The sequence below is a fragment of the Lathamus discolor genome, chromosome 3 (assembly GCF_037157495.1).
Source record: "Lathamus discolor isolate bLatDis1 chromosome 3, bLatDis1.hap1, whole genome shotgun sequence".
Classification (NCBI taxonomy): domain Eukaryota; kingdom Metazoa; phylum Chordata; class Aves; order Psittaciformes; family Psittacidae; genus Lathamus; species Lathamus discolor.
The window spans coordinates 97,275,440-97,525,617 of NC_088886.1; the positions used below are offsets into that span (position 1 = coordinate 97,275,440).

Consider the following 250,178-nt stretch of genomic DNA (forward strand, 5'->3'; position numbering starts at 1 on the left):
GTTTTCTACATGTCTGGAATATGAATATTGTGATGGAAAAGCTAACTGCAGTACAAAGAAGCCAGCACACATCTAACAAAGAAATGGGGTCACTAGCAGATGGGTGGGAAGCACATTTCATTACAACCACATGGGTGGGGATGCTGTTTGGGGGATGAGAAGGAATAGGACTGAGGAAGAAGGTTAGAGTGATGGTTCTTTGAACAGGGAGGAGAAGACTCCAGACAACTTGTCTCCAGTCCTAGCAGACTAGCCTTAAGGCCAATTCACTCATCTTTAGGCAACTAGTTATCGTAATCAAGCCCGGCAGACTACGATGTTGTGATTTCTTGTATTTCTGCAGTAACATATAGGTGTGTCTGTATTCTGCCTGCTCAAGAAAAAGGCAGTCCTTACCTGAAATATCTGTCGTTCAGAGGTCTGATCCTCTCAGGTGCTAAGAGTCCACAAGTGTTTCTGGAGCTGTCAGTCATAGGGCATATCTACCAGTTACACAAACAGCACAGGTGAAGATGATGACTGAGACTTTCTTACAAAGGTGAGGAGACAGGGAAGGAGACGGCAGGGAGTATGAGGGAAAGGATTACCATAAAGTCTTGCAGACTGTGATGTGACCGTACTGGGCATAAAGTACTCCTACATTTAAATGGAAATGCATTTATCTCAGTGGTGGTGGAGCAAGCAAGGGTTTGACAGACTGGACTGCACTCAGTAATCATCTGGAGGTCCAGGCTGGATTTCAGGAGGATATTTTACACATGATTTGTTGATGTTTCTTGAGGCAGGACTTTAGTGAACACAGGTTTGCTATTGCATGGGTTCCTGTGCAGCTTTTCTACACAGTGCTCAAAGAGGTCAAGAATACTGATAATCTATGTGTCAGGCTCATTAGAAGTGGAAATCCTACTTCAGCCCATTTCTGTGCTGGTGCAGGCTTTGCTCTGCTAGTTTGCCCTTCCCAGTGGTCATCCTTTTTACAGGCTCAGGCTCAACCTGTCCAAACTCTAGATCAGTGCTCTGTGTCCCACAGCAGAGAGATTTCTCTCCACCAGAGCAGGAAACATTGTATTGTGCGAGAGTGGGAACACCACTCACTAACTTCCTAGCAAGTCTGTGCTGCCCTATATCCATCTCCCAAGACGTTTTCTACTGCACAGAAGAAAAATTAATACTGTTGGGTACTACTGGGTTACCACTTAATAAATAAAAGATACAAAGTTTGCAAATACTTTGGCTTAAGTTTTATGTTGGGTCTTATTTAATTTAAAATTGAGGGATGACAATTCCTTTCAAGATTGTCACAGGACTCAAAAACTCACCAGTAGGCAGCATGATGACAGCCCAAGTCAGGAACCATTTTCAGGTACAGACAATAGATTACCATTACAGCTCAGAAATGAGATCGTGGAGTCTGACAGATAGCTGTATGAGAATGCAAGCTCAGTGATGGTCAAAAAAGCAAACAAAAATCTTAGGAGCTCTTAGGAAAACAGTGGAGCAAAACAACATTATCATCATAATACCCAAAGCACCATGATCCCCCTACATCTTAAATTCTAAGCATCCCTCCAGTCTTCCTATACAGAAGAATGGAAAAAAATGAAAAGGGCAATGTGAATTACCAAAGGCATGGAGCAGTTGCCATAGGGTGAGTAATCATGGACCAGCTACCATGAGTAAGATAGGATTCTTCAGTCTGGAAAACAGGTGACTGAAGGAGGAAAGTGATGGGGTTTGATGGGAAAAGTGGGCAGTGTGAACCTTAGAAACCAGTGAAGGTCATTCCACTGCCTTGTGTGGGAGGCACTGAGAACCAAATGATTCTAGCAGGCAACATGTTAATAACACATAAAAATAAGTGTTATTTAATGTAACACATGGTTAAGACCTAGTTAGAGGACCTTTGAAAACTGAAATTTTACACCAGTTCAGAAAACTACTAAATAAATTCACAAACCAGAAGCATATTGTGCTTTCTGTGTACTTAGGCACTCTCATCCATGTCAGGAAGTCTTTGCACTGAAAACAGCTGAGGTCATCATCATCATTAGGAAGTAAAAGTACAAGTATGTCTCTGACTGAGCTGGTTACAGATATCTACAGTCCCTAGATAGTTGTCCATTTTTGGCCAGTGCCAAAGAGTTAAATATCAGGCTAGACAGACTTTTGGTCTTAGTATGACCCTTTTTTACAGCTACCCTAGACTTCAGATAATTAGTCAGTGCTGTGAATTATTTTAGGGGTTAAATATAAGAAAAAAATGAGCATGGGATTATTCAAGTTATGGGGAAACTGGCCTAAAGCCTTCTTCACCTTGAAATCCATAGATTTTAATGGGAACTGAATCAGAGCAAGACTGGTACATCTCAAAAGTGTGTTGTACTTTTAGCATTATTGTTTTCTTCCACCTTTGATTGCTAGAAACAATTTCAGGTAGGAAAAAAGGCTAGCACAGTACTTTGGTGTAATAAAGGGATTTTCTGTGATGGAAAGCTTGGTGATGCAGCTCTTTCAAGAGTCAGTTCTGGACTTGGGGAATGAATGCTCTTAGAAATCAAATATGGTAAGTTTTGTCCCCTTTTTGCTCAAGATGCAAAATGTGTGCCCATCCTGCTTGCCCTGATAGCACATCATGGAAGCTGCGAGTCTGGCTGATTTATTTCCAAAACGAGACAGGCTGCTGTAAATGCTCCTTTCCCTGAAGATCAGCTGAGAGCAGAACCATCACTTGGCTGTTCAAGTTGTTTGGAAGTTCTTGGGTGCATCCGGCTATGACAGTACTGCACATAGGGAGAAATCTTTGTGGAAGAGAATCCATGTTGTTTTGCTGAATTCCGCAGTTTTCCATTTGACCATGAAATTTGTTTGCAGTTCTCCAGGGTTGCTTTGTAGCATTTTCATTTCAGTGATGTAAGAGCTGCCTTTTACTGTCAAGCCCATAGTTAAAGCAGTGTTGACTGGTACGTAATGAGCTGCAAACAGTGTACCAAAAGATAATTAAAGATGCACTCCAGATAAGCAGGGCATGAGCATCCTTTTTATGAGGTGTTAATGTCTGAAGACCAACTAGTGAAATTGATCTTGGCTCTTTCAGGATGAAAGTTCTGCTTAAACATCAATAGCATTGTACTACCCTAGAAAATGTTTGATGTGGGGATTTCTAAAGGGGTTTGCTTGTCCTAAGACTCCCCGGGCAGGCGCCTGGTGACAGGGCCCATGCCTCACAGGGTAATTTGGCATCCCATTCATGCTAGCATGATTATGGGGTCACTTTTGCGACTCCTAACAGTAGGGCTGCTCTGGAGGGAGAGAGGAGAGGAGCTCCTGATGCCCTGATCTTGACTAGTATAGATGCAAACCGGTTTTTGAGAGCCATTTTGAAGAGCACTGTGGCTAGTCCTTGTCCGATAACTGTTGTCCATCCTAAATGTCCTTTATGTTTTCAGCATATTCTACATGTGACTGGATTCTTCTGTAGATGCACTTATATCACGACTGGCATAAAGGAACATAGGCAGAGGACACAGTGGGTTTCCACATTTGGACTCTGCAAAATTCCATGGGTTTTAGTGACAGCCTAAACATAACCTATGAATCGACGAGACACTGTTTTTTCTAAGCATGCTGCTTTGGGTATTCCTGCTTCTTTCCCTATGCTCTTCCCATTCCCCTGTTTGTGAAACTAATAAAAAAATATGGGGGCAGGGGGGATACTATTTTCCCAGCACAGTTTAGAGAAGAGATAGGAGAGCTCACATTCCATTGTTTTGATTATGACTGACATGCAACAGCAAGATGGTGTGAGGGGAACATAGGCAGCCATGGCTAGTCAGTGTTGTTGCCTGAATTAGTGTACGGTCAGAGTGCAGCTGTAAGGCAAGTTAGCTCTTACATTAGGCCAAGTCCAGGAGACTCGGAAAAAGAGGGTGAGGTAAAGATTACCATCTTCTTTCCTGGAATCTCACTTAAAAACAAAACTCACAATCTAAGTCTCTATCAATTAGCATTGCAAAAAAAAAAAAAAAAAAAAAAAATCTCTGAAAATGAAGGGTGTAAAGAGGCTGCCTGGCAGAGTGCCTGGAACAATAACTCCGGGAAGTGTGAACTGCTCTCTCCATAGCCAGAGGATGTTAACAAAAGCCTGGTCTATTTGACCTAGCTAGTAGTGATGGACAGTCACTATTAGTAAGCAGCGCAAGTCTGTGCAAGTCTCTGCTGACTCCTCCTTATCTTTTCTGCACTGGATGTGGCTATAAGGTGTATATGTGTGTGCTGGAAGGTGTGACTTCCCTGTCATTTTGAGATCAATATTGCAGGCTGCCTGCAGGATCAGCTTTGTGTTGTAGTTAATTCCTTTGAGATGATGTTTTCTGCCATGAAAATTGGAAATCCGGAAAGCAAAATTACAGCATTTGTTCTAGCCCTCTCTGTGTCCAGACTGAATGAGTAAGCTCTTTGTACCCTACAAACATCCTGGGTACCCTTGATCCAGTTTATTATGCACCCCACAATTATATTGGAATTGCAGAGATATGGAAAGGTCATATGCAATTCCATATTTTTTTGTGCCAGTCTAAATCAGAGCTCCTCAGTTCTCTTTTACCCTCTGCTCCTGAGCATCCATCCCCAAGCTGGTGGTTGAACTGAGCTAGCAAAAAAATAGCCTGGCAAAAAAAAGAATGATCAGGTCTTTTTGGAAGGAGTAGTTCATGAGTGGGCTCATTTGCTAGCCAAGTGTGCACTGAGGTGCCTTGTGCAGGAATGCATGCAAAGCCAGGGCTTAAAGGCAGGCATGATTGCACCCTGCATGCTTACAGCATGAAGGAATAGCTGAAGCTGGATTTGCCATAGAGAAAACTGTTAATAAAACTGTACCATCAAGCTTTCTATGTCTAAGCCTTCATCCACCCCTCCCTACAGATGTATCTGAATGTGGAAACTGAACTAAAACCGAAGGACTAGCAGCATACCTTGACTGTATCTAGAACTGCTGAACCACTTGCCTCCTGGCTGCTTTTTTCTATTCTCCACATGACAATTCTTGCTTAAACACATATTTTATTGTTTGCATGAACAGGAAAAAAACTCCAAACTATCCTGAAGCTCTGGGGGAGAAATCTTGTGGGATGTGTCTGTGCTATGACAGTCCAAGCTTATGGGAATGCTGCAGCAGAATAAAAGGGAGGAGTACTAAGAAATTGCTTTGAGCTGTTGCAACCAGATGTTTTGGACTATGTGCTGCTGCCATCTCTCTAACATTCTGCCTTCATATGAACTTCTGCTTGAAAGCAGTATCTAGGTAAAGTGGTTTCTAAAGGCATTTATCTTGCTGTACGGGCAGAGCTGCTAAAGAATCCAGCCTGTGGAGTACTAGACTCACAGGGGCTGACAGTTGCCCCTGCCTGGAAGGACATTTATTTCTATTGTGAGCCACTGCAGTGGTGGGTGCAATATTAAAACCCTTGCCCAGCTCAACTCAAAACTGTCTGCATGGATGTTGGATGTACTGGTCCCTGCAGAATGCAAATGATATGAGACAGCTTTCAGACTTTGTCCCCATACCCTTCAGTTTCAGAGCAAGCTGGAGCAGGTCCCAGATCTGAAAAATGAATGGGGACATGTTGAGATGAAAAACACAGGAAGTAATGATGCTGTTGTTCTTGAACACCTTCAGTGATAGCTATTAATGGTCTCATTTGACAAATTATTGCATTGACTAATTGATTTAGTTCTGTTCTAATCCTGTTCTAACATCTAATCCTTTTCCGCATCACAACTGTCACTCCCTGTAAGTACTTACGTCACTCTTGGCCCTTAAATAAATAATATTTGTGGCCTCTCTTTTGGTCATGATTTCACCTTGGACTGAAAGTACAGACCTTGCTTGTTCTGTACATGTCTTGAATGAATAGAGCTGTCTGGAGGGAAAAAGAAGCAGCAGCAGCCCTAGCAGAGGAAAAGCCTGTGGTGAGCTCTTCAGCACTGCTCAGGCAGGAGGCTGCAGATGCCTGCAGATTGTGCTGGGGGAAGCTTTGTCCTTCACTGTCAGTTGTGGGCTTTGATGCAATGTCTAGTATAGCCACCAGCGTTTTCATTACTGCAGTGGATTCAATTTAAGAGAATTTGCCGTGGATAGAACAGAGTGGGGTAGGCAATGACTTGTAACCGAGTGCAGTAAGTGCCGAGATGGTTTCCATTCAGGAGAAGGTCTGTGTGGAGGCCTCCCCGCAACAGGAGCAGCGCCACGTTTCCAGCAGAGCCCCGGGGCCTGTGGTGCAGAGAGAAGGGGAGACTTCTCTGAGGGCTCCAGCAGAGGCGAAAGATAATTTCATTAAATTATCCACTCTCCATGTGAATTAAAGAAAGGTCCCCTAAAGAAAGGGTTTGTGGCGGCAGTGGGGGCTTCACTGGGAGACGCTTTGGCTCCTTCCATGGGCCGAGCCCTCATTATGTGTATTTTGGTGATGGGATGACAATGGAGGTGTGGGAGACAGCTGTGAGTCACCCTCGCAGGCCCGGCGGCTCCGGCCCCTCGGCGGGGCGGGGGGGGGGTCGCTCACGGCCAGGGCGGAGGGCTCATAAGGCACGGAGCGGCCTAAGCCACCGCACAGCCCGCGGACCTCGCCCCCATGGAGCTCGCCGGCCTGCCTCGAAGCCCCGAACGCATCGGTAAGGCTCTCGGCACTTGCGCGGCCGGGGAGGGGAGGTCAGGGCGGCGGTGGGGCCGGGGAAGCGGGCTCCGGGAGCGCGGCAGGACGCGGCACCGCTGAGCGCCGACCCCTCTCCCCGCAGGCGAGGCCAGGGCGCGTCCCGCCGCCCCCAGCGCGGGGCGGGAGGGCGGTCGGCGGAAGCGGACCACCTTCAGCAAGGCCCAGCTGGAGCTGCTGGTTCGCGCCTTCGAGAAGGAGCCCTACCCCGGCATCGCGCTGCGGGAGCAGCTCTCCGGCCTCACCGACATCCCCGAGTCCAGGATCCAGGTGAGAAGGGTGGGAGGGCGGCTTCCCCGGCAGGGCCGAGGCGGAGCGGGGGCTCAGTCTCCGCTGCCCTCGCAGGTGTGGTTCCAGAACAGGAGAGCCCGGCAGCTGAACCACAAGAAGAGCGAAGCCGCTGCCTACCCCAAGCCAGCCAGTGGCAAGCAAAAACCGACCCGCTGCGGCGGCGGCTGCCAGGAGAGGAGCCGGACGATGGAGGGGTTTGGGCCAGATGGGAGCCTCCTCCATCCACAGCCCGGCCTACCAGGAGGAAACCAGAGTTTCGCTGGTCAGCCTCTGCCCTACTCGGGGCAGCTATACTCAAGGCTCGATACGCATTTCAGGAGCTTGGATAGCACTTCTGGAGCGCCGGGTCAGACCCCAGCGCCCTTCGGTTTGGACTGCATGGGAAAAGGGGTCCCACTTGGTGCAGGAAGTGTGGGGAGTACCCCTCAGGTCTCGTTTCCTGTGCAGCAGGCACAGGAATATCCGTACCTAAAGAAATCTTTCCCTGAAACCTATTACTCAGATGCAGATGTTTTCCAGTATCGTATAGAAGATCATCAGTATCTGGCAGCTAAAGAGAATGTGTATAGGAGGCCTGTCTTAAACTACTTAAATGCTAACCAGGGCCTGGGCGATGAGAACTATTTGTATATAAAGTCAAACATTTCTCCTTTTGGAAAGGGCTCCACTTTCAATTATGTTGAAGGGGAATCTAAGCTTGAGGTGGCGCAGGTGGGGCACAGTCCACCTCTGGTTCCAGCTGATAACACTAGTCCTCCTTTGGTGCTTCCAAAACATGAAGAGGGGTGTCAAGGGACACTTTCTGCTCCAGCCCCATCGTATGGGCAGCAGCTGCTGGAGACAGTAAGTGACTATGACCCTCACTGGCTGGGCATGAGAAATGACATTTTGGGAACTGGGTTAGACTCGCTGTTGGAGAATGAGCAAAACTGGGGGCAAGGTGGGCCAAAAAGTTACATTTTTGCTTTTGGTGGCCAGAACTCAACCTGTCATCTGGGTCACACATGAACCTGACAGGGGGTCTGCTTGACTGATGAAAAACTAATGTGTTTTTGTTGGATTGGCAGTGTTCTCCAAAGTGGCTAGAGATTTTGCAGGTCTGAGTATGGAGTGCTTGTTCTGAATTTTGTGCACTGTCTGGAAGGAGAGCAAAGATAGGCAAAATTAGCAAGGGCTGCAGGAGAGTAGCTGCTGCATGTGTGCTGCCTCATCCTTTGGGAACTGTCACAGAGCTGTTTGCAGCATTCCTGCATGCATCTGGTTATTGGCAGCCTCACATTTACTTGCACATACAGCCTATTTTTCAAACGATGCTGGATTAATTCTGCCCTGAGGCTTGGGGCTATGGTATTGTTTTTGTGGCCTTACTGCAGAGTTCTCTTTCAATTCTGGTCAGAATTCATTTTTAACTTAAATCTGCAGAAAAAAGATGTATTTATAGCTTTTAGTGGAGAAAGCGTTAACATGGGAGGGGTACTAGCATGGGAAAAGCAACCTTGGTGGTGGCAGGGGACAGCTCACTGGGTGTGTTGCGTTTTAGGTGTGCTCCTGATACAGAACACTGCTGGTCTTTCCTAGATACTTGATGTATAGTGTTTTCACTTAAAATGACTACATGTGTAGCCTTTTAAAGGCAGTATTTTTGTGATTTTGTTCTGTATATTTTTTTATTGTCTTTGTTTTGAAATTGTAATTTTCTATTTGCCAAATGAAGGTGTTTTTTTTTTTTTACCTGGGTGATAATGAACTTATAGAACTGCATGCAAAGGAAAAATAAAAATGTGTTCCAGCTTTGTATTCACACATGGCGCCTATTTTTATATTTCTCAAGATCCATGGCCATCTGGAAGACCCCTGTAATCATGGAAGTGTTTTCTTCCTGGAGCGCTGCCATGGTTGTGTATTCAAGCATTATCGGGCCTAGGATGCTGAAAATTCTCTATGCAAATCCTTTTTGTTTAAAATGTGGCTCTGGAATATTTAAGTATGCGAAGATTTTAATATACATGTTATTAACTTAATTACTTTGTTTATAGAACAAAATAAGTAAAATAAAAGTACAACTTAAACACAGACCATTATTTTATTAACAAAGATATCTCTGTCAAGAAGCTGTATGTTTAGCTGCGTACACAAGAGCTCCAGAAAGTCACCACTGACTTTTGTAATTTTTAGCTGTGGCTGTGAAGAAGTCATTTAACTTTTCTACCCTGATCTGAAGATTTTGGAACATACTCATGTCTTGTGGAAGAATCATAGCTTCAGACAATAGCTGCAAGGCACTTTAAACACAAAAAAGTTGTATATTAGAGCTAAGGCCAAGTTGATGATTGTATTTATCTTGCATATATGATTCTTTAGTAGACTTTAAGACTTATTTATTTACACTTTCCCTCATATTAACTTCCTAATGAGAAGTGAGACTTGTTCTTAGACACAGACAGAACAAAAATAGTTTTTTACCTGTGAAAAAGATAAGAAACTGGTGTTCAGAAGTGTATCAAATCAGCTTTGCTTCATAAAGAAAGAGTGAGTTAAAGAGGAAGAGGAAAAAAGACGTCTGAAAAAATGGTATGCCCCAGTAAACCAAACAAGGATGTGGGGTTTTGGTTCCTCCCTGGGGTCAGGGGCCACCTGGCAGGTAGCACCTTGTCTTCCCATTGTATCCTCCCTGGTGATGTAAGTGCATGGTAACCAGCACCCTCTTATGGGGCTGAGGTAAAGAGTTGGTGGGTCACTGGGGGAGAAACTTGATGAAATTTAACAAGGGCAAGTGTAGAGTCTTGCATCTGGGGAAGAACAACCCCATGTACCAGTACAGGTTGGGGGTTGACCTGCTGGAAAGTAGTGAAGGGGAAAGGGACCTGGGGGTCCTGGTGGATAGGAGGATGACCATGAGCCAGCAATGTGCTCTTGTGGCCAAGAAGGCAAATGGCATCTTTAGGGTGCATTAGAAAGGGAGTGGTTAGTAGGTCAAGAGAGGTTCTCCTCCCCCTCTACTCAGCCTTGGTGAGGCCGCATCTGGAATATTGCGTCCAGTTCTGGGCCCCTCTGTTCAAGAAGGACAGGGAATTGCTTGAAGGAGTCCAGCGCAGAGCCACAAAGATGATTAAGGGAGTGGAACATCTCCCTTATGAGGAGAGGCTGAGGGAGCTGGGTCTCTTTAGCTTGCAAAAGAGGAGACTGAGGGGTGACCTCATCAATGTTTACAAATATGTGAAGGGTAGGTGTCAGGATGATGGAGCTAGGCTTTTTTCAGTGATATCCAGTGATAGGACAAGGGGCAATGGGTGTAAACTGGAACATAGGAAGTTCCACGTTAACATCAGGAAGAACTTCTTTACTGTAAGAGTGACAGAGCACTGGGACAGGTTGCCCAGGGGGGTTGTGGAGTCTCCTACACTGGAGATATTCAAGGCCCGCCTGGACAAGTTCCTGTGTGATGTACTGTAGGTTACCCTGCTCTTGCAGGGGGGTTGGACTAGATGATCTTTTGAGGTCCCTTCCAACCCTTGGGATTCTGTGATTCTGTGATTCTCTTGAGTGAGCCTCGTGTCTACAATGCATGCAGCCATCACTCTGTAAGGCATTCTATTCTGTCAAAGCTCACAATGCTGCACCAAGGCAACTGTGTTAGGTGACTGGTGTTGAGCTGTCATCCTGGCTGCTCTGGTTATCCTGAGCATTACAAACCCTTCATAGAGCCCGGGGCACACACGTCCCTTAATATTAAACCCATGTTTCCAGCACTGAAGTGGAATACGCTCTAAATCCTTCTTGAGCATGTCCAAGAAAAAATAAATCATTCTCTCACCACAGAGCTACCTACTGATCATGGTAGAGCTTTTCTGTAAGTTGTGAGTTTATTTTGTTACAAGTCGCTTTTAACAGACCTACCTAGCATGTATTTCACAATAAACACATAGACAAACCTGTGCAGAGCAGTCAGATGCAACACTATGTTGCGATGCTTCTATAAACTTTCACTCCTTACTACGAGGTGGAGAATGCTAGAAGACAAATTAAATGCTTATTCAACACCTAGGAGGTACTGTCACAGTGATGGTATTAGTAGCTTCCCCCAGAACCTTACATGCCGAAAGCATCTCTGCTGTCATACAAGTAGATAATGCTGAGGAAAATGTGGGCAGGAACCAAGTGTGTTCAGTACTGGACTACTCTTACACTGCCTGTAAAATGCCCGTTTACAGAAGATACGAGGATTTTGCATGCTGGATGTTGAGAACTGTATTTTCTTCCACATAACTTGTCACAGATAAAGCGAGGACCCAGTTTTACCCATGTGGTTTACAGTCAGCCTGGTCCTACTCCACTGCTAGGCACCTTGAGCTCTTCATTTGTGGAAGACTGCAAAGTGCATTCCTTTCTTCTCGGCCATCTTCTCCAGCAGCAGGACCAGTGACATCCACAGCCTCTGCAGCTGTGAGTCCTTGCTGGAAGCCACCCACCTGAGAGGCATGATCTGACAAGCACCACAGAGACAGCAGTTCATGACCTGGACACCTCTTTAGCAGCTCTGCTCCTCCCCATTTCTTGGTATACGGCAAATTACACCAGAAAAGAGGGCTATTCTCTTAAGCAGGGCCTGTACCTGCAACTAACTTTGTGAGGACTTGCCTTAAGGCGTAGGCACAGGCCTACACCTGAGATAAACAACTGCTCACTTTGCACCTAGAGTACCCTGCCTCCTGCATGCCTAGTCATGTCCTTCTGTGGTGGTGGCCTTAATACCTGAAAAAAGCCCCATCTAAGTCCCGTTCCAGTTCATAGCACTGCCCTTCACAGGTTTTTACCCTCTGACTTTTGCTTGTCCTCCCGTAGTCCTTTGTAAGGACTTTCCTTTAAAACAGATCTTTCTCTCACTGATTTCTGGGGTCGCAGCAGCCAGTTACTACGGGAACAGCCCCCAACGCTGTGCGGCAGCCGTCGGCGCGGCGCAGGTGCCGCCCGCGGTGCTGCGGCGCCAGCATCCCCGGCCAGCTATCGCGGCCCTTCACAGCATTCGCGGGGAGCCAGTTGCACACACACCTAGCGCGACCACGGGCCGCCGGCCGGGCTCTCACCCACCGCCGCTCGCTTAGCCTCGCTAAGGAGCGCATGCGGCCGCGCCTCGTGGGGCTGCGGCCGTGTGTACCCGCAATAAGGTTCCGCCGCAGCCGCGCCTCCCGGAACTCCGGGTGCAGCCGCTGTTTCCGGCGGATCTCCAGAGAGGCACGGTCGGTGGGGGAGCACGCGGAGCGGACTGTTTGGTGAGTGGTTGGGGTTGTTTGTGGGGAGCTGCTCTCCCGCTCCTCAGGGGCCGCAGGGCCGGCAGCTCCCTGCCGCTGTGGCGGGGGGGATCGGGTTTCCCGGGGTGAAGTAGTGGCCCTTCGTCTGCGGCGGCCCTCACGTCCGGGAGCGGGCTGCCGGCCTGTCCGGAGACCGCGTCCTGCGCCCAGCCAAGCGGCCGTGGTGGCGAGAACGCGGTGCTCGGCGCTCAGGGTTTGGGGCCTGGCAGGAGTACTGCTTTGGGCAGGGTGGACTTCGGTGCTTTCCTCTGCGTGCAAGCAGGACAGAGGTTAGCAGTGTCTTTAACGAGATGGTTCAGTAATGTTTTCATAGTGCTGCACTTCTGTCACAGGTGTGCCGCCTCCGTGTGCGGTGCGTGATAACTGCATTTTCTTCCTGTGTCAGAAGTGCGCAGTATCACACAGAAACAGCCTGCATCATACTGGTTGTAAACTATTTTTGAAAGAGTAAGATGGAAGAAAAAGAGAAGAAGCAGCATCGTGCAAAGCACAGTGGGCCAAAGGCAGAGAAGAAAAGGAAACGTTACCTCAATGATCTTGGAATAGGAGATGAGGAGAATGCACGGAAGAGGAACCCCAAAGCCTTTACGGTCCAGTCTGCTGTGCGGATGGCCAGAACTTTCCATAGGTAAGAAATGGGAATTGAGTATAGGGCATGCAAGGTCAGCTGGATGGATAGGTGTTGCCTGGTGTTCTTTGTTACTGTGTAGAAATACATGTAGTGTATTTTTCACTGGTGCACTCATGTAACTCTAATCATTCACCAGGTCATGTTGTAGTTAATGCACATGTCAGAAGCGTGATGCTTTTTGTTGTTACGTAGTACAGCTGCGTTAGTTAATGGAAGAAAAAGGTGTGTAGCTCCTTAGACTTGGAGTTCCACATGCTTACTAGTATTTGGGCTCTTGTTGAGCCTTTGTGTCCAAGCTTTTGCAAATACTGAAGACTTTCAAATAATAAATGTTACTTTTTTAAGTTCATGTATTTACTTACTAATTTTTTTTATTTTCTTTTTCAGAACTCAGGATTTGAAGACTAAAAAACATCATATTCCTGTGGTTGACCGTACTCCTTTGGAGCCACCTCCTGTGGTGGTGGTTGTAGTTGGCCCTCCCAAGGTTGGGAAAAGCACCTTAATAAAATGTCTCATTAAGAACTTCACAAGGCAAAAGCTAGTTGAAATCCGGGGTCCTGTTACAATTGTTTCAGGTGAGAACAAGGATAGGAGAAGTTGAAACGTGTACTTTGCACTCCTTATTTATCTTGCTTTGAGAGCTAGGATGTGTGCATGTTGTTGTAAATTTAGGTAACTTTAAAGAAACCCTTTGGATGTGTTATTAGGCATACCTATTAACAGTAAAAGAATAACTGGATTTACGCCTTTAGGGAACTTCTGCCTCTGAACTTATTTTCCACCCTGTTGGTATCCCAGTTCAGTGTCATTTTTTGGTTTTGTGTTTGTTTGTTTTTATTCTTTCTGGCTTTTTCCCAAAACTCTTCCCAAGTTTTCATTTTCCACAGGGTTCTCTTTTCACTTTTGAACTGTTACTCTCTGGCTTCATCTTAACCTCTATGTGTATTTCATGTTTTTTCAGATTCCTGTTCTGTAATCCTGTCCCTTTCTTCTTTAAGCCAAGAGCTAATTTGCCTGGCCATTTCTGGTAACAGTTCTCCACCTCACTCCCTCATCAGTAACTTTTCCTTTTAAGTTTTCATGCTCAGTTTCCAGTTGTCTTAGTCTTTTCCTTTCTTGCTTTTTCCTCAGTATTACCTGGGGGGATCATTGAGGTTCTAGGGAGGGCACAGCCCTCAGCAGTTCAAGAAACCCATTTGTAAGGGAGATCTTGCTTGGACAACTGTATGTTTGGTGCAGATAGGTTCTTCAGTGACTTTAACTAGTAAATTCCCTTTTTGCAGGGAATAACTGGGCAAATACAGGAAAGGAAAAATGGAAAGAAAAAATGATGTGTTCAATTGATTTTCCTAATTGGTCTACTGGGACTCAAGGGTTGAATTTTGCACTTGACTGCCTGAAGAAAAACAAAATCATAGCTGTTGTCATGTCACAACTAAATGTTTAAAGTTGTAATTGCTAGGTATTTTGCATCTAAAGTTCAGTTAGCTATCTCAGGTTAGTCAAGCTGAGCTGACAGTGGCTGACTACAGGAATGTGACCTGAAAAAGAAAGGTGGGCTGATTAGTTTGATCCTTCTGTTTCAGTCTTTCATTCTTAATTCTGTTTTTAGGTAAAAAACGCAGGCTAACTATTATTGAATGTGGATGTGACATTAACACAATGATTGACCTGGCGAAAGTTGCTGATTTGGTGAGTTAACAGTGGCATGTGATTTCTGCTGTAATTTATATTGAAAATGCTACTTTGGGCTGGTGTGCACCAATGTCTGGTTTCTTTACCCATTGGGAGGATGTAGAAGAGGGGAAATGTAACTGAACTGCATTGCTAGTACAGTGCTTCAACGTTTGATGAGAGATCTTATAACAAGCCAAGGTGATAAAGTTACTTTTCTTTAAAGGATTTGGTCAAACCATGTAAAATCTGAAAATGGCTTTTAGTCGAAGTTTTTAGCTAATGTAGAGAGTAGAAATAAGTATTAATTTACTAGTTAATTTGATGCACTCTGTCTCAGTCTTTTGAGGACTGCTGTGTAGTAATAAAGTTGATTTCAGTGGAGTGTGGTCACCACTGTAATTGACTTGTAACTTTTGGTTTAGTGGAGTATGTCAACTGATCTTGGGGACCCAGTGCATATCCATTTGTCTGTTCAGAATTTCACATTACTTGTGGATTTGGGGTATATTATTAATAGCTGATTACCGCTTGGGATCTTAATGTAGATATTAACTGTAAATATCCAAATACACGATTGCACTAATCTTGATATTGTTCTACATGCATGTTTTCTACTTGAGGAAGGGAGAAGTATTAAAAAATAGAAGTATTTTCTGTTGGTAGATGTGACTGATGTTTGAGATTCTGCATGCACATGGTGATGCTGAGAATCTGTTTGGTGTTATTGTTAGGAGGTTGAGATTACACAGCTGATTGTAGATGTCTGTCATTAGTTCTCTTGTGTTTTAAGTTCTTAATTGCTGAGGCCCTAATACAACCTTGCTTCCATTTTCATGTTGCTGTTGGGTGCTGTTTTCCTGGAACAGTGCTTTTTAGTGAGGCGTAATGGTAATCACAATGTGTGAATTAAGCTTTTCTCATTTTACCAAAAGTCTTGGCCTGAGAGGCATTAGTGTATCCAAGATAGATAATAAAATTTCACTGATTTGGTGAGACATTCTTGCCAATATTGGTAAATACTTGATTTTGGATATTTTAAATTCACCAAGTAAATACCAGTTCAGACCTTATGATGATACCATATGTTACTACGTTCATAGAGCAGCCTTATTCTTTTATAGTTTTCTTGGGAGACCACAAGCAAATCCAATCTGTATAAAGGAGATTTGATTTCTTAAGCCCCACTAACTTCTAGAACAGCTAAGATCCATAAGATTCAGTTAAAAAGACAAGGTTGATTTTTGGGTTATATGAAAGTAACAAAACTTTTTGCAAGGTTTTGCTTCCCATGAAGCTTAAAGGTGCAGTCTTTCAAACTGGCTCATGCGTATACTGCGGTGTTGTTGTAGTGAGATGCTGATGTTGTGTTTTCAGGTTCTAATGCTTATTGATGCGAGCTTTGGATTTGAGATGGAAACATTTGAATTCCTGAACATTTGTCAAGTACATGGCTTTCCCAAAATAATGGGAGTTCTTACTCACCTGGATACATTCAAGAACAACAAACAACTAAAGAAGACGAAAAAGAAGTTAAAGCACAGATTCTGGACTGAAGTGTATCCGGTATGACATTGAACATTCATTTTCCCATATATTTGCATTATGGAAGCTAAATTAAATATGGGAATATACTTAGGTGTTATTATTCTCTACATCTTTTAAATGATACTGTAAGTGGACAGTGCTGACGTACCAGATTATGCAATATTTCTGCTATTTGCTAAAATACTTGCATAATTCTCTATCACAATGTGACTAGCTTCTAAAGGTGTGATACTAGTAGAAGAGTCTGTTACATAGGTGCTGTGCAGGGAGTATCTGCTTGTAGGTCTGAGACACAAGTTAAACTTTGTATGAGGTTTTATGAATGAGAGTTGTTTTCCTCTAAGAGTTGGGGAAGAATTTTCATGCTGAAGAAAAGTTGTTAGTTTGATCTTTTGGAACCAGTTTTAACCTTCAATTTAACCTTCAAATAACCAATTTTAACCTTCATTTACAAATTTGAATGTCATTACCTTTTTTTAGTTTAGTATTAAATTTATGCTTAATATTTGTCTTTTTAATGTGTTTAGGGTGCTAAGCTGTTTTATCTGTCCGGGATGGTTCATGGAGAGTACCAAAAGCAGGAAATTCACAATTTGGGGCGTTTTATCTCAGTTATGAAATTCAGACCTCTTACTTGGCAAACATCTCACCCATATGTTCTTGCAGACAGGTGTGTACTTTTCTCTCTGTTCTTCAGTCTCAGTGTAGATAGCACCTTGCTGTTTAAAAAAACCCCAAAACCCTACAATATTAGAGCCGGTCAGCTCTATGTGTGAATGGGTATTTAGTTTTATTCAGGTGGTTTTGGGGAAATAAAAGCATACTTTTCAGGTTTGTGCCAATAACTAGCCATTCAGTTTTCATTGTCATTGTATCAGGCCTTTGGCATATTATAAATACTTCAGAAACACAGAAAAAATAAGTAAAAATGAAAATAATCCTGCTTATTGATGATTATATTGAATTTTTGTGGACAAGAAACAGTATTCCAGCAATATAACAACTGGTGAAATTAGTCTTCAGAGTTCCTTGCAACATTCCTTCTGCTCCATGTCCACATATAGGATTTGATTCACAGTCTCTTTGGAACATGAAACTAATTTTGATGGTGGCTCTGCCTACCTGAGTACTTACATCACTTGCCGTATTTTATTGCTAGAATACTTACGTTTATGACTGAACTCCTACAGGTCTCTTGTGAAGCTCTTAATTCTTCAGAAAAAAAAAGAGAAGCATCATGTGAAGTCCTATGAAATACACAAAGCGAGGGGAGGGATAATGAGGGAAAAGAAAAATACCTGTAGTCTTTCAGTAACATTATTTTAAGTTGCTGTAACTGTTACAAATATTTTGGTTTTGAGGAAGTTGTAAGCTGATCTGAGTCAGAATGTGCCCATTGTCTTCCTTTGTTGTGTGTTTGTGTTGCCTCCCTTGTGCAGCGTAGGAAGGAGCTCTGGAAGGAGTTTACCCTTCATCTGCTTGAGAACAGCCAGTTTTTCCCCTTTCCTGTGGTAGTTTTTCTGTTGCTCACTGCCATTATCAGGGAAAAGAGGGTAATATGCGGTTGCACAGGATGCAGCTTTCAGCTGTTTTCCCTCTAATGGCAAAATTGATTTGAGGAGGGCTTTGTGTAGCAAGTATATAAACAGTAATTAAAATGTGCTAAGAAAACAGTACATGTTTAGTGAAATGTCAATAGTTCTTCTGGAAATACATTGTTGAACATGATTATACGGATTTTAAAATGTTTTTGAAAGATCTTTTTGTCTAGATTTTTTTTTTCTCTAATGATCATTTTATTTCAATTACTAAGAGTGCAGAGCATGTAGTGACAGCAGTTATACTGCAATTAACTGATGGATGTTCTAACTTTTTTAATGTTGGGTAGAATGGAAGAGTTGACAAACCCAGAAGATGTTCGAATCAATCCCAAATGTGACAGGAAGATATCACTTTATGGATATGTGAGAGGAGCCCACCTGAAAAACAAAAGTCAAATTCATATGCCTGGTAATTTATCATATTCTTATAACCGTTTTTTGTACTGACCTATGAATAACAACATAGCTGTTGCTATTTTTATTGTTGAAATTGTGAAATACATTTTTCATCTTTCTAAATACATGTTAATGCTTTTGGAAATTATTTTTCATAATACACATTTTCTGTAAAAATATTTGTAAATAGTTTTGATTTTATTTGTTCAGCTTTGTAGCAGTGTTTAAACACAATATTGGCAGTGTCTGAAGTTTTTCAGAGGTGTTTTTGCTTTAAAAGGTGTCTGAAGTGCAAAACATACCAGCCGTAATAGCAAAAAGTAAATTTGGCTTATGTAAATTTCTCATATTCATTGAATAAGTTTCATATTTTAAGTAAATGTTTTAAAAGCTTAATATCAGAAATATCTTAATAAATTTACAGACCTACTCAGAAAAGCGAGTTGTTAGTTTTCTCATTTAAAAACAAGCAAGTGGCAGAAGATTGGATGTTTCATACAGAGCTTGCCATTGATGAATCATGGAATGTTACAATGTGTTTGGATTTTTTAATCTTTTTGTGGTTGAATTTGAGAATCAGAGCTTTGTGAGAACCTTATTGTTTCCCTTGTCTGTCACCCCAGGTGTAGGAGACTTTACTGTGAGTGATGTGAGTTTCCTACCAGACCCCTGTGCTCTACCTGAACAGCAGAAGAAGCGTTCTTTAAATGAGAAAGAGAAGCTAGTCTATGCCCCTTTATCAGGAGTTGGGGGCATTGTATATGATAAAGATGCTGTTTATATTGACCTTGGTGGAAGCCATGCTCATGAAAAAGAAGAGGTAATGGAATACTGTTGGTGATTTTAATTCTCTTGCAAAATGTAGTTTTTATCCTTGGAGTCAAAACAAGTGTTTAAAAATAAATTCTTCAGAATAATCAATCCTTATATATCCATAGTGGGTGATTTCTTTTTCTCCTCTAGCAGTTTCAGAGGAGAGATATTTTTATTATCTCTACATAAAATATCATGCAACGCATTTGAAGGCTCACTTAATAAGTACCTTAGGTAGTTTCAGTAACTTTCCAATTGTCAACTTAAGATTTAGAAAAATTCCTGGTACTGGGATACTATCACTCTTTTGTTTTGCAGGGCAGGGTCATTGTGGGAAAACACAGGATTTGACTGCTCAGAGGGAGAGGTGGGAAACAGATTGTATACAGACAGATTGAATTCAGCTGTTTTCCCTGTATTGTGCTAAATGTTATATACATTTACTGTAGTGGCTGCATACTGTGAAGGGGGCCCTCTTTAATTTTTCTTGGGTTAACATTGCATGCATTCTTGAAATGTGAAGATGGAAGGGAAGACCTTGCTATTCTGAGAAAATGTTTATATGAAGCGCTTTGGTTTATTTTCTTGCATGTGCATGTTTATACTGTTTTAGATAGATTAATGACTGTGTTAGCTGTCCATTAGACATTTGTTCATTTTAATTGAAAACAAAAATATCTTGACTTTCCAGGAAGAAGTGAGACCAAATCATGAACTAGTTCAGAGCCTCATCTCCACACATTCAGCCATTGATGTTAAGATGGCATCGAGCAAGGTCTCTCTCTTCATGGACTCTAGACCCATAGGTTCAGAAGATGTAGGACAAGAGTAAGTTATGAGTGAATGTCTTAATTTCAGGCTCTAATGTAGGAAAAATTCTCTATAGAGCACAGTTAGAATGGCTTATAGTTTAATTCTTCCTGTTCTGAGACTACTCAAATGCCACATGTATTTTGAGATAGGACTATTGATATTAGAAAAGTTTTGTAAGCATTATAGTCCTGCCTTCCAGGAATTCCTTCTTGAAATAGCCCTAAGTAACGTGTTTGTTTTTCTTCAGAGTTTTGGAGAACATCAGTCATAATCTTCAGTAAAATTCATTGTATAACCTATTTTCATTCCATGGAAAATGCAGAAATTTCTTGGAATTATTTATGGCTGTAACATAGGGTGTCTTCTTCAATTAAGAGGCGTTCCATACTGAAAGAACTCCATTGCCTTTTTAATGTTCTCCATAACCTCAGCTTGTTAAAAAAAAACAAACAAAAAACCCAAAGACACCCCCCCCCCCAAAAAAAAAAAACCCACAACAAAAAATCCACCATATTAACATGAAGCTTCATGGTTTCAGTAAGATTGTATTTTACCATCTTACCCTGATTGTGATCTTTGGGAAAACAGGTTTGTGATGCCAAAAGAAGAGAGACAGATTGATTTAAAGACTGGAAGAGTACGTCGGAAGGCATTATTTGAAGAAGAGGAGAAAGAAAATGATGATGCAGAAAGTGATGAGGAGGACAACCAAGAAGAAGAAGCAATGTCTGAGGATGGAAGTGATGGTGACGATGAAGATGATGCTGAGGAAGAAAGTGACAGAGAGCTATTAGGGGAAGAGATGGCTGTTGGGAGAGCCAAACGTCTGAAAACAGAGGTGGCTAAAGAAGAAACTGTAAATGAACTGCTAGCATTTGCAGACAGTGATGACAATCTTGAGATGAGTTCTGAAGGAGAAGGAGAAACTGACCCTGAAGAGAGTGAGGTGGAGGAAGACGAGGAGGAGGAGGAGGAAGAGCAAAGGACTCACAAAAATGAAAGCTCAGATCCTGAATTTGAGGCTGCAGACAAAAGAGTATGTGAGTCTAGGCAGTACGAAATAAAGAGTGAAGATACAGAAATGAGATCACAAATCTCAGATCACAGTTTGAAAAGAAAAGCAGTGCTGACTACAGATTCGGGCAACTGTACAGCAGAAGAGGCATCAGAATCTGAGGCTGAAAACTCTTCCCTTGATGAGGGTGATGATGAAGGATCACATGATGAATTGGAAGCTGAGGAGTCAAGTAAGAAAGGATTTCGGCACACTCAGGCGAAAGAAGCTGATAAACAGTCTAAAGTTAAAGCTGATGATGATGATGTGGAAAACCTACTGAGAGAGGAAGATGAGTATGAAGAAAAAATAGATTTTTCTGCTGACACAACAGGTAGACTATGAATGTTAAAACTATCAATTTTTAATTGGGTTCGTACATTTGTCTTTTAATCTTTTTACATTTAGAAGGAACAAAACATTCATATGGGAGCTTTACTAAAATGTATTACCTATTCACTGAGCATTGGAACAGGTTGCCCAGAGGGGTTGTGGAATCTCCATCCTTGGAAAAATTCAAAAGCTGTCTGAACATGGTGGTGAGCAATCTTTTCTAAGTAACCATACGTGTAAAGCAATGGGGCTTTACAGGATGACCTTAAGAAGTCTCTTCCTACCTCACAGGTGTGCAGAATAGTTGAGGAAGACATGTATCATTGCGAAAATCATAGAATCTGTTGCTGTTCCTAATAATCTCAATATTTTTATTCTTAAATTAGGGCTCATCAGGAAAAAAAATCAGTGATATAATTTGCTAGCCACAGTTTACGTTTCTGTGTATATATAGAGTATGTAAAAAAACCAACTTATAGGTTCTGTCTACATTTCTTAGGCCTTTTATTATAATGTCCTTATTTAAATTATTTGGGTAGCTCCTAATTCTTGTTCTTTCTTTGAGGTGGAATGCAAGTTTTTTCCCTTTTCAGGTGCGCTTAAGTGGAAAGAGGACCTTGCACAGAAAGCAGCACAGGCCTTTCTAAGACAGCAACGTTCAACCCCCAATCTTCGTAAACTTGTGTATGGAACAGGTATAAATATGTTTGGAAACTTGTACTGTCTTAATATAGGCTAGCTTTTTAGCTGTGGTCAAGTTTGCAGGTCTGAATCTGAGCTCTGTCTTCTGGTGGGAGGCTTGAGAAGAGTTAATTGACTTTTAAGTTTTTTTTTCATTGCTGATAGTCATTTTCACTAATAATTGTATTGAAGACAGCTTTTACTTTTCCAACAAAAAGCATTTTGAGGTCATTTTCCAGACTACTCTGTTGTTACTCATATTTTCTGGTACAACTATTTCCCCCCAGGCATTTAAAGTTCAGTCATTTATATAATTATCTGGTAAATACTATGCAAACCCATTGTGGTAATTGATATGTTTTATAAAGGGCTGTCGCTTGTTGGTTATTCTCAGGAATTCCTGTCAGTGACTGGGAATGGAATATTCTCTTAGATATGACTTAGTATTATCATGTCTGTAGTAAGTGTGCTTGTCAAGAAGAAGAAAAGCTTAACTGCCTTAAAAGGAAGAGAAAATTACTATTTCTGTGATTTGTCCTATTTAATTGACCAATTTTTCCGTAGTTGTCTTGCTTGTACAGACATCATCATGCAGAACCTCTGTAGAAAACAATTAGAATTTGGCTTTTGTAAACTGACCACAGTGCAGGAGTAAGAAGATTTGCTGACAGATTCTCAAGTCTTCTGGTGTTTTTGATCTACAGACTAACTTCATGTTCTTTCTATACACAGATCATTTTGGTATTGTTTCTGGTTGCAATATTGAATGAACACCCTGTGCTTACTTCCCAGGCCATATATTTTTTTCTAATGATTCCAGTTATGCAAATAGAAGCAGATTTCAGGTTGTTCTGAGAAATTTGAGCTGTAGAATTTGTGAAATGAATTACATGTTTCTATGAAGAACTGTACAAGTTCACTATGATCACAGTGTATAGTATGTCCCTGGTTGCTGCTCACCTTATTTTGTTATCGTGAGGTTGTTAATTTAACTTTTTAATACTGGATCAATGTAGCTTTTTCTTCAGTCTTGCAAACTAAAACTAGTTTTAAATATGAATTTTCTTTTTTTTCTTAAACTATTTTCATACATACATAAGGTGGAAGAGAAGTTATTAATGAACACAGTCCATGTGCTGTGGGGGAAATAATCACACTTTGTATGTTTCATTTAGCTGTTGAAGATGAAGACCCTGAGGGTGAGGATGCAGGTGATGAGCTTGGAGGTTTGTTTCACGTCAGCCGTCCAGACAAAGAATCCAAACAGAAGGCTAATGCTCTTGACTGCTCCAAATTTCTGATAGAAAAGCCACAAGACTGGGATTTAGAAGAGGTAATAGCATTGGGTAATTGCTTCAGCACGTCCTATACTGGTTGTGTCCTGCTGTCTCATAAAGTACTACTGACTTGTCACTGAAACAGACCTATGGGAGGTATAGCCAGGCTGTCATATCTTCTGCTACTTGCTGTTAAAAGTAGTTACTAGCTAACAGATTCCAAGACCTGTTCTTACAGAAATGAAAAGTTAGAATAAGTCAGTTTAATGCTTGGCTGTCTTGACTATTTGGTGGATTATAGTTTCCCCTGCTTTTTACTTTTTGACAAATAAATAGCAATCCTAAGTGAAAACATAATGTAAGAAGGTAGAGACCTTGTTAATGTAAAGACCTCTGGGCAAGAATTGAGTTGGTTTCACATTTCTGCTTTTGCTGAGGCATTGTGTACTTTTGGTAATAATGTCTTCATATGGAGATATGATGGAGAATAGCAGATTGAACTGGTATCACTAATGGAGGAGTGGGGAATGCACTGCAGAATGTTGATGACAAGCTGTAACTGTACAAGGCAATGACACTATTATCTTGCAGGTTATGAGCAGTATTCGAGACTGCTTTGTTACAGGAAAATGGGAAGATGATAAAGATGCAGCAAAGCTGTTGGAGGAGGATGGTATGTGTAAGACTTCTGAAAATGATTAATGTGTTAAGGAGTTTTAAGAAAAGTGTGACTTCATGGTTACGTATGTAGAATGTTTTGCATTAGCTCTCTACTTGTAATATTTTCAAACTGTCACATAAATTATTATGCAGATACCAGTGCAATTAAACATTGCTGTAAATCTCTGTACAAACAGTAGGCAAATTAGCACATTCTGAAAATATACTCCCTGAAAAATAGTTTATAGTTTAAATTAGGAAATTTAGTCCTTGGTCCACGCTTGGCTATGCCAACTTTGAGTTCTGTATCTGAGTTTAGCCTTTTGTCCTCTATGAATGGTTTATTCTTTTGGATAGTTTCAGTAGAAATAAATGGAAATTCTTTTTTAATGGTAAGATAAAGTGGTCATTCACATTTGGCTGAAAAGTGAAAACTATCTTCAGATGTTTCAGGAGGTTTTTTTTCTTTTTAATTAGAAAATATTTATAAAATTTTAATAGTAAGGCTGTATCTTGCATGCAAAATGATCGTGGTTTGCAGGCTTCTATAAGCATTTGTTTTTAACTTGAAAAATATCTGCTATATTTATTTTTTAATCTTTTTATAAATTAAAGATAGGAGCTTCATTGCTCTGCAGGTATCTTGTGTCATTAGAGTGCTAACTTATGTGTGGTCCTTTAGAATGATCTAAACTTTATTTATGTTTTTGAACATAAATATTTATGTAAAAGTATTGAAAGGGAAGAGGAGGAGCCACTGAAGTTCAGCTGAGAATTTTCAGCTGAAACCAGAGAGGGCAGAACAGCCATATAAAGCTGTTGATGGAAGGAAAAAATATTTGTGCTGAAACTACTCCACAAAGCAGTATTGAGAAATGTTCCATACAATTTATCATACTTTCAGTATTGTACAACACAACAGAATGTTTAACTGTCAGTTATCTTGGGTGTTTATGGTTGTAGAAGAGCTGTATGGAGATTTTGAAGATCTTGAAACCGGTGTTGTGTACAAAGGGAAGCATGCTGCTGAAGGAAATGAGGTCTGACCTGTATTTTTATGTTCTTTAGCAACATACATGTATGTAAGTTTCTGATCAAACGATAGGCTTCCTATGTAATAAACCTGGTTTTCATGAATTGATAGGAAAGAATTCAGTGGGAACAAGGAAGAAAAGATACCTGCATTATGGACTTTGATGCCTACCCATATCTAGAATGGCATGTTTCATTCTCAGACTGAATTGTTGTTAAAAGTTAATTATGTAAGTTACATAATTAATAATAACATAAATAAGTGAGGAAGTTACCTCACTTATTTAACAGTAGGTGTCAGGCTTAATCAAGAGCTGGATGATCTCGAGGTATGAAAAAAGTGTTTCAAGCTCAAATGTGATCATAATTGTACTACGTAATTTCATCTGATGCGGAAGATTGTAGAGCTCTGTTTAAACACAGTTTCCTAGTTGTTCCTCATATCTGCATAAAAGAGGCTGGTGGAGGCAATTTTATGCTGTGGCTTGGATATCTTCCAAGAACAGTGCTGTAGTTGTCTGTGATGATAGAGATTGAAAAATCAGGGTTTTCTTTCAGACTGAGCAACTTGATGGCTTTGCATTTCATTATAAAATTGAGGGTAATGGCATAATTCTGGGAGTTTTCAAATGGTCTGTGAACAGACTTCCTGCTCTTTGCCCTCTAGAATGCTGCCTTGCAGCACAGTATTACTCAGCTCCATCAACCATTACTTTTTTTTTCTTTATATTTACTTAAGCTGTATAGTAACAGATAAATCAGTTCCAGGACTGTTCTCTGACATTAAAATAAATGTTAAGTCAAGTAGTTTTCTCAGTGAAAAGGGGTATGATTATATTATAAAACATAACTTCTAAAATGCCTGAAACATCTTCCTGTATGAATAACTTACTAATTTCTGTCTAAAATGGAAGTATTTTTAAAGTGTCTAAAAACTTGCATTATGACAAAATATTACTTAGTATATATTAAACTGTTAAGCAGAATGGGTTGGTTTTGAGTTAACAGTTTGTTTGATAATTTACTGTTGATTAGTCTGGAAGTGAAGAAGAGGAGGAAGATGAAAAAATGTCCAAACCAGAACCAGAGGAGGAGGAAAAGAAAAAGGAGAGGATGGACAAGAAACGGAAACTGAAAGAAATGTTTGATGCAGAGTATGATGAAGGGGATGCCACGTACTTTGATGATCTTAAAGAAGAAATGCATAAACAAGCGCAGGTACAAGCTGTTAACTTAGCAGTGTATCTGGCTATATGTCTTAAAAAATACAGAGTTTGCCTGAAGGTTTTTGCCTGGAGATAGTTCAGAAAATTCACACAAAAGAATAAATATTTGCAATTTTTTTATGGTTGAACTTTTTGCTTCCATAACTGGAAAGAAAAGCAATCAAACCAAGGATTAATTTAAATTGACTTCAGTTAACCGTACTGTAAATCACTGAATTAGTCAGGATGTGTTATCTAATCTTCATCTACCTAAAAGTTTTTAAGCTTTCCATTTTGTCCCATAGTGGTGGAACTAGTATGACAGGTCTCAAAAAAAGCCAAAACATGAAAAAATTCCCTTTCAGGAGGTGTGGGGGGGAAGACAGGCACCTTTTTATGTGTGGGAAGGCGAAAATGTTATTAATGGATAAGTAAGTTCTGTAAGCCTTTTCATCAAACTGGGAAGTTATTTTAAGGAATAAATATTTGATGACCATTGCTCTCTACATGTGGTAGAAGTCTTCAGGGTAACTGTATCCAGAAAGTAGCTTCTTTCTTTGGCTGACTTGGGAGAACATTGCTTTGTATTGCTATTAACTTCACTGTCTTCTGACAATATGTTGTACTAAATAGTCATTAAATTAATCATTACCTTCTTGCATTAGGCTCTGTCATAAGTGATCATATGAGCTCTGGTATGGTGTACTTACTAAGAGCGCTTCAAGCATAAAGACTGGCATTACAGTAAAGAAATACAATTTGCACCTGTTTCACTTGAGGTCTGTTCCAGAAATAGGTATCAGCAGTACTCCTTCTGCAGGATGGAAGGGCAAGGATCTCAAATTGGGGGTGTGTAAAGGCTTCTAGAATAATTTACTTGGACCAGCAGATTTGTGCCATATCTCAATCAATACAATGAGAAGTGAAATGAATGATTAGTTTGCTTAAACATGGCATTCTAAAGGTAGCTGAGCATCAGGAGCTAGAACCAGGAGGGTGAGGCTTCTGTTATTCGCAAATATATCTTGTTAAATGTTTACATAATATCTACATTCTAATGGTACAGAATAGCTCTGAAAGACCCTTTTGATGATACACAGTATGAGGTTGCGCAGAAATACTTTTAAGCTGCTGAGTAAGATAGGAGCCCAGCCTCCTCATAAGGTGACACCTTAAAGATCAGGTTAACTTTAAAAGGTACTTGGGCTCCTAAATAAAAATGTACTTCTGACAGTTGTATCTTTAAAATCCAAAGTCACTATTATGAAAGATACATCAAAGTCACTCAGTCATTTGCTTCTTTTGGGTACTGTCTTTCAACTAGACTAACAGGCCCACTTGGGATTTCAAATTGGAAGGATTTCATGGTGGCAGAGATCTTGCTGTGAATAAAAAGTCACAGAACCTATAGATCTTTCCCAAAAGATTTATATAAGTGTTAGCATGTTTTAAATAGAACTGGCACCTCATGAAGAAGTTGTTAGTACTTGAATTTTGTAAAACACATGGTGGCTGTCTTTTTGCACATAGCTTAATCGGGAAGAATTTGAAGATCAAGATGATGAGACCAGAGTGCAGTATGAGGGCTTCCGGCCTGGGATGTATGTTCGAATAGAAATTGAGAACGTCCCATGTGAATTTGTCCTAAATTTTGACCCGCATTATCCTATTATCCTGGGTGGTCTAGGCAACATTGAAGGAAATGTCGGATATGTACAGGTATGTAACCAGAACTGTGAGTGCACTTTATATTGGTACAGGTATGCTTCAGAGTGTCTGGAGTTACTTATTTTCTATATATTAAAGATACAGTAAGCTCAGAGAGAAACCTTTGTCTTTGTCTCTTTAATAGGGGATTTGCTTTTGGCACTATTAACTACAGTAGCAGATGCTGGATTTTTACAGGCCTGACTGGATAACTGGAAAAAGTAGTTACTGTTGTTTAATGCTCATCTACAGAGATGCCTTAGGGCTAAGGTCTGATATAGCAGTTGCTAAATTGCAAACATAAATTGTGCTCTGAGGTTCGTGGTCTACAGGGAAGTCACTATAGAAAAGTTACTAGCACACACATATATATATATTTTAAAGTAATACTGTTAAACATACTAGCATGACTTCAAAGTGAGTGAAGTACTGATCAGCTTGATCTTTGCAGTCAACCTAGTGTTAATTGAAGATACAAAGGTTACTGAGTAAAAGATTCTAGTGTAGATGGTGCTTTCAATTATTCCTGAAATTAAGGCTTGATTTTTCAGAATTAACGTTGTTATCCTGTAATAGCATTATTCATCTTTTCTTCTAATTAGTTGCGCCTGAAGAAGCACCGATGGTATAAGAAGATACTTAAGACACGTGATCCTTTAATCTTCTCATTAGGGTGGAGGCGATTTCAGACTATCCCCATGTTCTACATTGAAGATCACAATGGGCGTCATAGGCTTCTGAAGTACACACCACAACATATGCATTGTGGAGCAACTTTCTGGGGTAAGGGCATTCTGGAGTTACTATCCTATATCGCTTAATCATTATAAAATTCTCAGGCTTTACAGGATGTATCAGGAAGTACAGTCAATAGCTTTTAGAATGGGAAGTCTTTAAAAATTTGTATTCCTCGTGAAATACCAGATAACACCAAAGAGTATGGGAAAATAGGCAATTGCCTGTAATTGGTGAATTATTTGAATGGTTCACGAATTATTTGGTTTTTAATCAATTTCTGAGTATTTAGCTGTGTTGTATCACATCAAAGAAGAATGTGATTTGTTGGCTGTGTGCAAAGAGACACTTTGTTATGGGCATGTGTTATGGGCCCAGCCCTGCAAATGCTTCTGAACATGAGTAACTTCTTGCTGACTATTCCTTTAACTTTTGTGGAGCTATACATGTGAGTATGGGTTGAATGCTTTAAACTTTTATTTGGTTTTCTTAATTGAGAATATCTGGCATGTATTTCTACACTTTCTGACTTTAAATGGAAGCTAGATGTTGTGTAGTAAAGTTTTTCATAAATTCTTTAATGTTTTTGTAGGGCCCATCACTCCTCAGGGGACAGGATTTTTGGCAGTTCAGTCTGTCAGTGGCACAACGGTAGGTCTGTTATCACAAAAGGTTGTTTACTACTTTCCACATGTCTTTAGACATGCAGATTTGGGAAGAAGGTGTATGTGTGGGAAAGCAGTCATGTTGTAGGAACTGAAAAAGTAGGTAGACTCAAGCTTTTGAAAGGTGTATTATGATGAGATAGGAAACTGGGTGGATGGTTTTTTAACAACTTTCATCTGCTACACTGAAAATGCCCTATACTGCTTTATTATTTTCTGTGGAAGGAATTATACCTATTTGATTTTCAGTTAAGTATTTAGATAACTTTAAAATCTTTTCACAGGATGAGATGCTGTTGAAAATGTCTCTAGCATAACACTGACTTACAGCAGTGCACAAAGCACTTCTCCTTTGAGACTTTCTGTCTGAGTAAGATTGTCTTTTGTAAAGAGAACACAGCAAGGCAGATAACAAGGACTCTTAGATTGCTTCCAAGGTCATTAGAATGGCAGTCCTGAAAATCTCATTAGTGAATGGTAGGAATGTTATGTCAGCAGCACCTCAGCTAGTTGGTACGAAGTCAATTTGCATTTGTCATGCTGATGTACTCCTGCAGAGGTTATAAATTCTGAACTCAAGCTCTAAAAAGTGGTGAAGTTGTATCAGTGAAATGGTCTCTTCATTGGTAAATACATACTCAGCAATGTCTTTCCTCTCTGTTTCAGCCTGATTTTCGGATTGCTGCAACAGGAGTTGTGCTTGATTTGGATAAATCCATAACTATCGTAAAGAAATTAAAGCTAACTGGTTTTCCATTCAAAATTTTTAAGAACACTTCTTTTATTAAGGTAAGTATGTAGGTATGTATACTGTAAAACCATGTGTACCAATGTTAGAAAAGAATGCAACCTGGGACTCTATACATCTCTATTTCCTGAGGCAGAAGTTCCCTTTAGTTGTTGCATACTGTTCTGGCTCTCAGTAGTTGCTTGGCTTTTTTTTTTGAGCTTCAGTGCGGTTTCTAAAGTTTTGATTCAGTTTGATCCCACTGAAGTTCAGCTTTGGGATCAGAGATAACTTCTAGTAGTGCTTAGGACTGTATAATTACAATTACAAAAAATGTTTGGGACAAGAAGTATTGCAGAAGTGAATTTTCACTGACCTTCCAAGTGTCCTCAGACCACCTTTCTAGCTCAGGAAGAGGTTTGGTTTTTCTGTGTTTGGGGCAATAATCAACTAAGCACTGATTCCAGCAGTGAAGCGCTCAAGTATTCACACTACGCATATACAGATTTTTTTTTCCTGACTTCCCTGTGATTTATGAAAGAAGCACAAACCTTGGAGAACTATATTGTATTAGTCTCATAGGTAGCAACTTAAAAGCAGCTTACTTGCTTTTTAAGGTATGTTGTGTTCTACCAGATGACTTTAAAAGAGAACTGGACAGATACTCATAAATATGTTTTGTTTTAGAATTTTAAATGTATGTGTTTAATGCTAAGAAGCCTTGCTAGATTACTTCTTACCCTGAAGTTAGCTCAGTAGGTTTGGTATGATCAGGACTGTTAGTATAAACACGATGTTATGTTCTTACTATTTCTTTATAAGATAGGCTTCTGGGAATTACATAAGTTTTTGAGGCCTACATAGGTCACAGAGACTTAGCATCTTGAATGATGGTGGCTAATTCACACTTTCAGGGAATGTTTAACTCTCAGTTGGAAGTGGCTAAATTTGAAGGTGCAGCAATTCGTACTGTGAGTGGTATCCGTGGACAGATCAAAAAGGCCCTCCGAACTCCAGTAGGTGCTTTCAGAGCAACATTTGAAGACAAGTTGCTGATGAGTGGTAAGTTGCACTTTCCATGTAAGTTATCACACAACTTTCATCCTGCTTCACAGATTGAAAAGACATGTCTCAGAATCTCTGGAATCTGATAATTGAGATCTGAATTCAAAGAGCATGAAATGCCTGGTGAGATGGAGAATTAAATTAAAAAAAAAAGTACATTTTATGTTGTATTTTTTCAATTAGAAGTAATATAGTATGCAGACGAAAAGGTTTGCCTTGGAGACCTGTTTCTCTGACTGTTTTCAGGTGTTTTGTACAGCATGGTATTCTTTTCTCCTTGAACACAAAGATGAATTGTATTTAGTGGTAGTAGAAGAACATTTCTCTGAGAAATCCAGAGTTGCATTGTAATTCTAGGTAACTTTTTTCCTTAATCTTTTGGGGAAATTATGCAAGGGGTACGGGTGAGTGATTTTCTATGTTTGCTGAGCGTCACTGTGATGTTGAGAACATGAGTTTATGCTTGTTTGGGTTTAATGACCTCTGTTTTCTTAAACCTATTTAAAGTGTGTGTAGTGCAAAATAAATGCCAGTTGGTTCTTTTATAGAAAGAGGTGGAGGAAGAGCAAACTGTCTTTTTCAGTAATAGTAGAGGCACAGATACCTAGAATCATAGAATAGTTAGGGTTGGAAAGGACCTTAAGATCATCTAGTTCCAACCCCCTTGCCATGGGCAGGGACACATCACACTAAAGCATGCCATGCAAGGCTCTATCCAACCTGGCTTTGAAATATATGAACTCTGTTGTTAGTTCTTTAATGTGAATAATGAATAGGGTGTATTGAACTGGCTGCTCTTCAGGAATATGTACTGTTTACAACTTCATGGGGTTTTGCAGGATCTGAGTAACCAGAGGCAGTGGTTACCTTGCCTTTTGCCTTATGTTGAAAAGATTTGGGGTATATACCAAACAATCCTAGCATGTGGTTTAGGTATTATTTATCTATTCTATTCAGGCAGTCTTTGCCAAGGGTGTCTGTAATGAGTTGTGGTGTTATAGAGCCAAGTAACATTTCATTTTCTTTCAGATATTGTCTTTGTGAGGACTTGGTATCCTGTTTCTATCCCAACATTTTATAACCCCGTAACATCCTTGCTGAAGCCAGCAGGTGAGAAAGATAGTTGGAATGGAATGAAGACAACAGGCCAGCTGAGGCATGAGCGAGGCATCAAACTGAAACAAAACAAAGATTCTCTCTATAAGGTATATTTCATATGACTTGTTTTTTTTTTGTTTTTTCTTTCTTTTAAGCCAGTTTTCACAGTCAGGTTTGCACTCTGCCTCAGCCTCTGCAAACTGGGAGCAGTGTAAATACATGCTCATACATATGCATGCCTGACTTCATATTTTTATCCACAAGGCACAGTCTTTCCTTGCATGAGATGGGAATAAAGCAGTGGAAAGTAAATTGTTGCGGGTCAGTGGAAGTTTATAAAGTAATCTGCAGGGTAGAAGTCTTACCCAATGGCTTACTGAGGCTTTTGTCATAGTAAAACTGGGGTGAATGTACCATTCACAATTCAATGCAAGGACGTCTGTGAACTTTTTGGGGCTTGGGTTTTTTTTTGGGAAGGCGGGGGAGGAGGAGAAAGCACGGAGGGGAGGGTGTCTGTGTGTTGGATTGTGGTATTTTGTGTTTCTTCCCCTGAAAGATGGAAAATAAAAGCTTTTAATGATTTCACATATGTGTTATATCAATTCTTTTAGCCTATTGTGAGGGAGAAAAGGCATTTCAATAAGCTCCACATTCCTAAAGCACTGCAGAAGGCACTGCCTTTTAAGAACAAGCCTAAGAATCTTGAGAAGAAAGGCAAGACTCCAAAAGACCAGTGGAGACCAGCTGTTATCAGGGAGCCTCATGAAAAGAAGGTAATTATCACTTGCTCTGAAACAAGGACTTAGGAAGTGTAAATGTATTGCTTAGACCATTTCTAACTTATTTTAGCACTTGACTCTACTGCTAGTGATGAAGGCGTATATCCTTCTAGTGAAAAATGATCACCTGCAATGTGTTTTATTCCTGTTTTGTCACACAGAATGTATATGGAACTGTCACTGACTGGATGGCTGGATGGTGTCTGTTCTTTAAAATATTAGGTCACCTTATGCTTAAATGCGATTTTTGTTCTTTTCACAGCACTTCCAAGGTATTTCAGTTGGATGTAGTGCTCTTACATTATGGATGATTTAAATTGGCAGCTGTTAAATTGGTCCTCTGTTTAACTTGTCATTGCTATGCATTATTGACACAGACAGGACTTGAAGTGAATAGTCTGCTTCAAAAATCAAGAATTAGAGTGTTCGCAAAGGCAACAAGATCCAAACTGCAGTTAAAGTGTTCTGTAGTAGCAGTTAGCCTTTTAAATAGTACCTCACCAAAATCCGTGTTTGCAAAAATTAAACCTTTGCTTAACTTCCTAAGAAGATAAGCAGTTAGACCATTTTAGAAATTGGGTAACAGATGCAGAAGTGATTTGGAACTTGCCTTGAATGTCTGATTCATTATATATCTCTCTGCAGAGATCCAACTGTTTCTTGCTGGCCAAAACTGAACTGCTAGTATATTGATTCTCCATTTTCTGTTTCAGATATCAGCTCTACTTAGTGCTTTGAGTACGGTGAATAATTACAAGATAAAGAAAGCCAAAGTAAAACATCGAGAACATCTTAAAGAATATCTCAAAGTTAAGCAGAAGGAGGAGGAACAGAAATTCAAGAGGCAAAAGGAGGCTAAGAAAAAGATTTATCGCATACTGGGACAAAGGGAGAAAAAGAGGCAGAAGTCAAGCTTGAAAGGATCTAGTAAGGAAGGGAAGAGTACATAAAATATCATCAGGTTTCAGACTAAATGAGGAACCAGGGTAGCTGTGCAATTTTCTGTTGAAGAAACAAAAAGGCCGTGGACTACACGAGATGTGATCTCAAGAAAAAAAAAATGCAAATATGATGTTAGTCATACTCTTGAATACATTTAGCAGTGTATATAAATAAGATGTAGAAGTATGGATTGTGTATTTTCTACCTGATATTCTGGAGGACTTTTTATTTCAGTATATTTGTATCCATACTGCACATTCTATCTAGCCAATAAAAGTATTTTAATGTCAATTACAGGATATTGTTTGTTTGTAAGTGTTTTGTGTTGGTACTAGTGGACTTCTGCAGGAGAAAGAGAAGTCCTTGGGATGTCTCTGTGTTTCTGTGTTGGCAGTACTTTGAGCCATAGCCTAAATTTTGCCTTTGGCAAATCTTCCATTAAAAGGTATGAAGATCACCTGTTACTGGGCATGAGTGTTGGATTCTCTAGCTTTGATGTGCTAGCAGATGCCACTAAAGGAGCTTGCAGTGTTTAGATCATCTGGTCCTGCATGAAAGCATCTCAGTTTTTTTCCACTTCTCACTAGATGTTAAGCAGATCTTCAAAACAGTGTTCCATCCAGATCTCCTATTACTTGACCAGTTTTGGCATGCCAGCACTGTCAGTAGATACCTCAATGCCTGCAGCTTTCTGGGCAAGCAGTATCAGACCCTCCACAGATGTGTGTAACTACTTGGTGATTTTCTGTGAGGTAGGCACAGATGGGATAACTTGCTTCCATAACCTGAGGATATGTTCCTTTGTCCAGCCAGCTCAGTTAGACTTTCTTAAGGTGAAGTAGTAGATGGTTTCTGCCCTGTTGAAGTCTTCCTCTGCATTATAGGACACTTTGAACAGTCGTTCTGTTCAAAGAGGAGAGCAATCTCTTCATCCCATATATGACATCAAATGGTTACCGTAATATATGTATTTTTAATACTTTATCAAAGAGCGGTGTCAGATAACATCAGTAGTTTCTTGGTCTTCTTCCTGTATGAGTTTACTCTTTATCATCAAGCCAAAATTCATTATTATCGTTACACGGTAGTAATGTTTGCTATCTCAGATGAGGGATCCCGTGTGGGATCAGGCTTCTTCGTACAAAAGCTCTCTACTGAACAGGTTTGTAGATTTTGTGAACGTTTAGCATTTCAGGATTTTCTTAATTAATCTCATCGTGTTCTGTGTACTGATACTGAGATTCTAATGCATCCATCTTTGCTGTATGATATTGGGCTGAAGCCTGACTCAGATTAATTTGTCAGTAACTTCCCCCCCCCCCCCACCATGAGACGGCTGAGGTCATGTGAATATAAAAACATGATTTATGCTTTAATGATTCAAGTTTCTCTGCTGAATAGACAACCTCTGCCTTCAGAGATTTACAACAAGGCTGTTGGCTTTTTTTTTTGCCCCACAGAGTGGTGCAGAGTTGCCACCATGATCATTGTTCTGCAGGGTCGTTTCTTCTGTCATGCTGTACTAGGCTAGGTCTAATCTAAACCATCGAGCCAAGTGTTCCCTATTAATCCTTTTATGCTGTTGTGAGCAAACTTCCATTTCATGCTGTTGTTCGCATCTTCCATGTGTTCTTGTGTGACAAGTAGTTGTAGATTTACAGTGCTCTCGGAAAGACCACTGCAATTCCTTTGCTCCAGCGTGAGGGGAGCGCTGCAATACATGTAGGTTGAATTTGTTGATGTATTTGTCTGAAAATGTGTGCTACAGCTTTTGTATAGCTGGGTTTGATGTTAATAGCGCATGTAAGGAGAGCTACCCGACCGCTACTAACAAAGGTATTTCTCTTGTCCAGAAAGACTAAATAAACCTTTGGGTTTAGTAGCAACAGTGACCTCTCATAGTGCTTTTGGCCTGTTTTTAACATTGAATGGTTTAAGTTTGCCCTCCAGGATAAGAAGGGGCAGTAACCCCCAAAATTACTTAAACCACTGGGCCAGGCATGCAGCTTTGCTCCCCTCTCATCTGGTCCGTGAGTAGAGAGGAGGCCAAAGCCTGCAGGCTGTGTCCGTCACTGCAGCCATCATGTAAAGCTGCCTGCCCGGAAAACAAAACCAATATTGACTCCTCCTCCTCAGCTGCAAAAAAATCCTGAGTTATCAAAGGGAACTGCTGGCAACCTTCTTGCACTGGCAGGTGGTGGAACAAGGGGTTGAACCGTTCTTATCTTGGATAAACCTAGTCAGCGCTGCGGGGGGTACACATAATTAGCAGTCTCGCTTGTGATTAAGCCGTAGGCAAACATGAAAACCTGTAACAAAGGCAAAGTCTGCCGTAAAATGTTTTCAGTGTTAAAGGGAAAAAAAGAAGTAATCTGCTGGTAGAAGGCACCATACAGGTCTTCCAGTAGGGGTAATGCAAAGTGAACTGTACCCTGAAGTGTTTCACGTAGAAGAGGATGCTAATTGCCTGTGAGCAAGGGGCTTTCAACAGCAGTGGTTCAGCCTGCAAGGCTGCAGAAATGTAACTTAGGATAGAAACAAAAATTGCAAAGAAACAGGCCATCTGTGGCTTTGAATTAGAACTTAAAATAGATCAGATAAGAGGTGGTGATGGGGTGTGGACAAGAGGGCAGCTGTGTTGCTGATGAGGATCTGTTACCCACAAAGCTATCTGTGCAAATGGTTAGCAAAGGCTAATGCCAGGTAAAAGCAGCTGGGAGCTGTCTTTTTAAACAAAGCCTTTCCTGGGAAGCATAAAGCTAGATGAGGAATACATTCTATTTTGGATTAATTACTTAGATTCATTTTACAAGGATTAAACTTCAGTCCTCCTAATTCTTAGTGTTGATTCAGTACGATCTCAGGCTGAAATTGGTGATACGTGTACTAGAGCAGGTGTGGTCTCATGCCTTGTCCTAGGGGCTGGGTTGGGGGGTGAGATATTTGGGGGCGAATACCCCTCCAGTTGTGTGCAAAGTGCCTTTTGGGGTGTCCCCATTCCCTGACTCCAGTTGCGCACTGTATGTTTGAGACTTCACCCCTTAAGTCATCAGATGACCTTGTGGTGGAAACCTCCTCTCTGACTGGCTTAAGAGGTGGTATGAAATGCATACGAAGGTAGCTGGCTGTACCGTCATATGGAATCATACCAGGGCTGGCTAGCTTTGAGAGAATTATTTTATATAATTCCCTATTTTAAATTGGAATTACATCTTTGTAATGGTTTACAAATAAAACCTCGATTCACATTGTATTTCAAGGTAAGTTAATGTGATACTGTGGCATAGTTATTGGATTCAATTGATATAATTAAAATAACTATGTTAGACTGTCTAAATACTTCTGTGTTGTGTATAATGTTCAGTGCCGCTTGCATATACAAAGGTAAGGCCAGTCTTGAGTTTACCGTTCAAACTAGGTTGTGTCTGTGCTAGGTGATGCAGCTAAACACAGAGCTCCTGTTTTTTTCATAGCCACTATGGTCCCACGGCTCTGAGTGAATTCATTGACACCTGCACATGTCTATTGCCGCTTCACATCAGGACTGTAATTTGTTCCTGGTCACCCACAAACTGTTTGCAAAGAATCTCGGGGTGCTGTAGCCTTCCTTGACACAAACTAATGCAATTAGACATATTAGACACTGGTTTCTCTGCAATCAATTCTAAACAGCATCCTTGCCATAGATTTAAAGGTCATTGTTGATGGAGCCTCACGTTCGCAAACTCCAAGCTTAATTTGTTGTCTATTTTAATGTATTGTCCTGAAGTTATTGGGCTTTGAGAACATAGAATCTATTAAGAAGCTTAATAGAGCAGCTTATTCCAATTATAAGAAATGTATTGGTGGAGAAAATGGAAATGCATGGAAGATCAATGTATTAAGCAGTCGTATGAATGGAGGAAACAGAGGAAATAAATAGATTAAAATTAATTCTTTTTAATACAAAAAAGATGTTTCCTTCAATACAGTACCAAAAAATATTGGGTTGCTTATATTGTAGGGGATAATAAAGCAGTTCTATACTGATTGTACAAAATCAGATAAGGAGCTATCCACAAGTTTTTCCTTCATTCTTTTCTTTTTCCCCAGGATATTGCTGGGTATAGTTGGAGTTGTTTTGTCTTTACATTTTTATCCCACTCACTCCATCCCCGGGTAATTTTCCTATTTGGAGGTTCTTAAATTCCTGTGCTGGAAAATTGTTGCACTGAAAACTTACTTGGCCCAAGAAAACCTAGCAGTGAACCTGAGATGGGTCACCTGTGAAGATGTGGTCTGGAGCCACAGGCTGTTTGGCTTTGAATTTCTGTTGGTAAATGCCAGGTTCCCCAAGTACAAAATCAGGGTTTCAGACTACAGCCTAAGGACATGGGCATTTGCATAGCAGTCCCAAGTGAACGCTGCCAGTGTCCTTTATCAGAGGTGTCTAAGGGAAAAAACAGCGGAGGTACTTTTGACTCGGGTCAGTTCTCTGCTCCAGTTTGCCATGTGGCACAACTCAGTGTCATCTGCTTTGGCAAGAGCTCATGGGGAAGTAGAAGAGAGGGTGAATTCACTGAGCCAGATTTTACTTTTACTATCTCATTAAACCATGGCTGCAGCCCCTCATGTTCAGTGCAACCACCATCTAAACACAGATGCTTGAAGAACACTACCATGATTTCTTTTTTTACTTATTACTAAGGCCAGGTTTCATGAAACAAACTTGTGATCTGTAGAAATTAAATATTAAAAGCTGGTTGAATTATTTACATCCACTTACTATTTTCACCTTTTGTGGTATAAACAGGTTGCCATTTAAGCCTCATTTTAAATTATCTGTAGATAATATCTGTGAAGGAGTTCCCAAGATTTTTTCATGGAGGAGAAGATTATAGCCTGAATGTAAGCAAACCAAGCTAAATACTGGCTAATTCAGAAGATAACTCAAATTGCCTCTTTTCAGTAGTTTTTTACTTTGAATTGTCTGAATGAATGTTTTTCTTGTTTCCCCATGAGAAGAGCAGTTGGTAGGACCTTGAGACTGAAGTCCCACCCCCATGTTGTCAGGAACAGATAAAAGAGTGATCATGAACCTGTTACTCTACCTTGCTGGAGGTTAAAACCACTGTGCGAGAGATGAAGCAGGTTGGTAAAGTGGACATACCATAGTTGGCACTGAACTGAAACGTGCACATATTGTCCTTCTGGGATTTGCACCCAACCTGGTGTTTCAGTGCATGAGGAAGAACATGGCTTTTGTGCCACAACAGGGTTAAATAATACAAAAATAGGTTAAAATAACATTAGCTACATCTAAAAATCACTTCAGTCTCATCAAGCCTGCTAAGATTATCTCAGGCCTTGTCTTTTTCTGGTTTGGCTGTAAGGTCCTAAGTTCCTTGTTTTGTTGTTTAATTTTTTGTTTGTTTGGGTTTTTTTTCCGTTCTTTTTTTTATATATATTTATCTGATGCCAGACAAAAGCTCAGCTCTGCTACAGGAATTCTCCTTTAAGTGCAAGTTTTCCGCATATGCTTGTAGTGTCATACGCTCTTTTGAGAATTATGAAGAGAAGCTGCAAATCTTCCAAGGCTGCAGACTGTTAAAGATTCGAAGGTCTTCGGCTCATGTAATAGCTTCTAGGGCACATTGTTCATTACAGACAGTAATCAACGCAGGGATTATTGAGGATCTTGATAAATGATTCTGTGATCTGACACTGGCCATAGCTTGAAGAGAAAGATTGATATCTTTATTCCTGAAAATATTAAACCCCTGACTTTGATAGGGTTGCTTGTATGATTTAAATTAAAACCACTTTTTTGGAAGAGAATTAATTTCCAGCCTACTGGAATGTGCATATTTTTAATTATTTTAACCAAATTTTCTTGCTTGTTCATCTGTTTCCAACATTCATTGTTTAAGTAATTTAAAAAAATCTAATTGTCAATAAGTTGTTTATCCCAGCGCTATATAAAGCAATTTAATTCACTTGGATTTACAAAAAGGCTTTGTACAAAGTTCATTACAAAAGGCTCTTCAGGAAACAAACAGATCGTGAGTTCAGTCGTCCTCTCCCCATGACGCTCCATCTGTCTAGACTATATCTATTCTAGACACATAATAACCTTTGCACGCATCCAGGAAGGAACAGACTCTCAAAAATTACTCCCAGAGTTGAGCCGCATATGTTTTCATATGTTTTTGGGTAGTTCTATAAGGTGTCCATTCTGGCAGTAATGCGGTGAAAACATATGTAGATGTGTCAGGAAGATTCCCATAACAATTTTGCTTTGCAGAATCCATTTACAAATGTTGGACATAGTACTGCTATTGACATTACTTGTATTTTGTAGCTCTTGGTTAATGGGGGCTGGTCCCTGAGGACAGGGTACCACATGTGTTTTGAGAGCAGTAACATCTGCTAGGTCTTTTCTGTCTCTTGAGAGGTGGTTTCTGCAAACTCCACAAAAATCAGAGCTTGGCTTAAAAAACATCTTTCCAGAGTGGAAAACTGATTTGTGCAGCTTCAGCATTAGTGTTTAGGGAGGAACAGCAAAGACTTCCAGTGCTGAGTTTTGCCGTGCTCTGAATGGGGGAGAGTTGAAGTGTTTTCCACTGTTCAGCTATTTGGCTGTCCACACAGATGACAGCCCTTCTCCTGCCTGACCTGCAGAGGTGGTGGTTGGCATGAGCAGGTTCTGGTAAGGCCATAAATGACCTGATACCTCCCAAAGCCTCAGCCCTGCTCTGACTCCAACACTTTGTCTTGTACTTGGGCAGTTACGAGCCAGTTATAACTTGGGGGCTGTAAAGCAGATGCTGTAACAGTCCTGAGTGTGCCATAGGCTTCACTACACGCAACCAGCATTCAGGCCACTAAGTCTCATAGGGTTATGACTCGGAGATAAAAATATAGGGGATATGCTCATTGTGCTGTATATGAAATTGAGGTGCTTGGGATTTCATTTTAATCCTTCTGTTGGAGAACGGAAGTTTTGTTCTTCCTGTTTATACCAGCAGTATGATTTATTTACGATTCTAGCTGTTCCCAAAATAAGGGAAATAACTCTGTGAAGAGTTCAGCAGTAAATTAATTGCTTCCCCACCTCTAGAAGTCTGCAGGTGCCTGTCTCAGGCCATCGTTCCTGAATGTTGTTATTAGTTCTGCCTGTGATAACTCTGCTATAAAATACTCTTTTGCAGAGACTAGTGGGTCCTATAGGGTTTTTATGCTGCAGAAAACTGCCTTACCGCATAAGTGAAAGCCTTGATTTAGGATATGTGCCCCTGGGGGGTAAAGGGAAGTGAGGCAGCCTAAAGGCCAAACCTTGGAGAATCATTGCTGCTTTGGGACAGAAAGCCAAAAGGCCCACTTTTCTGCTGAGAGTCAGGCTTTAATTATATCATTTGCATCTTTGCTGGTGGTTCAGTTTTCCTTTCTGTACACCTGACGTTGGTGTACATCCGCATGCACAGAGTTGCATTGTTACAACTCCACCTTGCCTAGCTCACAGTCTCGTAACGCAGAGCTGCAGGGCAGGAGGTGCTGTTCAGCTCTGTCACTGCAGGCAGACGGTAACGAGGACAAGGCACTGATACGCACTGTGGTACTTGCCTGCCTCCACATCTGTTGTGAAGCTTCACGCGTTTCCACAAAGTGCATTAGCAGCTGCGGACAAAAGCCGGTCACTGTTGGAGGGACCATCACTGACCCACAAGTGGCATTGCCAAACTGTAACTGCAGAGGCAGAAAGCATAAATCCTCAGGCAGCGCAGGCAAGCCTTCTCCTAAGCTGAAGTAATTCTCAATTCTAAATTCAGATATTTGGAAGGTCCCACGGTGCTCTCTAAACCCTGTACGGCACTCTCCAAAATCTGGAAGCTCCGTCTTCTCTTGCTTTGAAGCCAAGAACACTTAGAGCTAATTCTCCCTTCTTTGCCCTTGCCATTGACCTCATTTATGGAGATGAAAGAAGTAAAAACAATTAGCTCACCGGGAAATTCTATTATGTAGAAGGGAGGTGGACGTTTGATCAATGCTCATGGGTTATGGTCTCAGCTGGAAGGGCAGATTTTTGTCTCCCAGATGGAGCGATGCCCATTAATCCCAGAGGCTTTGCAAGTGGGAAAGATAGTGATCCAATCTTTCACTTCTGTAAAACTAAAAGATGCCATTTTAATCTTCTCAAGTAGTGAACTGGAATATACACTGGACATAACTCATTCTGTTGTTTAGGATGAGTAAAAGTGCTCATTAGTGAAATGAAAAAACTTCGTTTAACTATGCCTAGCTGTGTAACGGAGAACCCATCCCAGCCTCTTGCTCCCCCAGCTCAGAAGTGATTTCTCTTTAACTGTTTCACAGTATCATCTTACTCCATTCAAAACATAACAAGTTGTCTGAGAGCTCCCCGTGCTCCTTCACCTTGCTGGTACGAGTGGGGTCCTGAACACAACGCATCCATGCTATGGGCTGCAGCACACACTGGCCACAAGTGCATAGTGTGTCCCACTGAAGGCAGCCTGTGCGACTGGAGCTTCAGCTGTGACTCCAAAGCAGCATCTCCACTAAATTGGAGCAGGTGAAGTAGATCTGATTGCTCTTAAATGTTACTGTTCTCATTGAAGCAAATGAGCATATATTAGCAGAGGCAAAGATAAGTAGACTTTTGCCTTTGAAGCTTCTGTTGCCTGATTTGAATCAGTGTTTTTTCCTAACCACTACAGAAAAAGTATTAGTTAATCATGTTTAAGGTTTGCTATTGTGAACAAGCAGATATGCCAGTATTTTAGGGTTCAAGGTTTAATTTCTAGTGAGAGCAGTATTTATTAGTTTTATAAATGTATGGCTCATTGGCTGCAAACTTTAAAGCATAAACTAGCACTGTTTATGGTAGGTTATTGCATTTCTGCTAATGTCCCCTAATATTCACTTACTATTTTCATGGCATTAGTTGCCTTTTGGATTGGATAATTTACCACACTGAGTAAAGCAAAAAGTCTGCTGAGCCTCCTATTTTACTTCCAGCTATAACTAATGCAAGAGTTAATGTATGTTGTGTTTTTACTCTACCTCCAATTTAAGAGTCTTGACAGTTTTCACTCATATTAGTGTAAGAAGCCTCTAAGCTATTCTGATAGCAGGGACATCATAAATTACCTCCTTTTGCCAAGGTGGGAAAGAGAGCAATGGCATGACAATGTGCCTTTAGTGTTCCTGGCACTGGATTTAGAGCATTGTAGCTGTGAGACACAAAGCAGTAATTCCATATATCTTTATCCTAACAGTTAAAATGTGTGCGGGTTTTGGTTTTGGTGGTGGTGGTTGGGTTTTTTAAAGCACGATGATTTAGCTTCATTTGGGCAGGGTTTTTTTCCAGTTCATGTATCTTTTTTGTTTTCCAGTATACAACCAGCCCTTCCACCAGTCTAGTGACTAGTCACTTTTAGCCATCACGCGCTTGTTTTTCACCAGGAGCTCAGCTGGTGCACCAGACCACACCTCATGCAGGTAAGCTCTGTGTGTCTCCGGTAGTCCTTTTGCTCCCCTTCCTGCTTTTTTGCTAGCTAGACCCCAGACAATCTGCTAGGGTTCTCTGGTCTAACAGATGAGAGACAGGTGTTTCAGGTTAAGGCGAGTGATAACTGATCTGCTGCACCTTTTCCAGCATCAACGCTCTTCACTGTTGGGTGGTTGAAGGCTGTGCATGGCCATGAAAGGTGCTGTGTTTAGAAGATGCTGTTGAATCCAGGTAAGAAGGATTCTTTGTACTACTGATTCCCTAGTGCTGCTGGAAGTCTCTTTAGGAGCTGCTGCTAATGTAAGAAAAGTGTTTTCTGCTGTTGTTATGAATTTTGCATCAGTCCCTTACTTGCTACGTGCACTGCCAGCGGATGGATGGGCTGGGTTGATTTTGTTGATGGTGCTGCTTGCTGAACATTGTGTTCTAGTGTGGTGTCCAGCTGGCTGCATATCCCTGTGGGGTGGCAGGGGCTGGAGCACCAGGTACTGAGTGCTGTGCCCTGTAAGCACTCCTGGTGGTGCTCTGGGCAAGGCTTGCAGCCTCTGTCCACTTTTCTTCAGCCCTCCTCCCTGAAGCTTTTAGCTGTCATTTTTTTAAGAAGATAAACAGCAATGCAGAGCTGCCTGTGTGCCACAATAGTGGTGACTTGTTCCTGCTAAAAGTGAGGTTTCTGTGGGGAAGCTGGGCTGGACCCTTGCATGGTTCCCCTTTGTTCAAGAAGAGGCAGTTTACAGCTCGTGTACCTTCATTATATGCATATTCATTATAATTCCACTAAATGCCCACCCATTTCTCGTTACTCATGAACATGGTAATTTGGGCAGATAAGGCCCTGGTGCAGGCACTGTGAATTTTGAGGAATGGTCTCTGGAGGTTGTGGTGGTCATTTGCAGAGAAATAACCCTACTTCTTTTACCCTTCTATGGAAATCCCTTAGTTAAGGACACTAGAATGTGTTTAGTCTTTCCGATTAACTACATGTTCTTGTTTGGGCTTATTTACAACCCTGAGAGGTTCCTCGAGCTGTTTTCTTCAGTAGCTGTTTACCTATTTCTCAAGCCTTATCAACAGGAAGAAGGCTTACACTGATTTGAGAGAAGATATCTCATTCTCTTGTTGCATGCATTCCTTATCTCTGTCTTCTATATGCAGTAAAATTCCAGTTTAAGAATCCTTGTAGCCCTAAGTCTCTATATTCAGTGAAATATTAATTTAATTTGATATCAGTTAAACAGTGAAATACTAATTTAATTCAGTGTCACCCTCCACTTGGCAAACAGCAGGACTTCCTAAGGTGTGTGCTGGGCATGTCTGGGCATGCTTTAGTTCCCAACCTGGCTCCAGCTGTGACCAGGGAACAGGGACAAGCTGTTGTGTGAACTGGCAAGAAAAGGAGATGGTCTGTAAGGGTTGCTTATCTGTCAAGCTGTGCGGGCACAGCAGCCACTTTTGCTTCTCTTGTGGACAATTGATGGTTGATACTGTATGCAGTGAAGTTATGGCAGCACCGAAGCAGCAAGGAGAAGCTGATTTGGGCAGGAGCATGCACGCTGTTTTGATGTGGGGGTGTTTGATGTGGATTGTCTCCAAGAGGAGTATAGCTGTTCTCAACAAGCAGGACGACCATAAGAATGAGTTTGTTGCTAGTAGCACTGGTCATTCAGCAAGCTAGAATGGGGTAGAGCTCTTGCAGTGCTGAGATGCAAATAAAGGTCTGATCCAGCCGTGCAGCCTTTCTACAAGGCTGTTTCTTGGGAGTGTGGGTGACCTTGGGAACAGAAGGGCTCTCCTTCCAAGAGGGCTGCTCAGAAAGCCTTGCAGTATTGCAGAAGAGGCACTTTTGCAATGCACCAGGTGGTGGGGATCAGCACAGGCTGGGATCAGTGCAATCTGGAGTACCAGGTGGCATGCTGAAGCCTGGTGCCAGCACAGACTTGCTATCGTTCTCGTCATATAATTCATTGGTGATCTTGCTAATTTGAAATCCAATCTATGTTTTGTATTGGCTTAAATATGTTCTGCCAAATGAGTGGTAGTGTGAAAATCTAGCATTAATTGTTTGTCAAGACACAGTAGAAGCCACAGTCAAAAGTGAGTATGACTCACAGAAGTATTTTTCACCTTTATTTCTCCTTCTTCCCTGCTCACTCCATCATCCTTATCTTTCTAGAGTGATGCTTTAGGTAAGCACTAGGACTTTGGCACTGAGAACTGTGCAAAGGTACTGTTCGGGGTGCTAGAGCTGCTGAAATACTCTTGAGTAGCAGATGACAGGTTTGTGTATCACCACTGCATTTCTAGTGCTCTCTATCTTTTCCTGGGTGTATATAGTGGCATTTTGCAGTGGGGACATGTTCAGTGACCTTTTGATGGGTCATCAGCATGTGGTTTATTCTCACTTCTTACACAGTTGTGAAGCAAACGCTGCTGGCACAGTTTGCAGGTAAGACTGCAGTGCAGATTAATCTGATGTGATGGGACTGCTGCAGTCTGGAGGGATGAATGTATGGCAGTCTCTAAAGAAGGGTGACTTCTCAAGTCTGGCTTGCGATATGGCAAAACAAGGTGAGATATCTGTGAGTGTTTAGTTTAAATAGGTGGAGTATTTTGCCTTCTCCTTGCTACAGCATTTTGTATCTATTTTTTTGGAAAATAGCTAGCTTTAAAAATGTGGGTGTATCTATGGCAGAAGTAATGCTGAATAGAAACAGTGTGAAGCAAACAGTAGTGTTTGCAAGCTGTCGGAGATGCTTGCCTCCTTATTGATCCTCTGGGTTAGCAGAATGTGACAACCTATAGCAACAGAAGTGAACAAACATCGAAGACTATAAAGGGTCTGATTAAAAATGTATTAAGTTGAACTTGGAAGCCTCAGAAGGATATTTGTGTTGTGTTTTTTTTTTTTTTTCTTTTTCTATCTTAGCAGTGTTTCTAAATAATCTGGAGTGAATTAGGGCCCTACAATTGGAAATTTAATTTGGGGTCATCTTTAAATGAACTCTAAAAGCATTAAACTCTGTTTGGCCATGATTTCTGCTTTGGGCCTCAGCCCAGCATGTCATCTCCAAATCAATTCCAGGGTCCCTTTCCAGCCTAAGCTACTATTGATTATTTCTCTTCCTTTTAACAAAAGTCATCTCTATGGTGATCACATTATATATCTTCTTCAGGAAATCAGTAAAGTCCTTTTGAGATTGAAGGAAGCTGCTGCATGAGGAAGTGCTGCGGCTTGTGTTTGGCAGCAGTGCAGCAACCAGCATGTGTGCCCAGGTTCACCCGTGTCCTCCCAGCAAGGCCACATCTTGGGCTTACAAAGTCACAGCTGCTTGGAAGTCATACAAAAGGGAGCATGTATCTTGGGCATGTGCCCTTCCTGGTCTTGAGTTTTGGAGACAGGCTGGTTTACTTCCTGATTCACTTTGGTAGCAGAGTACAGTCCTGGAGAAAGGGCACTACAATGCAGTGGGTTTTGCTTCCGATGGTGCATATCGGAGGCACTGGCTTGTGTTGTCACCTCCATAATGACAGGCTGTGACACACACACAGAGGAGGTCTCATTCTTGATCTAACTGTGGTTGTTCCTCTGTTGTGTTTTGATAGAAGTCTCGTTTGACTCATTTGCAAGTGGTTTTGTCAGCAGGAATAAAGGTGAGATGACAAAGAGCATTTTAATACCACACTGAATGTAGTAGTGTGCATAAAGTATTCCCTTTTGACAACTGCCATTCATACTAAAAAAGTCCATACAAAGCAACACACAGTCACAGTGTTTTGTTGTTTTTAATCACATTTAAGCCTGTCTTACTCAAGTCACAGTTTTGTGCTTGGATCGTGTCTTAAGTTGTTGTTGAATAGAGTTAGTTTATTTCCACTAAAAGCTGGGTCCTACATACGCTGTTTTAACTACATTGAGGTCATTAAACTGGTGCTACCATGCATGCAGGTGATCTCAGTGTTTCTGCTAAAGGACTGAAATTTAGCAAGCACATTGCATCATGGCATAATGGCATGTATATTATACTGCCAATAATGCTTCTATCCAATAAGCTCTTATCTTTATATAAAAGAATATAAGGCAAATGATATTAGTGCAGCAATTTTTCCATCAGTTTCTTGACATAATGTTTAGAGACTATGCTGTGGTGCCATGATAAGTTTGGAAGTTTAAAGGTGTTTGTATAGTATGAGGTTTTATAGGATTAATTAAAACTTATAAAGCAACAGCTTCTTTTTTTTTTTTTGTTTTTTTTTTTCCCCAGGAAAAAAGTGCTACTTTTTACTGTAAATTCTTATGGAAGTCCAGTGGAAGATAAGGGACTGATGTGAATATAGTTTGAGGCATGTGAAATTACAATAAACCCCTTAAAATAAAGGCCAGGTGGCAATACAAGACAGAGCAATGGTGCCCTGTGTGCACTAACTTAGTTAGTGTAGTTACCAATAATTACCACATCCTTAAATGACCGTATTGTATTCAGTAGTGTCAGTAAGGTCAATTCACAGTCATAGGATGAAAGGAGACACTCCAGTAGCTCTTAATGTGCGTCAAAATGAGAAGATTGATATTGACAAGGTGACCTTAGCTCCGAAGGGGCAGTTTGTTTTGAATGCTTGTAGTTTTTCTTACTTATGATTGATAACCTCAATGGTATGAATATTTTCTTTCTTGCATTCTGTTTTTGTTTGTTTATTGTTTTTTACCCCTCACTTCCTAAAAGAGGGCCACATTTCATGCTATCTATTTCAAGTAGCACAGCAGTAGTACAAGTAAATTAAGACTAGTATGGCTTTCTGTAGAAAGTTGCTGCGCCCCAGTGCCCAATGTCCCCCAAGTGCCCTTTGATCGTTCTCTGAATGACCCCAGCTCTGTGTTAATGTCTGGCATGCAGTTCCGCAATTAAAATGTGTGGCCTGACATCAGTTCCGAATTTGTCTTTCCTTCAATTTTTCATGTCCACCCAATTCATTCTTTTGTCCTCTTAACCCTCTCTGTGTGAGATAACTGTGTTTTCTTCAGTGGCCATGAGTGAAAAGTTCACGTGTAATTTCCTTTTTGTGTCTCATATTTTTCTTTTTCTACGTTCAGTTTTGTGCTGAAAAGCATTTTGGTTAATAATCTGTAAAATTTGGAGCCATCCACGCTCTTCTACTCCATAACTTTTTTCTTTTCTTTTTTTTCCCTAGTGAACTGATTTGTATGATATGTGCTGAAAAATTTTGGAGAAGGAACTGCGTAGTGGTAGGTTTTGTCTGAAGAATACCTGGGTGCATGCAAATTTGCAAGTTTAGTTAACATAGGCCTTGGAGATTGTTCTCTGATTATATTGGGTGATTAAGAGTCCAGGCTTGCTAAACACTGTTACTGCAAGCAGAAAGAGAAACCGTTTTAAATAAAATCAGTGAATATCCCTAGGATTTGACTGTGTGACAGTATTAGCAATGGAGGGAGGTTATGGTATTATGGCTTGAATAATCAGTGCAACTGAGATGTGGAGAGGAGGGAAAGTTACGAAGTGTAGCAGACTTGTGAGAAAACACAGGGCTTGGTAGAGGACTCTTTAACCTAAGTTTCCTTGGAGCTTAAGAATACTTGTACTGCATTTCTTACTGCAGAATATGCTGTTGCAACTGCAGAAAATGCTATGCAGTGCATAAAATGAATTGTACAAAAAGAATGGCACCTTCCCCCCTCCTCTGACCGTCAGTTTGTAAGCCTGTTGGTTTGAAATAATACAGTGTAAGATAAACTGTAAGAGTCAAGAATGAGTATTTCTGTATTTTTTTTGTTCCTCCTGAATGTTTGTTTTACAAATATGATGCGGCTCTGAAGCAATTTCTGATGCCGAAGTTGCTGCATTTATCTCAGATGAATGGGTGGCAAATGGGTGCCTGTTAGGAAGAAGATCTAGAAATATGGTTGCAGGGGCAGTAACTGTGCTCAGAGATGGGAAAAGTGAGGTGTCTTGGCAGACTTGGAGACGGGAGAGCAGGCAGGCAGACCTCAGACCTCCATGTCCTTCTCCTTTCCTCTTTCTCTGGTTAAGGTCCTCTTCCCAAAACCGAGTATGTAGTGATTTCTGAGCAGCAGCACAGGATGGCTGGTGTCTCTAAATATTGTAAGTGGTAAATAGCAGGCACATGTAACTCTTTTTTTTTTTTTTTTTTTTGTTTGGGTTTTGGTTTTGTTGGGTTTTGGTGATTTTTTGTTGTTTTTTTTTTTTTTTTAATATTCAGGAAATACTTTGTTTTACTACAGCTTTTACGTCAGGAAGAAGGATGTACTCTTTCAACTTTTTACTGTCTTCTTTGATTTCCTGTTAGTCAAATCACTAGCATATTTGGCATGAAAAAAGGAAGCAACACTTAACCAAGAAAAAACCCCTGATACTTTGAACAACTTCTAAAATAAGTTCATAAACCGTGCGTTTATAAGAAGTTTATATTGATTATTTTTTTTCTTAGATATTAAGATTTATACTCCCTAGAGAGTAATAAATCTGAGGTGGAAACAGGCCAGCATACGCTCATCTATTGCCGCAGGGGAAATGGTGTTTGCAGAGTGATGGCTGGCCTGGAGACTCCCACCATCAGCCCAGACTTCTCCTTCAAGAGAAGTTTGAGGTTAACTGTAATGGCTACATTTCACGTTTTTAGACCAGTATACCCATCTGGCATTTTGTTGAAGTTCAGCCCTATTCAGTGAGAGAAGGTGTAGTACTTACAAAGCTGCACATCCTGACTGGCAAGAAGCACGCCTTCCTTCCATGTATGTACATATACATGTCTCACTGTGATCAGGGTGTGTAACCAAACAGCTCCAGAGCGGGTTAAGAAGCATGAGAGCAGAGCCACAAATGAAATCAGGTCAGGGACTCTATAGAGTGAGCTGCCTGCTCACTGGAGTGGAAGAGAGATGTGTTTGCCAAATAGCTTGAGAAGTAGCTCTGACTTAAGTGATGGGTTTTGGCTGAGTGGGTTGATGTTGCTGAGCCCAGTCATGCTATCCTTATTTGAAGGAATAACTTTATGTATTCACTTGGGCAATACAGGTTTGCTAAAAAAATAATCTTTTAACATATCTCTGTTAAAAAGCATTGTTTTAACCTCAAGATCCTTCACTGCCTTTATTGCAGCTTTCTAATTTGGATATTGAAGCAGTCTGCTTCCATCTGTCTCAGGCTTTGGTGGACTCCTATTCTGCTCTCTAGCTTTTGAGCAATGCTCTGGGAAGGTGCCCGCTGGGCTTACCTGTGAAGGCTGTTTTCTGCGTAACAGGCTGAAAGGCTTGACCAGTTTTGCACATTCCTTAAAAACAGCTTGAATGCTGGATTGCAGCTGGTTTATTACAGTCTGTTATTTTGCTAGATTTTTATGTGAACTCTTTTAAGTAGTCTCCATCTTCCTAAATTATTTCCATTACAAGTATTCATTACAAATAAATGTCATGCAGCTAAAATTCATTCCTTTTTACAGAACACATTATTAGGCATTGTATCTGATAGTCATGCTGGTGATAACACATAATTTCTGTTAAAGGTGTTTACCCTTAGCAGTATTTCATTACTGAAAACAGCTGAAGATGTTAGGTCTCCTGTCCTGTCCGGAAGTCTTCTATTGGAAGCACAGAAAAAGGGCCACAAGAGGCAAAGGGTCTGTTTTTCACAGCAGTGGTTAAGTAATTGCTGCAGTCCTACTATAATCCCAGGCTGCTTTCTTAAACTGTGATCTGAGGGCAGAGGAGTGCTATGAGAAGGCAAGTATGCTACTTCAGTTAAGTCACTTTCTCCCTTCTGTGTTAAGAAAAGGGGAAATGATGTTGATGTATTTCAATTTTTTGACTTTGTCTTGAATTGGTAGCTGAAGTCCCGAATGCCTGCTACCCTGCAAGTGGGAGCAGTAGGCTGGCTGGTTGCTGGAGTAGTGTTTTGTTTGTTACTGCACCCAACCCCTAATCTACTGTCAGGACATGTTGACAGCAACAAGGACCCAGGTTGAATTTTAGAAGTCAATAACAAATGCTGGTTTAAGCTCATACCCAGAAAAATTTAAGCTAATTCCTCTTGTGTTGAACAAGCTGTTCTTTGCCAAGTAACATAGTAAAGAGATGCCTCATTGAAGGGAGGAAAGGAGAGGTCATTAGGAAGGAAATTGGGTTCATACACACTTAAACAGGCTACTTTTTCCCCCAGATGCTGCTGTTACATGACATTCCCTTCTCTGGTGCTTGTGGGTGTCTGGCAGTTGCTGCCCGTCCTGCAGCAGGGGCTACTGGCAGCCCAGGATGCCTGGAGACTCCTCGAACTCTGCTGCACGTGAGGCAGTTCCAAGAGAGCTTACCTTCTGCTCTGCAGTCTACGGCGTGTGTGAGCTCTTTCTGTGAGACGAAAGTGTCCTGTGACCGGCTAGGCACTGAGAAATAGATCTAGAAATGCTCTTTGCAGAGGGTATATATACTAGTAATTTATATCTGGACTAATACTGGGTTTTCTTAAGCAGGTATCTAAACCAAGTGTTTTTATCCTGTGATGTGTAACTTTACACATTGATCTTGTTGCTGCTCTTGGTTTTTCTCACTTGTGAAGTGTGAAACCAGAGCATCTACCTGCCGAAGTGTGTCCCTGGTCAGCTGAATTGAAGTGCAAAGGTGGTTGACTGAAGTAATCTTTTCATTTGGTGCTCTGGGAAGGAAACTTGTGGTACAGAAGAACGTGTGGTAGGTGTGAGGAATGGCCAAAGGCAGGAAGAGCAGCTGAGCAAGACTTATGCAAGCCCTCTGGTGTGGGGCTCTACTGGCTGTGCCTGGCTTCCACCTTGTGACATTTGCTCTTACTAGCTTCCGTCTCTGTACCAGGATGTACTAGCATCTCTGTGCTATGTTTTTTACTGATTATGGGGCATGATTGGTATTTATCATGTTACTGGTGAAGTGGCAGAGATTGACTTAATTCTTGCCAATACTACTGAAGTAAAATAGGACTGGAGAATTGATGTGGTCAGAAACATGCTGGTGCTTACACTGAAGATGGTAGAAAGCACACATGGCCCTTAATTTGTTTCTTTCCTTATTGAGACAGGAGATCAATAAAATAACCTTTCTGGTTTGTCAGAAAAGCAGAGACTGATTTCTTTCAACCAAGTTCATGCAAACATAGGCAGGAAGGGCAGGAAAAGTATAAAACACTAGAAGCTCATTCCCACAAAAAATAATTATTTCAGTCTCTAGAAACTCCACCATATTTTTATTTCTGCAAGCAAGTAGCAAGTGTATCTTCTAAACATGTTCTTTGTTCTCACTGGTTTTCGGTAGTCTTGCATGGAACATAGTTGTATGTTGGTGATGAATGTTATAAAAGGGATGGAAGTAAGATGTGTTTTATACTGTCAAGTAAATATGAGATTACTTCAAATTCTTATTTTGAGTGCATGGTAGATGTTACTGTTCCTGAATGGTTAAAAAAAAAAAAAAAAAAGGCTTGTAATTTAGTTGAGCAATCTGGTTTTACTGGGCTGGAGCTGAAAAGCCCTTTACAAAGGTACTCTTCACATGCTGCTGGGTTTAAACAAATGCTTTGTGGGTGCTGAAGCTGATGATGTGTTTCTAGGGAAAAGGGCTTCAGACCACAATTTTTTGCCTTTGAGCTTAGGATGCACAGAGCTAACCTGTACTGTGTGTGTGTGTTGTCACAGTGCCGAGACACTCTGCTTTGAGCTGTACTTGCCATGTCATCACAGCTCATCACTGTCTCAGGCCACTCCTGTCCACTGAGAATGTGCTATATGCCTCTGTTACCCCACAACAAGGCATTTCACCTCTTTGTCCATAGCAAAGTTATAGCTGAAAAATGCTGTGTGGGTTTTTTGTTTTGTCTTTTTGTTTTCACTGCAGTGAAGTGGACACCACAGACATGGTAAGCACGTTAATTCAGCTACATGTCAGGCACAACAAGGGATGCTGGCGTCAGGTAATTCTGATGAAGAATTTATGCTGAAACAGACTTCTTCCTTATTGAGTTCTTAACCCCATAAATATATGTCAAAGGAGGAAGAAGATAGCAGAGTTATCCAGCCTGCCAACTTGCAAACTCATTGGAAAGAAAAACTTCTAGTCAGTTGAATTCTCCATGAGAGAGATTATTGCAGATATCCTACAGTTCTTACTCTGATTCTGGTCCCATGATGCAGCACAGGAAGAACCTGACTACTACCCACTGCTGGTTTTTCAGGTTGGCAGTGACGAAATTATTACGAGGAACGTAAGGGCGATGAAGAGAGACTACAGGGCCCTGGGACGGCTGGTTAAAGGGTCTGGAGCGCAAGTGGTGTTTGCCTCCATACCTGTTGCAAGCGAGGGTGAAGGGATATATAAGAAGACTCTGCAGGTTAATGTATGGCTACGTGACTGGTGCCAAAGGCAGGGGTTTGGGTTTTTCAGTCACGGGCTGCTGTATGGGACACCTGGTTTGCTGGTGACAGGCGGGATACACCAGTCCCAGAGAAGAAAAAGGGTTTTGGGGCAGGAGTTAGCAGGGCTTATTGACAGGGCTTTAAACTAGTTATGAAGGGGGGAGGGGATTTAACTGGGCCTGTTGGGGACAAGCCCAAGAGGAACATGCTAGGGATTGAAGGATGGCGGGCTAAGGAGGACTATCAATCTCTTGTTTCACTTGTGGGAAAGGATAGCTCTTTAGACCCTGTCCCGCAGGGGAAAAAGGGTACTAGGACTGGCTCCCTGAAATGCCTGTACACCAATGCACGCAGCATGGGGAATAAACAGGAGGAGTTAGAAGTCTGTGTGCAGGCTAAAGGTTATGATCTAGTGGCAATTACAGAGACATGGTGGGACAGTTCACATGACTGGAATGTGGTCATGGATGGCTATGTCCTTTTTAGGAAAGATAGGTCAGCGAAGCGAGGTGGTGGAGTTGCTCTTTACGTGAGAGAGCAACTAGAATGTATTGAGTTCTGTCCGGGGTCGGATGAGGAGCAAGTGGAATGTCTGTGGGTACGAATCAAGGGGCTGACTGGCACGGGTGATACAGTTGTGGGGGTCTATTACAGACCTCCTGATCAAGACGAAGGAGTTGATGAGGCTTTCTACAAGCAACTGGAAGTAGCCTCGCGACTACATGCCTTAGTCGTCGTGGGGGACTTTAACTACCCCGATATTTGCTGGAAGACTCACACAGCCAGTCATTCACAGTCTAGGAGGTTCCTCGAGTGCATTGATGATAATTTCTTAATGCAAATGGTGGACGTACCAACTAGGGGAGCAGCGCTGCTAGATTTAGTACTCGCCAACAAGGAGGGTTTGGTCGAAGTGGTGACGGTCAATGGCAGCCTTGGCTGCAGTGACCATGAGATGGTGGAGTTTAGGATCCTGTGTGGGAGGAATAGAATACCTAGCAAAGCCACAGTTCTGGATTTCTGAAGGGCCAACTTTGGCCTCTTCAGTCAACTGCTAAGGGAAGTCTCATGGGAAAGTGTACTAGGCGGTAAAGGGGCTCAAGATAGTTGGTTAGCATTCAAGGACCGCTTCTTCCAAGCTCAGGATCGGAGCGTCCCAATGAGTAGGAAATCAAGTAAGGGATCTAGGAGACCGGCGTGGTTAAACAAGGAGCTGCTGGGCAAACTCAAGTGGAAAAGGAGAATCTATGGATTATGGAAGGAGGGGCTGGCCGCTTGGGAGGAATATAGGACAGTTGTTAGAGGATGTAGGGAGGCAATTAGGACAGCTAAGGCCTCCTTGGAACTCAATCTTGCTAGTTGGGTTAAAGACAATAGAAAGGGCTTCTTCAAATACATAGCAAATAAAACTAACACAAGAGGCAATATAGGCCCACTGCTGAACGAAGTGGGTACCCTGGAGACAGAGGATATAAAGAAGGCAGAGGTGCTGAATGCCTTCTTTGCCTCTGTCTTTACTCCTGCAGACTCTCCCCGAGGGCCCCGGATTTCTATAGCCCCAGAAGGAGTCAGGACAAAGGAGGAGTTTGCTTTGGTAGATGAGGATTGGGTTAGGGATCAGCTATGCAAACTGGACATCTGTAAATCGATGGGTCCGGATGGAATGCACCCACGGGTGCTGAGGGAGCTGGCGGAGGTCATTGCTTGGCCACTCTCCATCATCTTTGGTAAGTCGTGGGAAACGGGTGAGGTGCCTGAGGATTGGCGGATGGCAAAGGTCACACCAATCTATAAGAAGGGCAAGAAGGAGGACCCGGGTAATTATAGACCGGTCAGCCTTACCTCCATCCCTGGAAAGGTGATGGAACAACTTATTCTTGACTCCATCACTAGGCATATCAAGGATGAGGGGGTCATTAAGAACAGCCAACATGGTTTTATGAGGGGGAAGTCATGTATGACCAACCTTATAGCCTTCTATGAGGAAGTGACTAGGTGGAGGGATGATGGTAGAGCGGTAGATGTAGTTTTTCTTGATTTCAGTAAGGCATTTGATACTGTCTCCCACAGCATCCTCATAGATAAGCTAAGGAAGTGTGGGCTTGACGATCAAGTAGTGAGGTGGATCGAGAACTGGTTGAAAGGAAGAAGGCAGAGAGTTGTGGTCAATGGCGCAGAATCTAGCTGGAGGTCTGTGACTAGTGGAGTTCCTCAGGGGTCGGTGCTGGGACCGGTGCTGTTTAATATTTTCATCAATGACCTGGATGAGGGAACTGAGTGCACCCTCAGCAAGTTTGCTGACGACACAAAACTGGGAGGAGTGGCTGACACACCAGAGGACTGTGCTGCCATTCAGCGAGACCTGGACAGGCTGGAGAGTTGGGCGGGGAGAAACTTGATGAAATTTGACAAGGGCAAGCGTAGAGTCTTGCTTCTGGGGAAGAACAACCCCATGTACCAGTACGGGTTGGGGGTTGACCTGCTGGAAAGTAGTGAAGGGGAAAGGGACCTGGGGGTCCTGGTGGATAGGAGGATGACCATGAGCCAGCAATGTGCTCTTGTGGCCAAGAAGGCAAATGGCATCTTAGGGTGCATTAGGGAGTGGTTAGTAGGTCAAGAGAGGTTCTCCTCCCCCTCTACTCAGCCTTGGTGAGGCCGCATCTGGAATATTGCGTCCAGTTCTGGGCCCCTCTGTTCAAGAAGGACAGGGAATTGCTTGAAGGAGTCCAGCGCAGAGCCACAAAGATGATTAAGGGAGTGGAACATCTCCCTTATGAGGAGAGGCTGAGGGAGCTGGGTCTCTTTAGCTTGGAGGAGACTGAGGGGTGACCTCATCAATGTTTACAAATATGTAAAGGGTAGGTGTCAGGATGATGGAGCTAGGCTTTTTTCAGTGATATCCAGTGATAGGACAAGGGGCAATGGGTGTAAACTGGAGCATAGGAAGTTCCACGTTAACATCAGGAAGAACTTCTTTACTGTAAGAGTGACAGAGCACTGGAACAGGTTGCCCAGGGGGGTTGTGGAGTCTCCTACACTGGAGATATTCAAGGCCCGCCTGGACAAGTTCCTGTGTGATGTACTGTAGGTTACCCTGCTCTTGCAGGGGGGTTGGACTAGATGATCTTTTTAGGTCCCTTCCAACCCTTGGGATTCTGTGATTCTGTGATTGGTTTCTCTTGATTTCCACCCCCAACCCCTCACATCCCTCCATTTGCAGCAAATGAAGCTTATATAAACTAATGCCTGGGGACAGCTCTCTGAAAAATATTAGATACAGTAATTTTTGAATTGTAATTATAGGTAGATATTAAAACTTTTAGTCATGATCTAAAGTTCACAGCTGGGATGTTTTCTTCCCACTTTCAGAAGACACCTGAGATTTCCTTTTTTTGAGTTTTTGTTTCAAAACTGATAAAACTCAGAGGGTTTTTTTTTCTTGCTGCAGTATTAATTTAATTTATGATGAAAGCTAAGGTATCAAATATTGACCTGACCTAGAGAAAATATTGACATTAGAACTATAAACTTTACTGACTAATGTGCAGGATGAGAACAGAAATCTCTCACCTAGAGTGCACTGTGAGCTTACAGGCAGCTTGAGGCTAATGCAAAGAGACGAGTTGTCTTGGTTAATACTTGGCTGAGGAAAGACTGCAAAAACCAGAAGGGAAAATAATGCAGAATATTTTTCTGAATTTTATTAGGCTTTAGGGATTTAATCTCTCTTTTATAATGTATAACAATGTGATTGATAGTCTGATAGTAACTATTTTAGAGGATTAATTAACCTCTCCCCTTCCAAACTTGAAACAATCCATGTTGCTTTTGGAAGGCAAGATATGACCTGTTGCATTTATCATTTGCTGTACTTCACAAGTTTCTTTAAATATGCCTGACGTTGTCTAGCAAAGTCCTAGACAATTCTGTGACTTTACTTATTGGACTTGTGTTAAAATGCTTGATGACTTCTAGGTTCTTCTAAAATTTTAAATTTATTTTTTAAAACAACATTTCAAGTTTCTGCTGCAGTTCTGACCATTGGATGTTTTGTGTTGCTTTGATCTCAACAGGGTTGCAAAGAGGCATCTCAGGTCTTTTGGAAAGACTGAGTAGGAGATGATGGTATTTGCTACTTGTCATTGTTCTTTGTAAAGGATTTAACAAAGCAAGCAACCTCAGGCATCAGCCATGAGGCCACTGAGAATGCCTCATGGTGAAGCAGTCTTTGGAGCCAAATGAAAGGGGAAATACCTGGAAATAAGATGATCTAGATGCTGTTCCTTGCTTGGTCAGTATGATAGGGCAATCCTGCTTCTTGGATTTATTTCTCACTTGCTGCCTGCTTGTTTGCTTTCTGCTCCTTGCTATGCACACATGTTGCACCTGGTGAACCAGGTTGTGGGTGTTGTCTTCTTTTCTACTATCTTTCAGAAGGACTGAGACATGTTCTGTCTTGTTTGCTTGTTTACCCATTTTATGAAAGCAACATAAAATGGGTAACAGTACTATTTGAGTATTGCATTACGAGATCTTTTGGCCACCAATTACTTCTAATGCAGTAATTATTAAGTAAAACTGATCTGCCTGAGGTTACGAAACCAGAAATGGAGCACATCTGTCCTGACTCCTGGTCCGGTGACACAGCTGTTAATTCACTCAATTTCCACTTGAGTTCATTAAAAATCTTTTCCTACAGCTCTGCCTCCCTTAGCAGCCAAAAATTCTCCTTTTAATAGAAGAAAGGAGCTTCCTTTGGGACTGTAATTCTCCCCCAGTAAAAGAACTTACCCAGCTGAGACTATGTGCTACCTTTTGAAGTACTGTTAGCTCTTTCTGACCTGAGAAATGAGAGGGGAACTGAACTCTTATATCTAAGCTTGGAAAGCATGCCTAATACAGTGTGCTAGACATTTTTCATGTCTGAATGCTGTAGATAATGTGTTTTAAAAGTTCTCAGAGATGAGAACTCGATTTATCATAACAAGGGAGATGCCCACTCCTCTCCTAAGCGAAACAAACTCTTAAATGAAACTACAGAATGGGAAAATGAGTTGGGTGCAGTTGGGGGGGTTGGGGTGGGGGTGCAGGTGGTGTATTTTTTGTGGTGGTGTTTGTGTTGTATTTTTTCCATTTAATAGATTTTTGAAGTCAGCAGAGACCATTGTAGTCTAATCTGTTGCAGCAGTCAGTGATAATTTCATACTGTGATTTCTTCATTGAGCCTATAATGTGTGGTTGAGTGTATTTTTTGGGTACATATCCATTCTCAATCTATTTAAATTAGACCCATATGAGGACTAACCTTTTCACATGCCTAGTTTTAATGCTAATGACTAAGAAATATACCTACCTTCAGGAGAGAGCAGACATGCTTCACTACAACCACAATGCTCAGAATGTGAGCTGACATGACATTTGGTAACAAACTAATTTATGCATACATCTTGCTTCAGAATTGAGTTTCTTGATATTAATTTACTTCTACACTTGCAGTGGTGCAAAAGTCATCTTGGGGTAGGGTTGGGGCTACTAAGGAGTTGTTTCAGTGTGCGTTATTAGTCCAAAAGATGAACCCTGTATGTTTCTTGATGAAGCCCTGCATGTTTTAAAAATAGTGGTTTCAGACCTCTTCCTAGCATAACATACTAGCTATGCAACTCCAGAAAAGACTCTGTTAGTGTTTTTAATTATACAGAACAAAACTTAAAATGGAAATCGGTATTGAATATATTCACATATTCAGCCTGACTCTGGTTCATCTTAAACCACTTTGGAAACATGGCTTAGGCTTTGTATTCTGTAGCCTTCTCCAAAGCTTTAATTTCAGTAGTGAAAAATCTTACGTGGATGCTTTCTTTGCTCCTTGGGGTCAAATAGTTTTGTTGTGGTGTTTGGGGTTTGTGTTTTTTTTTTTTTTTTTGTTTTGTTTATTTTGGTGTGGTTTTCTTTTTTGGAGGGTTTTGTTTGGTTTTTAAGGTATTTAAATGTTTTGTTTTCTATGAGTTATCAGTGCAATGCTTTGAGAAGGTGCTGCAGAAACTCAGTGTTATGAGTTAAAACTAAAGTAATAACTGGGGCTTTCTGCTGTCAGGTTTAAGTCAATATTGCGGTAGGGCATATACAAAATGTCATAAGTGCTTGTAGTTGAAAGTGGCCAAGAAGTGGGAGAAAGGAAAGGGGAAAGAAGAGTAAATCCCCTCATTCCTGCAGATGTTTGAGCTATGGAGACAATAGTACTTTAACAGACTGTTCTTCCCCTCTGTTCCAGGAGCAATGCCAATGCTCACAGGAACAGGGAACTTGGCAGTCACAGATGTCTCTCTTCATTAGTGTGCTGTGTCTCTTAAACTTTGTCTCATCTACCTCAGAGAGCAGCAGAATGGGAGACTTTCTCAGAACTGAGGGACTCTGGGTAACCTAGAAATTGGATTGTTAGAGCAATGCGTATTTGTGCACTTGCTGCTGCTTCTCTTCCTTAAGGCATTCCCTATTATATGATGTAAATTGTCAGTGGTTAGTGATGTAAAAGACCAGCTAAAGGTAATGATCAAAAGCTTAAAGCCTGTCTTATCCAGGTGCCTTTAATTTGGACACTGAAATGCATAGAAAATGGTATACAAATTCCCAGTGATACTCATGTCTTTTATCTCTCTTTTTCCCCCTTTCTGCTGTGTGCCCTTGCTAGTGGCAAGTCTGTGTGTGTGGTTTTTTTGTTTTGTTGTTTTTTTTTTTTTTAATTATATCTTCATGTCTCGTACCCAATTTTTAAGGGGGTAGCAGAGTTCACAGTATGCGATGGGCTCTGCACAGAACCTGCAGAAATCCAGGCCAAATCAGATCCTCTTATTTCCCTCCAATAGTTACTTAAACTGCCTAGGTGAAGGACACAAACCCCTGTTTAACTTCAAGCATAGGATTTAAATAAAGCACGTGCTTTGTGCATATGCTGAACTGGAATTATACAAGAATGGTGCTAATTTCTGATGAGCACACGCATGTATAAATATATACAAAACTGTCAGTTCACTGATGATTGCAATGTAACATGAAGGATTGTATGCTGCCTTCCTGGAACAGTGTTAGTCAAAGGAATCAATAAGGGGAGGGATATGCATGTAGGACATTTGTTATATTGTTGCACTGGCTATAATTTCTGATGATGGACAAATTTCCTTTTCTTGTGCATCCCTTGTACCAATTTAAGATGTCAATGATCAGATTTAGTAATGATAGTACCTAGTGAATGGGGAGTCCTAGGAAGTCCTGCTCTGGACTTCTAAACATGCATTTTTCTCTATGTATATGTATATATATACTCTGTGTGTGAGAATATGGGTATATGAATCAGAACATTTTATATATATTTTTTTATTTCTACATTAACTCTATTATTTCTGTAGTAACTGCTTCATTATTTTTTCCTTTAAAATTTGTCTCATAAAGCGGAATGGTATTTTTATTTTGTAAAAGAATATTCTTTTGAAAGGTCATCTTCATGTAGGCTGCCAAGATATATACTGCTGCTGTGTTTTGCTTATGTGTGAGTTTTTTGTATGCCTCCATCTATATCTACTTAGATACAGATATATATCAAACAATACCTATATAATTAGTCACAGAGAGACAAATTTATATAGCAGTGTAGCACAGTATTGGTAGTGAAAAGGAGCAAGTGACATGATCCTGTCTCCAACCATGGCTCTAGTCTTCTTGTGAAAGGAACTGTCAGTCACTCTTTGATTCCTCCTGTCTTGTTGTGCCAGATTTGGTATCCTATTTTCCGTCAATGAAAAAATGCAAACTATTAGCTTTTCTATAAATACATATAAATTAAAAAAAGAAACAGGGTGACTTACAGGGATTCTTTATTGTTCTTATTATTCTTCCTTGAAATATTTAGAGACCCCTATCAATCTGAATTTGGAGTTGTAAAATACTGAATATCAGGAAATGCAGAATATTCTAAACTTTGAAATTGCTCAAAAATGACTATATGGACAATGTAATTACTCTCATTTTATAGATAAGAAAGCTGTAGCTGAAGGATTATGAATCTTGGCTGAGTCAGGACCTAAGTGCAGGTCTTGTGTGTCCTGTTCTAATGTCTTAACAACAAATCTACGCTTATTTTAACTCATTGTTCGCCTACAGATACAATTTATTGTTGCTCAAGTAAGATATTGTGTGTGCATGGTTTTCAACATTGTATGGTATATAGGTTGGGAGTGGTGCGTCAGAAAACGTGGGTGAGGAGAGGAGAAGATAGGCATATCCGTCTCTTGCAATGATACAGCATCTAGGATGATGTGTATTGTTTGGAAGAAGAATCCATTAAGAACAGCAAGCTTGAGAGCCAGGACAAATGACAGGATATGTGAGGAATTAGTTGGATGGAGCATCTGTTATTAATACTGAACAGTGCTTTTTGAAAACAAATGTGAAGCATTAGCGTGGTGGTGAGAATTAATGTTAATGTTTTTTCGTGAAAAAAGAGCGTAAGAGTCATGGTTTTCTTTATTTAGAAGTAATGTTATAATTTCTTGCTTTATCCAAAGTCTGAACACAAATTCTGTTCGAAGTGGAGAAGCGATGCCTGGAATGCTGGCTCTTTCTGATCCCCTAGAGGAAAGCATGCCTGGTGCGTCATAGCCGATCACCTCTCTTAGGGGGAGTTGAACTACAAGTTTGATCAAGGCAAGGCAGCCTGGCTAATGCTCATCTACTGAGTAGTAAGCAATGGAAAATTAGCAGAAACTGTGGCACATCTGAGGGCTTTATTGATCTGATTTCCCCGCAGAACTGATTTCTCCATGAAAGCAATCTACCTACTCTCAGGACCAAAGGCATATACTCTGAAGTTTAATTGAGTCTGGCAATTGTGATAACTACTGATTGTTCTCAGGAGTCTTTCTCAGGTGGCACCAAAGAATAAATGCACCATAATCTCCTGTGTGTGCTGCCTCTCTCCCTGTCTCCACTTTCCTCTCCCCCTAAAACTTAATTAATTTCTTTTTGGTTACTACTGCTTTTCTGTAGCAGACTGGGATTTGAAGGATTTAGAATACTTTCTTTCAAAATCTGCAATAACAATCCATTCCTCTTTTTTGTTAGGACTTACTTGACAGTTGACAGTGACAGCTGTGAATGTTGCTGTTTATAACACTAAAGGTTGAGTACATTTTATACTGAGGTCTGTGTAGTTTTCCCTCTGCTACAAACATAAGTTTATCAGCACAGATCATGCACAGAAAGGTTCAAGCTCAGCTATTCACTGCAGAGGTGTTAGTTGTTACAGCCTGTATGCAGATGGTGCTTTATGCAACTTTATAGCAGCAGCTTTCATGGAAGGATCATAGACCACAATGATTAAGCATATTTTATAAGTGTACTTGAGTATGTGTATTATTTATAATCTCTATGTATTGAATACATTGCCGCACTTCTAGCATTTGTATCTGTTTCGGACATGCAGTGAGGGAGAAAGGCTACATCTCAGCAGGAACACTACAGATTGGCTTCCATTTCTTACTCTGTCAAGAAGCTTTTGTGCCTCTCTTCCTTTCTTCCTCAGCTTTGTTTAGACTGTAAACTGGCACTAAGGAGGAAAGCTACCTTTCTGTGCACTAACACAGAGGAAGAAGAGGCAGGGATTTATTTGGCTTACAGCATAAGATGTCTTTGCTAAAAAGACAACTAATAAAAAAGCACCTTACTGCTTGACTTTATGCCTTGCATTACTGAAATGCATTTGTAGAGCATGCATTTTTTGCTCAAGTTTCTGGCTGTTCATCTGTGAAGTGAGCAGCAGTTATAACTTGTTAATTTGCAAGTGGAAAAGTAACCTCTCTGTTTCTGATTAGATGGCAGGTAAGTGGGAAAGATAGGTTGTTGATGTGTGACAGGGGAGACCAAGCAGCACATCATAGCTGCTCATAGGCAGGCAGTTGTTTATACAGAGCTACTGAATAGATTACCTGGGTTTAGGCGTATTGCTTCTGATACTTGCAACATGGTAAATTCTTAGTTACATTGAAGTCCCTGGGTATATGAACCTAAGTGAATTTGAGATTTTACTGAAAGTTCATGCAAATAAGTTTAAGTCATAAATAACTGCATTCACAGTCTGAAAATTCTTATCTGAATACAGAAAATGCTAGCCTAAAGGACTAAATTTAAAGGATTGTTAGCAGCTTCTGAGGTTCTATTTATCCAATGCTTAATTCCAACTAGTATCTGGAAATTACTCTGTTATTTGGAACTCCAGTGGACCAGTTATTTTGCAAAAATCTATCACCATTTATATTTTTTATTTCCAGGCAGAAAAATGATGGAAGAACTTTGGGCTTGGTACATTTGAATCTGTTAGTTTGTGTGGCTAGATGTTGCATGGAAACATGCTTACCTGCGCTGTCAAATTTTCTGCCGATAACCTATTTCAGTCTACGTAACATAGCGCTAGGTGGCCAGAGTACGGGGATGCACAGCACTTCCAAATAAACTGATGCTGAAATGGCACGAGCTGCAGATTCTTTTCCTCCATTAATTATTTGGCTTTAATACCACCATGTTAGAAAGTACTTCCCCCCTCCCCCTAAAAGTTTCTGATCTTCAATTATTAAAAAAATATACAATAATACTGGAATATGTACAATGATTTTTATCTTTTTTCCTCTGAAAGGCACAGAATCTTCGTCCATGAGACAATCGGTAGTAATTTCTGACAGGAAATCGAATAGCTTTGGGGTAATCTCAGGCAGCATCCGCCTAGCTGCTGCTGCTGGGCTTTCTGGTGTGGCAGGCGCCAGCAGGGGCCACCATCCTCCGCGGCTAGAACCGCTTGGGCGGGTAGCTGCGGTGGGAAAAGCACTCGACTCCTCGGGATTCCGAAGGGCATTTCGGAGGAGGACAGTTTCCAGGGGACTCGGCTTTCCTCTCTAGGCTATGGAGGGTGAAGGTCTGAGTGGCAGGAATGGGTTTCTTACAGATTTTCATAGTCACTGGCTGTCTTGTAGCAGGGTGTGCTGCTCAGGTTACCTTGGTGCTGGAGGTCCAGAGTTAGGCTTTTCATGAGCCTCACCCAGAAGTTCATAAATGGGTTTTTGAGAACTGATTCCAAGAAAACAACCCCCTCTTCTCTTATTTGCTGTACATGTGTGCTAACCCTCCCCCCAAAACTGAGTGTGAGTTTTACGGGTTTTGATTGAGAATAGACTTTTATCTTCATACTAAGCCATCTATGCCCAGAAGCACCATTTGCTCATCTGTAGCAATGCTGTTGACTCTGAGGATGCTCTCCCTTCCATCAGCTCTTTGTTCCTAAGATCTGGATCACCTCACAGTCCTGGAGCAGTATCTCTGATCTACCCAACCACAAATTCAGCATCAAGTGGCCATGCAGGCAGGGATCCAGCACATTTAATATGTTGTTTCATGTGGCCTTTTAGTCTCTGAGTTCTAATATTGCTAGATTAAAGGGATGGTGAGGAAGGTTTGTCTGTTAATTGTCCAGGTTGCTGCTTAGGTGAGTTATTTGGGGATATTACTTGACCAACTTCATATGGCGGAGGTATGTATGAGTGCTCTATTAGTTAAAGCCTATTGGCTCAAGTCTAGGTATGTGTATTGCACCCATGAATAGATCTTATGCAAAAGCCCAAATTTTTTCTGGTGTTCTGTAGAGCAGAGGAACAAGCAGTAGAAAAAAAATAGAGGCTGTTTTCTGGAACAATTGTGTTACACTTGACCATTTTGAAGGGAAGACTGTATAACTAATCTTTTACAGTGAAAGTCACCACTGCTGTTTCCTAATGTCCCATTTTTCCCAGCCGCTCCCTCCCTTCCCTCACCCTCCCCTTGGGTTGTTTAGGGGATTTTTTTATCCTGTTTACAGGGATTATTCCTGTAAATCTTCGTGTTTCCACTGACTTCACTAGGGTATCTGTGTGGGAACTTTGCAGAATTGCACCCTTTGTATCTGTTGAATTATAAATGAAGGAAATTGAAAATAGCATTCTTGCTTTTAAGCATTTCTCGCACACTAATTTTTCCCTTTGGCTACTTGTGGTTAATCTGCCACCAATTAAAAAATAAATGCAGACAGCTACTATCAGATCACTTGTACAAAGAGGCATGCAAAAGTGGATTACTTCAGGATACATATAACAATTCAGCTAGTATGCTCTTGTTGTTTTATATTGCAATGACTAGAACAAAGTTATTATAAAGATATGTAAAAGAAAGACTAATTTCCTGCCTCAAAGAGCTCTTTATGTAAGGGTGTGTGTATGTGTTACTTTACTGACTTCTCCACATTGTTCTGTTGTCCAGTGTTTACAGTCTTGAAATCTTCAGAAGTGTTTCCTTGTGAATTCAACTTGCCTCTTTCTGAATATGTTTGAATAATTATCTGCCCCTTGTCTTTTGACACATATGCTTTACAGCCCACAAAGATCAGGCAAGATATTTTTAGTACTGAGTCAATTGGGATTGAATGTTGAAGGAGTAAGGATTTATTAGTTGTTAGGTGAATAAGTATTTTGAGTCAGCAGGACAGTGTCCATTTTGAATTAATCTAAGCCAATTTACTATTCCTTAACTTATTATTTTCAAGCAAAAACCTAAAAGCTTCTTTAACACATGGATAAAGCAGTTAAGTGTGCTTATGCAAGATTTTTGTGAGGCAGACCCACTACTTTCCAGCTGGGATCTGCTTTCAAAATATAAATTTATCAGAGACACACAAAAAAGCGTTTTTCGTTTGACAGCAGTAGCAAGCAGGGGGTCTCAGACCATTTGCTGGTGAACAAGATTACATATCATAAAGCTGTCATGAGTTGGCACTAATTTGACAGCTTGTTGGCTCAAGAGACTCCAGCACTGTGAATGCAGGGGATAGAAATTTCTCTGTGATGCCATGAGGTTCATGTGGAGGGCATTGATGAATGGCAGACAAATTGGATTCTTGAGTAAAGTTGTCTCGTGCTGGGGATGGGGTGAGCATGTTAAACTTGACAAGTTTTGGTTGTAAAATGTATAATGGAAGACAATGGGAGGATGAAGAATCCTTAAAAGTTGAAAAATCTGGATTTTTGTTATTCTGTATCTCTTTGGTGTGCCAACTTTAAGTATTTTTAACCTTGAATTAATCTTCATACTCTCTCCTACTCTCCAGAACGGTTTACATTGAAATCTGTTATACCAGTCAGAACTTATTAGCTGTAAGATAATAATCCCTGGGCAATATGAAGGCTACTTTTCATGTCTCAGAACAAATGGAGAGAGCGAGTGTGTCTGGGAAAGAATGTACATGAATAGAAATTAAAGAGACTATTCTGGAGGAAAAAAATGAATGAGCAGACAGCAAAGAGGGTAAATAGCATGTGCGCGTGAGAGAAGAATGTTCATGGGTAAACCTTTGGTTAGATCCATGTTTACAAGGAATATCAATGCAATATTTCAAAAGCCATGCTTTCCTGGACATTAGTAAAAATATTGCTGAAACACTGGCTAATGTTTGTTGCACTTTACCTCAGAGTGCCTCATTCATGCTGCGCTTTGGCTACTTCTCAGCCTTGCTCACTAATCCATATGGAATACCAGGAACATTCAACATGAACTTATCTTTTTTTCTTCATTATTTCTTTTTCCCCCTCCCCAGGTACATACAGAATTGGAATTTATTTGGGAAAACACAAAATCAAAAAACCACCTCACCTCCCGCAAGCCCCGATCTAGCTCAGTAATATTCTGTGTCTTCTGTGTACCTTAACTGCAGTTATTCAGATGATATTTTCACAGAGAATATTTTGATCTCCACGCACTTCAAATTGGGTATAATACAAGTTAGCATGTCTGGAGACATGTTTATCAAGGAATGGAGATATGTCACAATTTGCTCATTTTTCTTAGCATTTATTGATTTTTTTTAATTTTTTTTTTTAGCTTAGATGAGCAAGAAATGTAACTATATATTTCTAAAGAGCTGATATTCGTGTTTTTATTTCTCACTGTTATGCTGTGCTCTCTTGTATGTAATTTGCCTACAACTACTGGGCAAATAATCAGTCTGCTCTGCTTTGTCCTCTGCTCTTTGCTAAATCTTGACCAGATGTGCTTGTTTAACAGTACAAACTTGCTCTGAGAACAAGACAAATTCATTTACACACTAGAAGTCACTGTCACGTAGATTAAGGCACCTGTATAAAGTGTATTAATAAATATGAACTAATTTTAGGCACAAGTCTTCAATGTAAACCCGAAGTAAAGTTGGTGTGCAACTTAACTCTCGGCAGAGAGCTATGCTTGGGTATCTGAATTCTTGATGGAATATTTATTTTAATCTCTTGGAGAATTGGATAGAATCATTGAGATCATTCAAGGTCAGTGGTTGTGCCCACTTTCGGGCACAGTCAGTGTGAGCAACTGAATTTCGATAGTAAATCCATATGTTATTTCAGGAGTGGTTACGTAAAGGAAGCAAATGGAAAAATTGCTGAGTGACTGGAGAGGCCTAATGCAGATTCAGGGAACATTCACCTCTGCTGAAGCTGCTGAATCTTCTCTACTAGCAGCCTGAAATTGTGTGAAGTCCAGACTGTGTTTTCTGGGTTACTGTCTGTGATCCAGGAAAGACAAGGGAACCTTAATAAAATGTGTTTAATCAGACTTACTAGTAAATTGCCTAGTTTTATCTACGCATACCTATACATAATAAAGCAGAGACTACCTAGGTTAGTCTAAGTAAACCAGGCCTTGGGCATAGTTGTTGGGCTTCTCTGTTACTATCTAGTATGAAGACTGCTTTTCAAAGTGGTGGGGAGTTGCATATCTCTATGTAGCTGAAAGTCTCTTAGCTGAAGGTCTCAGCCTGACACTTGGATCAGATGGAACTTTCAGCCCAGGCACATGTGTGGGGGTTGCCTGTGTTTGGCAGTTGTTATTGATTTCTTTATAATTTTCAATGCCTGACATGCTGCTGTGAGGAACACAAAAAGGCTGTTGTTTGTGCATGTTCAGCACCTAAGAAAATCTGCATTTAAGGTGCATTGAGTTGCTACCAAGATTAAGAAATAATGGAAGTTAAAAATCAATATTTTGCTCAATTTAAATTCCCTAACTTCCTCTGTATCACTGAAGTGAATGGACTGATCCTTCGCCAGGAGTGGTTGTTCACTTTAAATTTTCCCATTAGCCTTTTTGCTGGGTGCTCGGTTTAGGTAGCCGTTAGGTGAAGGCAGGAGTTACAATAGGTCTATTTAGTAATGCCATAGGCATTAATTTATGATTTGACGTGTGTAATTAATTATTAGAAAAAGGTTAAGATGTAACCTGTATTTTGAGACATTTGAACTCTTTCCAGAGTAAAGGGACAACAGAAAATGAGAATTGACTCTGTTGCCATTCTCACTACTGTCAGATGTAACTGATCTTAAAAACAGTCTTGGTTCAAGTGTCTCGAGGTTTAAACTTGAACAACAAAACTTCAAGCCTATAGCAAAATGGTTCAGGATTATGGGTTCCAAGAAAAGGGACAAAAAAAAAAGTTATATAATGCTTTCCAAGAGTTCTGGGAAAAAAAAAAATTTTTTTTTTTTTTTCAAGTCATGTTACAGAATATCTTGAGCCAAAATTATTTCAATAATAAAAATCACTTGTTATGGGTTGTGAAATAATAGGTGCGAATACTAAAGGCAGGCTGCTGCTTATTTGCTGACATGCTTTGTATCTCATTGTTTGTCTATGTTGCAATATAGCTGAGCTCCAAATGGAAAAACATAGTAGTTTCTCAGTTACAACGTAAGTAAAAATGGCCACATTCTGGCAATTGGTCACTTGGTAGTAATAGGATATGAACGATACCCTGTGGAAAAATGCTCTATTCGTCAGCTAGTTAAATGTTGTGAATTCGTCAGCTAGTAAATGTTGAAAAATAAAAGCAGAACAATCTATTGTAGACAGTGCAAGGGGAGTGACCTTCCTTTGGGAACAATTAGAGGATAAAAGTCCTCTTTACTCCTGGAAGGTACAGATCAGGGGCATTTACCACTTTTATGAGCCTGACTTTGGGCTCTTTTACTGCTCTTCTGCAGTACTAAAGATCTGCAACCAGATGCTGAAAATCCTTCTAGGTGGAGGCAGTTGTTTTAATGTTGTCTGTTTGGACAAGAGTCTGGATCAGGAGCTGAAGTTAGGACTGTCACAGCTGGGTATGGCTAGCTTGTTCCCAAACTGTTATGTGACTCTTGCCTGGACAATCCAACTGGATACACTTAATTGGGACAAAATGTACAAGAGTATACTGAAGAAGGAGCAGAACAATAGTACTCTGAGGAAATGCCTAAAAGCCAGTATACGAGTTCAAACATCCATTTTGAAAAGCTGTCTCTGTCTTGGGTGTGGGTGTACAGGTCTCAGCCCCAGTGCCTTCATGAGTGGAGATACACAAGTTGCCAAGGCCAAATAAGAGATGGGGATTCAATAGCACATCACTTTGGCCTTGCTTTTCCTACTTGGAAAACTTATCTGTACTTCTTTCTGTGTAACTTTAGAGAACTTGGTTTCTCAGCAAGACGCACAGTATCCAACAGATGGAGATGGGTGCCTACTGAGCTACACTATGAAGGGAGTTAGTAAGCCAGATAAGCTGCACGAGTGTACGCAAACCCCAATTTCCATTCCAGAAGCTGACCAATCCATTTGGATTTTGTAACTGGGAATTCTTTTGCTGATACTGATGATGATGATGATGATGATGATTATTATTATTATTATTATTATTTAAATAAAGCACTAAATTATTTAATAGTTTTCATTCAAGAAACAGGAGTGACTCAAGATGGTCCACAGTATGTGGGTTACCACTGTTATCCTTCTTCCTTCTGTTTGGTGATGGCTCAGCCACCATCCTCACTGGAGCTGTGTGTTGTCTGACTGGAGGCTGGTTTGTGTGAAGTTATTATCCATCTCTCCAGCTGAAGTTACGTCTGTTTCCTAGGGATTCGAATGGGACTCTTGGGATTCAAATAGAGTAAATGGAAAAGGAATGGGGGAATGTAATGTGCAGTAGGAGGAAATCTGTTCTTGTGGTTTGAGTCTTGCAAAATCACTTCTAAATATAAAGTATTCAGAACAAGAGGGTGTTTTTTACTTTCCTGGAGGAGTGCTTTCATCACTAGAATATAAAAAAGAATGAATGAGGCATGTCACTGGGTCTGAAGTTGATAGTTAAACCTTACTTTCATTATGAAGTTAAAATTGTCCAGTGTACTGTGGGAATGCCTGCTAGACCACCCTCCCAGCTAAAATGCTGAAGTACCTTGCTTTACGTGTTTAACAAGATACAGATGCGAAGTTCTGAATTTCTCACCCTTCCTCACCTGCCCGATTTGGATGTGCAAAAATCCAAGCTTTAGGCAGATGGGGAATTTGAAATGTTGAACACTAACATACCAAAGGAATTTAGGCAGTAAGTGAACATGGTTTTTGAAGATGATAATGTTGGTTTAGGTTCCTACATTCCAGTAACTCCAACTTTCAATTCAAATATCCCCCTTGGATCTTGGACTAGGTGTGTTTTGTACCTCATTTTTCTGTGTCTACAAAGGACATGAATGATCTAGTGTGCAGATTTGCTGGTAGCCACAGCCATGTAAGAAGGAAGCTGTGATAAAGTTCTTCAGCCAAAATGTTCATGCTTAAAGGATGGGAGGGAGCAGATTTCAACTGTAATCTCTAAAGCAAGTCTTTGCAAGGTCTTTGATACATTAGGTAAAGGTTGACTGTCTGATATGCCCACCTACCCCAAACCAAAAAATGAAGTGATAGAACAGCAGTAGTAACCACATATAAAAAAAAAAGGAGTTTGTACCAATTCATAACTTGCACCACAACTTTAAATTATACTTGTAACCTGGTTGCTCTGAATTAGTTATTGAATTCAATATTTTCTGGCTCTCAGATGCAGTCAGTGCTTAGAAAAAGCAGGGAATTACACCATTATTACAAAAAGTGCATGGGTGGGGCATCATGAGGAAGCGTTTTTGATTAATGTACTGATTATATTCTTATCCACTTCTCAATAAGTAAACATGCAGTGCCTCCTTTTCCTCCAACCCCTTTTCCTAGTTAGTCAGCTCTGCTTATATCTGTGCTTGGTGTTAAGAGTCTGTTACGGATGTCATCTCCTCTTAGGCTACACAGGATCAAACTTTGAAAGTTCAAGGCATTCTGTCTGCCATCTATTAATTACTATTTTTATTCCTTATGATTCTGCTTCCTTCAAAGGGAGTGTTCTTATATTGCTTCTAAAGGACAATTTCCTATAGTAAGATATGTAAGCACAAGGCATATATTGATCTTTTCATGACCTTTTCTAGTAATAACATATAAGATGTACTGCTACCTTCAAAGAACAGAGTGTATCTTCTCAATATCATGAGATATTAAATATTGCAGTGTGTGATGTGTAGTTCATTTAAAGGCATGTAAATATTCTTTAACACTTAAGAGCTTTAGGCAAAGATCCAGGGGGTGGGAAGTAAAAGAAACATTGCAAACTGGGACACACACACATACACACACACGCACACACACACGCACACACACAAAACCCCACAAATGCAAACCACAAAAACCCAACTAAAACCCAACCAAAACTCATACTCCTCTTCCTCCCTCCCACCTGAAAAATATGAATATTTCAAGGTTGTTTGTAAGACTCATGCGAAATGAAAAAACCCAGGAAATAAACTCGTGTGTGTGCTCTATGGGGCTTTTACTACATGCTGTAATTTATAACATAGTTTTAAATAAGCATGTTTGCTAATAAAATCTAACAGTAATGATACTAGTAATTAATAATGCCAATAAGTTTAGTAGGGCTACAAATGCTGTACTTCTATACAGTGTTCTGCCAAAAAATACACGTGTATTTTTACTTATTTTCCATATCTCTCTCGAAAGAAAACCAGGCACAGTCACAGGAAGTGTTTTCCTTGGTAAGCTAATGTTACTCACAAAGTCTGCTGGGCTGCAGTTCGGGATGCTTGTAAAGGTAGCACTAGCCTGCTTCTTTTATCTCTGACCACACCTAGTAATTTCATCTCCTTTGCTGACTGTTTCCTTGTGCTGCTGTTGATACAACAGTGTATGGCGAGACAACTGTGAGCTTACTGCAGTATCGGAAGCCATCCATGGGAAACTGAGGAGCATGTCTACACTGTGGCTTTGCTCTGTTGTGTATTGGTGGCACTCCAGAACTAGGTTAAGACTGCTGGGTTGTTGCAGGAGCATTGCATTCATCCTAGAAAATCTGTTATGAATATCCGAAGATGTTTCCTAGCACATATTGTCTGAATTTGCTTTCTTCAGCAGCTATGCAGATAGTCTTTGTGCTTGGATTTGTTAACTCTAGTCACACTAGCATTATAGACACAGCTAAGCAGAAGTGAAAAGTACACTTAAGTGTTGTAATTCTCCTGTGTATCTGTTCTTCCTTGCTTTTTCTCTTTGCACCTGATTTCCATCTCTTTCCAACCAGCAGCCTAATGGATGTGTTCAAATCTCGAGGCAATGAACCAGCAGGAATGGTATGCTTCCTTAGGGCAGGTCTGGACTTCATTTTAGACTTTTCTGTGAAAACTCAAATCTTCATGTGAACAGGACAATGCCTTCAGAAGAAACCTCTAAGACACAACTTGTTTTCTACTGCATTACTTCTAATCGCACCCTGCAATGTGTTAAGCACTCAGAAAGCCAAGTATCATCTTACCCTGATTTGCATCTGGCTTCTCTTCAGGCTATTGAATAGAAAAATGGTGAAAATCTTTAGATGATGGAATACATATCTCTTGGCATTAGCACTTTGAGCTTCCTCTGGAAATAAACTAGGAAGAGCTGTCTCGGTGAACAGACCCACTGCACAATAGTCACTGCTAAAGATAAAGATCTAATTAGGATGTAGACTTAATTAGAATGCATTGGAGAAGTTGACCATATGGTGATAAAGATGGATAAATTGTGGAACCTTCTTTCCTAGTCTAGAGAAGTACACTTTTTTTTTTTTTTTTTCCTAAACAATCTTAAGGGATTCCTGGCTGCCAAAGGCCTTTTTTTGATTAGAAACCTAAGAAAGTACCACATTTTAAAGCTGAGGACACACAGTACTTGGGAACACAGTGGCCTATGTCTGACCTGGAATAGATGTGCTTTGTAACAAAGCAAAGCTGAGGAAATTGTAGAATCTTTTGTTTTTGTTTTGTTTCTAAGAGGTGGTGTGACTGGCTGCACTTAATAACACTGGATCTGGAACCAGTCCAGGGAGAATCATGATAAAGTCGTGCCCCCATCTCACTCCTCCCCCCACACATACAAGTATTTAAAACAAATATGTTTCGACAGAACCACTATTTTTGAATACTTATTTTCTTTATTGCCACTCCTCTTCATCTTTCAATATGAATTATCTCTTTTGGAAAGTCACAGTTCATGTGTGAGTGTGTTCATGTTCACGAATGTTGCTCTGCTTATCTTAAAGGAAAAGTACCAGTGCAGTATGAAACCTTGATTAATGTCAAGATTAATGCCCAGGGATTCCTTTAAATGGTTATTGCTTTTACCTGGGTGAGGATGAGTCCTGTTTTCCTTGGCACACATCTATAACTAGCCCAATAAAGATAACCAGAAATATATAGAGAGGCATTACAGTGTTTCACATCTACCACTAGAGAGCTAGAAGCAGCTTCAGACAGACTTACTTTGTCCCAGCAGCTGCCTGCTGGCTGTTAACTGCTACAGCTGTTACAGAAAATGTGGTAACTGTCCTGAGACTGAGGTCATTTACTGCACTCATTAAGCTGCTGTAGAAAATGCACTGTGGAGGCTATTAGAGGGGAAACCCCCACCCAGAAGGGTTATGTCAGATCTGCCTGGTCATCTTGACTTCAAAGGACAGAAAAGAGCAATGCAAATGATACCTAGTGTTTCTTTTTGTATTGTTCTTGCTATCTTTGTGTGGTAATTTTTCTGGTTCTAAAGGAGGTGCTCCATCAGAGCAAGATTTAGATCGTTGCCTAAGTTAGACTCGGTCTGTGTGTCAAATAATGGTATTTTAATCAGAGTGATTTTACCAACAAGTGAAATGAAGGGCTGAAGGTCAGGTGATGTGCCCCATCAGCATACCCAGGATCCCCGCAGAATGTCTGTGATATGAACAAAACTGATTGCTGAAGAGTTGCAAGCAGGTGTCCAGATTCTTTAAGATGCCTGGCATGATTTGCTTGTTTTCCCCTGTCATGTCCTCCTTTCCTCCACGCCCCCTTCTTTCAGCATGTTAACTTTCATTAGGTATTTGATGCAGCTACCAAAAGCAACGATTTCTAAGGTTTTGGGATATTTTACACAAATACTTGGCATTTGTACACAATGAAGATAAATATACCAGTAAAATTTATAAAACAGACTTTAGCTGTCTTTCTGCATTACTAATAATGCTTTGTTAAAAAAGTGATGCTAATTAACTGATTGCTCTACTTTTAGACTTACTGGACTAGTGATTTAAAATTATAATTTTCCTTCTCTTTAATAGTCTGTTTCACTTAGATACTCCTGGACTACTATAATGCTTATCTGTCTTGCTTTTCACTCCCATAGTAACACTTTTAATGGAAAAGGCAATATAGCCTAAGCATTTATATTTTGAAAAATCATTCTCTCTGTTTATTTTCTTCTAAACCAGTCACAGACATGACCAAACTACTTGTGTTTCCTTCTGTAATAAAAGAAGAAAAGTAAATACCTGATTAAGACTGACCCACATTCATAAATGTGTAGCTCTCTCTCTTCATTGACATTACTCCAGGGATGGTGATGTCCCTAGAAACCTACATGCAAGTTAGGTTATGAAATTTTAGCTAATATATTCTCTATCAGCCTTCATTAGTTTTGTGTCAAATATCTGTATTAGTAAAATTACAATTATTAAATACTGACTAACATCTTATGTGTCTGTTTAACCACTTGATTATTCATCTTAATGCCAGACATGTTTCTAAAAGTCCTTTCTAATGTTATTGCTTAAGCTCTAGCCAAGAACAGACAGTATCAGCCTCTTGAGTAAAGTCTGAGTCCTCCAAAGGTTTCTTGTCTCCTGCCAAAAAATTTGGAAAATATATGATGACAATAATTCAAAAACTTCTGTGATCTGGATAGCTAAGGCTCACATTTAATTTGTAATGCAGACAGGCTAGCCAATGCACAGTTAATCTTGTCTGGGGGCATGAGCTGTTGCTTGTGTTTTGGCTTTCTGTAAGTGCTTATGTATGTCCTTCCTTCTCCTTACTCTTCTCCAGTCCAGCCTGCGTTCTTGCCTTCCAGCAATCTTCACTTGCTTTACACTCACTGATCCTTTTTCTATATAGTGTATCTGTGAATAAACGGAGAATGTAAGAAAATGGGAGTTTCTGGAGAAGAGATCTGTACCATGGATGTGTACATATGTACCATGGGTGTAGGTTATCCATACCACATGGTTATGAATGATTTCCAGATATGGCTGTATCTGGCTCATATATATGAGCGTGGAACAGTGCAGACTTGCCCTGATGTTAAAAGACTGGTTTGAATGCTGAAGTTAGTAGGTACTTGCTATTTCCAGACTGTGATGTGCGTTAGATTTCTTTGGAGGTTTCCTGTTTTCCTGCATGTCCTCATTTGAGTTTAAAGGGTTTCTACCAAGAGGTAAATTCAGTTGTATGGCTCACTTTCTTTTTGCATTTGCAGATTTAAGATACCCCTAACCAGAAAACAAGCAGGTATATAGTGATGAGGCCTGTTACTGCTGCCTTTGCCAGGCACACAATCCAGTGTTAAGCTCTTCTGCCAAGCAAGTGATTTTTACAGGAACATAAGTTCTATGTTCTGTAGTTTTACTTGGGTTAATTTAAAACCTGTTGTCAATAACACTGGCTTGACTGAGTCAAGGGCTTTATTTAATCCGTTTCCTTGTACCTCTCCAGTTCTTCTGCAGGGCTCCCTAGTTAGACCAAAAAAAAAAAACCCGAACCTTTTTGTCCCAAATTCATCTCTTGTACCTTAATGATGATGTCAGAAGGTGTCGCCTTTTTGTTTGTTTGTTTTTTTTCCATGCATGTGGCAGATGCTGTTTTTTCTAAGAGGAAGCTGAACTTTAAAAGAACAAGGGACTACTGCTTCTGGTGATGGAGTTGCAATTTGTGGAGAGGAGTTGGTTAACAGAAATTGTCTATCTCAGCTCCATCAACCTTTCCATTATGAAAACTTATTAAATGCTTGTAATGTTGATTGATAGTAAATATTGGGTCTCTGCTGATTTGATATGAGGCTGCAGTATGGGATTTCTCCTGCAGCACGCAATTAACAAGAAAATTTGAGCTCCTTTTCAATTATTTCAAACTCTCAGTCCCTGATTCACCACACTGAACTTCAAATTACCTTGCCTCTCTGAAATTTTAGTAAAGATAAACAAGCTTCTGTCTGAAAAATCTGAGTAAGGCTTCTAAATATTGCACTCCCTTTTGGTACCACTGATTTTCCTTATATCCCTGGAGACAAAAGCAGGGGACGGTGCAATGATTCCAACAAGGGAAGTTTCCGGGTCCACTGGAAATTCAAAGCTGCTGTAAATGTCCTCTGGAAGATGACAGGGCTGATACAGGACGTCAAACAGCCCTGTATTTTAAGAAAAAGAGAGGGTGCTAAGGAAAACAAGGTTGAAAACACTGTGTTAAGAGGGTCCTCAGAAGATTTTAGCCTTCTCCTTGGGAGGTTGAGAAACCTGATAAAGGTCTGTGCTTTTGAATCACAAGTGGTACACTGACTGTGCAGAGCACACCATGGGCTGAAAGGAGAGGTTTTTCATGGGTTTTGGGGATGTTATCATGCTAATCAACAAATTCTGTAATTTTCATATGTGCATTCAAAACAAGGAGGATTGGGTGTAATTTTCATTAAAATTCTGGTTATTCTATTTTCTACTTAACTGTGTGTAGGGGAATAATGACTATCAAGTCTGGTGTGGTTGCAGGGTTGCCAGATCATTGTTAGACACATTTGCTGACTGAAAATGAAAGAATGAAGCCTTTTTTTGTTTGTTTTTGGTTTTCTTTGAAGTGGGGCTGGAGAGCTCAGAGGGCAGGAGGAGTAGGTAGGCACAAAACTTCTAACAAGAAAAGGATTGTTTCGAAATTCAGATTTTTCAAAAAACTTCTAATAGTTGAAATATTTTTCCCATCTCAAGTTAAATGTGTCTAGGTTTATAAAACTGTATTCATAAAATGTGTTCATGTATTTGGTGGTTCATATTGAATTATTTCAAAACATAAGTTATTCCTACATATGTTTAGACAGATTGAATGTAAAAGATCCAGAACAGTTTTAATTTCTTTCTTTTTGGTTCCAATTTCTCAAAATTTAACTGTTCTGAGTTGATCACAGGCATACTGTCCCCCCTTCCAGTTTTCATGAGACAGGAAGAGTAATTTCCAACCAATCCTACAACCCAATTTATTAGTTATTTGATAAGATCGGTGTTCAAAGCCATCTTGGCTAGCTGGTCCACAAAAAAATAAAACCCAAAAAACCGCAAGTATGCATATACCATAAATATGCTCATAGGTATGTATATGTGTGCAGTAAGTTACTGGTAGACCTCATCATGCAATGAAAGAGATTAATTCGAAATAGCTGAATTTATGGAAACTATTCCTAAATAGCAAGTTGGAGTACTACGCAATAACCCACAGAGCTGGTTGAAAAATGAAGCTCCTCTCGGGAAAAACCTGACAACACCACGGGTATAGAGATCAACATTGTTATTGGTGAATATAAGAATTAGAGCTAAAAAGGGTACTCTGTTTTGACTATTGCCCTACTGACCTGTTCCATGTTAGGAAAAATGAGTGATCATTTGCAGTAAAATGTGGTGAAAATACCTGCAATCCTCGTGTTCGATTTCACTTGGCCTTCTTAGTAAGACTGTACTTTCATGTACATTAATTCTGAACTTAATTGAATGCTGTCATCTGTGTGCCATTTCACTGCAGTGACTGAGTCTGAAAAAAGAAGAGCTTTAGTTGATGGAAGAAGAGAATGCGCTGGCAATTTCTTCTTGAAATGAAGAAGTATGTTGCTTTAACGAGTGTGCCCACATGCTACCTGATCAGGCTGATTGTAAAAGCTGAAGTAAAAGCAGCTAAAATTACCTTTCATTGTTAATTCAGCTGTGCCATTAAATTATCCAAGTATTAACATGTGTTATATCTAAAAAGCATTTGAAAGGCACTTTTCTCTGAATTTCCAGGTACTGTTGTATTTCTTATCATATCCTGATTGCAGGAATGAAGTTGTCATTAACAGAGTAACATATGTATAAAAACATAAGCCTGAGTTCCTTGTTTTGGTTTTGTTTCCTGTGGTTTTCCATTTTCTTTATTCATCTTGAAAATGTTTAACCTGAGTGTGTGTATGTGTTTATATATTCCTTGGGAGTGCTGAGAAGGCTTTAGGGTAACTTTAGACAATGGTTCCCAGGACAGGAGCTCCTAACAATTTTTGTTTGAGAGCTGCTGTGGAGCCTGTTGCAGAAATAGTTACTGTTGTACCCAATATGCTCAGTCACCTAGTGGAGCTCTCTGTTCATATGATGCAGTCTGTGAACTCCTGTTTGGAGCACAAGAAACTGTTTATTACCTTAGATTAGCAGGTGCAAATAACATGTAAAATATATGTGAAATGTGGCAGACTGTTGCTTCTGTCCTACTGTAAACTTTAAATGAGTCATTTAAATTACGTTGAAATCATGGTGAATCTCCCCTTGCGTAATGCAGGAGTGACAGCTATCGCCTTGCCCTCTTGGAAAAATGTCTACATATGCAAGCATGTTATCATATTGATAAATAAGGCTTTTTTTGCTGTTGTCTTATTTAAAAAAATAGGACCTTTGGCAATGATCTCAGTCTTGCTGGGACATAGAGACTGTTGTCTGTGTTAAAAGGACATAGTAATTCCCTTTTGATTACAAAAGTAATCGTTAGATGCATTAGTTAATAAATAGGCAAGTTGTGCCCTCAACATAGATAATTACATTAATGTAACAATTAATTGTTTGTAATTATTTAAAAAGCCATGCATTTTACAAATCACTACTGCTAGCATGCCTTTTTAAAGTTACGTTTTTTTGAAGTCAAGCTATTCAGTGATTAACTTTCTGTTTCTCAGTTTATTACCATTTTCAAGGATGGATTTCCTAATTGTGATTTTAAATTTATTTCTCACACATGGGGAGCTATAGATTATTTTCACTGAAGTAACCATGATTAATGCACTTATTCTAGTACTCTAGACTGGAGATTATGAAAAAATTTTGTTCTGAAAAAGTACAGAATATACCATCTGATGACATAGATGTGTTTTCACAGGAAGACTTATTTTGATGTATGTATACTTTTTCAGCAGAGCTTATTGGCTCATTATAACCCCTGTACCTGAAACTATGTTTTGTTCCACATAAACAAGATCTCTGAAGCCATTTCACACTTGCCTTTTCAGAGTTGCGTTTTTTCTTAATCAACTCGTCTATTGTGAACTCTGTTAAACATGTACTTTGTTTCATGATCACCTGAAGTTTAATTAACCAGTGCTGAAATATTTACACATTGGTTAATTTCATCTTTTACAATTTCGATCAGTAGATTTTTTTTTAAGGTATGCCTGCAAAAGAATGTTTATACACAATTAAATACATTATTCTCTACAGGTGCTATAATAATAGAGACCAAGCCTGGTAATACAAACATTCTTTAAATACTTTATTTTACATAGACCTTCTCGTTAGTACAGTGACAATAAAATATTTTTATATGCTCTTAAATGCAATTTACTACCAATATAGTCATTTTTCCAGAAATTATTTAGCCTTGTGCCGCTGCTATGCAATATTTAGTATATCCTGCTCTTTTTGCTTCTTTCCTATTGTCCAGTTGTCCCTAATACTAGCTGCTGTGTATTTTTTCACTTAGAATCTGAAGCCCACACTTTCATCTGTTTTTCTTATGCTAATAACCAAGTGCAGCATTTGAGGTCAGAATACTTAGTTTTGTTCTTCTCTATATATTCAGTTATTTCTAAGCTTTGCCCCTTTGCTTGAAACAAAACTGCCACTGATGTTATTTCTTATCTGCCTTCTATGAAGATAGACTGTCTCTAAAGAGTTGGAATGTGTCACCTTTGTTCAAGTGGAGTCCAGGCTGAAATCAATCTTGGTGACTAAAGCAGAGTTTCTGTTGGTGAGTTTTATTTTCTAGTGAGCAAAACTTACAAAGAGTGTCTGAAAAGTCATCATTGTAGAGTGGAGTTGGGTTCCAGAAAGAACAGAATTTCTCCTCAGTTTAAATTCCAGCTGGAATTTTCAGCAGAAAAGTAACTGTCCCTCTTATTTACATGGGCAATATTTCTCAGAATAGATCCTGCCAGCCCTTTTTAGGGATTGCAAGTTTTATAGGCTTGGAATAGGTAATTTTTCTTTTCATTTGTACCCAGCAGAGCAGAAAATGCTGTTAAACCATTGAATTAATAGGTTATATAACAGCCTTTGTACGCCTCTTAAACTCTGTTCTCATCTGTGGTTATTGAGCATTGCCTACTTTCTGATTTCTATACACCCATGGGACATACACTTTAGTCCAAGAGCTTGTAACAGAGAATCCTTAGCTGGTAAGATTCATGATACTCTTAAAGAAACAAAACAAAACAACACCCCCCCCTAATTTTTTTTTTCAGGGGTGGGAGAGTGGCATTAAGGATAATTCTGGCTTTGAGGGCGTTCTTTCTGAGTCCCAGACTGTACTTGTAGTGCGATGGATAGTGTGTAGTGAGTTCATAAAAGGACAAAACGGGTTACGCATAGTAGGAGTGCCCAGGGAGGCAATTTTGGGGTTTATTATAAAGGAAAAATAAAATACTTTCAATGCAGAAATGTACCAGGAAACTGATGTTAGTAAAATGATGTAACACGGTCTTGTTCTGCTTGGTTATTTTTTCTTTTTTTTTAATTCTTTTTACTATTGAGGGAGATTAGTGGCTTTACAAGTTTTGGTACCTGGATCCTGAAGTTGTGTGCTCATCTCCCTTGCTATGGTAAATGCGAAGCAAGTATTTCTTGGTTTTCTTGACTTCTTTTTGATTCCCAGATTATCATTTTTTTCTGATTATGGCTGCTGTAAGAATGCTGCTGTCTTAGATGTGTGATATTTTTTTATTGTGCTCAAGTGGGAATATACTATTTATTCTAACAATAAAATTATTTTTTTTTCCTTTACATCACTGAAAAATCCTCCTTTGGGGTCAAAGCTGTATGATATTAGAAAAGAGTAGGAGCAACCAGTGTTGTCCTGAATAATAGATTATGTAGGCAGGAGGATACAAGTAGTGGGATGAGAATGGGGAATACAAGTATAAAGTAAAATGTTACTGGTTAACAACGCAGGATGCAGTTTCGTTTATGTTGCCTTAAGGCAAGACTGACTGGCTGCTCAGTTAACAAATCTAAGGATATCCATCCATCAGAGCCTGGGGCAATCTCTGTGTCACACAGATTATCTAAAGGACAAATAGGTGGATGGGTGACAGGACACATGTAGAAATATGTGCCCTGTGAGATTATTTTCAAAGCAATATCAGTCTAAACAATACTTTTGCAATAGAATGGGCTTCTGTAATTCACTCAAATTTAGGTGAGAGGATTTTGGAAACGTGTAGATACAGGAGACTCTCTTCAGATTCCTGCGCTTAAATTGGCTTTACGGTTAAAAGTCTTGTTCGTATACAGCATATGTAATTATAAGACTCGTAGAGATGTGGTGCTTTGAAACTTCTAAGGTATGCCAGCACCTTTTTCAAAGTTTAAGGAATTAAATGGTGATAGTCTGCCCTTTGTTTTAGGTATTAGGTTTTTAGATGGGTTCTTGTTTGATTAGTGGCACAATACAGCAATGGACAATGTTCTCAGTTAAGACCTAGTTATTTTACAGGTACTCTCTGATGTGAATTTCACAGTTGTAGTGCACACTTTCATTTTTCGGATGGCATTATACATAAGCTAAAACTGGCTATATCACTGAAAACCATTGCCACATGCTGAGGCCTTCTTCCCCTTCAGCCTTTCTTCTTTCTGAGTGATAGGAATTGGTTCACTTGTTTAGGTACTTGTTTCTGGAAACACTTATTTTCTATTAGCTCAACTTGCCATATGCCTTCACAGTGCAGAAAAGGGTAAGAGCTATCATATCTGCACTTGATTTCTTTACTTCTTAAACAGAAGGATTAGTCACAGTAAAGAAACATAAACGCAAAAAATGAATGCTTTTAAAATCTGAATATTTCCTTTCCCTGTGTATTTCCTGTAGAAACATAGATGTTGTTTAAGGGCATCAGTAATGCTATCTTTATAATGCAATCTAATGACTAACCCTATAGCTGGGATTGTTCTGGGTTATTTGTTTCTGCACAAATGTCACTTAAATGCATGGAAAGCTTCCTTACAGAAGTATTAGGTCCATTGTTTTCCATGTTAAATTTTCCCTTATCATTTCTCCCTACACAGATGGTTAGACAATCCTAGAAAAGGATTGTTTAGAGACAATTGTGTGTGTGTGGAAGTCAATAAAACATTAAAACAAGCAAACTCCAAACCCTGCTTCTTGCAGAGTCTTTAGTGGGTGGAATTGATAGTGACTGTTGAAATATACCAGTTCTATTTTCTGTACTAAAGGGATTAGATACTATGGTAAGAACATTGCCAGATTTCATGTAGGTGCTTGTAGATAATACAAAAGAGGGATAATCTAGTGATGTAGGGGTTACTGACTTTAAAGTGTTTTTGTTATAGGTCCCTTAATCCATTTTCTGCAACTTTCTAAAGGGACAGTGAAATAAAAACCGTTCAACTATTGTGCTGCCTCTAAACACATCCAGTTACGTCGTCTTATAGCAAAACGAGATAAAAGAAGATGCAACGTATTTAGAAGGAGGGAAAGTCTGCAGAATCATGGCTGACTGGGCATCAATGATAAATCAGCTTTTGGGAAACTGGGGGTAAGAGGAGGACTCGGACACTATGTGGATAATTTTATCCTAATGGGCTGAAGGTCAGATGCTGTATATGGCAGTAATTAAAATATTATGTTACAATTCTGAGAATGGCAATCTGTTTTTCTAATCAATAAACAGTGTCAAACAGCTGAAGAGCTGCAAGTTACAATTCCCCAATCACATGTATGTGGCTATTACATTGCAAGTGCATAGTTAATCAATTGACTAACATCTGTGAAATGTCTCTTCTGTTAGATGCCGAGAGATTCTTCTGTTGGATAAATTCCTGAATAACACTGAATGCTGGTAAGCTTCAGCAGGGCTTTGAAGTGTTAATACAGTTTCTGTTTTTACCGATTAGAAATTAGAGTTGAACAAATGGCTGAATTTGTGCTATTTTCTTGAGGCCAGTGTTGTGTGGGAGGGGATCTGTGTTTTTCCAGGAGAGACATGTGCTGATCTAGGGAAAGAGGAAAGGAAAATTATATTATTCAAGTGACTTCATGGCCTTTTTTCATAAGGGGTATGGCCAAGCAGAAGTGTCAGCTGCATCACTGGATACTACTTGGGAATAAAACACTGTAGCTAATCAATCAGTGCTTTTAAAATACATTGCCAAAGGGATTCACCTTCAGTGTACTCCCTTAAACAAACTGAAAGAAAATCCTCCATAGATTCATTAATTAAGATATTTTCATTGTAGTTGCGGAGTTGTTCAGAGAGGCATTTTTATTCTCAGCTTGAATTGTCTGAAGTCAATCGAGATATTTCATGGTAAAAAAGTCAGTTCTTGTGGTACGACTGCTGGCTGGTAGAAAGCCAATTAGAGTCAAAGAGCGTGAAAATTGGATACAGATATCTATTAAGGATGTTGATAGCTCTGCTGCTCGCAAAATGCAGAATACACAATGGATATAAAATAGATGCAGGAAAAGATCATGGACAAAGTGTCTGAGAAATTGTCAAGGAATTGCACTAGGAATTTAAAGAAAAAAGTAGCATTTATTCAAAAATAAGTTACTTCTTTCTGCTTGTGAATACGATAAGGGCTGATGAACTAAGATGCCTTATGGGGGTGGGTGCTGCCTTGATAAAATACTCATTTTAAGAGCATGAGGAATGCTAGAAAACCAATGGCATTTTGTGGCAGCTGGATCATAAACTGCCTTGAGTTAAAGGTGCTTTCTTACAAGGCCATTGGGATGTTTTTTAGGTATGGAAAACACCATTCAGTTGGTTCTGTGTAGGAGCTAAATCCTAGGCTGTAAGAGAGTAAGTTTATTTGCAGAGTAGTAGTGCCCATTTTCGGATTGAGACAAGGTGGTGGAGGAAATTGTGTGGATAGAAAACGGTGAATTTCAGGTAGGCAAGAAAATCTAACCAAGTCCTTATATTTAGGGCAACTCATGTATGCTTATCCTATGAACCAGCCAAATGAAGCAATCAAGAAAGGTGGAAGCACCAGTGAACTCTATGGCCTTTTGTGGCTATTGCTTCCTCAAGCAAGCAATATTGCAGCCAGAGCACGAAGAGGCTGCTTTTGGTTTGCCTCTGGGCAGGAGTCTGTGCCTCTGCTGCAGTATTTAGGTCTAAGCAGTGGTGGTCACAGTGAATTAGGGTGGCAGTGCTGGTGTAGGGATGACAAGATAGAGAAGGAGGGGCCCTGCTGATCAAGGCGTACTGGTGGGCCACTGGCCTCACCTTGGCATGTTCCCAGGGAGGTGCTCAGGCCTGGGGCTGCCCCATCCCTGGTGAGTGATGGGACAGGCACTGTCAGCCTGGAGAGCTCTTGCCCCTGGGTAGCTGCTGGATGCATGGTGCACCAGGGCATTGTTAACCTGAGTGGCTGGGGAGGCTGGCACGTGTCAGCACAGTTATGCAAAAAGGGGCTGTGGGGAGGACAAAGCAGGTGTGGGAGCTCTCTGAGACGAAACACACCCACTAGACCAGTAGGAACTGCCATGCTGCCAACACCAGCCTTTTGTGGAGGACTGTATTTAACCTGCTGGCATAATTTGCCATGTAGTACTGGAATTAGCAGGATTCTTAAATGTTTTTGGTACACAGCTGTTCTCTGCTGCTGGAGGCAAAATGTACCCTGGGTTCCAGCTTCTTTGCAGCAGTGGGGCTTAACCCCCTCCAGAGCAAACCCTGAGTCTGAGGTCAGAGAAAAAGCCTGAACTGAAGAGCAGGCTCCTCCACTGTTCCTCACTACCTGTTCTGGCAATGCCGGTAATTGCTTTTAGCTACTATTGGCTTTACACAAAGGAAATATCTCAACAGAAAATATCACCTGACTGAAAGTTAGAGGCTTGGGAAATAGATTTCATTGTTAGATTAGAACAAATTGCTTTTTAGGTCTATTTGCAATTAGCTCAGCAGTGTATTGTCCCTGTACTGTAGTGCTTTTGATTTCATATAGACTCGTGAGAACATCTTGTATTCAGTTTTTAATTAGATTAACCAATATAATATATTTATTTTGAAACCAGCTCTACAGCTGCAAGGTATCTGTGAGCATTTTGGGCAGGCACTAAGTGCCACTACGACTCCAGTGGGGATTGTCTCACGGTTGGCATTAAAACCCCTGCTTTATAATCTGCCTACACCGGGTGTACTGGGTGTACAATGCATAATCCAGTTTAGATAAACAACTGTGATGTGAATAAAGTTGACAAGTCAGTCCACAAAGATGGCACAGTATCTGAAGACATGTTTTTTTTAAAATGGATGCCTTCAAAAGTGGTGTCATTTTTTTGAACTGCCTTTTCTACATTCTGGACAGTATTTGTTTTGCCCTGTATGCTAGGGCGGAGTAGAGCAAATTTTACAGTTGACAGTCCTGTCCTTGTGATTTTCTGTTTGGAAGTGGTGCACTCAGCTTCATCATCGTCTGGCGGCTGTGGCATTTCAAAAGATGAAGACAAAACTAAATGAGAAACCAAAGGGTGATTGTGCAGGCTGGCATGGAAGGTAGAGGTGGGAGTTCATTCTCTCAGACCTTCTTTGCCACTTTGGAAAATCATTTAAGCCTGATTCTCAAAACAACTAAAAGCTTGAGCCCCTGTGGTGTTACTAATCAATGATCCTTATGCTCCTAGATAATTTCAGACTCAGACTTTAGGGTGTCCTTCTGTTTCTTCCTCACCTTATCTTACTGGGCTGTTAAATGCTCAAAGAGCCCTGAGGCACTGTGACAACTGGGGAAAAGATGCTAATGGTATAGGAAAGCTAACCTCCTTACTCATTTTCTGCTGTCCCATCATTAGCTGCACATGGAAGAACTCTGTTCATTTTGTGGAACTCTTCTGTCTATATTGTGCACATTTCGTGCATATTATGCACTTTTCACAGTTCTTTTACACTTCAGTGCACAGGGTACTCTATACCTTTAAAACAGTTCTTGGAATAACTTGACTTCCATCAATCTATATTTATATTAGGATTCAAATAACTTATGAATGCTTAAAATTTGGTCTGATCTATTTCTACAAGCACTCACAAAAGAAAAAAAACCAACAAACCCTGATACTGGTCTTTTAAGTTTCAGTCAGACATGCCTCAAAATGAATGAAATCTTGTCTTTTAGTGTATCTCCAATATTTTTTAGGTGATTACACAAAAGGCTATAAGGGAGACAGCGTGACTGGTGGAAATTGCCTTAATATAAGGAAACCTTGTTTCAATTTTTTTCTTTTTTTTTAAATGCGAAGAAATTGTATTTTTTTCTTTTTTCCTCTGAAAGACTGTGTATCGAGTTAAAGCAATGTTGCAAGGTCTTGAAACTTTTTCTTTGGAATATAGTGCACCTACCAGTTAATTAAGATTGGCTTCAAGAAGCAAAGTGAAGTCTGTCAGAGGTAATATTTATGAATGTATTTTCACTCTGTAATTGAAATTAATGTTGAGTCATTCTTTCCAGTAACTTCACAAGCAGACAAATTTGAGTTGATAGAAGGATAAAAGGTCGTAATATAGGCTTTCCAAGAGATAGCTCGAAATGTGGCCAGGGTTCTATATCACTCCCTGAAACAATAATGCAAATGTTAATTGATCTAGGGACACTCCCGGAAGTAATGTAGCAGAAGTGTGTCTTTGTTTTAATTAGGAATTACTATTTGCAGAGTGAGACTAAGAGAGCAGGTGGAAAAGTTGAGGATACTTACCTTGAGGTTAAAATGTACTTCCCATTAAAGCACAGAGTAACTGCATTGTCTTCATATACAAGGTTAGAGCTATGGTTGCCTATTATCTGCAACAGTTTTTATAATGTGGTATTTACATTTTCTTGTTATGTCAAATTACTAATTCACGGCATTTATTCATATTTGAGAGATCTATTTGCAATAGATCTCAGCAAAATATCTGGATAAAATAGATTGTAAAGGATTAGGAAATACATAGGAAGGGAATAGAAAACATTTTGTCCATAGAAATTAATAAAAAGAAAATAATGATTGGATACATTTTTGGCTCTTTAAAGTTTCCATATTCTGTGAACATACATTCAGAATTTAATTTTGAGCATATTAATCTAAATTGATAATCTGAAGACCTTGTGACAGTTTTCTACTCTAGATGGTGCAGAACCAATATAATCAATAAAAAAATAATAGATCTTGCTTAAAACAAGTAAAGCTAAAAATGAGGTAACTGTTGGAAACTTGAAGATCCCTGGGGATTTTTGATCCAGTAGAAATTCTAGACAGGTAGATTTATTGTAATTTAGGGATCTTATATTGTTAACTAGGGCTAACTTTAAGTGGTTGTAAAGCTGATTTCCATTAAGAAATAAAAATAATGTGCTAGAAGTACTTATTCTCAATCTCTGAGGTATGGAGTAAACTGAAAACTTGTATTTGTTAAGACACTGGATGAAGCATACTGGAGAACAGGTATTAGTGAATTAAATGTAACCATTCTGACAGATCTAGAAGTTCAACTTTGTTTTCAATTCCTTTAACTTTTTTCTTTTTTCTGTCAGCTGGTATGTTTCTTCAGTGGTGTCTCTTCTCTTATTTTCAGGGTTATTGAATGTCCTTTTGCTCCTGAACAAATGCTATGAAAAGCATAGACTAATATTTGCAGTTATTCAAACTAAGGCATGCCAGAAATTTGTTGAAGCAACACGAGGACTCAGCATTAGGAGACCATAGTAATAATTTTCCGTTCTCCTATGCTTGATATTCCAGTCTTATTTATAATATTACTTTTATCTCTGGAGACAGAAGAAAGGTTCTGCTGTGCTGTAAGTCTGTTGTAATGTTTTACTCCTGGGTGTTAAATTAATGTAGAAATCAGTAAGGTACCTGGAAATGCAGAAGTGATGGTGTTCTCCTCTTAGTTCTGGCAGCTGGGTGTGCATCAATGGTATGTTTTGTAGGATATTTTCTTAGAAGCCTTTTGTTAGCTCTTCTGAGCTCCTTGAGGCTTTTTTGATTTAAGTGTTGTGTCTTGTGGTTACTTCCGTGGGTCACAGTCAAATATCACCACTGTTGCTTGGCAGTGATTTAACCATTGATTTCTTCCTTGGTTTTCTGTCACTGGTAACTGTGTGTTAGCAGTTATCTTGTAACTATGCAATTATCTTTAGAATGTTTTTTTGATGAATTGTCCTCTAACTCTGTCCACTATTATATGCCCTAACATCATTGGAGGAGCACTGTTTCTTTCATGGGCTGACATGTCTTTTTACTCAATGACCTTACTTCCCATCCTGCAAACAAGTGTCTGTTTTTCTGTTTATTGTGTTTGGTTTTCTTTTTTTTTTGTCTTTTTTTTCCCCCCCCAGTTTCTTTAAAATATGGCACTAGGTGCGTACAAAAAGCATCTCTGCCAGGAGCTCTGAATTGTGGACAGACTGAATCAAGCTATCTCACCATATTGGAGTAGTCTTACTATCACTGTATATTTTTTTCCAATTTTTTTCTCACTATTAAGTTAAATTCAATCAAAATTTAAAGTATAGTTTTTTGCAGGTTTGTATTTTCCCTATAGAAATCAGGTTCTTAAACTAATACATGGAAAACAATGAGGCAGAATTTTATTTTGTCATGTCTCTGATAACTATTTATGCATATATTATTTCAAAAGCATATCTTTTCCTGTAAATTCCTTAGAGAGAATATTTGGTTCCAGCCAGCAGTGTGTAGCTTTTAAGCTTGTAATAACTCACTTTTTATTCATTTTTAAACATAATACATCCAGAAAAAGATTATGAACAGAACATTCTACTCTTCCTATGCCTTGTGTTGTCAAATACCCTGCAAATTAAATCCCATAAGATGAAGTAGAAGGCATGATTTCAAGCGTTAGTAAGAGTCATGTTGACCAATAGGTAGCCCCCTTGTTTATTAACTCTAGAATAAACACTGGACACTCAGACTAATTTCTAAGCAAGCTAGACATTTTATCAGAGCTGCAGATGTATTTCTTTCCATCTGAAAGTATGTTGCTGCCAATTTTTACAGCATGTGCTCTTGGAGTGGCTGAAGTCTGGGGTCTGCACCAAGTATTAGCCAGGCCGATGCTGCCTTATCTCAAGTCATGGGCTTATTCCCATCTGAATTGAGCAAAAGGAAGCATGAATGACATGAAAACTGCATTACTGTTAAACTTGTTGGGCATGATTAGCTACCTTGGTGGCCATAAAATCTCACATCTCACACAGAGCATAACCAGAAGAGAATTACAGCCTTTCAAAAAATGCTGGCAATAGCCATAAATGTCTCCCTACATTAATAAGAACATAGTCCTATTATTAATTGCAATGAGAAATAATAGAATGGTTTTAGCAGAACTGAGGGCTACAATTTTACTCATCACTAAGCCCACCTTCAGAAGCACTGATTCAGAAATTCCTTTTTGCTGTTACCAAAGAAATAGCCAAGGCTGTGTGTATGAATTTCTGTAATGCTGGACAGACGTAACCTCAGAAGATAGATAGTTTTCTATCGGTATCTGCTATAACTGTGGCCTTCTGCTGAGCAGTATTTTTTCATTACTCATTCCTTCTGTCCCCCTTGTGTCAGATTTAGTGACTGTATATTCGTGCTCTGACTTGATTTTGTCACTGAGTGGAGTTCAGATGAACCACTGTGTTGAAAAACTTTTTGCTGAGGATGATCGTACTCCTGCAGTCTCCTTCACCAACTCGTGCTGGAGCAATTAAGTCTAACTTCAAGGAGGCATGTTACTGAGAGAATCCTGTTCTTTCACGGTTACTCCTTAGTGGGATAGTATCTGTCAGGTCAGTCTTCTGCTGAACAGATTTGCCTTCTGCTACTTTATTGCCAAATCTGATGCAAGAGAACCAGCAGAGGCAGGTGGTCAGAAAATAGGGGTCCAGCCTCATTCTGCAGTAGTCTGCAGTTTCCCCAAAGTGAGTCTAACAGGAAGCTGTGACCTCAGACACATTAACTTGATTGCTGTGGGATGCTCTAGTTAACTGTTTTGGAATTTCTGTTTTAATTCAATATTGGAATCTCACAATAGACTTTCATGGGATTATTGCTGTTTCTAGAGCAAGAGCAGATGATGATGACAACTTTGGCTACCACTTTTCTGGACCTTAAAAGGAATCTTTGCCTGATAAGAATGTGCACTTCTCATAAATCTCACTTTCTCCAAATTGATCTGCTCCGAAATGAAGGAATGGGAGAGAAGCACACAGAATTTCATAGCAGTCTTTTCAGTTAGATGTTGGTGGCAGATTGAAACCTGGTTGCATCTGATTTGAATGTTGTTTTTCCAGGAAAAAAAAAGGAGGGTGCTTAGTCTTAAGCATTTTTTTTCTCATGTTGCCCTATTCTATGTTCTAGACTTTTATGGATTTTGATGATGGTTTACACATTAAGGGACTAATGTTTGGTTCCCTGCTTTGTTATAATTATCTATTTTCTGTATAATCATGGATACAAAATCCTATTACCTTGGTTCATAATTTGAAAAATGATGATTTTCTTTCCCTAAGTGTAGAAATTACCGTACTGAATGCAGAAAACTCATGAGGGTGTTTGTAAAGTGACATGTATGATTTATGATACATAAAACGGGCCTTAGGTTTTTGTTATAGTAGGAAGTATTAGGAGAAATGTTCACATAATCAGTATTTCCTTTTCCAAGGATTATGCTAATTAAAGGCAGATTTAAGGATTGTGTATAAATTTTAATTGTATAACAAAAATGCTTTCTGATATGAAGTAATTTAGATTGACAAGAGCTTTTTTACCCATTTTCATGTGATTCTCTGTCCTTCTATTTAAATTTCTTGGGTCTTGCATGTTTACTGAGGGTATGTGTTTAAACTACTCCATTGCCTTAGGCACCATGCATTTGCATTCACCTACGAAGTGCAAAGTAGGCATAGAACATTCCTACTTAAATCTCGAGAGCACTCATCACAAACGCAAAGGATTGCACCGGTGCTCAAAACCTACTGTTGTCCAGTATTCGGTAGTGATATGATGCATTGCATGGGAAAGGGGAAGTTTTTTCTATAGCATGTCACTATTTCTGTTGATTTAGCATGGCGATTTGCTTCAGCTTTAGCAAGAGAAACAAAAGATAAGCCCAGTTCAAGGGCTATGTGCATTCAAGGTCTTCATTTAAACCTGCCACTTCTCATTGAGCCAAACTGCATGACAGTAGCAAATGAGAAGGAAATTTGTTGCCATTCTATCGCTATTGATTTGCCAGAAGTTATTTATCTCTTAACTCTCTAATAATTCATAAAAGCAATAAAGCTGTGTTAGGGAACTCTGGATGTGCTGTGTTGTAGTTCCATATTAGAGAAGATTTACTCCGCTTGTCGTACTGGAGCAGTGTTATGATACATGTATCCGAGTCACTGCTGCAACGTATGTAAGCACCTACATTATGTTGTGCAGTGTAGTTACAATATACAACTTCTGGAAGTGTCTGTGCAGTTATATACTGAAATAAGGTTAAGTCTTCATCCCCAAATTTTACTTCATTCAACTGCTGGCACCACAAGTGTTTGAGAATCAGGATCTTGGCAATCCAGTGAAGGTATCAGAAGCAATCTTTTGTGCTCTGGTCCTGTATCTTTCAGCCTGCTGCCTACCATGTGCTTTCACTGGGGATTTTAGCTTTGCTGAAAGTTGTCCGGTGACATTGTGTGTAGTTGTGCACGATACAGTTGATGAACAGACATTGCTTGTTGTCTGAGCTTACTAGCAATAAAATGCTGCAGCCGTTCAGCTTTGTCCTCAGCCTGCAGGGACAGGAAATAGTTGTGTATGGCTTTCTGGAATAAAAATGAAAATGAGACCCTCAAGTTATATATGACCTAAGTCAAAAGCACCCATAAAACTCGTAAAGAGGAATAGCAGTATTGGGATCTGGTTAAAAAAAAAAAAAAAAAAAAAAAAGGAAGAAATAGATGAAAATTTATTTGGTGAGGTATGCCAAAGTGTGAGGTGGTGTTCTTGTTTGCTGCCTAGCAACAAGGCCAGCTTTAAGAGCATGAAAGTATGTGGCTGCCTAATCTATCAAGAATAACTCTACACAATTATAATCCTTAGTAATAAATTAACAGATATTAATTATTATAATAAATTGCTTTCTGCTAAAATTTTTAAATTGACAAATGATGAAACCTATATAGGGAAAATTGCAAAAAGCTTACCTTATTTTCTAGCAAAGGCAAGAAAAGTTGCCTGGAAGCATGCAGTTCCCCTACTATGTAGGATTAATATGATGCCGTAGCACCCATGAACTAGAAGTGATTCTACCCCTGAATGTGGAAAACGCTTTCTTTGAACTTGTTTAAATCATGGGTTATGTGAATAAATGGAAGTGCATTCTTTTCTCTAGTACTTCTTCTGCAATGGTGTAAGGTTATTTTTGCAGTTGAAAAACTTGAGATGTCTCTGGGTAGTCAGGTTAGAAGATCCAAAACTAAAATATGGCTTGGTTTTACAGATATATTTACTGTTTATCATTCTGTATTTGTTTTTCATGTCATTAGAGGTAGGAGAAAGTTTTTACTTTATGTATTAGTAATTCCATGTGTGCAGTTTCATATTTGAGTTCCTGGAATTTCTTTTCTCACCACAGAAATGATTCAATTTCTGAGTTTTCAAGTTGCACCTACATATATCAGATGGAGCCAAATACTGGCGTTTGTTTTAAATCCTGAGGTATCTTCTAAATTTTTGCTTGTGAGTCAGTTCTATGTAAGTTTTATAGCAGGCAAACAATTTAGGCAGCTAGGCACAGACATGGGTGGCTAACTGTAAGTGTTCATATGTGACTATGTTGGCGATGATAAACAATACTGTTTGCTTTAAGCATGAGTATTTTCTAGGATGTGCTGTACAGAAGAAAGCTGCCATTTATTCCAATGCAAATGCTTCCCTTTTTTTAATTATATAAATACAGTAACAAGGAAACTTATAAACTGCACTTATTATTTCCATGCATTTTTTTCAGTGGTAAATTTAACAGTGAAGAATTGCTGCAAGTAGACAGAAGGCTTTTCCTGATAACAGATGGGGAGGATCTTGACCTATCCTTTGTCAAATATCACATGAGTCAGGCTACCTGATTGCCATCAGGCTGCATGCCCGGGTGGGCGCCAGCGTGGCCAGGTAGGGTATAACAATAGCCATTCATCACGCCCAGCCTGTTTCTCCCCTTCGTCAGTAAGATAAAATGATCTAACATAATCAGCTCTATAAGGAGACACAAGGCTTGCTGGTACTTTGTTCTCGGAAGAGAACCCTGTAAAAACAAACACATCTACAAACAGTCCAGGAAACCTCCCACTACATTTCTAATGCAGTAACTGTGATAGCAGGCATATTCATTGATTAATTTGCTCTGGGACTCTTCTGCAGGTTTTGCCTCCCTCTTGTCAGCACAAAGGAAAAAGTTGTGTGTTTTTTTTTGTTTGCTTATTGCTGTATTTCTGCTGCAACAGATAATGGCGTGGCAATGAGAACAGTGCCGCATGGCTTCTGCTATTTATGGTGGTGGAAATGCACAGACACGGGGCACGTAACAGGGAAACTATGTAAGATAATAAGGGCCTAGACTAATCCTAGGAAAGATTATTGCTTGGATTTAATACGCTTTGGATACTTTTCTCTTCAGTGTTTCTGGCTAATTTTTCATTAGGTGTTAGCTTCCTGTTACGTTTACTTTGCACATGCTTGGTTTTGGATTCCTGAAGTTTTTTGTCAAAGAATTGTGTTCAGCTCATGGGGACTTAAAGCACCGATGTTTGGTACATATATACCAAGTCCCATGTCTGGTCAATCTAAGAGGAATCTGCATTTGTTATCTGAAATGATAAAGATGAATGTAACCACACCTTGTCTGAGTAGTCATAGATTGCTGCCCAGAAGCCCTGAATGGTCCTGTAGGCCTTATCCCACTCCAAGAACTGATTTTTTTCATAGAGAAACACTAAGAGAAAAGCCACCATGAACTATTTATAATCTATGCAGACAGCCAAAGGAAAAGAGTTCTCTTTTAGGTCCCTTCCAACCCTTGGGATTCTGTGATTCTGTGATTCCATGTTTTACATACTGTGAACACCAGACTGTCAAATTTAGTGAATTCAGCAGCAGTGGTTTGAGATGTTACCTTCCACAGCTGTCTGCCACATGGGTGAATACCACACAGTAGTCTGGATGGCAAAATGGGATTTTCTTTGAGTAGTGGAACACACAAATAACTTGTCTAAGGACTCCTTATTAGCTATATATGGAAATGCGAGCAGTAAAAGAGTTTTCTCTGTCCCAGATTTTTATTAGTAGGACATGTTTGAACTCCACTCTCATGCTTTTTTTTTTTTTTATATATATTAAATTTGGTTTGGTTTTTTTGTTTGTTTGTTTTTTTTTTTTTTAATACTACGTTTCATCTTCATACTGACAAATGAAACAAGGCTAAGTTTGATTCATTTAAGATTGTTCACAGAACACAATACCTTGTACTGCAGCTTTTTATTTAAATTGAAAATTCCCCACCCCTTCCATTCTGAAAAGGAGTAGAAAACACATGGTAGGGACTCAAACAACTGAATGTTTGCTGTGTCTAAATTTAATTTCCAAGGCTTTGACTACAATTCTTTTCTTAATGTTTTAATAAATTCAAGGATTTTAAGACCACTGGGTACCACTGTGATTATCTGTTACAATTTTCCACATAACAGCTGCCAGATACTTTTCTCTACGTTAAGGCCATAATTTATAATTTTGTTCATCTCGAGGCTTGTTCCTGTTGAAATTAGAGGGGAAAAAAATTGCCTTTAAGAACATCATCTGGATGAGAGTCGATAGACCTGTGCTTTTCTTCCATTCTGTGAAGCAATGGAGGTACTGAGTACATCTGGGAGTGCTTTATGCTTCCTCTGTTTCTGTTAGTTTTGCTATACTTAAATACCCACATTGTATTTGTATCAGCACCTAAAATTAAGGTGTTAGCAACATCGTTGGTGGTGTGTTTATGAGAAATACCCACATCATATTTGTAACAACACTTAACATTGAGGTGTTTTATATGTTTTTGGTGGTGTGTTTGTGAGAAACTGTCTGAGTGTGCAGGAAGCTGAAAGTGTTGGTGGAAGGAAGCGTGGGGGACAGAGTAAAGAATCAGTTTTGGCCAAGTGTACTGCAAATAACACCTCCTTATGTGTAGAAAATAATCATTTGGGGATTTCCCTCCTTGCCAGGAAAACTTTTTGTATTTTTGCATGCAAGGATGTAAAATCCAAGGTGTAATGGAAATTAATGTTTATTTCAAATATTTAATCCAAACATGAATATTTTATACTATGTTACTTTGAAAGTGTTTAAACTAAAGCTAACTGGGCCTTGAAATGATGCTTCGGATTTTAATTTTGAAAAAGATGCAGCAAAACTTTGACATCTCCCCATTTTTTTTCCTTCCCCTTTTGAATCAAGATAACTTGCCAGAGTGGATGCAAATTTGAAAAATGTTAGTTGAAAGTTGATTTCCCCTCCCCCCCCCCCCCCCCAAGAAAAATCCATCTGCATTTGGTTTGAGGATCTGAACTGCTTAAAAAGAAAACTTCTAATACTATTACTTTACAGCCTGTAATCAACATTACAATGTATATTTCAGGTACCTACTATTTGAATTGATTTAAGACAGACATAATTCTAAATATACTTATTTCTAACAGAGAATTTCAATCAAGGCTTATGTTTTAAACTGCTATTTTTTAATTTTATGACTTTCAGGATTTTAAGGCTTAAGTTCAGATATGATTCTATGTTGCTCTTTGAACAGGAGGTACAGTCCATTTATATGCTTTTCTCACTAGAGCTGTGATAGATTTCTTCTCTAGGGTGTCAATGAGTGCTCGTTAGCACTTTCCTGTGGAGCTGGGCTTGATTGACTTAGAGAGCATGAAGGCATTGATTTGTTTACACTTTGAGGTGCAGAAGGAAAAATCCTGCTCTCCTGCTGTACTGGTTGCAGATGAGGTTAGAGGCGGACAGATGAGGTTAGGCTGACAGTGAAGCTCTGCTTCCACTCACCCTATGGTGAGGCCATTGGAGCTGGCTGGGAAGTGATGGTGGGGCCAAGGTGAGCCCCACAGTGTGCCGAGAGACAGCATCTCTTCACTGCCTCATGGAGAGTGGTTGAAAGCTGGTGTGTTTTAGCAAATGTAGGTAGATCTGTATTTTCCAGTGAGGTGTTGTGCAGATGCAGATAAATAACGCAGTACAGCTGATTTAGGTAACTGTATTAATGAATGTTAAAGTAAAACTGTTTAGCAATCAAGTTTGTTTATAGAAATGTGCTTTCTAAAAGTTCTAAAAATGGACCATATGGAAAGTTGTAACTTCATAGGAATTCCTGTTTTATTTGATAGTAGGGGAAATACTAAGCACATGAAAACATTGGCATATCATAAGCAAGAATTTTGTACAAGACCTATAAAGTACTTACTGTTGCAGTTACAAATGCTGAGTTATGTATGGAATACTATTTTCCGTAAGTGTTATTCAGAATTTACACTTGCTTCTTTGAGATTTTTATTCACTTTCTGCAGTACTAAAACAACATTAGAACTCTATATTGCAGAAGATGAGGCAATTTTGGCAAAAAAAATTCTATTAGATAGTCTGTTTATACAACACTTGTTCTCCTAAGTGGCTCTAATGGCATGCTGCTGACCATGTGGAGATCCAGGGGAGATTGCCCCTGCTTATGGGAAATCCAATGATCCTCAGTTTCTCAGCAGCAGGATGATTCTGTCTGGTTGTGACGGGCACCATCATTTTTTTGCCAGTCAGAGCAGATGAAGCTAAATTCAGCCCTGTTGGAAGCAGGCAGAACTTCTTCACTGAAAGAGTTGGACTATTTTTGTCTGAAAGTATCTGGACTGAATCTGGCCTTCTGTGATATAATGAAATTTGAGGTAGAAAAAGGAAAGGCAGTTCAAAGAAAATGTCAGATCTGACCCCTCTAATCTGAACATGAATAACAAATAAAGATTTTATGAAATAATTTTAAAATTTGAGGGTTTAATAAAATGTTTTGTTCAAAGGAAATATTTGCTGTTCTGATTTTTAGTGTTCTTCTACCAATTTATATCCTAGCCTCTTTGTTCTAGGGCTGATTTTGGAAAAAAAAGCTTATGAGAAACTTAGGAAAGAGTCCAATTTTATGATTTAAATCCTGTTCGAAGTTGTCAATACAGACGAGTGATTCTGCCTCAGAAGCTGATATATGCTTGCACTTCTGGACCTGTGCCAAATAAATTCTTCTTATTCCGGCAAGACTAATATATTGAATTATCTATAACCAGGTTGGATGCTAACAGTAAGGACTGTATGTGGAAGAAAGCAGTAAGAGGCAGAAGAGTATATGACTTACAAGGTGTTTCATAGCCAGTGCTGCACTGTTACAAAGCGGATCAAGCTGTGCAGGTGTTGTGGACAGCCCAGCTGTCTGGCGTTACTTGAGGTTTGGGGAATGGCTCTGTGTCATCAGCAGGCCTGGAGCTATCAAGTGGAAGGGTGCAGAGAAGACGGAGTCAGATGAGAAGCAACAGACTCTGATGGAAAGGAGGGAAAATCCTGTGAGATACTAAGGAAAAATAAACCATTACAGTGGGAGTAGCCAGACATTAACACAGTGCCCACACAGGTAGTAGAGTTTCAGTCCATGGAGATACTCAGAACTTCACCACATAGGAGCCTTTTCCAATCTAAATCATTCTCTGATTCTGCATTTCAAATGGCTGACTTCCATCACATTGTTTTTCTTTTTCTCTCCTCTTCATGCTAGCATTGTCGTATCGGAAATCCTTAATACCTTCCTACATACACTTCAAGCAAAAGAGGAAAAACATACATTTTTATATGTATAATGAATGTTGAACTTGACAGCTTATTTTTTACTAAATCAGTGCTAAAGACAAGACAAAATAATTCCAAGTACTCAATTTAATCAGGATTAATAGCCTTTTATTTAAGGTAGGCCTTGCGTATCTCTAGCACCATTCGGCAGCTGGTGTGCATGCCCGGTAATGCAAAAATACTTTATGTTGGAGTTGAGATTTGCTGCACTGTACATTTTGGGCAACTTTGGGTATGTCACACTTCTGGTTTGTGATAAATCACATTTTGTAAAATTACTGGTTGGAAAGAAAAGGAGAAAGAGGTAATGATAACAGCAGGATGTGAGTGTTTAGTTAATTTTAAGTGTGATGCAGTCTGAATTTAACTCATAATATTAATTCTCACTGTTCCATAAGAAAAATGGATCACAATTATGGTCTGTTTTGAAATGGACTTAAGTCAATCAGGTGGATATAATGATAGAAAACTGAAATAAAGAAAGTAATAGCATTCATCAAGAGAAGGAGGTGAGTTTATAAGGGAATGCAGTCTGCACCTTAATCAGGTACTTAATCTTGAAGGGCATTTTTTTTAATGTGGTATGATTGCTAATAATGAGATGCAGCAGCATCCACTACCTTTGTTTAGAAAATGTAGAAGGTGCATGAAATTCAAATCCAGGTGCAGAATGGTCAAGAATTTTGATCTTCACTTTAAGAAACATAATAAATAACACTAGTAAAGCAGATTTTATCTCAACAAGTCTGTGTTGATTCTGATACAACTTCATCACAAATAAATGGGCAAACTGTGTATGTTTTGAGATTGCACTGGATGTAAACCCATAGTTTTGTATGTTTTTAAGTGAAACTCATTCAATGAAAACGCAATCTAGAAATTAAGGGCATGCCATATCCCATTATGAGAGATTTCTGTTTCCTGCTTACCATGTGGCATGTGAAGGGGTTAAAACATATAGAGCTACTGCTCATGGGTGGAAGGTGTCCTTGGGACAGAAACGGTTCAAGGGGGAGTGATGATTTGCTGGTGTGAGCTTCTGATGATGCAGTGCTTTTAACATAATATCTTTCTGGAGGTTTTTGGCAGGGGATTCTCTTGTAGCATCTGACAGTGCAGGAGTTCTCTCCCTCCTGCTGGCAAGCATCATTTCACTTACACTTAGTCAAATTAATGCCTTCTATTTAATACAGTGAGCTGGTTTTCTAATTCCTCTCTTGAAGTCATTAATAATGGTATTGTAAACAATAGACAAACCCTATAGTTTGTCCCAAGGACTGTTTTGAAAACCAAAATAGAAGCAAACAAAGATGACAAAGAAAACCTTTCTGACCATTCAGACTTCCCTCCTGTACCAATGCTAACTTCCTTCTTGCAGAACATTCCATTTTCTTGCCTTTTCATTCACTAGTGTGGTACTGTGGCCAGCCTTAACAGGACAATAATTATGTTTGAGTGAAGTGTTTGCTTGTGCATAGATCAGGAAGCCCTTCACTAACACTGTGCTGTGCAGACACATTTGAGTCAAAATATAATTATTATCTTCTTTCATGGCAAAAAAAACCAATAGTTTCCAGTTACTGCTTACAAATACCAAAGCACAGCAGAGGCTGCAATTTACTTTAGGAATGATTTCCATTATCAATGAATCATCTCTTTCTTTATTAGATGAGAAAGGCAGGCATGCCAAGTCCCAGTGCACTAGCACATTACAGAAAACTTGCAATAAAGATGTGTACTTTTCCACTGCAGTATTTGCTGAATCTCTTTGCAGAAGATTACCAAATTATTGAAAATGTCGTAACCAATGAATTCCCACTTTCTCATGATATGTTAAGTGATTAAATTTCTCAAAATCCATCTAGAGCAGCTCCTGGCTCTTTTTCTAAATGAAATTTAAAATCATATGTTGTTTCAGTCTGGAAAAGCAATAATGGAAAATGTGATCAGAAATGAAACTGTACGCTGCATATCAGATACAAATCCAACTGTAATAATAAAATATTTAGTGTAGAAGTTATGGAGGGAATGGCAGATGTCACAAGGCACCCTTGTTACTCTTGTCACTGTAGGTGGAGCCAAGTTTAAATAAGAGCCATTTATTAAGGAAAATGGCTACTAATCACAGCCAAATAGCCTTTATTTTCCAGGGGAGTACAGCTTGTCTGGTTTGTCTGCAAAAATGTCTGAATAATAAACCACAAGTAACTAGATGGATTTCTATCTGCTTTTCAGCTGTGAATAAATAAGCTTGCCCGATTTAAAATAGATCAGTCTGAAATTTAGCAGCAATAAGGAATGGAAAAAATCACTCAGGCAAATTTATTTGCTTTCATCATAAATTCATAAGAAGAATATTTAAGGCAGGTTATTTTACATGAATGACATAAACACCTAACATTTTCTAAATTACAGCAGTAATGTAATACATGATTTCATCTAGTCCCTGTCCATGCGCTATATGCGTTATTCCATATGCTCAATTTCCTTGCCAGTTACTGTAGGAATTATGCTTGAGTTTCTTGGGCTTCCAGCTACAGCACAATGCTATAATATCCTGTATGTTCTGTTGTTAAAAATAGTATTTCAATTGACTATAAAGGATATTTCTAATAGGAGATGTCAAAAATATCTTTGAATAATGTTATCTGAATAAATATGCAGAGTAAGAAAATGAACACATGTAAAGTGTAAAGAGTCCTTCCTGGTCTTCTTGTATGACCAAGGTTGTATACTTGCCCAGTAGATGGAAAGGTGTCTGGTATGATCTGCCTTTTGCTTTCTATTAGTATGAATTGTCAAGATCTCTCAGGAAAATAAACGTCCAAATATTTCTCGTAGAAATTTTGAGTTTAAACAAATCTCTAGAGTACCTAAACAGATTTTTTTCTTCTGGTAACTAGTAATTCTTTATCTGTTGCCCTGCCTCTGGCTATGTATTCCTTCCTTTGTGCTAGAAACAATGTGTATGTGGCCACATGGTCACAGCTGGATTACAAACACCATTTAGATAAACTAACCAAGAGGAAAAAAGCTATGAAAAAAATTCAGCATTGTGGGTGATAAGGTGGTCTAGCTAAGTGTAAAGCTGAAAAAGATGGTCTATCACTGTGTCAGGATCATGTAGTGGAGGCTGATTGACTTCATCGTGTTCGGGTTGTCTGTGGTTTGGTTTTTTGGTGGTGTTTTTTTTTTTCTTTCTGTCTTTAAGAGGGTATTGTGTGTGTTTCAAAAGAGTTGAAATCACCACAAATAGATTAGGGCAGAACAGATTGGTTCATCTAAATAGTTTCTTTTCCATATCATGCAACTAACTTCATTTGAAATGACCAAATGATGTAGAGAAAGGAGAAGTTGAATTCCCAATGATAATCTCCTTTGCAATGTGGTCTTTGCACTTTACTATGAACCCCATAACAACTTCCTCCACAAATGGCTCTAGCCTAAGAAAGGATTAAGAAGTCACTAAACAAAATTACTCTGCAGAGCACAAGCCCATCTTCTCCTTCCTTTGGAGGCTGCCCTCCTTGCTTGCTCTCCAGTGCTTTCATGCTCTGTTTCAAAGCCTGGCTGCTCTATGAGCTCTGTCAGCTAAGCCCCCTGTGACTGCTGTGCCTCCATCAGGATTGCCAGTACCCTTGGCACTCGTGGTGGTGGTGGTGAGCAATTCAAGCCACACACTGGTATGAATTTGGATATTTGCTCTCTGCATTACTTGTCCCTTATTATTTATTCCTATTATTTATACCACTTCATGGGCATTCTGTGTATTGTTCTTTGGGTGCCTCTTGGTAACAAATGATTAATTATATTTATTTAAACTTTTTCATTTACTAAGTTATAATGCAAGTTTCTGACTGTCCCAGCTGGAGACATCCTGGCTATTTACTGAGTTTCTCTAGATTCCTTATTAGAGCTGATGAATTTTCAGTTGCTAAAGCAAGGGAAACCTTGGGATAATTTTTTTTTCCTTAAAGTCCTCAAGTTGTATTGCAACATCGGCTTGGATAGTGAATATGTTCAGGTCAGCAAACTTGAAAGCAAGGTGGGATATGTTAAAGATTAATCATAATTTAGAGCAGGTTTCTGAACTGCTATTGCAGTGGTGAGAATTTGGAAAAAGTGGGACTAACAGGAAGGTAGATGTGATCTAGTTTTCTTTTTGTCTAACTCATGTGCCTTGCATCGTATCTATTCACACATGTCTACCCACTTTTAGGGATAGAATATCACCTCCAGATTTAAACTGGAGTTGCTGCATGTTCCAGCTGTTCCTAAGTAACTTCAGGAGACAATGATTTATTTCAAATCAGCAAGATTTTCATCCCTTCTTCCTTCTGCCCCCCAGTTGCAAATTCCCAACCTGATTGACAGTTAGCAGTCTGATTGAGTGGATGTAAACAAGTGAAGGAGCTTTCTTCAGCAGCTGCAAATACTTTACTGCTAGTTCTTGTACATGTAGTTTCTTGAATATCAGCAGCTTATTGCAAGTCTTATATTGTGTGGTCATCAGTGTTGCATGATAATTGTTTTAAGGAATTATCTGTTAAGAAAAATCAAGGTTTTATTAAGACACAGTGAATAAATTTATTTACAGTAAGATTTGTCAAGGATAGAGACTAGAAAATTGAACAATGGGTGTTATAACTAACTAGATTCTCAACTTTGGCCTAGGGAAACTGCTTCTGTCCCTCTATCTACAGAAATACCAAACTTAATCTCTGAAATGTTTTGAGATCCTTGAAAATCTCTCAGTGAGGAATAGGTATCAGTATTTCAATAATTTTTTAGATTATACGAGTCTTGTCAAATGGGTATAATACTGACCTGACCTCTAGAGGGCCTATGAAGTTTAATATTTCCTCACCTTATATCCTTCTTTGGCAAAAGGCCGTATGCAAGAGCAGCATGTCGTTATTGTCATAGCACGTTGGAAATCTCCAAGACTTCGGTGTTCAAGGCCAGGTTGGATGAAGCCTTGTGTGGGATGGTTTAGTGTGAGGTGTCCCTGCCCATGGCAGGGGGGTTGGAACTAGATGATCTTGAGGTCCTTTCCAACCCTAACTATTCTATGATTCTATGATTCCCTTGTTCCTGAAGCAGAATACCAGTTGTTCACCAAGTCCCTGAAAACTCCTGAAACCTTCTGCCTTTGTTACTTTTACTTCATAGTTTTTGTTGCTTAGTGTATTAGAAAACATGACATGGAGGAGAGAATTTGTGGGGTTTTAGCTGCATGTCTGAGGTACAGTAGTTGCATAGTAAGGATGATATTGCATTTACTTTAACTGATAGTTTTGTGTGTGGACATGTGTACCTTGGCTTAAGTCTGCTTTATATCTGTTCAGCTTGCACCTGCTAAATTGCAAAAAGCAAATCCTCCCTACAAACACTAACTATGGATATGAGAAAACAAGCCATGAATTTTTCTGTTAATGGGCTCCACATGTTCTCAGATCTGCCTTCATGTTTTGTCTGTTCCCCTAATCAGCAATTTGAGAATTGTACAGCAAATTAGAAGAGCTTTCAATAATCATAAATAAACATGAAACAATTATGACAATGAGATGCCTTTGAATCCCCTCAGATTCAGAGAGAATTGGAGAAAACTAATTTCCTGAAGACTTTTTCCATTCATTCTGCATAATCTCTACTGAACCTTGCTCGTATTCCCATAGGATGGCTTCCCCAGTCAGCACATCTGCAGAGGTGTGTGGTTACTAGGCTGTGTTACAGCCCAGAGCACCTTCAGCTGTGACTTGTAGTTGATCTTGTCCAGTTTAACCACCTCTAACTACAGAAGGCTAATAATGAGCAGGCTGCCATAAGCTTTCAAAGAAACGGCAGGAAACATCTTAATCCAACTGTCAGTCTGAGCACGTACCATAGGCGCTTGCTCTCTCGGATAGCCTGGAGCTTAAAAGCACTGTTCTTTGCCAAGGAAGAGGCGGCTATCTTCAATCTGGCATCTGAAAATGACACAGAGATCTATCAAACAGAATTAGGAGCACAGATCCTTCCTGTTCTGTTTAGCTTTGTAATTCAATCTGAGTCAAACCAGAGGCCTGGCCTGAGAAGTGCTCCTTCAAATCTAATGAAGCAGTCCTCCGATTTACCATCATGCAAACATTAATATGTAAACTTCCTATGTATATCAAAGATATAAAGGCATATTGTGTATGACAGGAGTTATTTGTCAAGGTATACTAAACCTGAAGCTCTCCTTCTACTGCATTCTTCTCACTCTCTGTGGGCTTCCACAGCTACCTTTCTGTTGGTTCTTTCCATGTTGCTCCAGAGATCCTGACTGAATATCTACCCTATGCCTAGGTACATTCCTAAAAAGAGACTTAGAAATGGCACAGAGAGGTTGTGAAAAAACTTCTCTCAGCTGCCAGTAACCTGTAAGGTTTGAAAAGTCTGCTTATGACTTCATTGATTTTTGTTGTAACCGTTCTATTTATATGCTTTTGTACGGGGAACAAACTCAATGTTTTTTTGTGCTATCCTGAATGTGACCTGTGATAAGACTATGCAGATATTTTGTCTATTGTTTTTTCTTTCTACTTTTTTGTATGTTCTCAGCTTGATAAGTTACTTTGAAAGTACAATGATAGTATGGACATGAGAGATGCTAGGAAAAATGTAAGAGAATGTGTGTGTGAAGGAGGAACTCAAAATTCCCCAACTCAGCATAACTTTTCTAGAATGCTCCATTCTTCCTGGAATGTTGGTTCATATCTGCTTTGCAGTGCTGGTATAATTGTGAATGCGTTTATACTACGTATTTGCTTAACAGACTAGAGATGCAGTTACTGGGATAGAGCATTTACTAGCTTCCCCTAAAATGGCTGATGCAAAGAATCGTTGACCAAGGATATCTTCATGTGACTTTAGTTGCTTTATGTTTTTGTTCTGCCTTGCTTCTGTTCCACACTTGTTTGCCTGTGCCATGCCTGATGTCTTGATTGTAAGTTCTCTGGTAGAAGCTGTCTGTGTAATTTATCTGTCTAACATGTCACAAAAGGCCACCAGCCTCTGCTGGGTTTTCTGGGTGAAACTCTTAAAAACATTGAAATCTTTCTGAAGAATAGTTTTGAGCCTTTATTATTCTGTGAAATTCTGTCAAAATGTTGGAAAAAAAAATAATAAAAAATAGCATGTTTCTTTTGTTATGGTTTAGGATCTAGTAAAAAATCAATTAAGGAACAGAAGCCTAATCAGTAATGCCTTCCTTCTGTGGAGTCATTTAGCAGCTAAAGTTCTCATCATGTCTTTTGGGTTTGTATCAGTTTACTCCATGAGAGAGTTTTAAAGATGAAGACATCAAAAGTCATGAAAGATTAAGAAACATTCTGAAATGGTTTGTGGCAACACAGTGGAATTATAACAAATAACACAGTAGAAAAGCTTAAAAAAAAATCATGAATGCCTTCTAAAAAGGTTGATATTGCAGACTTAGGCTCTTAAGAGTTATGCATTCTCAAGAGAAATACCATTTAACTCTTTGTTTTCCACTGGAGCTTAATATTGGTGCATGGCATTAAAACCAATCTAACTCAGGCTGACTTACAGATCTTGATTTTTGGGCTGTTTTAGTTTGAGAATCAAACTTTGCTGTGAGGCTTTTTAACAAAAGCTGAGGCATGTACTCCATTCCCTACTTTAACCTCTATAGCTTCCAAAATCCTTGGGAAATACTGAAAACTGATTTTCCACTTGGACTGCAACTGAGCAGAAGACAGCACAAGCAATAAAGTGTAGCATACTAGTGCATTCATTTAGTGCAAACTTTCATATTTCTTTAGTTCACCTGTTGGCAGTCTTCAGTAGCTGCACTTTTTTTCATCTAACATGAAGAGGTATTAAACACTGAAACGGAAATGAGGTAATGTGAGTTAATTCAATTTTCTTATGAGAGAACACAGCACTGGAATATTCCTTTTCAGCTGTGATGGGTGGGAAATTCAGGGATTCTCTTTTTTATCTACATGTTGTTTTGCCAAGTAATTTTCCAGTAATTCAGAAGTTGGCAGCAACGAAAGGCTGCAGCAGGAGCAGCATGGTGCTCTGACAGCTGGATGACTCCAGCATAGGCAGCAGGCCAGTAAAGGCCAACTGCAGTGCAAAAGTGACCTGATTACTCTTCTGAATGGGAACAGCAGGCTGATCTTTTCTCTGTAGATTACTGTCACCCTTCTGTAATATAGAAATCACTCCACATGCCTCTGCATCCCTGGTTTTCTCCTGCACTGCTCATGTCTGTTTAGGCATGTATTGGCTAAGTACCTAGTTTGGTGCGTTTTGGGCTGCACTGACTTTCTGTCTAATTCTTCTGCTGAAGTCTATTTGCCTGACTTCTGGAAATGGAATCAGAGAAAGCAGCTAAAAAGAAAACCTTTCAACCCTTTTTCTGTGCTGGAGCTTTCTTTGGAGATAGCTTTTGCAATTTGAAGTAAATGTTAGAGTGCTGTGCTATTTGACTCTTACATTTTCTAGCAGTCTATGGTGTGTGTACATACAGATCACTTCTTCCTCACAGGCACAGAAGGCAGCAGAGCTCTGATTGCATTGGAACTATGATTCGCATTATCAAAACACTGCACAAGGAATCACAGCTCATTTCCTTTTGCTTCTCTGGATGGATTAGATCTCTTAGTTGTTTTGTATTCTATAGTGTTTATGCCAGGAACTATTTCTTCTTATGTTACTACATATGCCTTACACGCATATCTGGCTCAATGAGAACTGCATGTCAGCAGTAGATTCTAAGCACGCACATGTTTTAAAAGAAGCTGTAATTGGGGATGATATGTCCCTAGCACAACAGCCTGCTGCCTATCTTTGAGGTGGATGACCCTTGTTTTCCAATCTGGAACATTTTTTAGCGTAGCCCTCTTCAGTGTAGGATCAGGAAATGTCTTAGGTTGCTATCAGCACTTTCATTCCTTATTGTGGCTGGAAACAATTGTAAAAGACTGAGACTGGAAGAATTGTTAGCCCAGAAGTGCTCAGGGTACAAGTAGCAGATAACAGAGAACGACTTTTCTCTCTCTGTAGGTAAATTGACATTATCGCTGAAAACGGTGGCAACATTTAGTAGTGCAACACAGCTCTCAGTCTCGGGCAATGTGCTCAAGTCCAGGACTACATTAACTTGTTTCTTTGGGACATCACAGAACTATTCCAGGAAAACAACCCCAACTTTTCTCCCTTTCCCCCCCTCCTTCATTCTTCCTGCTTTGGGTTAGAACACTGGATGCCTATTAGGTGGTTAGGTGGAAATGATTCATATGTAAATAGCAACTGTTCACTGGCAGTGAGATCCTCAGTGCTGGTTTTTTTTTCCTGATGTTCATATGAAAACTCATGTGGGTTTGTTTGTTTTATTTTAATTTTTTCCTTCAGGTGCTTGTAACTGGGCCATATTTAGGGATTTTTTTTACATGCAGACACAAAACACAGACTCTGTTCTGCCAAAGTTCAAGTTTCTGCAGAATAAGAAATAATAAAAAATTTCTGTACGTCCTCAGATTCCTGTAAAACATGGACAAAGTGATTGTATTTCTCAATAACCATGCTTCTGGAAGTATTCAACTTTCAACAAGAATTGTTAAAGGCAGACATCAGTATGCAATATTCATCCCAGGTGGCAAAGGTATAAAAAGACTGAAACTAGGGGTCATATAATAGGAAGTATTGAGCAACCTTAATAATAGGTGGTGCTATCAGACTTGCCTATAAATAATCCATGTTGTCAGGAAACTAATGGATATTCTGCATTCAACAATCCTTGAAGAGTCAAGAGTAAGTGGTTCACCAGATTTTCATTATTGATGTGCCTGCAGCTTTGTTTAAATATTATGCCTGCTTTTGGGACAGGGAAAAGCTGTAAGAATCATTTCACCACTGGTGCTCTGTGATGGCTACCTTGCATTGCACTGACAGCTGAAATCCTGTGAGTACGTGTTCATAACAGAAGTTACCACAGCTTAGGGAAAAGATGTAATCAAAATGTTTTAGGGCTTTCTGGGAATAATGGATCGCCATGAAAATCTGAGAGAAGTGATGTTTATCTAAAAAAAAAAAAAAAAAAGTAGGTGTGGATTTTTCAAAATTTATTTATTTATTTATTTATTATTTATTTATTAACGTAGGGGTAGTTTCTATCACTTGCTGACAGAGGGGGCTATCTGTCCATGCTTAAGCAGAACATCCTCCAGTCCTGAAACACAGCAGGGGAACTGAAGTCACTCCCAACAGCAGTATGGTGCAGAGGGCAAGGAAGGGAGAAACACATGATCTAAAAGTGTTATGGTGAATTTGATGGGAATAATGGATGCCCTTCCCCAGGACCTAAAGGGGAGAAAAATATTTGACCTCTTGGATCACTAAAAATACTTACTAATTTCATTTTTTATTCTTTTTTTTTTTTTATTTTTTGGTAAAAAGCCATTTGTTAAATACAAACGGGATAGCATTGCAAACTAAGAGAATATGTTAAGGTGTAAGATTTCAGCCATTGTAAAAGGATAAACAGGAGGTATGCATGAGCAATTTTGCTCTGTGGTGGTAATTTGTTTTAAAGGCAATGTAGCCTTGTACACTTTAGCTGATTTTTCAGGCCTATTCTTGAAGAATGCTGCTAAGGGCAATTTGAAAGCAGAAAAAAACAACCTCAAAACCAGCAGAATCTTGAATTTCTGTTTTAAGATTCCTGGAAGAATGCGAGATGCATCAATGAAACTACACTAGAATAGCCACTGAATAGAATTATTTCTTGAAGGGTGCTGTGGAAAGTGAAAATATAAATTTGATGTGTGCCTTTATGTTACTTTGAAAGTATGGGGGGGGGGGGTGTGGAATTTAAAATGACAAAAAAAACCCCTAATCCTAAGACATCTAGATAATGAAAGAGCAGAATTGAAACCTGCCATAAACTACCCTATTTTAATAGAAAAAATTTTTGCTAGAGTGTTCTCATTTGAATACAGTACTTTTAATTTACTTATCCATGCATGCACTCATCTAGCTAATAAGCTTAGCTCAGTCTGGATCTAAGACTGAAAAGAAATATCAACACCTTCTGAAGACTTAAGTGGGATTTGATCACGCTGAGGTGTCCTGGCTGTGCTGCAGCACCAGAGTGCTTACCATGATCTAGTTGCCCAAATATTTTCCTTTAAGGTGTTTCTTCTTTCACTGCCGATGCATGATTACCTAGGTGCAAGTATGCTTAGGTGAGTGTGCCGGATGCTGTAGTTGTAGCAGGGGTGGTATAATTAGGCTGTTCTTGGCTAGAAACTGGAGTACTGCATTTTGAAATTAAACACTACTGGATATATGTTGGGTTCATGTTTCAAAAGTAAGATGCAAGATCTGTGCATTCAAATGCAGTCTGTCTGTATTTCTTCTATGTGGGTTCTTGGTTCCCCCTTTCCTGCCCCCACATGTCTATGTTAACTAAAGGCTACAGGAAAACCCACGTAATTAAAAGGCACTGAGGTCATGAGCTGGTTATGAGACAATTTAGGTTTCTTGTGCAGGCCTGCTGGGTCGACAGAGATAGAAGTCTGCTTTCGATAGGAACAATGATCTTCTATTGTAAGACATGAAGGAGGAAAACATGATTTAGGAAAGTCTAGTGCCTCACTGAGGTTTAATTGGATTTTCAGAGATGCATATAGCATGCTGTTTCACTTCAGGATGCACAGGGTTGATCCTGTCAGCACTGAAGTATTACATCTGAGATGTATCACAGTTAAAGTAGCATCCCAGTTGAAAATAACATCTGAGTAAGCGTTTACTCAACTGAGAAACTAAAATGTGGAAAATACTGCTTGAAAAGCTGCTAATTTCCATGAAATATAACTAGGGGAAAAAAAAAAAAAAAAGACAATTTCCTGAAATTCCATTTAGCTTCACAACTTCATGGTTCTCAAAAATCCCACGAGGAATAAGCTCTTCGTGAGAATGTCAGCTGGCTTTCAGGTGCGAGCAGCTATGGGACAGCAGATTTTAGTTATCTACCTATCTAGTAGCTGTGCTTCTCCTATCATCAATACATGTTCTTCACCAATCTCTAGAAGTTCTATTGGTTATATAGGCAGCTTAAGCTATATTTTACCTATATAACTATTTTATAAGCGAAATACCATAAGTAATCACACTTGTGTTTTTGCACAAGATAGGTATTTGTAAACACCACTTTCCTCACTTTATTTTGGAATTCACTATGAAGCTTCATTTTGGTATGAAACAAGGCTCGGACACTGCCAAAGCTTAAGGGTTGTTTCTCTCTTGTAGTACTCTGTGCTGTTTAGCTCCCCTCTTTCGTTTCTGTAGTGCAATAACTGGCATTTGTGTAACTTAGGATGTGAAACAAAGGCAGCTTGATGCCCATGTTCTTAGGGAGATGCGGTGTCTCCTGTTAGTAGGTGAAACTTAGATTTACACTGACATTTTGCTTGGATTATCTTCTAGCTGATAAGCCAGTCCTGTTTCATAGATGTATAGCAGCAGATCGTTTATTTCTTTATCCCAACCGATAGTTCAGTATGATTACATGAAATCACTTGTACAGCCTTAGGACAGGTAAAAAATAATGGTGTAAAAGACACTAATATTTTCAGGGAATATTATGTATGCATCAGACAAGGACGACGGCATTTGCCTATCGTAGGAAAGTTGAATACTAAATTTTTTTAAAGTATTTTTTAGAATCTATGCCCTTGGGTGATCTTTTATGCTGATGACAAACCTTAAACTATTTTTTTAAACATTTTTCATGATACAATAATAATTAATGGAATTACAAGGTCCTCCAAGGAGAGCTGCTTTTGCCATGCTCTTCTGAGCATCTCCAGGTGGAGATTCCAGATTCTCTGGGTAGTGTTCAGCCTCATGTGGAAAAATCCTTATATATTGGCTTTTTTGTGCAGTGAGGTTTTGATGTTCCGGTTTGGGGTTTTTTGTTTGTTGTGATTTGGTTGTTTTTCTTTTTTTCCCCAAATAGATCTTCATTGTGAAATGTAAACATTTTGCAAATAATATGGTTTCTGAAAAATTAAATATAGGAGGCTTGAGGCCCTCCTATTTTATTTTTATTTATTTTTTTTTAATTTTATTTTTTTTTTACTCTGTGGCTTGGTATTGCTCAAGGCTTCTGGGGTCAAGTGTTTGCAGCCAACAAACTCCTGCTGCGCACTGAGCTGGGCTGCCATGAAACCTGGCTGTTGCGAGGCTGTGTCTGTGTGACAGGGCCGTTCAGCATGGGAGTGGCATGCTTGTCTAAGGCCTCACAGCTAGGAACCACTGGCAGCAACTGGCTGAAGCAGCTGGACAGCTGCTTGTGGCACTCATTGTTCAGGATTTTTATCACTTTTCTGCCCCAACCTTGCTACCAAGATGTTAAAAATGTGATAATGCCCTTTGAGATTAATAAATATGTCAAATTTGCCATTTAGCAAACATATGGCCCACTGCTATTTCCAGTTAAGTGGGTATTTTTAGTGGATGTGCATTCATAAGCAAGTCAGATGCCCAGAGAAAGATGACCTGGGACTTGAAAGAGAGTCATAATTTAAATTTACATGCAACTTTATTTACACATTTTAACAACTTATTTCATCTTTTGTTATAATATTTGAAAAATATTGGGCAGCTGCTTCAGAATTGGTGAAAATTTTGTATTCTTTTTTTTTTTTCATTCTTTATTTTTTTTTTTAGTTGTATGGGAAGCCCATTCAGATTATAGGTAAAGTATCTCTTATTTAAGAAAACCCAACAGCAACCAAACAAAAACCAAAAACCAAAAGCCCACCAAAGAAACGACTGTGGTTATTTCCAAATCAAAACAAATAGCTGAAAGAATGGAAGTGCAGACTATCCAGAAGGTCATTTTTTTAGTTATCAAGGAACCAAATTAGGTCAGAGCTTCAGTATTGTTATTATCTATCTCCTTTTTGCTTAAATGTCTTCCATTCAAGATTAATATTTTTCCATTTCATTTTTTTTTTTGCTTTACCTCCATCAATGAGTAAAAGACTAATATAAAGCCAGTAAACTCTGACTTGTTGAACCATTTCCTGTGGGCCGAAGCTCAAGCTTAACGTAGCACGTGAATCTCAACCTAACGACATGTCATGTGACACACATGCCATGATTAATTTTCTTTCAATTTTTCTGTGTAAGATGCATTTATCAGTCTTTAGCTCAACTGCTTATATTAATATTTTCTTGAGAGTCAAATGTCACCCACCTATGACAGGCTGTGAATCATGGATCCATGATTCTATTTAATGCAGCTTGGTAAGGGAAAAAGCAGCAAGTGCTTTATGAGCAGCTGATATTACTTTAAATAGCTTTACATGGAGTGGTGATGTCCTGACTCTTCTGAATTCTAATACGCTTCTTCCTACATCTCTGTATGAGGTTAGAGTCCATTGATCTGCTTCTCATTTAACTAACATCTGAATTCTTCTGCAGGTGCAGGATTTGTTTTGATGTACTCCCTTGATCTTGACCCATATCTGAATAATTGAGGATTAGGTAGAATCTTTTATAAATGAGCTAATCATTATACATTAAAACCTATTAGAGTCAATTTGTTTAATTCCCAGTAGAGCTAGTAAAGTCATTATCTGTGTCAAAATCTTCACAACAAAAGGACTGGCTGTAGAAAAGAAGATAAGCATCTTTCCCTCCATCTCCCTCCCTCCCCAGCAGTACTTTTAGAGAATATCCTATGCAAAGGGCACTATGTGGAATTGGTTCTGAGAGCAGGTGTCAGATTTGTCAGTAACTACCTAAATGTCAGTGGTTCAGGTGTGGATTTTATTTTTTTCAATCCTTTAAATGAAGCGTGGTGAACATTGATACAAGGGTGCTAATGGTAAAATGATTCTGACAAGGCATCTTTGTCAATATTTACAACTCTGTGAGCAGTAGTCCAGCAAAATTAGGGTATGTCAAATCTGCAGCAGCACTGGAACAGTCAGTGCCCCATCTGTGTAACCCTGTCTGCAGAAGACATTGGCTCTGCTGTCACCTGCAGATTGGGTTTACAAAGCAATACTATCTTCTCTGAATTCCCTGTGCGCAGGGTGCAGTGTTAGCCTGTAGATCCACAAACTGTCTGACTTGTTTAGCACAGGACCTGGGAATGGTGCTTTAAGATAGCATGGAAAAATTATGTCTAATTTTTAATGACATTTCTTGTTTGAAAAAAAGACATCCATAGGAAGGTTAGCATACCTATCACCTTGAACTAACCAGTTGGGAAGTGAAGATTTATGATCCAATAACTTAGAAAATATGGCAGAGCAGAGTTAAGGTGCCTGTACTTAGCAAAAATATTGTGGTCTACAGGGGACTAAAAGTTTTACCAGAGTTGCTATGGAAGATGTAGATTGTCTTTCATGGAATTGTGCCATCTTATCTCATGGTACTCTTGACCAGGTTAAAGGGTGTAGGTCGTTGAAGGGCACATTACTTGTTTACCTTCAGTGTGAAATGAAGATAAGTGCATACGAGCTCTGGAGTACAACAGACTTTCTTTTTTCATGCTAAGCATTGAGGTTATGCAAAGCAAGGAGCAAAATAGTCATTTGCACTAGTATTCTACATGTGTCATGTACTGCTGCATACACTGAACTGTTTACAGACAGGACTGTTACTTAAGGAGTGGTTATAGGATTTCTAGGGAATGGATGGAGCAGGAAGCCTGACAGGAGAGATGCAGTTTGCTGGTGCTTACCATTAAATCTTCCCTAAAAGTAACCCTTGAGACAATGGTCTTTCCAAACGTACCAGACAGTTTGGAAACAGTGGTTTCCAAACAGTGGTTTTCAGTGCAGTTCTAGCAAACTTGTTGCCTTTAGGAAACTTAAGAAAATACGTAATAAGATTTAAACTCTTTTTCAGTTTAACTACCTGATTTTGCTACTTCTCATCTTTGATATTGGGAACTCTTAGCTAGTATCCAAACTTAATCATGCTACATATAGCTCCCCTGGCAGTTTCAGAGCTGCAAGTAGAGACTACTTCCAGTTTGTCAGGTAAGTTCTAAACATAAATTTGTTTATTATGGTACACATAGTACCTCTCATGTTCTGAAAGTACCTGCACACGTGAATGGCAGTTTACCTTTTAATTTAATTTTCATACATAGTAGAATGGAGAAGTAGAAATCACATGTTATGGTATGGGACTTTACGCAACAAGCAGTAAACAAATCGGGAGGTTTAACTTGTTGTTTGGGTTCCACCCCCCCCCCCTTTTTTAAAATTATTATTATTGTTGTTGTTAAATAACGGGTTATCAGTGCATAACATTGCAAATGCAAAAGGTTTAGGAATTGCTAACCTCTTGTGGGAGAGGATCTTTCCTTTTGCAATATCTAGAACAAACATAATATACATAGCCAGTTGGATGCGGATTTCAAGTGCAAATGTTTCTGCTAGTAACCTTGACCCATAGATAAAGAAACTAAATTTGTTGAGTGAGACTGGGGTCATTTAGCCTCTGTGCTAATTTGCTTCTTGTCCATTGCTAGGCAGATGCTGCCAAATACAGTGCGTCAGATTGCACAGTGAGAACATGATATGTTTTATCACTGTCTGTCTGCCAAGTCTATTCTATGTCATATTTTGAATGTTTTAAAGTTCCTAAAAGAGGGGAGAGAATCTGGTGTTTTCGTATTCCTCACTGGCAACCTTTTCTGTTACATATTAATTAAAAATATTCTTTCAATAAAATCAGGATTTCCTGCTAATAGCATGATACATCATTATTTATATTCTAATCCTTTGAGAGTATTTAGCCATGGGCAATGTTGGGATTTTATAACTTGCACCAGACAAATTAATCTTACTGAGATGATGTAAAACAGATTGCTGTTTGTTTCAAGGTGTGAGAGATTATCTATTTTCTATTTATTGAAGTGGGCAGTGAAGTAAGAGGAGGGTCAGCTGAATTTAAAAGCATATGCAAGTTGCTGTAAGCCTAATACCCAGAAAAATATTTTAATCTTTATTAAGATAGGAACAGAACTAGACCACTCAATTTAGTGGTCTCTTGTTTTCCTGTGTTTATTAAGCTAAAGCCTGTGACTTGTATGATGGCTTAAGAGAAAATAGGTGATACAATTTTTGAGACAAGGACTCTTCAGGATTCACTATCTAATTCTTGTTTATTAGCACTGTGCTGCTATGAACTCTCCATAAAGGTAATGCCCGGTGAATACTTCTCTGGAGTGGGAGAGCAACCTCCACACAAAGAATATTTGTCACAGCTTTGATCCCTGCCTGCAGACATACCCTCCCTTTGCAGAAGAGGAGAGGCTTGTGCTGCATATGCATTATGATGGAGCTGGACTCCCTCTGTGCACAGTCACAGATCATGCTGCTCAGAATGGTTGCTCTAATTCATGTTGAGTTTATGGAGGTCAGCCTGTGACTGAGAATCAGAGGATTTGTCCTGACATTGCACCTTTCCTGTGTTCTCAGCCAGAAGTGGAGCAGAGAAAAACTGCATCTATATTAACTGTAGAAGAATTTTCTGAAGCTGTCCTAGAGGGCACTAAATCAGCTGTGCTATTGATTTTGTAGAAAAGACAGCTGCAAAGCAGGAGTGAGGACTTCAATAATCAAAATCTTTAGTTTTAAGCTTGATATAATTGAAGCTACTTTGTTGTATACTCAGATAACCAAACAAGGTGAATTGTCTAATGAGTGCGCAACTTAAATAGCTGTGTTATGTTACTCTTGAAAAACCTGAACAGGAAGCTGGGCAGGTGAACGTATTGAATTTGTTGAGTTAGGTAAGTAAAAATTTGGTCGCGTCATTCTGTCCATCCCAGCTTGAGGAGATGAGGGAAGGAATGGCTCAGAATAACTGTAACCCAATGTCTTAACCCCATCATGTTACTGGCTGTAAAAGCTGGGTGCAAGCAGTACTTGCAAAGTAGGTCTTTAATTCCTTTCTGAATTTTGCACTGTACCAAAACTGTATTATTTTTTTTTTACATTATTTTCAGTAGCTACTTAAATTAATAAAAATGAAAGCCCTCTCAATGTTAGTTGTTGGAAGCCTTGCTTCTTTGTGTATTTTATCATCTAGGCTTAAAGGAAATAAATGAGCCAGTTAAATACATTGGAATTTTCCAAATGTCTGTCACAGAACTGGCTTCACTTTCAGAAGATGGTAGCTAATTATAATTGCAACACAGACAATAATGAGGAAATCATTTCATCCTCTATTTGCTTTCAAAATGGAGACCTTTTCTCAAAATAATACTTTCCATCTGTTCTGAGATTTCACCAAGCTGCTGGATCAGGGAAACAGAAGCAAGAAGGTTGATGTCTTTGCAGTTTGATGTTCTCATTGTAATGGGAAATGTGGGCAGAGTGTATTGTGTTAGGCCGAGGAAATCAGTAGAATATACAGTACCCTTGGTTTGTAGGCTATAGTGGAATCTGACTTGTGTTCTTATAGGGGTTATATGTTTTTAGGGCGTGAGAGAGAGAGCAGGACAGCTTTCTGAAATGCATATTTTGCATTAAACTACTATGTCTCAATCCTCCTCTTTGGCAGAATTTGCTCAGATTCTGAGAGTACTTTTTCTGAAATCCCTTTGTTACAAGTTAAGACTCATGTGGTTTCTTTAATACACAGAAAACATTTGGGAACTTTTGGACACTGACAGTATGGTGCAAAATATTTCATTGTTTTCTTGTGGTTTAGAGGACAGCTCTGCACTAGATGGCAGGTTACAATGTTCATGCTTTGTAAAAAAGTTTAAAAATTTTCAAATAACTGTGACTTGAAAATAGTGATTATTAACGATTAAATCCTACCTAGGTGATAACTTTTTAATGAGTCCTTTTAGAGAGCAAAAGGAGAGGATCAGTGACATGGATGTATCTATTAGAGTTTTCATCTAAACCCTGTCTTACACGGGCAAAGTATCCCGGATGTCTGGATAGTCATGGCCTATATTGCATTGTATTATCAAGACTGGAATGCCACTGTGCTTAGAGAAATGTCTTCTAGCCATGCACAACATTTCAGGCTTCTGTGACCTTATTACCATTTCTCTCTTCATGAAAGCTGGTGGTGAAAGTGCACTCAATAGATCTCTTACCATTATCCAGCCTGTTTCCTGTGATCTTCTTAAAAGAGTTAGGGAGAATTCCTAGCTGGGAAATGAATCTTGGGGTTAATGCAGTCTATCTTATCTCAGATCCCACTGGGAGAATAGGCTTTCTGTAATTCAGCTGCAGGTTATCCCTTCTTCATGCAGACAAGATGGATGGGGAGATAGAACTGCTCGTTTAGGAAACATGAACATTACTGGGGTAGGTTTTTTGGAAGACAAGAAAAATTTTGGCTGTAGTTGGGCACATGAGCAGAAAGGTTTGGGTGTAATAAATGGGACATTTTTAGAAATGATCACTTTTTCTTTAGAGTAATAGATTCAGAGGAATATGGAATCCACATTATTGAAAGTGATAAAACCATGTTGTCAGGGTCTGAATGTAAAACCAGGTTCCGCCTCATCCCCCAGTCATTACATCTTTTAGCTATCTCCTGATTAAATAAAAGCTCTTTTAGATTTAGTAACTTTGCTCTGGATATTGTGGCATCACTGTGCATGTAATGGTTTTAATAAATTTCATTTATAGAACTAAACAGAAAAGCAGTCACTGGCAGAGAGGGCTCTGGCTGCAATATGTTAACTCTTTGGAAACCTATTGTCAGCCAGCATACATATTGAACCTCACCTGCAGCACTACAGACAATTAATCTGGTTTTAGTTGTTTGTTTGTTGTTTTATTTTGTTTGGTTTATTTTTAAATCAGAATATATAAAGTAACCCTACGGTGACTCCACTTGATCATACACAGTTTGCTTGCTTTCCTTTTACAATTGTGGCAAAAGCAGATAATTCTTAATAAAGGTAGAATCTTTTATGAAAAGTAAGTTTACTGCAAAATATTAATCTAAGTTCTCTCTTTTTTTTTTTTCCTGTTATGGTTTAACCCCAGCTGGCAGCTAGGCACCACACAGCCACTCACTCGCCCCCCTCCCCAGTGAAATGGGGAAAGAATTGGAAGGCTAAAAGTAAGAAAACTTGTGGCTTGAGATAAGAATAGTTTAGTAATTGAAATAAAATAATAATAATAACAACAACAATAATAAATTGTAATGAAAAGGAAAATAACAAAAAGAGAAATAAAACCTGAAAAGAACATGTGATGCAAACAAAAGACAACTGCTTGCTACCAACCAACTGATGCCCAGCCTGTTCCTGAGCAGCATCTCCCTGGCCAGCTTTCACAACAGTTTATGTGCCAAGCATGACATCATATGGTATGGAATATCCCTTTGGTCAGTTGGTATCAGCTGTCCCAGCTGTGTCCCCTCCCAGCTCCTGTGCATCCCCAGCCTACTCACTGGCAGGGCAGCATGAGAAGCTGACAAGTCCTTGACTTTGTGTCTGCTCAGCAACAACTAAAACATTGGTGTGTTATCGACCCTATTCTTATCCCAAATCCAAACCACAGCACTATAACAGCTACTAGGAAGAAAATTATCCCAGCTAAACCCAGCCCATTGCCAAAAATCCTAAAGGAAGAAGCAGATGTATAAAAATCTTTGGAAGATAAGAGCAATCTGAAAGGACCGTGTAGGCCTATGCTCTAGAGTTTGGAACTGACCTGGAGCTGACTTTAGATTTTTCACATCTGTGTTTAAACTTATTTTCAGGTACAAGAACAAAACTCTAGATCAAATAAACAGGTTTTTGGTAGTAAAAGGTAATTTTTGTGCGATCCTAGTGAATGGGTTGTTAAGACTTCTTTATGTAAATCTACAGAGGATACGTACTGTGCTTACTTTCAGCTGCTTGGCTCTAAACTCAAACTGAAACAAGACAGATGTGTAAGTCTGGAGGTTGCCAGTTCAAATTATTCATGTTGGCCAAAGGCTTAGTGTCACGTGTGTATGGAACAAGTTATATTATTATATATTGTGTGTGCTGCAGATAGAAGGGAATATATCCACTAGAGCAGAACCATCATTTTAAAGGTAGTTTCATAATTTTGTGACAGCAGGAAACTGCAAGATAACAGGAACTTTTGTTCAAGGGTGTCATTCTGTGCTGATGTTGTATAGCAACAGCACTGGAACAGCCCTGGGACTGGGCCCATTCTGTGTGTGTCAAAAAATTATTTAGAATTTATTTTTTAGGGAATATGAAAAGAGAAAGCAAGTGGAGTATGTGTAAACTGCTTTGGTGGTGTTCTTTTTCCTCTCAGGTTCAAGAGACAGGATCTGCACAAAAGAGACCTTACTCTTGTGTCCGTTACGTCTTCTTTCTCCATGTAAATTTCCTTTTTTGCCTTTCTTTGCGTGTGTTGCATTTTCAGGGAGAAGACAATGCTTAGTTACAGTAAAATCTGCCCCACAGATTTGAAAAGTGAATTTTACCCTGGATTAGTTTGATTATATACATGGACAATATCGATTGCTTTGGACTTGGACACAAAATCTGTACTCTGGCCAAACCCCTTTCTCTGATAATGAAACTTAAGTGCTGCATGGTACCTCCACTGGGAATAATGAAAATGCTGTACTTTTGTTATCACTACTGTATTACACCTTGTTTCCACTGATGACAACAGATAATTGTGTGGCTTACTTGCATTTAGTTAAGCTATTGGCATGTAGCTGTGAGATGGCAGGCTCAAAACCACTCTGCAACAGGAGCCACCTTCTTGAAGATTACTCCAGTGGAAACTGTGCTGATTGAATTCTAATCTCAGGGAATGAGTTTTTGTTTGGTTTTTCTCTTCTTTTTTTTTGGTGGGGGGAGGAGGTGGTGCATTTTGTTTTTCTTGGGTTTTTTTCCAAATTAAATTTGCTTCAATTTTCATCAGGGAGTGCTATGCTCGATGAAAACTTACCTCTCTGTTGGTATTGCTCTCTTTGTACACTTCTGATGAAAAAGATAAAAATGGCTGGGAGAAATGGACAAGCCCAGTGTCTTTCCATTGACATCTTTGGGTTAAAGCAAAGCAGCAGAACATGATTCAATTTTGGGGAGAGAACTTGGGGAGGAAAAGCAACAGAAATCGGAAAACGGATATACTTAATCCTTGCTGTAGTCAATTTTAAATTCATTGTGCCTGCTGTCTTCTCAGAGGTCCCAGAATGCTAAAACACATGGCTTAACAGCCCAACCCACTTCATGAGTTTGAAAGTCATCCTGCTATCTTTTTAAGAACAGGAGGGTAAAGTGTATTTTGAGTTACACATTAGAAAATAGCATTCATTGTGCTCTAATCAAAGTCAACTGCAGACGGTTACCTCCTTTAATTGCGCTGCCCCCAAATTCTTTATTTTTTAGAAATTCTGTATGTACAACTGAAGATCTCTTAAGTAAAAGCTTTTCTTGCTTCTATGTGAAAGATATACCTTATGCTCTATAATTTTCCATGTCAGAGGAAAGAAATTATTAAGTAGAGAAAAAAACACCTTTTTCAAAAGTTTGTGTTACATTAATCAAAGTCTCATTTATCTTTCCAATGGTTTATGTCTGCTTTAAAGTCACAGGTAATTTTGCTGCTGCTTCTGTGGCAAAACAAGTCTTTTATGGAAAATCTGATTGAAAGTGTACCAACCTGTAAAATTTGACTAGGGTCTAAGATTGACTAAAATAGTGCTTCATGGATAAGATGCTTCAGCAAATAGATACTGTTTTCATGATTTTCACTGCTTTTCATCTTACTCTTCTAGTTAACTCTAAAATGAACTTTCAAGAAAGTTTTTAGCTTTCAGTTCTTTTGTGTAGGTAATATACTACAAATATGTAATGAATACTATACTGCTGGATGAATCTTACAGTCTAAGCAATAGGTTTTTTTCACCTTTTCCTCTTAGTGACAAGGAATTGGAAGCAGCAGTAAATAACCAATGGCTGCTCTGGCTTTTAGGAACACAGAGCACCAGAGAGACTTTTTCAGAGCTGTGAGTAACAGTCAGTAGAGCTATTTCAAAGAGAGTTTCTTTGAAGAGTGGATTTCCTATGAGTTCCACTCCTTTAGGTGCCAAAGTACTGCCAATGCCTGAAAATTACTCCAGTGACTGCAGAGGCCGTAAGGGCCGAGGCTGGGGAAATGCAGTCCAGAGGCTATATTCACAGTTCTATATTTTGTGTCAGGATGAAAGACAATTAAAAAGTGGGTGGGTGAAAGAGCCTACTCTGAATTTGTACTCAGGTATCTGCAGGACATGTACAGCTTTATGAAATGCAAGAATTAAGCTTTTAATTAACAATTTTGTAAGCATATTGAATAAGTCAAAGACACTTTCAGGAAGCGGTGGATGGAGGCATAGTGGAAAGGAATGGAAAAGTAGGAGCGCATATGCAAAGATCCTGTAGCTAATCACAGCACTTTGGATGCCTAGTTATGAATTGACTTGAATTTAGTCTAAAAGTAGAGAGACAGTCTTTGACCTTTTCAGCTGTTTCAAATGCTGTTGCCCTGTGACAGGGTTGTCCAGAAAAAATTAGCTGTGGCAAAGGGACATGCTTTGCCTATGGGCAGGGTCAGTAGGCCAACAAAGTCAGCCCAAAGCTTGTCAAAACTGATTACATGTCAAAAATGCCTCTTGGGTGCTACTTATTGCACCTTTTAAACTATATTTTATGGTGTGTGTTTCTTATGCTAATAATAGAAAGAAAAACAAGGTTGATTGTAGATTGTTTTATTCCATTATATTGCTATGCTAGCAAGGGTAGTAAAAGCTTTGATTTGAGGATGCTAATTGTTTTGTGGGAGAAAACATCAGTGAAATAAAATTGCTTGTGTTTTGATGTTTTTTCTGGATCAGCACTAAGTTAAGAAAGCAGTCATTAGCAGTTTGGTTTATTATTTGTTTCTTTTTTGTGATTCTTACTTTTCTGTTCTCATATTGTTCCCCTAGTCAATGCTCCCTAGGTAATGCAATGTCATCTCACTTTGTCCTAGAGGACTGGTAGTGACAGAAAATGAGGGAGTTAAAGCTCTTTGGTGGACTTGCTCCACGAGCTCCACGTCTTTCTTGTACTGGGGGCTCAGATCTGGACACAGGACTCCATGTGAAGCTTCACCAGGGCTGAGTAGAGGGCGAGGATTACCTCCCTTGGCCTGCTGGCAGTCCTTTTCTTAATGCAGCCCAAGTTACCATTGGCCTTCTTGACTGCAAGGGCACACTGCTGGCTAAAGGCAACTTGCTATCCACCAGGACCTCCAGGTCTTCCTCTGCGGAGCTGCTTTCCAGAAGGTTATCCCCAGCCTGTATTGGTGCATAGGGTTATTCCTTCCCAGGTGAAGGACCCTGCCCTTGCCGTTGTTGAATTGCAAAAGGTTCCTCTCTGCCCATCTCTCCAGCTTGTCTAGATCCTTCTGAATGACACTGCAGTACTCTGGGGTATCAGTCACTTCTAGTTTCATATCTTTATCATATCAAACTTGCTAAAGAGACAATTCTATCCCTTCGTCCAAGTCATTGATTTAAACAATACCAGAGCCAATATTAACTCTTGGGGTCCTACCAGTTACAGGTCTCCAACTAGACTTTGTGCCACTGATTACAGCCCTCTGAGACCTGCCATTCAGTCAGTTTTCAATCCACCTCACCGTCCCATGCTTCCTGAGCTTGCGTATGAGGATGTCATGGGAGACAGCATTGAAAGCCTTGAAGTCTGGGTAGGCAACATCTACTGCTTTTCCCCCATCTATCTAGACAGTTGTCCCATCCTAGAAGGCAATTGGGTTGGTTAAGCATGATTTCCCTTTAATGAATCCATGCTGACTGCTCCTGATCACCTTCCTGTCTTCTACCTGCTTAGAAATGGCCTCCAGGATGAGCTACTCTATCGCTGTTTCAGGAACTGAGGTGAAGCTGTCCTCCTTCTTGCCCTTTTTAAAGACTGAGATGACATTTTCTTTCTTCCAGTCCTCAGGCACCGATCCTGATTGCCGTGACTTTTCAAAGATGATTGAAAGTGGCCTAGTAATGACATCCACCAGCTCCCTCATCGCTCCTGGGTGCATCCTGTCAGGGTCTTTTGGATATCAAGTTTGTCTAAATGATCTCTAACCCAGTCCTACCCAAACTTTTGATGGGAGACTAGAGCTTCTATAGTTATGGCTGCTACTTGTTCACTGAGATTTATTTACCCTTACAATACAGTTTCTATATAGAAACCTTTTTTCTTTGATGTCATCTATTTCTATTGTCTGCTTTACAGAGGAGTTGAAGGTAATGAAGACATTATGCAATGTAAAGTAAGTCATACTATGATGCTTTGTGATGCTCGTAAGAGTCTTCTGGTATTATTGAAGTCTGGTACCATCCATGTATTGAAGACTAATGTATGTTTTATGCGAATGAAAATTTTTATAGTCCTTAGAGTGCTACCATTTCTCCATGTCCCCATAGGTCAAGATGGCTACGCTCTTCATTTGTGTATGTTGTTTGTGATGACAGAGGAAACTGGAAGAATAGAATTAACATAAAAACTTGGAGTATTTACATCAATTTCATAGAAATGCTGAAATGAATATGTGAGTGGATTATAAAGCCTATTCTGAGAGTGTTTCCAGTGCTACTAAGAAGGCCTGTGAGAAGATACTTTGCTTCATTAGTGTGCAAGAGCGAAGGATCAAGAAGGTAGCGCTAAGGGGGAGTAGGCTAGATCAGGTCCCATCCTTCATAAAACAAAAAGTTTTTTATCTGAAGAATATTTTTTTTTCCATTTGTGGTGGGGATAAGAAGGAAGCTACCGCAACCCATTTCTTAATTCCCCTTCTGAGGGCTTGCAGAGAATTCACGTGTGTTATTACTGTTCTGGGTGTGTCTGTGCAAATGCTGGCTTTCTCTCCTCCTGGTTGTAAATTGTTTCTAGTGCATAATACCCAAATGCCAATTATTTCAGCTAATTCAGTGATGTGCCATCATGTGATATCTTCTGTTATTTAACAGAAAGAAATTAAAGCATTTATCAGACGACTTTAAAAAAGGGAAACAAGATTTACGTGGACATCTGCAGCTTGACTCTGAAATTCACTTTGGGTGAGTTTCCAACAGTGGGCATGCCAATTGCCTCCTGCTTTGTGCTTTTTCCTGCTTGTTGAGCCACTCCCGCAAGCATCCCCTCCTGCAAGATGACTTCAGTTAGCTGAAATAAGGCAGACATTCCAAGGCAGTGTATTGACCTCAGCAGAAACCGGGTAGGGACCAGTCACATAAGCAAATGAGGTGTGTGGGCAGCACTGGTAGACTGTTGTCAGGGGACTCCTTGAAGACCATAAGAAGAAGGAAATGCTCTTGAGTGGGTTTGTACCCTCGCCCATTTCAACTTGATTTCATTGTATCCTAGGCTGTAAGGGAAAGTAATTCTATGTAGTTCAAAGACAGGCTTTGAAAATCCCAGAGGCTTACTAAACCAGATATTTAAGAATTGCCTCTAATTTTCTGCCAATGTGTTGTGTTGCTTGTTTTTTGAAGTACTAGGAATGCAGTACCCTCCTGCCAGCTCCTGATCAGGAAGTCCTGTGCCAGCGAAGTTCCTTGTGTTTCTGAACTTTGTGCTTGGGGGCGTCAACATCCAGTTTGTCAGCAACTCCACCTGGTTCTAAAATAGCATCAAAACTTACACTGGGTTTTTTTTTTTTTTTCTTTTGTTGTGTGGTTGTTTTTTGTTTGTTTGGTTTTTTTTTTACTATCTCAAACCAGTATTAGTTTTTCATTTTTCTGCCTATGAGTATTTTGTTATTTATATCAAAACTGATTAACAAGTCAGGTGTCAGGAAGAATGTAAAGACCAATTGAATCGGGCTGCACTCATTTCTCAAGCAATTGTAACAAACTTCTACATTGACTTATGCCTGATCTAGGAGTTTACAAGATATGTCCAAACACCAGTAGGTCTGTATGTGTTTCTGTATCCCTTGAAATTCATTTCTCTGTCTGCTGTGAAGCTTCCAGGAAGCAGATACTATGCTGCAGAAGCTACTGCTTCTGTGTTACTTGCCTCACTTAGTGGCTGTGGGCTCCTTAAGGAAACCTGTGAAGCTGCTGCACTTATCTGACTCTACTTCATTTCACAGCTGCCCTCTGTGGGAGTGTAGCTCAGAGGGTCTGTGGGGAGAAAACTGATATCTGGCTATGCAGTGAAGAGGTGAAGAAAGCTTCAAGGAACTGGAGAATCTCGGGGGGGAAAAGGCAGTGTACCCAGTAAACTTACAGTTGGGGTTTTTTGTTTGTTTGGGTTTTTTATTTTATTTTATTTTATTAAGTGTTAATTGCTTTTTATTGTTGTGCCATGAACTAGAATTTGGATGTTTTGAATGAACAGGGCAGTTTTGTAGTACACAATCATGGCATTTAGACAGCAGTCAGCACCAAATATCTTGTGCCACAATCAATATCTCATGCTTCCTATCCAGCAGTTTTGCAAATTGGCTTTTATTCAAATGAAGGATGGGAAGCCTATTTCTGGAGAAATACTACAATAAAATGTTGCCTGGTTCCTCCATTGCTTTTACACCATGTAATGCTTAGGGATCTTCATAGTCATGTAACAGAGTGGGGGGAATAACCAGTAATCTCTTCAGGTCTCTAAAGTATGAAACCATTGTTGCTTCCTTCTCTTTCTATTTAATAGCTTTAATAACAAACCGGTATTTAATTGATAAGCAAAACCAAGGGATTATATGACGATGATGATTTGCTCCGAACTAAAAAGTAAAAAAGTATATAATGTGCTCCTCTCAAGCAAGCGACTCATTCTCAAGCATTTAATTGGTATTATCTTTAAAGTGTACTCAGAATATTCCTAAAACTGTTGATATTTATTTATTTATTATTTATAATTATGGAGAACTAGAAAAACAATTGTTCCTGAAGCCATTTAGACCAGGAATCAAATGAACAGGATAAGACAGGAAAATAGATGATCATAATTTTTATTTGCTTTTTAGAGATGCAACGAGTGCAAGACTGGTGAGTATAAAATATCATTACATTTGAGTACAGTTTCAGTTTCTCTGTACCATATACTTCTTTAACAGCTTTACATCTGTCTGAATTAGGCTAACAGCACTGGCTCTTTGGAAAACACCAGAAACTGTCAAGGAACTGTCCAGGCAAGGAATAGCAAAGCTGTTTTATCATGAGAGAAATAAGAATACAAAGAACTCTGTTAATTCTTAAACATGTACATAAAATATTGTAATAATATAGTATACTTAAACAAATTAAAACAACAGAAAAATGTGAATACATCTATCATCCTATTTAAAAATGATAAAGCATTTTCAAACTTAGCTCTGATCAGGAAACCTAGGTAGCGGACAAACCCTATCCTGTGATCGCTTCAGTTTCAGCTCTTACACATCTTGCCAAACTATTTACTGTTTTCCCTGTGCTTCTTGAAAACTAAATGTCTGAGAAGTCATGTAATGTCTGTCACAGAAGATGAGATGCTCTTATGCGAATACTGTGCTGCTTTACAAATACCTCCTCTTCTCCTCTTATCCCTCACCCTTACAAATCTGGTGAAGTTTTAGCATTGCTTTAATAAAACATTATTTTTTCTAGGGAGTAAATTTTATTTTCTTTCTATGTGAATTAAACTTGTGGTGAATCTAAATAACAAAAAGTGAAACATGGATCCAATTAGCTAATGTAATTTTTTAGTATCTTACCCAAAATATCAGCATTTATTTTTGCTCCTTGAAAATAAAAGGCAAATGCAAAGTATTCAGTGTGAATCCAGATGAAAGCTCAGGGCAGGAGGATCAATGTGAATGGTTCGAAAGGTGCTGTCAGATGCTTCTTAATGGGGAACACAATTGTTGGAAACATCGAAGTGTAGCTGAATTTATTTGGCTTTCAATAGGGGATAGTATTTCAGTTAGAAACACCTAATTGGTAGTGTACAGTAAAAGTGACACAGTAAAAATGTCTGGCCTGTGTGTTAATTGCTCTGTCTGAATTAATACAGCCATATTATTTATTGGAATACAGTAATCAAACCAGCTGCTGACTGTTACAAAGGGGGACCATTTCAATTAACAGGCATTGCTCCCAAAGGGGCAGTAAGGAGAAGTAAGCAATAGATGTATGCAGGTATTCAGGGAAGAAACTCTAAATGAGAGGATGGCTTATCCTTGCACCTGATAGAGATGTGAAAGGAGTTATGCTTTGTGGCGAGTTCCAGTGATCTTCAGTGTGATTTCTTATATCCTTTGTTGCATAGTTTACTAAGATTTTGTGTTGGCAGGTGGTCCATTAATATTAGCAGGAGTCATCTTTATTTCCTTCTGGGGACAAATCAAATGCAATAAAATCTAGTCAATCTTAGCTCATCCTTAGTTACTGAAATATGAGCTCAGATTAACTCTCCAAACCTTTGAGGGTAGGGAGGTGAATTTACACCTCCTGTTTGCCCTTGTAATGTTTGGACAGTGGTGCATGCTGCATGTCTTTGCTTTGAGGTGATTTTCATTTATATATTAAGAGGTTGACAGTGAGAGAGACAGAGTAGCGTGCAGGGCCTTCCCCAAGAGTAAGAGGCTCATTTGCTCTGTATTCCTTCCCTTTGCCACTTGAAAACTTCTAAAATGTAAGAGAATTCTTGATCCACCCAGACTCTGTGTTACTAGATGAATTTTCAGTTTTCTAAACATGTAAAAAAAAATAATAAAAATCTTACTTTTTTTGAGGCCAATATGAGGTACTCTTTGTCAATGTAACCGAAAAAAGCCACATGCAAAAACATCAGTGGTGTGATCATTCATAGCAACATAGACAACATCTGTGCTCACCGTCAGCACTTCTTCCTTTCCCTTCATTTTATGTTCCGATAATATAGTCTTTGTAAGACTGAATTGCCTTCATAGTTAGTGCTTGAGCAGGTTTATGTTTCTTTTTTTCTTTAATTTTTTTTATTATTATTTTTATTTCTTTAATAGATTGATTCAGAATCTTAGGACTTTCGGGATTCTCTTGGCCTGACTCCACCATCCCTTGAGCCATGTTTTTGTGCAGTCTGGTGGTCTTAGTCTATATCAAATATTTTACCCAAAATATTTCTATTTGAATGAAATACCCTGTTTTATTGAATCAGGGGCTTTGTATGAGGAAAAGTTAAAAATAAATGAAAAAGAAAATCACAGTACACATTCAAATTACTAATTTTCTAATCTAAACGAAGATTGTAAAAGATCATCATGTAAAAGTCAATCATTATACTAAGGTGGAGGTTTTATAGCTTCAATAGACAGATAGCTTTGATGGAAACCTTCAGCCTTACAGCATCAAAAGAAGTGTGACCAGCAGGTCAAAGGAGGTGATACTGCCTCTTTACTCTGCTCTTCTGAGATCTCGCTTGGAGTATTGTGTTCAGTTCTGGTGTCCTCAACATAAGAAGGACATGGAGCTGTTGAACAAGTCCAGGGAAGTGCCATGAGGATGATCAGGGGACTGGAGCACCTCCCGTATGAAGATAGGCTGAGAAAGTTGGGGCTGTTCAGTCTGGAGAAGAGAAGGCTGCATGGAGACCTCACAGCAGCCTTCCAGTATCTGAAGGGGGGGCTATAGGGATGCTGGGGAGGGGGACTGTCTTCATCAGGAACTGTAGTGATAGGATTTAGACTAAAACAGGGGAAGTTCAGGTAAGGAAGAATTCTTTACTATGAGAGTGGAGAGGTACTGGAACAGGTTGCCCAAGGAAGTTGTGAATGTCCCATTCCTGGCAGTGCTCAAAGCCAGGTGGGATAGTCTTTGGTGACATGGTCTGGAGTGATGCATCCCTGTCCATGGCAGGGAGAAATTCGAACTAAATGATCTTAAGGTCCTTTCCAATCCTAACCATTTCATGATTCAATGTTGCTGAAAGAAAGGTGACGTTAGAGAACAGAATTCAGAGAATAGATGGTAGGCATTTTGGTAGCTGCAACTGAAATTCAGCGTGGGAACTAAGCATTTTGGAACTGAAAAAAAAAAAATCCACAAGAATCTCTTTGTAAAGCTCCTGTTTTCTATGAAGACACTAAACCTATATATTTGGTGCAAAATCATGTGAAGTCAGTAGTCTAAATATATGAACAACTTTTGTGTCTACAGTCGACATTTTGACTCTTTATTACAATATTACTTTTAGACACATCAACTCTTATTATGTTGATAAAAAACATGTTGCAATACTATACTAGGTTCTTTCTGTTCATTCTACAAGGGAAAACTGGCCCAAAGCTGTGGCTGAGATCATAGTATTGCAATCAAGTTATTGATGTAACGAAGCCTTACAAGAGTGTGGATATGTCCATCCGTGTGTCATCAGTATGCAACATCCTTGTACAAGACAGAAGGTCTAGTGGTGAGGAAGGTGGAACAAGGTTAATTTACGGAATGCCGCTTGCTGTCCTGAAGAGTATCACTAGTGGGAATGTCAGTGGTGGTTGACTTTTTTTTTGGTGGTGGTTGGGTTTTCATTTGTCTCTTTTTTTCTTTTTTGTTTGTTTTATCTTTCCAATTTTTCCCTTTTAAAGGCTTTGCCTTGGTTCAAGAGATTAGGTATTGATCCACTTGACTCGTGTAAATCGCTTAACTCAATAGTAAAATAAGCATTTCCAAGGAACTGTCATGTTTTAGCTAGTAAAATATTAGTAAATTTAGGTATACAGGAAATTATTAGTTTGAAAGGATATAATCTTTGTTAATATTTTTTATCCATGTGTTTTCCCAGCGTGTTAAATATAATAGAATTTACAGATGTTTGCATTTTCTTCTTAAAAGAACCAAAGCTTTAATTTATGAGTCAGTTAAAAGTAGAATCCATTGGTAATACAGTTGCTGTGAGTGAGTGCAAATATCAGATGCAGTCTGGAACAGCATGCAGTAGGCTTAAGAGCATTTTTATTGTGGCAAAATTCAATTTGAACTGTTCCTTATCAGGCTTCACTTGATTGTTTTTCTGTAATTTCTTCAAACCTTGCAGTCAATCAAATCAATGGCTTAAAAAACTCAACAAAGTAGTATTTGAGTCATCAAAATATTACCGTGAATTGGAACAGAAGGGGAGCCATTTAGAAACTTTGGACTAGATGAAAGGAATACCTTACTTTTCCAAAGTACTGATTGGTTGGGAAAAAAAAAAAAATACTGGATGCAGGGCCCTGGTTTGGCAAAATAATTAAGAACTTGACCTGAAGTCAAATGAGTCTGGTATCAGCAAATTTTGATTTGCCAGTCTGTTGTTGCAGATCTGGGGAGAAGCTGATAATGAAGTCTCTTCATTAGAAGAGAATGAAATAACGCCAAAAAATTATAAAGCAGAAACATCAACCTTTCACTGTGCTATCTTTGTTAGTGTTAAGAGCAAGTAACAAAGTCAGTTTTATCATGTCTGATGTAAGTTGAATGTTCTGCTTAAACTAATAATAGTGCTAATGTGAATTCAGCGTATACAGGAATGGTAGTCCTGTGGTTTTATTCTGTCAGCCCTCCAAAATTCTGATTTCAATTTGTCAATGCGGAAATAATAACAATTAAAAAAAGGCAAAATTGAGGGTATGGTGTCTTTTGTGGTGGTGATGTTTTTCTGTTGTTGTTCTTTAGTGTTAGGCTTTTGATTTGAGCAATTGGAGTTACATTTTCAGTTTTCTGGGCAGAGAGGAAGATTAAGAATAACCTTTTTTAAAGAAAAAAAAAATGCTCCTTTTCTTGCAAGAGTTCCTGTAACATTCAGTCCTAGGTGGAAGCTTGCAAGAGGCTTGTACTATGAATTTTTCTTTAATAGAAAAAAAAATTGATTTATCATATCAAATGCTGTATTCTTTAAAAAAAGTCTTGTTTTCATGTCATTGTCACTGGGTTCTGCTCAGCTTTCTTGTAATCTGTGACAAAACTACATAGCTACTATTTCTCAAAACAAGTAGCAAACTTCTTAGGGTTTCAAAATAATCATATAAGTTTATTTTGCTGTGTATGGAACAATGTAGGTGACTAGCAAAGGAAGAGAAAATAAAGTATTAAAATGTTCGGTCGCTTAAAGTACCTTGGGAACAGCTTTTCTGAACAGACTTGTATTTTTTCTGCAATTTTTCTTGTTAAAAATTACCAATATTCTGATTGCATTGAAGTGCTGCAGTGGTTACTAAGAAAACTTGGAGGTCATCTGTAGAAATAGGCCTGTATTTTTCACATATGTTTGTATATTTTAGAGAGTAGGTGTCTTTTTATGATTCCTCTTTAGTTAATTATTCTCATTAGATTTTGCAATTAGCTGAAAGATAATGGCTTTTCTTAATGGATATTTTTTTCTTACTATGATTTAACCCTCTTCTTTTGAATCTATGTTTTCTTCAAAATGGGATATATAATATCAGCATAAGGTATATGCTAGTGCATTTCAGAAATCCGTCAGCACATGAATGAGTAACTACTATTACATATTCAGAATTTATTCACTCAGGAAGAAAAAAAACCACCAAAAAACCAACTCTGTTTTAGTTCAGAATAAATCAGCAATAGATTTGTAGCTGTGTTTTAATGATAAAAATATAGACCCCTAAGAATTTTGATTGGTAAGACTAATTGGACTGCTTAGGAGCTAGTAGAAGGTGATCTGTCTGCATAATTTCTTTGGCTATTCACTTGATGCCAAGAACAAGAAAAATGCCCTTTTCTCTATTATAATAGTATTTAAGTAGACTCTCAGAGTTGCTGAAGTTTCTTCCTTGAAAAGTGTAGCTTACTAGACAGAAGGGAGTGTTTCCCCCTTCATTTTGTGTTATAGAAACAATTCATCACTTGGCTAAAGTAGCTAATGCTGTGTAAACCCCAGAAACTTTAAACTAAAACATTTGTCTTCCAAAATTCTTGTAAGCATAGAAGTAAGCCTTAAAAGTGTGGTTATTTTTCCTCACATATGAAGACATATTATTTGACTGTGCTAATGAAAAATCTTAAATTTTACATCTCTCTTGCGAAGCTTGCTCTTGCTTAGCCTTTTTTTTTTTTTTTCTATTTTTTATGGCAGGTATATCCAGCTATATTACCATAAAGAAATTCAAGCTTTAATAATGATCCAAAAGGAATCCTTCCTAGTTGTCCTCAGAAAGGACTGACTTTTCCCTTATTGATTATGGGAATGTGGGCTGGTTATATATTTATTAAGAAAAATAATAACCCTGAATACCATATGCTTAGTGATGAGAAAAGTATGTTTTACTTCTGTGGATCAAATGGAGGGATTTGTACAAGCTTTTAAAAGGGAAGTTATGTTTTTCAGAAGCTAAAGATAGGATCTACACCCATAAGAATGGCTTTATTAATTAGAAATATAAGCCAGATCAAGCAGACTGGAGTTCTGTTTAAGATGAAGAAAAATCCCTGCACCTGGGCAATTTGCTGCCTTTAGATGGAGCACACTTAATTGTTTGATCTTTAGGCAGTCAAAGTTGGGTCATCGGAGTCCCACTTTACCAGCTACTTTAAATATTTCAAAGGACTTTTCCCTTTTTCCTTAATCCTTTGAAAAAAGTAGTAGGATTTCGTTTATAGTGCGTCAGAATGTTATGCCGCAGACAAAACCAATATGCAGTGGTTTTGGTTTTGGTGGTTGTTGTTTTTTTGCCATCCAGGTTTAAATAGAGCTTGCATTAGATAAGCAGGGAAATTTTGTCCATGAATGATTTTCTTTTTTTTCCTGTAGGTATGTAACGATGTGTGAGAGCAGAATGGCAAAAGGCAAGTGGGAAGGAGTAGGTAGTAATTTCTTCTATACTGGCTATCAAGTAGTGTGATACTGTGACTATTCCACAGTAACTTCTGCACGCTGGACCTCTTCTCTGCTTTCTGCCCATGCTGAGAGTTGGTTTCAGAGTCTCCTTGTCCATTTCCCTGTTTGACTTACACTGCATACACTATATCCTCCTCAAAATATCTTCCCTACACAAGATTCTCTCTTTTCTCTTCTGTGGCTGCAAAGTATTCCCTTAGTCCCTAAGAGCCTGGCTATGCTAGGTCTGCTGCTCTCTATCACATTAGTTTCCACCATCACAGAGGCAAAATGGGGCGTGCCTCCTGACTCTTCAACTGCTTCATGGAAAGAAGTGGAAAAACAGCAGAGGAGCGTGATGGAAAAAGGTCTTCTTGTTGCCAGTATCATGGATGTTGCCATAGAACAGTCATAAGTGCCTAGAAATTATATCAGTTTTATTTGGTATTGTACACTTTTAGAATTATGATATTGTGTTCTTCATATATTGAGCCATACTTGAATAGTTTTAGTTCTTTTCTCTCTCTTCATCAGTCCTGCCCAACAGTAATTAAGCTACACTGGGCCTTTCCAAAGGCAGGAGAGTTTAAATATCAGTAATTTGATCTGCCCTGTTTACTGATCTCTGCTGTTAGCTGAGTTGAAAGTGAAATGTTTTAATTAAAATGATTGGCAATAAGTTGGTATAATGCCATAATTTGCACTGGGCCTCTTCTAGAAAATGGCTTAACCTTTGCCTCTGTTGCTAAGGCAACTAATGGACATAATTGTAACTGGGTGTATATAGATAGCAAGTGGAGAGCCTAAAGCTTTTTTAAATTGCTGGCACATAATGATGCTAAAAGATTAAAATGTGATTTTAGTAAAATATATCCAAAAGTCTCTTCCATGCTTTAAGCTCAAACTTCACATTTTATCTTCTGGTACTGCTTCATGTTTCAAAACCTTCCAGTTTGGACTCTAAAACTTTATGATATCATACCTCATTAATGCAGCAGTGTATGCATAATAACTTGCGATATAATCTGGAAATGGCAGTGGCTATTCTACTGAGATTTAGAATAATGTGTTTGATGGAATCTTATCACCAATCTATATTGAATCAGCAAAGAGTTAAGAATTAGATCATACATTATAAGGTATCCTGAATTTCATTTTTAGACAAAAAACATGAAAACCACTTCTTTCCTTCTTTATTTGCTGAACATTAAGGTTCATAATGACCCGGGGCTCTATGATAAAATGGTCTGTATAGAATTTGATGGGGTCTTTTAAATAATGCTTAGACTCCGTTCTTTCAAGTTTGCAGTGTTTCCCTCCACCCCCTATCCTCTCCTCCCCAGTGAAAAGAATATAAAGTTGAATGATTAATTTTTTTGTTGTTTTTTTTTTTCTCTGTTGGAAAATATTCAGAATTGGTGTCCAAAGAAATTTCAGTTCTTACTGAGCAGAAAGAAAGGGTGCACTTGGTGCACTTTCTTACTGACCTGATTCATCTCTAACATTTAGGCTCCTAAAGATGAAACTAAGCAGAATGTAAGCATACAGCATGACAGTGCAAAAATGTGCATCTCAGAAATGTAGACTTAAGCTTATGCAATCACCTGTATGCAGCTAAGAGCTAGTCCTTTTGAGGTCTTCCTTCTGTACCGTCTTGTTTACCTTTCCTGTCTTTTCTATACGTGTGTGGTATACACTGAAGGTCAGGATTAGGAAGAATAAGAAAGTGGCAGATTAAGTAGTCCTTAGATGTAGGAAAAAAGGTGGCTGAAATATCACACAACTTAGTTACATAGCTAGTTTTCTTTAATTTCTTTATTAGTACATATATTTGGACGCATTAATTTGAAAATGTGTGCAATTTTTTACTTTATAGTATCCTATAGAATGAAACAAATTACAAAGATTCTTTTGTTTTGTTTTTAAAAGCATTGCTGCAAAGAAATTTTATCTCAGTCTTAGAGAATTCTTAACCCAAATACAACTTGAAAATTAAGAGCCTGAGTTATTAGAAGTTACTCTCCAGTCTTACATTATGCCACTGTTTTCAATGAGACAAGGTAAGACTTTGCAAAAAAGGATTAATTCAGTTTTCCTGAAAAACTTTTAGTGCTGTAAGACTGCTGAATACTTGAGCATTAAAAAGTTGCATTTAAAATCTATTCACAATAGTTGATAAAACTTGGCAAACAATTTAGAAAAAACTGAACAATGGTTGTAGAAATGGCTTTACTAAAACATTTACATTCGGACCCTAAGCATAGAACTCTTAAGCACCCAAAATTACTGAACGTCGTGGTAGATGGCTGACTGAAAGCAGTCTAACTTGCTTGGCTTGTGAAAACCCATTGTATCAGAAAATGGTCTGGGGAGCACTGCATTCTCATGCTGGAGATTTTAATAAATCCTGGACATCCGGGGTCTTTTCCTCTTTCCATTTCTCCATTCCTACCTTATATACATATATATATATGTGGAAAGCATCTCTGTGGAAAGATATGTTATGTTACCATTTAGAAAGCTAAAACAAGCTAGACTAAAACAACTACATTAGGGACATTGAGAATAAAATAAAGTGCTTTCATAATGTAAATGCAGTTTCCATTCTCCATCTTCCACAGCATCTTGTCTTCTGTCTAAAGGGTAAAAAGAGAAGTTGAAAGCAAGCAAAGGAAAAGATGATGTCTCCAAATCAAGGACAGGCAAATGCAAGGAGGAATTCCAAGTCATGAACAGTAGCCTCCTAAGATGAGTAGGTTCCAAAAATGCCTAGTGATGCATGGGTTAGTGGGAGGTGGGAAGGAACTTCCAGGCACATGTCATGTGCATGTGCAATCACAGAAACAGATGAAAGGCAACCAGGCACAGGAAGTTGGAGGGACAAAGGCTGATCTTATTCCTCATCTCTCATGCGTTTTTGCTCTATAATGTGCTGGCCAGATAGCTGTGCTGGTCAGCAGAATATATAAACAGCAACAGGAAAAGATATGCTTACTCCCCTAGAGTCACAAGGGAAGCTGCACTGCAGCTGTACTATGATATGGTGGTGTGTGATGTCTGTCACTGTTTGCTCTTAGCTGCAGTTATTTCACAGGAAATTCAGAGAGTGACCCTAGAGGGAGTTGTGCTGGCATAAGTGAAGTATAAGAGAAACTGCATGACCTGGCATCACCAAGTCTGAATCCCAGAATTCTTGGAAACTTCCAGAGAAGAGTAGCTAAGTCGGACAATCAGCCAGAGCAATTCTGGGCTCCCAGCACTGGCTGGGATGTTGTTAAGCCCCTTCTACATGTTTAACTGTCTACTTGTAGTCTTGTCTCACTGAGGAGTTACGTGCCACCTAGTTACCTAGCTCTGTTTCAGAATAGGAATTTGTAATTGCTTTTCTGCTGAGGTTAATTTATTCTGATATCCATTACTTTTTAAAGAAAAAGTGTCTTACTTCCCTTCAAATTGACTCTTATCGGAAAAAATACTTGCTTATTTCAAGAGGATAGTTAATAAATCACCCTTCTATACATAAGCATTAGTGTAGAAAGTTAACAACTTGTGCAAGTATTTGTTCTTGTTTCTCATGCACATAACATGTCTCTTGTGAATTAGAGAAGAACAATATGAGAGAATTTTGGCAAAATGGGCTTCTAAACAAAATGTTAAGTGGTTTTGAAAAAGAGACAGAGCATTCATTTGATGGAGGTCACGAGTAAATTGATTTTGAAAGGGAAGAAAATCTGAAAAATAAGACCAGGGGAAAAAAAGTACAAAAAATTAGAATTTAGCTAGTAGAACTGCCAGAACAGTTTCAGTTTAAATCAGTAAAACTGTGCATAAACTGTGTACTAAAGCTAAGCTTTTATCTTTAGCTATTGAAAATTTGCAGCATACCTACTGAAATGAAATCGTTGTGTGCATATACTTTGTTATAAGGAATGTCATTTTACCATATATAGTGAAATGATACCAATAGATCTGCAGCATGTTAGTTCCGAACTATTATAGAATCATAGAATAGTTAGTGTTGGAAAGGACATAAAGATCATCAAGTTCCAACCCCATGGCAGGGACACCCTACACTAAACCATGTCACCCAAGGCTCTGTCCAACCTGGCCTTGAACAACACCAGGGATGGAGCATTCACAGTTTCCCTGGGCAACCCATTCCAGTGCCTCACCACGCTCACAGTAAAGAACTTCTTCCTTATATCCAATCTAAACTTCCCCTGTTTAAGTTTGAACCCATTACCCCTTGTCTTGTCACTACAGTCGCTCACGAAGAGTCCCTCTCCAGCATCCCTATAGGCCCCCTTCAGATACTGAAAGGCTGCTATGAGGTCTCCACGCAGCTTTCTCTTCTCCAGGCTGAGCAGCCCCAACTTTCTCAGCCTGTCTTCGTACAGGAGGTGCTCCAGTCCCCTGATCATCCTCGTGGCCCCCCTCTGGACTTGTTCCAACAGTTCCATGTCCTTTTTATGTTGAGGACAATTAGGAACATAATTCTCCAGACTGTGGTAGTTAAAGTTGAACAGTCCTATTCAATGTGTGAAAATCACTCCTAAACTGTATGCAATGAGAATGCCTGGAACGAAATTCATGCAGTTGTTGGGGCATTTAGTTGCACTTATATCCTTTAATCTTACATTTTAAATGTACATCTGGGTGTGACAGTGCCTGTAAAACTAGGATCAGCTGATAGCTGCTTCAAATGCTGTGTTGCTGTGTCCTGGGCTCAGCAGTAGCAGTCATTTTTCTCCTTCTTAGTAGCTGGTGCAGTGCTGTAGTTTTGACTTTCAGCCTGGGAACAGCGCTGATAACACTGATGTTTCTAGTTGCTGCTCAGTAATGTTTAGTCTGACCAAGGACTTCCGGAGCCTCATGCTCTGCCAGGGAGGAGGGGAAGCAGGGAGGAAGCAGAGACAGGACACCTGGCCCAAACTAGTCAAGGAGGTATTCCATACCACAGCATGTCATGCCCACTATATAAACTGGGGGCAGTTACACGGAAGGGTAAGATCACTGCTCGGGTCAGGCTGGGTATCAGCCGTCAGTGGGTGATGAGAGGTTGTTTTCTCTTCCCTTGTTATTTCCCTTCTCATTCTTATTGTTGGTGGTATCAGTAGTGGTTTGTGTTATGCTTTAGTTATTGGACTGTTCTTATCTCAATCTGTGGGAGCTACTTTCTTTCGATTCTCCTCCCCATCCATTCAGGAGGGGTGGGGGGAGTGAGAGAACAGCTGTGTGGTTTTCTGAGTTACGGCTGGGCTTATACCATGGCATGCTGTTTGGCCTGTAGAAACCTTGTCATATCCTGTCAAACTACGCTGTGCTGAAGAAGATGTAGAAGTCTGTTCCTGTATAAAATTTTTTGTGCTGTGCACTTAAATAGTGGCTCTGCAACATATGTATTTTGGCAAAGCTAAGTAGAATACTAATATTTGGCAGCTTTGATTCGCCCACAGTTGTCTTTTCTTCACCTTGGAAAGAAGAGTCGATTAAGCCATCTGTGTAGTACTTTTTCCCTTTGAGTATAGAATTCGGCATTTAGAAAAGTCCAGTTCATTGTACATAAGTTGTAATGGCATGATTTGATTTCATGATTTGATTTCATGATTTTCCAAAAGAAAGAACCTGAGTTTCTGTCCAAAGCTGTGATTAGACCAATTTGGAGACCTTTGGAAGCCTATAAGCTGAAGTTTACTTGAAAGTTTATTTAGTGCTATTGGTATACTCTGTTGCCAGTACGATTTTTTTTCTCTTTGGAAAGAGAAAGAAAAGCACATGTATAAAAAGGCTTGAGGGGAAGGATGTAGTATTCCCCTAGAATAACCCATTTAAGAGCAGCTCTGTGTACATCAGCAGCCAGAGAGAGGAAGAGAGATTCTTCTCCTTTTTAATCTTCCTCCCTGCAAGATTTAACTCACCTTTCCATAAGAAACCCCTCAGAATTTGAGTATTTCACCTTAGGCTTCATATTAATTCCCATCAAAGATCACAGCTGCCTAGACCTGTCTTTGTCCACAGTTTGTCTTTTTTATTTTTTCTCCTAACAATTAAAATAATATTTGAGAGGGTTATATCAGCATAGTTATGCTGTTCATAGTTTTAAAATTTACTCTTTAGTAGTCCTTGAAATAGATAAAAAAGGGTTATTTTCCTTTTATTCTATTTTATTGTAATGTCAAGGGATTACAGCTGGGTCCTGGAGATTTTACACACATGGCATTGCAACTGGGCACAAATGAGTTAGACCCATAGGTGTCAATAACGTGTTAAACTGTGAGCAGAACGCTATGGTGCAATGTATTCTCTGTATCTGAGGGAGAAGAAATATTTTGAGAAATGACTAGCTGAAACTGAATTATCCTTCAGTTGTTCATTACCCTAATTGGGCAAAGCTCACAAGGCACCATGTAGAAACAAATTATAGTGTATAAATATCAGAAGTGCCACGGTTTATTGAGCCCATTGTTCAGGGTATGTTTCAGGTTAAAAGCAGAAGTATAGCAGATTAGCTCTTTACTCTTGAAGAAAGAGCAAAGCTTACTTTTCTATATCTTAAGACATGATGCCTGACTAACCTGTAGGCTGACAAAACCACACCACTACAGTGTGACTGAAGTTTACCCATTGAGGTCTTGGGGGATGCTTGCAAGGAAACCACCTTTGAGAGTAGAGTGAAGAAATACAGTTCTGGGACTAGATGTTTATTATTTTTTGAAGTTTGCAGCTGTCTTAGGTTACTTAAGGGTATGAAAAAGTTAAGGGTCCTATGGGAAATACTTTAGAGGGCAGAAAGCAGGTAAGGCAGACAAAAGCGTATGGAAAATACATTAATTACATAACTTTTCAACTTATCACGTGTTTATGTAGCACTGTAGAAACACAAGCAGTGAGAATTGTTAAATTTGTCTATTTGCTTTATGGATTCACTTAAAGAGATTCAGTCAGTCCAGTCACTCATAAGTGTTTTTTTTTTGTTTCTTTGTGTGTTTTTTTTACTTATTTTAATTACAGGAAATACCTAGTAACATGGTCACAGACAGAATAAATAGATTGATTCAAGGTCTCATGCAAATCCAAACCAAAATGATCCCATAGCCTTAAAAGAAGGAAGGTAACTTTGTTGAATTGTCACTTTCCAAGATATTACTGTATCAAAAATTGCTTATTTTTACACCACAACACTTACATTAAAAAAAAAACACTGTGCTGAAAGCTGTAAATACTATGCAGGAAGGTTCATCCTCCCAGCCAGGGACAGTCCTGATTTCCCAGCTTCTGGGAGTATTTGCACAGTCTCATAGTGAGTCAGGAGAGTTAGTTGTGCTGGGGAAGTCCATTTCTGCCCTCCTGGATGCTTAAGCACATGGTGGGTGGATATGAAATGGTGACTTGTAGCTTGTTATGATGGTTTTTGCTGGAGCAGAGTTCATTTTCTTCATAGTAGCTAGTATGGGCTAGGTTTTGCATTAGTGCTGGAAACTGTTGATAATACAGGACTGTTTTAGTTACTGCTGAGCAGTGATAACACTGAGTCAAGGCCTTTTCTGCCTCTCACACCAGCCCACCATCAAGTTGGCTGCAGGTGCACAAGGAACTGGGAGGGGACACAGCTGGGACAGCTGACCGCAGCTGACCCAAGGGATATCCCATATCACATGGTGTCATGTTCAGCATATAATGCTGGGGGAAGAAGGGAGGTGCATGGCTGGTGGTGCTCAGTTTCCAGCTGGGACTAAACCACATCACATGTTGAGGACAGGACAGAGATATCTATGTGCCACTGATTATCATTTTGGATGAATGTATTTCTTTCAGTACCCCCTCTGAATTTCTAGCTGTTGCTGCTGTTGTACTGGAACTATCCGATTTGAAGAACAAATCTCTGTCCATTATGCTACATGGCTGGAAGAGAATGTCTTTATAAGGAGTTCAGAAAGGACTTCAGAAAAGGAGCAGTGGACTTCAAATAGTAGATTTCGTAGTTAAAAAAGATGACTGGCACTAATTTTGGCAGTTAGTAAAATTACGTGGAGGTGCTTGAAGTCTGCATCCACTTTGACAAGAATTCTTTTGCTATAGTGACTGTGAGTCATCTTGGGCTACAGGCAGTAATAATAACATTAATCCCTCATTATCTAACTGAAAATGCAGCTTGAAAAGACAATCACCAGATGGGTCCCGATAAAATCAGAGGCAAGTCTGGATAAACCTGGCCAAAATTACAGGAAACTTATGGCTATGGAAAGACTGTTGTATGACTTCTTCCAGATGCAGTATCTGCTGCTTAACATTTACAGGAGATTAATGTGCCGGGCTTCTGGGAATACTACATGTGGATTTTTATTGGATGGTCATCCTGCTGTGCATCCCCAAGAGAGCGTGCTGAAACAATTTCCTAGTAGGATGCTCATACAGAGAAGTTCAGTATAACAGAATCACTTCTGGAGTTTCTAGTAATGGCCAGCCAGGAATCACATCTACATTGTCACTTCTTTTATATTTTGTTTCTAGATTTGGAACATTTATAAGTATATATGAGAGCTCTGATGCTCAAGATGGTCAGTGCTCCCAGGTGGTATTCAGCCACAAACGATTCTGCTGCATCAGGAGGATTTAAAGGGCATGCTCCTATTCTTGTTTCTAGCACCAGTCCTCCACTTTACCAGGCGCCTTCTCCATCTTTATTCTGAGTGTGATTTCCATTGACATATGCATAATATTTCTAAAGTTAGTGGCAAATAGAAATATCTCCCCTCTCCAAGAATATGGCACAAAACCATACAAAGAACAAGTCCACAGTAAGCGGGAAGGCCTATTTGATATCTTATTATCAGTACTCTTTAAGACCTACAAATCCATGATACCCCAGGAATATGAGCAGGAGGGAGGAGAGTATAGGAGAAAGGAAACTTGAAGGCTAAGGAGTCAAGCAGTGGAGAGAAGAGTAAATAGTTTGTGGGCCAGTTGTATTTGTAGATGAAAGACTTCAAAAAAATACTTGAACTGTAAACAGCAACAGGAAAAGAGCTCTCTAACAGGCTGAAATATTAAGCTCAGTAAGATGATGTACACCAGGATGGGTCAGGCTTTGCTAGTGAATTGTAAATAACAGCGAGTAGCTGGTCATCCTGGAAAAGAAGACATTACAACTCTTTCAGGTTGTGATAAGGTGCTACTGTGAGTGAATGGAAGAGCAAAAATATGCAGAAAGGTAAGAACGTAAAACACGTGGACAAAGTACTGAGGATACTCTGGCCTGCCCATTTCCCGTCATGCTCTAATGTGTCTGGAGATGGAAAGTGGAAGCATTGATTTGTGAAACATGTGACTTAGTCACAGTCAGTTTAGAAAAGGTAGTCAAGCAATCTTAGATGCTCATGCTGGAGGAATGAGGTACAGAAGACAAGCCCATGTAGATTTTTCCTACTCATATTTTTCCTGGGCATTCATGACTACATGGTCTGCAGATTATGACAACTGGCTTCAGTCATTGCTGGAAGAAAGGAAAACTGTAATTGCTAATAAGATGGAGTATAAGGAGTGTGAATTAAACTAACAGTGATTTCATGTCCCTTCTTTTAGTACGAGGTGTATATACAGAATTTCTGCAGGTTTTCTCAGAATGGCATTATACCAGTTGACTGGTAATGCATTAATGGTAGTGTTCATGTTTAGATCTATCTTTGATAATGCATACAGAGAATTCTCCCAGTAGTTCACAAAGATCAAATTAGAATGACTCATGATATTTTTTCTTTGTTTGGTTTGTGTCTTGTCATTATTCATTAAGGCTGACTGCTCCAGCCTGAAACTGCCTTGATCCAGGTACAGAGGCAGCTGTCCCCAGGAACAAATGGGGACATTATCTCTGTTCACTGATGACACAAGACAGGAGTGGTTCATATTTACCTTGGAAAGACAGTTCAGTAGTAACTTCAGGAACTAGTCTTCTCAAGAACTAGCTTGATGAGTAAACCCCTTCACTTTTCTGTCCTCCCTAGTTCATTTTTTTGGGGGTATGTTTTTGATAGGTAAGTAACAAGTGCCGTGCAGAGATGCAAAACGGTCTTCCTGAGCCATGTCTGATAGCAGGTGCTTCCTGATTCTCCTGTACCCTGGGAAGGTCTGGGGGCAAGGACTGAGCAGGGCGGTCGGAAAAATTACTGGGAAAAGTAAATAGAAATAGAAGATTATACTTTATTAAGGTTTATATTAAGGAAGGGAGAGAGAGTTTTTCTGGCAAGGTAGGTGATAGTATTGTGAGATGACATTTTTGTCTTCGATGTGTATTCTAAAGAGATCAGCTTTTCCCTTTTTGTTTTCCTAAATAAAAACACAGATTAAATCACTCAAAATCCCCAATCTGTCAAAAGGACAGTATTTTTCCCTTGCAGTTCCTTGGCGTGTTGCTCCATTGGTCTTGCAGCTATAAACTCTGATATTGCTGTTATGGCAGATTCTCATGCTGGTGTCTAAGTCACCCCTTTGCAGCATTTTTGTACCCCTTGATTGCAGCTTTTCTTTTGCAGTATGGAGCCCAATAATTTGCCTGTATAAGTTACTGCTAACCAGCCATGCAGCAGCTGCCCCTCATCAAAGATAGTCCAGTCTTTCCCTCCTTCCCTTGCTCCCTCCCTCCTTCCCTTGCTCCCTCCCTCTTTTTCCCCAGAAGTAGCTTTCCCTTTTAGACTTAATATATACCATCAGTGATGGACCCTACTAATAAACTGTTGTGGTTGTGAGCCTGTTTTCAGCATCTTTGTGCAGCACTTTGGAGTTAACGTGTGCTAACTCCAGCTGTAGAAATAAACTTTTACATTGCTGTATCATATGAATGTATCCAGAGTATAAAGCAGTCTGAATGCAATTTCAGACTGAAATACTTCTGATATACAATTCTTCTAAAGTGATAAGTTTAAAAAAACTCCAATTATAAATGGAGTTTGTAACTGTAGTTTCCCACATGCTGTTGACATTTAAACTTAGTGTCAGAGTTAGTTGGTTATGAATATATAAACATAACTGCAAATGTTATGAAATATAGTTTTAAAAACCAATTGTCATTATAATGTCATTATAATGTCATTATTATTAGAAGAAGTGTATTCAGTAGAGCTAGGTACTATTATGTCACTTAAATGTTCAAGGATTCTTTTAAAAACAAATAATTAAGATTCGAGTGGCCTCTTAAATAAAATTTATAAGTTCTACAGTGGCCAGAATACTTACAGCTGTGGCTGCTTTCACGTTAGTCAATACTGTATTTCAGAGCAGAGCATTTCTAGTCTGTCTCAGTTACAAAAAAATAGTATGTTTTTCAACAACTCTGTGAATTAATTAATGCCATTTATTCTTCTGTTTCTAACCAAAGGTTGTCAGGTTCCCTTAGCCTGTGTATTGATCTGTAATATAACCTACCATTTCCTGCGTCTGCTATTAAGTGGAATAAAATTCATAATGGTTGCACTCCTGAGCAGCTGTTCACCCATCCAGTATTGCCGGGTCACCAGGGAAAGTTGCTAATACTTGAGGAGAACTTTACTGGTATATCAATGTCTTTTGTTGTTCAATTAACATTTCTAATGTGGAAGAATAGCCAGCCTTAAGACAACTCTGCTTCCATTTTCTAATGCCAAAACCTAATACAATGTTTATGTCCATTACAGTTAAAATACTTTCCTTATTAGCTGCCTAAGTGCATTTTTCCAACAATAATAATGAAGGGCGTTCAGTAAATTAAAACTAATTAATCTCCTCAAGTCTCCTTTTTGTATTTATCTGATGCCAAAAGCAATATAGTTTTTTTCTCTAGAGCAGACTAAAACTAAGCTGCGGATTGGTGCCTCCTTCCTAAACAAAACTTGCAAAATTATCAGTTTCTGCTACTACTGTTATCTCTTGTTTCAAAAAGCTGCTGCTCACTACTAACTGGGGTTTTGTTTATACAGCTGTCTGCCAGCGAAGGTTAGGCATTATTTGCTTTATTGCTGCTAGAACTCAAGAAAGCTTCAGGGATCCACAACCCAGCACCTGACATTCATATAGGAGTGGGGCATTTGTGATTCTTGGGTAACATAAGAGAGACTCTCTAGTACCAGTCTGCTCCAGCCCACACATTAGGGCAATTTTGGGGCATCTGTATGCTCCCAAAAAGCTTAATCTCCGTGCGTAATAGGTGAGACAGAGTCATACCTTCTTATTGCATCAAAACCTATTTAGAAATAGTGAAATAGAGGAAAACAAAAAAAGGTGGAGCACACAATGTTGAATCATAAAAGACATTTCCCTTGCTATTTATGATTGAATTGTGTTTCTTTGATCTAATTCAGATTTTTAAGAATGTTAAGGGACCCACTGACATAGGGCAAAAGACTGCTACCTCAAGACACTGTCTGCAGTGCCAGGAACTTTCGGAAAGAATGATTATGTTTTCCCATATAAGATGCACAATATCACATAGAGATCTACCAGGCATACTGAGAATCAAGTTTATGCCGAAGTATTATTACATTTGTTTTTTATTTTATAACCAATAAAAGGATGAACAACTTCATTGGCTTAATTGTCTAGATATGAAAGCATGCTAGTTAATACACCGATATGTTAATGCATTAACTAGGTATTAATTAACATGAAATTCAGATATTGCAAATATGCTAATTATTTAAATCACTATTAAAAAAAATCCAGGTCGTTTCTGCCTTCCTTCTGTCATTCTTCAACCAGTGACTCCTTTATCATTCCACTGTTCTTTTTCAGAATTAATTTGGAGTGCAAAATTTGTGATTCACAGGGGAACTTCAATGTTCATCTTCTCTTTTGTTAGGACAATATCCTTGTTTTTGACTGTCACTTTTCTATTGGTTGGCAACCTTAGCTTTGACACAAAGCATTAACTTGAAGGAGCTGTACTTTTATGGGCTTTTTTGTGTGTTTGGCATTTTGGTTTGGTTTGGTTTTATGTTTTTTTGTTTGGTTTTTTTTTTTTTTTTTTTTTGTCCCCCAAAAGTTTTGTTTTGTTTTGTTTTTTTTGTGGGTTTTTGTTTATTTGTTTGTTTGTTTTAATTCCAGTCTTATAACATGAGTATTTCACACATAAAGGTCCATCTGATCTGTTGTCCTGTATATGCTGGGACAAAACCACATCTTGGGAAGAATGGACAATGGGGGTAAATACCTCTGACAATTCAATACTCTCCCAGCCTCCAGTAATTTTTTTAAGTGAGATTTCCTGAACTAAATAAAATATTTTCATGTAATAACCCTCAATTCCTGAAGCAAAAACCTGAAGTCAATTGTATGCTCCAGAAATTGAATTATTTTCTGTATAGCTTATGTTGAATTTTTCTGATGTTTTTGAAAAAAATGGGGGTTTTAATTTGTTTGGGTTTGGGTTTTTTTTTTTTTTTTACTTGTTCAGGACCTTCTCCAAAGTTAAAGGAATAGCCTTTTTCTGGTTTATTTTAACAAGTAAAAATGTACCCATTTTAACTTAAAATAAGTCAGGATGAATGTTATAATCAAGCTAAGACTTGAATTAGCCTTCTTACGAGGCAAGAAGGATTAAAAAGTTATCACAAAAATATTTCAGATTGTAATAAAAGAATAAAAAAGAGAAAATATGGTTTTCTCAAGTTACCATACAGAATAAGATACTAGAAAATACCACAAGGTAAGGTAGAACTGGATGTGATAATTCCTAATTTTTATCTTTAGGGGTAGTTATAAGACAAACCAGATAGTCTTTGGCCACTAATGCTCTATTGCTTCAGTAGCTAACTGAAGGAAAGGATTATAGTGTGGGGATTTTTCTTCCTTTTTTGTCAATTCATTTTTGTCTCTTACACTCCTTTCAGATCACTTCATTCCCTTCTGAGAGTGTCTTCACTTCTTTCATGAAATCTTTCAAAGATAATGCAGATAATTTTCCTTAAGGATTTCCCCAGGAGTCAGACTACTCTAGGAAGCTTAGTGCTAGCAAATATCCTGAACAATTCCTCCAAAGGTTCTAGAGGATTTTCATCTTCTCTATACAAGTTCCTTCCATTTGTATGAGCCTGATTCTGTTCTGGTTATTCATCCACAAGTACAGACGATTTCCACAATTTGTGCTCTTTCTCCAAGTCACAATCCTTCTCTGCAAGGAAGTTGGCTCCTGCTGATCCTGTGGTGTATTTCATTTCCAAGTCTCACATGGTGAATAAGGATGGACGGTAATGGGAAGTATTATACAAAGACACAATTTTTTATCTCTCTGGTGACTGGATAAGAAATTCTCCTCTCATTTCTTCCGTACCTCTAGCTAACAGCGATCATACTGGTATCACTTAACACTAAATAAGCTGTTATCCTCTAAATATCTTTTTACTTTAGACTTCAGGCTTGCATCTATGGTGCACAAGTTACACTGATAAGATGGACGTAATCCAAGAACTGTATTCAGGTCTGATTTCTGCCTGTCATGGTAAGCCTTGATTGATATGTGTATTTATTTATTAAAATTTGTGAGGAAAATGGTTCATATCTTGTTTTGATCCTTTTCCACATTATCTCCAAGTGTCATGATCTTTCTTAAGTGTGATGGTATGAGTTACTGAGCCTTTCAACACATGCTGCAGAATAGTAAAATATAGCTTCCATCTTCCTTCCTTTTTTCCCAAAGCACTTTAAGCAAATCAGCAATCTAATTATTGATTTATAAAAGGAAAGGAATTAATACAGCCTACCATACCCTTTGGCGGTAAGAGTATTTAAAAGTGAACTGTGCTTAAATTTCATAAAAGCCTCCTCAGCAAATCAGTAAAAAAATATTGATCTTGAAATAAGTATGTGAATTCTAATTGTGTTTTGTCTTTCCACTGGAGGACCATTACTTTATTTAGCTAGAGTTCATTCTTTAATTTTATAGTCTTGGTGTGTTGTCTATTGAAGACTGCCTTTACATTTCAGCAAGGCTTGTAACCACCCAGTTTTGCTGATCTTTTCTTTTCAAAAGAATGTATTGACATGTGAGAGCTAAAGAGAAGCTTTTAAGATCAAGTTACCATCACCAAAAGTCTCAGCAGCATATAACTAGGGTTCCTGGTATAGAGCTGTCTTTTAAATGAGTAAGTCAGATGCCAAGTACAATAATTGCTTCTTGCTGTGTTTCAGACTCACAAATCAATTTATTCTGATTATAAACCACCATCTTCATAACATACACTGTAATTACATATATATTGTATGTGGTTTTCCAAAATTAAATGTGTAGGTTAATCCTGCTACTTTCACAAGTGCATTTTGACTGGTAAAATGGAACTACTTCATAAGTTTTGAAAGACCTGCTTTGGCTATTCCAGCATTAGAAGAGTTTGGAAAAGATTGAGTGTAAAGAGGCTCTAACCATTACACAACGGTACAGCATTCAAAGGCATAGGAAAAAGATGGGGAGTCTGAATGTTTAACAATTTTTTTGTACTTGGTAGTTTTGAAAACATTTTTTTTAAAAAATCACCTTTTTTTAATTGAAAATTAGAATAAAAAGTTAGCTCAAACTTGTGCTTTGTAAAGCCAAATAGCTTTTGACAGAAACCTCTGTTTCTGTCTGAAAAACTCAAAGCAGCTCTACAGAATGTAAGACAGGAAGGTTTCAGTACTGAGGTGACATTTGAATGTACAGATTTATGTTTCTTTAGCTTCCCATCATAGTATATTCAATTCAAGTTGACGTTCCTTACTGCTTCCTATGTTTAATATATAATTGTGCTTTGTTTTATACTGAGCCATAGGCACTTTTGACATCAACTCTGCAGCACAGACAGTAATATTTTTACCTGCCTCTAGTGGACTGCCAGTGATTGGGCATGAGGTGTTCTCAAGAACAAGTTTTGGTGGAGAGAAAAAGTTTTCTTTGGTTTTGGCTTCTTTTAATCTACCATTAAGATAATACATATAAGGAAACAGTGAATGATGATACATTGTAATGAGGACTTTGGGTACCCCATAAGAGGTGCTGCCTGAGCTAGCACCAGAAAGAGTATTGTCAGCCTAGAGCAATGGGTCACTTGAGTCTAGCATATACAGTATATATTATATATAGTATATATTGCTTCTAGGAAATTGTATTGACTGCAGTTGCATAGTAGTCTCCTCTCCCAAGCAGCAAGTGATAGGACAAGAGGAAACGGTATCCTGGGCTGCATCAAAAGGAGCGTGACCAGCAGGTCGAAGGAGGTGATCCTGCCCCTCTACTCTGCTCTTGTGAGACCTCACCTGGACCACTGTGTGCAGTTCTGGTGTCCTCAACATAAAAAGGACATGGAACTGTTGGAACAAGTCCAGAGGAGGGCCACGAGGATTATCAGGGGACTGGAGCACCTCCCGTATGAAGACAGGCTGAGAAAGTTGGGGCTGTTCAGCCTGGAGAAGAGAAGGCTGCGTGGAGACCTCATAGCAGCCTTCCAGTATCTGAAGTGGGGCTACAGGGATGCTGGGGAGGGACTCTTCATCAGGGACTGTAGTGACAGGACAAGGGGTAATGGGTTCAAACTTAAACAGGGGAAGTTTAGATTGGATATAAGGAAGAAATTCTTTACTGTGAGGGTGGTGAGGCACTGGAATGGGTTGCCCAGGGAAGCTGTGAATGCTCCATCCCTGGCGGTGTTCAAGGCCAGGTTGGACAGAGCCTTGGGTGACATGGTTTAGTGTGAGGTGTCCCTGCCCATGGCAGGGGGGTTGGAACCTGATGATCTTAGTGTCCTTTCGAACCCTAACTATTCTATGATTCTATGAAACAGCCTTAAGCTGTGCCAGGGCAGGATTAGATTGGATGTTAGGAAAAATTTCTTCACCAAAAGGGTTGTCAAGTATTGAACCCGGCTGCCCATGGAAGGGGTGGAGTTGCCAACCCTGGGGGTATTTAAAAGATGTGTAGATGGGGCACTTAGGGACATAGTTTAGTGGTGGATTTGGTAGTGTTAGGTTTGTGGCTGGACTCTGATCGTATAATTGTTTGGGTTGGAAAGAACCTTTAAGCATCATCTAGTCCAACCCTCCTGCAATAAGCAGGGATATCTTTAACTAGATCGTGTTGCTTAGAGCCCTGTCCAACCTGAACTTGAATGTTTCCAATAACAGGGCATCTACCACTTCTCTAGGCAACCTGTTCCAGAGTTTCACCATTCTCATCATAAAAATAAGTGTTTTTTCCAATCTAAATGATCCCATGATTCTATAGACATGACTGACAGCTTACTCAGGTACTTCTGCTGTGGTGTGACAGAGTTTCGCTTCAGAGCTTGCTCCTGTCTGTATTTCGCACCATGTTTCCATTTTCTAAAACCTATGTTCCAGCCTAATTTAAGCAAACTGATAAAAAAGAGCAGTTGTTGGGCTAAATTCCAGTTCTTCAGTTTAACTCAACTCTTAATTGATGTTTTCCTGACTAAGAGCTGAATAATCTCTGTGTATATACTGAGGAAATACTTTCCACAAATAAATTATATTGGGTAATTTAGGTGCATAAAAGCTCAGCCTAATGATCAAGTTACTGCAGGGTAAGGATTACTCAAATTACTCTGCATTAAAATTCAGTACGGATTTAGTAACAGATTTAGCAACAGTTAGAGTCTGATTTTGTATAGGCAATTCTGGAAAAGTTATTTCAACTGCAGTAGGAGAAATCTTTGTATGTAATGGAGAGAAGGCTTTTGTAATAAAAAGCTTACAAGTCAGCATTAGTCAGTCATTTCATAGTGAACCAACTCAGGAAACCAAAAAAGTTAGGTTGGGAGAGAATATCTGGATATTTATGTTCATTGAACTGAGGGAAAACAACTTGGTTCATTACTAGAAATAGCAGCTAGAAAAGAATAATGTGTAGCTGACACTACTACTGCTCCTTCTGGCATTTCCCTTTACATTTCTGTGCTTATCATTTCAATTGCAACTCTGAAACACAATTTGGAGACTCAGTGAAGTGTAATAAAATGAAAATGGAAGACAGGATTTTTTTTTCCTTGCTTGACAGTCATAAATACTGCAGCTGGATTTAGTTGGGATCCTTATGTCGTGAAACCAAAATCTTTATGGGAATGTATTTTCAGGCTTAATATCCACAGATAATATTGGGATACTATTATGTTGAGTATTACATGAATATAAATCATGCCTTAAAAAACCTTAAAACTTGTTCAACAAAGCAACAAGTGAGGGAAGTGAGGGAAAATTTTATCCTCATTTTAAAGAGGAATATTTGACATATTAGGAGAAAAGTTTTCTTTGCCAAAGCTGCACTAGAAGGCTTGATGACAAAAATTGATGCTCCGTTTCCTCTAGTAACAAAACCAGTCCCCAGTCTGCTTTGTTTGCTTCTCTCCACTGCTGTTTTCTCAGGTTTGTATTTTGTACTCAGAATATTTGTCTGATGGCAGTCTGTCCCCAAAGCTGCAGTGGCACCCGCAGAAGACATGGTAAACCGTGATAAGAGAATAGAAATCACTGTCTGAGAAACTTGAGATTTGAAGCATATTTTGGCTGACTTTGCCCCTGGGACTTACCTTTGCTCAGGGACTTACCAGCTCAGTCTCAGTCCAGTTCCCGATCACAAGGTATCATTCCTCGTTGGGAGGTATGAGGAGCTCAAGTCTCTGCTTAATGTTGAGGTCAAAATTTTCTGCTAAATGCAAAGAATGCAGAAATGAGTGCCGAAAACAGCACATGAATGTTCATTTACTTACTAATGTTTGCTTGAAAAAATCCTGCTGAGTATCACCATGAAACAATGTCCAGCCTTTACTCTTAAGAAGAAATATTGTAGTGAGCAAATGAACCATTCCAGAACTGGAGGAATGCTTGGTAGATTTGGGTGCTCTTTTTAAAAGTTACCATGTATAGATTTTGTCACTTTCACAGCACAGCATCTTTTCTAAACAAACAAAAAGGCCCTGCAGACATTACAAACCCAGAAACATACAAATGGATAGCTGTAGGATGCTGATGGGAATACTGCCAGCAAGGTAAAAAGAAATACTAAAAAAGTGCCAAACATGCAGACCTGTCATCCTTTGCCTTAATGGGCACTTACAAATGTGCTACTTGCAAGAGATGTTCTTCCACAATATGATTGTGGTTATAAAACAAACAGCATGGTCAATAATATGATCTAATCTGATTGAAGAGGTCAGTTAGAAAATTATTACCCACTTTACAACCCATTAACATCAAACCTACATTACAGGAATGTATGTGATAGATTAAAAACTTGCTTACTTAAAGCAAGAAGGTCTAAATAAACTCCATTATAAATGGGTTTTTATATTTGAAGCAAAAAGTATTACCCCCTTGGTGACTGGAATGCTATGGGGAGAATCAGAACAAGTTGCTGAGTTTAGCTTTTTTATCTCTTTTCCTGACTCCTATTTAGTAGATGTTTGGGGAAGTGGAAAAGATGTTTTTGGATGATTAGCTTCTGCTTTGTGATAGACACACTGAGGAGGCTGTAAGAAAGCAATTCAAATGAAATTGAAGCTGTTGAATGGAGTTACTGGAATTTGGGAAATAAAAAAAAGTGCTTTGCTTGATGCAGAGCAAATTATTTGCTGTGTCAGGAAAGACCCTTCTAATCTTGTATCCTGCTTATGATGTTGATTTATACCAGATGCTTCAAATGAAGATATAAATCCTCATAATACATTTACCTGTAATTGTATAATAGTGTGCAAGAAGGGTATGTTCTTTCTTGATACCAACCCATAATCAGCATATGCCCTGCAGCATATGTATTGAAAGCTCCTATCTTTATTCCTAGCTGATGAAACTGCAGATGCTGATGGCAGTCATATAAATTAATGCAGGTGGATGGATAAGTGTGTTGAGTGTGTTGTGTGGAAAATCACTCATGCCCACTGAATAGCCTGAATATTAGCTAGTAAATTCTATGACAAATTCTAAAGGATGCTATGACACAAGGTTGGGAGGAAATTCTATTGAACTCTATAGTGCCCTTTATAATATGCAGCATCACAGGTAGATGTTAACTCAGGAAAGGAAGACTGACTTCTGGCTCTAGTTTCCTCAGTTATGCAGAATCTTCATGTATCTGTATCACCTCCGGGGTCAGATAATATCCAATGAAAGGTGTCATGTGATCAGTTCATTTCTTGTCTCAACTGTCTTAGCTAGATGCTAGCATACCTTTCAAGTATATTGTCTTATATTCCAAATTGCATTAGGTTTCTTTCCCTGTGTGATTTCTATGTAAGTAGATACAAGCTCACTTACAAAGAGATGTTTCTCAGGGAAATCTCTGTAGTTAAGTTTGCCTCCAAGGCCCCTGGGGAGTAAGGTCAGTTGGAAGGCAGCACTTGTGGGTCTGGTCCTCTTTGTTTCTAATATCCAGTCTGTGCTCAGGCCACTGCATGCATCCTCACCTGTAGTTAATATTATAGCTAGTGACAGCTATGTAGCAGTGCTAGGAACGTCCCATGTGATTTGCACTTGATCTTTGCATTCATCCAGCAGCTGGCTATAGTACCTGACCAACAGGTTTTACTGGTTGTCATTATCTTTGTACTCAGTCTGTGGTCTGCAAAACTTCCATAGGAGGTCCAAGATCTCAAGGGTGACTGTGCTGTAAATGTTAGAGTACTGTATTTGTATTCAGGATGGCAAAGAGATAATAATAAAGGCTGGGCTAGAATGCTACAGAGGTAACTGAACCCCCCCCTGCATCAAAGCTATCAACACACACTAAACATAAGGGCCAACATGCACAGAAGCTTCTCTTGCTGTGCTGATACTACGATGTCCATGTCACCATCATTTTCGTCTCTAGGTCGGAAGCAGCTCTTCAGCAAGATCAGTTGCTTCTGTACTGTAGTGCTTTCAACCAAAGATCAGGCTGCTGTATGCCTGCATTTAATGTAGGGTGATCTGTGAAGATTTCTGCTGCCAATGATCTGAATGTTTCCAGGCTGGCTGAGGCTATTCTACAGGCCTATTTACATTTGGTACAGAGCTGATGAAGCTTAGGGTGAGGGCAATCTTTTGCCATCATATTTGCCTGGCATTCCTACCTGCCTCTGATGCTGTGACTCAAAGGCATTTACAGGTGACCTGACTGCTCGCCAGGAAACACTCACTTATCTCCTCAGCAGTTGCTGCACGCCAATGGAATGTGCTTTTTGGCTGCCTGAGGAGGAATTGGATGTCCATCAGGACCAGACTTGAGAGTGACGTAAGATTTGTGAGCTGGATCATATTTCCTTGCCATATCCATCGTAACATCTGTGCAAAGAAGGGGAGGCAGGGCGGCCAGCACTGTGCAGCTGCAAGAATTGGAAAGTCACTTCCATACATGAAGCCCCAGCTAAGTCCTTCATACAAAATCCATTATTGTGTGTTCACTGCTTCGGTGATGTAGTTTCCAAACAGGGCTTTTTTGGGAGGTTGTTTTTTGTTTGTTTGTTTATAAGTAATGAAAGGAAGGAAGAAAACATTTTCCTGTATTTCTGTTAGTGCTTATTCTGAAGCACTGTATCCTTCACCACCTGCATGCTCTATCTAGATGTCTGGCTGGCTGTGCTAGACCTAACCATAAGCCCCGGGCAATGTGTCAGGTTCTTTTTCCATAAGCATCCCTTTCATACTCTTTGTTCCTTCATCTCTCTCCAGGGATGGAAAAGCTTGTGCCAACAGACATGGCTATAAATGTGATTTTTTTTCTGCAAGCTGAGGTAAAAATGACAGAGCAAAGCTATACCACTGGTAAAACTAAACATAAACAAGCAGCAAAATTAGTTGTCAGTCAGGTTGGATGGGGCTTTGAGCAACCTGGTCTACTGGGAGGAGTCCCTGCCCATGGTGGTGGGGAACAGAACTAGGTGATCTTTAAGGTCCCTTCCAACCCAAACCATTCTATGATTTTATGGAACAGGTCTGGTTCCAACTGCTGTAAAAAAAAAAAAAAAAAAAAAAAAAAGCAGAGTTGAAAATAAGAACAAGCAGTGAACTACTGTCAGTTTTTAACAAAGGCAAATGGTAATGCAGCTGTGCTAGTGTTAAGGCTATCTCAGCAGGATTATAGAAGCAATCAGTCAAAATAGGGGTGCTAGTGGCATCCATCTGCCCAAAAGGAAAAGAGGGGATCAAGAGAAGGAAAAGAAGGTTCATCTTCAGAACAACACAGGTGACTTGCCTCTTGAAAACCAGTCTAGTATAGGACAGGGCAAGGATTAAGAAATTTGAAGCACAAAATAGATGAGGGAATTATATAAAGGTTAAATTTCTCTACACTTGATATCAATTGAAAGCAAGTTACAGTTAATTATATTTGTTTAAGAACATGGTAAAATGAAAAGGTTTCTGAACAAATTGTTTAGTCACTGGTCTTCTCTTAACATGTTTGGGGTTCTTTTATTAAAGTATGAAATTTTAATAAAACTCGCTAGCACTTCTGTTTCTTTGTGAATACAAACCATAGAGTCAAATTGCTTGTATAATACAGGAACTACTTTGGTCATGAATCTGCAATCTCTGAAGAGAAAAATGACAAATGGGAAATCCTATCTGATGCCGACAGATTTTTTTGTATAATTTTTTCCATCAGTCAGACTTCATTGGCTCCGGCTTATTCTCAGTGTCAAAATGGGAGGTGATTGAAGTCTGACCGATATGTATATAGATATAGGGAACAGTGTCCCTGAGGGTGGGGGAAGTCATCCTTCCTGGCAGAGGTGGCTGCTGTGGGCATTGTGCCTTGCCTGTGGGTTAGGCTGCAGAAGTCCATGATTGTGTATGTCTGCACTGGAAAGAGTGAGATGAGACTGAGCACAAAGACATGGTCTTCTCTACTGCAGTATGCAGGATTTTTAGTTTAATTTTTTTTTTTATTATCTTAGTTGGTTTGAATTAGCGTATGTTCATGTTTGTTTTACTTAAACACAGTTCTGGAAAGTAGAGTGTTATTCAATGTCACTGAATTCACTGAATTATGAATGGAGTTGCTCATCGGTAAGTGGAATGTGAGTAGAAATAAGCTGAAATGGTAAAAAAGAAATGCTGGTGCAGGAGGGAATCGATGTTTTTTTACTACTGGTGCTATTTAAACCTTACGCTGTCCAAAGGAGATGTGAATTTGGTTTGCTGGGAATATTTAATGGACTATTCTTGTTGGACTAATATTGATTTCCCAAAGTTCATTTTATGTAATTGCCTTGACCTTATCACTTCGGGGGTTGGGGTCACACTAATATTCTTTTCTGAAAACTGGAAATACCTTGGTTTTAATGTGATGTAAAACAGGTAAAAATAACATATTAAACAAGATTTTTAGTACAAAACCACATTTCTATGCACCTCTATTTAGTTCTTTGTGCCCTTCATGCTGTGGGGATGATTCAGCAGTATCAAGTTTACCTCTGGATATTGACCTGAAATAATGTCAAAAACAATCAAAATGTGGTTTTGCATTCAAAAGTATTTAGAAAAGATTTAAGCTGATAGTGTCTTATCCAGTCAGAAAAAGTAATGCTTTCTGCTAAAGAACAGTTTTCTTTCATTTCATCTTTTCTGTGCACTTCGGTGGGGCCTACTATGAGGTGAAAGGAAGTTTTACTGAGATATCAATGAATACATTAAATGTACAGGTCTAGGTAATTTGTTTCCTTACATATTAGGACTGTAATTTTGTGTCTATTCCTTTAGGTCAAGTCAGTTTTGTGATGAGCTTTGGGGAGAGGAATCTTAGCAAAAGATTAGATTCTCTTGGTAAGCATGCCCATTTGCCTATTTAGAATGTGTCCTTTTGCAGTTCAGTAAACTGTGGTTTTGGTTTCTGTTTTCTCAGTAACTTAAAACTGTTTTTCTTTATATTGTGGCTGAGATACTGCTGCTTGCTAGAGGGCCAGCAATGTTGTGATATTTTAAAGGAATGGAAAAATTTAGCTGTATGCATATATTTTACTAAATTTCTGGCAATTTGCTAAGCATTCTTTTAGGCAAATTTGTAATCAACGTTTTTCCTTTGCAAATTGCTATATGCTGCAGTGGACAGTGGGCTGCATTTGCCAGCAGCACAGCTAGTTATTGTCTGTGAAAGCCCAGGCATTTAGTGCAGTTAATGTTGTAACACCAAGCTGTTAGCACTTTGCTGCTTTCAGCAAGAATAGCTCACTAATTCGGTTTAGTAAAATATGGTGATACTTTTAGTGCCAATAATCAGATCTGGAGACTTTCAGAAACAACAATTATGGTGTATCATTTCTGATGCCCCCCCTGGCAAAGCCTTTAGGCATTGAAACTGTTTAGGGAAACCAGTATATATAGTATTGCTAATGTTAGTGGTTCATTAATCTACTGAATCATTTCTTTCTCTGCTGTTTTGCTCAGTTTCTGTTGTTCAGCCAAGACAAAGCAGCTTTTTTTATGGAAAAGAAATGAAAGCACATAACTAGGGTAAGATGCAAACCACAAAGCTTCTGACATAAATAGGAGGCAAATGGCCTTGTTGCAGTTATGCATAAACGATTAGGTTGTAGCTGAGAGCATAGCTATGGCCAGGATTTATTGTAAAGCAGCTCTGCTACCTACTGAGGGAAAAGGTAATGGCTAAAGCATCTGAATAACATCTCAGATTGTATCTGAAGAAACCTGTTTGAAAGTGTCAAAAATTCAGTTTTTCTAAGTGTCCCAATTCAGCTTTCCTAGGTGTCCCTCAAAAGTAACTTGAGATGTTTTGAGGGAGTATGAGTTGATGTTGAGGCATAGATATGTCCTATCCCAGTACCCTCGGAGCAGTGCACATCAGATGCTGACTCAGTACAGTGACATTTGAGTTTCTGTTGCTCTGCGTGCGTGTGTCCCATGTGTTTTCAACTGTGTAAGATACCGATGTCAGTATGCTGCAATAGCGATCCCGCCAACAAGAGAATGGTACTCTCATTACTCCACACTGAGCAACTTGATCAGTCTGGTTTTATATGAGGAGGCAGCCAACAGAAGACAAGAGTACCTGGGAGATGAGTAGCTCCCATGGGACTCTTGCAGTTCGTGTATTGGCATCTCTGAATACTGGAAGCAAATAATCCCTGACCGGCAGGAGAGGTTTATATTGAAGATGTGGGAGAACTTACTAATGCCACAAGAACCTCAGAAGGCCTTGCTGAGAACTTACGGACATAATCCAAGGGGTGTAGGCAAAGATACATTGTGTGCAGTGTTATATTAGAGGGATGCACAGACATGGGACCTAAGGCTATATAATCTTTGAGTTATTAACTGCTCCACACACGTGCTTTTCTGAGAGCCCCAAAGTGATAGAGTTCATATATCCTTTGTTTCTGATTCGGTCATCCCTCAGTGGGGCTTTCTTCTACCATGTTAAGATGACTGATTAACTACTTCAGGTTAGTTCTTAAGAGTGAACTAATCTGAAAAAATTCCTGACATAGAAATTCTTTAGAACTCCACCATGATTTTCTTCCAGAAGAGTTTTTCTGTGATGTTATTAGAGTTGTGATCAGTGATGTGACTCTCCTTCCATTGCTACCTGACAACCTTTCTTTAGCTGTGGTTTATGGAACCTTACCACTGGGTCCTTTAATTGCAAACAAATGCGATTTAGACCTGTGCTGAAGATCCGTAGATGATGACTGAATACGTTTTGCAGAAAGCTCAATTGCAATAAACCTCAGGAGCGCTGCACCTCTATTACAGTTTCAGAAGTTTACTATACCCTATGTGACATCTAAGAGCAAAACCCAGTGTGAGGATTTGTAAGTAGATGTGGTACATGTGCTTTTGTGAAACAGTCAAAAATTCTGAATCTCTTGCAGTGATGAACAGAGGATATGCTTCATGGGGAGGTTTCACCCCCTTTTCATTGCGACAGTAGCAATTTTATGCCTGGCTTTTCTGGCAGATTAGCATGAAGACAGCTATGAATATATATCTGCAAAAAGGCAGCATGGATTCCTTGTTTAATGTATATGTTTATGGGGGCTGAACAGTTGGGCACACAGCCAGAGGAAGAAAGGATGAACTCTTGAGTTAGTGATAACAAAAGTACAAGCAGGTTCAAAAACCAAAGTAAGATTATAAAGTACCTAATTAGTAGTTACATCTCCTCAAGGAGATGTAAAAGAGAAGAAAACCAAACTTTTCCTCTTGCCGTGCCTTTTGCACGTGTGATGCAATTGTCAGATTTCTGTTTGAAATGGTGCCACGTATGAAATGGAGTTTCAAAGCTGTCCTGGGTTCAGCAGTAGCAGCAGTCATTTTTCTCCTTCTTAGTAGCTGGTGCAGTGCTGTGGTTTTGACTTTCAGCCTGGGAACAGCGCTGATAACACCGATGGTTTTAGATGCTGCTCAGTAATGTTTACTCTGACCATGTTTACTCTGACCAAGGACTTTCTGAGTCTCATGCTCTGCCAGGGAGGAGGGGAAGCAGGGAGGAAGCAGAGACAGGACACCTGACCCAAACTAGCCAACGGGGTATTCCATACCACAGCACGTCATGCCCACTATATAAACTGGGGGCAGTTACTTGGAAGGGTTAAATCATGCTCGGGTCGGGCTGGGTATCAGCCGGCAGGTGGTGAGCAGTTGTATTCTCTTCCCTTGTTGTTTCCCTTCTCATTCTTATTGTTGATGGTAGCAGTAGTGGTTTGTGTTATGCTTTAGTTATTGGACTGTTCTTATCTCAATCTGTGGGAGCTACTTTCTTTCGATTCTCCTCCCCATCCCTCCAGGAGTGGGGGGAGGAAGGGAGAGAGTGAGCGAGCGGCTGCGTGGTTCTGGGTTGCTGGCTGGACTTAAACCATGACAAAAGCAATGCACAGATATTTCATGCCTCAGTTAATTGGTATTGACAATCCCTGTCTGAACAGCAAAATCCGGACTTTTGTAGGAATCTCATATAAATAAGTATTGGACTTTGTTATATTTCACATATCACAGTTGTTTTGACTCTGGGAAACAAGAATGCTAAAAACTTCAAAAGGCTGGCCAATTTACTTTTTTCCTTGCAGTGTATTGTGTTACAGTGTTCACAAATGAGAGAAATGATGGATTCAGGAAAAAGCATCAGTATCCCTGATACTGCTGCATTGCAAGCAGGTGAAGTACACAAAATGTACATAGGTCAGACCTAACTGGAATAGAACTCTCACAAAATCCATGTTTAGATTTTGTTGAATTGCAGTTATATTTCTGACAAAGACTAAGTGTATTTATAGATAATGTATTTTAAGTAATGAATATATGTGTCAGTACTGGAGGCAAACAAAATGACTGTATAAATACTGTGAATTATACCTTTTGTTTGATGTTTCAGTTAAATGTACTGATATTTAAGGTATTGAGGAAGGATGTTTTCAGGTAGAACATATATTCTTGTGTTTGCTTTTCAGTTTGGTTTGCATAATCAGAAAAAGAGCAAGGATACACAGTAGCCTCCTTCATAAACCTAGCAGACTAATCTAACTCACCAGGAATCAAACCCACCCCTTCCTGTCTAAGCTTGGATACTCAGTTTGAAAAGTTGCATAAGTAGATGTTATAAACAAATTGAAGCATCATCTGGCTCAGTTAGGAATTTCCAAATGGTAGGAAGCATACAGAACTGTTCAAACACTTGCCTCTAATGTTCATGCTATTAATGTAATTTAGAGCAGTGACCAAAGTAGGCTTGCCTTGGGAAATTAAGGATGATTCACCTTTTTCCAGGGATGCAGCACTGCCATGCATAGAATTCACTGGTACAATAGCCAGTTAGTGTGTATTGCCTCTGTAAACTTGGCATACTAAGCTAGTGTTTTGTAAAGTTTGCTGTATGCCGCTTGTGTAAGTATTGCTGCATGCTCTACAGATTAGAGCACACTCTGCTTCCCCAGCAATTCTATGGTACTCTGTACTATTAGCATGTCCTGGAAAAGACTTTCTTCTCCGAGTAAGCTACCAGCTGGCCAGTAGCTGATACACAGGCATTAGCTGCCACTGGGGAAAACCAGGGTGAATTTAGTCATCTGGAATACTTTGGCACAATGAAGTTCTGATCCCCTGGTGAACGGCAGTATGTCTAGATATAGTAGTGTTATTCTACCAGTTAAGTGCCAAAGAGCCAAACGTTCCAAAGTAGACTTAAAGGAAAGTCAAGCATCTGGAAATAAATTGTATTGAGAAGAGGTGGTGAAACCCTGCTGGAGAAAAGGAAGTATATAAATGAGGTAAGCCTGCCAAATACTGTGTTAAATGTTACAGCACTGGTGTGTGGTACAAGAATTTTTGCGCATATTCTTGTCAGGTTCCTGAATTTGGTTAAAAATGAGCTTGGTGATCTAGAAAAGGCATGTCTCACTGTTAGTCCTTTTCTCCTGAGCATGTTCCCAACAGGGACGCTATTAGGTATCATGTTCTCAAAATGAATGCTAATGTAATGATATCTGAACATATTGTAACAGAAATTTCATAATGCAGTGGGAGTTAGTCATAGAATCATAGAATAGTTAGGGTTGGAAAGGACCTTAAGATCATCTAGTTCCAACCCCCCAACACCTCACAGTAAACCATGTCATCTTATGCTGTGATTTATCTGAATTACTTATTTTCTTATTTTGAAGAATATATGTATATTACAGAATCAATACCTTGAGCCATGCTTGTTAATAGAGCTGTTTTTCATGTTCATGTTACTATTCAGAAAGGAGAAAAAATAAATATGTAAAATAATTTTTGTTTTCAAAGTGGAGGTAACTGACAGGCCTACAGGAAGATATTTTATAACTTTTCAGAATACTTTGTGTGTTAGATAAGGATCCTATAATGTATGAGCTCTATAATCTCCATATATCAGTCTGGGCCTTTTGCATAGTTACAGCTAAAAGAAGTTCATAGAAGAATCCAACTTTGGTTTGTACAAGCAAGTGGTCTGCTGTGATACAGCATGTCAGATAATGTAGTCACATGTCTGAAACTGTATAACTCTTATTTATCACTGGATTTACAGGAAATCCATAAAAAAAATAGCTAGGTGGAAATAGTATTGTGAAGTTTCATCGGAATTTGTCAGGCCAGCCAATAGGGGAACTGTGGAGCTCTGTTGAACCGAGGTGTTTTCTGAAGAAGTTTCATTCCCCTTCATTACCTGGTGGGAATATGAAAGTTAAGTTGTGATCCAAATGATCTGCAAGGTAGAGAACCCTTAGGGTGTTACTTTAGGAGATGTTTTTTTTTTTTTTAATCTTTCTTTTTTTTTTTTTGTTTGCCTTTTTTTGGTGTTTGGTTTTGTTTTGTGGGTTTTTTTGTGTGTGTTTTTTTTTTGTTTTGTTTAATTTGTTTTCATAGAATATAGAATCGTAGAATAGCTAGGGTTGGAAAGGACTTTAAGATCATCTAGTTCCAACCCCCCTGCCATGGGCAGGGACACCTCACACTAAACCATGTCACCTAAGGCTCTGCCCAACCTGGCCTTGAACACTGCCAGGGATGGAGCATTCACAGCTTCTCCGAGCAGCCCATTCCAGTGCCTCACCACCCTAACAGGAAAGAACTTGCTCCTTATATCCAGTCTAAACTTCCCCTGCAGCTTCCATGCAGCCTTCTTTCTTTTTTGTTCTTTTTCATTTAAAATTAGACTATACTGAGGTCATATGAATAAAGGCATATTTCTCAATTCATTTTTAAGTGGGCAGATAAGATAAAACATATATATAGTTAAGACTACAGTCAGCTGCATAACATCCACCTGCCTTTGATCCTATGCTGTCGAGATTTATGCATGGGTCATATGCAAAGATAATCCAACTGGTGCTGACAGCAGGTCACCTGCTGCCCTGGCGTTCAGGCCACTGCTAAAGAAGTCTTGGTAAGGGGTGATGGAAATCAGATGTCAACTTCTTCTCAGAGATTACATGCAGAGAAACTGGAGCTCCCTGCACATATTGAAAGGTTATCAATCATGTCTGAAATATCTGGTATCTTGTGCAGGAACAACAGAATTATTTGCAAAAGGTGGTGGCATTTTATTTTCTTTTGCACCAAAATACTGGTGTGCCTTTTCTCCTGGAAACTTTATTTAATGCTTGATGAAATCTGAAGGGGATTTTCTTACGGATGCATGACTGCTTGATGAAAAATCTACACAGAAAAGAATAGGAGAAGTCTGGGTTGTTATAAGTAATATGTCTTGTCTAGTCAGATATCCTTAACATTATTACTCTGTACTTTTTGCACGGAGATTCTTCTGTATAGGATAAAACTAGAAAGCAAAATGCTCTGAAAAATCATCCTTGTCTGTCTTTGTCCCCTTTATGCTTGCACAACAAAAGCTTAAGAGTACGTTAGGAATAAGTGGCAGTAATGTACTGATGGGAATACTTTTATTCAAAGTGGACAGTACTGGCTGGATGAAGCCCAGCACTTAAGAGTATGAAGCCAGTTGATTAATCCTTAGGTTTTCTGTTTCTCATGTGTAACATTGTATGCACTTTAAAGTCTATGAAGGTGGTTTGAAAATAATGGTAGTTCTAATGCAATAAAGATTTATCAAAAGGTGTGTATTTGCAGGTAGGAAAGTGGCAACTACCAGGATGTACTAACATATAAAATAACTTTCTAGCATTCAAGGAATGATGCTACTAAAATGCAGTTTTAGGAATACAGGAACGAAGCTCGGCCAAAAATTCAGCTTTATCTTTTTTGCTTTGCTGGGGGCCTTCTTCCAGATTCTGAAAGCTCTACCTCCACTCTACTTCCTGCCCTTTTTCTTGATTTTATTTCTTTCTTTTCCTCTTAGATGTGTCCTCTGGTTTTCAGTGTTTGTTTCTTTTTCCAAGGAGACAGTATTTGCAATTTTGACAATATTGTACAATTTGTTAAAACATTTCTAGCAACTTGTGTTCATCTGTAGAAATGCTGCTGCTACCAGTATCCTCTGCTTTTTACCATTGCCTGTCCCAGTGCTGACAACTTGCTGTCTTTCAAGGATAATGACACTTTCTTTGAAGAAAATGATTGAACCTACCAGCATTTGATAATTGATGGCTGTATTTTTCTGTATTGTATGTAGTTATTCCTGTACTAGCTACAATATTCGTTACCCTTTGGATCCCAAGCTACTATTCATAGAGAAGACAAGAATCTGTGCAAGAAAACACGTGGACTTGATTAATATCCTTAATTACACTGCACTGAACCAAAGGGCAATATTTCTTACTGGCTCCCGTTAATAATCAGTTATGTCTCAAAGTACTTGGATCAATAATCTTTTTTTTTTTTTTCTTGGGCACTATGCTTATTGTATTAGTATGAAGCAATTAGGATGGAGAAGGCTGCAAATGTTAACTAAAATCCTTCAGAAATTTGCTATTGATTTACTGAAACTTTGTCAAATTGAAGAGGTCCAAATAGCTCAGCACTTGGCATTTTTTTAATAGAATATTTTTCAGAAGATATTGGCCAGCTCTGCTGAGTGCAGGAAAATACTTCATATGGGCATGTCTTCAGCTCTTGCTGTTTGTCTGGTAAGGCAACCTTTGTGCTAGAGCAGCTTTTTGCTTAAGCAACTGCAACCTATCAGGAGCACACTTCTATAGTACTTTAGGTACAGCATTGTATAAACAGCACTCCAAGCTGGGACAGTAGGATCTTAGCCTGTATGTTGTACCCACATAGAGATGTGATTTAAAGTGGATGTCATAGAATCATAGAATAGTTAGGGTTCGAAAAGACCTTATGATCATCTAATTCCAACCCCCTTGCCATGGACAGGGACACCCTACACTAAACCATGCCACCCAAGGCTCTGTCCAACCTGGCCTTGAACACGGCCAGGGATAGAGCATTCACAGCTTCTCTGAGCAGCCCATTCCAGTGCCTCACCATCCTAACAGGAAAGAACTTGCTCCTTATATCCAGTCTAAACTTCCCCTGTTTAAGTTTAAACCCATTACCCCTTGTCCTGTCACTACAGTCCCTAGCAAAGAGTCCCTGTCCAGCATCCCTATAAGCTCCCTTCAAATACCGGAAGGCTGCTATGAGGTCTCCACGCAGCCTTCTCTTCTCCAAGCTGAACAGCCCCAACTTTCTCAGCCTATCTTCATACGGGAGGTGCTCCAGTCCCCTGATCGTCCTCGTGGCCCTCCTCTGGACTTGTTCCAGCAGTTCCATGTTCTTATGTTGAGGACACCAGAACTGCACACAGTGGTCCAGGTGAGGTCTCACAAGAGCAGAGTAGAGGGGCAGGATCACCTCCTTCGACCTGCTGGTCACGCTCCTTTTGATGCAGCCCAGGATACGGTTGGCTTTCCTGGCTGCGAGCGCACACTGAAGCCAGCTCATGTTCATCTTCTCATCAACCAGCACCCCGAAGTCCTTCTCCTCAGGGCCGCTCTAAATCTCTTCTTTGCCCAACCTGTAGCTGTGCCTGGGATTGCTCCAACCCAGGTGTAGAACCTTACACTTGTCATGGTTAAACTTCTTGAGGTTGGCATCAGCCCACCTTACAAGCATGTCAAGGTCCCTCTGGATGGCATTACTTCCCTGAAGCGCATCAAGCAAACCACACAGCTTGGTGTCATCGGCAAACTCGCTGAGGGCGCACTCAATCCCACTGTCCATGTCAGTGACAAAGATGTTGAACAAGACCGGTCCCAACAGCGATCCCTGAGGGACACCACTCATTACTGGTCTCCAGCCAGGCATTGAGCCATTTTTGTGCGGCTGTCCAGCCAGTTCTTTATCTGCCGAGTGGTCCATCCATCAAATTGATATCTCTCCAATTTAGAGAGAAGGATGTTGTGTGGGACAGTGTCAAATGCTTTGCACAAGTCCAGGTAGATGACATCAACAGCTTTACCCTTGTCCATCAGTTCTGTAGCCCCATCATAGAAGGCCACCAAATTGGTCAGGCAGGATTTCCCCTTAGTGAAGCCATGCTGGCTGTCACCAAGCACCTTGTTGTTTTTCATGTGCCTTAGCATGCCTTCCAGGAGAATGTGCTCCAAGATTTTGCCAGGCACAGAGGTGAAACTGACTGGTCTGTAATTCCCCGGGTCTTCCATTTTCCCCTTCTTGAAAATGGGGGTTGTATTTCTCTTTTTCCAGTCATTGGGAACTTCACCTGACTGCGATGATTTTTCAAATATGATGGCCAGTGGCTTAGCAGCTTCATTTGCCAGCTCCTTCAGGACCCACGGATGGGACTCGATGAAATCCATGGACTTGTGCACGTATTGACTGTGAATTCCAGGTTAAATGTGTGGTAGTCAGCAGTCTTCTCTGTATGCTTAGTGATGGCTTGGTACTGCCCTGTGTCTCCTTTTCTTACTGTTTGCCCTCTGTGTTTTGTCATTAGATTCTCTATACCCATTGCAAAGTGAATTATCAATGTGATGTGTCCTTAATTTCTTTGACAGTCTTATGGAACCAAGGTAATAGTAATACAGGACTGAACTTCTAAAGGTTTCCATTCACCCACATAACTCTGAGTACTGTGTTGTGTGTCTGTGTATATGCAAGTTTGAAATTGTCCCAACATTGAATTATTTCACTATATCGTCAGTTCATACCTGTAACTGTGACCTAACTGCAGCCCTAACAGTGGCAACAGACAGGCTGCACTTTGCTCCCTGCAATGTGAAATCATCAATGGAAAATCTGGTATTGCTGTTAGTTTTGTAGAGAGTGGGGGGAAAAGAAATCCCTGAAGTGGACGCGATAGGATGTGGATAACAGATTTTAATTGCTGCTTTCTCAGGGAGTCTGTAGTCTGGTTAAAACAGATTTTCCTGCTGATTCACATGAAAGAAGAAAACGTTTTAAATATTGATGTGCATGTGAAGACTTTCTAAAGTGCCTAGATGGACCTCTCCAACTGTGTTTCTCTGATAATGTTTGTTGTGTTTTTAATGAATGGCAGCCACTGGGCTCCAGTCAGGGCCGCCATCCCTCCTGACCATTGCTGTTCCCCAGGCAATGTGGCTGTCTGTTCTTCCTGCTGGCACAGGATTATTTCAGGTATGCCACTAACATAAAACCAGAACATAAAAATTATTTTTTTTTATCAGTCTTTTATTGAAATATTGAATATTTGAATATGAAATATTTTATTTGAGCCAAGACCAAAGCATTTTATTTTCAAACCATTAAGATACCCAGCAACTGGGTTCTTGAAGGTAACTGAAGCAAAAAGAATCATCAAAATGTTTCAAGTCTATTATTTCAGTTTTACATTTTTTTTAAAGGTTTTACAACTGAAAATATGGACTGATTTTTATATTTTCCCCCCTATCTTGAATTTACAACTTACTTGACAGCCCAGGACCATTTTGTGCGAATACACTAGCCACCCTTCCTCCTTGCAAATTTGCCCAGCTCTATAACCACGTGATTTCAGCAAGACAGCCACCTCAAGGCTTCTTGATGTGAAGACACTTAAAGTAAGTTCAAAGGGTTAACATACAGGACAAGAGGAAGGCTATTTCTGTATCTGAGATTTCAGTGGGTATGATTTACTGTGAACAGAAGAGCATATCTCAGAAGTAATCTTGTTATCTGTCTCTGCCTGCAGAAAAATTTATGGTGATGCAAGAATATCTATAACAGCACAATTTACATGGCACCTTTTGGCTGATAAGAAATAGCAGTCTCAAAACGACTAAAGGGATTACGAGTTTTAGCCTCATTATCAAAAATAATATACTCATAGAATTGCTGACATTTTTCTGTTTTGATGATTTCACCTAGGTGTTCACTACATGTATGTCATCACCCAAAATAATAATATAAATGCAAGCCTTATAAATTTGCTGGTTGAGTTTTAATGCTGGTTTGGTTTAGCCTTTTTTGGTCTCTAAATTATTTGGACAACTTATGTATTGTTTTTTAACACAGCTTGAAGATGAATGTTTGCTATATGAGTCATATCAGTCTGATATAATTGGCAAAACTACATGCAAAGAAGAGAGAAAGGCCATTTCAAAAGTATCAGTGGTACATTCAGGCTGAATTGGTATTAGCCCAGACCTCAGGCCCTAAATGTCCAGGTTTTCTGAGTAAGTGGCACTTGAACATCTAGGATGCTTAAATGCTCAGTACTATTTACCTCCTTTGCTCTGAGTTCAGCTCAGGTATTTTGGATGTGAAAACCTAAATCCTAATCCAATGCAAATTTAGTATAGTTAAGATTGCTTGATTTTTTTTCATCTTTTTTTTTTTTTATTTTTTAACTAACCACTTTATTAAGATACTGTTGGAGAGGTTTCTGAGGTGTCAACGGAGAAAATTTTATGGAAAGTAGGAGCACTTGGAGTTGTATGATGGCCCACTATTCGGACACTCACATGGCAGTGGGAGTCCTTGATTCAGTTAGATGCTCTTCCTCAAGGCAAGCAGCCCAGCCCAGCCCAGCTTTCCTGCTGTCAAGGGGAAATATTTTCATCACAGAGCACTTGATTTGGGGACTGTCTGTGTAACAGCTTTGGGGGAGAGGGTGGTATTCTTTTTCTTTCATTTAGGGATGGGAGGAGAAGAAAAATGTGATTGCCAAGAGCACTCTGCTTTTATGGTAGTCCTTTTATATATAAATCCATAAACACTAGACGTTTGCCTCCTGTTCTTCTCCTAGTATCAAGAATTATATAGGGATTCCCCATGAAATGTCTCTTGCACTTTAATAGTAAGGAGATAAAATGCTAACCTGTGTCCATCTACCACACATACGCAGCAAAGCCACAATCTTTTTTTCCAAGGTTTTATAAAAGCATTCATTATGTCTTTATATTTCTGTATTCCGACATCACTTTTTCACTAAGTTTTCAGTGCTGTGACTCCACTACTGCTGTTCAACAGTTTTGCATGTCCGCAGGTGATACATCCTTCAAAAAGGCAATTGTAAAGATCAGTTATTATATCCTATGTGACCTTTTGGTTTATCATTTTAAATGACCTGCAGCAGACCCTGCCTGAGGCGTGCAGTTGCTTTGTGGCATAGCAGTTTCAAATGTCAGTATCTGTTTTCATTTTGCATGTATTTTGCATGTAGTTGTTTGTTAGCTTAGGATAAAGCATAATGTGGGTATTTCTGTTGATAGACAAAGATGGCAAAAACCTTGTTGTCTGGCTCCGCATTAAAAAAACAACAACTGTTGTTTCCAATGGGGAAATACTTGAAGTTTTTTCTCTTTGGGGTTTTTTTTTTTTGTTTCTCCTTTTTTTGTGTGTGTGTTTTTTGTTTGGTTGGTTGGTTTTGGTGGGGTGTTTTGTGTTTGGGTGTTGGAGTTTTTTCATGGTTTTTGGTTAATTTTTCTCTTTTGTTTTCCCTCAGTGGGGTCCTCAAATTACAATTTTCCATTGATCTTCCGTTTTCCTCCCAGAGGTAATTATTTTTCTACAGATCACTGTATTACTAATTTGTAAATTGATCTGTCTGGAGAATGATTAAACCCTTAAACCAGAGAAGAATCTATTCAAACACACAGCTAGAGACTGTAGGTGTGTGGAGCTATCTTCCCTTCAGTTGCTGTATGTTCCTTGGATTAAGTTACATTTCTTCTGTATGAATATACTGATCTTGTTCATACTTCTGATTTTCTCCACCTGAATTACTAAACCTGTCATTAATTTATTCTTTTCAACTTGGAGGTTTTAAAATGTAGTGCAGGAATACCTCTGTACCTCTGATCCTGTTCAGGGAATCAAAACAACAATGTATGATTATTACTTTTTGTTTACTGGCCACCTAATGAGTGGCTTAAAAACCCAGAACAAAACACCCTAACAACATGAACAAAAACCCCACAAACAAACAAAACAATGAACAAAATCCCCACCACCAGTTGGCAATAATCCCCTTAGAACGGTACCTGCTCTTGGGGTCCAGGACAGAGTTATTTGTGAAGGCATGGTCTTAGAAACCTGCAGTCTTAATTTCTAAAATTTCTTTTTACTCTTTTTTTCCTTTTTTGCTGTGTTTATGTACCAGTTCTCAGAACTATAAAAAAATACTATGCCTCTCTTATAGCAAATAAAACTTTTATGTTTTAATAACTTAATATGTAGAAATATTTACAGAGAGTATTTTGGGTCTGCCTAATTTATAATTGGCTAAAACCCTTTGATAATCACCAGTGAGACTTGCATGCCTTTTTGTGGAGAAAAAGCTGCAAGCACTAAAAGGTTTTGGGGTTTTAATTTCTTTGCAGAAAAACCCTTAGAGTAGGTGAAAAGGCAGTGTAAGACTCAGGGAAGGTCATTAAAGTTTCCAATTTAAATTGATTACAAGGAAATTATATGCTACAGGAAAAAACAATAGATGAAATGTGTCCTAGATGGCAAGAGAAGATGAATGCTGTATGTTTTCCCCACCTCAGATTGTCTGTGACAAAGTATGATTGTCTAATATCTCAGGATGAGAAGGCTAATACAAGACCATAAATCACGGTGAACAGCTTTTCAAATAATAAAGCAGTCTGTCTTCTCTCTAATAGGCCCCAAATTAGGATCCCAAAATGCTGAAATCAAGGCTAACATTCACCTCTGTGTGGGTGACAATAACTTTTGTGTATTTGTATCCATATATTGTCTGGGGAGACAGCTGAGAGCTCAACATATTGCAAATACAAATTATTTTTAGCCTACTTGTTAGTTAATCGTATGTACAGATTTAGGAGAAAACTATGGAAGATGTGATGTTTGTGTGTAGTTTAACTAACATCAATTACTTGAAATCATATAACCCGTGTAAGTCTAGAACTCAGGTTCTGGAAATATTGTTTCTTTTATTGTTAGATTCCTTTGCTTCCACAGAGAGTTTTAAAACTGGAACTGGTGCTCATTCATGAAACATCAATGCTGGATATCTCTTTTTCTTCTGACTCCTTTTTTCAAAGCCACATTGACTTTGAAATTCTAACACATAAAACCTGCTTTTTCATTTGAGAAGCTTGTATGACATATAAGAGCACACACAACCTCTAACAAGATGTTCACTCAAGACTTACTTTTCATCCCATAGTTGATATTTGCCAGAATCCAGACTGGGAACAGCAGACCAAAAAAGTGTGAGAGAAATATGTCCATAATCTATGAGGATTTTTGCTGCAAAACTATGAGGGAGATTAAGCTGTCCCATGCTCTCTTGAAAGAATTACATCAATATCAGAAGAAAATTAATAGCCTTGTTTTAATCAGAATCAAATATCTTGTATGATGACAATGTGCAAGGGTTTATGCACAGCCGATACACCAAGTTTCCCCATGGAAAGAAGCAGAAAAGGTCCAAATATTGGATCTATGTTTTGTAATTTTTCACTTAGTGTAAATAAATCAACTTGGCAGGAACTAGGGAAGCAAAAAGTAGAAGAACTGCTAACAAGTTGTTATAATAACTATACATGCATTTAGAAAAAAAAACCCTTAACCGATGCTCTTCTTTTTCCTAGCAATAGAATACAGGACAGAATATACGAGTAAGCATAAGCAATTGAAAAAAAAAAAAAATATCTAAAATTCTCTCGTTTGTTAATCTACATATAAAGATCTCGTTAAGTGGAAGCATCTTTGCTTTATTTCAATTACAATGGAAGATAGAGAAACAAAATCTTCATTTTGATAGTTTTTTTTTATGCCCCTGTTTGCGCTGGAACTTGGAGTTTGTGAAGATGGAATTCTTTCAAATACTTTTAAAAATACTGAAATATAGTGAATTTCTTCAATTTTTTTTTTTTTTGGCTTCTAAAAGTTTCTAAAGTTAAGAGTTTGATCTTGAATTTGTTCTCCAGAAATCAGAGAAAATACTAAATACTCAGCTAAATAAGAATTACAAACTAGAATAGACAATTTACAGCTATCTGAAATTTTAGTACATTCCCACTGCAAAATTGAATATATGAAATGCGCTAATTCAAACAAAACCCTAGAATGGAACTGAAACAAATGGTCTCAGTGACTGCTGAACTTTACAGCAGTGTTGTCAGTTAACATGCAGAACCTTGGCCATCTGTCACTTGATGACCTGAACAGTATCTGACTTTTCTTACAGTAGTTATTATTACCTTAGCAAGAAACTGTGTATGATTAATATGAATTGGAATAATTTGATGGGCTACTCAGTGGGAGAAAACAAGAACTCAATTCTCCTTCAAGCCCTGATGCTATTTAACTGCTCTGCTTTTAGTATACTTGTTGCATGTAAAATAGAATTATTTTCATCAGATTTTGAGATATGTGATGGAAAAGCATGGTACTAAGAATTATTAATACCAGAAGGTATAATAAGACTAGATGAGCATTTGTGTATGCCCTTGAATAACAGGTACGAGGTCTTGGAAATTCAGGGCCAGGTGAATGAAGATGGTGAGGCAAATCTATCTAGTGAGTCACCCAGGGCTAGTCACTCACCCACATACCTCAGAACTTCCCCAACCAAGAAGAAAAGAAGAGTAATTGTGGTGGGTGACTCCCTTCTGAGGGGAACAGAAGGGCCCATTTGTCGACCAGATCCACCCCACAGGGAGGTCTGCTGCCTGCCTGGGGCTCGGATTAGAGATGTTAAAAAGAAACTCTCTGAACTGGTGCAGCCGTCTGACTACTATCCGCTGCTGGTTTTTCAGGTTGGCAGTGACGAAATTATTACGAGGAACGTAAGGGCAATGAAGAGAGACTTCAGGGCCCTGGGACGGCTGGTTAAAGGGTCTGGAGCGCAAGTAGTGTTTGCCTCCATACCTGTTGCAAGCGAGGGTGAAGGGATATATAAGAAGACTCTGTAGGTTAATGTATGGCTACGTGACTGGTGCCAAAGGCAGGGGTTTGGGTTTTCAGTCACGGGCTGCTGTATGTGACACCTGGTTTGCTGGTGACAGGCGGGATACACCAGTCCCAGAGAAGAAAAAGGGTTTTGGGGCAGGAGTTAGCAGGGCTTATTGACAGGGCTTTAAACTAGTTAGGAAGGGGGGAGGGGATTTAACTGGGCCTGTTGGGGACAAGCCCAAGAGGAACATGCTAGGGATTGAAGGATGGCGGGCTAAGGAGGACTATCAATCTCTTGTTTCACTTGTGGGAAAGGATAGCTTTTTAGACCCTGTCCCACAGCGGAAAAAGGGTACTAGGACTGGCTCCCTGAAATGCCTGTACACCAATGCACGCAGCATGGGGAATAAACAGGAGGAGTTAGAAGTCTGTGTGCAGGCTAAAGGTTATGATCTAGTGGCAATTACAGAGACATGGTGGGACAGTTCACATGACTGGAATGTGGTCATGGATGGCTATGTCCTTTTTAGGAAAGATAGGTCAGCGAAGCGAGGTGGTGGAGTTGCTCTTTACGTGAGAGAGCAACTAGAATGTATTGAGTTCTGTCCGGGGTCAGATGAGGAGCAAGTGGAATGTCTGTGGGTACGAATTAAGGGGCAGACTGGCACGGGTGATACAGTTGTGGGGGTCTATTACAGACCTCCTGATCAGGACGAAGGAGTTGATGAGGCTTTCTACAGGCAACTGGAAGTAGCCTCGCGACTACATGCCTTAGTCGTCGTGGGGGACTTTAACTACCCCGATATTTGCTGGAAGACTCACACAGCCAGTCATTCACAGTCTAGGAGGTTCCTCGAGTGCATTGATGATAATTTCTTAATGCAAATGGTGGACGTACCAACTAGGAGAGCAGCGCTGCTAGATTTAGTACTCGCCAACAAGGAGGGTTTGGTCGAAGTGGTGACGGTCAACGGCAGCCTTGGCTGCAGTGACCATGAGATGGTGGAGTTTAGGATCCTGTGTGGGAGGAATAGAATACCTAGCAAAGCCACAGTTCTGGATTTCCGAAGGGCCAACTTTGGCCTCTTCAGTCAACTGCTAAGGGAAGTCTCATGGGAAAGTGTACTAGGCGGTAAAGGGGCTCAAGATAGTTGGTTAGCATTCAAGGACCGCTTCTTCCAAGCTCAGGATCGGAGCGTCCCAATGAGTAGGAAATCAAGTAAGGGATCTAGGAGACCGGCGTGGTTAAACAAGGAGCTGCTGGGCAAACTCAAGTGGAAAAGGAGAATCTATGGATTATGTAAGGAGGGGCTGGCCGCTTGGGAGGAATATAGGACAGTTGTTAGAGGATGTAGGGAGGCAATTAGGACAGCGAAGGCCTCCTTGGAACTCAATCTTGCTAGTCGGGTTAAAGACAATAGAAAGGGCTTCTTCAAATACATAGCAAATAAAACTAACACAAGAGGCAATATAGGCCCACTGCTGAACGAAGTGGGTGCCCTGGAGACAGAGGATATAAAGAAGGCAGAGGTGCTGAATGCCTTCTTTGCCTCTGTCTTTACTCCTGCAGACTCTCCCCGAGGGCCCCGGATTTCTATAGCCCCAGAAGGAGTCAGGACAAAGGAGGAGTTTGCTTTGGTAGATGAGGATTGGGTTAGGGATCAGCTATGCAAACTGGACATCTGTAAATCGATGGGTCCGGATGGAATGCACCCACGGGTGCTGAGGGAGCTGGCGGAGGTCATTGCTAGGCCACTTTCCATCATCTTTGGTAAATCGTGGGAAACGGGCGAGGTGCCTGAGGATTGGCGGATGGCAAAGGTCACACCAGCCTATAAGAAGGGCAAGAAGGAGGACCCGGGTAATTATAGACCGGTCAGCCTTACCTCCATCCCTGGAAAGGTGATGGAGCAACTTATTCTTGACTCCATCACTAGGCATATCAAGGATGAGGGGGTCATTAAGAACAGCCAACATGGTTTTATGAGGGGGAAGTCATGTATGACCAACCTTATAGCCTTCTATGAGGAAGTGACTAGGTGGAGGGATGATGGTAGAGCGGTAGATGTAGTTTTTCTTGATTTCAGTAAGGCATTTGATACTGTCTCCCACAACATTCTCATAGATAAGCTAAAGAAGTATGGGCTTGACGATCAAGTAGTGAGGTGGATCGAGAACTGGTTGAAAGGAAGAAGGCAGAGAGTTGTGGTCAATGGCGCAGAATCTAGCTGGAGGTCTGTGACTAGTGGAGTTCCTCAGGGGTCGGTGCTGGGACCGGTGCTGTTTAATATTTTCATCAATGACCTGGATGAGGGAACTGAGTGCACCCTCAGCAAGTTCGCTGATGACACAACTGGGAGGAGTGGCTGACACACCAGAGGACTGTGCTGCCATTCAGCGAGACCTGGACAGGCTGGAGAGTTGGGCGGGGAGAAACTTGATGAAATTTAACAAGGGCAAGTGTAGAGTCTTGCATCTGGGGAAGAACAACCCCGTGAACCAGTACAGGTTGGGGGTTGACCTGCTGGAAAGTAGCGAAGGGGAAAGGGACCTGGGGGTCCTGGTGGATAGGAGGATGACCATGAGCCAGCAATGTGCTCTTGTGGCCAAGAAGGCAAATGGCATCTTAGGGTGCATTAGAAAGGGTGTGGTTAGTAGGTCAAGAGAGGTTCTCCTCCCCCTCTACTCAGCCTTGGTGAGGCCGCATCTGGAATATTGCGTCCAGTTCTGGGCCCCTCTGTTCAAGAAGGACAGGGAATTGCTTGAAGGAGTCCAGCGCAGAGCCACAAAGATGATTAAGGGAGTGGAACATCTCCCTTATGAGGAGAGGCTGAGGGAGCTGGGTCTCTTTAGCTTGGAGGAGACTGAGGGGTGACCTCATCAATGTTTACAAATATGTAAAGGGTAGGTGTCAGGATGATGGAGCTAGGCTTTTTTCAGTGATATCCAGTGATAGGACAAGGGGCAATGGGTGTAAACTGGAGCATAGGAAGTTCCACGTTAACATCAGGAAGAACTTCTTTACTGTAAGAGTGACAGAGCACTGGAACAGGTTGCCCAGGGGGGTTGTGGAGTCTCCTACACTGGAGATATTCAAGGCCCGCCTGGACAAGTTCCTGTGTGATGTACTGTAGGTTACCCTGCTCTTGTGGGGGGGTTGGACTAGATGATCTTCTGAGGTCCCTTCCAACCCTTGTGATTCTGTGATTCTGTGGATTCTGTAAAGTCTCCTCACACCATCTTAGTCCTTCCTGGAGCCACCTTCATTTTTCCTACATATATCTCTCAATTTAAACAAAACTAAAAATACACTTGTAAGAATTGGGATAATTTAAATAAAAGAACACTTGGTTTTGGCAAAAAAAGAATGGAAGCAAGAACTTGAGATCAGAGCTTTCAAGTCAAATTTGCTTTGCTTTGCAGTCTTTGTTCCTTTGCACAGATTCTTGAAAATAAAGAAAAGGAATTATGTACATATCTTTTTATCTGTCTCGTGATTATCTTCTGTTATAGAGAGTTAAAACATAAACTTGATAATTACATAGCATTTCCAGTGCTTGAAAAACTATTTTTCATCCACTTTCCATCCTTGAAAACACTGCCAGCCTTTGGTTCCTCTTTCATGACAAGAACATGAAAACTAACTGTGCAAAATCAAAAGCTTTTTTCACTGTACATCTAGAATAGTCTCACAGAAAAGTACACTTAAAATAAGAACTTTACACTGAAACTGATTCAAATAAATCAATGATTCAGTTGAGCTAAAATTTGTATTTCTTGGAAAAAGTAGCCTTTGAGAACCTCAAACTTTGTAACTCTTATAAAACAGAAAAAGCCTATTGATCATCTTGATCACCAGTGTTCTTTTATTGATTAAGAGGAAGGCAAGATTTTTTTATGTATATTTATGTGGTTCATACAGGCAGTGAAAGGAAAATTTTGTTTGTATGTCATTTAAGTGTCCCTCTCTTACCCTTGTCCTGTAAGACAGTATCGTTCTTTTATGAGTTGCACAAGGTGATTAAGACAAAGCTATTGATTCACTCCAAGTTAATCCTCCTACAAGGGACAATTTATGTACAACAGCTTCCGAATATTCTCTTTAATGTTACTTTGGCTGGTTTGCCTTCAGTTTTAAAATGATTCTCCAGTAGAGAAATCTCAGCTGTGGGTTGTTCTGAAAACCACCTCCTCTTGAAACCAATACACTTTGCAGGGTGCAGACTATCTGGATGAAGTTCTGTGCTCTACCTGGGCTAAAATAGTTTCAAGGCTTGATCAATATTGACAAGCTAATTTGAGGTAAAATTACATGGACCTCAAACTCACCTCAGAACCACATTAGGTTTGGTATGTGGAGTTGAATGAATCTTATTTCAAACTAACAAATCTACTTCCAAATTTTAAATATTTTACCTAATAAGAGTGTTTGAGTAAAAAAAACCAACCACAACAAAAAAAAAACCCACACACCCAAACCCCCCAAAAATTTCTAACTACAGAAACTAAAGATAAGAAATTTAGAATTGAGCTTTCTGTGAGCCGTCAGCACAGATAATCTGTGTGATAACTGAGTGTCAGATAACTGCTTTCAGGAAATCCCCCATTTAAAATTTACTTAAGTTCATTTTTTCAACGGCTACCAAATGAAATCACTATTCTAGTCTCTCTGAGAATGCACATATTTGGTGTAGGAGACAAGCAGGACAAGCTAGCTTTACCAGAAACAGCTCCACTGAACGCATCTGTAAAACAAATATTGCTAAGGCAAAAATTGCTTTGTATTCTAATCATGATAATTTTTCCTGTTGTTAGTTGTACAGAAACAGTGCATCAAACATCCAAATGAGTTGAAATGTGTTTTGCTGATTACTGCAGCAGATGGTACATTTCAATTACGGAAAAATATTTTCTGTTGGCTTATTATACTTTGAAATTGAATTCAGTTTAAGTGGAAGATCAAACATAACAAAACAAAGGATTTTCTTCTGGCTCTTTTATCCTCAGGCTGGGTATTGCAGTAAATAGTAATGTATTGCATTAAGTCGTAACCATGAATGTTGAACAAAGCTGCTTCTCCTGTTTATTTTTTTCCCACCATAATATCAGTATGATGATGTAACAAAATACGTTAAGAACTGGAACCTGGTAGCTGAAATAAATTTAGTTTTATTTGCAAAGAAGTTACCTGGGATGTGAAGGGACAAGGGAAAGTACATCAGCTGTGCAAGAGAAGCAGCAGGTTATTCAGGAGGTGATGGTATCTATCTCTACATGAATGGCGACAGGTTGTAGAAGGGATTATCTGAGTGTGAGCACCACCGGATGCATTTTAGTTTACCTCTAATTTTGAGAAATACCTTGCTGGTATAGCAAAACTTCTTAGCTCACTACCCAATCTGGCAGGCACACTATCATGAAAAGAACAGTAATTGAACATAAAAATATTAACTTCTTGTTGTGTTTGCTTATTTTGCAAAATAAATAGCACCAGGACAGCAAAACGAAATTGAGGGGGTATGTTTATTTCTATTCCATTCAATCCAGAGATGCTATCCTGTGGAATACAGTATTTTATAAATTGCATTAAAATCTTTAGATAAAATGATGTAAAGTGAAGTAGTATTTTATTGCAAACTAGAGGCTGTCTGAGAAAACAGAATAGTAGTATTTAACTTGGCTAAGCCCTCTCAGCCAGGTAACTTGAGGGTATAATGGTAAGTGCTACAATTTACACTGATTATACATCAATTATTTGGGTAGCCTTAGAATTATAAGAAAGGGGATTAAATAATCTTTGATTTCTCATCTCCTACTGAAGAAGCAGAAACAGAAAAATGTTTGCGTTACTAAGGTTGTGATGTTTCCTTGGAGAAACATGTACTTTCTTGACACTCCTTTCATTTGGAAGAGATCCTTAATTAGGGGCAGTAGTGCTTGCATTTTGCTGCTTGGAAAGCTATTCTGTTGTATTCTGAAAAAAAAGCAAAGCAGTTTGAGGGATTCTAAATGAAATGGGTCACATTTATTCCTGTTGCAACCTCTTTGTCAATGGATAATGAATTGCATAAAAAATGAGTTTTGCCTTACATTTAAGATGAAGCTGACCTTTTTTCAAATAACCACAAATGGGCAAAAGTGGTTTTCTTAGTCATTTTCTACATGAATGCTAAGTGTTTAGCATGATACTTCATTTATCATTCTAAATATTTAATTGAAAGGCAGGTCTTGATATTTTAAACTACCTGTTGCTATCTGCCAGATAAATTTGCTATTTGTGTTTCTGCCAGGTACATTTGGAACAGGCAGTTCTTGCTTTTGGCCAAGGTATTTTCAGTGAAGCCTGGATCAGGTTTGGTTTTATTTTTTTTTTTCTGTGTCAGGATGTTTTCCATTATCGGGCATATTTCACAGAATAATTATAAACAATTATTGACCTCTACCAGGTGTGGGAACATAGCATGGCTTCCTACAGCTGCTCCAGGCAACCATGAAAGGGACAAATTGTTCTCCATCTACTGTTCCTGGCTGTGAAACATAGTAATCTCAAGACTTCAGATATTTGCTTCTTTAATTATTTTTGGAGCTGTACAAAATAATTAAAAATGAGAATATAGTTGAAACTGAAACCATGAATATTTTGGTTCAGTCTGCTCAGGTGAAATTCCTTTGACGTTTCAGACTATCCCACTGTACTTTGTTTAGTTAAAATATTGAAATGTATCTGCAAGTGTTTAGCAGTTATAAGAACTGGCTTTGGGGACACTGGCTTTTTTCCTGGAAAATTAACTTTTTTATTCAGCAGGATTACTGCAAAATATGGATATTTTGATGATGGCTAAAAAGCTTTAGTTCAGTAAAGTAAAAATATTATATGCTGTTTTTCTGCTAACCTCTGTGTATCAGTTGGTAGCAAAAGGCACAAGGTTCTTGCTATTTAACCACCCATTCTAGTTCTTGTTACTGGAAAGCATTTTTGATTCTTCAAATAAAGACATCAGTTCTTGGATAAGCTGTAGAAACGAAGTTAGTTCTGTACTAAAGCTGAATTTCCTATGTGAAGTTTGTGGTATGTTGGTATATCTAAATGACTTAGTTGTTCCTTGGAGGAGAACACAATTCTTTATAGTGTGTCAGCCTTGCAGTAATATTTCTTAGAGGGCTCTAGGCACTTGGACAACTGTTTTCCTTGTTCAACATTAAAGATAATGAATGCTGACTGTAATTAGAGTAAATCCATTGTTGTCTTAGGGTAAAAAGTAATAAGAAGCTAAAATGTAGTGACATTTTGCTTCTGTGGAAATGGTTGAATTCACAAACATGCTTCAGTTCAGGAAAAAGTGATTATGAAAGTTGTTACTGGTCAGGACAGCAGCCAATGCGTTCCCCCCGCCATTTCCTTTGACAATCAAGGAGAGTACCAGTGGACTTCTTTCATCTCCTTCCTACCTATTGGCACTTCTCTCCCTGTTTCCTTTTTTTTTTTCTTTTTCTTTTTTAAAGGCACTGGTTTGTTGTGTTGTACTTAAAGAATGTGTCAGGAAATGCAAAATCTAAAATGTGTAAGTGTTAAGTGCCGGTGTTAATTTGCCCAAGCTACTTCTATTTTTATATATTAAATCAGTTATCTATTATTGAAGAAGAAGGTTTAGAAAATATCAGTACAAAATAACATGAGCTGAAATTGCTTCATGTTCAGTTTTATTTTTAATTTGACCAATTGCAACTTTGCTCTTTCATATTTTACTTACAACTTCCCTAATAGTTAAGGGACTTTCCTTCATTTCACTGAATTGCTCCCAGTTTAAACGGTGTCAGCTAAGCCAGAGAACTTGAATGTCCTTTACGATGTCCTATATTTTGGCCTTGATTAGTGGTGTTGCTTACAGTGTCAATTATTAGTAGATACTGCTGCTGCTCTGCTCTTTGATCCTTTCAGCCCTTCATTCTGCCATGCCTGGTGAATAATGATGATAGGGGAGAGCAAGGTCTGTGTTGTTCCAGGATTGCAGGCCACTTCAAATGCATTACTTCTTCAGCAATGCTCTCTGATATTTATGAATGTAAAGCTCAATTCAAAAGTAGTGTAATGTCAAATGAATACAAATCCAGACGTACAATGGAGTTTGGAGCAGGCCTTTGTCTTTTGTTTTCCAAAGCAAAAAATAATAGTCAGTAGCTTTTAACTGCATACAATGACACTCAATACTGCAGGACTGGAAGCAAAGAATAGTCTGTGTCTTCCAGCTTTACTCAGCCACCTACTGAGTTCTTTCAGTGATCCATGAAGATGGATATTGGTCAATGAACTGTGTCAGAAAGAAGGACAAAAACAGAGAGCGAGGTCTTAATTACTGTCGGATTTAGGGTTAGGCATGGTTAGAATTACATTTCTGGCTCCTGTTTTGCTCTTCAGATGTTTGACAGAATTATTGTCAGTGTGTTCCTAATTTAAAAGAAGGGGGGGAAAAGTCACTGGTACACTAATAGCCAGCAACAGCAGTAAGCTTACTTGTCCTCAGAGGGAGTAATTTGGCCCACGTCTGTCCTGCAATTTTCCAAATGCTTGCTGGCTGCCAGCCTGCCTTGCCTCTGAGGCTGCAGCTAGGACAGTCAGCATGCAGCCTGGGCTTGAACTCTCCAAAATATGGAGCAAGAAATGAGTTTGTGTGGGTCTGTCGAAGAAACATAGCAAATATGACATCAATTATCCTACTAATGATTTTCAGGGTCTCATCAAGTATCGTGTACACATCGTCTGGTAGGTGAACAATCCCATCCATTCAAAATAATTATAATGCCACCTTTTATCCCAAAGTTCAGTTAAAGATTAAGCTTAAAATTTTGAATATATTTATATTATCATATTCTTTTTTCCATTATACATTTGGCCATTGCTATATAAGATTAGATATTTGGACTCTCTTTGAGGCAGTTTTGCCTATCCTTAAAACTAGTTCATTATAAATTCACCCAAGCCTAATTAACCAAATTGGCTCTAGCTGCTGCTGTAATAATTTGGTGTTTGTAATTACATAAGGTCTTTAAAACTAGAGATTATTAAATGTAAAAACTTGTGTTTCAGTGTGTGTGTGTACAGAGAGAGCAGGAAGTACAGAAGGTAAGTTGATATTTAAATCTGTGTGTTTGTATAGAGGGAGCAGAAAGTACAGAAGGTAAAAGAGCTGGAAACTGTTCAGATACTTGCATATGCTTTCTGTTTCCTCTCTGCTGCATAAATGCTTCCAACTACTAAGAAAGTTAATGTTAGCTAAATTAAAATATGTTTGTATTCCAGTAAAGTAGTAGAATTAGTATGGGAGAAAGAAGAGTAAGAATGAAGAAAGCGTATGTTCAGGCAATGGTGTTAGCAGAAAGAGACCTTAAATAAGCTTTTGTTTAATTCTCTTCATTGAAAATTTGTGATCAGATTTCTCTTGTAAAGGTGGCTGAGCTAAATATTTCCTAATGTCTTTGTCCATCATTGTCTCAGATTTCCACTGCAAGAGCATTATTGTGTTGGCTTAATGCAAACATTGTGCTTTTTTCTTCATTGTGGGAACTAACTAAAACTGCACAGCCTTTTGACCTTGGAGGTGTTTTAGGTAGACTCAACTAATTTTTTGTGGCAGGTAAATGAAACCATCAGCTTTCTCATTGTCACTCCTGTTTATAACCCTTTTTTAGGCAATTGCAATGAGGCTTGTTCTTTCTTTACTTTCATAGTCCTATATACTATATGAAATTGTTATTTAATACTGTAAGTCTAATGGGAAATAAGGTAAAGATTTGGAAAAAAGTCATAGAAAGAGTTATACTGAAAAATATTGATGGCTAAGTATCCTGTTTGCAGCACTAAACCTAGACAAAGCAAGCTTGCAATGCACCTGGCCTGTTGAGCAAAGATCCCTTCCCTTTCCAGCTGGTTCAGGCTTATTCCAAATTTTTGTCTATTGGTCTTCTGTGTGGTTGTTACTGAGCAACAATACATACAGTTTTTGCTAGTGTTTTTTTCCCCAATACTTCCTTTGTCTTGACTCTCACCAGATATATGAGAAGAAAACAATATAAAAGCAGGGAACCTGTAATAGAAGACGGCTTTCTAATTCATTTTTCAATCTTCATTTTGAAGTAGAAAACCTTTACAAACTTGAGAGTGTCCATGTAGTGCTGTTTACACTGTTTACAGTGTTCACAATTTACAGGAATAAATAATTCACCAATATCTGTACTTTATAATCTCTAGGAATAAGTGACAACAAAAAGAGATTACACGTCTGAAAAACCTCATAGATTTCATAATATTTTTTGATCTTTGGTTAGCATGTTTGAAAGTTTTATTGCTTAAAAATGTCAACATCCATGATAGATTATTATGTAGGTGACTATTCCAATGACATTACCCAAGCTGGAAAAGAAAATCTAGAAATGAATAATTAAATACTTTTCTTTTTTCTGCTTCACAATAGTGTATCTCAACCTGTGCCCTGTTCTGCTTATGCCAAGAATATGTCAGAAATTAGACAAATATTGTGATAGAACATGATTTGTATTTGGATTCGAATGAGTATTGGCAAAGAGCATACAAAAATACAGAATTTATTTTAAAAATTCCCTCAAATCTAGTTCCATTAAACTGCACTTGCAGTAGATCTGTTCTGAGAGAGTTTCTATTAAGTATGTGTTTGTGTGCTGGATTTCTTGTCTTCTGCCAAGACCTGTGTATACGCTTAATACATGGCTAATAGTTTTGACTGTTTATACAGTGTACATTCATGCAGCATGCTACGGCTCTTTTGTATTCCTGTTATGCTGACAACGGTAGGAAAGCTCAGAATGACTGAAGACTGAAATATTATCAGCCAGTTCCTTTTATTCCATGGTCATCCAGTGGAAAGGCTGTTGTAATATGAATTATTTCCATAATGTAGAAAAAATTGTTTTAAAGCAGAAAACTGAGAAACCAGAATCCTGATAAAACAGCTGTGGAAATTTTTCTCCTTTTTTTTTTTTTTTTTTTTTTTTTTTAGATCAGATTTTGGGGCAAAACCCACTCTATGAGCCATCTGTCTACCTCCTCCCTTGTATGGGAATCTCAGTATTAAAAATTTAATGCAGTCTCAAAGGACTGCAGAGAAAAATGTAGCACCACGGTTTGTTTATGGGATCTCTGTGTTTAAAGCTTGGCCAATTGAGAGAGCGTTAAGAACATAACTGCTAATCACTATTTGTGAAGGATAAACGTTCAAATTTTAGGATAATTTATCTTCTTGCAAAAGCACAAGAGGTGGTTACCTAGAATAGTGCATCGTCATTGAGAAAAGGAGAAATTTAGGCTGAACACCAAGAAAAGTTTCCTGACAGGAAGCTTTATTAGACAGTGGAACTAAGTATTAAGAGAAAAGATGGAAACTCTCTAGGTTCAGACATTTAAAAGAAACTGAGAAAAATGTCAGGAAAATGTACTCTAGGGAACCATGTACAGCTCTTACACAACTGGATATTAACCTAATATATCTCTTTCATTTCCACCTTTCATAATTCCACGGTTCATTAGCCAACACCCTCTTTCCTCTGCCCTCTGGAACCTCCAGGGCAAACTTCAGACAATTTGTAACACAATTCTAACAAAGTATGTGGAGCTTCTGTGGCAGAATAGTATCCACCAACCTTCCTTATGAGGCCACTTATCTACCTAGACTTCTGCTGTTTCTGTTGTTTTCCTTTTCTAAGGCTCTGACAAAGGAGCAATTACTTTCAGACCCACAAACACTGCTAACAAATAATTTTTCTTTCTCAAAATAGGGAAATTCAACACAATTTGGAATAATACTAAAATACACTGTGGTTGGGCTTTTAGAAGAGAAATGTGTGTGTTCTTTCTGCTTTCAGGCATTTTAAGCTGTTTAGCAGATGACTTGTTTCACGAGAATGTGAAGCAAGAAAAAGACTTGTAACCTCTGTCAAAAAAATCTGGAAAAGGGACACTAATTCTTAGAAATGTTGTATTTTTAAAAAAGTTTTCATGAGTCCCTTGCTCAAAGATGAGTTGCTGGCAGAATTCACAAGCTCAAAGCCCGTTCTGAGACTTGTTCATTCGTTTTGTAATGACAGTTAATTTTCAGCCTTGTCTGAGGTGTCAGGGCTGTCAGCTACGAGAAGGAGGATTAGGAAGCAAGTCAGAAAGAACATTCTCCCCAGTGTGCGTCTTGCGTTGTCAGTGGCCTTTCAGCAAAGCTCCCTCCTGTACAGCTGCTGTGTGACATCATGGTGTGAGCTAGAAATCCCCTCAGATTTTTGCTGGGTAATTTGCTGGGAAATTATTTAATCCACCCTGGTGTCAGCTTTACACTTTTAACTATTTTGTTGCTCTTTGAAGGCTAGAAAATATGAAACATTTAGTAGATGCAAAAACCTATGGAGAATAGGCTATGCAGTATTTTTCAAAGCTACTCGGTCAATGTACTATTTTATATGCTCCCAAATTACTGGTCTTTAGTAAAACATTGCTTCACTGTGGAATTTGAGGAGAAGTGGAATTGAAAGAGCACAGTTCTTGGTTAGGTTTTGGTTTGTGGTTGGTTTTCTTTTTTTTTTTTTTTTTTTTTGGATAATAACAGGCTTTCCACCTACAAAGAAATCGGAACAAAGGTTATTCCTGTCTAACCTCAGCCACATCTATTTAATAGTGCTCTGCTCACAGCTTACCTGAAGAATTGGCTGAGGACTGATGTTAACTTTCAGGCTTTTTCACTGTGCCTGTGCAAGTTTTTTTTTTGTTACAACTAAGTATTTCTTTGATCTGTATCTGAGACAGCCAACAAATAGGAGTCGTAATGTCGATGTTGTAGAAAATCACAGTTTAAAAACAACAAGCTCAACAAATTCCTTCATCTCCCCTGATCAATATTGAGATTAAAGTGTCAGATAAAATCCTTTGGGTAGTTTGTTGTAGCTGAAATTAAAGACAAACATATAAGGATATCTTTTACTTTCAGGTTTTTCTCACAGCTCTTTACAGCTACACAGGAGAAACGAATCACTTACTAGAAATTAAACATTGCTGTCAAACAAAATTACCTTCTATATGCAATGAACGTGTTAGTAATCTGAATAATAGAGCATCTCCTGGAAATCTGAATGCTCTGTGGGTTGAATAATCTATAAAGATTCCTACTCTTTTTAGTTGCCCTGTTAAAAAATTAGTATAAACTAATTTCTTCTTTAACAGGCAATTTAATAATCCTCATCATGTGCTAATTCTAATCATTATCTGACTGCATAGTGTAATGGCAAATAAAAAGTGATACAGATACTGAGATGTGAAAATTATTGTTGCTCAAATAAAAGGGCAAAATTTTTCCCCTCCACACGCACACTCTTGCTATTGATTTATATCACTGAAATAAATGTGCATATGGAATCAGTCTACCTGAAAATTTAGAAGTTGGAGGGTATAGATTTTAAAGTTTCTTTTGGATTTTGTTTGTAACACTGGAGTTGCAAAGACCAGCTTTGTGGTGTAGCTACAGGAGAAGAGAGGAGAAAGGCTTCACTGCATGTAGCAAGTATGCAAAGAGGAAGGGTACAAAGGCCCCTGAGGTAAATACAAAAACAAAAAATATTAGCTTGCAAAACCCAGTGACAGATTTGGCTATTGAGAAAAAAAATGCAGATGCTGATTATATATTTAATCAAAAACTTGGGAAGGTTATGCTAATGAAGATTGGGGTCATCTTTCTTCCTTGCTATCCTATACAACTGTCCTTGGCTTAGGTTTCTAAAAGTTTATTGACTTCTAGTTTCCGTAGATGTTTCTTCCAGTAGTTTAGGTATTTCTAATTTGTTGGTAAATATGAATGCAAGTGGAAAACTCTAAATCCCTGTGCCAGACTGCATAAGGTGTCATAAATTAATTTAGTGGCTGGTGTAAGGTAAACCTTTAAATTTAAGCTTAAACCAAGATACAGTCATATCCATTAAATTAATCAATGTTTGACCAAAAATAGAGCTCTCATCTTGACTATAAGCCATATTTTAACCATGGCATCTTTCTGGAAACAAAGGAGTATCACTCTTCTCTGATACACTATTCCTGGATTTTTCATAATTTCTGTTTTGTGAGAAAGATAAGGCAAATCGAGACCTTTGGCCCCATGCTTTACAATGCACCAGAGACATGCATTAATGGTCCAGAAATTATTTGTGTGTCATGTGTTACTGGTTAAATATCACCTGTTTATGGCTTCATGATTCTTTCTAGAGCTTTAGACATCTACATTAACAGGCAAGGGAAATACATAGTATAAGATTAAATATGTACATATCAGCTTTAAAGAAATGTTATACAGAGCTTACTAGTGGCAGTCTCTCTTTCTACCCTACAACATATTTAATTTTTTTAAGTATTATTTCTTCATCAGACTGGATTATTTTTTGTTTAATGAATCTAAATGTCTGCTTTCTCCCATCCATAAATGTCAGTCGCTTCTGTTTTTCTCCTCCCTGTATGAAAAAAGACTTATATTTGTAAACAGAGTTGAGGGCATGATGGTTCAATGATAAGCCTTTTTGCAGTGGTTCTGATACTGATCATCCAGAGTTCTCATCAGAAGATGAGACATTAACCACCAGTTGCCCTCTGCAACTCACTGATAAGGGACCAGGCACACACATTTAAAACTAACTTTACACCCTAATGCAGGTGCTTGTGAGCACTTTTCATATTCATTAATAGGTATAGTATTAATTTTAGTAGAAGACACTAAGAAGTATACATCTGTTTTGGACTTGAAGTAATTGATTCACGTGTATCTGCTGCATTTGGAAAAACAGCTAGCCTGATTAGAGTCTCTGAACTGTGTGCTGTGGCATCACTAGATCCAGACAGATAGCTGTTATATTTTATGAAGAACTTTTTAAAAATTTATGAAGAAATTTGTTTCTTTTATTATTTTTACCAAATATTACATTGGTGAAGTCGCACTCCTTGGGGCAGTGTGGTTTATCCACACTTTAAATGTCAGTAGACATTTATTTTTCTTTAACTTTGTTTCTAATGAAAATGTTCCTGATCTTTCAGTGTCAGCTCTAACCCAGGAGGTGAATTAGCATTCTTTTCAAGTCAGTTGTTTTGCACCTGCCTCTCTTTTGAGAAAGGAAAATAACTTTTCCTAGACCTGTGAAAATAACTTCTCCTAAACCTTCCTTGACAGTGTAGAAATGGAAAACATGGAGTTGCAATAAGCAGATTCAAATTCAACAAAAACCAAATTTTAACTATTCTGCCAACCTGGACCTTTAATACTTCATCCAGATGAAACTGTTTCAGTTTTTAATGAGCATTTGTTCCTAATCTTGTTTATTTAATCTCCTCTTTGAATATGCGTTACTTTTCATAATAAATGTTAAGGTAATTAATGAATCTGTTGTTTTTAACTGTTTCTGCAACAGGTGCTTTGATTCAACTTACTGGTAGCTAATGATTTGACAAATTGGTTTAAAGTCTTAATTACTTAACTTTGAGTTTAAAATTAATTTTCATTAAATTTAAAAAGTAATTTTAATTTGTTATTCTGCTAATCAGTCTTCGAGAAAGGATTCCCCCACCAATGTCTTTTAATATTGACTTGCTTAGTCACACTTGTTTAAAAAAAGAAAAAAGTCTTGTATATATGAGCATGGTGATGTTGAGTGTGATATTAAATTAGTTCAGTCACTGTTACTGATTTTGGTGGTCCGATAGGAAGAACAGTGGATTTTATATTGCCTTTACAGCATTTTTGTAACCCAGCAGGGTATTTGTTTTTGAAATTGTTATTGACAGTAACATATGTGCAAAGCATTAGCCAAAGGAGAGGTTAGGATTTCCATTTAAATTGAAGCAGCAATTTTTGCATCTGTCTCTTTTCCCTGGGACAGTGCTTAACCTCATGTGAGTGACTAATTAATCTATTAAGCTTTCTCCTAAAGTAACTTCACGTTGTACTCATTTTACTGATGAACATTTTTTGACTAGAGTATAAGTCATTGAGACTGGCTCTACTTTCCATTCCATCTCTACCATATATATTTGCAAGGTCTCTTAGGCCTTTAGGAAGGCATGAAGTCTTTGGTTAAAATCTTAGTCATCCGAAGTCTCAGATGATGAAACCTAAGTCTGGACATAGTATGCATTTGTTCACTTTCCTATTATGTTCTCACTGTGATCTTTTTGTGTCTTATCACTCTAATGTAAATAATGTATTTTAATTTTTCATTGATACGAGGAAGAAATATCAGCCATTTACATTACAATTCACATTATATTTGAAAATATGCAACTGAAAAACTTACTGTGCGTTTGTGGTACTGTACAGGGACCAACCTCCCTTTAAAGGCACAAGTCTTCTAAAGACCCGCGAACAGGGACCATTCCCTTGTCATTTACATTACACCCCAGTCTTCTGAGCTGTGCCTGTTCCTACCTAACTTCTTGAGTTTGTATTTGCCTCTGGTCACCAGCTCTTTACCAGTTCCATGGTTTAGAGCAAGGTTCTAAGTGCTTCCAATGCCTTTCTGAACCAATATATTCACCTTGGAAAATGGACTCTCACTAGGGATTTCATTATTTCTGTCCGTGTCACATGGAAGGTGCACAGAAACTGCAGAGCAATGTAAAAATAAATCTAGGGAGGAGAAAAAATGACTCCTTTTGTTACCCATTGGCGTGGATTAAATTTTGTGCTGATTTTTCCTTCACAATGTCTATAAGACATAAATTAGCATGCGTTAGACACGGAAAAATCTGTTATCTGATATCCGCAAAGAACAGTCTGCAAGATGAAGTTGTCTTTTTTTTTTTTTTTCAAACAAAGCTGTCTATTCCTTTTATTTTCATAGAAGGATCGATTTTGGTATATAGAAACCACAGGTTTTGACCTCCTTAATCAAGTTATCAGCCCATTTATTGGCAGTATTTGGGACTGTGTGCTTTAAAGCAGGTCATCAGAATTAATCTGTAATCAAACTCAGACATAAAAAAATCTAAGTTTAGAATATGCTCAAGAAAGTGATAATGATCTGTTTTAAAAAACAGCCCTTCTAAACAAAAGCTCCTCTTGTAGGTGAATGTGCAGGACTGTTACATACATGAATAATAAGCCTTGAGGGATTTTATTCAAGGAGACTTCTAGGTATTTATCAAATTCTTGGCTTTTTATTGCCACTTACTCTGACTGTGATAGTGCAAACTGCTTGACATAAAAATGCTGTTCGCATACGCTTGGTCTAGTAATTACATGTGCAGCTCAGTTTAGCAATTGCTTTAAATTAAAAAAAAAAAAAAACAAATCCAAACACCCAAACAAACCAAACAAACAAAAAAAGCCCTAAACAATTTCACAAACTGAAAATATGAGACTGAATGCGAATCTTTTATCTGCAGTACCTATCTGGCGATAGAGATGGTCAGCAAAGTTGCTAATACACAGTAAACCTGCATGTCTCTTAGTGGTGATAGTGGAAGAATGAAAAAATTTGCTTGCTTTTCAAATCAGTGTTAAAATGATTATAGCTGGCTGTTGGATGTAGGCAAAAATTCTTACTTATTTAAAGTAATTATGAAGATGTCTTTCTCAGCCACTTTATTGCTACAAGTATACTAAAAAAAGGACGGTGACATTCTCTTGAATAGATTGTCTTAATGCAAAAAAAAAAAAAAAACCATAAAAGAGACAAAGAAGGGACCTAAAATTTCTGAGTTACTGGGAAGGGAAAAAATGTTGCTCCTTTGGTTGGTATTAGTTTCATGTCTTGGTCTCTGACTGCAGCAATTTTGTAGGGACTTTGCAGTTAACAACCAGAGGCACCATTTTGAAGTCCCAGTTTATTTTCAGTAATGGGATATCGGACACCATGTGTTGTACCTTACTGGTTTTCTCTTTTTTTTTTTTTTTCTCCTCTGGTTCCTTTGTCTGGGAGATGAGGAAAGCTGGTGAGAGGAGTCAGAAACAGGCTGAAAAGTATCATTCACCACACTTGTATTAAAAAGCCTATTAAGCAATGACTAACGGCTGTTTTGATTCCTGCTACAGCTTCATGGAGTGCCAAAAGGCTCCTACTGATTGATGATTTTGATTTTGGCCTTCAGACGAGTCCAATACCCAGCGACAGGCTGGCGCAGTGTGCTCCCGCCTCAGTAGAAAGTAAGCAGCAAGAGCCAGGTTGCTGCATGCCAGACAGAGGTGAGTGACGCTATAGTCTTGCTTGGCTGAGTTTGATGTAGGTTTTTCCAGAACTATGAACCCTGTTATTAATGTTTTGCATTACTAACTGGTAAGCCTTATTTTTGTTTTAAGAAAAAAAGCCAAACCCCTGAACTTTAACTCATGCATTTCGATTAAGCTCACTGTAGCATTATATGATATTCCGCTTGAAGTCACAACATGAAACCTCACATAAAGATATACAAAAAGCCTTCCAACAGAAACCTTAGCCTACTGACATTCTGAATGCATTTGAGACTATCCAAACAGCAATTCAGTAATGAAAAGCCTGGTCCAAAACTGAATTAATACTGGATGACTACCATGCAGTCAGCTGGCAAGTCAGCTGAATAAAAGTAAGCCAAGTACTACAGTGTTTCATCTGGTAATATCCACCAAAACAACCAGTTATTACAGTAATCATCTCTTCCAGAAAGCATGAAAGTACTGAAATGCCTTAAAACATCTTGGTCCTTCCGTGTCCACCATCTTCTGCTTACACTGTATACTCCAGCTAGGTGACTGTTTCTTTGCTTAGAGTTTGCCCAATTTATAACAGGGCTGGTTCCATGACTGGACTCCCACATGCTGTGGAAACTCAAACAGGTTTTAAGTATTTCTTAAAATAGTCATATTTCTTATTTTTTTTCTTGTAAATTCAATTTTTTATTCAGCTTTAACTGAAACAGCCACCCTCATTTTAATAGCCCTCCATGTGCTGTCTTTTCTCTCTCCAATTTATTTTTACAGACTCTTTTCTTTAAATTTACCTAGCATTTATAATAATTCTGTTCCTTTTGAAGAGCCATAATTGGTGGTATCCCAGTAAAATTTCCTCATGGAATACCCTATACAAATTTTTAATGGTATCATTTATTAAGAATAGAATCTTCTCAAAATTTGTGATATTTTACCTTGACTTTGAATAAAAATAGCAAGAATCCATTATTATTCTGAATCAGTGCGGCAGAAATCTGATGTACACAGAAACATTTAAAAAAAGTTTATATGCTGAATTCATAAACAAGTGGAGTAGAATAAAGCCGACGTGTAAAAAGATGCTCGTATGAGGGGACTACAAGTTAGTTTGCCAGACATATGGAGTCCCTCTATCTCTCTTTGATTTTGGTGGAAGAAACATCCATTGTTTGCACGTTTGTTTGTGTTAACTAGAATTTTAGAGAGTATCAGAAGAGATTACCAGTAAGGAATGTATTCATATATTTTCTTTTTCTTTTAAAACTTACATTTAATCATTATTTACATTAATGTCTCTACTTGGCACTTTTTCAGAACTGGCAAAATTTAATGCTTTCTTTATTACTTTCTGTCAAGAGAGCACCATATTCCCAGATAAATTTTAATTAATTTTCTGCCAAGCAGAATGTTTTCTGTAATTTTTTTTTATTGTTGTTTTGCGGAAGTGTTGACTAATTCCCACATCCGTATTGGTCCATTGGCACTTCTAAGTTAAGCTCATTAAATCTCAGAAGTCTTCTCAGAAAGTCAGTTGGTGACAGGGTATTGATTAAATTTGTTAACTGTGGAAGGGAATTCAGTCAGCTTTGGGTTATGTGCTCTGTAACTGAGCTTATAGAACTCATTTTCATTCCATTTGTATCTGTAGGAAAAGATTTTTTTCTCTGTTTCATTTGCTTCATAGTAGATGTAGTTACTAAATATTCACCTTTCCAAATAGATATCTAAAGCAGTCAAATGGTAAACGTGTTTAAAAAAAAAAAAAAAAAAGACAAAAAAGAAAAATAAGACTAAGAATTCATTTTTTCTTTTGCATAACTGTGTTTTTTTTTTTGTGTGTCAATGTTTTCCCTGGCTTATTAGTGGAAGAGAAGAAAGAAACACTATATGCTATGGGGAACAGATATGACCTTCTTGTGTTAGCATATATCAAATAATTTTTATTAGTGGCTTTTAAGCATCTTTGTTGCTTCTCACTGTTTTGTTCGATATAGTCCTGGGAATGTGTGCCTTTGTCCATGCTTGTCATAGTCTTTGATAATACTATTTCACTACCAGTAGTGCTGTGACATGAGGTTTTTCTGTTACATGGGAAATCCAAATGAACTGCTGGATTGGTTTATGTTGCAAAATGATGGCAGGCATGTAACTGCCACAGACAAATTATAAAATAATAATTTGCATAGATAAGAGGGTTAGCACTTTTTTTTATTAATTCTGAGAGAATATGCACAAATAAGGACGGGTTTAGTACTTCAGTGTGGTTGTACTTTTCCTTATCATGTTTAAAAGTTAATAAAAGATTTTCTATTTATTTCTGTGGATGAAGTTCTTTATAGATTTTGCACAGGGAAGATTATCACCTACTGAGTCCTTGAAACCCGCTTGTATGATTTTTTTTTTTTTTTTCAGTGCTCACATGGAAGGCCGAGACTTAAGCTTTGCACACCTTGTGAAACTTAAGCAATTAAAAAGCCTGGACACATTCTTTAACTGGATGTAGAAGGTGCAGAGAGCTGGATCCTTATCTGGAACAGATCATCAGTTTAAGTGTATCTGTTGTTCCTTTGAAACCCTCTTTTTAAAAATATGCAGGTCTCAAAAGTTTGAGGTGCAAACTAGAATTTTGGGGAGGAATTGGCTTCCACCCCTACCTCTGCTGTGAGCTTAAAATATGACTCGGAGAAATTTTTCTTGGTGGTCCCATGGTGATTCAGGGATAAAGTTCAGTAATAGTTATTTGATTGCAGCATGGAAGAGAACTAGTGGGTCAACAGACCATATGTGGTTCCTATATTTGTTTATTTCAATCTGCATATATTTAGCATTCACCTGGAAAATGTGCAGCTTCTGTTAAATTGATATAGTTGCTGAAAAAAATAAAAACCCTAATGGTAGCCAGGTATAGAATTTTTATAACAGCATTTTTCTCGTTAAAGATACAGTGCAAGCAGTACAGTGCAAATTATACTCTCGGCTCTCTCCATGTGTATCTGTAGAAAATATGTCTCTTGTTCCTCTTCTGTGCAGAAAGCTATCAATCCAAAACTGCATACCATGAATAAATATATACTAGCAACTAGAATGAGTCTGCCAAAACCTGTGTTTTTCCAAGACTTGTGCCTCCAAAATGGAGACATGTTTTTAATTAGCCATGTGATGACAAGATTAAGAAGGCAGGCACTTATTTTTTTTCTTACCATAGTCCCACAGCTGTTATGAGCAAAAGTATAAAACTAGCTTCTGGGAAAAAAAAACCTCAAAACAAAACCAAAAACAAACTTAGGGTAATAATTAGAATTAAATTCCCTTAGTTATAGATGAATGGGTACATCAGAAGGCACACCATTTGTGAGCGTAAATTGCTATAGATCCATTCATTTAATTTAACTGAAGATAATTTAAACTTGCTGAGAATCTAACTACCTGGTAAAAAACACAAGGGAAACCCCATATGATTTTTTGCCATTTATTTCACTGGGGGGAAAATGACACCTTACAGTCTTTCATTTCCCATTCTACGGGGCAAATCTGTGGCTGTTTCCATGTCTATGAAATACTATAAGTTCCATTTAAGGGTGGAATAACTTTGTAGTCATTTTATTAATTTTGGAGAATTAACCTTGTTTTGCCGAAGTTGTATGGCTTATTGTAAAGAATTTGCTGATCACTGGATGAACGCTGGTATGGATATGCAGGTGATTTTACATTAATATAAATATTGGGACAGTATCATTTGTTCACATGTTCTTGCATGTCAACTTTTAGACGTTGAGTATCCTCCTTCATCAAACTACATAGTAAAAAAAAAAATCTTCCTCTTTTTTCCTCCAGATTTCTTTTGTCTTTGAAACACCCATTCAAATACCTATTTCCTGACTACCCTCAAGTTCAGCTTCTATATCTTAGTGCTGTGCATGCACCCTTTTTTATTTCTCTGTGCTGGGAAACTGTTGTAAATTATTTTCTTTGGCTAGGTCAGGAAGTATTTTTCCATTTGGCTACTCTTTATTCCTGCTTTTCATTTACAGAGTAATTTCATAGTTAGGCACTAGGCAGCTGCTCTTCTAATGTGTGGACTGGCTTAGCAAATAATTTTATTATGTCTACAGTGCACCAGGTTGCATTATAAAGTTTCAGACAAAGCTATCTCCTTCCTTTCTCATTCATAGCTTTTAGCTATGCCTCTGCAATTAAATGGAGTAGCTGACTCTCTGCACATCCTGATAGATACAAAGAGGAATAGCCTCTTTGGGTACTAAGGGTATTGTTTCAAGATTAGTTTAAGCCAATCTAATTGCAGGCTGCTCCTGTTGACCCTCATTGTCCCTCTTTCTCCTCCTCCCCAGCTAATTTTCAGTTGAATCAGTTCCCTGAACCATGGTTCTTGGCAACTGCTACATGTGTGTGCTGTTGACAGCAAAAGGGAAAAGTAGGAATGAATAGGAGGGAGGAGAAAAGGACTGGCATAGTCAGGACTTGGATCATGCCAAGCCAGGACCAGAACGGTGCTCTCAGTGAAGCACACTCACCAGGCTGAACAGCTGAATTTCTTCTCACTTGTGAAGATGACTTTTGTGAGCACTCTCATCTTCTCAGTTCTGCTCTGGTAGCTCGCTATATATTAACGTCAATGTTCATTCTACATGTTTCCAGATTCTGGAATCTTGTAAGATTCTGTAAAATTTGAAAAGCATACTAACACAAAGAACATGAGTATAGGTTTTTATTTTTATGACTTCCATGTTTATGTTGAAGACAGATTAAAGTGTTCAGTCTGGCATACAGTAAGTAATTTTTAGCAAGTAGTATAGCACATACATTTTGTGATACTACTGTTGTTTTTGCAAATGGCATAGATTTAGGACACAGAGGTACAAAAACAACACAAAAAATATCATTATTATGTTTCACGGCAGACTTTACCTTGAGTTTAGGAAGGCCAGCTCCAGCATCTGCTTTTCTCAGTGGCACAGCTATTTCAGCTACGTTAAGTTGTTCAGACAAAACAAATAGACTTTAATTCTACTTAACAGATATCAAACTAGGGCATGCAGATACACCCATCATATTTAAAGAAGCCAATTTCAATCTCCTTAGCATAAAAAGAAAGCATTTTAGGCATATGATCAGAGAAAACATGTTCCTGGTGTTAGAGTCAATAGGAAACACTAGCCTATGATATTTTGATTTATTTTGAACTGTATGAATATCTGATGGTGACCTATTTGAAAGGACCATGACTAAATGCCTTTGGGCAATGTTGGGAACTAAACTCTGGAATCTGGCCTCTCTTTCTATCACTGTCTTCAGTAGGACTCCCATAACTGCATGAATTTCAGAGCCATCTATGACTATAGGATTTGGGGAACACTGGATATGATTACTTTTATAATGACCAGTTCTGGTATATTTAACCTCAGCAAATTAGAATTTCCGCTAATAAGAGCCAGAAAGCAATTATAATAACAGTCTGTTTGCAAAGCTGAAAGTCTCCATACCAAAGTGACAAATTCTGTCTTTGCAAAGCTGATAATGGTGGAAAGAGGCTGGCTATAATATGTAAGTCAAGAGCTTATGAGAAGCTGTTGCCATTTTAAAAATATTCCCCTTCTGTCCTTTGTATGAATTGATATATATTAAAAAGGGGCTTTCTGCAGTTCTTTGCCAAGGTAGTTCACTTGCATAGCTGCTGTACATGTGCACTGTAGGTTTGCGGTTACCCTTTCTGTAGTGCCATTAACAAAACATGCTTAACCCAATTAATTTAAACTATTTCCATCTGGAAAGTAAGTAGATCGTATGTGTGGGGAATGAACTTTTATCAAGGCAAAATTGAGAAATGTGTTCATTTTTCTTGCCTAGCCATTTCTTCTCTGTAATTTTTCACAAATATTAAAAGACCGGTTTTGCTTTTTCTGGTGATAGGGACAGTATTCTTTGTCTCTGTAGATTTTAGAAGTGCTTTTTGTACAGTTGATGCATGTATGCTGAAGCATATTCGGTTCAGCAGTACTTGTTTAACAGTGCTATTTTTCTGATCGTAGGCTCGGAGATGATCAGACACCCAGGCTGAGGTTATACAGCCAGCTCTGTTTGGTGGAATTCTGTTGTGTTGTTGAAAGGGACCATCCCACGCTTCTTCCCTACCACTGCCAGCTGCTCACCCTCTTCCTCTTACATGCTTAAGTGTCTGTGTGGTTATGTTCTGAACCTGGAACAAGGGACCTGATCCAACCTGAGAACTTGGTAAGTTTTTTGTTACATCAGGTTCCTGATCCAGTGCACATGACAGTAACATGGTTGTTAGTGTCAGCCCAAGGTCGGAGCAAAGAACTGGGAACAGAAGGTAAGGCCACACTTTACATGGCAGCTTGTAATGATGTTTGATTAAGATGATTTTATAATTAACTTCATAATTATTACTTTAATGCTTCCTTACAAATGAACCATGTTTAGTACTGTAAGATGTCATTTCGCTCATATCTCAAAAAAGCTTTTTATCATGATTGTGATAATATGCATTTAATTAAAAGTAACAGTGATGCAGATGAACATTCCCAATTGCTGTGAAAATTCCCAATGAAAGTGGATATATGATCTGCTTCGCTGGAGTCATAGATTTCCCCCTGCTCTTTTCTTGCACTGGTGAGATTGATAGCTTCTGTTGCTTAAATCCACATATCCAGAAGGGCCCATCGCTCTGTTTGGTTTGCATTTTTTGTTTGCTTGTGGGTTTTTTCCTTATTTTCTAAAATTCTGTTGAAGCTGTTTATATGTTTGTTCAGAGGTTATAGCTCAAGTTACCAAGTTTTCCCTTTAGAAGTTCCAGTGCTCCATTACGAACCCCTGAAAGGAAGCAGGGAAAGGCTGCCTCTCTTTGGAACATACTGCTTGGGTTTTAATACATTTTTCCCAGAGTGCCTTCCCGGTGATTCCACACGGCAACTCTCCAGCATTGGGCTGAAAAGCAATTTCATATTTCCTTGCATTTCTCTGCCAGTGCTACCTTGGACTCTGACTTAATGCTAACCAGTGTAATTATCTGTGACTTTCCTCCTATGCTTTCCATTTCCACTCAATCCACAGAATCCACAAACTCTTCAATCCACACCATTTATGAGTACAATATGTAAGACAGCTGGAAGGGGGTATGGAGGATAAAAAAAATGAGATGGTAAACTAAACAACCACTGCTAAATCAAATGCATAAGAGGTCTGAACTTAGACTGTCTTCAAAGCTTACATTAAAATAACTGAGGATTCTGCTTCTATGCTTGCATGTCCAGGGCTCTGATCTTTGTTCTTGGAAGCCTGAGAACTTACCTCAGTCTGCTAAGGTATTTGAAACACAGTGCTGAATTGCCTTCGCTGTTCTGCATGTGGGAACCGAGGCCAGCCTGTTTTTTTCCGAACAGATGGGAATGAAGTCCATGTTCATATAGAGGTGTGAGGACAATCACGTGAAGATACTTGTATGAATATGTCCTAAGATAACAACATACACATTGTATAACACTGGTTTTGACAGTAGGGATATAAGAGAGAAGGGGGGATGTGTGTGTGTGCGTGGATTTCTGCCTGAGACCCAGGAAAACAGGGTTGTGCACTCTGAAGGAAAGGAAGTCAAGAGATGAGGTTAATTGGAAGAGCCTCATGATACTGTGTTTGCAAGACACTAAAGGTGCTGTTAAGCGTCTCCTGAAGGTCTCCTTTCAGCTCCAGCTGTTTTTTGGCAAGTGATGCACAGGTCCCAGAGGGTTAGTTAGCAATTTCAGACAGGCAGTACTTCTTGCTTTCATTTGTGCTGAATTTCAAGATTTTTCTTACTGTAATAGAAACATATATGAGTTATTTCTCAATTTCTGTTGTTGGCCTCTGACCTTTGCTTTTCCTGTTACCTCCTTGTGGCTTCTGATGTGGATGAATCCACAGATGGTAAGACAATTCAGGCATATGGCACGTTTTCTGAAGAGACCACATGCGTACTTGGACGTACCAAAAAGCTGTGGTGTAGAATGTGATAATTTTATAGAAATACTGGATATATGAGAACAAGGTATACACACTGAAAGAATAGTAGCAAATCATGAAGAAAGCAAGTCGAGCAAAGGACATTGTTTATTGAAATAAATATAATCTGCATTATTATTCAGATATTTCTGTTGCTGTAGGAAATAAAGGAGAAATATGGGGAAAATTTTCTCGAGGCTAATGCCCATTTTTTTTTTTGTACGTTGAATAGTTAAGTATGTGGTTTTCTCTATTTCATATGCAAAGCTTTGAATTTTTATCTTATTTTTTGTTTCTTTTATCTTTTTTACTGTGTCACACAGGATAGAGATGCAGTAGCAATACTTATGCAAATACAGGTTCCATTTCTTGAATACTTTTATTTTGAATTTAATTTTCTACCTAAAGTCTGCAAGTGATACCTGCTACTGTATTGCCTGCCAGTTTGGATTACCTCCTAAACTCTGCTCCAAGAGGATCAGGTTTTTGGGAAACATTAAAAAATATTAATGCGTAGTTTCCATGTGCTTAAACTGTTATGCGCTGTGATTATCATAGAATCATAGAATAGTTAGGGTTGGAAAGGACCTTAAGATCATCTAGTCGCAACCCTCCTGCCATGGGCAGGGACACTTTGCACTAAACCATGTCACCCAAGGGTTTGTCCAGCCTGGCCTTGAACACTGCCACGGATGGAGCATTCACAGTGTCCTTGGGCAACCTATTCCAGTGCCTCATCACCTTCACAGTAAAGAATTTCTTCCTTATATCTAACCTAAACTTCCTCTGTGTAAGTTTGAACCCATTACCACTTGTCCTATCACTACAGTCCCTAATGAAGAGTCCAAATTATCCTTTAAAATCACTGCTTCTTTAGTTTCTTAATGACATCAGGCACTTTAGTATTTCAAAGGGGTAGTGAGGCCAAATGCTGAGAATAGTGCTGTGCTGTCTTCCCTTGATAAACCTTGTGATACAGGATACAAAAGATACTGCTGCTCTTATTACTGCAAGTTACCCGCTGTCAGCCTCCTGTGTGTGTGTGCATACACAGAGATACAAAAGTGCATTTCATCTCTGACACTGAAAATGAACCTTCAGTCATGGTGGATAAAGACATTACTTGAGAGCTGGTGATGCAGTGAACGCAAATGAGCTGCTCAATGAGACTCTGGAGTCAGAGGGTGTTTATTCGTAGCTTTCCAGAAGGCTATTGGTTTTGGTTGCCTGCAGAAGCAGGAAGATTGAACAATGTTTAATCATTTTCTGAAAGCTGGTTGGCAAATGTTAAACCTAGGAACTGAAATTCTGCTGTTTCACTTATCATGTATGAAATTAAGTGTCAGTGAGCTGCAAAAAACATCTCTAATGATCATTTGTAGCTTGTGGGGCTCAGAGACGGTATCTGAGTGTAGCAGCAATAAAACAAAATTGTGTGTTTAATAGTTTTGGAGAGACAAAGGACCTACAGTGTTATAATCCTGTTTAGGCCTATGCCTCATTTCCACTTTTCAACACCATGCGAGTTAGAAGAGTGTTGTCAGTTCCACTGAAGCTGAAAGTAGCAGAAGTTTCCTGAAAAATGTTGTGGTTTTTACACTGAGTTTGGGTACACAGGAAGTCAGACTATGCAATATTCTACTCTCTACATTTTACTCCATAAAGAAATAACAGTTTTTGCAAAGACATAAGAAAAAAAAAGGATAAATGATACAACACATGATTTAGTTATCCCAGACTTTCTTGTGTGGAGAAAAAAAAAAATAAATGGAAAAGTTTTATGTCAATAATCAACCAATTAACCTTTTCCTTTTCCTGAACCATGTCTACTAATGTCTGCTTTTGATTTGGTTTTCTGATGTTATTTATTTATTTCCAGGCTAGAAAGATTATCCTGTTGCATTGTAAACAACCAGTGAACCCTCTGAAGAGATTTCTCATCTGGGCTGTTTTGCTGGTGAGTTGCTTGAAGCCTGATGCTATAAAGATAATAGAATTAGCAGACCTAGCAGGCCTCATTATTTTTAATTACTATTACTGCTGCTCACACACTACATGTAATTCAGTAAAGCTGGAGTGGAGGGGGACACACACACCCAATAACTGTATATTTCAAAATGGGCGATCATGGAAGAGGCTGTTGTGATCCTTCTGTGAATTATGCGTTTTCAGATTTATCGCTCTAACAATATTCTGGACAAATATTAAAAACTCAGCAAAGAAGAAAAAGGAACGTGGGCCATAAATAGGTCATAATCTAAGTACCTTAAGCTTGCATTTTGGTTCATTTATCAAAGCAAAATCAATTGTTATTATTAGCCTATTATCATTATCCTTCCAATGAGCTGGCTTCATTTTAATCAATATTTCTAATTAAGCTATATCAAATACAGTTTTAAATTGTAGCAACCTAGCTCAATGTAGGCTAAATTGATATGCGTATCTGTTTCCATTCTTTTCATTCTATCTTTAATTATATGATCTTTCTTTACAAATAAGTTATAAGCGGCTGCGTTTCAAACAGCTTTGAAGCAGTTACACGTCGGGGTTGATAATGGGCCACCTACTATGCTGAAATACTGTTTGTCTATTTGTATGAACAATATTCTCCCCCTTTACTCTGCCCTGATGAGGCTGTGTCTGGAGTACTGTGTCCAGTTCTGGGCTCCTGAGTACAAGAAAGATAAGGAACTACTGGAGAGGGCCCAGTGGAGGACTACAAAGATGATTAGGGAACTAGAGCATCTCTCTTATGAGTAAAGGGTGAGAGAGCTGGGCTTGTTTTGCATGGAGAAGAGATGATTTAGAGGGGATCTTATCAGTCCATAAGAATATCTTAAGGGTGGATGTCAACAGGATGCAGCCAGACTCTTTTCAGTGGTACCCAGTAACAGGAAAAAGGGGAATGGGCAAAAACTGAAGCACAGGAAGTCCCATCTGAATATGAGCAAAAACTTCTTTGAGAGTGACCGAGCACTGGAGCAGCTGTCCTGAGAGGTTGTGGAGTCTCCCTCTCTGGATATATTCAAAAACCACCTGGATATGATCCTGTGAAGCATACTCTAAGTGAATCTGCTTTAGCAGCAGGGTTGGACTAGATGATCTCCAGAGCTCTTTTCCAAGGCCAGCTGTTCTGTGATGTGGCACCCAGTGACATGGTTTAGTGGTGGTCTTGGTAGTGCTAGGTTAATGGTTGGACTTGATCTTAAACGTAAACAATCTGGTGTAAACAATTCTGTGATTTTTATATGATTTAATTGGTTCTGAAACAGTCATTGAATTTTCATATACAATGCACTGAGGCTGAGAACCAATGGTCTGTGCCATGGTTTCTATTCATAGAATCATAGAATGGTTCGTGTTGGAAGGGACCTTAAGGATCCTCTAATTCCACCGCCCTGCCATGGGCAGGGACATCTTACAGGCTGCACAAAGCATCATCCAGCCTGGCCTTGGAAGTTGTGTTTCTTTTGATTCTGTAAGTATCTGCTCTGCTCCTTTAGGGTTTATCTAATAGCTACTGAGCTGTGTGTTTCTCATTTTCCTAATTTCCCCCTGTGAAACATACAGTGCTAAAAGCAAAAGCAGAATTAATCCATACTTAGACTGTCTTGCTCTCATGTCTTGCAGTGTCCAAAGCAGGGATTTCAGTTTCTAAGAGAGTAACAAAAATGCACTTTTTTAAATTGTCAGGGTATTTTTTTATTGTGTCTATTAGAAGGCTCTGCAGATGGTCCTCTTCCCTGCCATTAATACAAATACACTAACTGTGCTATGGCTAAGAATAATGGTTTTGCTTCCCTTCAGGGATTTAGACACTAGTTAAACATGCAATAGGAGTTTCCGTAAGACATACTGCTGAGGATGATAACATGGTTCTAGTTCAAACATTCATGACTCAGGAGTATTCAATATCTCTGTCTTAGTTTACGACAGCGAGAGAAGGCTTACCTTCACTATGTTTTTCCTAAGCACATGTGTATGTGGGTGGGTGTTTGCAACATATTTATGCATGTGCATATTTGTATATATAAATCAGAAGCCTTTCTTTGGCAGTCAATGAAAAGAAGAGACTACTGGGAGAAGTCTAATTCCGTTGCCTGTGTATGGAAGTCAGCAAGGGCATGCTCTGTACTGCATCTTTTCAAATAATTATGTTGTAGTTTAATTGATGTGACTCTAGGGTCATATTTTGCATTTAAAAGTAACTTTAATCCTTAGCCCATTTACTTATGTACTGTAACTGGTCATTCAAACATTCCTCTTAGAAATGGACATACATACTCAGAACAGCCAAACCTTCCTTGGCTCTGCTCTTCTAAATACACTTGTGTGCGTTGTCATTTACATGTGCTGTTTCTGTGGTTTTCACTCTGACGGGCTGTTTTGTCTGGTTCAAGTGCCATACTTTGTCCAAGTGGGTACTCTGAAGTAAGCTGTAGTTTTCAGTAAACTTATCATTGGGGATGTTAGTTTAAAAGCAAAAACCCAAAGTGACCATTGTCCTAATAGAAACTGCAGTGCAAATAACTATCTCAAAATGTTATTAGCCTTATGTCTGTGCCAGCCATATGCACAGTCAGTACATATGTCTGGAATGCAAAGGAGAAAGTAGTTTTAGAACTGAAACAGGCAGAATATCTGAATGTTTCCAGGCACATTCAGTTCTTTCTTCACACAGTTTCTCCATTCATTTTCTTCCTAGGAGGCTGTACAACCTAGCACTCTTTTTTTTCTGTTTTGGCTTTTGGTTTTTGTTTTTATTTTATTTTTGTTTTTGTTCTTTTAAGAAGTTATTTTGCTTGTGAATTTGGACATGGTGTTAAAACACAAGCAAAAGCATTTTACCTGCTCAGTGCCAGCAGTACTCCTTGGGAGCCATGACATGTTGCCGTGGGACCAAGGATGTTAGAGTCTGCCTCAGACCTTGTGCTCTCCCAGTAAGTCTCCAATAAGGTGTGGTGGTTCCTTCCCTCCCCAGCATCTGCCTTGCTGCAAAGAACCACTGACAGAGGGTACATGGTGGAAGAGGAAAAAAGACAATTCTGTCTTGATCTTCCTGTGCGCTAGATGGGAGTTAAAACCATATGGACCATTAAAGGTTGACTTTTAACTATTAGTAGTTGATAAATCTGCTTTAACCAGTGGCATCAGACACTGTGTTCCTTAGAATTAGAATCCTGTTTGATGGAACAAACTGTGACATGCACAGAAAGATGATGTTTGCTTTCATTTTTCTCTGCCACAGTGAAGTTTTCTACAATTTGAATGCTTGAGGGGTTTTTAATTGTATGTACTATGGTATAAATGGAAAGCATTTTGACAGCCTAAATTAGGCAGGTCCTGTGGAAGAAAATGTATAGAAAAATCATATAATCAAAGACTGGATCACAGTATATTTCTACACAGGACCAACTTTCTGTTACAAATCACAGTAGTTCTGGAGTTTCCTAACTTTTTAACATGTAACTCCGCATGCTTATATTTTCTTTTCTCTGTTTCTTGTCTGTCAAATTGTGACTAGTTGTCATTTACATCAAATACTACGTGTGTATTTAAGGGCACAATAAGGTAAGGTTTCTCTTGTTCATCCCAGAACCATACATGGGTAGAGAGAGTACTTAACTGCTAATTCATGTTTTGCAGGCAGCTCTTCAGTTTCAAGTACACTGCTACTTGTGTAAGCTTAGCAAACTGACCTGCTTCACCTTTAAGATAACTTTCTTGGTCTATGCAACTCTGCTATTATTTTCCAAGGCCAAAATCATAAACATTTGAGAAAGGTATTGTGTTTTCATTAGCACAAGTGAGCTTCATATCCTAATGTTGAACTCCTTTAGACTAGGGAGATTATAATCTTTTATAGTAGTTTTCTACATATATGCTGAAATAGGTTTATTAAAGAATAATTTTGTTTATATATGTATTCAAATACATGTGCATTTTTATCAACTGTGTTATACTCTTCCTAGGATGAAATACTGAAAATTTTGAATATTAATTCTGTCACAGCAGTCTTGTGAGTCAAATAACTAAATTAGTCCACAGATGATGAAACTGATGGCCTGGAATATGAGGGGTGAGACTTTTAAAATGTAAAGAAGTGAAATGCCCTTTTTTTCAGAGAATTTCAGTGGAATTTCCCTGTGGAATTCCTTTAGGCTTCATTACAAATCCCCTAGCAATAACAGGACAGTGATCACAGAAAAGCCAGTGGAGGAGCTGGAAGAAGAATCAGATTTCTTTTCACCCAGATGTCTTAATCTGTGATATAATTATTTGACAAGTCCATTTGAGGATATATAAGCTTCATAAACCTTCAAATTAGGCAGATGGATAGTTTGCACAGTTAAGTATGTGAATACTTTTTGAAATAGATTTGAAGGTATCCAATTCCATGCTTCCCACCATAGCTTTTTTTGTTTGTTTGGTTGGTTTTGAATGTTTTAAAGGCTTTAAGAGTTCTCAATGAAGAATCCTTCGCAAGGAAAGTTTTATACCATGTAGAGATAATAACTTCTGTCGTGTCCATGCTTACTCTGGTATCTTAAGTGTTACAGGCATTTGTTAAGGATTGAGGTCTGTGATAAGAATTTTACTGTATTTTAGAGCCTTAAAATCATATGTATTTTAGACCAGTTTTTTTCATCTATAGATACAAAAGATGTCACTTTCTCATGTAACTGTACTCTGTAATTTAGAAAATTCTAGTTAGTTGTGTGTTAATCTTAAAAGTCGGTAATCTAAAACCAGAAAAAAATCAAGAGTGCTAAGCTAAACGTATCTTCTATAAAAGCTTGATCGTGTTTTTCTCTAAGCTGTGTAAACACTATTCTGCATATTTCCAGCATATCCCTATACTGCTCTGTGTATTTTAACGTAACACTTGTTGATTTATTGTATACACACCAGAACTGATCAAGTGCAATCAGAATGCCACCCAAAATGCTGTGTGGAGATCTCTGTGAGGCTCTGTAAGGACTGAATGAGTGTATTCCACATAATTAAAGTGACAATGTGTACTGGAGCATCCAAGCCTTAGCCGTAATAGATATATACAAGAAGCTGTGCAAGATAAATGTTTTAATTTTTAATTATTCTTTTTAAAATATATGGATCTTAAAGCATATTCAGAAGAGTTAATATAACTTTTCCTGACTGATGTAGCTACAAAGAGGTCATGGCATTGGGCAGATGTGGCGTGCGGCAATGAAGACAGTAATATAAGCACCTTTTGAAGAATAGGTTTAACATAGGACAAAAGTCATTTGGCGAATCAATCTTTGTTCAGTTAACCATGTGCTAAAACTTGTGGTCTGCTGATGTACTTGTCACAGTATTCAAGACTAGGTATGTCATTACCTGTCATGCACTTGACAGTGTACAGGCATGCTACTGTGAGCACAGTTGAAATCCAGTGTTTGTGAGAAAGCTTGGTGATATGTAATATGGATTGGAGATCATTTACATTGTGGAGGGAGGAGTAGGGGAAGCAGGGAAAATTTTAGTACCTCGTGTGGTGCATGCTTCTGGGAAACTAGCAACACAGTTCTATATCATTTCCACTCGTGTCACAGCTGAATACAATTATGGCAAGTTGGGGGAAGTTTTAGAAAGTTGCATCTGTACTGTAAAGAGAAAAACACTGGAAATAGCGTAGAGGCAAAAATGTAATGTATATTAATCGGAAAACAAAAAGTCACTACAATACATGAATATTCACTCCTTCCTTTGCTTCTGCTGTTTTTCTTCTAGACTTTGGGAAGTTTAGGTCATTTTAAGAGCATCCTTATTTCAGAAGAAAGAAATTTAAATACAGATTTGCACATTCATTTGTGGCCCAGGTCATAATTGATCAGTATTTTTGGGAGGGATTAAGGAATATGTATAGCTTCCATGGGATGATGCTCAGAAAGATTTCAGTGATTAATCCATTCATGTGCATTGTGTATGCATATAAGGCATGGTACTTAAAAATCTATTACGGAAAACAGCACACTGGGGATTTTGGTAATAGATCATTTTAATGTATGAATAGGTTACATTCCTAACTGCTAGTTGGGAAGGGTTAGCTTGTATGGGAAGGGGAAATAAAGTAAATGGCTAAGAAAATTTATAGTGTTGCAATTCAAGAAAAATATTGATTAGAAGATGAGGAACTCCATTTTTATAAACTTAATCAGCACTGATTGTTTGATATGCAGCTAGTAGCCTGTCAGGGAGAAATAAAAGCTATGATCCTGGAGTGGGGTGGGGGGAGGGGAAAGCAAGCTGGCAATATTCTAGGGAAAAAAACCTACCTTGCAAAAAATCCTAAATCCAACCAAAACCACTAATGTAATTTTCCAGAAGATTCAAAAGCTAAATATTTAAAAGGGGAAAGAGACTGTTTTGTTTTGTTTGTATTGCTGTATAGTTGCCTGACTGGAAATTATATTTCAACAAGCAATTGCTGTATTTATTGGCTTACATTTTATTATGCTAAGATTATGCTAGTGTCCTGTATTTCCATAGTAATCATCTAATAATCTGTTCCACTAAATAGTAGGTTGCCGAGATCCATTTAGAGCTGTGAGTGCCGTGGCCAAAGGTCAGTGCCAGGGGAGCTCTGCTCTGCGGTGTGCAGGTGCCACTTGTGTCACGGCCATTAAGCATGAAACTAAAATAAATTTCACTGCATCCCTGCGAGCTGGCAAACATAGTAGTCACCTCAGCAGAAAAAAAGACACAACTTGCACATATGGTGTGCCTTTATAAAGGGCTGGTCAGAGTCTGAAAGAACTTTTAAAGAGCCTGTATCTCTGGTTGTATCTCCACAGCCAGCTGTTGTGTCGACTCTGCTGCCACCATTCAGGACCTCTCTGCTGCATTTGTATACCATGTTTGAAATGACTTTCCAATGACAGTTTGATAGATTTAGCTGGTGCAGTAAGGTGTACAGTGGTATCAGGGAGAAAGCAATCCAGAGCATGGACTTCTGACTCTAGATTTAAAATTACAAAGTGTGGCTGCTCCTCAGTATGTAATCACAGAATCACAGAATCCCAAGGGTTGGAAGGGACCTCAAAAGATCATCTAGTCCAACTCCCCCACAAGAGCAGGGTAACCTACAGTACATCACACAGGAACTTGTCCAGGCGGGCCTTGAATATCTCCAGTGTAGGAGACTCCACAACCCCCCTGGGCAACCTGTTCCAGTGCTCTGTCACTCTTACAGTAAAGAAGTTCTTCCTGATGTTAACGTGGAACTTCTTATGCTCCAGTTTACACCCATTGCCCCTTGTCCTATCACTGGATATCACTGAAAAAAGCCTAGCTCCATCATCCTGACACCTACCCTTTACATATTTGTAAACATTGATGAGGTCACCCCTCAGTCTCCTCTTCTCCAAGCTAAAGAGACCCAGCTCCCTCAGCCTCTCCTCATAAGGGAGATGTTCCACTCCCTTAATCATCTTTGTGGCTCTGCGCTGGACTCCTTCAAGCAATTCCCTGTCCTTCTTGAACAGAGGGGCCCAGAACTGGACGCAATATTCCAGATGCGGCCTCACCAAGGCTTGAGTAGAGGGGGAGGAGAACCTCTCTTGACCTACTAACCACACCCTTTCTAATGCACCCTAAGATGCCATTTGCCTTCTTGGCCGCAAGAGCACATTGCTGGCTCATGGTCATCCTCCTATCCACCAGGACCCCCAGGTCCCTTTCCCCTTCGCTATACATTGCCAGGCATTTCCAGGTGAGAGAATTTGCTCCATGTCCTCTTTTTGAAAACTGCCTTTCCTTCTGTCGGTGGTGTCACAAAGATGAACTCTTGGAAAGCTTTTCCTACTGAACTTGAGATGATTCATCAAAAGGGAAGTGATGACAATGCCTTTCAGGTCATTTACTGAAAGGGCACCCAAATAAATGATGTATCAATTTTAAAAAAACACTTGAATGTCAATCAGTTGCCATAATAGTCTTTAACTTCAAAGTCTAATTCCTGGTGAATTGAACAAAAGGGAAAAAATTCCTAAACCTGTTTGGCTCATGTTTGCAGTTAGCTATCGTTGTATGCTTAGGCTTTGTTTGGGTCTTCATGCAAGTTGGTTGTTATATCAGTTTTCACCTTAATTTACCCTTCCTGCTTTGATTCATCAGTGATTTTTGAGCATAGCGGTATAAAGCACTGAAGTACTAGTGACAAGGACGTACCTACCTTGGATTGTGTCATATCCATTTCAAGTACTTGTCTCTTACCTCAACACTCTAATATGCTTTCAGGGCCACAGGCTGAAGGTTTCCTGCTTTGGCACGGTTATCTGGAGCAAGAACAAAGCTATAATATTCCCTGGAGATCCTCTCCTTTTAAATAGTCCCTGAAGTGAGGAGTGATCTGTGTCTCCAAAGAGGGGTGAGGAGGTGCTCCTGCAATGTACCCCATAGGGCCTGGCCTCTGTAGGATGCCCGTTGCCCACCTCAGCTGCTGGAAAAGCATTTCTCTCTTCTCACATGTTTTATTGGTTCTGGACTGACTGCTGCATCACCTTGGTTTCAGGTTTTTTCAGTCAAACTTGTCTTGAGCAAGATGGCCACTACTGAGTGCTCCTAATTTGTCGTTTTCTTTAGAAGCTATCAACATCCCTGGAAATAACATCTGTCAGAGAGGTGGCAAGCTGGGAATTGGGTGCCTGCCCAGCCATAGCAGAACAAGACTGCAGGGCACAATTGACTAGCATGAACAGGAAAATTTCTGAGTCATTGATCCACAAGCCCACATAATGTGTGAAACTGAAAATGTAGCCTGTCAGAGGGAGCTAGCCGTATATTTTTAGATTATCATCCAAAAAACTACCCTTAACCATTGCTCAGTAGAAAATATTCTTTGGTTTGGGGGGTTTCTTGTTTCTTTTTTCTTTTTCTTTCTTCCTTCTTTTTCTTTTTCCCTTACTCCTTTTTCCTTTTTTTTTTTTTTCTTTTTTTTTTTTCCTCTCCTTTTTTTTTTTTTTTTCCCTTTTCCATTTTCTTTTCCTTTATCCTGGGGACTGTTTTGTTGCTTTTTATTTTGTTTTGTTTTTCATTATTTCCTTCTGGTAAGGATTGGAGTTTTTCCTTTTAAAACATCTTTAATAGGCTGGTTTCTTTTTCATGTCATATAGCTTTATATGTAAGCACATACACATATGTAGTTGTTCACCTAAATGCTTTTCAGAGGCCAGCACCAAGAATTATTTTACATTATATTTCTGGATGGGAGAAATAACATTTGGCAGGACAAGAAAGAGTGCCGAGATCTATTTAACCTGCAATGTCACCAAGATAAATGACCATGTAACTGCATCCTTAGGAGAAATCTAATACTCTTCCCATTTACTTTCATATAATGCTTATAAATATCAGTTGACTTCAGTGGAATTATTTCTGATTAGCACATATGTGAAACAGCCCCGGAGACTGTCATATATTCCTCTTCTGTCATTCTTCCCTCTTGCTGAAAGGTTATTGCTGTGCCAGTACTATATTTCCTATCAAAGGTTTCCTAGTGGCTGTGACAAGTTTGTTGGAGCCTGCAGCATGCCTGCTTGAAGTAGTTTCTTACCCACTGAGTGGATTTTTCTGACTTATTTGCCCAAAGAATATATGAAGTCAGCTGGTTGGGCTGGGACAGCACATTTCAGCACAACTACCTTCCTATTTAGCCCATCCACTCCTACTGTGCAGTAATAGTTACCTCTTGCCTGAAGTTTTTGGTCTTGCTAGTTATGAAGTGAACACTGTCTATTCAGAAACTATAATATTACCATTCCTCCTGTATATATAGAGAAGGAAGTGATGGCTGGTTGGACACTGGACTGCATTTTTATGTTTGTGGTCCTCTTGAAGTTTGGGAGATTATCTTTTGTACTACATGTCGGTCTTCTACCAAAGTCTTTTAGGATACAAAGTTCGGCTTTTTTTGTTCTTTTTCAGCATGAAACTTGAAGTAATGCATCTTGACCATAAGTTATCTTTTTTTTTTTTAAGCTATATATAGTATGAGAAACAGGGGCTTCAGTATGCATAGATATTTACATACATTTCACTATTGTTTAGTGGTGTCTGTCTCTCAAGGAAAATAAACCAGTTTTACTGCATGTATAATGTCAGTAATGGTAATTATACAGGATATTTAAAATGAAAGATTTTCCATGAGATTTGCTAAAGAGACGGATCATTCCTGTAGGGCCTATTAACTTTACCCAGATTTGTGAGTAAAGTACAGTTAATGACCTTCCACTTCTTTCTGAGACAGTGAGAAATAAACTAGAATTCTATCTTACCTAATGGTTTAAAGAGTTAAGTGATCTAAAAGGAAACTTATGAACTGTGATGTTTTGGTAAGAATTAAAGAGAGAAGATCATAAGCACATGTGGCTTTTTACATCTGAGTTTCCCTACTTTCAATTTCTGAGGGCAAGTGCTTTTAAACTCTTAGTCCTGTAAATATTCTGTACTCTCAGAAGCATAGTAATTAACCAGAAAAATCTAAAAAATTATGACCTAATGTTTCATTTTTCCTTTAATGCTTATCCAGGGCACATTAAAACTAGTTTTTCAAGAATTAGGCCAATACAGTTTGTGTCTTAAGTTTGCCCTGAAAAGGAAATATTGTTATTTTATTTAAATGATGACTTTTTTTTATTAAAAAAAAAAGATGTCAATAAGATATCCTTTAAATGCACTTGTTCATTCAACTAGTTAACTTTTTTATTTTAATAGATATTAAAATAAAAAAAAAAAAGAGAAAGAACCTTTGGTGAAGAAAGTTATGGTATTTCCTTCCTTACATTGTCTACTGGCTGTACTCATACTCTTACAGATGTGGGAAGAAAGGCGGTGCTTCCAAATCTAAAGATTTACTGCAGTTTATAATCTTGATAGAAAATCAACTGAGCACCAAAGGAGTTCCTTACAAGTATTTTAATTAAATTTTATTTTCTCTCTTTTTTTATATGCAACTAAACTGAAACTTTTCTGTGCACATCTCCAGCCTGTAGCCTTCAATGCTACTATAAAGATTATTTTTAGTACTATTTCAGTGTTTCCAGTATTGCTGGTTCACATGGCAATTTGTGCTCTTTATGAATTACATAATTTTTGTTTTGCTGTTTCATATAGGTAAGTAGAATCACCTGGATTTAAAACATTTGCTTGAGAAGTTGAGATCATAGTAGTTGTTATTATTTATCTGTTTCCTATGAGTTTATTAGACATTTTGCAGCTGCAGAGCAAAACTGCTCCTTACCTCAAATGTCTTGTAAATTAGGTAACTTTATTTTCAGAGGTAAACTTCTCAGAAAATGTTGAAATTGTTTTTCCAAAATAAAGCATTTTAAACCTGTGTTGTAAATTCAGCTAAGGGCTTTCTCAGAGCTAGCAGGTTTCTGTTAGTAGAATTACTTCTGGCATGTGTTAAAAAAAATGGGCAGTCACAGGATCATGTGCAGGTTTTGTTGCTTTTTTTTTTTTAGGTTTTACATTATCCATCCAAGTAGCACTTTTATTCAGGTGATCAACAGGGCCTGTTGAGCACTTGTAGAAGGTTTAATGTATGTATTTACTGTATCACCCTTGTATTCCATGGGTTTCCTCTCAGAGGGGCAGAAAGAGTCAGATTCTAGCAGTTTAATGTGAAGACCATCTAATATATGTGAGAAGTCAGATAGAGGAGAGAGGCGTGTGGACTGTCACTAGGACAGTAATTTTTGTTGCAATGATTCATGGATCGGTCTGATCTTGTCCTTTTAGAGTACATGTCATTAATGAACATTGTCATGACACAAAATCAAAACTAATTTCATTTTGTAAGGGACACCCACAGCTGTGGCTCTTGCTGTAAATATGATCATGTTGTTTTTTTGTCGTAATGATGAGTAGATGTATGTAATGTTAATAAGATAGCATTTCTAGCAATGCTAGGTGAGAAAGAGTTCAAGCTGCATTGTGTAAAGCTTAGAGTTTATATAAATAGGCTGATACAGATATTTCTAACTATGCATCCCATTAAGACAGTTCACAAATCAGGTGCAGTGTTCTTTGCTTAATTTGAAACTGTTGGATTAGGTATTAAAAAACCTAAAATCAATATTATGGGCCATGAAGGAAGCCTACTATAAAGCTTTTCTGCGTCAGAGTAGAAGGACATCTCTGGATGCACAGGATTTATCCGTTCAGTTATTTTTTCAGTACTCTTGTAAAATGAAGACAAGGTGCTCTGTGATTGCTACATGTCACAACAGCATCATAAGAAACTGAAGTGTTTAGAGGGAAAGATCTCATATCACCTACTGCTCTTGGATAAAATCACCATTGAAACATAATAAAGGGAAATTATCCTCCCAGTTCTCAAAGCAGCTTATCCATTTCTGAAATCTGCTGTCATCAGTGGATGCATTACTGTGTCATAGTGTAAGATTAGAGAGGGACAAAAAGTTAAAAATGAGCAACTGCTCCTGGGATCCCACAGTTGCAGCTGGCTATCAATATTTCTTTATTTCTTTAATAAATCTACATGGGAAGTCTTGCTTTTTCTGTAAAAAAACTTGCTGTCACATGCTGCATGACAGTAGTTAACAGTAAGTAATTTAGAAATTAATACAAGGCAGCCAGTCAAATCTGAATTCCCTATTCAATGCGCTTTTGAGGACTAGAACTCACACCTAAATTAGGCTGCTTGGACTCTAATGGAAGCAGGTCCATTTTTCCTGATTTTTTTTTCTTGAAGATAATGACTTCATTAATTGCATGGGGTATTATTTTTATTGTTCTTTTTGTTTTTATTATCATCATATCTACTTCTCACCTCACAATCAGTGTGAAATGGCTTGGCACATAGGTAGGCCAGCTGTTAACTTTGCATTGTTTTGAATGTGTGTGCACTGTTGGTATAGCCACACCGTACTCGCCCAAGTCAGAAAGATTTTTTTGGTTCACTCAAGTGCCTTCAGACTTTGTGCATGACGCTACTTTTATTTTTGCCTGTACCAGTGGCGCGAGCTCAAGCTTAAGTTTAGGAAACCAAGATCAGAAGTCTGCTCTGTATTTAAGCATTTAATTTTTAACCAGTTTGTGAATGGACACTAAGACCTTATTGCTGTTATGTGTTTAAATATTCCATGCTTTTACTAAGAATAATGGAATTTTCAAAGAAGGTGGCTTATTTTTCTAACACTGAAAATAGCTAACTTTAGTTGACATTTTAAAATAGAGAATAATTTAATAGAATAGAAAAAAAGAAAACCAAACAATAAAGCCCTCAAATAAAATAAAACAGAAACCTCAGCACACACACACACACACACACACACACAAAAACGAAAGAAAAAACCAAACAAAAAAAACCCAAACCAAAAGACAAATAAAAAAAAAAGAGCATCTCAAAGCAACAGCAACAAAACCCCACTAATTTTACCTCTTCATTCAAATAGTCAACTTTAAAATCCATTCTTGTATGCCATATCATAGAATCATATCATAGAATCACAGAATGGTTTGGGTTGGAAGGGACCTTAAAGATTGTCCTGTTCCAACCCCCTGCCATGGGCAGGGACACCTTCCACTAGACTAGGTTGTTAAATGCCCCGTCCAGCCTGGCCTTGAACACTGCCAGAGATGGGGCATCCACAGCTTCTCTGGGCAACCTGCACCAGTGCCTCACCACCCTCACAATCAAGAACTTCTTCCTAATATCTAATCTAAATTTACCCTCTTTCAGTTTAAAGCCATTTCTCCTTGCACTGTCACTACAGGCCCTTACAAAAAGCCCCTCTCCAGATTTCTTGTAGGGCCCCTTTAGGCACTGGAAGCTGCTCTAAGGTCTCCCCTGAGCCTTTTATTCTCTAGGCTGAACAAGCACAACTCTCTCAGCTTGTCTTCACAGAATGGGTGCTCCGGCCCTCTGACCATCTTCATTTGCAGGTTAGTGGCTGAAGTGTAGAACTCTTGGAAACAATTGTTTCTATTCATTTGCTTATTGTGAAACATCAGTCCTCTTCCCTCTCAGTTGTATCTCACCCCAAAAGTTTGATTACAAAACCATTGTCACTATTCTCAGAACATGAAAGCATATCATTTCGACAGGCTAGTATCAACCTTTTCAGTCACAACCCATTTTTCTTTTCAGGTTATTGCTGCAAATAAAAAGTAGCATTAGCCTCCAGACCCTCAAAAGGGGTGGCAACAATACTCCCACCACCCCAGAAAAAAACCATCTCAAGAAACACCACAAACAAAAGCATATTGGGAAGGAAAATTTTTATTGCATTTTCCTGAAACTGGTAAAGTTTAGAATTCTTTAATAGAACGAATCATTAAGGGTTTTTTTATCTAAACCCTGTAACAGATGGTTTTGTTAACCGGTTTCACTTTCTCTTGAATGTACTTGACAAACAGGCTGTTGACTGCCACAATTAAAGAGAAACAAAATAACTATTCAACTTTCAATATAAATAGGTTGCAATTATATAGTAAGATTATGAGATCTGATAATTAATATTAAAGCAAATGTTCTGGACCTGTGGTTTGTAATTCTGAGGTTGTAATGTTAGTATTGATTGAAATTCTCTCTTTAAGTGCTTAAGGATTGGTTGTATAAGTCTAAGCTTTTAAATATGCCTAATAAATTACAGAATAGGAAGAACGGTAAGCTAATGAGTAGCAGGTATAATGGTGTATATAATCCTTAAAACTTCAAGGTAAAGTTTAAAAGTATGGTAGTTGATGAAATACGACATTACTCTACCTTCACATTTTTCAGGTCTATACTAACCCTGTTCTATTAAGCTTCCGAAAACTTAAAGACACAGTCTGACCATGATTACCATTCACCTTGGAACAGATGCATTATCTCTCCTTGCCTTTGTTTGTTTTTTTTTTTTTTTGTGTGTGTGTCTTTAAATGGTGAGGATGGAGACTGGGAATTTGGGATGCACAATACAGTTATCACGTCCAGGCACCTCAATGGAAGAAGAAATGCCCATCTCTCCCCTACAGCTTGAACTTTGTCTACACATGCCACCACCATCAAGCAGTGCTGTCAGTAAAATAAGGGTGATTTTCTCCGTCTTTCATTGTCTTCAGTAGCTAGTATTTGGGCAAATACTCACGAGAATATTTAATACATCGCCACTGTTAATCATTTCCATGGCCTCCTTTTAGTGAGAAGGGGAGATGAGTCTCAGTCTTCTAGCACCATATGCCTGTACTCTAATGAAATAATTGCCATCTAACAGAACATGGTGCCTGCATTCCCTGGTCTTCCTTTCCCATCTGATTCATATTTTGGAGATTACATTTACTGATCATCAAAGTTTGATGAGAATTTTGAGCAACAATTGCAAAAAACCCCACCCCCCAAAACATAAACTCAAATCTAGCAAAGTGTGTAGAGGGATTTGTATTGCCGTTGGTACACTTTTGGGTGAGACTAAAACTTGCTGCAAATCAACCTTATTTGATTCTTCAGCACTAATGTCCCCACACAGGACAGGGAACAGTATGCATGTCCTCCAATGAGGACAATGCACAACACTCTGCACTGTGCCATTTTTCCCCTGGGAACCTGAAGATGAAAATAGACACCAAGAGCTGCTTATCACCCATCTGTGTCCCACATCACCATGTCATGAGTCAACAAAGTGTGGAGCAAAGCAGCTCTGGCAGCTTGCATGCAGCTCCACGTGTGGTAAATCACCTGCCTTGCACAGGCTCCCAGCTGAGGCAGCCAGCCTGCTCCTGGGAGCCCAGCTGGCAGCTCCACCTTATGCACAGCTATAAGTTGTTCCAAAAACTATTTCCAAGTCACCTTCATTTTCATTTGGGACATTGCCTATTCATTGTATTTAATTTTTATTTAATATTTTACCTTCCTTCTTGTTCACTTTGCAGAGCGTAAAGGTGAATGAAGATGGTAACAGTTCTAGGTAGCCTAAAGCATGTAGTTTCCTGTTTGAGGTGCTGCCTGTGTACCAAATCCAGTTGCTTGTTAGTACTGAAGCTTTAACTTCAGAGGAAACAATTACCCCTGTTAAAAGAACTCTGTTTAATGTATAGTGCATAATGAGAGGACAACAAGGAGGATCATTTCACTTCTTAATGAACTATAATTGAACTTAAAGCCAACTTTTGTCCTCACTTCCACCAGCGTAACACAGGCAAGGATTTTCCTCCTATGAGTGAATGAAATGTGAAAGGTACAGCTCTGCAGCTGCTTTGTTCTCGTGGAAAGTTTCCTGACAGTGAAGTACTGTGCAAGAAGCAGCTGCAGAATCAGGCCCTTTGTACACATGCACTTGTAGTAATCTTAAAAGAAATAAAATGGGACCAGCAAAATGGCACTTCAGCTCAAAGAAAAATCCAGCGTCTTCCATCTGCTCCCTGCTCTTGCAGCTGCAGTGAATTATGATGTGCTGTCACATTTATAGGGTGATTTCATCAACTGATTTATTTAATTAATTTAGATTTAACATTGTACAAAGGGTATGTGATAAAGTGGTGTAACTCTTTCCTCAGCCACCGCACCAGCCAAGATTTATTTTAAGTATCCTCTGCCTCACTGTGTCCTCCCTTGTTCTTTTCCAGCAGCAGTCAAGAGAGAGTTTGAATATCTGATCAGACCTAAAGCTGCTTAACTAACGGTGCTGCCATGGAACATAATAGAACTGGCAACTTCAATCTTGTGTTATGATACTAGAGTTAAAACAGCCATATATTCCCTCCACCAAAGAAATATCTATCACACTGATGCATCCCTAGTGACTCTTGAATCTGCACAATGTTTCATGTGGAAATATGGATGCATCTGTGGTCAAATTATTACTTGGGGTATTAACAATATGTTTCCTGAATACCCTTCTTGGATATGATCTTGAAACAGCATAGACTACCCTCTTTTATTTTGCTTGTATGGAACAGTGAAGTCTATGGGTGCTAATAGATAAAATCAGTAGCCACACAAATCCACACTTGTGATTTGATGTCATGCTGGTTGCAAAAATAAGGGACTCTTTCTTGGTGATGGTTTTAATAATAATATCGCATTTATATTATGCTAATATGTAATGCAGATATAGGAAAAATTAGGACATGGTGTTTGGTGGCAGCTGTGTATGCAGACATACGAAGTTATGATTCCTGTGCTGAAGAACTTCATATCAAATAGATAAGACAAGTTAATGGAATGAAAGTATTCCTAATTGAATATATTCTGATGTACATACATACATGTGTGTGAGTGAGAAAGAGAGAGGTGTTTAATTATGTGTATTGGCTGGGTGGGCATAAATCTGAGAATCCAGAGGAAGTCATAGTTTCAAAATCATTTCTCTCAATGTTTCTCCAGTGCTTGCTTAAAATGGGGCAAGGGATATGCTGAGTAAACCCCAGTAAAATACCAAGCACACTTTAACTAAGTCAATGTAAAATATCTACATTTATAACGCATGTTTTGTAGTATTGATTGTGCTGCGGTTATAAGCCATAAGAATTCAGTGATTCTCACTTATGAGGAAATAAAAAACGATTCAGTGAAAGAGAGGATGAAAGCCCTCAGAAAGGACTGAACATTTGCTACAACGTGTATGTAGACTTGTTCTGAGAATCTTTTGCATGCCCCTGAATAATGCACTAGGCTTTATGAAGCCAGAGATGGTAGAAATATTGTTTCATTTCTACTTGTCTTGTTGGCTAGAAATATTGTTTCATTTCTACTTCTCTTGTTGTGTTTTACATAGTCCTGAAAAATATTTGATCTTCTGAACTGTATTTTGTTGTCTATTTTCCCATAAATTAATACTTACTAAAAACATAGCTTATTTCTATGGAATGAGACCGCAGAAATAAAAGCTTTTTCACTAGTTGGAAAACTGCATATAACAGCTTTGTTAAAAATGTATGTGCTCCATCTGAAAAGCTTCAATGACCTGTATCATTGGCTGTTCCGATTTCACAATACTGGATAAAATCAGTACAAAGGGAAGAACGTTATTACAAGAAACTGGGCTTGTTTCCACAGCGTTAGAATTATGATTGCGACTCCAAAATTCTAGGCAGTGCTCAAAAAATAAAACCAGGGCAAACCCCAGTTTTCATCAGGTGGTAGTTTGGAAAAAATGAGTCAAAAATTGTAGGAACTATATCTCTATTTCCAAAGCAACCTGGGTAATTAGAAGTTAATAAGGTCATTGAGAATACAGACTTGCTTAGAGTTTTTGGAAGTTCATTAACTTCATAATCAGAAGGTGGAGATGAGAGGGAAAAATACTCTCCAGTAGTAAAGAATCATGAGCTAAGACTAAATTACACAGAAGATCTATTTTTATAATACCCACTTCTTAATAATATTTACCTGATGACTACATCTAAATGTAGGTATTTGTGCCACAATCGAACTAAATTTGATTTCCTCATCAGTGTAGCTTGTTTACCTGAGATAGTAAAATTCCCCACCAAAATAAGAGGTTTTGCTATTCTCATGGTGCAACAGTACCATGTCTAAAATTAGAGGTGGTTCCCTGTCACTACTGTATAGATTAACTGTTGTTCTTATTGAGTAATTCACCTTTTGATTATCCAATCAATAGGAACACTTACAACTTGGTATGGATGCTCATGCCTTCCCTCTTCTCTCACTTTTTATTTTCAGTGATTTCTATGCTAGATATTGCTTGTCATGGACCATGTCCTGGTGGATCTTCCTGAGGGGATTATTTTGTCTGCCCTAGCTGAGTGCATGCAAAGTTAAGGATTCATTCTCGTAAAAGAAAAAAAAAAAATCTTTGGTAAGTGCTTTCAAATCCAAAGCAGCTTGCATGTGAGTTGATAGGGATTTTTTAAAATATAATAGGAAATACTATGTTTAGCCAGAAATTCTATCTATTACTGTTGAATGGGGGGTTGATTTTTATGCTTATATTGCATTTGGCGGATCCCTTCAGAGCTGTGTTTAGTCTTTTTTCAGCTTTAACTTTCTTTTTTCTTTTCTTTTTCCTGCTAATGTTAAAGTTGAAAACCAGCACCACCCACATCACTTCCAGACCAAACTGTGGTTTGCCTAGGAAGTGAAAATGAAATGCTTCTGAATCAGAAGTCTGATCTCCGTATGGATTCTCTCAACATTACTAAGAAGCTAACAGAAAATTATCCCCTCCTCTCAAACCCTGAATGTTTCATATCCACATTTTAACTAGAAAAACATGTATGAATCTCTGACATCAAGCAGCTCACAGAAATCAAGCAAATACATCAAAAGTCTAACATATTGATCTTTAAAAAGAGGCTTAATATTATCCTTTAATAATTTAAAAAATATATTATTATTACTTTATTATTAATGAGCTTTTACTAGTAGCAGTAGTAGTCATCTAGGATATCTTCATCAAACTATACATTATTTGGTCAATTAATTAATGGTGGGAAATGTGTCTCTAGCCGCAGAATAAAGAAGTGACTAAGAAAAAAATGGATTTATTTATCTTTACTTACACTGGACAAGATGAGACATTTTGTGGACAAATCAAAATCTTGTCTGTTAGACACATTTAAAGATTCCAATTTTTGTATGCTAAACCACTGTAGGAGTTTACAGAGAAAAAAACTTCAAAGATTTCTCTGTAGGGCTCATTATTTGCTGTTTGATGAGAAAGGAATAGTAAATTGCTTCCACTTCAAAACAGAGTATTAGTGTAGCTATTCCAGTGGAAGACTAGACATATACACAGCAAAGAAAAATGCCTAGAATCACTGCAGTGACTATTACTGACAATCAGGAAATGTTTGAAACCACTACTCATTCATGGGACCTAGCATCTAATTAGGTGGTAGATAAAGACCTTGGTTGCAGTAAGATCTTCTCAGCTGAAGTAAAAGGCATTATGTGAGCGTACTAGCCAACTTCTTGCCAGCCTCCTCTAAAGTATGTGTTTAAGACAAGGTTCTTGTGGACCACTATTTGAGCTATCTAATTTGCCTTTTCTAGCAGTACTTCCCTCTTTCCAACCATCATTTGTGATCATCCTCAGCACCCAGGTTAGACTCCTTTTTCTACTCATAGACTTTTCCTGCCTCATATACTCTTTATGGCAGTCTTCCTACTCCTGCATTTTACACCCCATAGTCTTTCTCTTCAGTGTTTGCCTCTGCACTGTGCAATCACTCAATTTTCTTTCTTCCCTTAAAAATCCTATCTCCTGTGTCATGTGTTTTAATTCCATGGCTGGTTATATACCAGTGGTGAAGGGGCCATCATCTTTCCTTAGAAAAGTACAGCTTTGATGCTCTGTGGCTATCTGAAATAGTATTATCCTTAGGTGCACTTGCTTGTGCTGTGTGATGCACCTAAGCAAAAGGAGTCTGTACCTCACATTGATACAGAAGCAAACAGTGACTGCTTTGGTCATTTGAAGCAGATGAACAGGAGACCATGAGCAAAAATACCTTCTAACCAAAATTAAGAGTAAATGCTGTGAAAATTGCAAACTACATAATATTGAGCGTTCCAGCTGTGTAAGTCCTTCTACTCATTTGTCAAGAAAGACAAAAATACCATTTTGTTTCCAGAGATTCATGCAGACTTTTGTCTCTTTTTACTTTCCTTGGCCTTCCTTTGACTTTCATGTTTGAGCCTTTGCAAGAGTACAGAATAGAAGTCATCCAAAATTGCTAAGATTGCCTGGTTTCACATTAAATGATACAAAACCTCTGAGTTCAGCATAATTTCCACCCGAAATCATAAATCTGCTCACAGTCACGCAGCCTGTGATCATGGAGAAAGTTTTTTAAGGGCCTAAATGTAGGTTTCATAATAAAACCTGTCAGCAGGTTTGGATTTCATTACAAACAATTTGTACAGTTCTTTTTCAAAAGCATTCAGGAAACAGAAACTAGCCAAAAGACAATTCATGACTGAATCATTCAATCACCAGAAAAAGGACATAAATTTTGCCCACTAATCATGGAAAAAAATGCTAATAATTTTTGCCACTGGTCTTTTTCTGGATAGAGAATATCATAGAATGAATCGTTTGGGTTGGAATGGACCTTAAAATCATCTAGTTCCAACCTCCCTGCCATTCCCCCTTGTCCCGTCTCTACATGCCCTTGTAAAAAGTCCTTCTCCAGATTTCTTGTATGCTCCCTTTAGGCACTGGAAGCTGCTCTAAGGTCTCCTGAGCCTTCTCTTCTCCAAGCTGAACGAGGCCAGGCTCCCTCAGCCTGTCTTCATAAGAGGGGGTGCTCTAGCCCTCTGACCATCTTCATGGCCCTTTTTTGGACTCACTCAAGCAGGTCCATGCCCCTCTTCTGTTGGGGGCCCCAGAGCGGAATGCAATCATCTTGTGGTGCTCAAGATCAAAATTCTGGTAATCTGTCTAGTATAACAACACAAAAATCAGCCAGATTAAAAGCTTTCAGAAAGTTACTAAACACAACGCATATGTTGTTAGGTGCCTAGTCTACCAGAAGATAATGTACTATGTCAAATTAGGAGCAGTTGTCTGATAACTGAAAAAAGATATTAGACTATTGTTACATGTTGAAGCAATGCTTGCCTGTAGAATTATCAGACACCGTAAAAAGCTGGCATTCATCTGTGCAAATGTTCATGTTTTTTTGGATCAGTATTGAGCATTAAAGAAAGCATAATTCTAAAGATTTCTGTCTGCTAAGAGCCATGCTGCCATTTTTAAAAGTTAACTTTTCAATAAAATGAGAGGACTCTGAAGGCCAAAATAGCTGATATCTTTTAAAAAAGGTAAAATTATTAAACCCATGAATTGAATTTGAGTAATTGTCATGAAACTACAGCATTTTTGCAGACATATTGTCCATGCTCAAGATATATGACAGGTCTCTGGGCACGTATATGTAATATATCTTAAATGGATTGCTAGAAAGGTCTTGCTAAAAATACTGTTGTCTGTCTCCATAATTGAATATTTCTAGTATGTGCCTTTTAAAATGCTTATGTTCAGAAATTGTCGAAAGGGTACTATACTTCTAGAAGTTCCTTAAATGTGGAAAAAAAAAAATTCAACTGTTTTTATGTTATATTGATTACAGCACAATATATTAGCTCATAATATCCTTTTGAACTTTTTATTTCTTTAATGAATAAAGGGGGGTTCACTTAAGATATTCAATTTATTTTATATTCTTCAGGAAACACAAGGAAATGCATTTCTCTTAATGGAGAGTTAACTAGTGTTAACACTTTACAAATTTCTTTGAAAATCTGTGTCTATGTACTGTCTTCCAGTCCTTTATATTGGGTGTTATGAAAAATATTGGAAGTAGCCATGATGGTTTTAAGGGAGCAGCAAAAATCAGTAGGCAGCTACTTAGAGTATTGCAGTATGCAGATAAGCAGCTTTGCTAAGTCTGAGCTTTGCACAGCAACATCAATACAACTTGTAGAACAATGAACTTCAAGACAAATGCTGTGGAGGGAGAGAGGAAAAATTCTTCTTAGAAACGAAGCAGTAAAAGGTGTTAATGCTTGTTGACAAGAGCCTGCTTGAGTTATTTACTGTGTTCAAATACTCTGCAAAAGGATTCCTAGCAATAACTACTTCAGAAAAAAAGGCATGGAATTGTTGTGGCCTGTTTGTGTGAAATGCAACCCTCTACCAATACAAAACTAGCATGTTGAGAAAGGCTTCTTTTCCATGGGGTGCAGCAAAAGAATAACGGTGGTTTTTAATCTCACAGAATTTAAATGTCTGTATACAAAGAAATATTTTAAATCTGACAAATAATATTTCAATGTAAAAGATTTGAAATATTTTCTGTATCATAGCTTCTTAAGTGTATGCTGTAAGGATTATATTGGCATGTGTCCTGGATAACTGCATTACACTTAGGAGTGATGAAGACATGAATAAGTTATTTTGTTATACTAAAGAAAGGATGTGGTGAGGTGTAAGAGTTTTAAGTACTCACTATTAAGAAAATAATTCATTGCATACCTGGCTATTTATTCAGCTTTCTGAAATGGAGTAGTGACAGCAATCTAGCCTTTAGGCTTTCCAAGCACTGAGTGGGGCCAAGATAGTAATTCCAGACGTAAAAGATGAATGCTTCTGGGACTACTCTAGCTTTGCTGGAAAGCTGTTTTCTAAGAAGTTTTTGGGTAACCTGTTGGAGAGCTTCAAGTGATCATCTGTTCTCATGCTTGTGTCTGGAAGGTCTAATAGTCTGTCAGACTTCTGGTTTCTTATTTTTTGGGATCATCTGATAGTTGTCTTCCTCCTGTCTTTTAATATGTATACTGAGGAAGAATATAATACTAGAGACTGCCTGGTGTGGGTTAAAACCAGATTCAAAACAGGTATTAACATAACCACTGGCTCCTGAACATTGCCATCAGAAAGCTCTTAGGGTCCCTGTAGCTGCTGCCTTCCTTGTCCATGATTTAAATACATGTATGTTGTTAGGTGGGTGATTGCTCTTTCCCTGTCCCTGCACACCCAAGCCTTTGAAACTTAGTTCCCTTGATCTCACCCCATGCTGGAGCTGGCCTTGACACCACTGCAGGTGTGGTGGGTTTCACCTTCCCTAATGTGTACATTGGGGAAAATGATTTAAAATTTAGAAAAAGATAATAAAAAAAATTAGTAAAAGCTGCTGACAAAGGTTTAGGTCTAGAATGTGAATAATTTCTGAATAATATTTCTCATTCTCCCCAGATTCTCCTGCTGCTTTGTATGAGTAAACACTAGCATTTCCTTACTCTTCAAGTCCACTGTCAAAATCAGATGAGAAATCAGCTGCTGTTTATAATACTAAAAATTAATTTACATCATAGGAAGTCCTGTGCATTTTGGTAAGGGCAACATTAAAGTTTGAAATTGGTATCTAGAAAAATCTAAGGAAACAAACAGTCTTAGTATGGGAGGCAGTGATCTGGAGAGTATGCGTCTTGTTTTGATTCCCAAAGTATTACAGATCCTAAAAGAGAAAACGTACCTTCTTGACTGTTGCTTAGATCAATTATAAGCAGAAAAAGTAAATGCGTTAATTTTTATGGCAGTGTAACAGCTAAATTTTTTTGCTGTTTATCTATTTCTACATTTTAAAACTATGAATATTGCAGTAGCAGGGGAAAAATGGGGAATTTAATTTTGTTTTAATTAAAAACACAGTGAAAAGTGATGTTTCAGCATGACTTAAGCAAATTCAGCTACTCTCATTTAAATGTACAGAACATTTCTAGGTAATTGTAACTTCCTAAAGACTGCAGGATTTCATGCACTGATTTTCACCCAGAAAATAAAAAAAATCTTCTAGTAAGCAGTCTTCAGCATACAAGGGAAAACAAAAGGCTACGCTGCTATAAGAAACCTGAGATCAGATCCAGGGATACACCTCAGCACCTTTGTCAGTCCTTGTAGGCCACTGAATGCCCCGCGGCCTCAGAGAGCAGTACAGATAAGTCTATCTGCCCTGATGCCTCCTGAATGTCACCTGAAAGTTGTGCTTTGTCCAGAATATTTTATTATGCAAAACCCAAAATGTGGTTTTATTTATCTGTCTACGTATTTATTTATTTATTTATTGTCCAGAGCATTTTTGCATAAGACCTGTAAGATGACAGTATTGCAAAACATCCAGCTACAATTTCAGGTATGTCTTTGGGGAAATTATTCTAATACTGTGATACTTCTGAATCAAACACATGAGTCCTGCATGAAAATCAGTAAGAATCAAACTGTTCTTGTTGCCTTTGTTGGATACTTAAAAGTCTATCCATGCAGTCTATTAATGCATTGAAGCTTTTTGTTGTTTCGTGAGTGGTTATAAAATTATGGACTTATCAAGATCTGAGAGAGTTGGTATGGTTGGAATAGGCACACAAATTGGTAAAATGTTTTTTGAAACTTTGTTGGAACACTTTATATCCCTTTCATTTGGAAACTGGAATAAAGCATTGTTTGAGAATTTTAAAGTATTTTGAGTATTTCTGCTTCTAGTAAAGTTGTATGAATATTTTTGCTCATGGTTTCTCTCTTTGCATGGAATATGTCTAACTTCTTGTCTTCAGTGACAATCAACTACAAAGCTGCTGTATTTTCAGGTAGCTGCCTGAATTTTGTTACTTATGCTTGCATCACACATCAGAAAGCTTGACTGGTCTCTGTAATGGCACAGGTTAAAGCTAACCACGTATCTATTCCTACAGCTGAAGCATTCAGCTCCAAACACAACTTACTTAGCAAGGGTAACGACAACACAACTCCTTTTGCTTAACTGCAGCATTGCTGTGGTACATCCACTTGAAGGTCCAGATGCATGGATTTTGCTCATCTTTTTAATGTCAGTGCAACATAATTTCATTACTGTAAGCTTTGATTGTTTTCTACAATTTTCTCTTCTGCTGTGGAAAAGGTAAACCTAAATGTTCCCTGTAAATGGTGGTGGCATATCAGCATTCCCTATTATCAATCTGGTGGAGTTTTTCTGTTTGTCACATCTCTGCATCTGTGACTACAATGATTTGTTTCTTTTCTGTCTGTCTGAGACTAATGTTATGTGATGTTGATTTGAAAAACTGGTAGAGTGGCCAGCCTTTCATTTATCTTGGGAAGGATGCTGGAACTAAATCATTACTCTGTTGATGAAGTAAAGGAATTATGTTGGAGTCGCTCAGCTGTGAGGACCCTAAGATTGTTTCCAGAACAGTCTGGCTTACTGAAAAATAAGTGCTGTGTGAACAAACTGCTGTTCCTCATCTAATATGCCACAATATCCATCCAAATAAGTGAAAAGGCTGTTCTTTGGTGTATTTTAAGTGCTTCTTAACATGAAGTACTTAGAAAATATTTTATATATTTCCAAGGGAAATCAGGGATAAATCAGTCATCATTTCTGCTTAATCCAAAATCTCCCCTGGACACATTTGGAAAAACTCTACTTAATTGTATATTTGTTCAGGGGTATCAATTTGTACTTCATGATGTTGTGATGCCAAATGTAGTGTTTCTGTAGTAGGTCATAACACTCCAAATACACGCCAGCATACTATTGATGCTCACCCCCAGGAGATGGGGTGAGTAAAATATTTGAAAGTCTGACTTCTAGTACTGATTTCAGCAAAGGGAAATGTAAATAATCTATTAGTTTTCATGTCTTTCACAACAAGGATTGCTTCCCTTTTAAATCTTATTTTCCTGTATGGGAAACGGGGCTTTATCTGCATATTACCACATGCAATCCTTTGATGTTTCTAAAGATTTGTTTTCTTTCAGATTTTTCATCTATGGTGTTTGTATGTGCAGTGTTATTTAATCCTAAGGAAGAGCAAAGTGGTTGATTTTCACAGTTTTAAGATATGAACACTGTCACTTGGGGCATCTACTTACCTTTTGACTAGAAAATGAAATTTCTCTTTTACATTTGCAGTTTCTCTTTCCAAACCTACTGGGCACATCTCCGTCAGAGGCAGTTATATTTTGAAGAACTACTTCCTCTCATAGAGGAGAATAAACAGCAAATACTCAATGATTTATTTTGGCTTTTAGGCTTTAGTGTTTGAAAACATTTGAAACAATGACTTGGGTAATATAATAGGAATTATTAGTGGGTTATGAATGACGTTAAGCTCTTTATATTCCATATTAATGAGAAATCAAATTACTTATGAGGCCTTTAGCAAACATATAAGCACAAGTTTAATGCTCTGGACTCCATAAGGAGGGCTTGTTCACATTTAAAATATGAGGAAAATATTGAAATTGGGGTTTTCAGTGTCAGAGGATTAAAAATATTGCTTTTAATACTGGAATAGCTCCTCAGATATTTGGAAAATGGGGATGTAAATGTGTTAAACATATTTAAAAGATGTGCTGCATATCTCGGAAAGATGTGCCGCACGAAGTTTTATAATGAAGTACAAATCTAATACACAGACTTTGTTCACCAATATTGGCTTTTGCATATATCAGCAAATTTTTGAGTCAAATTTTGAGAGAGATTTAACTAATTTATGCTTGCTCATTTGAGGTTTTGAGCATTGGTTTTGGGGGAAGAGTCAGGATTTTCAAATGTTATCTGAATACATTTTTTAGTACACAGAGCAAATAATTTGTTTTACGGTGCAGATTGCCCCAAATAGCATTTTCCAGACTGTATTTGCTAAGCAAATTCTGCCTGTGATAAATGTAAGCAATGTGGAATGCAAAAATGGTCAGAATTTAAGCTTGTTCTGCAATGATTTTCCACCTAATGACCATTAAGTTTTTTCAAGAACTCTGAAATGAAACTTCTATATAGACAGTCACTTATATGCATTGCTAACTCATATGTTACTTAATTTCTGTGATTTTCCCCAAGATAAGCAACCGGGGCAGAGACTTTGCTGCTCGAATTTTATTCAAACTAATCAATCAGGACAGAAAATGAAGGCATTATTAACATTCAAACTGCATTTTCACTTCCCACAGAAATGTTTTTTATTATTATGGCTAACTGTGTCAGCAGTCAGACTAGACATAGACTCATTGCCAATTAATATAAAAAATCCTGTCTTTGATTTACTAGGAGAGACTGAAGGGACAGAATTTTTTACTTTATTTCATTTCATGCATTTCTTCTCCCCAGGCTTCACCTGATTAAGGTATTGGCTCTCTGTGGGTCAGTGTACTTTTAAATTATTAACCACTTCAATCTATAATACTTAATTAAAGCTTAAAACAAAAATAAATTGGTTATGTTTGGTGAAAACGTCGTCAGCCAGATGGGATTTTAGCAGCATAATAGAGCTGATAGGCTTGTTTTGTTTATAGCAATACTGGATGACCTTGAAGTGTTCATCTGGCCAATGTGGACTCTTTAAGATAAGAACCCAATTTCTTTTCTTCTCTTTACCTGGGTTAGGATTAACAGTTTGCATTATCAAAAGGATATTAGTACATGACAAGCCTACAGATATTTCTTATTTCGCTTGCTGTCACTCAAAGCCAGGATGAAGGCAGTGTCAGCAGAACTCGTACATGTTTGGCTGCAGCTCTGGCTGTACAGAAAAGAAGGTAGCTTTAATATTCACCCTCCAAGATTTGCTACTGCATCCCTTAAAGTCTCTGTGACTGAGCGGAACAATGTTGTTGTTCTGTTGCCTTGAGAGGCAGAATTTAAAAATGGAAAATTTATTAGATTGAAACAGTTATTTCCCTGCAACCTTAGAACAGAGAGCAACTAGATTAAGAGTTAGGTATTAAACTCTTCCAACCCTTCTCTTTTTTGCTGGAACCATTAAAGTCCAAAGGACTTTGTAGTTGGTATCACTTAAAACCAGCTGGGCAAGGAATGTAATTTCAAAATGCCACAAAATATTCTGCCGTAGTACAGACATCACTGATGGCTGCTCTGCTATTTCTATACTTTCCAGTTGCCACTCAGGAGTTGGAGCATATGTTCTTTTCATAATAAAACAAAACCCTTTTCAGTAATAAACTCAGCTAAACTCTTACATTTTAATCCCAAATTCCACATGTATGCAACATACCATGATGCCCTAGTTTACATCCAGCTGTTTCTTCAAGGTTAATTTGCTGTGAAAAGAACTTGCTTTTGATATCCTAGAGAGACTTTTATACCTTTTAAATAACATAGATGCTCTGTTTTCTTTTGAATAACAAGTACAGCCTCATGAGATTCTTCCTTCTGTCTTCCTCCCTTCCATAGTACAAACACATTCCTTTAAAGGGAGCATCTGGGCTGAAGTTTTCTCCTGCTTTTATAAAACAAAATGTTAAAAATTAATTTTAAAAAGGTCATTGTATGGGCTACAAGTGACAGTCTGATACAGATATTACTCAAACCTGAACACAGGCAAGCACCCTTTTGGCCAAGATCAACTTTAGCTCTGGTTTGATATACCTTACATCAAGCACCTTCAGGGGTCATGCATCAAAAGAAATGGTGTGTAATTTCCACTAACTCTGTTTTTGGGGTATTGCATACTCTTAAAGATGTAGGATTCAGCTTTTGAAATTCCTTTAGGAGTATGTATTTCCTGGAAGTTGAGCACTTTACTTTTAAAAATTTGGCCCCATGTACTCCAGCCCTCGCTGTAAAAAATTGCATGGTAATATAGGTTGCCATCCTGCTGATCCTCAAAGACAAACTTTCTCCTTCTACTCTGCTATTTTCAGTGTGTATAATCTTCACACTCAGAACACTGTGAAGATTTGGATTGTCAATATGTACCTTGCTGGTTTGAAAATTCTGTCTCTTGCCTCCTTGGATTGCTAACACTCAGGAAGCAGGCTGAGCTGAGGTGCTAACAGACAGAGGAAATATAAGGAAATAACAGGAGTTTAAAGAGAAATTATACAGAGAGACAGAAAATGCATTAAAATGTCTTCTCACCCTCCAAGTTGTATGTTTCTGTCACATGGAGCCTTTGCTGTATGTATTTGGCAGGCCCTTTAGTGGAACCTGTAGCTATCTGGCAAGAATAGAGGCATAAAGTTGATTTATCTGAGTCAAAAAAAGAGCCAGAGCTTACTGAAGCATGAATTTGCAGCGTACCTTAAAGGGTAGGCGTGGATATACAAGCAGAATTTCACGTTTATATTCCCATAGTGTAAGAGAGGTTTTCACTGAGATTTTCATGGAGATTTTCTCTACAAACAATATCACATTAAGCAGAGATTCGTAACGCAGGAGAGACTTGCACAAGGTACACAAGTCCATACCTGCTTTGAATACCTGGATAAGTTACTGAATTTTAAATCTTGTGTGTGTACAAGAAAGCACTGAAAGAGGAGGAGCCATAAACCTTGGTATATATTTTTTACATCTGCAAATTTTATTTTGGGGTTGAGTATGCCATCAGCTTCGTTTTTCTAGAAAGTACAAAGTTGGGAAATAATATAAACGTGATCCACAAGTGAAAGGCAAATGGCGTGCAGCCAGCCCAGAAAAAATGGAACTCATTACTGTGATAATTTTTTTACATTAGGAGATATTTGTAGTGGTTTAGCTTGTGCAAAATAGATCAATACTTTGAAAAGATATTGTTCAGTGAAAGCTTAATCAGTTCAGGTTTGTAATTGTCTTTGACTCAGTAATTACATAACCGGATCCTTCTACCTGTCACATCCCTTCACAATCACTTTATTTTCTTTTAGTGTCACTATGTCGGATGTTAAATTAGTTGATAATAACTTTGGTAGGGTTGTATCTTGCGTTTTATAACCTGTTAATAATTTTGCATCTCAAGTGTGGACATCATGGTAGTTCACTGCTAATTAATTCACTTGGAATTTTAAATCTCTAAATATTTAGTACTTGGCTTAGATAAAAGAGGAATTGCTGATCTGTTGGTTGAGTACTATAACTTGAGTCATCGGGTAACAGGAAAATGGATACTGAATTTGGTTTCTTTAAACTTCTCAGACATGACTGGGTATTTCATTGTTATCTGATGCAAGATCTTTCTGACAGCTTATTTTAAAATGCACATAGTTAAATTTTCTTAGTTGCATTAATTTTCCCCATGTTCATGCAGAGAGTACCTTAACTTTCAAAGAATCCTAAACCAGGGAAAGCATGATCACCTTGGGAAGAATATTATCCTTAGCTCATCTGAGAGAGTCACATGCAGAGGGCTCCCGTTATTTTAAGCCAATACTTTCGTCTAGAAATAGCAAACCTACTGTGAGAAAGTTGATTATTACAGCAACTGGATGCCGGCACAGTGGACAGCAATGTGGATGAAGGTGTTAGCAGAGCAGCATGGTTACTTATTTCCTGCAAACCCAGAGCCTCGTAGCAGCACCATGGCTGACCGAAGGCTCAAGTTAACACTCTGATGTTACTCATAATCTGGTTCCTGGCGTTATAAATCATGCTGTATTGACAGAGGGGTCAGTCCTCTGAAGGTGTTGTCATATGATAGGGGATGCTGACATTACTGATGTTCCCCTAGCAGAAGGCAATATGTGGGTGTGAAGTAGGCTTAGAGAACCTAAGCTTTGTACAAACATCGTGCTCTTTCTGCAGGTTAATCAGGTCTTTAATAAAAGACCATGGAAATGTCAGCAGTCTGAACAAATAAACCAGAGCTGTAACTGAATGTTCACTCAAACAATGAAACATAACCCCCTTTTTTTATTAATGTTCTTCACACAGAGACAAAATGAATGAAAATTATAATTAGAAAATATATATTTTCTAAATAATGTCTATGAGCTTCAGTACATACTTGAATATGCATTAAATGTTTATCTTGCAAACATGATCACACTTTAAAGCCTGCAGTCCAAAATTTCTAATGAAAAATGTTGCTTGGTAAATAGATTAAATAAATGGAAGAATTAAGTAATTAAGCAACCTTTTGGAGTAATTAAGATATGATAATGATAGGAGGAAAGAAAGATAGTTTTTGTATCAACGCAAAAAGCCAATCATATCTTTTTAGTCAGAAGCATAAAATGCTCTTTAGCCAACCTTTTCTTGGAGGTAGTGATAAAATTATTCATGAAAATAGATTTTTCTGAATTTTGGATGATGAGACTGAAAGGTGACTAATAACACCGGCTCTCAAAAGATCCCATTCTTGTCTCTTGAATCCTAAATTAGATATAACATATTATTTCTTGGGATAGCATTGATTCCTATGTTATTCTTCTAGGAGGGTTTTGAGGGGGTTTGGCAGGAGGGGGGGTGTGGCTTGTTGTTTGTTTGGGGTTTTTTTTTCTTTTCAATATGAAGACTGGCTGACAAGTTTGTTGCTTGCTCTTCTTCCAAGATTTTTCTCTTAAAATAAAATACTGTAGTAAATTTTTCTCTGGTTTGCTTACCTGAGAAAGTCAAAATAATGACAGATCTAATCAGTGGAATATAGATGTAAATACAGGAAAACTACACTTATTGTCAACTGCAGCTAGGTGGGAGTACAGTTGGTAAAGCAAGATAGATTTAATTGCAGCAAGGAAAATTTACATTTGGTAAAAGAGAAACATTTTCTATCCTCTCCTGTTGAGGATATGAAGCATTGGTATAGAAAACCTAGCCATACCTTGTAATTTCCATTCTTTAAATAGTTAGACAAATATTAGTTAGGAATGACAGTCATGTCCAGTCTTTCTCTGTAACAGGGGATAGGCTATGTAACCTTTGTAGAAGAATGAGTGTGGAGGAAATTATGCAATACCTGTCTAATAAGACTGATGAGAAAGTCAGTATGCAACTCATCATTTTTCAACACTTGGGATTTGTTTCTGCTGCCCAGCACCCCCCCACCCCCCCACCCCCCCCCCCGCAGCCCCCTTCTTCATTTTCACCTATCTTTTTATTGTTTCCAAATGAAATGGAACAGAATTTCCCAGAAGCACACCACAGTCCTTGCCAAAGTTGATCATACCTGTAGAACCATGACCACAGCCTCTGGATCCTTCTTGAACTCTCAGATATGCCTCTGTTTGCATTGCCCAGCTACGGTGAAGGCTAAAATGAAGATTTATACTTAGTGTTTCAAGGTAAATTCTAACTGACATTTAGTTTTGGCAAGCCTTCTCTTTTATATGCTGAGCTCAAGTTCTGGTGTTCAGACAGTTTTTGGCACAGGTTGAGGGGTAGTGCCATTGTGTGGATTCAGGAGGGGTGGAGGCAGAAGATAGGTTTGAAAGACAAAAGTAGGTGTGGGGCAGGTATGCAGATAGTTTGAATCACCACAGACAGAAAAATTAAGGAGTTATTCTAGATTACCAGGTTCTGAATAGCCAGCCCTCCATGATTTCTTGGATGTTGAGCATCACTTAATGCAGTAAATTGCGGAAGCAATAAAAATATTTAATTGTAAAGCAGAACTGGTGTCACAAGCAGAACAGATAAAGAACAGTTCTTTGACAGTATTATTCTATTTTTCTAGATGCCTTATTTTCTTGCATAACTGTCATGCTTATTATATATATCAATGCAGATTGGTCTACTTGCAAGAAACTTTTGGTTTAACTGTGATAGTCACCTAACTATGCTCAGTAGCATGTATAGCGTTGATGATGTCACAACAGTGGAATCCAGAATCAGAACGCATCAGAATGAATGAATGAATCAATGAATGAATGAATCAGAATCCAGAATGCATCAGAAAAAACAGATACACAAATCAGTCTGTAGTATGAATGCAGCTGTGGTAGTGGGACTGTAAATTGCTGTGTATATGGAAGCAACTAAGGCTGAAATGGGACTTTTCAAGGAGTCCCACAAACCAGACTATATTTTTGAAGTCACTATTAAAAATAAATACATAGATGAGATCACCAAGTGGGATGTGAATTATAATACTGTATGGTGTGCTGTGCTGCAGTTGCCCATGGAAAACAGACATTTTAGTGTTTGCTATGGGGAAAATAGTAGTGCATATTTTGAAACTTCTTAATGAATTAAAATAATAATCTGAAATTCATGTAGTAACACATTAAAAACCTGTAACGGTTACATTGTTAGATGGGTATTCTCCTATTCGGTAGCTGATCTAGCTTACTGATTTTATACCAAAGCTTGTTGAGCAGCATAAGAAAGTTTTTCTTTCTGCAAAGACTAATGGTCTTTGCAGAAAGGTGTTTGAGTGTCTAACAGAGTTCCTGTTGGGTGTTGTCCCTGTCACTGAACATATTATCCAGACATTAATGTTGATAGCTTTGCCAGCTTGTTTATGAGAAAGGCCAAAATCTGAAGAGGCACAGACTAAACTAAATCCTTCCTTCCTTCCTTCCTTCCTTGTCAAGACCTTGATACTATACGTGAATAAGAAACCTAATATTACCTCTGCAGTGCCTGTCTCATGGATTAATAGCAGAATTTAGTCTCCCTGCATGTTAACATGCACTACTCTCTCAGCACCAATAAATTCACACAAAAGTACCAGCAGTTCACCAAAAACATTGAGTCCTGTGCTCTTTCAATTCACCTCAGGTGCACTATGGCTGAGATTTCATATGAGTAAGTCTGCTTGATGACTACTGTGTGAGAAGAGCCATATTATTGCTTTAATTACTTATAATGAAGGATCATGGGATGGTGATGTCATCATTTTAAGACTTACTATGTCTAAGTGCACTGCCAGGAAGAGGAAAGATGAATGATGACTTACGTACCTTGGACAAAATTCAGATAAAAACCACTTCAAAAATGTTAATTATTTGAGGTCATTTTCTATTACATAGGATCTGTTCTTCAGAATTTCTTACAGGTTAATAAAGATGATTGAGGAGTGTTCAGCCCGGGTTGGTTTGACAAGAAAAAGCAGCAACTGTGTGGGGGAGGGAAAAGAAAGAGACAAAGGGTGTGATTTATCGATGTGCACTTTGCTATTTGTCACTAACAAAGAGATGGTTCACAAATGTCTCAGACTCAAAGCTGTGATCTGTCAGAACTGCTGAGCTGGGGAAATAATACCACTAAGTAAAAATAGATTGGTCAGCAGTTGCAGACTTATCTGTAAGCAGGCCATCCCGTACTATCTATATGTGCAGCAGGCAGATCATTTTGCTGGGTTAGGAGGAAGATAACTTTGTTGCAGTGTTGTCTGTTATCAATCAATGTTTTTAATTAGTTACATGATTGACTAATAATAATTCCCCACTGATTAATTGATTTGTTTTTGTTTTTTTTTTTTTGATCTGGCTAACGTTTTATTATGAGGTGATTTTTCGTTGAATGAAATACTTCATTATCAAAATGCAAAGGGGTTTTACCACTTCTGAGGGAATGAAGGAGTAAAAGGGTGCAGAGGGGAAGGAATATTGACATCTGTCAGGGAAAAAAGATATTAAGGGTACTACTGATCAATGTTAGTCTGACAAAAATTATTTGGAGGCTCTGTGAAAGAATTGTGAGGATCCGCACTTTTTTTTATCTACTGCCATTTGCCACAGATCAACCTTTTTTGTAATGATGAAAGGAATAGGTTTTAATAGTATAGCATTTCTGTGCTCTGTAATAATGCTGATCATCACCCATAAATGCTCTTATGTTTACTCAACGATAAACCTAATGCTTATTTACGGTTTTCTTAGCATCTCAACTTAAACATAGTTATATGTACATACACAACCATCCTCTCTTCTTTGAATAGGCAACCTGTGTTATTATGGGTAGTGATGTGCATGTGAACTTCCTCATCATAAATCTGAGGCAGGCTTTGCTGCAGCTAGCAGGAACCATCACAGTAAACAAGTGATGACATTGAGTTGGCTGATAAGATCCTGATTCTCCACGCATGTATATCATTATATCTTGTGGTAGTATCTACAGAGTGGCAAATATGTTATATAAATATATCCCAGAAATGAGTTTGCAGATTGCCTGGAAATACTGAAAGAGCAACTACACATGTTGCATTGAGCAGTTAAAACTGCCCTTAATATTAGCAATGTAAATGCATACTTAGTAACCTGTTAAATTGAGTCTTCCAGAGGGAATGGACTGAGCTGTACTACATAAAGGCCTTTAGCACTTTTGGATGTTAGGCTTTAGAGTATGATCCTCGTGAGCAAAGCTATTTCTGCTGGCATATGGACCAGATCCAGTTTTGTCTTCATCTCAGTGGCTTATCCTGTTCTAGCATTGAATACCTCTTTATGTTCTAGTGTCTGTCACTGACCACACTGGCTGTTTCTCTTGACTGAGAAAATGTTCATGTTAACTTGCTTCCATCTCGAGATACTCATTTCATTAGACTAGCGACCCAGAACATTAACACAGTAATATGATTGAAGTCCTCCAAAGACTATCATCAGTTCATCCACAGACCTATCAATCTGACTAACCCCTGCAGGATCAGAATGAATTACATCTTTATGATTTTCCAGGGATAGAGGCTTAAGAAAAAACATCAAACTGACTCAAGATGAAGCAGCCCGATAACTGATTTTCAACCATGTCAATTAGTGGGTGCTTTGTGAGGACTGTAAGTCACAGGGAATGAGGAACGTACACAGCTAAGCTTAACTAGGGCTCCCCATGAACTTCCAGTAGTCAAGTGAAGCTTTCCTTTGTCTCCTGAACAGGCCTGTAGATACTGACTTTGAGCTCTGCTCCCAGCTATGCTGCTGACTCTGGGCAACTCACTTTATATCATAGTCCATGTTTGTGGTCTCTGATAGTAAATGTGTTTTCACTGAATCCCTTTCAATACGGGAAATATAATTCTGAGAACGAAGAGCATGAGGTTAAAGTTCATGCAACACTAAAAGCAATGGACATGTGAGTTACCTCCATGAAAAATCTTGTATTTTTATTCCAGAAAGATAAATTATAACCTTTTTTGCATAGGAGCAACAAAAGCAAAATATGTTGTTCTGATACTCATAGTGACCTCTTTTGCTGGCATCCAGGTAGGAAGTAATGGTAATATTTTTGCCACAGCAGCTATGTAAATGAGAAATACTCCACCCCTGCTAAGGCACTGTAGCTCTGCTTTTTGCTACCTGAGGGTTAAAATGCCTATTGTTAGCTGTAGTTTCTTAAGCCATTCAACTGTTTTGGATAGCTAATGAATTATCTGTTTTCTGTGAGTGAAAAGTATTACCATAACTTTGTATGTGTAGTCTTTCCAGCTACAAGTATTTGCTAAGCTTTAGATCACCCTTATGCAACAGCAGTGAAGCAGATAATGTGCAAAAGGGAAAACTGTCAGCGCCAGATCCAGTATTTCAGAGCATGTCCACTCACACAGCAGAGACACAGCTCAGCTGCCTCAGACAGGCTCTAAGTCTCAACTGACTGGTGACAAACTTGCAGGGTTTATTCCCTGGAGTAAGATGCAACTGATAAAGCCTTTCTACTCCTAGCTGTGGAGTTGGTGTCACTGTACTGGGGGATAAACTTTTGAACAGGTGAAACATTCTGTTTCAGAAAGAAATTTCCAGACCCCATTCCATGTGTCTCTAAACTCAATCATCACTCCTGTCCCAAATATTGCAGGCTCTAACACCTGGGGCTAGCTTTAGATGCTGACTGTGTAGATTGCAGGCTGATGTGAGCCATAGGTGAGCTGCTTGCCAATTTGTATGGGGTCATGAGTGGCAGCAAAACCATTTTCCTAGGTTTCCTGGGCATCTTGGAGCAACAAGGCCACTCTTCTGGGCTCTGTCAGCAGGCTCTGGGCCACTTTGTCACTGCTTTGTGACTTGCAGCCAGTCTGGGGCCACCCAGAACTGAAGTCTAGGAGACAACTTCGAAGTGGGACTTTAACTTCTCTGATTTCATCAGGAAGCTGATCCTGGTGGGCCTATACAGGTAAGAAGCCTTAAGTGAGTCCTTATGTTTTGCTCAATACTGGTGCTGGGAAGGTGGCTGCTGGATAGAACATTGACAAGGAAGGAGCTTGTCCTACCTGAGGGTGTCCTGCTGGATGGCATTCACTGCTCCATTACACACCAATGCATGTCCTTAGTTCATTCCGTCATTGTGCCTCATGTTAGCCTTAGTGGCTTTGTGTCTGTATTAGACAGCCTTCAGGGAAGCACTAGAACAGTTGCTAGCAGAAGACTCATAGCAGTGAGGGGAATTACATAGAGAAGTGCAGTAAGAGCAGAAGGAGTACCTCAGAGTTCAGGAAGAAAGCTGAAAACATGCAATGAAAAAGTTCAGAGGACAAATTTTTATTGTGATCACATAGTGGAGATATTTTGAATTCCTGTTCATGTAGGATTTTGTAGCGACATTAAGTCACCCTGCCTAAGCTAAGCTCTGAATCATCTTTATGAAGTCACTGCAGGTTTCTTATGGCAATAATCAATAGAAACTTATTTTCAGTCTTATTTCAAGCAGTGTGAAATAAGAAAACTATTCTCAGGAGTTCTATCTCATGGGTAATCACAGAATGTTTAAAGCATGCTGCTGGCCCAGGTCAAACGGCATTTCAGGATGTATTTAGAAAGACTGGGTTAGATTCATAATGAATGCACAGAGCAAAAAAACTTTACCTGAAAACATCCAGTAAATAGTTTGATTCATATTCTAGAGCAAGACTTCTAAGCTAACACAAATAAATTTAGGATCTGTGGGACATTGTTAGGTGATGCTAAAGTCTTGAAATCCAAAATGGAAGACGTTGAAGGTAGTAGGTCATATAAGATGATTTCAGGGTTGTGATTTGGGAGTTTTGTTTAATAGCTTAGAAGAAGCTATTAAACAGAAACTCATCAGCACTGAACGTTAACTTCATGCTCCAATAGAGTGGTTCCAGTTGGTTTGTGCTAGAGCCTCTTGTCATTTTCTGTCTATTTAAACTTCAAGTCCCCAGTGATTCAGAAATCAGTTCTGACAGAGCATGCATTCTTGGTTTCTGCTTTCTGCTAAACAAGATGTCCACAGGTGACAACCAGTGTTTCCTTAATGTAGTTAACAAGGTTTAATCTAAGGCCCTTTCTTGTGAATGTCTTATTATTCTGACACTGTTTCCCACTAGCTTCTTAGATGGTGGGTATTGAGGACTGTCGGCTTAATGTCTAACGTTGTACTTCAATGTGAACTGCTTAATTTCATGTCCTCTTATCTGTGGAATCTTGTTAAGAATTATTGTGTTAGGCGTGCAAAATAACAAAAGTAGATTCACCAAAGGCAGTTTCCTGTCTAGCTTCTCAGAAGACTCTATCAAGCCAGTCTGAGGTGCACTTAGCCAGTGCTTTTCTTTTTTCTGACCAGTGGCACAGAAAGATACGTGTTTCAGACAGGCAATTTTTTGTGTGTCATTAACATACAATTTTTTGTTAAATTTGGTTTGACATTGAGATTTTTTTCAATGTGGACATGCAGCACCCCTTGAAAAAAACAAGTACAACATCTCTACGATATTTTCCCAATAGAGCTGGCATTGTGGCCAGCAGAGTGCAGTTAAAAGTCTCTTCAAGATAATAGAGAAATAGTTACTCTTATATAGGGAGTTGTGATATCCAGAGTTTCCTTAACAGTTCAGGCTGTTCCTGTGGCCCCACGGCTATTTGGGGCACCTTCAGGAGAACCAGCCTGCCAGTGAGACAGAGGATTGCATTCCCTGGCTGCAGAAGTCAACTTCCTGTATGTCAACATCCCTACAACTTTCTGCTCCGGGATTTTATTTCTTCCTATCTCTGTCATCAGCAGTTCAAGGGGCTGCAGCTTTTTTTACAAACCAGACATCCCTTTCATTCAGAGATGCCTTATGCAAAGCATTCATGGAGGAACCAACATGAAAAATTAATACAAAACCACCTTCCCAATGGGAGCACTTCCTTGGTATGTGTTGATGAAATATGTCAAGACTCTTTAAATTGACTTCTTAGGTTCACTGCACGGTTTCTCTTTCAATCACAGTCTTTTGTCCTGTCTGTGCCTTAGTTGTGTATATTTTGTTACTCTTTCAATGGTTGATTTATTGGTGGAGAGACCAGCTGTGACTAGTTTATATGAGATGTGTTATAGGAGGGCTAAAAGAGTCTGGTTTAACTTAGAAATGTTGGAGCTGTAAAAAATGTTGATTGCAAGTTGACAGAGCATGGAGTTACTTGATTTGATAGAGCATTGATTTACCTGATTTGTGTTTACCTGGATCAGTCAAACCAGTTTCAGGTGTTAACTGAGCAATGTTCAGTGTAGAAAGTGTAATGGATAAAAGAAGATAATTTCGGGTCATATCTCATGAATTATGTTTGTCAGATCTAAGGGGCAGTAGTCAAAATTTTCTCTTCCAATTAATGAGTGGTGTGCCTGCTCCAAAGCTATTGCTGCACATCAAACACCACCTGTGTGGCCTTGCTTGTGTTCACCGAGTTCTTAGTTTTAGTTAAACAGAGTTGTACCTGCCAACAAAACTGAAACAGCTGTGTTGAATTGCTCTGAGATACCATGTAGTCAGGAGTTATAAACAAGAAACTCTTTCTTTCATATATATGCTGCTTCAGAGAAATTGAAATTCCAAGCAAGACAAATTTCTCTGAGCTAAAATACAGGATACTCCACAGCCCCCACAAAAAGAGAAAGACTTTAAGCAGCTGAACTGACCATGCTAACTTAAAAGAGAAACTGCCTAGCCATTGATAATAGGAGACATATATATGACTGTCATCTCGTCTCATAACATGCATGAATTAAAAATATGGTGGTAACCTACTTTTGGTTATCTGCTTTAGGCTTTTAAATTTTCTCTTCTCTGTCTCCCCTGGGCTCTGATTTCTGCTCTTCAAGTTCATGGAAGTCAAGGCACAAAGGAATAGTAGAATGAATTTCTAAGGGTTTACATTATTTCTGTATATGTATGTGAAGGTAGGTGTAGTTTCACTAAAACAGAAACATTTCTATCTGAAAATTGGAAAAATAAATATGAAGCTGTCCTCAGTGTTTTGATTTGCAATAGCAAGACAAATTAAAACCTTACTGGTTTATAATATTTTTTATTATGTGTATTACAAGCAGAGACTAGTTCGAAGTTATCTCATGCTGTTGCCGTTTGTCCTAGAGAAACTGCAGTTAGAGTCATGTACTATATAATGGGTAACTGCAACAGAGACCCTGTCTCCTCTCCCCAAAATACACATACACAGTGTTTTGTGCTTTTACATAGGCAAGTGTGTCGCTTCAATAAGAAACGGTAGGAAATGCTCTATCAGTGTATACTTTAAAAGCTGTTGTGACCTGGCCTTTTGAACTGGACCTAATGGAAAAGAGGAACGTTTTTTTTCCTATGTCCTTGAAAGTCAACCCGTATCTGCCTCTGTGTTAAGTCTCTAATTTAAGAAACTTGCACGCTTGACATTTTCTAAAGACTTTCTGCTAAAATCTCAAGAGTGGTTCATTTGTCCGTAATGTGTTCTCCACTCTACAGAGCCATAGGGCCATGCAGGATGTTGGAGGTCATGGATCTCTCGCCTTAAGGTGAATCTTTACTGGGCTGGCCAGTACTTAGCATCCATTTCTCTTATTGGTCATGACAATTTTGAGAACTTTCTACTCCTTTTTAAGTTCAAATTGTGATCAAATTCCAAAGTTAAGGGGCAGATATGAGTCATGGCACTCTTTTGTTTGGGGTTTGTTTTTTGTTTTCTGGGCGGCTTTGAGGGTTTTTTTGTTCGCTTTGTTGTTGGGTTTTTTTGGTGTTTGGGGGCCATACTTGGCATGTTGTATATTTATAATATATCATGTCTACCTACAGTAGAGTCCAACAGATTGCTGTTTTCCTTTGGAATGGTTGTTTTCAGCCATTTAAACTTTTGTGGTAACACACGCAGCGCTCTGTGTGGCTCCATATAGTGCAATTATGAAATTTTGATTTAAAAAAGGTTTTAGGAAATGAAATACTGGAACAACCTACATTCAAGGACAGTACTGTAGTATTAGGCACTGAAAACAGGAGCAAAGTTTATCTTTCCAATCTGAAATCAGAGTATTTATATATGTAATTGTTCATTCTTGCATTCATACAACTCTGGGCTTACTCAGTGCACAGGAAGAACAAAGCAGAGTTCTCTATTAAGTCCCAGGTGTGTTATTTTGGGGTTACATCTTTGGGTTGGACACCAAGAATTTGCAAGTTCCAGCACTAGTACTGATGTTGACTTCTAGGAGTTCTTGAATGAGACTTATAAGGCATACGAGTGAGCAAATAAAACATACATGGGGCAATCTCCCTGCTTGCATCTCCTCACAGGCAAGCTCTTGATCTGATTTTTAATGTAATGTTCTTTAAATGTACAGACTATGTGCATGTGTAATAGAAAAACACATCCTGTTAGAATGATAGAATGCAGGGGCAAATGTGCCTCTATAAAACATGGAGAAAATGAAGATATGCGACCTGACTACCTGAGTGCTTTCTTTTACGACCATGATACTATATATTTAAAGATACATTTTAGTGTGAAACCAGATCTCTTGAATTAGCCTAGGATCATATTTCCTAGTTTCTAATGATTACAATTTAGTAACATATGGTGTTGAAAGTAAATCAGATTTTGTAGATCATTTAACCCAATACAGGTTAACTTAGAGGTGAAGTCCCTTTAAGTCCTGAATCTGATATTTTATACTAATTCCTATAGTGACAAAATTAACTGTTATTCCATTGAATGTGATCTTTTCTTCATTAATTTCAGTATGCCTTCATGCTTATATTCGTAGCCGAATAACGGTTGTGATCTTGTCAGATCTTCCTTGGCAGAATTTGACCTGATGAAAACTATCAGGTCAGTGTTTCTCCTCATGGTATTGGGGCAAATCTCCCACTAGCATAAGTTATTGTAACTCTATTCTGAACCTATGAAAGTTTACAACAACTGAGCACCTTACCCATTATTACTACAAAGCTGTTGCGCTACAAAGAAGGTTTGGGTTTTTTTTTTTTGCTTCTAGTACTAGATCATACATAGGAGTAGCAGGGTTTATCATTTTTACTGCCGGCGGCTTCTTTTGTGGAAGACGGAAGGATTTGAGAGTCCATCCCTCACACCCTTGGCTCTGGGCTCTGCAGAAGCTCTCTCATGGGTTTGTTTGATTTGTGTGGAAACTCTGTAAGGTGGTGAGTCAGCAGCTACCATGGTTTTCCAACCCCCTGTTTCCCACCACATACCCCTTTAGAACTGAAGACTGATGACTGTGGCAGAACCCCACCTGTGACTGTGGGTGACATTGCCAATGGCACTATGGCATTTACCAAACCTTACTGTGGGTTGCAGGAACTGGCAGGAAGAGTAGCATGACTGGCAAGTCTGCTTGGCTCCCTCACACAGAGATGTCTGTGCCAGGAGAGTGAGGCCTCTTCTCTGGAACGGCGTGGTAAAGGTAATGCTGAAAAGATTTCAGAGCTTAGTTGATGAACTTAAAGCAAATCAGATTATATAGTGCTCAAGGAAGAGATGGGTTTGTCACTCCAGTTAACTACATTTCATATTGAACCCCAAGCAGATGTATATTTTTAGTTAGTTTTTCTACATTATAAGTTATTTTTAAAGCTATCGCATTTGAAACTCCTTCAGGTTTGAAACCTCTAGAGTCATATTTTCAAGTTCTCTGCAGCCAAGTGCTATTTAGTGAAGAAATAAAAGGAAACCTGAGGTCCAAAATACTTATTGGGCATTTAGAAAGTATTACAGCTTTATATGGCTGTTGTTATTTTTATTCAAGATGGTAATGGAGTACTTTTTAGGGTCATTTACAAACTCCAGAAATGGTTTTGGTGAGTTGCAAAACATGGTGAGTAGATTGAACAGAATCACTCTCCAAGACATTCACCTCCTTCAGGTCGCTGTAAGGGTACTTTAGCCAGGCAGTAAGCAGGAAGCTTGCCTTGGCCATAACCCAGGCTCTAAGTTCCTTATAAATAACTAGGGAATTGAGATTTCACATCTCTCAGGTGGACATTTACATTTGACACCAAATTCTAAGAAACAAGGATGAAATAACTTTTTTATTATTATCATCATAGTAGTACATTATCAACTGGAAACAGACAAACAACAAAGAATGTTTTGTATTTTGTTAGCTGGTTTTAATTTATCAGCTGCCAGTTTCAATATATTTTTCTAGCTAGTTGTACTGTAACTTCTGGAAAAATATCTACCCCCTACCATTCAAATTCTGATGCAGGATGTGTGAATATGCTTGTGCGTGTTCATAATGTTTCCAGGCAGATTCAAAATGTTTGTTTAAAAGCTAGAAAAATCTGGTCTTCAAAGTTCAGAAGAACTTCACTGCTCATACTGATGTGGAGAGATTTATCATGCTCATGTTTGTTAATAACTTGGGGAAATTAGCATCTCTTGAGTAATGGAATAAATATTGAGCCTCAATGCCAAGGTGCCTGTGGGTTACAACTGTTGGGATTGTGTTATAGTATGGTTTCAGGCAAAAAGGATTGTCTGTGCAAATGAGATAATCATGAGTCATCAGCCCTGTTGCTGCCCTTCATACTATCCAGGGTATATGCCTGTGGAGACGGAATGGCAGCAGCTGTCCCAGCTCTGCTGGATGCCCTTGCAACATGCACATCTGCCTTGCAATGTTGTGGGCTCTTCTGCATGGAGCAGTGGGCATCATCACAGTGAGAGGTATGCATTCTGTTTTAATCACACTCCTGCAATCCTGCTGGCCCACAACAGTATACAAAATGCAGTTCTGGATTTCATTCTGAGTTTTGAAACTTATACTATTGCAAGTACAACAGTTGAATGTCAGTGTGCATCTGATTCCATATGCCTCTTTATTTATATAATAGGTAGCATTCATGGCACTCCCAGGACTATCCTTAGAATAATGGTATGAAAACTGAGCTGTATTTTTCTGTCAGCTTTCAGGGCTCAAGTAACCAGACAGGTGCAAGACGTGAGATTCTTAGTGGAAATGAAACAAGAAAATACCCATTGTTCACAAGTATTGGGAGAACTTGTTTCCTCTTTGCATTGAAACATCCTAGCACAGTTATCCTGTGCTTCACAAAAACCTGCAGCAATAAAGTCAAGCAGGTGAAAAATTCAGATGAACCAATAGTTTGAGAACTACTTCACTACTGATTTGTGGTGGCATCAGACATTGAGGTCTGTTTGGCACAAGAAAACAGATGGATATGATTTATGATTTCATGATGGTTTTGATAGATAAGTTTATGCTTTTAGTGAAACAATTTGATGGCCAGAAAACAGGCATTGTTGTGGATTAATGTAGTTTCAAAAGCTCTATGTTATATTTATGGTGACCTGAACTACCCTTTCTTGGAGGAACTTATGGTCTTATTGCCAAGAAGCAGCAGTGGGGTCTGATGAGGGCAGCCAGCTCATGGGAGGGATAGCTTTGTCAGGTCGCCAAAGAATTCTGGTTTTTCCTGGTCTAGCCGAGGCTCGTGATCTGCTGTTCTGTTTTCCCTTACACAGCATCTTCACTTATGCCTGCCCCTTGTCACTGTTTTCACAAGAATCCTGGTTTTGCCATGAAATCTATGTATTGGACAATGTTAAGCCCTTGTTTAAATGGCTTGTGATCAGGATGGTTGGTGGCATTCCTTCTACAAGAATGATTTCTTTCCTCCTGACTTCAAAGAAGTATATTCTTGGTTCCCTTCTCTAGGTGCTGTGATGGAAATATCCCTTGGCATAGGTTTGTTGCTTTCTCATGATAACGGGTGTTTCTGATAATTTCATAGAACTTTTGATGAGTACTCTAGGAAAACATGCTGCTTTATTTTAGGGATCTCAAATGGACAAAAATTAAATAGATGGTGTGGTTATTGCACAGTTTAAGTGTTAGCTGTATGTAACAAGAAGGGAAGAAAGGAGTAGACAGAAGGATTGTGGAAAATGTATATGTAACAACTTGAAAGAAGTACCAAGCACATAAATTATTTGTCATTCTCACAATTAAAATTTGATCTGTCCTCTTACCATTACATTTACCTCAGGAATAATATCTGTCCAGTGCCATCCCAATTGTAACTCTATATATTTCCAGTTTGATCACAAAGTAGTGTTAAGTGTTAATAAGCATTTTTTACCATTTTAAAATGTTTTTTTCCTAACATGATCAACGATAGCTGTCAGACTGAAACTCTAAAACAATCAACCTCATAGCTTGGGAAAAAAAAATGTTTAAATCCTGAACTGATCAAGAATTGTATTTCAAACACAATCTTCTGGAAGGAGTTTCATCTATGAAAATGTTTCTGTGTTCATGCAGGAATGTTTGGTTAATGTGGAAGGGTAGAACAGTCCTCAAGTGTCCTGCTGCTAAATGAGCATGACCTAAGACTTCTGATGAAACCAAGAAACAGCTATCAATTAGCATCAGTTTCAGGAAGCATTATCGTATCAAGATATCTCAGGGTGCCTTTATAAAAGGAAAAAAAACCTAATAATTTAATAGCTCAGTCTGCTGTGCCAAATGAATGACTCAAAGCAGGAGGGGAAAAAATACGCACCTTAGTTTCACAATTGAACCAGCCTGCAGGGAAGTGTTGATTTATTTCCAAAGTATTTTTACTAGGAGAGTGATGTGAGAGCTCCTTGTATGTAAAGCTTGAGCTCATCTGGAGTCTTAAGGACACCTAACTTTTTATTTCTCATTTTCTAGCACTGATTTTCGCCCAATTTTCACAGTGCCGTCAGACAAAGAAACCAAGTGAATGACACGAACGTGTATTTTATGCATATTGGAGCAGAAGTTAGCTGTTGGAAGGAGATGGTTGTTGTAGGCTTGTATTCCCCCCAGTAAACTCAAGGGCAGATGCTTCACAGTCTGTGTTGGGACCCCTTTAGGGGTCTGAAAACAAGTTTGGGCAGGAAGGGTTTCATTTTTCTCCCTGAACTTTGAATTCTGAGTGAAAATTCAAAAATGCCCCCATTTTGATAGGTTTTTACAAGGTTTCATGAGGTGCTGCAGTTAAGTTATTTTTGTCTTCCGTATGGTAAGCTGAGTTTCCTGGATGAACTATGTTTCCTCAATGTACCATCACTTTTCCTTGTTGAAGGCTTGCAGCAAACCAGAGACCGAAAAGGAGAACAGCTCCAGGAGGGATGGTGACTACATCAACATTGGAGTGATGATCACAGTAGCTGGAACACCAAAGACGTTAGTATTTAGTCCCTTTCTCATCCAAGTTGGCGACCTTTTTCCCATGTGTGCTGTGCATAAGCTATGATCCTCTGAAAACGTATAAATCTGCTTAACTTAAAAGCCTGAAATCAAATGAAAAAATTATTCTGGTGACCTTACTTCTGCTCCTTGTATGACGAACATGATGGCATCTAAAATCAGTTTTAATGCGCTGGAGCAGAGCCTGAAGTTGGCAGAAGAGTACAGCTTTGGCTTCAATTGCTGAGATGCCAGAAGAGATTGGAAGTCCTTGACATTCTTCCAAGAAGTCACTTTGTCCTGGATGGAAACTGGCGTTTATCAGTGCAGATGATAGTGGTGTATTTTAGATGGCATCAATATTGATTTGTATACTGTGTGAGCTTTTAAATATGATTTAAGATAAAGCTCAGCTTAACGTAAGACAATGCTTTCTCCACAAAGCATTGATTTAATGTTAATGTTTTATGTTTCTTTCTTTGCTATAGTCTTTCCCTTGGTTCATGAAGACATCCTAAGTATGTTTCATAGTTCCCCCTTCCAGGTATTTGTGAAAGCCCTGCAAACACTTGCACATGTGAGTAAATATTTAGAAGTATATACTGTCAGGCAGCTTCAAATGCAATGAATTTATGGTGATTGCTAGTGTTCATCTCAAGTTCATCATTAGCCCTTGCACCTGGCCTCTTGCTCTCCCAAGGCTGATGAAGACCATGGGACTGCTTGATGGGGATCTAACAGAGGAGTAAAAATAGGCTAGTTCTTTTATCAGTTCGACAGGGTAATCTCTTGTATTTTGCCTCTTGCAGTGTTGGGTATTTTAAGCAGAGTCCTTACCAGGCTAGAGAGGAAATTTCCTATTTGATTTTTATGTAAGTAATCTCTAGCAGTTACTGTTAGGTGAAATTGCACCGAGTATCACTCTACAGTGTGTGCCTCCTTGCTCTTGCTCGGGCGTTTCAAAGTGTGAAGGCTGGGAAGGGTGAGAGCTGTACCTGGGATCTCTGCCTGAATCCTGACGCCCAAACCTCTAGAGCGACGCGGCCGTGGCGAGGCAGAATCAGCTGTGGGGAGAAGGAGGGGGCAGAAAATATTTCCCCGGCAGGCTGACGATGACCTGGGAGGAGAGGTGAAGGGAAAGGGGCAGGGGTTTCCTTCGGCAGGGAGCCCAGCGTGCCCCTCCGGGCAGGCGGCAGGGGGGCCGCTGCTCAGCGCTGGGGAACGCGGAGCCTGTGCGGGCGCGGAGGGCGTTGCGGAGCTGCACCCGCCCCGTCCCGTCTGGGGGCTGCCCCGTGGAGTCCGGCGCGGCTGCCGGGAGCGGTGGCGAGGCGGCGAGGCGGGGGGCGGTCGCGGGGGCTCCGGCGGGGATTTCCCGGCAGAGACAGGTCTGGCAGGGGCGCGTCCAGGCTTTGGGGGGTGTTTGTGAGCGACGGCTTTTTCGGACTGCGCCGGAGCCCGGCCTGCTGTTAAAGCGTGTTTTGTATTTGACTTGGCTAGATTATTTTTTCATTATTATTATTATTTTTTTCCCCTCCCCCGCTTGCGGTTTAAAAGTGGCGCTCGGCCGTTACTCGCATTCCGCGTTACTTTGGTTGCCTGCCAGGTAGAGCTCATCTCTTACAGCGCCTTCCTGCCATCAAGCAAAAATTGTCTCTTCTCCCAAGGATTAATTATTCA

At 38.9% G+C, this 250,178-nt stretch overlaps 2 protein-coding genes and 1 long non-coding RNA gene across 8 annotated transcripts; all 3 read left to right on the forward strand.

Moving 5' to 3' along the window:
- The first annotated feature begins 6,574 nt into the window (after window positions 1-6,574).
- On the forward strand, window positions 6,575-9,071 carry LOC136011140 (retinal homeobox protein Rx-like). The gene is made up of 3 exons (XM_065672808.1): window positions 6,575-6,669; window positions 6,793-6,977; window positions 7,053-9,071. The coding sequence occupies exons 1-3, from the start codon at window positions 6,630-6,632 to the stop codon at window positions 8,004-8,006; spliced, it is 1,179 nt and encodes a 392-aa protein (XP_065528880.1). The 5' UTR covers window positions 6,575-6,629; the 3' UTR covers window positions 8,007-9,071.
- Window positions 9,072-12,186: 3,115 nt separating this feature from the next.
- Window positions 12,187-34,037, forward strand: BMS1 (BMS1 ribosome biogenesis factor). Of its 5 annotated transcripts, none has more exons than XM_065670739.1 (23): window positions 12,187-12,268; window positions 12,640-12,935; window positions 13,326-13,516; window positions 14,554-14,633; window positions 15,993-16,181; window positions 16,691-16,833; window positions 18,052-18,173; window positions 18,784-18,980; window positions 19,665-19,801; window positions 20,375-21,174; window positions 21,767-21,868; window positions 23,030-23,187; window positions 23,723-23,804; window positions 24,755-24,831; window positions 25,859-26,041; window positions 27,559-27,747; window positions 28,338-28,518; window positions 29,063-29,121; window positions 29,802-29,924; window positions 30,777-30,924; window positions 31,957-32,132; window positions 32,637-32,798; window positions 33,518-34,037. In XM_065670739.1, the coding sequence occupies exons 2-23, from the start codon at window positions 12,760-12,762 to the stop codon at window positions 33,752-33,754; spliced, it is 3,912 nt and encodes a 1,303-aa protein (XP_065526811.1). In that variant the 5' UTR covers window positions 12,187-12,268; window positions 12,640-12,759; the 3' UTR covers window positions 33,755-34,037. The 5 variants fall into 5 exon arrangements, with proteins under 5 accessions (XP_065526811.1, XP_065526810.1, XP_065526814.1 ...); XM_065670738.1 differs by having other exon boundaries at window positions 12,189-12,268; window positions 12,693-12,935; XM_065670742.1 differs by having other exon boundaries at window positions 12,227-12,268; window positions 12,754-12,935.
- Window positions 34,038-42,419: 8,382 nt separating this feature from the next.
- Window positions 42,420-194,462, forward strand: LOC136011141 (uncharacterized). Of its 2 annotated transcripts, XR_010611229.1 has the most exons (5): window positions 42,420-42,626; window positions 43,139-43,244; window positions 43,402-43,485; window positions 191,843-191,936; window positions 194,349-194,462. It is a non-coding gene; the product is annotated as an uncharacterized LOC136011141 (long non-coding RNA). The 2 variants fall into 2 exon arrangements; XR_010611230.1 differs by lacking the exons at window positions 191,843-191,936; window positions 194,349-194,462 and adding an exon at window positions 57,735-57,942.
- The last annotated feature ends 55,716 nt before the right edge of the window (window positions 194,463-250,178 follow it).

Excerpts from the sequence above, each read along its gene's own strand:
- LOC136011140 (XM_065672808.1), top strand. The coding sequence starts at position 6,630 with ATGGAGCTCGCCGGCCTGCCTCGAAGCCCCGAACGCATCG. Across the intron at positions 6,670-6,792 it reads TCGAAGCCCCGAACGCATCG|GCGAGGCCAGGGCGCGTCCC; the intron begins GTAAGGCTCTCG and ends CTCTCCCCGCAG. Across the intron at positions 6,978-7,052 it reads TCCCCGAGTCCAGGATCCAG|GTGTGGTTCCAGAACAGGAG; the intron begins GTGAGAAGGGTG and ends CTGCCCTCGCAG.
- BMS1 (XM_065670739.1), top strand. The coding sequence starts at position 12,760 with ATGGAAGAAAAAGAGAAGAAGCAGCATCGTGCAAAGCACAGTGGGCCA. Across the intron at positions 21,175-21,766 it reads TTTTTCTGCTGACACAACAG|GTGCGCTTAAGTGGAAAGAG; the intron begins GTAGACTATGAA and ends TTCCCTTTTCAG. Across the intron at positions 26,042-27,558 it reads AAATGCATAAACAAGCGCAG|CTTAATCGGGAAGAATTTGA; the intron begins GTACAAGCTGTT and ends TTTTGCACATAG.